The sequence below is a fragment of the Artibeus jamaicensis genome, unplaced genomic scaffold (genome assembly GCF_021234435.1).
Source record: "Artibeus jamaicensis isolate MK-2021 breed Jamaican fruit bat unplaced genomic scaffold, CSHL_Jam_final contig_787, whole genome shotgun sequence".
In the NCBI taxonomy this organism is placed as follows: domain Eukaryota; kingdom Metazoa; phylum Chordata; class Mammalia; order Chiroptera; family Phyllostomidae; genus Artibeus; species Artibeus jamaicensis.
Genome location: NW_026521972.1, coordinates 5,687,639 through 5,975,996, shown reverse-complemented (window position 1 = coordinate 5,975,996; position 288,358 = coordinate 5,687,639). Strand labels below are relative to the sequence as shown.

Genomic DNA, 288,358 nt, shown 5'->3' with positions numbered 1-288,358 from the left:
ATTAACAGTCATTATTCCTCCCAAATTTGGTGGGTAGAGGGGAGTGCATCATATAGTCTGAAAAATACAGTATTTCCCCCAATGTCTGTGTGTATATGTGTGTGTAATTAAAGCTTTTTTTAAAAAATAAGGAATTATTTTATTGCTATTGTTACCATGTCCCTCCCTAGATTAGACAAATTATTTCTTTTTTAAATTTAAACTTTATTTTTTAATTATAGTTTACACTCAGTCTTATTTTGTATTAGATTCAGGTGTATGGCATAGTGGTCAGACAAGCACAGATTTTACAAACTGTTCTGCCCAATGTGTCCAGCGCCCACCTGGCTCCATGCACAGTTATTACAATGTTATTGATTATATTTCCTATGCTGAACTTTACATCCCTGTTACTAATTTATTTTGTAACTACCAATTTGTGCTTTTTAATCCCTTCACCTTTTTCATCCAGTCAGTCCCCCAACCCCCCTCCTCTCTGGCAACCACGAGTCTGTTCTCTATATTTACAAGTCTGCTTCTATTTCATTTGTTCTTTTATTTTGTTCTTTAGATTCCACGTATAAGTGAAATCATATGGTATTTGTTCTTGTCTGACTTATTTCACCAAGCATAATAGTCTTCAGGCCCATTCATACTTAGATAAGTTCCTTTTTTAAAGAAATTATTGTTGTCCAGTTACAGTTGTTAAAGCTTCACTGGGTATCAGATGTGGCTGGGCAGTAGGTGGGGCGACTCAGGGCATTCTGAGTGGTGGGGCGTTTGTGGTGCTGGGCTTGAAAATTATGCTCTCTCCTCACCTTTGTTTTTATTTCACTTGGTGGAGTTTTATAGTTTTTGTCATAAAGTTCAAGATTCTTCCATCATATTTTTAACTAGTTGTAATTTTGACATGAAAAACTATTCAGTTTTGCATAATTATGTTCCTAAGTATATTCATTGTTTTTAATAGGTTTTCAGTTGATTCTCTTAGTTTTATGGGTAAACAGTTATATCATTTGAGTTTATTTATGTAGCAGTCATGATATAAAGAGGCACTTGGTAAATACTCAATAATCATTAGTTATAATTATTATGATTCTTCTTGTTATTCATATTAGTAGGTTATCAGAAAGACTAAGCTTTCCATGATAAACTAAGTAGGTTTACATTTTCAGATTTTGGCAAAATGATTCTAAATTTCACCTGTAAGTATAAACACACAAAAATGACCAAGGCCATTTGGGAACAATAACAAAAGAAGTCCTGCTTTATCAGATATTAAAATATATTGTGTATTAAAGCATATTTATGGCAAGATACCAGCTTAAGAACAGAAAGATTAATAGTGAGGTTAGTGGAGTTATACACAAATCTTTTTAACATAAAGAATTTATTTTTATAGGAGGGGGAGGGAGAATAAGGAAGAGAAAAAAATGTATTTTTATAGCTAAAATGTGTGCATACCAATTCTACAAAGAAATATTTTATAAGTTACCTTGGCATCTCATAAACAATAGTCATCTTGGGAATGTTTTGGTAAAGGTTAAACTATCAGTTAAAATGGGTTACTCATAAACACTTAAAATTTTTACTTTTCAGTTACAGTTGACACATATTAGTTTCAGGTGTACAACATAGTAACTAAAAATTTATATACCTTACAAAGTAATCCCCTTGGTAAATCCAGTACCCATGTGACACATCGTTGTAATATTATTGACTATGTTGCCTGTGCTGTCCTTTACATCCCTGTGACTGTTCTTATAACTGGCAATTACTTCTTACTCACTTTTACCTTTTTCACCCACACAAACTTCTAAATAGGATTTTGAGTTATGCTGTCAAGAATGTAAAAAAATATTGCTTTGATTCTTCCTATTGATATATTAAATGAGACTTGTTTCTCTTAAAATGATTTTCAAGAAAATTCTGCCTGACAGATTCATAAAGTCAAGAGAATTAAAACACATTTTAGCACCAGTTTATGTCCACAGCTGAGTTTTGTTTATGCAAGCTTAAATATATCAAAGTGACAAGGATAATAATGATAGCTCCCTGAGTTTTCAGGGTCAGTTTAGTCATATATCTTAGTATGTTTATTTGAAGGACTATCAGAGTCATTTGGATTCATAATAGTATTTAATATCCTCTGCTTGCTTGATGCTCATTTGAACCAAATTTTCTAAATGTTTTAGTAATTTTTTACTATTTGAAGTTAGCTTTCCACCCCCCAAACAAAAAATATAATTTTAATATGATGAAAGGGAAAAAATGTGATTGATATTTAGGCACTAAAGCTTAGAACATTTCCTAATTTATAGCATTTTCAAGTTCATGCATGACTTTGCATTACAAAGCATCATATCAAATAAAGATATGCTTCAAGGTAAAATTCGCATTGGGTAAGAAGAGAGTTGCAATTGAAAATAAAATGTGTTAAAAGTCAGCCAGCATAGGTATTTATAATAATTACTTTTAGTTTTGCCTTTTTTTAATTATGTGTTTGTTTGTTTTTCCTTCTCTGCCTCACTGTAAATTCACTAAGGAAGGAGCTCTAGCTTCTCCACTTCTGTAATCCCCAAAAGCCTCTGCTCAGAGTAGGGATTTAGTATATATTAGTTAAATTAACAAGTGAATGAAGTTGGCCTGTGTGTTTACTCCACCGAGAGTTAACAAGAGGCTAGAAATGAAGAAGGCAAAAATAGAGTTACTCTAAAATAGCCTGCTCCCTGCCTCCGATCTCCATCCCCTCCTGTTCCAATTTAGTATCGCCACTAGAGTGACATTTCCAAATCTGCTACGAAAACAGATCTGACCATGACACTTTCCTGACCACAACCTTTCGGTGTCTCTCAACTCCCTAAACAGTGCAAGTCCAAACTCTTGCAAATAAGGTCTTCCGAGTTCTGGCTTCTGTTACCCTTTTCAGCCTTCTCTCTTGCACCAGTCTTACCTGACCAGGTTCCATATATCTAGATGTTGCTATCTTAGGACTTTAAAGACATTATTTTTCTTCATACTTTTATATTTGTATAATAAAAGCCAACTCATTAGTTGCTCACCATATGCTAGGCTATTTTCACATATTATTTCATTTAATATTCACAAACTGTATAAAAGACTGCTTGATCTCCATTGTACAGATGTGGACGTTGAGACCTAGTAGAGTAAAATATAAATTCTTTGCATCTGTATGCACATTGTTTAGCAAAGATATTAAGTTTTTGTTTTTTATGTCTGCTTTAAACATTTTTCCTGGTCTGGTTTGCCTTTTAATTATTTTTACCAACAGAAGTTTTATATCTTTATGTTGTCAGATCTGTCAAACCTTTCTTTAGTGATTTTTTACTATTCTAAATTTAGAAAATGCTCTCTTAGGCAGCTTGCTACATAGCTAATATTCTCTTCTAATTTGGCTGTGTCCTTTTCTGTTTATTTTAATGCATATGTCCAGAATTACCTTGGTAGGTGGTTTAAAATTTTATAAAAAATCTAAATAGATCAATTGTCACATAAAGAGTCAATTGCTTAAATATAATTTATTGAAAAATCCCTTTTTTCACCACCACTTGTGATGCTTCTTTTACTACTTGTTATTTTCTACTATATAACCAAATTTATTTGGGACTTAACTGTTCTGTTCTTTTAATCGAATCATCCAATTTTGTGCTATGACCACGTTCCTTTAATTATACTAGGAAATGTTAATACTGCCTTAATATTTTGTCATTAGGTTTGAACATCTTCTATCAGTAGATTTTAGTATGTAAGTTTTGTGCCTAAAACTGAGGGGCATGTGTGCATCTTTTATAACTAAAACATCTTTTATAGAACTTTTATGTTCTATAAATAAACACATTTCAAAGACGTACAGTATAGTGTCAGCATTATTTTTTAGGTCAAGTATACTGACTAAGCATTATTTCTTAGGTCAATGTTTAACACAGATTGCTATAGTACATCCATAAACTGTAAGGTATCTGGGAGACAAGTTACTCATTGACAATCTGATTGTAGAAATTCAGCTATAATGACAGTATCATTTATTACGCGAATGGTGACTTATCATTATTTCTTCTCTTTAAAACTGTTTTTTTTCCTTGAGAAATGGCCTACTCTTGGCTAAAGTTTTCCTTCTTACTATACCCCGTGTTTAGGACAGTGATAATTTTCACTGAATATTGTAGTTGTAAAAACATTGTCTTCCATCAACTCATTAGTGAAAATTATGGGCTTAAGTGATGTCAGAATGCTAAGAAAAAAAAAGAACTTAATACATATTCTTAATATATATTCATTCATGCCTTCCCATTCTATATCTTTTTGCATTTGCCCAATTATCCCCATTTCCCCAGACACTTCCTTTGCTCTCTTTACAAAGGAAATAATCATATAAATTTGGAAACCTTTTAGATGTAGGAAAAAATATTTTGAAAGAATAGGTTTTTATTTTCCTTTTAAAATATCTAGCTTAATTTATAACCTGGAATGGATTGCCTTATCAGAGCAAATAAGGTAAATTTTAGTGAAGTTTAATTGTAAGATTGAGATTGTTAGAGTACAATTTTCTCACTATTACGTTGGTTAAGAACTCCTTTATACATTTCTTATGAACTCTGCCATGAACCTTGCATTGTGGTCAAAGGACCCCAGGAAGCACACTCTGAGAAAACTGACACCTAGTCTCCTAAGGTTTAATTTTCCAGGATTTTATTTCTTATCTGTTTTTTTCTAAACTGTAGAACTTCTTCATGAAGCCACTCAAGTAGGATAATGGTGTTCCTTCATGATCCTAGATCCTAGAATCAACGTACAAGATAGTCCCTTAGTTTAAACTGAAGAAAACATTGAGGAATACACGAAACTGTCCAAGCCAGACATGTAGACTAAAGTTCAATGCCATCACTCCCAGGATGATAGCAATTATTAAAAATTTCTGCCCCCCACACTCTACCCATAGAGACTGTAACAATACTTTTACGGATTTAATTGCCAACGTCCCCATGTCCCAAAAATACCTTGAATGCTTTGTCACCGAGAAGCTAGCTCTGAAAACCTCTCATCAAATCATTCAAAAATACTCCAGGTCATTGTTTTTAACAGGCCTAATTTAACTCTTAAGAAACTGTTGAAAATGTATAACAATTACTGGTTGGGTTGGCTTGAAGTCTTCGTGAAGTTGAATTCTTTTCCTGGCACATTGATGAAGACCAATAAAGGCCACATTTTAAGTTCTCTTCCAAGAACAAAACAATGCACCTCAAATACTTATACTCTAAAACTCTAATAGAGCTGCATTTTGCATTAACTTATGTGATTTATTTAATAGAAAAAAATGTGAAAATATAGGCTCTCAAAAAACATGCCCTTAAGTATACTATCTGTCTGAAAAATCTCAGTTCTGCTTTTTGAACATTCAATGTTCTGAACCTGGGGTTAATGATATGAGTTCTAGAACTAACATTTCTGTATGGAATCCTGGATTCAACTTTCTGTTCTGCTACTCACTGACTGTGTGCTATTATGTAACCTTTGGATGTCACTGAATTGTAGTTTCCTCTTCTGTAAGATGAATATAATGGTGGTCCTCCTTGTGTCAGGACTAAGTGAGAAAACATCTTCTTTAGAGCTCAATAAATATGAGTCATTATTTTTCTTTTCTTTCCTCAAATGCATTAGAAGCTCCATTAAGGGCAAGGACTAAATTATGTCTTTTTATATCTTGAGTGCTCAATGAAACGGCTCAGTAAATATTTGTAAAACATGGTTGTTATAATATTCTTAGATCTGAGCCAACCACCTGCAGCATGCCATAAAAATCTTTTTAAATAATATATTTCCTGTGGAGCAGGAGCAGAGAACTCCTTCCAATACCAGTCACAAATCTTAATCATATGAGAGTCTCCAAAAAAAATTCCCAGATTAGGTAATATCTTTCTCTTTAATAAAGATGATTTCCTAATCAAAACTAAGTGTGGTTAATTTATGCCTTTGTAAAATTTTCACATACAGAAAGTCATAAATCAAAAATGGTTCCTTTGTGAAATCCCATGTCCTGATTCTTTAATTTGTTACATGTGCACAAAAGCAAAAATCAAAATCTGTGTAGATCAAAGAATTTCAGACATGCTCTAAGCATCAAAAAATATGAAAACATTATTTTCTTCCTAGTCTCAAAAGATGGGAATCTTTCGGAGAATGTCAAATGAAAGTAGTAAAGTTGTTTGCCAGATAAGACCTCGTAATGTTATTCTAAAAATGTGAAATAGGATGAAAAAAGAAGAGTGCTCAGCCCTGGCTGGTGTAGCTCAGTGGGTTGAGTGTAGACCTGCAAACCAAAGGGTCACCAGTTCGATTCCCACTCAGGGCACATGAGTGGGTTGCAGGCCAGGTCCCCAGTAGGGGAAGCATGAGAGGCAACCAGACACTGCTGTTTCTCTCCCTCTCTTTCTCCCTTCCCTTCTCTTTAAAAATAAATAAGTAAAACCTTTTAAAAAAAAAAAGAGAGAGTGCCCAATAGGATATAATGAAGAAAAAGCCAAGGGGATGAGCAATGGTATTAATTTAACCATTCCTTTCAGTAAATATTTACTAAATGACTACCATGCTTCTTTTGCTGGAAACAGAACAAAACAGATATGGGCTGCCTTTATAGAACTCATATCTCATTGGGAAAGACACATTTTGTAATGAGCAAAAACTGTAATTGTCATGTGAGGTAAACAAATCAGGATGTACTGGGAACATTTCCCTGAGGAAGTGACTTTTAAACTACGCCCAAAGAATGAATCCATGTTAGCCAGGTGTGATGTGTGTGTGTGTGTGTGTGAGAAAATGCATGCTGGGAAATTGGGAAGGATGAGGGAGGGTAGAGAAAGGCTGTATCAGGAGGGCAGGCAGCAGGAACACAGTGAAGGGCAAAGTTCCTAGTTGCTGACAGAGGTCAGTGAAGCTGTATCATGAAGGAGCAGGGAGAGAAGTAGCCGAAGGCTAGAGAGGTGAGCAAAAGGAAGATCATGGAATTGATCTTCCTTTGGAAGGAAGGTACAATCCTTTGGAATTGTACCTGAAAGCAAGGTTAAGCCATTGCAAATCTTATCTGGGGATGTGGCGTGATTATAGATACATGTTTACAACTTACTCTGGTTGCTGTGTGGGGAGTGAATTAGAAGGGGGATGGAATGGATGTGGAAAAACTAGTTAGGAAGCTCTGATAGTAGGCCAAGTAAGAAAGGATATAGTGATTTAGACAAGGCTTTGTCACTGTTGAGAAAAAGATAGATTCTGATTGGACAGGGAAAATAAGGCAGGAGGGGTTTCAGATGACTCCTTGCACCCCCAGGTTTCTGACATAAAGGAAATGCTGGTTCTGTGTGCTTAGATGTGCGTGCCGAAAGAGAAGCCAATCTGGGAGCAAGATCAGAAGTTCAGAGCTCAATGTGCGATGTGTTGAGCCACCCAGGTGGCAATTCCCACAGCATGATCTTTAGAATTTACTGTCTGTAATGGTAACAAAGAAGATAGAGAATGAAAAAGCTTTGCTATAGAATACTAAGGAGACTCACCTTTGCCATTTGATGAAATGGTAGCATAGACAATACGCCTGGCTTGGATGAGCAGTATTTGATTGTAATGCATAGGAATCAGTAAAATAAGAGGAGCAGAGCTAGAAATGCTAGAAGAATATTAACTGCAAACTAAATGCCAGTTTCTAAAACAGAACACTGCAGTATGACTTGCCAATTAGAAGGAACATAACCACAAGGCCATGGTGTGCTATGTCATGCAAAAGAGACAATATAGGCAAATAGTTGTCAGAGTTACAGAATACCTCACTGGGGAAAGGAAAACCAACTACAGATAAGAAAGGGAAATCATCAGTGTCTCATGAAAAGGTCACACAATAAAAGTTTTGCAACATTGTTTTACATTACCGGGTTAGCACCATTCCCTCATTTTCTATGTGTTAATATCATTTAAGGTATTTTACTTTATTTTAAGATTTTATTTATCTATTTTTAGAGAGAGGGGAAGGGAGAAAGAGAGAGAGACATCAGTGTGTGGCTGCCTCTCATGTGGCCCCCAACTAGGGACCTGGCCCACAACCTAGGCATGTGCCCTGACTGGGAATCAAACTGGCGACCCTTTGGTTAGCAGCCTGCACTCAATTCACAGAGCTACACCAGCCAGGGCTCATTTAAGGTATTTTAAGAAATAATGTTATTAATTAACAATGCAATTTGTAACGAGCAATACTGATTTCGCCCTTTTTAAAAGTATCGCACAATAAAATAAACTTTGGGCTTCAGTTGGCCAACTTTAGAATCCTAGATAATTGGACTGCAGATACTAGTAGGGTGAATAGAACGCGCAGTAGAATCTATTGCCCTTCTTCTGGGTTCTGAAGAATGGCAGTTGAAACAGCCTAGTCTGACTGCCTAGTCTGACTGATCAAGAGCAAAAGTAAAATAAGATGAGAGAAACTTTACACAAAGGTGAACTCAAACAGCTGGAGAGTATGATTGCACCTGTCCCCCTAACAAATATCCCACACTAGCCAATCTGAAATCCCCACCATTAGAATCCCCTCTGGATATGATAGAAGAGCAAACTCACTGTGAAAAAACCTATAGCGTTAACTTGATCTTCTTTCTAACTGATTGTGTGGCCTTGGTCAAGTTCCTTAGCATTTTAGAGACTTGGTATAATGAAGGAGCAATATAAAATGTCCTTTAAATACCCTTACAAGCCTGAACATCCATGAATCTAGAAAGAAACACTGGAGTGTGAGAATTACCCAACAGAAAAGCTATTTCACAGAAATAATTTTATAAGTATTAATACTCAGGGATTTCCAAGATCTTAATTGCACCATTCAAAATTTTCCTTTCCTTTATTCTGTCTTGGCACAAATTAAAATTCTAATTTTTCTCCCACTAGCACACCCAGTCTCTTTCCTTTGCTGTATTCCCCATAGCACTTTCTAGCTCTTAACATACTAAGTCACTTATTGTTTGTGCTTTTGTCTATCTTTCTACCCCTGCCACCAAATATGAGTCCTACCTGGGCAGGGAGTTTCATTCATTTTGTTCATGGGTGTATGCCAAGTATTTGGAATAGCACATAACATATAGTGAGTACTCAATTAATATTGTTGAGTGGATGAATGAGTGAATTCCTAATTCAAATTTAAAATGAAACATTCCCAACTTCAGTAACAATTTTGAAAGCAAATTAACCAACTATACATTAGTCCAGTGGTCCCCAATCTTTTTGGCACCAGGGACTGGTTTCATGGAAGGAGAGCAGAGCTTAGGTGAGCTTTGCTCATGGCCAGGTGGTCGGGGCCCCCTGAATTAGTCTGTTAGCACAGTGTTCCTTTCATATGGAAGTATATTTCAAGTAGATTAGCCTTATGAAGTGATACAAACCTTTTTAAAAAAATAGTGTGTGAACATTGGCTTAGTGAACTTATTTGACCTTATTCCCAGGAGAGAGTTCATTTGACATCAGGAAAGTTCAAAGTTAATGATTCATAGAGCAATTAAAGAACTAAAAAGGGAGTGGCTTTTTTATGAACTCTGCGATTTCAAAACCAGGTAGGGTAATATTATTATGTTAGGAATTCCTCGGAGTTGATGTCAGAGGGTGAGAGTTTTGGCTAGAAAGAGAGTGATAAGTAGATACACACTAGGATTGATCCAACCAAGTTAAGTACTGAACTTCACAGGAATTTCCCTTTAGGAAGAATCTTCAGAACAAATTTACTGAACACACAAGAAAACTGGACTCATCACTTTTTAACCATATTTCATTTTGAACTGAAACCTCTCAAATAAGTCTATTAATAGACTCTCAGTAGTCTATTAATAACAATAATAAAAAGAACAATAGAAGTAAAGTTTCCAGACTTACACATGCAGGTAGTAAGCTAACTGCTCATCATTTACTGTCTCATTTTACAAATGAAGAATTTTAGTTGTGCTGAGAATAAAGAAATTCTTCAACATCAAATGACCAGAATTTAAATTTAATCTGTTTAATGCTGAAGCCTGTGTTCTTCATTGCAATGCTAGCTTGTCTCTTGTTTCTAAAACTTTAATGTATCAATAAAAGGCATAATGTGATACTATCAAGAACATTCAAAACATATTTTTTGTGCATTCCAAAAACCAATACAAAAAAATTTCAAACTACTTATTTCCTGGCAGGTCTCCTTGAAATTGATTCAGAGCTCCCTTTTGTATTTACTTTGAAAATGATAATGCTCATTTTAAATGTAAAATGTCAATTTTGCTTGTCAAAAACAAAACCCTCTCCCTGTATACTAAAATTACAGTAATTTTCTTCCCGAAAACGCACATACAACTTGAGGAACAGAGTGCTTATTCATCCTTATGTTGTCAGCATCTATCAGAGTGCCTGCCACACAGTCAGTGCTCAGTAGAAATGTTAAGTAAAGAAGAATCACAAAAGAAATAATTGCTCTGGCTAAGGACATCTTTATTTGAACGGATATGCTTCAAAATGTCAAGCAACGCTGCTAATCAGAATTTCTATATGTCCATTTCACAGATGGAAATTGTGTGCCTATTATCTAGGCCCCACTTTGTGACGGTCACTAGCAGCACAGCCTAAAAAAAAGAGAGGCAAGATGTCTATCTAGCCTCAGAGAAATCTGATCTTCAGGGGAACAACAACTAAGTCATTAATTGGTCTTTTCTCTTCATTATCTTCCTCAGGTAGTGAAATAAAATGGCTTAAAGGAAAAGGATCTCCAGGTCTTTGATCTTCTGCATGATTCTTTGAGGTTGATATGGAAGCAGCAATTAGACAAAAATGCACCCAAGTTACACAGAAATTGATGGCAAAACCAAAGCTAGAATAGTTATTTTAGCCTACCATATATTTTGTATTGCTTAGAGATGATCTCTGTTTTAACCTCTGTCTGTCTTAGAAGCATGCTATAGAAATTTTCAGGAATATGAGAATTTTCTAAGAAATGCAGAATTTTAGGGGTTCTAAATGTTACTTATTTTAGTCAGTTAATGTTGGTCTTCACTAGATGTGGTGGTTCTACATTAAACAGCAAATCCCACTAGGAGATGAATAAGTGTAACTAGGACCCTGACTCTCTTATCCCCATTTCCATGCCTTATAAAAATTTTTATTTTTTCATTGTAAAAATAATACACTGTTAACATAGGATATCTGTAAAATAAAAAAGTTTAAAGAAAAAAATGGCCCTGGCTGGTGTAGCTCAGTGGATTGAGCGCGGGCCTGCGAACCACACGATCGCGGTTTGATTCCCAATCAGGGCACATGCCTGGGTTGCAGGCTGGTTCCCGGCAGGGGACTCACGAGAGGCAACCGTATATTGATATTTCTCTACTTCTCTCCTTCCCTTCCTCTCTAAAAATAAATAAATAAATAAAATCTAAGAAAAAAATGTTCTAACTTTTATCACTAAAAAACCATTCTTGTCTATCTAATGAATTTCCAGTCAATCTTTCAAACCAACCTGTGTCGTAATGAAGAATTTGTCCCATCTTTGTCCAGGATTCCAGGCATGGAGCTCCTACAGTAAGGGCGTCCAAACTTTTGGCATCTCTGGGCCACAGTGGAAGAAGAAGACTTGTCTTGGGCCACACATTAAATACATTCTGACATGTAATCACAAAAAAAAAAAAATCTCATGATGTTTTAAGGAAATTTGTGATTTTGTATTGGACTGTGTTCGTAGCCATCCTAGGCCTCATGGTGGTTAGGCACCCGTGTGAAGGCCTTGGAATTTCCTGAGTGACGTCTTTTTTATGCCAATGAGGTGACTCATGGTGGGCCTGTAAGATGGGGCTGAGGATCAGAAAGTCCAACTACAGGATTACAGGGTTGAAATTTTGGGCCAGTCCTAACTCTGGGGAGGTTTTAGGGCTGGAGATTGAGTTCGTTCACATGGCCCATGACGGATCAATCATGCTTATATAATAAAACCTCAATGAAACCCTTGGACTCTGAAGCTCAGTAGAGCTTCGCGGTGGGCGAGCACATCAATATGCAGGGAGAGCGATATGCACTGATTTTTGGAGAGGGCATACATGCCCGGCATCCACCCCATACCTTATCTTATGTGTATCCTCTATGATAAAACTGTAAGCATAAGTATAAAAACACATTCTTCACAATTTGATATATTTCTTTCTAGTATTACAGCAATTCATTTGCTTTAATAGTTCATGGTATGCTGTCACAGTTTCCCCTCCTCTCTTCCTCGAATATTGACATAGGCATTTGACGTGGACTCCAGCCAGCAGGGTCCATATGTTGTGGCTGTGACCAACAAGTTCACATGGACTACAGAAGTCCTGTGGAGAAAAAAGGACGGCGCGGCCACTCTGAGTGAGAGAGGGCCTTGACCCCTGCCTGGACAAGCTTTTATTGTTTTTCTGGGTACATTACATCAAGGATGGTCCTCATTTACTATGCACAGGTTTGCTTTAGGTGGTTCTCTTGTACAGATGACAGAGGAAAGAATGTTGCTAACTGCGTCAAAAAAAAGGATGTTTCAGATCCCAAGGATGTTTCTTACTTCAAAGAAGAGGTGGTTGAACTGGTTACATTCCATACTCGGGAGGTTTAGCACAGACTTGAGGAATTTACTTTAAAGATATGCAATAAACATTTTCTGCCTCAATTCAGGGTGAGAGAGTTTTAGCAAAAAGCAAACCTCATAGCAGCCTAGGTACAATGCAGGCCTGGTTCCCCATGACAAAACCGATCTGTGGGCTCAATTACTGTGTGCTGACTCACTCACCCCGTTTTCTGAATCAGGGGCTACATTTGCCACTGCCACACAGATAGGTTCCCTATAGATATTGTTCAATATTACTAGAAAGTCTTTCTAAGCACATTTTATATTGTACTTTCCTTAAGTGGATGTATCATAATTTTCTCAGCCATTCATATGTGATTAAGTATTTAGATCATGTCTCATTTTTTACTGTTATCAAATAAAGCAACAATGAACATTTTTCTGATTTTTTTCTCAATACTTTGGATTATATCTTAAAGACAGATTTTCTAAAATTGAATTGAGACAAACATATTTAAGGTACATGTTGCCACAATGTTTCCTTATTCATTTTAATAATTTCCACTTCCTAACTATTTTACTTCACATTTAAAAATAACCATAGGATATGTTTATTGATTTTATTTTTTAATATATTTTACTGATTATTGCTATCACAGTTGTCCCATTTCCCCCACTTTACTCCCCTCCACCCTGCACACCCCCTCCCACCTGCATTCCTTCCTCCCCTTTAGTTCATGTTCATGGGTTGTATATATAAGTTCTTTGGCTTCTACATTTTCTATACCATTCTTAACCTCCTCCTGTCTATTTTCTACCTACCATTTATGCTACTTATTCTCTGTACCTTATCTCCCTCTCTTCCCCTCCCACTCCCACTCCCCCACTAATAAACCTCCAAGTGATCTCCATTTCTGTGATTCTGTTCCCACTCTAGTTGTTTGCTTTTTTTTTTGTTTTTTTTTTTGTTTTAGGTGTGGTTGTTAATAATTGTAGGTTGCTCTCATTTTACTGTTTATATTTTTGATCTTCTTTTTCTTAGATAAGTTCCTTTAACATTTCACATAATAAGGACTGGGTGATGATGAACTCCTTTAACTTGACTTTATCTGGGAAGCACTTTGTCTGCCCTTCCATTCTAAACGAAAGCTTTGCTGGATAGAGAAATCTTGGATGTAGTTCCTTGCCTTTCATGACTTGGAATACTTCTTTCCAGCCCCTTCTTGTCTGTAAGGTCTCTTTTGAGAAATCAGCTAATAGTCTAATGGGAAGAAACTCCTTTGTAGGTAACTCTCTTCTTTTCTCTTGCTGCTTTTAAGATTCTCTCCTTATCTTTAATATATGCTAATGTAATTGTGATATACCTCGGTGTGTTCCTCCTTGAATCCAACTTCTTTGGGACTCTCTGAGCTTTCTGGACTTCCTGAAAGTCTATTTCCTTTGCCAGATTGCAAAAGTTCTTCTTCATTATTTGTTCAAATAAGTTTTCACTGTCTTTGTCTTCCTCTTCTCCTTCTGGTACCCCTATGATTTGGATGTTGGAATGTTTAAGGATGTCCTGGAGGTTCCTAAACTCTCTTCATTTTTTTTGAATTCTTGTTTCTTCATTCTGTTCTGGTTGAATGTTATTTGTTCCTTCTGCTCCAAACCTTTGATTTGAGTCCATTTTCCTTCCTGTTACTGTGGATTCCCTGTAGATTTTCCTTTATTTCACGTGATGTGACCTTTATTGCTACCTGGGTCTTTTTTATGCTGTTGAATTACCCAGTGAGTTTCTGGAGCACCTTGATAACCATTGTTTTGAACTGTGCATCTGTTAAGTTGGCTATATCTTCATTGCTTAGTTGTATTTTCTCTGGAGCTCTGATTGCTTCTTTCATTCAGGCCGTTTTTTTGTTGTTTTTTTTTTTGTCTTGATGGGCTTGTTCTGTAGTAAGGGGTGGAGCCTTAGGCGTTCACCAGGGTGGGGCAACCTACAGCTTCACTGTGATGCTGTATGTGGGGAAGGGGTCACTTGCTCTGCTCTCTGATTTTCAGTCACTCCCCCCACTTCCCACAGTTAAATTGGGCCCTTCTGGTGCTGATTCCCAGGTGGGTGGGCTTGTGTACATTCTAGAGCCCATGAACTCTCCTTTGAGGCTGCGCGGTTCTCCCACTGCTACTTCAACCCCCACAGGTGTTTTCAGTCAGAAACTTTGAGGCTTTATTTCCTTGCACTGGGGCCCTGGGTTGCGCCATCTGTCTCGCTCCTCTGTTGTTCCTCCTGGTTTATCTGCCTGTGACTGTGGGACCACCCAGCCTGCCAACTGCTGCCTTGCCACAAGCTCTACTCCGCCCCTCCTACCGGTCTGGATAAATGTTTCTTTAACTCTTTCGTTGTCAGACCTCCATACATTTCAATTTTTTGTCAGTTCTGGTTGTTTTTTTGTTTTTAAATGTTGTTGTCTTTCTTTTGATTGTGCGAGGAGAAACAGCGTTTCTACCTATGCCTCCATCTTGGCCAGAAGTTCAGTTTTGTTAATTTACTCATTCGAAAGTATCTGAATGTCTTCTGAATATAAGGGACTCATCCTAGGCCCCTGCTCAAGTATACAGAGTTTAGTCGACTGCAGCAGGATTCAAGTGTGAGGTACTAGCAGTGTTTACTGATTCTAAAGTAAGAGAAAGGGGGAATGAGAGAAACATCATTGTGAGAGAGAAATTTCCACTGGTCGCCTCCTGTCGGCACCCTGACTGGGGATTGAACCCTCAGCCTTTCTGTGTGTGAGACGATGCTTCCATCAAATGAGCCACCCTGCCAGGGCTTTGCTTTGCTATTGTGAATACTTGATAGTCTCATTTTTCAAAGTGTCTCTGCTGTTTTAATTCATATTTCTTTGTTATTATTGTGAACATTTCACTACATTCTCCTTTGTTTACCAGTGTACTATTGCCTTTCTTGTGTCCTTTATTTTCATCTTTGAAAATTTTGTATCCATTTAAATGAGCTCTATAAGTATTAAGAATATTAACTCATTGTGCTATTTGCAATAAATAGCTATTTGGTTACTCATTGCCTTTAAATTTGAATTTATTCAAGATAATTTTTATGTTCTTTTTAGCTTTATTTAAAACAATTATTTTTATTATTTCTATATCATTGTATCTTTTCAATGACCATCATTAACCCTTTCTAGTATTTAAAATCAAAATTCAGCTGAGTAAATTTGAAGATTTAATCAGCTATATTGATTCGTGAACTAGGCAGCATTCCATCCAGCAGCTAGAAGGGCCTTCTGAGGGGTTGTTCAAAATGAAAGGATTTTATAGGAAGAAGGTAGGGCAAGTGAGCTACTAGGGGAGGGGCAGGGGGAGAGGGTATTATTTTGGACCCAGGACATCTTGTATTCGGGGGAATAGAAGGGAAAGGTCTGTATTATATACAAGGGGAGACCCCCCCCAAAACTTGGAATGATCTTCTGGAAGGTTGGCACCTTGTAGAACAGGCTTCCCCCACTAGGTGAGTGTTCTAGGAACCTACCTGTATCGGTGTACTAGCTGGTATTATTGTGAGAGGCTGTGTTTGGCTTCAGTCAATTTTCTTCGAAGACTCTTCGAACATGTTTGCGCATTTCATGATGGGTGATTTACAAGTGCACCTGCTCACACTGAGCTGCGTTCAGCAGTTTTTGACCCAAAACGACATGATTTCTGTGACCCACCCTCTCTACTCACCTGATCTCACCCCAAGCAACTTTTTTGTGTTTCCTCAGATGAAAAAAGTCCTCAAAGGGAACCATGTTGCTGATGTGGAAGAAGTGAAACAAAAAATGTCAGAAACACGAAAAGGCTTCAAAATTGACAAGTTCAAAAACTGTTTAGAGCAGTGGGAAAAAATATCTCAGTAAGGTGTATTGCATCAAATGAAGAGTACTTTGAAGGTGACTGAAGTTTAAACATTTAATAATAAATACATAATTCTTTATAAATAAATTCTGGGTTTTTTTTTGTCCCCCCTCGTAGACTGCCTTTTCTTTCTATGGTAGATGGAGAGGGCCTATGTGTCCGGTTACTGGTGCTTAACCAGATTAAGATTATAGTTGAATAAGATTGGTTCTGTGAGAGGTTGAAACTGCAGTTAGATCAGGTATTGAGTCTAGGTTTGGAATCATGGGCTTTTAGGACAAGTGACACCATTTGGGGACTTTTTTTTTCCCCTTTGACACCAGTCATTACACTTTTGTTAAGTTCTTCATTTTCATTTCTGCTGTAATATTCCATTAATCATCTTTATCAGGATTTTTGAGTAAAAATACTATTTACTCAATATCAAACACTTTTCAATTCTTGCCTGATTTACTTTTCACAGAATTCCTAGGTGGATTCTACATTGTGTCTATTTTAATGAAGAAGTAATAAAATTTTGAAAGGCTGAGTAAACTGTTCAAAGCCACTCAGCTAAAAGATGAAGTTGGAATTCAAACCCTCCTAAGCCCTATTTTATTCTCATCTTTTTCTTGATTTAACTCCTACATCCTCTCTCCCATTAATTCTGTAATTCATGTAAAAAATCTTCTTGTGCTATTATGTTAGGTTTATTTTAATAGAGGACAATGACTTACTCAGAAGGATGATTCTGTAGAGATGTTTCTAGGGTGATAGAGGGTATAAAACTTTCAAAGCACCCTAATAATAACGTAGGCAGCTACCCTACTAGTCTGACTTCTGTAAAGTTGTAAAGTTGTCTCTAATACCAGACTCTTGACACTTAATATTTTTGACAAGCATTTATTAAATCTTTATTTTTGTAAGTTTCTGTATTGCTAAAATATAAAAATAAATTTCTAACCATAAAAATATTAATGATAAATACCAAATGAGAAGTACAGATAATGAGCAGTAGGACTGGGGGGGTTAGAAATCACTTCTGACTGGTGTAGACAGATGGGTTCACAGAGGAATAAAATTCAGGCTTTTATATGCCATTGATTTATCCATGGCTAAGTCACTTAATTTTAAATTAAGTCCATTATCATCATCTGATTATCATTTCAATGTTGCAGTGTTGGCTAAATGATGTTAAAAGAAATAACCTACTTGGAGATGATTAGACTATTAGAGTTACGTTGGGAGTCAGGTGGGTTTTTTTAAGTGCACATGTGAGTAGAAGCAATCCGATATAATCCAACGTAAGTTTAGGTGCAGTCACTCAATGTTCCTTGTCATCAAGATAGTCACATGTCCTATACAAATAAAAACTGATTATACCTAAATGGGTGGCAAGTCTGTAGATCCTTTATTGTTATTGCCACAAGTAATTTGTCTTGCTCTTTGGACTGGAAATCTCTGGTATATTCTTCCTTTGATTCAGGTCAATTAAGTTCATCAAGGTAAACTTGCATTCCTTCTCTCAGAGTGAACCTTTAATTGAACCTTTAATTCAGACTCAGATTGGCTAAAGAGAGGAGCTAGGAGAGATAGGGGAAATGAATTATTGGAGTAATCAGGGAAAGAAACACACGGAATTTATAACAGAAGAGGCATGGGAAGATCCTGCTAAAGATTTAAAAATCCCCTGTTGGGAACCCCTCTGCCTGGTTTCAGGAGTTGTAACTGCCCCCCCCCCATTGATAAGGCTGAGTGAGCGACCTCTGGCTGTGAGCCACTAAGGAGACAAAGCTTATTTCTGGAAGCAATGCTGCTTCTGCTTCATCCTCCACCCCCAACGCTTGCTTGGTTAGTCTATGACGGGTAAGACCCCTCAGAGGGGAAGGCAACCTAAGCCAGACACGATCACTTGGGAGGCCATCATGGAAGGACTCGGGGAGGAGGCTGCAGCAAAGAGGGAGTGATGGACCCTCACCCCCTGGCTATTCTGACATAGCCTGAGTCCCCATTTCCATCTGGGAGAAGCGCTTCCTGGCTCTAATCCACTTAAGCCTAAACACCTATGACTGGGAAGGTGGTGCAGCTCTTTGCTGGCTAGAGCAGATTCTGGGGTGATCAGGCCTAAGAAAGAATATGTAAAGTCCTGTGAAACCTGCTTTGTTTAGAATGCTCTCGTTTAAATGATAAGCGTCCAAGCAAGAAGTTTGTTCCTCAAAGTTTTATGGCTCTTTAGCTATCTGACCCTGACTGAGAATAAGCCCTCGAAGTTCTTTGAATGCTATCCATTGTTTGCTCCTTACCTGTAATCTTGTGCAAAATGAACCCAATAAAAGCCCATTGAGGAAAAGGCTCTTGGTCCGTCTCCTGTGAGAGATTGACCACCTTTCCTCCCCAAGCAGATCATGTCTTGGCAGTTTCATTTTCATCTGTGGCGGACGGGGGGACTTGTGGGCAAAGTTGCCCCCACAGGAGAAGAAGGCAAAATAGGTGAAAAACATAATAGACAAGCTGTAAAAACAGACAAGCTGTAAGAGTGGCTTGAGAAATAATAAAGAGTTGAGGGAGACAGGATATGAATATTTATTTGCATATAGAGCCTGCATTTTTATGATATATTTTTATTTATTTTGTACCATATTCTAAACTGTACTTTTTCACTTATAGTTGACCTTCAATATTATTTTGTATCAGTTCCAGATATACAGTATAGTGGTTAGACAGTAATATACTTTACAAAGTGTTCCCCCAAATATTTTTAGTACATACCTGATGCCATACATAGTTATTACAATAAATATTATTGACTAGATTCCCTGTGATGTACTTTAGATCCCTGTGACTATTCCATAACTACCATTTTGTATTTCTTAATCCATTTGTCTTTTTCACCCTAATCCCCCCACCCCTCTGGCAACCATCAGTCTGTTCCATGCATATGGTACATTTTTAGTCAATGCTTATTGATTGACAAAAACACATGTAATGGATTTTCTACTGATGGCAGAATTTAAAAATCTGAAAATTCCACATTAAGGATATATAACCATTTACTAACAACATAGTTACCACAGTTAAAAAGGGAGACAGTGGAATTAAGGCCCATGAGTGCACCGTTCACTAGGCTGCCAGACCAAGAGAACGAGTGACACCGTGGGCCTTCCACATCCAATATCTACCAGTTCATCTCACTGGCAGGAACTCACTGTTTGTGGAGCTTGCATGGCAGATGCCCTTTACACTTAAGATTGAGTTGTTTGATAGATCTTTGCATATTAGGTTTGCTTCAGGTAGGATAGAAAGGTGTGTTTCAGAAAAAGGTTATTTGGGTGTCAAATAGGTTCAAAAAAATATTGCAGCTAGATTGACAATAGCATTTATACAGTTTCTATCACTGGAAAAGCACTTTGCTAACTTACATAAACAAATAAGCACAACATGATTTCAGTCTATCTGGGACAGTGAAACTGCTACAACTAAAATAATCTACAATCTCTCTGAAGGTAAAATATAATGTTTATCTACTCTAAAATTCAGTACAATATTTAGTATATGGCAAGCACTTAGTAAATGTTTGTGGAATAAATATTGACTGAACTGAAACCCAGATTTATGGAGAAATAGCGCAATAAGTCTGAATAATCAAAAATATTTAACTAGTATAAAAAATAAGAACAATGCTCTATCTTAAAATAAAAAAACCTTTGTATAATTTTATACTGGGCTATACTTTCCTGACTTAACCTGCTCATTTTTTCCATTCATTTCCTTCACACTTACTTATTGAGTATTTACTGTGTGCCAGACACTGTTTCTAGGTTGTCTGAGCAAAATACCATGAAATTTGAATAACAACCTGAAAAATAAATGAGCAAATGAGTTATACCATACAGCTAACTTAAGGAGAGAGAGTTTCAAGCAGAGGAAATGTGAAGCGCAAGTGCCCTAAGCTTGTATGTTCGAGGAGCAGAAGGCCGATGAGACTGAACAGAATTAATGAGAAAAGGGTAATAGGACATGAGGTCAGAGTTAACAGGGGCCAGATCATGTCAGGACTTGGGAAAAACTTGGATGTTACTCTCAATGGGTAGGAGGAATGGTTGGATAGTGACAGAATTTGACATGACTGACTCTTAGCCATAGACCTAGAGAGGGGAGGGTGGAGAGAGACTGTTAAAGAAGGGTCAAGGTAGGAGCAGAGAAACCTGTGTTGATGCTATTTCAATATTCATGGTGACAGATGCTGGGAGAAGTGGCAATGAATGTGTGAAATGGTTTTGTATTTGTCCATTCTTTAATTATTATTTAGGCACTGGCTTTTTCCCTGTGTTACGCTGTTGAATGTAACAGAGAATATATGTATCTAGATCCATGAGGGCTGACGAAGGCCAGTGAAGGAGGTGGCCTTCTTCAGCCCTCCTTCGAAATAGAGGTGTTGTCACTAATACATAGCAGCTGTTGATTGTTTAGAGTGTTTCAGGCAGCGTACAGGTCTTCTTTTGTGAAGGTTTCAGGTGTACTTTATTTCTTCAGACATGCCATATTTTAATGGGTACATAGTACTTTCACTTGGCATGAATTATGAGTTAGTTTTGAGACAATTAATTATTATACCAGGTGGCATGACGACTGATCTCTCCACTCCTTTGGGGTGACTCTGCCAGCAGGGGCAGGTCCCATCCGATCCTAATGTGTGTTGCTGTATATACCCATGCAGCCACACAGAAAGTGGTTCCACTAGCTGATACAGCATTGCCATATTTGTCATGGAAATTGGGTGTTCATTTCTGGTTGATCTGCCTTGCTGTTATTTGCTGAATGCTTCGAATGAGTGTGGTTTTGGCCAATGGGAACATCGTGAAGCTGAAGACAGACCTGCAGCAACCGCAGCTGCTGGTTTGTTGGAACTTCATGTCAGTTACTGTTGCAGAGAACCCTTAAAAAATGTAAAAGTCTTTTAAATACACAAATCACTTAATCTTGCAATAGCAGTATAAGGTAGAGTGAGTCCTCACTTGACATTGTTGATAGGCTCTATGACTTTAAATAAAATGATATGTAACAAAACCAGTTTTACTACAAACTAATTGATATAAATAAGAGTTAAGTTTCTAGGGCATCTCATCAATGTTACAACTAAATGATGAACAAAATGACATTATCCAAGAAGCTGCTGTACCATTATTACCACCTCTTTATCAAAGAGATAACTGGGGAACAAAAAAGTTAAGTAACTTGTTCAAACTTACACAACAAAACAACGGAAATGGTGCTTGAATCTAAGTTTTGCTGACTCAGAAGTCCAGATTGTGTAGGAAAGTCAGGTACTGAAGACAACAATTGTAAATTAATTTAAAGATTTACATGTGGAAAGGCACTGAATGAGGAAAAAAGAAGGGCGAATCATCTGAGGGGTGAATTGGGCTGAAATGGAACAAGTATATATGTATGTTTTGGTTGAAGGGAGAGAGTATAAAGAAGGGAGTTGGATGAAGATGATCAGAGTGAGGTAATGTGTTACAGTCCTTAAAAGCTAAGTGGACACTCTTAGATCGGACGCAGTTGGTAGTAGGGAGCATTGCAGGCTTTGAAAGATGGTGTCATAAGGGGCAAACATGTCATGGGTGTTGAAAAGGCACTGTAGTAGTGTACCACTGTAATACATGCTGTAGGGTAGGCTAACAGTTAAGAGTATGGTTATGAGAGTTGGATGGCTTTCAGGTTCTGGGTCAGCTGATTACCTGTGACTTTGGGCAAAAAAATGTAAACCACACCTTCTTGCACTTTAAAATGTGTGTAAGGATAATAGTATCTACTTCATGGTGTTCTTGTGAGGATTGAATAAGTTAATCTCTTTTAAATGCTTGGGACAGTATCCGGTAGATGGTCAGTGCTTAGTAAATGTTTGTTATTATTCTCACAGATACGTATAGGATAGACTGCACAGGGATGTGAGTCCTGGGCATTGGGAGAGTACAGACAAGTTCATGAAAGGACTGCATGTTGGTGGAGGATTGGAAGATGCAGAATTAAGGGGAAGCCCACTTTAAAAAGGAAAAATATTGGGTTGGCCAAACAATCCATTACATTTTTTTTTGTATGATGGCTTTAGTAGTGTTTAGTTGTCTTGAACTTCATTTGAAACAATTTTGTTAGATTATATTGTGACAGCTGTTATATTAGTGTGCATTTAAAATAACTTATCAAAATTGGTAAATTTTTGTGTAGCCATTTAAATTTTGAAAATGGATGAAAACAATGCAACATTTTGGGTGTATTCTGTATGCTTTATTATCTCAAGAAAGGTAAAAACGAAACAAACACCAAAAAAGATTTGTGCAGTGTATTAAGAAGGTGCTATGACTGAATGATGGTGTCAAAAGTGGTTTACGAAGTTTCTTGGGACTATTGACATTTTAGCCAAGTAATTCTCTGCTGTGGGACTGCCTTATACATTGGAAAATGTTTAGCAGCACCCCTGGCCTCTACCCACTAGAAGCCAATAGTGGGAGACAGCCAACATACTCAAAATATCCAAATCAATAAAGTTATTGGTGAATATTTTTTAAAGTGTCTTTTTAAAAAAGATTTTATTTATCTATATTTAGAGAGAGGGAAAGGGAGGGAGAGAAAGAGAGGGAACCAAACATCAGTATGTGGTTGCCTCTCACATACCCTTTACTGGGGACCTACCTGCCCAGTAACCCAAGCATGTGTCCTTTGGTTCACAGGCCAGCACTCAATCCACTGAACCACATCAACCAGAGAAAAATGTCTTTTATTTTATGAAAAGACTGTAAGTGACTTTTTGGACAACACAGTTGCTGCCTGAATGAAAGTATGGGAGTGAAGACTTGGAAAGGGCTGCTTGGATTTCCCTGAGGAACTGAAAATGCAGCTATTACCATTTTCCCGGAAGTGGCTGTCAGTAATGGGAGACAGGAGTCCGTCTTTAAAGGCCAAGGACTATGGCTTGGAAACAGCTAGAACTGTCTACTATTTTAGGTCTATCATATTTTATATCTATATTTTCATGGAGCAAAGAAACTACAAAATATATAATAGAAAAACAGAGCTTCATGGAAAACTATGGACAAGTCTGATCCTATAATATATATGTGCTTGACAAATTTTCAATTGAAACTCATCCTGTAGGCGTAGTATAATCATCATAATATTATATTTTAAAATATCCTTCATTGTTTTAAGGAGGAGTTAAGGTAGTTTACGAGTATATATAAAATGTAACAAGATCGTGAACTAAAGGTGGGACAATGTAAAACAAAAGTGGAAACAGAGCAGAGGCATAAATCAGATTAAAGATTCTTGTAACGAAAAGGAAAATTTAAACATTTGCATCAGGTGGGTCACTGGGTTAGCTAGCGTTAAGCCTTTACGCAGTGAACCAATGCTGCACACATGTATGTCCGATTAGAACATAGAGAAAATCAGTGGCCTGTTAAAGTCTACTTAACAGTTTGTAAAGAAAGAAACCTGATTGCATGGCTAAAAAAAAAAAAAATCAAGTCAAGGAAAATTTGGAATTAAAGTGGAAAGAAAATTACGGCTTTGAAGTATGACTTAAAGAAAGCACGAAAAATATTCACTCTATATGCGGGAAAAATATTCACACTATGCAGTAAAAAAATAAAAGGAACTTCTTTTAAACTTTTGCAGTGTCCTGAGAGGCAAGAGGCGTAAGGCAGAGAATGCACACTAAAGGTCACTAAAACATGTTTCCTCTACATTTATAAGAAGTATGAAAACTTTGGCGTGAGTTAATACTACTTTATGAATTCGATTTGTGAAGATTACATTTACTTTTCAACAACTTGAGGAAGATAGTAGACAAGAAAAATAGTAAAATAGTAGCAGTAAATATGGAATTAAATTATACCTAAAGTAATATGCTAAAATGGACAATACTTTAATAATCCAAATTAGAATGTAGAAGTTTTGAAATGCTTTGGGAAAACCAAGGGCATTGATTTGATGGCTAAAATTTAAAAATATTACATGCTTTTAAGTACTATTTCTTAAAATGTCCGTTTTAAGGACATTTCAATATAAATATTGTTTTTAATTCCTATTTATTTTCTTCCCTTTATCTTTAAGTAAAAATTGGAGGAACAGATAACCTCCGAAACTAATATACTGAAGAAAGACTTGCTGAAAAACTATACATGACCCCTTTTAAGGTGCCGCTAGGAAGAGAAATTTAACCTTTTTTAGCTACAAAATGGGCGAGGTCAAGATTGTTTTATATTAACTGTTACACGGGATGTCGAAGAAAGTCTCCCTTGTCTACTCGAGACCCAGGGAGCCAAGTATACAGCCATTGTATATATTATATTGATATATATTTCTATCAAAATGGATACTTTTATGGACGAGTAGAGACATAACTCTGTAAATGGAAGAGCTCCCGATGATTCAGCTGGCAAGTATTTCTCTACTTGCCCTTTTGCCGATGGGCTACGGCGGTAGCAAGGGCACCCCTCCTGGAAATTCAACCTGTTTTGTAACGAGTTGGGCAATCAACATTCAATCGAGCGAGGAATTCTGATTGGCTGCGCAAAAGAGCCGCAGGAAAGCGCTGCGCTCAGAGCTCATTCCTTTAGCGACTGGGAGCCGAGGCGCACCGCTGTTCGGAGCCCCGCCTAACTCTCGAGAGCCGGGACTTCTGCTAGCATCCGCGGAAGCTTTCCCGGTAAGATCTGCCTCTTTACTAACAAAATTCACGTGTTGGTGTCCTGCGGAGGAAAGCCCGAGGTAGGTAGGCTAATGCGAAGTTGTTACCGGATGGGGAGCGTTCTCAGGAAGGTTAGGGAAGTTTCTTGAGTTTGCTCCCTCTGGGAGGTGGGGGGTGCGGGGTGCGGTTTCGGGGTGGATGGAAGGGGAGATTCCAACTAGAGAAGCCTCAGGGATCAAGTTGGGGTGAGACCTAGACGCACTTGGGGAGTGCGCCCCCAGCCCGAAGTTTCTGGCGCTGGATTACTTAGTCTCGAGTGCGAGTGCGGAGAGTGCGAGTGTGGGGAACTACGGCCCTGAGCGGGAGGTGCGTGGGCGGAGGAAGCCCAGTCCACGGGCGGGCGGGGTAACGGGGAGGAAGAGCCTTCTAGGCAAAGCCCTCGACCTCTGTTCTCGTGCTGTCTGGTGGTCTCTTGAGGAGGCAGCCTCTGCGGCTGGGAGCATCAGCGGGGAGCGCACCGCCCTACCGCTGGTCGGGCTGCGCTCCGAGGGCTCAGTCTCACCTGGGCCCCCTGCGATCACACCTTTGGTTCATCGTCTGTGGTGACTCTCCTCAGGTCGCGATGGATCTTGAAGAAGGTGGCGGTGGAGAAGCAGGGGGAAAATTCTTGAAAACGGACCAAAAAAGGTAGCCAGTTTGTTTCACTTTCATACTTCACATTGCCTGAGAGATTTGGGCAACATCCTTTTCAGCTTTACAAGCCGTGTTGATCGTCCTCCTCCTTGCTGCTTGCGCTCTGCTCTGTGGTCCAGTCTCTTGCTTCTGGTAATACAGACGCAAACTTTGTATTGTTGGTGGTGTGGCAGATGGCACCATGGGCCAAAATAACATGTAGGCGTGGATGTCTTTAAAAAGGCAACGAATATCCGACATTTGTAGAAGAACTTGTGGAAAGAGACTAGTACCAAAAAAAGCTGTTAGCACGATGTGAAATTATCCCAATGTCTATAGATTTGGTAATGTAACCATTCAGGGAGTGGTGATATTATATATAATAATATATATATAATATATATAATATATTTATATATCATATATAGAGAGAGAGTTAAATTTGAATTGGAAATTTTCATAGGAACTCATATGGTTTTTTAATAGTTCGATTTCTGACCAGGGAAAGACACAGTAGCAACGAGCACACTGAATACCAGATCTTGGTTTCTAAATACCATTCCTCACCAGAAAGACTGAACCCTGTGGAGAAATGGCTAATTCCAGGCAGGTCTGGGCAGGTGAAAAGGGGCCTGGGGTATATCGTGCCATGTCTGAACAAGGAAGTGAAGTGAAGTTATCAAAGGACACAGGAATTTGCTTGAAGGGATTTCCACTGACCACAGATAGGACAGTATGAGAAAAAAAAAGAGTAATGACCAAACTGATTGTAAAATACTGAATATAATCCATGAATCCTCAATAAAATTCTGAGAGGAAGAGAAAAACTGAAAGGGTGAGGCGGAGAAAAAAAATAAAGGAACATTTGTACAGAAAAATGCCATTTACCATTTTTGAACCTGCATTGTTACAAGTGATTCAGGCAGCGCTTGTTAATGGAAAAGCTGTATCTAAGAATTATCTAAAATTCTCACTAACTGGAGAAAGAAAACTGCTTTTCCAGTGGGGAGATTCTGCAGTTAGTATTTGAACCCAGTGATCAGACCTGACAGCACTCATGGTGGAATACACTGTGTTAGTGACAAGACGCCACCTGAGAAGCGTGTTAGCAAAAGCATTTAGTGTGGATCTAACTAAGCTTCTAGACTAATGTTGTCCAATAGAAATATAATGTGAGTCACATTTGTGACCATTTCTAGTAGCAACATTAAGACAAGTAAAAGGAAACAGGCAAAATTAATCTTGAAAGTGTATTTTAAGGAACCCAGTATATCCAAAACATTTTCATTCCTACCTGTAATCAGAATGATTAATCAGATGCTTTACATTCTCTTTTTCATACACCAATGCCCTCATAACTGTAGGGGTGTGTTCTAAGAGCCCTGGTGGATACCTGAAGCCAAGGATAGTTCCGAATGCTACATATAGTAGACCCTTGAACAGCACATGTTTGAACTACACAGGTGTACTTATGCTCACTAGTTTTTTCAATTGACCCACAGGCCCAACCTGTATTGTTCAAGGATCGTCTGACAATTGGGAGCCCCATTGTGCAGAGGGCTGACTAAAGTTATATACAGGCAGTCAGCTTCCTTAACCCTCCTGGGTTTTTTAAGGGTCAACTGCACTATATTTTTTCCTATGTATACATACCTGTGTTAAAGTTTAATGTATATGTTAGGCACAGTAAGAAATTAACAATAATAACTAAAAATAGAACAGTTGTAACAATATTCTATAATAAGAGCTATCTGAGTGGCTTTGGAACCATTAATAAAGTAAGGGTTACTTAAATACCAGCACTACGCTCTCCTGACAGTAGACCTGATAGACAGCTGCTAAGTACCTAAGAGGCAGGTAGCTGTACAGCGTGGGGACTGTGGTCAGAGGGACAATTCATGACTCCAGGGGGTGGGTGCTAAACTTCATCACTCTACCCAAAGTGGTGTACAATTTAAAACATAAATTGCTTGTTTCTGGAATTTTCCATTTACTACTTTTGGACCACAGTTGACCACAGGTAACTGAAACCATGGAAAGAGGAACTACAGATATGGGGTAACTACCAAGTTTTCAAACCTGCTGTATATTTATACTTATCACATATCTTTATTTGAATTCAGTGTGAAACAGACATATCCAAGATGTGGAACATTGTATAAGACATCTGTTCTTTTTCCTACAAAAAGTCAACAGGGTGAGGGTAAGGAGTGGAAGGACTTCTAGATTTAAAAAGAGACTAAAGAGACATAACTACCAAAAATAATGTGTGGACCTCTATTACATCAGAGTTGAAAAAAGAAAAAACCTATAGAAAACTTGCTCTCTTTTTAGATGCGATAATTGTAGGAAAGCATCAGCAATGATATTTGCAACTTTAAAATGGTTCAGCAAAATATATTATATTTCAGTGTATATTTCAGTCGCAAACAGAAGAAAATATGGTAAAATGTTAGTAATTGTCAAATCTAGGTGAATGTGTTATTATTACCATTTCAATTTTTCTGCTTATTTAAAATTTTTAGAATAAATTTTTTTCCTGTAAACAAAAAGACTTCACAGAGTAGAAAGTAGATCATTTCCTTTTGTTTTCAACCTAAAAAAAAACCCTCTAGGTACTTTAAAGAAATTAGGAGGCAGATGGTGATATTGGGGTAAGAAATACTAAGAGTTTGTGGCAGGAAGTGGTAAAAAAATTGGTTCAGACCTGCGCATGACTTCATTTTAGCCGTCCTTCTTATTATGGCCCACAGACTTGTTTCAAACCAGAGATTTTTTTTCAGTTATGGATTTCTCATTGTGCTCATCATCGTTGATATTAATCTGTTCTTAATAAACCTGTACATTCTCCCCCCCCCAGTTTTATTGAGATATAATTGACATACAGTCCTGTGGAAGGTATAAAGCATAATGGTTTGACTTCCAGTTCAGTGAAAGGGTTACCACAATAATTTGAGTTAACATCCATCTCATACAGATACAATGAAAAGAAAAAGCAAAACATATTTTTTCCTTTCAACAAGAGCTTTTAGGATCTACTCTCTAAACAACTTTCCTGTGTGCCATAGAGCATCGTCAACTATAGCCATCATGGTGTGCATTACTGAACCCCTTGTACTTTAGCTTATAGCTGGAAGTTGGTGCCTTCAGACTGCCTTCCTTAACTCCACTCCCCACCCCCCACCCAGCAACCACAAATCTGATCTCTTTTTCTATGAGTTTGCGGGGTTTTTTAAAATTTTTTTTAAAGATTTGTATTTATTTTTAGAGAGAGGAAAAGGGAAGGAGAAAAAGAGAGAGGGAAACATAATGTGAGAGAGAAACACTGATTGGTTGCCTCTGGCGCATGCCCCAGCCAGGATGAACCTGACATTTCACTGACTGGGAATTGAACCAGCAACATTTCACTTTGCAGGATGGTACCCAGCCAACTGAGCCACACTGGTTAGGGCTGAGTTTTTTTTTTTTAAACTATGTATTCCGATTCGTAATTGTAAGGAAGCACATGCTTTGTTTATAGGTATGATGGCTGGATGACTGTACCACTTGGAATATCTGTATTTATAAAGATTCTTAATTAAAATGAAGTCTGATGAGTGACTTTCCTGCGGTCAGCTCTGTGTTTCAAGCTGACGGGGGAAGGGAATCATCAAGCAGGGTTGAGAGTCCTTCAAGAAGTGCACATCCTCACAGTGCAAAGACTCAGAAGGCCCAGGTTGCACCAAATATCTGGTGTTGAGCGGATAGACTTTTCAGTTAAATCTTGCCTTTGTTCTAAGCTGTGTGACCCTGGACAAGCCAGTTAGCTTCTGTCACCTGCAGTTTTCTTACCTCTAAAAAGACAAAAATGTGCCTGCTTTACAGAGATTAAAATTAAATAACTTTGGATGGTGAGTGCTCAATGCAATATACAGATCATGTGTTATAGAATTGTATGCTTGAAACCTATATAATTATATTAACTAATGTCACCCCAGTACATTTAATACAATTAAAAAGTATTACATGAGGTCATGCATGGGAAGTGTTTACTTAGCCAGAGACTCAGGAACATTATAATGTTTCCAAAGTAGCAGCAGTTTTAGAGAAGGAAAAAGGAAATAAAAAGCTTGGAGCTAAAATTCGATTATGTGTGGCTGTTTTTTTCCTCTCATTCTGGTTCCAGGGTTACTGAAACCTGGCCTTTACTCAGAGTAGGGTGGGACTATGTTCGAAGAGTTGTTTGTATATTTGATGTGTTTATGTCTGTCTAACATCACTCCAAAGCCAAATATGGGGTAAACTCTGGGTTTTTTCTTTAGAAGTCTCTTCAACTCTTTGACCTTGCTTAGTGTAAAGAACAATGACAAGGCAGAATTTACTTTTTAAACTTGAAAACCTGTGTGAAAATGAAGTGGCCCTTCTCTGAAATAGTCTTTCTTTTGTACATTTGAAGATGGAGATGCAGAGGAGGGTAATAAATGATTGGGTTTTCTTCATGACCTAGGTGGCAGTTACATAGAGTGGAAAACGGGTTACAGTTAGATTCATTTGAATCCAGTCTCAGAATAATAGTTGACTTTCTTACTATGCTGGAGGGCAGCTGTTTTTGCAGTTTACAGACTGTCTTCCTTGGCTTTGACTGCAGCATTTCTAGGTTGCATTTATTGCCATAAGGGTCTAGTTAGGGCTTCAAACATTATTTCAGAATTAGATTTGCTCATAGTGATTTAATTACTTTTCTTCCTAGGTTGGTTTATGCCCAGTATCTGATCGCCACTACCCTCCCCTAGTACAGGGAATGATCTGGGTAGTATATATCTTGTCTACTTCTAGAATTACTTAGTTGATAAGGATATTAGTTCGGGAGAGGATGAAAAATTAGAGTAAAAACAGGAAGCTCTCTTTTCTAGTATTTTTTTCTAATTGCAAAAGTAGTGTGTCTGTGTGTGTGTTCATCATAGAAAATTAGGAAATATACAGGCATAAGGAAAAAAATATTTTGATAAAAATCTCAACCCCCAGTGATAACCACACATAGATTTCCAAGATACATGTAAACATGTTTAAACTTCATAAATTAGATCATATATAGTAACCTGGTTTTTTTAATTGAGTAATATATTGTAGGCATGTTATAAGTTCCATGTTAGCTTGGTAATTTAAAATTTATATCTTTTTTTATTGTAATTCTATTTCTATGTTTTGCAGTAAAAAAAATGAGAAGAAAGAAAAGAAACCAACTGTCAGTGTATTTACAATGGTGAGTTTTGAGTTTATTTACTATACAGAATACTTAGGAAACTAACTCCTCCTTACCTGGAGAAGATATATTTCACTTCATACAATTATTTCTTGGAGCATATATTAATGAAGAGGTAAACTGTATTGGTTTGATTTAGCTTACTTTCAGGGAAGTGCTGATGTTAACTTGCCATGCGAATTGAGCCTCAGTAGCCATTCTTCCTGCGTTAGATTTCAGTATCCTCCTGATTCGTTAAGTCTCCAGGGATCTATGGCAAGCACCTCTCCCATAAATAACAGATCTCCCAGCAACCAGGTTGAGACCAGCCAGGTGGGGTATGGTTCACATAGGACACGAGGTTCCCTGTTTTCAATGACTCTGACATGGCAGTTTTAAATCAAACTCCCAGGTACTTATATAATAGTTTACAATGAGCTGTTTTAATATTGTGACTTCGTACATGTAATATCCTTTGTGCTGAGTAACTGATAAGTCTAGAATTTGAAAACCTTCATATAATTCTTGATCTCATTTTCTGTTGGCACAGTGGTTCTCTTTAATTAGTTGGCAATAAGAGATGTGCTTTATAAACATGGCTGATCGATGGTCTCTCTCCATTTGAATTGAACCGAAACTCATTTTGAAACCAAAACATTTCTGTCTTTTGTAGTGTTTATTATTTGCAGCTTAATTTTTATTTATTTATTTTTAGAGAGAGGGGAAGGGAGGGAGAAAGAGAGGGGGGAAAACATCCATCCATTGCCTTTCTCATGCCCCCAACCAGGGGCCTGGCCTGCAACCCAGGCATGAGACTTGACCGGGAATCAACAGACGACCTTTAGGTTTGTGGGATGATGCCCAACCCACTGAGCTATACCAGTCAGGGCCTTGTAGCTTAAATTTTAAAGGAAATCTTATATTTTACAAAATTTAACAGACCTAATATGCTGAGGTAACACTATCAGTACAATTCAAGCCACAAAAGAATAAATATCTGAAATTACAATGTGAGATAATAACACACATGTAGCTCTGTATGCCATGTATTGTTCTAAGTATCTTATATATGCCTCATATTTTTCCTTATAGAGATGGATACTATTGGGTTGGCCAAAAAGTTTGCTTAGTTTTTCTCATAAAATAAAAGATACATTTTTTTGTTTTCACCAATAACTCTCTTGATTTGCATATTTTGAGTATGTCAGTTATCTCCCACATGGTAGAATGTCGATTGTTCTTAATTAATATCTTGATTTGATTGCTATCAACTCTACTGGTCTACACGACCATGGACCATCATCCAGCAAGAAATCTCCAACATGAAACTTCACAAACCACTTTTGAAATGTTTGATCAGTCACAGTGCCTTCTCCATATACTACACCAATCTTTTTCTGCATTTCAGTTGTGCTTTTACCCTTCATATAAAGCATAATGTGCTGAAAATGTTGCTTATTTTGTTCCATCTTCAATATTAAAAATGGCTACACAAAAATTCACCAATTTTGATAAGTTTTTTTAAATACATGCTGATATGGCAGCTGTTACAATACAATCTAATGAAATTGTTTCGCGTGAAGTTAGAGATAGCCAAGCACTACTAGAGCTAGAGCTATCTTATGGAAAAAAGCTAAACGAACTTTTTGGCCAACCCAATATTGCTCTGAGATAAATACTGTTGTTATTCTAATTTTGTGGATGAAGAAACTGAGGCCAGACATATAAACTTGCTTAAGAATACACAGGTGGGCCAGGATTCAGAGCTGGGAAGTTCACAGTCTAAATCACAGTGCTCAGAACGGCATAGAAAGAATATATTCTAGGCCTTTCTTGACAGAGTACTATAGTACTGTTGTGTCTTAAGAGTTGACATAGGAAACTATGAACTGGTAGGTAAAAGCTAAAACGTGAGGACACATTAAGAAAATTTAACAATAAAATGCCGATGTTACTAGATGGCTTAATTCATGACAGTGTCCAGCTAAGGCAAAAACTCATGTGTGTTGGTGGTTTCCAAGAACCCAGGTTTGAGGATTCAGTAGAGGAACCCCCAGGACCGAGTGTGGTTAAGGTGTGTTACAGCAGAAGGGTACAAAGCAGAATTGGCCGTGGGAAAAGGCACGAAGAGGGACATTCAGGAGAAACCAGGCGCAGGTTCCCCAAGTCCTCTCCCAGTGGAGTCACACATTATTTCCCAGGTGATGAGTTGTCGAAACTCATGTAATAGGTTGTCTATCAGAGAAACTCTGAGGCTGGGTGTGCAAGGTTTTTACTGGGGCTGATCCTGTAGGCCCAGCACGTACCCAAATTCCAGACTTGCAGAAGGAAGGCAAGTTTTCAGGATAAACCACATTGCGCAAATAGTTCTGGCTGCTTTGTCAGCTAGGATGGCCATCACCCTCCCCAAATCCAGGTTCTAGAGGTCAGCCTTGTATGCAGGCCTTTCTAAACGTAGCCCTCTGAGGCTGGCACTATTTACTGTTTTCTGCATACCATCCCTGTTCCCTTATTTCTACTATGAGACTTCTTAGCAATCTTGAGAAAATGATAAAAAAGATAAGGAATAGATTAAATTTTTTCCACTAGCCTTTATTTTATTTATAGAAGGCCTTGTTTCAACACACAGAAATGTATAAGTAGAAAACAATTGAAAGCTGGTGAAGAAGTTTCAACACTTACAAAAACGTATAAGTAGAAAACAATTGAAAGCTGGTGAAGAAATGAGGACCAATGGAAAAAAGGGCAGGAAAAATGCAAGTGATGCTGCAATTCCTATACAAAGCACTCCTGAAAGATTGTACATACTTGCCAGGGTCAGGCTGTGGACTCAACTCTCAGTTTTCTACTTTATGTATCTTGTTGAAACATTAGTTTTTTTTCCAGATAACTAATAGCTAGCAATGTTACCTGCTTCCTCTCTGCCAGGCATTTGTTAAGCACTCCGTGTATTTTTTTTAAACTTAACATTCACAGTAACTTGCTGATGTGTAGGCACTTGGGTTGTCCTTATGATCCAGATGATGAAAAGGACTCAGAAAAGGTAAGCAGTTCATTCCAAGTCACCAAATCACAAAAATAAGGGAGCAAGTCAAGAATTTTGTTCAGATCTGTGTAGTCTAGAGCCAGGGCTTTTAACAGCTTGAATTATTTATGATAGTTTATGACTAGGTAAGCTTTTATCTGCCTGGAATTGAAGAGTCCTTTGTCAAAGGTTAGCTTCTCGTCACCCGGTCATTTCTGAGTCATTGAAGACCACCTGGTTCACTGCGTCCCTTTTCACCCCTGGTGCCCCTGTTACTTTGTGTGGCCTTTATGGTGTTAGGGATAACCACTCCTTAACCTTCACAGCTGCAATAATCTTTCCCCCTCCTTCACCCCAGCCATCCACTCATATACCCACAAACTGGCTTTTGTTTTTTGAAACCTCTATCTGCAAAGTGACCAGTTGGAGCAGCCAGCCTGAATTAGGCAGCCAACTCTTCTCTTTTCAGTCTTCTCACTGTCCTCTCTGGATCGTTATGCCTCAGCCCCTTTCTGTCTTCTTTCTCTTTCTAGTGCTGCTTAAAGTAATGACCATCTCTCTTGCTATTCACTTGCCCAGGCTAGAAACTTCCTTTTACCTGTCACTAGTCATACACAGCCAAGGCAAAATCAGCCATCAGCATCCTTGCTTCCTGAATCCCTACATCTGACTGGTGCTGGGGAAAATACCTCACAGCAGGGTGCCACCAGCACAGACTGGGTACTATTCTTCTGTTCTTTTCACTATGTCAAAGCTCTGCTCTTCCAAATTCCCACTTCTTCCTCTCTCACCCTCAACACCTCTCATTCTTGGTAGATAACCTCATCTTTTATTATACAAACAAAATGGAAGCCACCTGACAAGTTTTTCAGCTCTTCTCTTCCAGTCTACAGACATACCTACCTGTACCTGGGTGAGTCCCCTCTTCCTTCCCTTTTATTATAACAGAGGCAGCATCTGGTCCTGAAAACTCACTACTCACTTGTACTTTGGCTCCCATATAATCTGCCTTCTCAAGAACCTATTTGTTATCATTTCTTTTTTGTATCTTCAATATTTCCCCCTGAACCAGGTCTTTCTGTTGACATTTACGCATCGGGTATCTTTAATTTTATTAGTGTCCTTCTTAGTGGATTTTAATCATCATTCCCCTCTAACTTGCTTCCCACACAAGAGTTGCCTTGGTTTTCTGTTTCAGTTTCACCTCGCAGTCACTTCTTTTTTTTCTTAAGTTTATTTTTTTAATCCCCATCTAAGGATATATTTACTGATTTTGGAAAGGAAGGGAGAGAGAGAGAGAAACATTGATGTAAGAGATAAACGTCCATTGGTTACCACCTATACCTGCCCTGACCTGGGATTGAACGTGCAGCCTTTTGGTGCATGGATGCTGCTCCAACCAACTGAGCCACCGGGCCAGGGCCAGTCACTTCTTAGCATATTATAATTTGGCTTTGTCTCTACCATTCACCAAATTTAGTGGACACGTTTTGATTCTATCCTGACCAGTAAGCACTTGACACTCTCCACCATAATCTTTCTTCTGTTTGCTTCCGTAATGCTGCAGTCTGTTGTTTTCCTCTCAGCTCCGCGATGTTTTCTTGTGTCACCTTTGCCTGTGAAGTTCAAGGTCCTCAACCCCTTCTTCCAGGAGTCAGTGATGCTGTTGGCATTTCTCTAGTTTCATATAGCTGTTTCCTAATTGTTTTCATGCAAAACTCCTGCACAACTATAGTATCTTCTGTCTGGTTTTAGTGGTATCCTACTGATTTCTAGTTACTTTTTAAAAAATATATTTTATTGATTATGCCATTACAGTTGTCCCATTTTCCCCCTTCATTCCCCTTCACCCTGCATACCCCCTCCCCCACCATTTCCCCCCCTTTAGTTCATGTCCATGTGTCACAGGCTCTTTAGATTCTACATTTCCCACACTATTCTTGCCCTCCCCCCTGTCTATTTTCTACCTACCGTCCATGCTACTTTGGTTTCTAGTTACTTTTGTTCCTTCATGGAGAATACTGGCATTGATTACCTCTGCCTCATTTACCTGTTCTCTCATTATTCTTTTATTTTTAGTAACCTTATTAATGACTCCTTGCCTCAACATTCTTTGACTTCTTCAGTTCCAACAGTCTTCACCCCTACTTTATCTTGGTTAAGTTACATTTGTGGTCAAGAACCATGGACTTATCATCTGGGTGGACTCCCATCTCTGAAGCTCTAAACCCAAATGGGCATCTTCACCCTTAATTTCTGATTCCTTCTAGCCTAGCCATTCCTCTTTACTATCCTTTTTCTCTTTGACGTCGTGCATTCATTTCCAAGAGCTGCTGTAACAAAATACCACTAACTTAGTGACTTAAAACAACACAGATTTATAACCTTACAACTCTGGGGCCAGACGACTCACTGGGCTAAAGTCAAGGCACCAGCAGAGCTGAATTCCTGCTGCAGGCTCTAAGAGAGAACCTGTTCCCTTCCCTTTTTTAGCTTCCAGAGGCTGCCTGCATTTCAAAACTCATGGCCCCTTCCTTGCATCACTCTAACTTCTTCTTACTTAAGTCTTCATTCATTTCTCCTGCTCCTGACTTTGGTCCCCTTGGCTACCTCTTATAAGGACCCCTGTGATTGCATTAGGCCCACCTGGGTAATCCAGGATAATCTCCCCAATTTAAAATCCTAACATATGGAAAGTCCCTTTTACTGTGTAAAGGGAAACATATTTGCAGGTTCCTGGGATAAGGGTGTGGACATATTAGGGAGGAGCAGGGCATTATTCTGCATACCACACCTGGTCAAGACTTTGATTGATTGATTGATTTTTTTACTGATGAGAGAGTTAGAGGTTTGTCGTTCCTTTCACTCATGGGTTGATTCTTGTATGTGCCCTGACTGGGGATCCCGCAACCTTGGCATATCAGGATGACACTATAACCAATTGAGCTATCCACCTCGAGGTTTATTTGCTCTCGTCATTGTTCTCTTAGCTGCTAGTTCTCCTCCATTGCTGCTCTTCTAAAAACCGTTTTATCCATAGTCGCCACATCAAATCAGCTCAATTCTGTCCTTAAAACTCTCTAGCTCCTTTCCCTTACACTTAGATGGGAAGTGTGGAGTAGACCCCAAACTCCTTCCCGTAGCTATAAAAGGCCCTCCGTCTCACCTGTCTCTCTCATCTCTGACTGCGCTTCACACTCTTCTCCTTCACTCTGCTCTTACCACAGTGGTAATTCTGTTTGGTCCTTGAGATACACCAAGCGTACATTCATCCCAAGACAAAGCTTTGCATTTGCTCTTCCCGTCTGGAATGCTTCATCTCCAGATTGTCGCACGCCTGACTAATTTATAGCCTTCCTGTCGCTGTGGTCTCAGCTCAGATAATGCCTTCTCGGAGAGGTGTTCCTGATTAGCCAGTCTAAGCCAGCTGACCCTGCCTGTCACTGTGGCCCGGGCTCCATGATGGCAGAGGTTTTGTATGTTTTGTTCATTGATATACTCCAAGTACGTAGAACAGTGCCTGGAACTTTAGTAGGTACTTGGATATTTTACCGTTTGTATGAGGTGAGGTATCTTGTCTTATTCACTATTGTTGCCAGTACCTACAACAGACATGATCCTTAGTAGGTGCTTAATAAATATCTTTTGGATGTTAAATGAATGAGTGAGTGAAGGAATGGATTTACCCTCTGCAACCAGACGCCATGGTGAGGTCATATTCGCCATCTAGGCTGCTGACTATTGTCTAAACCACTCTCCTGCCAGCACTTTCTATCCCCCCCCAGGAAGCCCAACCCTGTCTTTCAGTGTTGATGAACCTTTCTTACGTATGGTTCTGCTTCGCCCCCTCTCTCTTCACAGGCAGCACCTATTTACTTTCCATTTTCTTGTATTTAAAGGGCTCCAATTATAATTAATTTATACCTCCATCTTACATTTCACCTGATATGCTACACTTTTTTTTTTGTTAAGCTGCTCCTTCATTGTAAGCTCCTGCAAAGTCTTATTAATTTTTACATTTCTAAAACCAATAACAATATTTACTTATATACAGTATGTTAGTATGTTAAATGTTTAATTAAAGCTTCTTTTATTAAGTCTTATTTTTATCCTCAGAACAACTGTGAGGCTTACTGTGTATATGCATGAACTCTCTTAACTTTGTCCCAAATTTTTAAAATTCTTGGAAACTTATTTGTGTCTTTGTCCTTGTTTTTTATGTGTAGATACTGAGGCTGAAGGTTGTTGAGATTGTTTTTCCTCCAAAGTCCCCTCCCTTGTGAGTGACAGAGCCAGGACATTCCACTGAGGCTCTGTCCTCCTCAGCACTGTGCTGCCACCTTCCTCAGATCCTCGCTCCACTCTTTTTAAATCCTCACCTGAGGATATGTTTATTGATTTTAGAAAGAGAGCAAGGAGGAGAGAGAGAGAAAAAAGAGAGAGAGAGAGATGTTGCTGTGAGAGAGAAACGTCCATTGGTTGCCTCTCATATGTGCCCCGACCAGGGATCAAACCCGCAACCTTTCAGAGTCCCAGCTGAGCTCCAGCCAACTGAGCCACCTGGCCAGGGGTCCTCCACCCAACTGACGTTCCAGAAACCAATCTTGCCTCAAGCTACAAGTAAATAGGACATTCTGAACTCTCTTAACTTTGTCCCAAATTTTTAAAATTCTTGGAAACTTGCTTGCGTCTTTGTTCATTCCTGACTTATTACCTTCTTGCTTGGGATGAAGAGATACATACCTTTGCCTGTTGGAGAACCCTCCTTCCTTCACCAAGTTTTATTATGGAAATTTCCCAACATATACAAAAGCAGAATCGTAAAATTGACTTATACATACCCATTATCTATACCTAATAATTGTTAACATTTTGCTGTATGTTTCACCTGAATTTATAGATTTCATGATGTTTCATATGTAACTACCTGAGTTTATACCTCTTTAAAATTTCCTATAAAACATTTTCTTGTAAAACATAACACAGTGATCATATTTAACAAAATAAACGTAACTCTTTAAAGTTATGTCATGCTCAGTTCATAGGCAAGTTTTTCTAATTATATCCCTCCAAAAGTCTTACAATTGATTTGTTCAAAACAGGATCCAGTCAGTGATGACATTTGGGTACTGTCTCCTGAGCGTAGGCAGTTTTCTCCTCTTTTTAAATGCCATCAGTGTGTAGAGAAGACTGTACCCATTGTCCTGTACAGGCTGTCTCACCTTCTGGACTGTTTTCATTGCTTCCTTATGGCATCATTTAACTTGTTCTTCCATGCCTTGCATCTGTTACATCCCGACAGTTAGTTCTAAAGATTTTAAGACATTCATGGGAAATGTTTTGGTTAAGAAAATTGCACTGGGGTGCTATTTACTTCATGTCTCATCACATCTAAAAACATCAAATGTCAGGGAATTCTGCTTTTTTATGGTGTTAAGCTTGGTCACTTAGTTTAGATGATGACAGATTGGATCCCTCCATTGTAGAAGTAGCTCTACCTCCTTGCAACCATGAGGGAATTTGACGGATGATGGGATGTGGGGAGCTTCATCCAGCAGAGCTCCCCTGGGCTGCCACAGATGAGAATAATTCTACCAAGACATGATCTGCTTGGGGAGGAATGGTGACCAGTCTCTCAGAGGAGAAGGACCAGAAACCTGTTCCTCAGTGGGCTTTTATTGGGTTTAACTTGCATAGGAATACAGGGCATATATATGTAAAGCTCATCAATCATTGTCAGGCAGTAATTGTCAAACAATAGATAATATTCCAAGAACTCTGAGGACTTATTCTGAGTCAGGGTCAGATAGAGTGACATCAAAGGACCATAAAACTTGGAAAACAAACTCATTTTATGCTTGGACCCTTATAATTTGAATTGAGGGCATTCTTAACAAAGCAGTTTCACAGGATTTTATGCATTCTTTCTTTGGCCTGACTGCCCCTGGAAACCGCATTCCAGCACAGGGCCACACCCGCCTTCAGCATTGTTTCAGGTGGGGCATTAAAATCAGGTGGGGGATGCGGGCAGCCAAGAGATTAGGAGACTCTTTACATACAGAATGAGGACTCAGGCTATGACAAAGCCAAGGGGTGAGGGTCCATCACCCCCTTTTTCTATAGTCCCTAAGTCCTTCCTTGAGGGCCCCTTCATGACCATGGCTATCTTAGGTTGTCCCTTCCTTGAGGAATCTGACCCCTCATTGGCTAAATAGTCATCTATCTGGGGCCAAGCAGTGTGAAGTAAAGGGCTGGGCAGAGGCTGTGCCCCTGACTCGAGGATAAGTTTTGTCTCCTTAGTGGCTCATGGTCCCAAGGTCTTTTTACTCAGCCTTAGCCATGGGGGGGTTACAGCTTCTGAAACCAGGCAGGGCAGTTCCCAACACTGGGATATCTCATTTCATGTAACAGTTTTAGAGTTTACTGATGATCCCTTGCCTCAGGTTTTTGAAACAATTGTTTCCTTTATTCTCTAGAACATTGCTTCATCTCAGTTTCCCTCTTGTATTTTCACCAATCATGTCTTTGGATGATTTACCTATAAATATAGTAACAATGAAATAGCCCTGGACGTTGTAAATCCCTTTAGTAACCATCCTCTCTCCCCTTCCTCTTCCCCCAAGATCATCAAAAGGACATTCAGCATGCTGTCTCTATTTATTTACAAATTATTCTTTGTATGTGTGTGTGTGTGTGTGTGTGTGTGTGTGTGTGTGTGTGTGTGGGAGAAGGGGAGAGAGAGAGATGAGAGAGAGACATTGAGACGCATCGATTGGCTGCTCTCAGTATGTGAGCCTCCTGGGGATGGAACCTGCAGTGTAGGCCCGTCCTCTGCCTGGGAGTTGAACCCCCAACCTCCTGGCTTGTGGGATGATGCTCCAACCAACTGAGCCATACCCGCCCGGGCTACAAATTATTCTTAATCCTGCTCAGTCTTCATCTGCTCCCGTATGATAGTATCTACTCCCATGTCTTCTGTTACATACACTTAGGAGTGTCACAAAACTACATCTCAGTCTCTGAATTCTCTCTGCCATACTTGCTGGGTAAAACTCCCAGGATGGGCAGTCAAACGGGACTAAAGGAGGTTTCTCTGCCCTCCTTTCCCCAACATCCTGCCTCTTCTCATTTGCCCTAACTCAGTGAAGGGTGCTTCTTGGGCAGCTTTTTCTTGCTGCTTTTACCCTCAGACCTCAAGCTTGGGAGACCACAGTGCTCTCTTAGCAGATTGTTGTCGGCCCTGCTCTGCTTGCTGTTCTTTCCAGCTGGAATGCCTGCCTTCTTGCTTCTAAACCCTTGCCGAACTTTCAAAGCTGGAACAAAGCAGCTTTTCCACAAAGGAGGGAATGACCATTTGCTCAGTTCTGTACGCTATGCTGTTAAATCATGTGGAACATATATTGTGTTTACTTTTTCTTTGCCTTCCTCCTTCTGTTTAACACTGAAGGCAAGAGTTCTGTCTTTGCCCTTTACCTCTGGCTTTTATCCATCTCATGGAGTAGGCATTTTCTGGGCCTGCTTGTGTTTATTCTGGTCAATGATTAGCCTTGGAGTTAAAATGTCTTGTGGGGTGTTGATGAAAGAAATCCTTACATGACAGCTCTCTTTTCTCGGCCTCTATTGAGGAATTTTATGTTTTATCCACTTTAATGAAGTATCTGAGAGAAGATAAATGGTCTCTGTCCATCTCTTCCTTCGTGTGTCTGAGTGTGTGTGTGTGTGTGTGTGTGTGTGTGTGTTAGAGGCAGGTGAGCGCTCAGTCAAGACAAATTAATGATAAAATGTAGCTGGGGGTTCAATGAAATATGAAAAAGTGCCCCAAACAATTTCTCATAAAGGTCATAATTTGTAAAGTGGACAGTGTTTCTAAATTATGTAAGTATATGTCATTAACCCAAACTGAACCTTACTTGGTTACATCTTAAGAGCAAGAAAAATTTTGAATGTGAATACCTAAGTATATATTTGATTTTCTTACTCTAGACTCCAATTTTTACTTATTTTGAGTTACTTATTTACTGAGTTACTTATAACTCAGCTTCACTTTTCCTTCTCTACATGATGGACCTTCAAAAACTATTCTGTTGATTTCTCCACCTGTCACCTCAACACTTACTCCCACTCCTTGCTTCCGTAAGTTCCTTTTGAACTAACTTGATTGGTTTCTCTCTCTTTGTGGAGTGTAGGTTAGTTCTAAAATTTTGCTTTCTTCTGCCGTGCCTCTTGTTTTGATCTTAATCTTCCTTTTGGTTTATGTGACCTGCCCAGACCTCTGACTTTTTACCCAGTTTCCTCCTTAAAGATCTGCTGACTGTAACTGCATCTTCGGTCCACACAACCACCCCTGTAAACACCCACAGCTGGAGCTGGCTTCATCCTGTTTCTGTTTTGTTTTCTTTCATTTGGTTTTTCAGTCCTTACCTAGTTCCTTAAATTGTACAGGCGAAATAGCCATTGTTCCCTGAGTGGGCCTTTCCAACAGCCCAAGCCAGTTGCCCTCATTAGATCCAGAGAAGTATTTTCTTCTTGGGACTGGCCTACAGTGAAAGAGATTGTGCGGGTCTGGACTGTCAGTCGTTAAGGCCCAGTTCTGTATTCTCAAGAGATCTATTTTTTTGATAAGTGTGTATCTTTTTCTTTGTTTTACTTTTTTAAATTCTCACCTGAGCATATGTTTCTTGATTTTAGAGAGAGAGGGGAAAGGGGAGGGAGGGAGGGAGGAACATTGACATGAGAGAGAAACATCCACGTTGCCTCCCATATGGGCCCTGACCAGGGACCAAACCCACAGTGTCTTGGTTTACGGGATGACGTTCCAACCAACTGAGACACCTAGCCAGAGCAACAAGCACGCATCTTAATTCATTATTTTCCTCCTCACTATTGAGGCCGAATTACATTAAAATAATTTTACATTTATGCTGATGCTATTATGCAGCTGATCTGTGACCTGAGCCAATTTCTTAGAGCAACAAAGTATGTTTGCTCAGTGGGGTCCTCAGAGAGACCTTTGGCAATCAAGATTTTTCTTGACTAAAACATCTTGAAGTGAAAAGTGGCTTCTATTCTTGGAAATCAGAGCAACAGATACTATACTTCTATTTCTGTACCATTAAAGACTTTTACAGTTTCTCAGGGGAATATTCCATTCCTCTCGTCAAACTTAATGCAGAAGAAAAGTAGACATGATGAATTCAATATGAACAAGACATGATGAATTCAATAAGAAGAATCGGGCACCCATTTTTAATTAGGTTATTGCCGTAGTTTGGCTTGGACCAGCATGGTAACAGTAGTAATCTGAAAAATGGTTGGATTTGGGGTATATATGGAAGATAATGCAAACCATCCTTGAAACTGTGCTAATTGTTCCTGTTCTCTTCCTTTCTCTCTCTCTCTCTCTCTCTTTTTTTAGTTTCGCTATTCAAATTGGCTTGATAGGCTGTACATGGTGCTGGGAACCGTAGCCGCCATCATCCATGGAGCTGGGCTCCCCCTCACCATGCTGATCTTCGGAGACATGACGGATAGCTTTGCAAATGCAGAAAAGTTCAAAAACATTACTTTTGCCAACATAACCAATCAAAGTAAGTATTGCTGGTGGTACCGATTTTAGTGAAAGCCTGAAGAAAAATCAATCACTTAGAGTGATATTGCTAAATATGCGCTAGTGTGTTTAGTGTGTGGAGGGGTCTGAGCTATAGTTCACATTTTTAATAAGTTTGATAAGATAATATTGACGAGCATTAGAATGTACAATGGAAGTGCTGGCAGAGATATGTTGAAAAAGAGAGAGCTCTATGAAGTCAGAAATATCCCAGGACATTTCAGAAAGAGGTATAGCAACCTAATCTGGACCTTGAATGGTATTTAGGAACCAGTGGAACTCTCTGCCGTATTGGACATGGGTGTAAGAGACAGGAGTCCAGGATGTTTCTGGAGTTTCTAGCCTGATAAACTGGACGCAGTTAACCATCAAGTAAGATGCACAAGGGGGAAGGTAGGGTAGGTGGGTAGCTAATATCAGAAGTTTAATTTTGGACATGTCACAAGTTGGGCTCTTTGGAAACAGATGCCGACATGGAGAAATGGGGCCAAGGGAAGGGGTGCGTGTGCTTGTGCACACGTCTGTATTTAGGGTGGGAGAAATAATAGCTTGTTTGTACGCTAATGAAAAGGATCCTAAGAGAGGAGAAGGTAATGTTTTGAGAGAGTGGGAAGAGATTTGCTTGCTTCAGTGTTCTCCATGAGAGAATGGGGTTGAATGCTCAAGAAGAAATACTCGCTTTAGGTAGGCGCATGGGTTGTTCATCTACAATGACAGGTAGGAAGACGGAGAGTATTTGCACCAGTGCCCAAAAGTGGGTAGAAGGGGAGGTGAGAATTTGTGAATGCTGCCCTTTGACTACTTTACTTTGCTGAGTCCAGTAGGAAGCAAGACATTTGGCTGATGAAGAAGGGAGGTCTAATGCCGTCCTCCAGGAGAATGGGAAAGCAAACGGGCTGTCAGAACATTTTGGGTGTCAACCTATACACACCTCACTCCTGATTGAGGACGGGCTGGCTCCTGAGTTTCCGTGTCAACTTTGCTTGAGGATGTATTGATTTAAACTAAGCTCCCCAAAGACTTAAAACCTGGAGTGTACTCATGTGGTAAAAATGTTTAAAATGCCTGTTTGAAAATACACCTGTGAATACAGTGATACCATATAGCTTTCACAATGGCCCTTCAGCCTTTGTCTGTGATGGATGCCATGAATCCTCTCCCCAGAAAGAAGCACATAAATATTCATAACAGTTTGGGGTGTTTATACCTTTCATACCTGTCTGTGGATCCTAAGGCCCCCTTCTTTGTGATCATGAGGAGCATATTATTTACCCTAAGGCAAGACTACTTCAATACTGTGAATGCAGGTAATGAGTTAAGCCAAAAAATTTCATTGTATGTTTGAGCTGTGTAAAATCCTTCCTGATGTTTAAAGGGACCTGCCAAAAGAGTTCTGCCACCTTTGAATTGGCACCTTTCTTTTATGCCATTCACCAAAGGGGAGGATAGCATCAAAGGTTTCGATGCTGGTCCTAGAGAGGAGGGCAGATGAATTCTCTGATGCTTCTGGAGGGAGAACCAGCCTACTGAACTGCCAAGGCTCCAGACCCTCTCAGACCTTTTTTCTTCTTCACCTTCCCCAGGTGGAACGTCATCATGTTTCCATGAGGGTAGTTTAGGTACCAGAGCCTTCTTGTTGGACAAGAAGTATTCCTTCCTTAAGGAGATTTGGATTTACTAAGGCTCTTGAAAGCCTGAGAGTGTTAAGCTAACCATGGGGTTTAACGAGACTGCCCTGAACTCTTTGAGAGCAGACCCTTGCCTCTGTGCACTAGACCCCTCCTTAGCACTGCCTTCTCCCCCTGGTTGTCGGACACCAGCCTTTGTCTTCCTCTTCTTTGCCGTGGACCTGATTTTGTGATACCCGACTCCCGCTCTCTCCACCTTGTTGCCAGTGTTTGCCTTTGCCTTAAAATCTCCCATGACTTGGGCCTAGGGATGAGTTTGTGTGAACAAAGACTGACCATTGCCGAACTTCCGTAGGATTCTCATCTTTCTTAGGAGACTGTCCAATATCTTGGAAATGAGCCAAGATGAAGGTGGTTGTGATTTCAGACATTTTGTGTTGAAGGTGACAGGTTGGATGCAAGTATAGATGACATTCAGGCAGTTAAAGAAATGAGAGTGAATCTGGGTGTAAAAATTAGGACTAGAGACTTGGCAAAATTTGCTTTGAAGGGATACTAAATCTCCTGGGATGAGATACACAGAAAAGTAGGAAGAATTGGGGAGCCTTGAGGAAAAGCTCAGTTAACAATGACTGAGGCCAACATCCACTGAGCATTAAACTCAGGCTGAGCACTGTGCTCAGTGCTTTACGCGTATTAACGCCTTTATTCCTTTTGTGCACGTGAGGATGGCAACAGTATCTACACTTTAAGGATGAGGAAATTGGGTTCAGATGGTCGAGTAAGTTTAAGTTGCCTGAGGTCACAGAGTTAGCAGTTAGTTAGCATTTGAATCAACTCAGGCAGGCCCCAAGTCTACACACTGAAGAAATGGAGGATCCCAGAAAGGATAGTCTGACGATAACATGCTAATCCAGAAACTGAAGGACCTGGGGAAATTTGCCGAGTCTCGTAGTGGTTAGCAGTCAGAGACCTTCTTTGTATAGGTTCTTGGTTATTTTTTTCACCCTGGTGATTCAGGTTATGGCCTTTCTCTTCCTCCATAACTGTATTATGGTTGTTTCTCTTCAGCCTCCTACTAGACTGTGGGCGGAGGAGGGGAGAAAATGAGACACCCAAATTTTAATAGGAGTCAATAATTCAGATTAAAAGGGATACAGTAACAATAATATAACTTATTTTTATGTTTATTATTATAATTTCTTCCCTCGCTGGCCTAAAACTGCTATGAGGAACAAGAAAACTATTTGTAAAATGTCAGTTCTCAAAAATAGCAACTATATTTTGCTAGTTAAACTATGAGCACGTAGATCAAGTGCAGCTTTTGAATGTGTATATTAAGACTTTGGTGTTGTAAACAGAGAAGACACTGCCATCCGTGTCCTCAAGGCCAGCATTATGAGTAGGCTCCAAACTAGAACGCTAGCTAATATTTCAGCTGTCAGTACATACTTTCTAAAAATGTCCACGTTGGACGTTTTGTTTTTACTTGGTCAAGGCTTTCCTCTGCAGCTGACCATTCATTAAAAAAAAAAAATCGTGGCGATTTCTGGAAAATTCAGTACCAAATAATGGCAATATACTCGCGCTTCCAAGTGTATTTTTTTACTGTGGCAGTTTATTTTTTTAATTTGAGTTAAAACTTAAAACTATGACTGATTTTTCTAGAATTAGTATCATATAGGTTTTGTTTTGTTTTTGTTTTTTTGGTTGCTCTTGAGGGAATGCCTTTTCAGCTAAAAATAAATTAGTCACGGAGGCTCACCAGGTAAAATAGCAGGTAGGGAATCACCCCTGGCTGAAAGCGAGAGGGGGAGTGGTCACTGGGAGTGTGCTCTCCTGCCCCGGGGCAGTGTCCAGCTCACTCCTCACCAGCCCAGCACACGTACCTGCTACACTGCACACTGTACCCGGCTACAGCCTGCACCTAGGGCCAGCTTCACATCTTGGCTCCACCACTCTAAATTTCCTGACTCAGCGCTCACTCTTACCCACCTGTACGCAATGCTCCACATGCTGTCCCACTGAGCATTAAAAAATACAGGGCACATTCTGTAGTATGGAATCAATACAGACTCCTTCCCTTGGCCTGTGTGGCCCACAGGATCTGCCCCCGATTCCTGTCAATCTCATTGTTTAACACCTACTCAGTGCAGACCGCCCCCACTCCCTTCTTCCTCCTTGCCACGGAGAACCTGCTTGAAGAACCTGCTTGCCTCTCTCGAATCAGTCCTTTCTCCTTCAGAATGACTTTTTGTTCCCAACCTACCCCAAAGTCACTGTAGCCTGGTGCTTGATTTACCCACTAAGAGTTATTACTCTTATCTTTTTACTATCATCTTGTTAATTTATTGGTTTGCATGTTTATTACAGCTTCTCAAATGGGTAGAAACGCATAAGGGAGAAAAAAATTTCCTGGGAAAAACTATTTTAGGTAGTTCAGCAGTGGTACCGTTTCATAGGAGGTTTGGAGCCTGAAAGTCAAAAATCCAATGAGATGAGAAAAACATTAGGTTTTACCCCCTCTGTTCAGAACAATTCCTAGGACAAAGTCACTGTGGAAGATGGTTTGAAACCCACCTTTATAATAAATCTCTTGCTACTGATTAGAAAATCACAAATGTATCCATGTCACATTCCATTTCTACCATTCTTAGGTGTTCAGGAGTTAAAACTCCTAGACATAAGGAAGTATTTGGGTCAGATAAAAATGTAATGTAAAGTGATCCGTAAACGATGTGGAGTCTTTAGTCAGTGTGATGGGCACTGTTTAGTTGTAGGTTTCTTTGAAGTCTTGCTTGGATTTAGAAAAGACTTTTCTTACCAGGTAGCAAGAGAGTGGTCTACTGTATCCTTTTTTAGTCTTAAAATTTGTGAGACACATATATGCAAAAGAGGAGAGTGGTTGGAATATTTTGATATATGGTACACATGTATGGTGGCTCTGTAAAAGCACCTGTGAGACTTTGGGACAGACTAGGTGGCAGTGGAGAGAGCAGGCTGTGCACTGAGGATGCAAAGAAGCCAAGACAGTCACTTCTCTCAGAACTCACACCAGGGGGAGTCCGGGGAGGAGCCAGATACAAGCCATCCTACTTCCATTCTAGTACTGACTTGGTACATTGAATCCTGTGTCAATTATGATGGAATTCTGTGATAAGGTTAGTCCCTTTGCTAGAGGTAAGCCATTTGAGAGGAGGTAATATTGAACCTCCTATTTGTGGAAGGAGGAGTCTTTTTCCAGAAGAAAAACCATAAAGGTGCTCCAGGTAGAGAGAGCAGAATGAATTAAGGCTTGGAGGAAGAAAGCTGTTAGCAGCTCTGTTGCATCTTTTCTCAGTATGTGGAAAATATTGTATTTTAGTCTAAAAGGGTGGAGTTTACAAAGAGGTCAAAGACACCTGTATTCTGAAAACTGTAAGACATTGAAGAAAATGCAAATAAATAGAAGGATCTAATTTGCTCATGGATCGAAAGAATTAATATTGTTTAAATGACCTTACTACCGAAAGAAATACACAGATTCAATGCAATTCCTGTTAATCACAGTAGCTCAAGTCTCGGTCTCTGCCGGTTTTAGTTAATCTTATACTTTACTGGCAGGTAAGTCATCCGAGACTCAAACCACTGGCTGCTGGTTTTTACACATCATACCCGTGAGGCCTGAATTATCTTTCCAGCTACATACTCACCTCTTCTGATCCTCACCCTCACCACGCAACCCGCACCCCGGCTGAATTGGCTCACTCATTCTTCAGACTTGCCGTGGACTTTTGCTCCTGTGGTTCTCTTTGCCGGAAGTTTTTCTCCCCTTCCCCACACCTGTCAGAATCAGACTCATCGGAACTAGGCCCTCTCACGTCAGTTACATTCTAACGTAACATTTTAGATGATTACAAGATTAAGTGTGTGTCTCTCCAGTGATCCATCAATCTTGAGTATGATAGTATTTACCACATATTCATATATATGTATATAAGTACACTTAATACAGCATTGCTTGTAACAGTAAAATATTGGAAACAACTAAAATGGATGTAATTTTGAAAAAATACAGATGCACATATAAAAAGACACATCCCGACATGGAAAATTGGCCACTAAATATGGGCTGTAATTTTATTTTTAAAAATAGGCATGTATGTATGTATTTGTATACATGTATACAGAAAAGAAAAAATGAAACAGACACAGCACAGTATTGAACAGTGGTTACTGTGGGTGTTGGTGGAGCAGGGGTGTTAAAAGTTTCAGTGTGCCCTGTCTAACAATGTTAATACTGACTAATGCTACATTAGCATTGATTACCTTATTCTTTGTACTGTATGTTTTTTTAAAAAACTGGAGAAATGAATGCAGTGTTGGATTTTAAATACTGTGCTTTGATGTCAGGTCTGCACTAATGTTTATTTGTCAGGACAGAGACCCTAGAAAAGACTTTTCTCTGTCTTCTCTGAGTGATACTTCATTAAGTATTTTAATTCAAGGAGACCAGTAGTCCTGCTTCTCAGTACATGTGGGTTTCTTTTTGCAAATCAACTTCATTGAAGTTAGTGGTGGGGGGGTGGGCTGGTTGCACGTGGCCACAGCGAAGGATTCGAATGGATGCTGTAATGTTTACACACAATTGAAACGGAAGCCGTTTGAGCTCTTTGTGTGTACATTGTTCAGTGACACAAATTTGGTTCATTTTTAGATGCTTATTTTTAGTGGAGAACAAAGAGACATAATGGTACATGTCTGTTTTGCTTTTGTTTTGGGCGGTCTAGGTATGTTCAACGGCTCAGACGTCTTCATCAAGCTGGAGGAAGACATGACCAAGTAATCGACATTTTCCTAACTGTTGTCAGCTTTTCTGTCTCTAGACTGATGGTGGCAATCTTTAAAATCTTGCATATAATAGAGATTTAAAATTTGGAAGGGAACAATACCATTGTTAGTTTTCTAGGAGAATATGATGCAGAAGTTTTTTAAGAAAATAATTTGCCATGTAAGATGTACTTAAGTCAGGGTTAAGCCTCGATTCGATTTATGTGTGTGTTGGTAAATCTAGAATATCATATATAGGGAAATTAGGTTTCAAAGTGGCCTTTTATAATGTGGAATTAATTAAGAATCACATTTTCAATGGCTTTGTTATTATTAGTTTGCTTCCTGGATGTGTTCAGTGATGATACAATAATGAGATCAATCAACAGGATTTTTTTTAACACAGCATGTAATTTTAAACAATGAAACAAAACATCCCAGAATAAATATTAGTCACTGAAACCTTAACTCACCCCAGGGAAGCTTTCGTTAATGACTTACACGTTTTGAACTTTGTACCCAAGACCAAAGGTATGAGTTGGTGAATCAGAAGATAATGATTCCATGTTTTCTTATAAGTGATCTGGTAGATTTGAAAGAGAATGGAGACGCTTGATCATTTTCTGAAAGATGAGAAGCAAGTGCTTCCTATGATATTCATAGGAAAAGGCTTTTTTTAATATTGCAGAGGATAAAATTGTCCTCTAACCACCTTATAAATGCTTAAACATAAATATATTTTAAGTAAATGTAAACTGATGGTTAAAAATATATCAGCTGATTCTCAAAGCATGAGTTCTACTTGTTAAATAGGATTTCTTTGTAGCTATGTCTTGCTAGATTATTAACACTTGGATAATAATTAAACATTGAGTTATGTATTAAGTACAATTTAATATTGAATTACATCTTCCTTGGTAAACATTGTAAATTACAAGGTGTAGGTCTGGGGCGATGTCTTTACCAGGATTCCTGCTGAGTTGAATACTAAGGTGGGAGCAGTAAGATCAGAGACTATCTGATTATTACATAGCCAATTTTTAAAGCCTTTGTGTGGTTTATACAACATTTTTATTTGAAGAGAGCAAATAATGAATAAAATGGGAACATCGATACATTATATTTCATTTTAGGATAGTTGTCTTTAACTTAAAAATTAATTGCTTAGTAAAACCCAAGAGGGTTAAATTGCATTCTTAAACAGGAAAACTCAGAGCAAGGAAACAGAAATTCAACATTTCTGGGTGATCAAGGGTCTGATTTTAGAAGATGCTCAGGTTTTTTATTGTTAGAATTCAAACTGGCAGGACTGGTCTTTGATTCATTAAGCATTTTAGGATAACTCATGATGGCCAGTTGAGCAGATAATATAAAATACTTTTAGTTTCACGTGTCTCTTGGCATCGCAGTTCTGTTAGATCAATAGCAAAAAGGCCAGGGGACCACTTCTGTCTCTTGGTTCCACTTTCTGGCAAGTCTGTCCCTTCTTTGCATTTGCCAATGTGCAGAAAATACCTCCTGGTGCTCATCAAGCAGACAGGACAACAGTGGCCAAGCTTGCCTGATGCTGTGATGTCTTTCCCAACAACTGGCGTCCTCTGAGTGCTTACTGTGTGCCGGGCACTGACTGGCCCAAGTGTATTATGTGCGTTACTGCATTGCTATTCTATCTCCATTTTACCAGTTAGAATACCGAGACTTAGAAAGGTTAAGCAGCTTGCCTATGAGTACACAACAGGTAATTGGGCCAAAGCAGAAAGCACACTGTTAACCCTCCCACACTACACCAGCACAGACACAGTTAAATGTGTACCATCACTTCTGCTCGTAACAGCCCCTTATTTTTTGTTAAGGATGGCAAGATAGCCAGATAGCCGAAAAAGCAAAAATGAGTGGTCTGTTTGGGAAAGATGCATTAGCTAAGAAACAGAGCATGTGCTGAATTTTTGTTGTTTTTCAGGTATGCCTGGTATTACTCTGCAATTGGTGCTGGTGTGCTTGTTGCTGCTTACATTCAGGTTTCATTCTGGTGCTTGGCAGCTGGAAGACAAATACATAAAATCAGAAGACAGTTTTTTCATGCTATAATGCGACAGGAGATAGGCTGGTTTGACATGCATGATTCTGGGGAGCTTAACACTCGGCTTGTAGAGTAAGTACCTAGTTTTATGTTGAACTCAGATGTGGTTCTTATTCTTGGTAATCCTTGCTCAAGGGCATACCTTTTTGTAAAATTGATTTTAGAGTGGGAGGAAAGGAAGCAGGGGGAGGGAGGGAAAGGGAGGAGGGAGAGAGAGAGAAAAACAAATGTTGATTGGTTGCCTCCCATATGTGACCCTGACCTGGGATCAGACCTGGCCAGGGTGGTTCTTATTCTTATGAAGATGAAGAGATGGTAAGAGATCTGTTACAGCTTAATACATCACTTGGAAGTAATTAGGAGACTAAATTCCTTCTGAGCAGTGACCATGTCTTATACATCTTTTTGTTCCCGTTACATGAGGCAGGACATGAGGGGACCTGCATGAGTAGCACTAAATGACCAAAAATAAATAAATAAATAAACCCCATCTGAGGGTGTGGAATAGAGCAAATGTGAGACTTTCTGGCGGTATAGCTGGGCAAGATCCTAGATATAAACTAATTTACCCTATACTCAGACAAACAAACAAACACAAAAAAACCAACTGGATTGAGGAAAAAAGTGGTGTGTTCATAGTTCTGACATTTATCTCTAACATTATCTGTTCTTTTAGTGATGTCTCCAAAATTAATGATGGAATTGGTGACAAAATTGGAATGTTCTTTCAGTTAACGGCAACATTTTTCACCGGCTTTATAGTGGGATTCACACGTGGTTGGAAGCTAACCCTTGTGATTTTGGCCATCAGTCCTGTGCTTGGCCTGTCCGCTGCCCTCTGGGCAAAGGTAGGTAAAGCCTGTGAACCCAGACTCTCAGCTCTTCCCACCCAACCCCACCTGTGGAAGGCTGCCTTTACCAAATGGTGATGCTGACTCTGCGCTTGGTACTTGTTTCTAAATCTTCTGTTCAGATTCAGGGGGAGCAAGCAGATGCCACTTCACTGAGTTCTGCCCTTGCCAGGACTCTGTGCTGTCCTGGCCAAGGGCTTATTTGGGAATGAAATGAAAAAGAAAGGAATAGCTCTCAGATCTCATCCCCTGCCTTTTTTTATTTTTTAAAGATTTTATTTATTTAATTTTAGAGAGAGGGGAAGGGAAGGAAAAAGAGAGGGAGAGAAACATCAATGTGTGGTTGCCTCTCACATGCCCCTAGTGGGGACCTGGCCGGCAACCCAGGCATATGCTCCAACTGGGAATCGAACCCATGACCTTTTGCTTCACAGGCTGGTACTTAACCCACTGAGTCACAGCAGCCAGGGCTTATCCTCTGCCTTCTTAAAAAAGGCATGCTCAACTCTTAAAGAGCTGTGTTCTCTAGTTGACAATTCCATATACACAGAGCAAACAGATTCAAGTTCAGTGAACGACACATTTGTCCCATTCAATTAACCTTATTACTGGTTTTGGTATTTTTGGTTTTGGAGATTTTGCTTAATTCATAAATCATTGTTACAGTTTTGTCATCATTGTAAATGGTTCTGTATTTATATATATTAAATCCATTGGCATGAAAGTAATTTTTAAAAATACTTCCTAGTCCCAGTTACATGTAAATCCTAAACCTGCAGTTCTCTCTCCCAATCGCAAAGGCAGAGTAAAACTTACTCTCTCTTAAGGCTGGGTGTGGTATTCCCTTTAACTTACTGACGTAAGAGTGGGCTGTGGTGGAGAGATTGGCCTCGTATGTAATTTCCGTTGGATACAACACAACGTAAAAAAGGTACTACAAATTCTTGTGGCGAAAGGATATCAAATAAAGGAGAGCCAGTCAAAGCCAAGGCTAACATGAAATTAATCAGGCTGTAAATATTAAGAAGTTGTAGAATTTTACTTTGTAGGGTGGCTATTTTGTTATTGCAAACAGTAACTGCCATTTATTGAGCATCTACTATGTCAGGCAAATACATGAGTTATCTTTCTAAGTATAGCTATTAGGTCATTTTACAGAAGAAGAAACTGAAGTTTTGAGGTGTCTGTTAATTTATTGCTCAGAGTAACACAGGGTTTAAATGGTGTTTTTGGTGGTTAAGTCACAGCTCTTGTTTCATTCGGCCAAAACGTTTGCAAAAACTTTCTGTGTTAATCAATTTTTCTATTTATTAGAATATTAAGTAAGTCAGGTGGCCAACTCTGATACCAGTATTTGTTGATAAACTATTTAAAATGTATGATGTCCATTTCAGATAAGTTAGGAAAACAGTAAATTAATCTTTTGTTAATTAGTTATGCCTTGCTTCAGGTACTATTCATGTAATAAAAGGAGCCCTGGGTTTATTACTGGAGATATAAGCTTAAGTCCTCACTCTGCTATAAACTTTGATATGATTTCAATCAAATTTCTTAAATGTACTGGTTGTCAGCCATTTCAGAAGAAATGTGGTCCCATGTGGGAAGTTTCTGTGCCCCTGTGAGCCTGAGGCTCTCCTACCCAACCCAGAGGCGCCAGGGCAAGATGGCAGAATGGAAGGGCACGCAGTCCCAGCAAGCCCTCTGGTCCAGAAAGCCTTTTACACGTGTGCTGGTGGCTCTCTTGCCACCTCCCAGAGACTGGAGCAGCTAGAGGTCACAGGAAGGAGAAAGCACGGTCTCTGCCCCCAGAAAGACATCCCCAGTGGCTGACCTTGAGAAACCACTGCTACTTTCTTAGGTAGCCGAAGCAGAGGCCAGTAGGAACCCCAGCAGCTCCAGGTAACTGCTCCGACCAAAATAGTACCACAATGCCTCCGAATATTAAACTGCCACTAGAACCACAGCTCACAAAAGGAGGCTAAAACTAATACAAAATAATGTTGAATGTGAACTGTAATTGAAAGTTCTTTTAAAAAAAAAAGTAGGCCAAAAATTGCATGCTAAACCCAAAGAGAGTAACTGCTTGCTAAAGTAAAGGTTTAAATAGGACTCAGAGTCTCCTAACATAATAGACAAAATGTCCAGGATCCAATAAGAAAGCTACCTGTCACATCAAGAACCAAGAAAACCACAACTTCAATGGGGGGGGACCGAATTAGCTGACACCAATATTGGTATAAATCAGATGTGAGAATGATTTGACACAAATTTTAAAATAGCTATCATAAAAATGCTTCACTAAGCCATTACAAGTTCTCTTGAAGCAAAAGAAAATATAGAAACTATTAGCAATGAAATAGTCATAAAAAGAGAACAAAATGAAATTAGAGAACTGAAGGCTACAACAGCAGAAATAAAAGTCGCAGTGGATGACTCTGTCTCATGAGTGGAGATGAGAGGATAGGATCAGCATATCTGGAGATGGAACAATAGAATTCGTCCGTTCTGACATGTGGAGAGAATGCAAAGACTCAGGGACCTGTGGGACAATAACAAAAGATCCAGAAGACAGTAGTATTTGTTGCCATTGAATCCCAAAAGAGGAGGAGAAAGAGAGTGGAGTCTTGGCTGGAAGTGTGGACCCAACACCACCAGGCTGTCCCTGGACAATGGAACGTTGAAACAAAGTGGCACGTGGTTATGCGGAGGACCACCCACCAGTACAATGGAAACAACTCTTTGTTTTTGAGTTTTTATTTTTTTAATTTAATTTAATTTTTTACCTGTTTAATGTGTATATATTTATATTTTCTATACGTTATATGTTTTATACCTCATCCTGTTGCTTATTTTATTTATCTTTCCTTTTCATTGAATTTATTGGGGTAACGCTGGTTAACAAAATCATACAGTTTTGAAGCACGCAGTTCCACGGCACATCATCTGTGCACTGTATTGTGTGTTCACTGCCCCAAGTCAAGTCTCCTATCACCGTTCATGCCCCTAGACCCTCCTCTTCTTGATACACTTGATGACCTAGAGGAATCTCCAGGTTATTCTTGAGTGTAAAAAAAGCCAATCCGAAAAGGTGACCCATCATGTGCTTCCATTTATATAACATTCTTGGAATGACAGAATTACAGACAGAGAACAAACACATCAGAGGTTTCCTGAGGTTGAAGTGCCAGGGAGGGGAGGAGAGCGAAGGGGTAGGGCACGAGGCAGCTGTGGTTGTAGAAACTAGCATAAGGGCTCCTCGTGGTGAAATTGTTCTGTGTCGTGACTACAGGTACACGACTCTACACAGGTCATAACATTGCGTAGATCTAAATACACACACCTGTGCATATAAAACTGGTAAATGTGAGTAACATTGATGAATTTTATCAGTGTTAAGTTCCTAGTTGGGAGAGTGTTCTGAAATGGTCCCGGTATTTCTCTTGGGAACACTACATGAAGGGTGTATGGGATCTCATTGACTTGTTTCTTACCGCATGGGAATCAACAGTTATATGTATATAAAAAAATGTACAAATTATCTCAAATCTAAAACCTACATTGAGAAGTGGAAAAATGGAACTAAGATGAAGGTCAAACTCTCCAAGTGGTAAAAAAATTGCTTCTGAATATATTAGTTTGAAATTGTTTATGAAATGGTATAATACTGTTAATGAGTATTATATTATGAATTGCTGGTGTGTAATCTTTTAATTTTATTATTATTTCTTAAGAAGCAAGTCCTAGAATGACGTACAGGGTGAGCAAAAGTAGGCCCACAGTTGCAAGTAGATGAAATACAAGGTTTATTCTTGTATTATTTTTTTATTTTAAAAATTATTTTATTGTCCAATTACAGTTGTCTGTTATTCTTGTATTATTATTAATTATTGTACTATCTGCCTTCTTCTCTAAACCTAATTTTGCCCACTCTGTATGGTATATTACCTTTTATGTTTTAATTTTTTTCTTTATTTTTACTGTTGGCACTATTGCAGACAGATGCCTCATTTCCCCCCACTTTACGCAGCCCCACCCAGCCCCTGCCGTCCTCCCCCCGGCCATCGCCACACTGCTGTCTGTGTGTGTGAGTCACGGGTGTACGGTCCTTGGCTGATGCCTTTACCTTGTGTCACCTAGTCCTCCCCCCCTCCTTCCCCTCTGACAGCTGTCAGTCTGTTCCATGTGTCTGTGCCTCTGTTTCTACTTATTTTGTTCTTAGCTGGTGTGTAATTTTTAGTTAGGTTGACTACTTAAGCATTCCGGGTGTATAAATAATAACCTTAGTTCTTTGCCCATTCCAATTGATTCCATTTTTGTAACAGGCCCTCTGGGACCTCAGTTCACATGTCTTTGGCTGATTTCAGAGAGAGAAGCACTCCAGTGGCTGTTCATTCAGGTGCCAAAGTCATAGGGAGCTAGGCTTGAACCCTGGATATTTCATTTATTTATAAAATGTTGTAACCTCTTCATCCTTCCATTTCCTCACATGTAAAGTGGGGAAAATAGTACCTACTTCACTGTGCAGTCGAGAAGAATAAATGAGATCCTGTGTATATAAAGTACCCAGTACTGTTTTGTTCTACAGAGTAAATGCTCAGGAACCAAACAGAAGGATCAAAGAACATTCATGAAACAAAGCCCTCCCTGGTGGCTGCATGTGTTGTTTTGCTCAGAAGAGCCAGCTTCCCCTGGCCTGCAAAACTTTCTTGAAGTTCCGTCACCACACAGTGCTTTTGGTTCTCAGCATTCTGCTGGCCTCCACGCGGGCACTTCTGACCCAGAGTGCTATTAGCAGTTGCTCTGTTTCCTTGATCTAGTAATGCCTCCTTCTCCTGCATTTGTTTATAACTATAGTACATGCCTTCTTTTGTGTAGAAGATCACCCCACATTCCTAGTACAAAGCATTTAGTGAGAAAATAAAAAAATTTTTAAATATTTTATTTATTTATTTTTTGAGAGAGGGGAAGGGAAGGAGAAAGAGTGGGAGAGAAATATCAATGTATGGTTGCCTCTCATGCGTCCCCTGCTGGGAACTGGCCTGCAACCCAGGCATGTGCCCTGACTGGGAATCGAACTGCGATACTCTGCTTCGCAGGCCTGTTCTCAATCCACTGAGCTACACCAGCCAGAACCTGAGAAAATAAAAATTTTAATTGAATTTATTATATATGAGCTCGGTGGATTACAGAGTGAATATGTATGTACTAAAAATTAGAACATCGTGACCAAACACAAGTAAAAGATTTTGTTTTATGCGTATATTCACATATTCAAGCAGCATGTGCATGTATTTATTTTTACAAGTGGTAAAGTTAACCTGTTAGTAATTTACATGATCTGAAATTGCATTTTTGAACAGGTACTCTCTACGTTTACTAACAAAGAACTCTGTGCATATGCAAAAGCTGGAGCAGTAGCAGAGGAGGTCTTAGGGGCCATTCGAACTGTGATCGCATTTGGAGGACAGAAGAAAGAGCTGGAAAGGTTTGAATCTCCTTTTTTAAGTTGAGAGAAATGTTAAACTCTGTGTCATCTTGCCTGCCCTTCGGGTTGACAGTGTTGATTATAAGGGTTTTCTCAAATATATGTGTGTCTTGAAATAGCTTCACCCATGTTACAGCATACCTAATATTCCAGAGAAGTAGTAGTTCTAGTTGTGCTCCTTTTTTGGTTAATGTTGTGTACTTGTTTTTTAACCATTTTCAATTGTTGAATTACAGTTTACATTCAATAATGTTATTCTGTATTCGTTTCAGGTGTACAGCAAGGTGGTTAGACAATTGTATACTTTACAAGGTGCCCCCTGCCCACCCTCCCCCCAGCTCCTGCCGCTGATATTTCAAGTAAACAGCTGGCCCCACATGTAGTTATTACAGTATTACTGACTTTATTCTCTATGCTGTAATTTACATCCCTTTGACTGTCCTGTAACTACCGATTGGTACTTCTTAATCTCTTCACCTTGTTCATCCAGCCCCCAACACCCGCCCCCGCCACTGATCAGACAACCAACCATCCACTCTCTGTATCTATGAGTCTTTTCTTCTATTTGCTAATTCAAAGCATTTTCTAGTCTCATAGGTAGGTAGTGACATAAAATAGTTTCTTAGGGCTGAAACGTATTTTATATCCCTGATGATAATTTTTTTCCACAAAGTAAATTGTTATTCATTTATTTGATGTAATTGACGTAGACCATCCTTGATTCTCTAAGGATGAGTGAGTATTTAGTGTAAGATCTATGGGGACAGTTTAATCTGTGGTTCACCTCCCCTACTGCCCAGCCCCTGGTCAGTAGTTATGCTCCATGATTTGGAAGACAAAAATATAACTAAAAAGCCCATTTGCACAAAAGCTCAGCATATTTTTACTGTGTTGTTCAATGATTTTCTTGCAACTGGTCCCTTTTAATAGATTTCTTACAGTACAAAATGGTAATTTATTGAAATTTATAGTATTAGAGTCATTGATTTCTGAGCAGCAGCAGAATTTACTTAAAATAATGTCTGATATAGTATTTTCAGTTAGGAATATATATATTGAAAATATGAAAAACTAAACTGTATTGATTGGAAGATTGTAATTGTTTGGTAAAGCCAGAAAGAAAATCCAGTAAAGTCTGTGAGTCAGAAGAACAATCCCCCTGAGGAGATGAGGGGCAGTGGGTTCCGAGTGGGACAGGCCTCCGGGGTCTGTGGTCCCAGCAATGGTCTGTTTCCTGACCTCAGCGGTGGTTACATGGCCCTTCACTATATCATTATTCTGTAAACTGTGCAGATGTGTTTGGAGTACTCTCGTTCACGTGATACATTTTACCCCACAGAGATGCCCTCTGAGAATTATTTGTGACGATGATGTGCACTAGTCCGAAGGAAAGACCTATCTTGATTTTTTTGCTAAGGTTTCTGCTTTTCCCTTCAAATATGTCTGATTACTAACCTGAGCCATCTTCCTTAGTGACCAGGCAAACATCCAGTCAGATAGAGCCTCTCCTCTTCTCGAGCTTAAATTCTCATGGGGCAAAGGAAGGGTACAGACAACCACAAAAAACAAAATGCCTAATGTACCAGTTGGGGTAAATGTTATTGGGAAATAAAATACCTTTTAGAGTCATAGAGGTTTGTATGCAGAGAGATTATTCAGAAAGTCCTTTCTGGTTAGTTGATGCTTCAGCAGATGCAGAATGAAGTTTTGAACTTGGGATTCTTTCCAGTTTTCCTCAGTGGAAAGGTGGACCAGAAAAACGATGTGTCCACCAGCAAAGGGAGACAAGCAGATTTCACCTGCTTCAACCTGGCGTCTGAGCTGGGGAAAGCATCTCCCTACAGAAGTCAGCATCTCAGGCCCACACCTCCTGGGCATTAACGCTCTGAATTTATAGTCTTCTGCAGGCCAAGGAAACAAAGAGTAAGGATAATAAAATAAAATAAATAAAAGCTATAATGGTTGGAACATAAGAAGCAAAATTTTTATTATATGCATGGAAATCCTGTAGACTCTGTGGGCTAACAATGTCAAATAAGTTCTGAGCACCCGATTCCGATTCAGAAAAAAAGGCTTTCTGTGAGGCAGCAGTGGACAGTTACAGGATACAGAGTATACATAGTATTCTGTCTATGTGTGTATTGTGACAGATGCACATTTTTCTGTCCCAGTTCGTCTTCTTCGGCATTGACACAAAGCCTACAAGCATTGCCTTCTTAAAATGGCTATGGGTCTGGATGGAAATCGATTCCTCCAGGCAGGATGTGGGTTTACACTGTTCCCTGGGGGCACCACTAACCCGAGACCCCCGTACATTACATTCTTTGTCTACACTTCTAATATGAATTCACACTTCAGACCTGCATGATACTGCCTAGTGGTTCAAATGCCCAGGGGAGGTGTTTTTCTACCTGCCTTTACCTTTTGCCAAGGTTAAGACACCCAGATTTTCCTGCTGCCACTGCCCATGTGGCATAAATATGATGCTTTTGAAAGATATTATTATTAGCAACAAAACTATAATAAGAGATGGGAGGTAACCTGGATAGAAGGGAAGGGCATGGTGAGACTCAAGTCCAATATTCAGAACTTAGATGAATCTGATCATTTTAGTTTACTAAAAGTAAAAGGAATTAAGATACTTTTAAAAGGTTTTATTTATTTTTTAGAGAGAAGAGAAGGGAGGGAGAAAGAGGAGAGAAACATCAGTGTGTGGTTGCCCCTCATGCTTTCCCTACTGGGGATCTGGCCTGCAACTCAGGCATGTGCCCCGACTGGGAATCAAACTGGCAAACTTTTGGTTTGCAGGTTGACACTGAATCCACTGAGCCACACCAGCCAGGGCAAGATATTTTTTAAATGGAGTGCTTTCATTAGTAGTACAGAAAGATTTTTTTTCCTAGCAAAGATAGTGATCAACTTTTTATTATAAGAATAAGCACATGGGCCTGTGTGACTGTACTCAAAGACTCATTCTGTGTGTGGAAACATTTTCTCAGAGAATAATAGTTACTGGGATGTATCTTTGAAAGGAAAGCCTCCTCTGGAAAATAGGAAATTTGTTTTGCCTGGAGGTTAACAGGCAATTTGGGACAACAACCTGATGGCCTAAGGTTCTTTCCAGCTTGGCCATTTTTTGAAAGTTCATTCATTCAACTAATGTAGTCAGCATCTACCACATGCCAGGCGCTGTTCGAGGCTCTGGATTTTCAGTGAAATGCAAATAGATGATATTTGCCCTCATGCGATCCTTAGTCAAAGTAGTGAGGTAGAAAAAAAAGGGACAGGAGGAAAGTAAGAAGGAATATAAGAAAGAAATCAAAAAGTGAATTAACTATAGATCTATAAGACGTGCTGTGGAAGAATCAAAGAGTGTGCTGATGAAGGGGAGGAAGGCAAATGTATTTTAACTGTGTTGGTCTGGAAGGCATCTCAGGAGGTTTCATCCAGGCTGAGACCTGAGGGATGAGAAATGGCCTTCCGGGCTGGGGGAAGGATACAAGGGTCTCCCGGATTTCCTGAGATGCCAGTGACTCTGGTGTTTTCTAGGAAACGTAAGGCTTGTATGACTGGAGTTCAGCTGAGTGAAGGGGATGGAGGTGAAGACGCGGGGCCGTAATATGGGGAATTGCAGGCTATGGTGAGGAGTTGGGATTTTATTCCAAGGCCATAGGGAACGGGTTGAGAGTCCTAAATAAGGGAATGACTCTCCATATTGTGTTTAAGATTATTTCTCTGTCTGTAAGTGGTTTGGCGAATAGGTGAGAGCAGTTAAAGTGTAGAGACAGGTAGTCCAGGTGAGAGGGCTTATAGTGGCCTGATCGAGACTGCTGGCAGGAGGGGTGACAAGTACATAGAGTTGGGTTATAATTTGGAAGTGGAATTGGTAAAACTATTCTGAGACCAAATATAACCCTTCGATTTTCTTTCCAGTTCCTTCTTTCCTTTCCCTTCTCTGCTTCAAAGTAGACAAGTAACTAAGGCCTCAGTCTTTCTCTTCAGATTAGCAGGTGCAGGAGGAAACTGGCTCTCTTAAATGAAAACTAACCAGAATTTAAAATGAGTTTAATTCATAGTAGAAGATTGTTTTATTTTCCTTAATTAAAAAAAAGTTTTTCTCTTTGTGTCTTACAGGTGTTTACCTATTAGTATTGATTTCTTTTTGCTAAATTAAAATTGTTCCTTGCTCTTGTAAATGGCTGTTGCATCACTGATAAATATTTTTATAATATTTAAGAAGGATAATGTTTTCTAAATATCAGTGTTTTTGTGATGTGACTTTAGTCCATTTTAGGAACTCCTACTTTAATTACCATTTTATCAATTCCATGATTTTAGTGGTTGGATGATAGTAGTAGTTGATTTTGTATTGTGATATTTTTATTAAAATGCTAATCAAAAAGTAAAAGTATTGTTTATGTCTCCTCCCTCCTTATCCCTTCCTTTCTCCCTTTATCTTTTCTGGCATCTAAATGATTTTCTTCCTTATTGTTGCTTCTTCCTGTGCAAATGTTTCCTCTGGCTGAATGCAACAACAGCTTATCAGTGAAACGGGTTCTGCGTTAGTCTCGGTAAGCAAGAACTGAAATAAAGGAGGTAAACAGGGTGTGAGTCACAGCTGTTCAAGTTACTGTGTAATCGTGTAATTTGTGCCTCATAGCACTTCTCACCTTGGGTCAGCTCATGAAGTGGAAGATACACAAACACGCACTTGTGTGTTTGTGTGTGTGTGTGTGTGTACCTATATATATCAACCACTGAAACACGTTTCTTAAAGATAATTGTTTTTGTTCAAAGATTATAACTGGCAAGGTAGAAGTGGATATTTCTGGGAGAAGAAACTGATACTATGTTACTATTTTATCACTATAAATTTCTGTTTGAATTCGGTCTTTAGTGAATGTGGGGGTCATGCAGATTTCATTGGCACACTTTCATAACTGATAAAGTAGCTAATTTAAAAAGTCCTGAAGGCAAGAAAGAATGCATGCTCAGACAATATTTATATAGTCATGTCTTTGTGGATTGAAGACCTCAAGTCTGAATTCTCTGTGGAACTGAGTTCTTTTATTTCAACAGTTGTGAACTCCTTTCTCTAAGGCCGTGTTCTGAGTTCTGCAGGGAGCTGTGAGTAACAGGATAAAGACAGATGTAAAGCTTAATTATAATCTGGTCTATTTTCCTAATATTCAATAATATTACCTTGAGTCTATATTTCCAGAGATCCTCCTCCTTTAAAATTGGGCCCCATTATTGTATCTCCACGTCTCTCTTCTTGAGCTTAATAGTCTGCCGTGTTCCTTTCACATGAAGATAAAGTTACAGACACCACCTCCTTTATCCTTACCATCGGAAATTAACTGTTCTCCGAGAGTTTAAAAAGTGCTGGAACTAACATTTGGGAGTGAGCTTAAGTCATTAGAACTGGAGAGAAAAGAAAACCTGTCCGGGGACTCCAACATGTTTTTGGTTTTCCTTTGCACACTTGCTTTTGCCCTCCTTTGTGTAATTTGAAGTGCTGTGGAATACTTCTTACGTTGACGCAAACTGGGTAGCTTATCTTAATTCCATAGGTTTATTTTAAAAATCACTGACTTGAAATATGCTCAGTGTCCTGTATTTTCTGTGAGAAATTTTGATGGGTATTCTCCAAGTTTGGGTAACAGAGTAGATATTGTTGTGCTGGAAACATGTTCTAGCTGTGCTACGACTTATTTTCCCAGTCCATGAGGCAGCCTCATGGCCTCGGGCAGCCCAGCCCGCTGGCCAGGGCCCTTTCCTCCATGGGGGCAGCCGTGACAGCACCGTGTCGGGGGGCTCTGACAGAGGGAAGAGGGTATGGGCAATGTGTAGAAAGACTAAGGAAGGGACACTGGTGCATAATAAAGCATTATTGTATATTTTTAAGCCCCATAATTCTTTCAGGTCAGTGATTTTTTTTTGAAAATGAACATTTATGGAAATAAGATAAACTATACAGTTTATTTAAATATTAAATGTATCATTACATCGCAATCCATAGCTCTCAGAATGCTCCTACACATGAGTCAATCAAACTGAAAAATGTCTGGGGGCTTTTCTAGAAATAAAGGACAAAGATTTATTCAAAGCTCTTAAGAGTGTGCAAACTAGAAACACAGCTAGGCAAAAACCCAGAAGCGTTCCAAAGAGGAAAGAAAAGTTAAGAGTTCTTAGACTACAAGTCACATCCTTGAGAAGAATCAATCATGCCTTCTGAGATTGGTCCAGAGCAGTTATCAGTCAGATGTCAGGTGGTCTGGCTGCCGGATGCCTTATGGTGTGGAGGACAGGCACTAGGAGTCTAGTCCTGAGTTCTTTAGGGGACAGTCAGGGGGTTAGCTACAGGTAAATAAATGTCTGGGCATTGAGAAAAGACTGGAAAGTTCAAAAGTTTGTTTCTCTGCTAGTTAAAGCAAGAATAGAAGCCTTTCTTCCTGCCTCAGCTTTCTTGATTTGAGTAATTTAGCAGCTTGACTGCAGTGACTCCATTTTCGTTCTCCACTTTCTTCCTCACTTGTATTCTTTGCATTGGTCCTTCCAGTGGTCCCAGAGGGATGCAGGGTGGGGTGCAGATTGTCTCCAAAGCTTCTGTAATGTTCAGAGACTTAAAGGACTGACTTACGTTGAACATTTTATAGCACTCTATCTTCATTTTATTAATAAATTTAAAAAGCATGCAAAATTTAAAGGAAAAACACAGTGTTCGTAGCATCTCTTTTGTGTATGAAACCATGCTGGTTCTAAATGTTTGTTAAATTTTACTCTACTTGTTTTGCTATTGCTAAGGCCAGAGAAGAGGCTTTTAGAAGGCCTTCCCACAAGTCACTTCACCTCTGTGAGTCTCCATTTCCTTCCCCACAAGAAGGGATTAAATAGTACTGACATCGTAGGGTCAGTGTATGACGAGAGGAGAAAACGTGTATGAAACACGTCCAGAGGGCTGGGCACATTCTAAGTCCTCAGTGAGCATCGTGCTGTATTGATCAATTTATATGATTTGTAAGTATATGTGATCACTTTTGTTACTCCTCCTAGGTACAACAGAAATTTAGAAGAAGCTAAAAGAATTGGCATAAGGAAGGCTATTACGGCCAACATTTCTATGGGAGCTGCTTTCCTGATCATGTATGCATCATATGCTCTGGCGTTCTGGTATGGGACCACCTTGGTCCTGTCAGGAGAATATTCTATTGGACAAGTGCTCACTGTAAGTGGTGATGTATTAAGAAAAGATTCACTATTGAAACTCCAGTGAAATCGCAGTGTGGTGTTGGCTTGACTGTTGGAGAATACATTTTGAAGGGTGATTGAATAACACAAAGAGGCATGCACTATTAGGTTAATAAGTGAAAAGGAAATTAGATGTATTTAGCAATCAGTTTTGTCTTTTTGGAAACTCCCCTTTGCATAGTCCATCATGTGGCTTAAATAATAAACCATGACCACCCTCTATAGCATGAACTTTTCATTGGCTGAGATTATTTCATTGTGACAGACACTGTGCTAAACACTTTACTTTTATTTTTTGCTTTGCTGTTCATAACTCCAAATGGCAAAATACACTTTAACTTCTTTTGGAAATCTTTTTAATGATAGCTAGTATACCTCACCAATTTATGGAAGTACAAAGTGTTACTCTCTCTATAAGAACGTGCTGTTTGGAGGTGCTCTCCCTTACGGATCTTTGCACAAGTGTTAAAGGCTTGCCATTTGATGCTATTCTTTTATAGTTAAAGACAGTGAAAGAATTCACTGACCAAGCTCTATCCCTGTCTTTTTTAAAAAAATCCTTACCTGAGGATATGTCTGTTGATTTTTAGAGAGAGAGGGACAGAAACTTGAGTCAGTTGGTTGCCTCCTGTACATGCCCCGACCAGGGATTCCACAACCTGGGATATGCCCTGACTAGGGAATCAAACCTGAAGTCTTTTGGGGTATGGGACGATGCTCCAGGCAACCGAGCCACCTAGTCAGGGCTCAGTCTGCATCTCGATCTAATAAAGTACATATTGTTAGAAGGGTCACTCGGTTCCTTTTTCCTAGGCCAAGCGTAAGTATATTCAGTTAATGACAGACCAAATTTTGTTGAGTCCCTTAAAACAGTTTCCTCTGTCTGGAAACAGACTGGTAATGTGGATGTGATAATTATGTCTCTTGTTTTTTCAGACTGTTGTCTCAGCCAAAATATATGTGGCTATTCAGTTGAGAATAGTTTTAACCAAAAAGCTTTTATTAGGATAGTGATACTGTGGATGAACCTAGGTTGTGATAAAAGAAGTATTCTGTTTCATTTTGATGTAGACAAGCAGTTTGAAATCCAGCATTCACTGAACTCAGATCTGCCTTACAAACTTGAAGCATCAGAACAGCAAGTATGATCACAGGATTTGATATGAGGCCAATTTGGTTCAAATTCTAACTGTACAACTTTTAGCTGTACAATTTTGGGCAGCCATTCCAGATTTTTCAAGCCTTCATACCTCTTTTGCCAAATGGAGATGACAGTACTGTTGTAAGGACTGACTGATAAAATGAGTAGGGAATCACTTAGCAAAATTCTTTCTGTGTGAATTATTGGGGACTCTAATTACTGTGCGATTTTGAAAGAAATGAATAGTGACATTAGTTCACTTTAACCCTGATGAGAAACAAAGTCAGGTCTTTATCAGTAAGAAACTTATTTGGGCAAAATGAAAAAAAAACAACCTGTTCATCAGACCTCAAAGAACACAGTTTAGCAGAGGAAAACAAAAGACAACTTGATAAAGAATAATGCCATAGGTCTGTGTGTTTTATAATTTACAAAGTATTTGTATATAGTGTTTATGTATAATACAAAGTACTTATATATAAATATACCTTTTTGTAGCTCAGTGGATTGAGCACGGGCCTGCGAGCCAGAGTATCGCGGTTCAATTCCCAGTCAGGGCACACGCTTGGGTTGCAGGCCAGTTCCCAGCCAGGGCCAGCCCCCAGCAAGGGCCAGTTCCCAGCAGGGGGCGCACAAGAAGCAACCATACATTGATATTTCTCTCCCTCTCTCCTTTCCTTCCCTTCTAAAGATAAATAAATACAAAATCTAAAAAAAAAATAAATAAAATTATAAATATACCTTTTATTATATATAGTAAATACATATTATATATACACATAATATTACTATTTTGATATTAGCACATTACTATATTAATAGTTAGTGTTAGTATAATATATTGATATGTTAATATACACAAATAAATATATATATTGTAAAAGGTTGCCAGGTATGGAGAACAGACTCTTGCCTATTTTTTTGCAAATGAGGAAATTGAAGCCCAGAAACTCGAGAAGAATGGCCTGAAGACACATAGCCAGTTAGTGCTTAATCAGGGTTCAGACCTGGCTGTTCTGTGTCTCCTACTAGGGCGACGCAGAGAATTTTCACTATTCTCTGCTGAGGATCTAAACCAAATTCTTGGCCATCCAAAAAATATTAAAACAGTCTATTATAGTGTCCTGGTCCTATAGAACTTACACCGTTATTTCACTGAGAAAGTAAGATTAATTTTTCATTCTAAATTAAAAAGTACTTACACTTTAAAAAACATTTTTCATGCCCAGTTTCTATATTTATATTGCCTTGCCGTTTTCATTTTTCTTTTTTTATTTTTAATTGATTATGCTGTTACAGTTGTCCTATTCCCCCCTTCATTCCCCTCCACCCTACCCCCCCATCCCCACCATTACCCCCCTTTAGTTTATGACCATGTGTCTCAAGTCCTTTAGATTCTATATTTCCCATGCTATTCTTGCCCCCCCATCTATTTTCTATCTACTGTCTATGCTACTTATTTTCTGTACCTTCTCCCCCCTTCTCCTCCTCCCACTCCCCTGTTGCTAACCCTCCTTGAGATCTTCATTTCTATGTTTCCACTCCTGATCTAGCTGTCCTTTTAGTTTGCTTTCGTTTTAGGTGTGGTTGTTAATAACTGTGAGTTTGTTGTCCTTTCACTGTTCATGTTTCTTTAACTTCATTTTCTTCGATAAGTCCCTTTAACATTTCATATAATAAGGGCTTGGTGATGATGAACTCCTTGAATTTGATCTTATCTGAGAAGCACCTTATCTGTCCTTCCATTCTAAATGAAAGTTTTGCTGGATAGATCAGTCTTGGTTGTAGGTCTTTGGATTTCATGACTTGGAATACCTCTTTCCAGCCCCTTCTTGCCTGTAAGGTCTCTTTTGAGAAATCTGCTGACAGTCTGATGGGGACTCCTTTGTAGGTGACTGTCCCCTTAGCTCTTGCTGCTTCTAGGATTCTCTCCTTCATTTTAATTTTGGCTAATGTAATTATGATGTGCCTTGGTGTGTTCCTTCTTGGGTCCAACTTCTTTGGTACTCTCTGAGCTTCCTGGATTTCCTGGAAGTCTATTTCCTTTGCCAGATTGGGGAAATTTTCCTTTATTATTTGTTCAAATAAGTTTTCCACTGGTGGCTATGCCTTTCCCCCTTTTGGTACCCCTATAATTCGAATGTTGGAGCGTTTAAAGATGTCCTGGAGGTTCCTAAGACTCTCCTCATTTCTTTGAATTCTTGCTTCCTGACTCTTTTCTGTTTGGCCATTATTTGCTTTCTTCTGGTCCACTCCATTGATTTGAGTCCCAGTTTCCTTTTCATCGCTATTGGTTTCCTGTGCAATTTCATTCATTTCAATTAGTTTCGCCTTCATATGTTTCTCTAATTTGTGGCTATAATCAACCAGTTCTGTGAGGATCCTGATGACCAGTGTTTTAAACTGTGCGTCTGAGAGTTTTGCGATTTCTTCATTGCTTAGATCTATGGGCTCTGGGGCTTTGAGATCTTGTGACATTTTTGGTCTGTTCTGGCCCTTTAAGTGTGAGAAGCGGTGCCTTGGACTCCCAGGTCGCTGGGTTGTGACGCTATATGTGGGGGCGTGGTCAGAGCGGGGAAATGGTGGCGCCCTCTACTGCCGCTTGCCGCGGGGACGCCGCCCCGGTCCAACCGCCCACTCCCTCGCCTGTCCACTCGCGCACAGTCAACACGCAGCACCGCTTCCCCGCTGTCTCCTCTGCAGTCGCTCACCTGGTAGCTTGCTCGGTCGCTCACTAGGTCCAACCCTGCGCCTGGATTCTGCGCCTGAGTCAGTCTGACCGAGTCCTCCTGTGCAACCCCTCACCAGCCGCTGGTTTTGCCCCTTACCGGTCAGGCTGAAGAATTTGTTGTTAACGGACTTCCGAAAAGTTCAATTTTCTGTGTTCTGGCTGTGTTTTCTGTTGCTAATATTTAGTTGTCCCTAAACTTGGTTGTGTGAGAAGGCATGGCACATCCACCTATACCTCCATCTTGGCGGAAGTTCCGCCTTGCCGTTTTAAAATTTAATCAGTTGCATAAAAAAATATTAAAAGATTGTATTAAACAGTACTTGAATAACTTGATGGTTTTCCTTCATATTCCTCAGGTCTTCTTTTCTGTACTAGTTGGGACTTTTAGTATTGGACAGACATCTCCAAGCATTGAAGCATTTGCAAATGCAAGAGGAGCAGCTTATGAAGTCTTCAGGATAATTGATCATGTAAGTCTGGGCTGGCTGTTTATACAGCTGCTTAAAAATTTTGCTACTTAAAAGTAGATTTCTCTATCACTTGTTCCAGCTTTCCACAAATGTCACTAAAAGTAGTTGTTGTAACCTAGTAATCTTCTGATACTTTATTCTGTTTAGAAGCCAAGCATTGACAGCTATTCGAACAAGGGACACAAACCAGATAATATTAAGGGAAATTTGGAATTCAAAAATGTCCACTTCAGTTACCCATCTCGAAAAGAAGTTAAGGTACAGTGATAAATGATTAACCAATTATTCAGCAATGCATTGGATAAAGAGTTTCTGATACTTTCCTTTAGAGATGGTAAAATAATAGGGATAGTTAAACCTCCTTTTAAATTCAACTGTCAGTTCATCCCACTTCCTGTGTATTGCTTTTAAGTTTATTTCTCATTCATTCTGGTAGATCTTGAAGGGCCTCAACCTTCAGGTCCAGAGTGGGCAGACGGTGGCCCTGGTTGGGAACAGCGGCTGTGGGAAAAGCACGACAATCCAGCTGATGCAGAGGCTCTACGACCTCACCGAAGGCGTGGTGAGATGGCACTTGCCGAGCTAGTTGCTGCAGCAATCATTAGTACCATAGCAGATCATGCACTGCAACTCTGCCATGTGCGAAATTCACACTTACTTTTCATTTCAGATCAGTATCGATGGACAGGACATTAGGACCATAAACGTAAGGTATCTGCGGGAAATTACCGGTGTGGTGAGTCAGGAACCTGTGTTGTTTGCCACCACAATTGCCGAAAACATTCGCTATGGCCGGGAAGATGTCACCATGGATGAGATTAAGAAAGCTGTCAAGGAAGCCAACGCCTATGACTTCATCATGAAACTGCCTAATGTAAGTCTTTCTTGGTCTTTGTCATGCTACAGGGTCAAAGAATGGAATGCTGACCTAATGCAAAATGAGTTAAGAGACTATAATCTGGAGGAAACACCTAGGAAGGGAAAGCAAGGTGACTTCAGATATTACAACTCTAGCAGCATCAGCTAGTATTAGGCATATTTCTAAAAGTTAGGATTGGTAATTGCTAAGTTGTAAGAAACTGGATTGTATTGCCTGTGAGGCTAGCACCTTAAAAATGGGGGCTGAGATAACTTGCTCTTTTGTTTAGTCCTCCCAAGCTTTCTGTGTTGTAGAAATTTGACACCCTGGTTGGAGAGAGAGGGGCCCAGCTGAGCGGTGGGCAGAAACAGAGGATCGCCATCGCTCGTGCCCTGGTTCGCAGCCCCAAGATCCTCCTGCTGGACGAGGCCACGTCGGCCTTGGACACGGAGAGTGAAGCAGTGGTGCAGGCGGCCCTGGATAAGGTCTGTGAGCCCCGCTTCAGTCCAACCTGATGTATAAGCATAAGAACATTTCATCCTAAGTTATTCTTAGTATCATTTTCATTATGTTTTTCATTCTCACCCGAGGACATTTTTTCATTGCTTTTAAGAGAGAGAGGAAGGGGGGGAGAGAGAGAAAGAGAGACATCAATGTGAGAGAGAAGCGTCAGTTGGTTGCCTACTCGAGTGCTCCCCAATCTAGAATTGAACCATCAACCTGGGTGTGTGCACTACTGGGAATTAAACCTGTGATGTTTTGGTCCATGGCCAACACTCCAACCAACTGAGCCACACCAGCCAGGGTTATTCTTCATATTATTTTTTTAAAGGAAATTTCTACTCACTTTTAAAGTGATCTCTTCCACTATCAAAATAAAATCATCAGGCTTTTCTGTCTGTTTATTTAATTTCTTTATTTTTTTAAGGAGAAATGAATAAACTTGCATTGAAAGCTACTTACCAATTTTTAAAATTAAACAACGAGGAATACAGACTTACAGGAAAACTGGTCTTCATTGTAATCTTGAAAAGATAGCTTTAGAGATAACCCTGTTACTGAGGTTTTGTGAGTTTTCACTTTTGTTAACAAGAGGAAAACATAATCTGAAGGTTCACATTTAACTTCCAATATGTCGAATGCCTGATGATGCTGTGGGAAACGAGAAACCCCTTATGTGCAGGAGAGGGGCAGAGAGCTGATGATACTGGAAACCTACCTGAGCCATGAAATGTCCTTGATTATCAACAGGGTTTGATCTTCCTGCGGTTCTTGAGTCCACGTGACTCATTCTCCAAATCTGATTTGAGTGCTTGTTATCTCAGAGCGGATAGGCGCGGTGTGCTGCACCGGTCTCTGGCGTATCACAATGACCAGGCTCTCTGAGGACAAGGAATGCGGAGCCCTTTTAACCCGAAAGTGCTCTGAGTTGAGGTGTCACAGTAGAATTCAAAGATGAACTCATATTTGTTCCAACTCTTCCTCTCTCTAATAATAAAACATACTGCATGTTCCTTTAAACATCCTGCCATTGTGCTTAATAGATTGTGGAGGGAGGAAAAAGCAGGTTATAAAAATTTTGTGGTCCAAAATTATGGTTTTTTTCCTCCTTCACTATGCTTATCTGTAATTTCACATCTGTGTTTTCTTATTATTCTACAATAGAACTATGTTAAATTATAAATAAAAACTATTTTAAAAGGTTGCTTTTTAAATACTTTTTGTTAAAATGTAAATCTGGGGGAGGAATTCACATGCCTCCCCCGTTTTCTTAAAAACTTCCAAAGAATTGAGCCATTTTCTTCTCTACTTTCTGGTTGCTACCACCTACTTTTTCTACATGTATTTTTATTCCCCCTCATGGTTTTCCTACTTCTCCTTCTCACATTGATCCTGATACCTTTCTTTTTGTCACTTTGTTTTGAGAATTTTATTGCTAGATCCTGGTGAGAAATACAGAATAACAAAGATTCTAAGCACTGGGAAAGTTACAAAGCCTAAATAAATCTCAGGCAAGTTCTGGTTACCTGGCTGTGTCTCGTATTAAAATAAAAGTGAGAATGGCATTTGAAAATGTTTACAGAGCTCTTCCGTGTTTCTGTACGGCTCCCACCAAGTCTGAGTGCCATTGATTTAGTGCTTCCTGTCTGTGTCCCAGTGCTTCATGTGCATCGTTTTATTTAGTCATCACAGTTGCTCTAAAAAATTGAGTACCGTTATCCCCATTTTGTGCATACATAGAGTGAGCCTCACAGGTGAAAAGATTTGGAAAACATCCTGGAATTCATAAATAGCAGAACTGTGAGCTCAAATCCACGTGACACTGAAGTCGACCCTGCTGCTGCCTACTTACCGTCCACCTCGATCATCCAAATATTCTGTGAAATAGCGCACTGTGATTCCAAGGCCTGGTCCCTAGCTGCGCCTGCAGGGGTCTCTGTCTCCTCTGTTTGGCCAGTGACTGGGCTCTAGTATTACAGTATTACAGTATTTAGGCTGATAGAGGTTAACTGAAACACTTAGAGGTGTACATAATATGCGACTATCATATTTGTAACCATCTTTGTTATTAAAAAATATCATTTAAACTGTTACCAATTGCCTATACATTTGTTCAAGCCAGAGGGCTACCTTACATTAGCTTGGATGGTTTTACAATGTCCAAGGCAGTATTAGTTGAATGAATGAATTTTTTCATAAAATTGTTCTTGCATTCAAAAGTAATATTTTTGTCTGTTTAGGCCAGAAGAGGCCGGACCACCATTGTGATAGCTCATCGGCTGTCTACAATCCGTAATGCTGATGTCATCGCTGGTTTCGATGATGGAGTCATTGTGGAGAAAGGAACCCATGAGGAACTCATGAAAGAAAAGGGCGTTTACTTCAAACTTGTCACAATGCAGGTATTGTCTAACTCTAAAATTCTCCTCAAGTGTCTCAGGAATATGCTGATTTTGCTGTGTTGGGTGCTGTAAATAAATGTTAATAGACTTGATTATCATGAGATGTGGAGAAAAAAAGAACTTGAGGGATTCAGGGTTAGACCAGTGTTTTAGGACTTTTATTTTCTCTTTAAAGGAGGGAAAATAAAGAAGGATAATGAGAGAAAGTTACAGGAAAGTTTAAACATGTACTGTCATGGCCACTAATGGCTGTTGAGCAAAACTGGCTAATCTGAATCGAGTGTTTGTAAGTAAAAAACGCATATGAGATTCTGAAGACTCAGTACATGAAAAGAATGCAAAATATCTCAGTACATTTTTGCATCAATTACATGTGCTAATATCTTGGATACATTAGGTTCGATAAAATATATAATTGAAATTGATTTTACTTCCATCACACTTTTTAATGTGGCTGCTGAGACGATTAAAAACGACAGCCGTGGCTCACAGTATGGCTTGTGCCCTGTGTGGCTGTGGACAGTGCCGGCCCACAGCCGACACGGGTGAGCCCCAGACACCCAAAACAGGGCGGCCTAATCCGCCACGTGGAGTAGGCGCCATGTTATTTCAGCATGTTTAGTGAGAATCCTTCTTATTGAGTGGTTTTGATTTTTAAATACATCACAAAAAAGAAATAGCAGTTTAACTTTCTCTTTTCCTGTATATCTACTCAGATTATTATTTTCCTTGATATCTGATATCCAGCGATTCTTTGTCATTGGTTCATGGACCCTAACCAGCCTATGCATATATCTTGTTTATTTTAGACAAAGGGAAATGAAATCAAATTAGAAAATGCAGCTGGTGACTCCAAAAGTGAGACGGATGCCTCAGAGGTGTCTCCAAGAGATTCGGGATCCAGTCTGATAAGAAGAAGGTCAAGTCGCAGGAATATCCATGCAACACAAGGCCAAGAGGAAAAGCTTAGTGAAAAAAAGGACCTGGTACGGTGGAGGATTTGGGGCTGGGGCTGGGGAGGAGCGGGAACCAGAAAGGGTCTTCCAGAACCTCCTTACTCTACCCCCCAGTGTGTTCCCCAAACCAGAATACCAACATTGTAAGCTCGAGTGAGAGTTTATCAGTGATAATGTATAGGTCAAGAACTTTAGAATTAAAGTTTATAATGTAAAGAAACAAATTGTCAATGGGCTTTCAAATATAAATATTTCTATTCTTCAATCCCTACTTGCAGATATTGTAGTGTTTTAAATGTTACATGTTTGTGGAAAGGTCATTTATTTCTTTAAAAATAGAGCAGTGATTTAACAAAGTTTGTCATCGCTTTTTTAAAGCTGAAGAGCCATCATTAGATATGGAAACAAGAATTAAATATATTCATTAAAATTTTTGTGCATATGGAAGAACTGTTCATCATTAAACCAATTAAGAATCAGTTTTCTTTCTAACTAGGCTGTTGTAATTTTTTATGTTTTCTAGGCTGAAAATATACCTCCAGTTGGCTTTTGGAGGATTATGAAGCTGAATGCATCTGAATGGCCTTATTTCGTGGTGGGTATAATTTGTGCCATTATAAATGGAGGCCTGCAACCAGCATTTTCAGTAATATTTTCAAGGATCGTAGGGGTAAGTGTTTATGTTTACCTGTGAGTCCTGGCTGAAGAATGAACTGCTTGTGTTTCTAGCAGTATACAAAAGCTACAAAAGATATGTACCTCCATATGAAACTGTGCAGCTTGAAGACGTAAGGATAGAAGTCTGGTTCGAGATCGCAAATCTCATCTTCTGAATCTCCCTTTGTCCTGGCAGTAGGTTTCTACCAGGGCCCAGGGTAGATTCTAACAGATCCGTGAAGTAGTCTCTGAAACTGACTAGGTGACTGTCCCCTACCTGCCATCACTGGGCTCTGAGTAAACCTCACAAACTGTCCTATCACTATTCAGAGAGTTCCTCGTGGGTTTGTCAGACTGGCTGAGGAGGCAGCTGTTCTCTGGCACACACGCTCGTCAGGACGTGAGCAGGCCCTGCTTGCTGCCTCTGTAAGGCGTCCATCCCACTCGTGAAGGTGCAAACAAATGGAGCAGCTTCCAAAAGATCGAGATGGTCCTACATCAGTTGCACCTGCTCTTGTTGATGGCATTTTCAACAATGAAGTTACAGTCCAGGCAGGAATGCTTTCTGTTTAGTGACAGAGAGTTAAACCTCAGGCTGAGGATCCCTTGGTCTAACTTCTAGAAACACGGTGGAAGCAGAAGTTGATCACTACATAAAACTTAGGCCAAACACTAACTTCAGATTGTGTCAAAAAACCACTGTAAATAGTCAGGTCTGTCCATGTCTGGCTAACGTAGTTCAGGCTGACATTCATACGTTTAATGTATTTATTCAAGAAATATTTTTTTGGTGCAACCGATGTAGGACCATCTCGATCTTCCTGTCCTAGGGGCAGGAAGAGTAGCAAGAAGGAGGTGGTACCCGACTGCATGGAGCATATGTTCTAGGCTGGGGTTAGTCAAACTTCTATAAAGGATAAGACAGTAAATGTTTTAGGCTTTCTAGACCATATGGCCTCTGTGGCAGATACTCACTTTTGCCACTGTAGTGCCAAAAATAGGTTACACTTTACATAAACCTTTGGCTGGTGGCCCATACTTTGCCAGTTCTTCTGAAATTTGTCTTGCGGGCAGAGAGGTGGACAGTGGCATCATTAGAAACAATGGAATTAGATTAGTTAGGGAAGGATTTAGCTGTGTATAAAAAACCTGAACTTAAGGATTTTTTTTGTTTTTGTCATTTCTTACATAATGGTAGGTCTAAAAACAAGCAGTGCAGGACTGACACAGTATCTCCTAAAATATTAGGGGGCCACCAGCCATCTGCCTCGTTGAAGGTTTGTGACACCGAGTGTAAGGTTGTGAGCTCTGAGTGAGACTGCTTGGGTTTGTATCCTTGGATCATCACATGCCTGGCTGAGTCACCTTGAACAAATTAATTAACCTCTCTGTGCTTCAGTTTTCCTGTGTGTGAAATAGTGATGATAACACAACAAACCTCAGGAGGTGATTGCAGGGATAAAAGGAATAGTGTACATGAATTTGCTCAGAGTAATGCCTGGCACAGAGTGAGCATGCATTGATTGGTAGCTACCATTTTTGTTGGAATGACTAATCAAGAAAAATTTTTTCTAAAAAGTTTTTTTCCCTTTACAAAAGATAGAGTTGCCTGGGTTGGTTAGGAATATGGCTCTGTTACAACACTGACTTGGGCCTGTTGTTTAGGGCCATGTTCATGTTCTTTCTCTGTGGGGTGGTTACTCTCTGTGCTCCCAGCGCCCTGAACACCCATATAGCTCTTCTGACCATCTCTGGAAATGTCTCCAAGTGTAGTGCAGGGTCAGCTGGCTATACTTCTCTCTGGCTTTCTAATTGGCCATCCTACAAAGTGGCTGGGTCAAGGAAACACCTTTCTTTTTTTGCGCTGATGGAATGACTGCCTCTCTGGTTCACCAAGTCACATCAGCAGATTTGTCTCCAGACACCTCAAGACAATTTGAAATGTCTAAATTATGAAACAGTGAATTGCCATACAAGGTAGTTTTCCACCAGAGGGGGAAGAAAGTGTTCATTTGTTCTCAGTTCTCCTTTCCATAGTAGTTGTGGTGCTATTGCTCCAAGAGAAAGTGTGAGCAGAAGAGCGATGGGTGGATTTGGGGGTGACAGACTCACTGTTGGCATCTAAGGAAGGGAATGTATGTCCACCTTCAAGTTTGGGGTTGAGGAGGGCAACCCCAACCTCCACTACACAGAGGCTCGCTTGACCGCCTAGACACCGTGCTAGATGGGAAACGCGTCTGACCCCACGTGACTCCTCCAGTGATTGATTGGAAAGCGCTTTCATTGTTTTCTTAACAGGTATTTACCAAATACGATGACGATCTGGAAACAATACGAAACCAGAGTGACTTGTTCTCACTGTTGTTTCTGGTCCTTGGAATTACTTCTTTCATTACATTTTTTCTTCAGGTAAATGTTTACATTTTCACTTGATTGATTTTGAGAAATTCATCATTATTCACTGGTTGGAATTTGCAAACATCTATGTAATTTGCTTTTTAGTAGAATTGCTCCTGTATTAACTGGGCTCTTAGTAGCCAAGTCTTTTGGGGTATTTTTTTAAAAGATGTTTTGCCTCCTCTGGCTCCCTGGCTTACGTTCTTCTCTTCACTCTTAACCTCCTGCCGGCTGAAATATTAACAAAACCAGAGAGAACAGAACTAAGGAATTAAATGCTCTAAGAGATTAGTATGGTAAGGCACTATGGGTTTCGGTGTTAGACCTAGGTAGAGTAGAAGTCAAACCAGTTTTTTCATTTCATATGTTAAGGCAAATAAGTAATTTAAATGGTCTCAGTCTAATTTCCTCATCTGTAATATAGGGGTTAACTGCCTCTATGTGATTAAAAGAAATAATGTGACTAAGTTTCCAGGCCTGTGGGAGGTAGTTGCAAACACTTATTCACTTAGTCAGTGGGTAAAGTATTAGCCACATGCGATTTTTTAAAAAATATTTTAATTGTTTTTCAAGTACAGTTTTCTGTCTTTTACAGTTTTTTTTTAATGACAGAATTCTGAATAGGTCTCTTTATTTAATATGTTATAAGCATCTATTAATATATACATATTTAATTTCTGTTAAGATGACATTCTAGGTGTTTTTTAAAGATATTTTTTTTAAGAAGAAGGGAAGGGAAGGAGAAAGAGAGGGAGAAAAACGTCAGTGTGTGGTTGCCTCTCTTGCTCCCCTCTGGGAACCTGGCCAGCAACCCAGGCATGTGCCCCAACTGGGAATCAAACCAGCGACCCCTCAGTTCACAGGCTGCCATTCAATCCACTGAGCCACACCGGCCAGGGCTATTTATTAGTATTTTTAATAGAACATTTTTCGAGGCATTGTATAGGAGGCACAAAAGAAAAATACTGAAGTTTTTCATTACAAAGTGCTTCGAGTCTCGTTGGGGAATTTGGCCATACTGTAAAATAGATGTGACCCTCTAACTGTACCCAAGATTTCCCTGCCAATCTTAATGCCGTGGGTGTTGGGAAAAGGTAAAGATTGCTGAGGGTGAAGTTGGTTAAAGAATTTGGAGGGAGGTAGGCTTGGAGCTGGTCCCTCAAACTCGAGAGATTGGGATTGGCGAAGCCACGGCAGTTAAAGCAGTACCATGGTGACACGTGGGAGACTAGAGCCTGGCTTGCCTGGCGAGTGAAGAATGAAGGCTCTGGATGCTGAGGCCCTGGAAGTGTAGGTTTGGCACTGACCCTGATGTTAGAACATCCAGCCCCTCATTTAGAAACATAAGGAGGGCGCTTAGTAGGCGATGAGTTCTCAGGCTCTGGGTTCCCACTCTGGTAAGGATTCTCAGAGACCCAGATTCTGATTTCAACTGTGCCACCTTAGAACCGTGGCCTCCGGCTACTTAGTCACCTCTTCAAATCTCCGTTTCTTCTGTAAAGTGGTGCTTATAGGGTTTGCCATGAGGACTTAATGAGCTAACATAGGTGTAGTGTCAGAGGAAGCACTTAACAACAGCTGGCTCTTCATCGTTATATTGCCTCCTGTATAAGAACAGCCACTTCCCTGTAGTGGGCAAGGTATCTCACATTTCATTCAGCCTAATAGCAGAGACCTTAACCTGGTCATTTCCAAGTAAATGTAACCATTTTAGTAATTTCGGGCTTAAACTCAAATAGTCTCATCCTCCCCGTCCTCCTCCCTGGGTTGGCATGTGAGAGCAGAGGGTGGCGGCAGCATCGCAGCGCAGCGTGGAGGGCAGCGGTCCGCGTCATGCTGGCAGCCGGAGGGGTGCCGTGTCCCCATCTGCCTTCACTTTCATGGCCCCACTTGGCTGTTCCCTTTATCAGGTCCACGTAGAAGAACTGGTTCTTTCCTCACTTGTGCTCTTGGCATCTGTTTCTTTCCTCTCTCTCCATAATGTCCACCGTGCTATTCGGGAGCACGGTGGAGACGCGGTTGCCTTCCTCTACTTCTCTGATTCTGCAGAAAACTCGGGCTGTTAGGGGGCCCCTGCTGTCCTGATGCACCATCGAGACATTTCCACTCTGTTCGCACCTGTGCCGTTGTGTGGCAGGTGTCCTCTGTGACCTGCCACTTCCCAGCACTCCAGAAAGAGAGGGACCACTGCTTCCTTTAGTCCTGTACCCCCAAACTCACCGGGGTGAGCGTTCTGTTGCCCTTTCCCCCTAGAAGGAGCCCAACACAGGCGCTCAACCACAGCTGCTTCTGTTCCTGCCGGTCACTTTCTTCCTTCCTCCAGACTCAGAAGGTCGTATCCTTGCTGGATGGAGAAGAGTAGCACAGAAAATTCTCAGTGAGCGTCCTTTCCCAACCTATTTTTCTCCTAGGTTTGGCTTTTTGTAAACTTAGAAACTAGGAATTTCATTTTGATAGGTTTGTTTTCTGCATCTTCTTTGACTGGCATGACCGTATATTCCTATTTTCCCAGATTACACCTCAGGCCCTTGTATAAATTATTAATAGTACCTCTTTTTACTTTCAAAAGTGTCCTGGTTTGCATGATACATTATATAGCCACCCTGTTTAGAGTGCTCCCTGCCTTGGGAACAATTCCAGCTTCCTGTGACAGACCCTGGTTCACTGGGGAAATAAGTAGGGGTGGCCTGCCAGCTGGCTGGGAAGTGGCAGTGTCAACTTTAAAACTGGGCCCCCCTGGCTATGCCACCACAGTATACGGTCACTGACTGTATACTAGAAATCAAGCTTCTAGACCTCCAGAAATGGCCTCTAGAAATCAGGTTTTCTGACTTTGTCTAGTGTCCTCTTTAGCAATGACATCAGGACCCCCTCCTTTTGTGTAATCAGCGCCTTGGTCTCTGACAAGTCCCCTTCCTTACAGTATGTTCTCACTCTTCACAGGGTTACACATTTGGCAAAGCTGGAGAGATCCTCACCAAGCGGCTTCGATACATGGTTTTCAGATCCATGCTGAGACAGGTACTTCTATTGAGGACTGTGCCCCGGGATGGGGCAGAACTCCTGGGTCCCCTCCTGGGCCCTGTGGACTTGGGAAGTGGGAGCATCATCAGGTTGCTCAGAGAAGCTCCTGCGTTGCCCTTCTGGCTCTCATCTTGCAGATAAGGGTGCCTGCTGCCCAGGTGCAGGCTCAGAGGCCCAACAGTCTGTCCTCTGTGGGTGGGCACAGCATGGCTGCGAGACAGTCTCCAGAGCAGATTCACCTCCAGCCTTTGTCTCAGCCTCTGTAGGTGGAGTAGGCGCCAGTGATCCTCAGTGCCCCTCATCCTCCTCCTCTCTTCCTTCTTTCCCCTGGGAAACCCAGGATGCCTGTGTTTCTTCCCACCAAGAGATGCCCTCTGGTCCCTTTCCGCAATCAAAATTCATCGCCACAGCCCATGTCTTCACTGCCCATTTTCTTTGCTGGGGCTAGACGGATGGACTAACTCAAGCTGCAGTGTAACTAGCTGATAATGACTTAATCTAATGATGCTCACATTTTAGACCTTCAAAACCCTCATGTACAGATGTGATGTTTTCCTGGGGAAAGGGGTCGGGAGATTCAGGGAGTGTAACCCAAAGTGGCCCAGTTCAAACAGGAAAGTTTCTTTAACAACATGAAAATTTGGTGACTTTGTAATTTAGTTTTCCACTAATCCCCTGCTAGTGAGTAAAATGATGCTCCGAAGGATGCTCCAGACATGCACTTGAGCCCTTGCTGAGAAGCATCAGTTTGTAGTGTCAGGATTGTTGAATGACATTGACAGTTTCCCCACTGTCTTTGGTTCCTCAGTCCTTTTCCACTCCTATCACTCAGTGCCACTTTAAAAGAAGACATGGTTATCAGAATTGCTAGTTCATGACTGACAGAGCAGGGCTGAATCTAGCGAGTACTGTTTGGGGCACTGTTTGATGGAAGGCGCTGTCCTAGGACTCAGTCAAATTTTGATAGCTGAGGTTCCTCTTAGGCTCGCTGCTGACCTTGGTCCGGGGCCAAATGCCGCACCGTCCAGCAGCCCCCAGGCCGGCTCCTAGGTCCATTACATTTTGGAAGCTGAGCTGATGGTTTCGTAATGTCCTTTCCATAAAAAGTCCAGTCATGCTAGATTTAAGTGCCTTCTGCTTACCAGGCATTATACTAAGTATTATAAGTCATTCAAACCTGAATGGACGCTGTCATCAGGAAAGTTATATTACCGTGGGAGAGGCACTCAGGGGCTTCACAGTTTTAAAGAACAAGTTGATGCATACTATAATAAGTTACAATGCTGTCTTGTTTTTCTTTTTAAAAAAATTTTTATTGTATTTTTTCCATTACCACTTAGTCCCCATATATTCCCTGCATCCATAATCACCACACTGTTGTCCATGTCCATGAGTCCTTTTTCCTTTTTGCTCAATCCCTCCACCTGTAATGTCCCCCCCTCCTTAGCTGTCATCTGCTCTTTGTCTGAGTCTGTCTCTATTTTACTTGTTGGTTCAGTGTGTTTATTAGGTTCTGCATATAAGTGAAATCATATGGTATTTGTCTTTCTCTGATTAATTTATGCTTATTTCTCTGACTAATTATGCTTATTTCACTCAGCACAATGTTTTCTCCAGGTCCATCCATACTGTCCCAAAGGGTAAAATGTTCCTCTTTTTTGTAGCTGAGTAGTATTCCATTGTGTAAATGTCCCACTCATCTACTGACGGGCACTTGGGCTCCTTCCATATCTTGGCGACTATAAATGATGCTGCAATGAATACAGGGGTGTTTATGTTCTTTCATATTCGTGTTTTGGGTTCCTTCAGTTATGTTACCAGGAGTGGGATCTCTGGGTCAAAAGGCAGATCCATTTTTAATTTAATGCTATTTTTTCTTAATTATTTTTGGGGAAAATGACAGATGCTGCTTTAATGCAAATCGCCAGCTCAGATAACTTTTTAGGATCATAGTTATTTTTGTAATGGATATAAACTTATATCTCAACCATACAATCTTTTCAATATTTCTATATTTAAAAACAAGTGTTTTTATAAAGAAAATCCTATTTTATTTTGATTATGAAATTATAATCTAGATTTCTTTCATTGATTTTTTTTAAACCAAATTTATTTATTCTGCTCCGAGCTACAGTTATCTAACTGCTGTTCAGCTTCTCTATTTGGATGTCTAATAAACATTGCCCACTGAACATCTCCCACACTGAGCTTCAGACTCTCCTCTCCTCGCAGGGTTAATTCCCTGTGTAGTTTGCCCCACATAGTAAATGGGAGCTCCATGCCACCATTTGTTCAGGCTGAATAGTCCTGAACTTTAGGGTCCTTCTTGACTCCTTTCTTTTTGTTTAATATTACAAGAGCCTCCTAATTGGTCTCACTGCCTCCATCCTTATCTTAACCCAGTAGATTCATCTCCCAAGAGCCAGAGTCATTCTCCAAAAATGTAAATCAGGTCACAGCCTCTGCGCCAAGCCTGCCGAAAGCTACCCATATCCTTCAGGCTAAAAATCTGCAACCTTTACAGTTGCCTGTAAAGTCACATGGTGTGGCTCCCATTACCTTTCACCTCTATCACCCACAGTTCACCCATTTTTCAATACATGGTTAGTATTTGCACAGACTTTCTGAATAAGGCCATGAGATGGAAGGAGTGGGAGAGATAAACGAGAAAGGAAATCTGTCTAGAGGAAGAGGCAAGTTTGCAAATTCATGTGTTACAAAGATGCTTTTAAGGCTAATGGTAGCGCCGAAGGCATCCTTGCTAGTACACGAACAGATCAAGTATGCCTTTGCCACAGGGCCTTTGCACATGCTATTTCTACCTTCTCTCACATATTCTCATTCTTTTCATTCAGATATCTTATGAAATGTCCCCTTAGAGAGGCCTTCTCTGTTACCTCCCTAGTCTAGAAAAATAGCACCTTTCCTCACTTTTTTCCTTCTTAACCAGCTCTATTTTTCTTTTTCTAATCCTCACCTGAGCATGTATTTATTGATTTTAAAGAGAGAGAAGGAGGAGGAGGGAGGGAGAGAAGGAGAGAAACACCAATGTGAAAGAGAAACATCGATCTATTGCCTCTCATACATGCCCTGATTGGGGGTTAAACCTGCAATATTTTGATGTATAGGATGGTGCTCCAACCAACTGAGCAACCTGGCCAGGGCTCTATTTTTCTTCATACCATTATTACCTCCTGGCATCGTATATATTTAGTTATTTGTGGCTTTCATCTCTAAAATCCAGGGGTTTTTTGGTTGTTATTGTATAGATTGAACACTTAAAAATCATGTTTGGAACAAAGTAGAGAATCAAAAAAATTTGACAAATGTATGCGTTTGTCTTTAGATCCCTTTTCTTCTCTACTGAGTGTCAAATTCTGAGTGCTAAGTGCAGGAGCTATAAATGATAAACAAAACTGATCCTGTCATTGTTCTTCAGAGCTAAGAGCCTTATAAATAGGACTGTAAGGTAATGAAATTGTTTTCCATGCCACAGGATATGAGCTGGTTTGATGACCCTAAAAATACCACTGGAGCTTTGACAACCAGGCTTGCCAATGACGCTGCTCAAGTTAAAGGGGTAGGTGCCTCCTTTCTCTGGTGTGTGTCTTAATTGGACATTTTGAATCTCAGCATGAAACTAATGATCTTGTTACAGGTGTTAGTTCCCGTCATATTTAACAAAATGTTAAATAAACAGTTAACCTACACGGTATGTCATGTGCCTTATACCAAAAATGTTAATCTATTTAAATGTCATATACTGTTTAATGTATAGAAGACTTCCACGTTTTCTTTTGTTATTTGTATCTTGTTTATGCTATTAATGACACAGGCAGAAAGATAACTATTTAGCAGAGGAAGTGTTTATCAGCATATCATGCAGGATCAGTCTGTTTTAACGTTCAGTTAACAAAATTTTAATTGCCTCTAGAAAAAGGAATGTGCGTAGTTGCTGTAAGAAAGTTCAGGGGCACTACGGTTAAGGGGGCAGGGGAGAAAACCTTTAAACAAATGTTGGAAGAAATGAATGTGAAGCACATTAAAAAATTAAAGCAAAGGTAAAAGAAACAACATTAACAGGCTAAAAAGCTTAAATTTTGCTGCTACAGGGCCCAGAGTAAATAATGTCCCCTTTTTAATACAAAATCTTTTATTATGAAATCCTAAGCATGTAATTCTGTAACATAACGATATCACATTCAAACACACCATATGGCATTTTAGATGAAGTGTTCAAATTAAAACTGTAAATTATTACACCCATATTACTATACTACCAACCACACTCAAGCAGGTGTTACTTCTGTTGGACCCCGAATATGAGTCTCTTTAACTGATGTAACTAGAAAGTGTTGAACCAGCACATGTTTGATCTATGGGTGAATCGACAATTTCTTCTACAGCTGCTACTGCTTACACAAAAATGCACAAGATGATGACAGATTTGAAAGAGTACTTGATCTCTGCTGCCTTTCTCTCCCTTGAACCTTAGCAATCTTTAGCTTTTAACTCTTTCTGTAAGGCAGTATTATAATAACATTTCTTTTACCTAATATGTGGGGCTTCTGCAAGAATGAATTAAATTATAAATATATGGGGCTTCTCTAAGAATAAACTAGCATACTGCGAGTTATAAAATTACAATATAAAGCTTAGGCATTGTTTTCATACAGATTTCTTTGCTTAAAGCAAACAAATCAATAAAAACTGAGGTTTAGATCAAATTGTAAAACCTAGCAGAGCACAATGTGCACCACTTGAAATACCTTTGAACTTCTGAAGTGGACAGCCTTGACCTTATGGAGTGTACATTGCATGTCAGAGCATCATTAAGTGCTTTGGGGGGAAAATGGCATCAGGATAGGGGGGCAGGAACCTGCTGGTTGTCAGGAAAGGAAAACCTCAGTGATATGTTGATATACACAAGAGGCCTGAAGGAAGGAAAAGTGCCAGCCCTGTAGGTGTCTGGAGAGGAGTATTCTAAACACAAGGATCAGCAAGTGCAAAGGCCCTGAGGCTGGAGCATTTCCACCACAGAAGGAGGGTAATGTGGCAGCAATAGAGTGAGCGAAAGGAAGAGTCATAAGAGTTGAAGTCAGCAATATATGGAATTCGATGGGAAACCACTATAGAGTTTTAAGTACTGGAGGGACATGATCTGAGACTTGTAAAGGCTGCTGTGTGAAGAGGCTGAAGGGGACCTGGGTGGAGGCAGGGAGTCCACTGCAGCAGTCCAGGGGAGGGATGATAGCGTTTTAGAATGGGGTGTCCATAGTAAAGGTGATACAGAATAAGTAGATTCTGGATACATGTTGAAGGCCCAGCCAAAAAAATTGGTTGCTTGGTTGGGATATGAAATAGAGGGGATTTAAGAATGACTCCAAAATTTTCGACCTGCACAATCGAAAAAAAAAAAACGCATGCATATGTACACATACATATGTCGGTATCTGTCTGTTCCACAGTGGGAAGTAGTGCAATTAACTTTTTGCGTATAAAACTACCTGAGACAAGTAGCACTGTCACCAGTCATTGCCACCCAAGGCAGGGCTAACTCAGGTTTGTGTATACGTAATTAGTGATGATGCTTACTGAGGTTAGGTTGCTTTTCATATTTTACTTCACCCTTAGTGGTGCATTTTCTCAAATATATCTTTGAGTGAGTAGCTTGATTCTGCTAAACACAAATCAGAAGGAAATCTATCTCAATATTTGCCTATGAAATGGTGGGCTGGTAAATTTTATTTATTTTGGTCTTACCACCAGACTCCTGCAGAGAGTAAAAGCAAAGGAGAGCCATACAGAAATCAAAAGCAACTCCGTATTTTTAAGATCTTTGAGAGGGTGAGAAGGTGGTGGAGGGAAAGATTAAGTTAAATGTTTCTAACTTCAGAAGGCGGTCCAGGACATACACTTTCATTCAGTAAGCACAAATGTTTTAAAATTGGGTTTCAAGCAATATGGTGGTGTTTCAAGGAGGAAATAGACAGCAGGAGAGGGAGAACAGGGAAAGGGGACCAGAAAAATGAGCAGGAGAGGAAGCGAGATGGAAATACCTCCGAGTGCAGTGGGGAGGTTTGAGGGGTGTTGTGCGTTTCAGTGGGAAAGTGTTTCTGTCTTCCTTCACACCTGGGCTGTGGTGTTTAGAGTGTTACCTCCTCTCAGCCCTACTTTTTAAAATTAAATTAAATTAACCAGGGGCTTAATCTCTCCCCACCCCAACTAATGGTTCTAGATCTTTTAGTTCATCTTTCATGTACATAAAAGAACTTGTCATCTTTAATCCATTTTACTCATTTCTATGGCCTTGACTAACATCCAAGGCTAATATTTATGTGTGTGAAAGGTTATGTACCCATATGATGCATCTGCCCTGAACTTGGGGAATGTTCTTTTCTTTTTAAAGTATGTTTTATTAATTATGCTGTTACAGTTGTCCCAGTTTTTTCCTCTTCGCTCCCCTCTGCCCAGTACCTCCCTTCCCTCCAGCAGTCCCCGCCCCTTAGTTCATGTCCATGGGTCGTACATGTAAGTTCTTTGGCTCCTCCATTTCTTATACTGTTCTTAACTTCCCCCTGTCTATTTTGTATCTACCAATTATACTCTTTAACTCCTGTACCTTTCTCCCAATTCTCCCCCTTCCCCTCCCCACTGATAACCCTCTCTATGATCTCCATATATATGATTCTGATTCTGTTCTGGTTGTTTGCTTAGTTTGTTTTGTTTTTGTTTTTTTAGATTCAGTTGATAGTTGTGAGTGTGTTGTCATTTTTATGTTCATAGTTTTTATCTTCTTTAAATAAATCCCTTTAACATTTCATATAATAAGGACTTGGTGATGATGACCTCCTTTAGCTTTACCTTGTCTGGGAAGCATTTTATCTGCCCTTCCATTCTAAATGATAGAATCATTACTCTATCCAGCTTTACTGGATAGAGTAAATCTAAGTTGTAGGTCCTTGCTTTTCATGACTTTGAATACTTCTTGTCAGCTCCTTCTGATAATTTGATGGAAACTCTTATATAGGTAACTCTCTGCTTTTCTCTTGCTGCTTTTAAGATTCTCTCTTTATCTTCAACCTTTGGCATTTTAATTGTGATGTGCTTGGTGTGGTCTTCTTTGGGTCTAACTTGCTTGGGACTCTGTGCTTCCTGGATTTGTGTGTCTGTTTCCTTCACCATATTAGGAAAGTTTTCTTTCATTATTTTTTAAAATAAGTTGCCAATTTCTTGCTCTTGCTCTTTTCTTCTGGCATCCGATGATTCATATGTTGGCAAGTGTGGAGATGTTCCAGAGTCTTCTTATTCTCTCCTCGTTTTTTTTGAATTCTTATTTCTTTTTTTCTGGCTGACTGTTTATTTCTTCTTTATATTTCAACTCATTGCTTTGAACCCTGGCTTCCTTCCCTTCAGTGTTGGTTCCCTGTGGATTTTTAAAATTTCACTTAGTGTAGCCTTCATTACTTCCCTTACGCTTTTACAGTACTCAATGAGATATCTAAGCATCTTTATCACTAGTATTTTAAACTCTGCATCTGATAGGTTGGCTCTCCCCGTTTTGCTTAGTTCTGTTACTGGGGTTTTGTTCTATTCTTTCATTTGAGCCATATTTCTTTGTCTCCTCAATTTGGCATCCTCCCTGTGTTTGTTTCTGTGTGTTAGGTGGAGCTGCTTTGACTCCCTGTCTTGGTGCGCCTGTTATATTGTATGGGGTGGAGCCTTAGGTAACCGCCAGGGCAGGGGCATCTGCTGTACTGTTTTGTGGCTTTGTATTGAGGCAGGGGTCAGAGAAGGGGCAGTGCTGCTGCCTGACTGCTGGAGGCTTGTTTGGCACTCACCTGGCTTCCAATCACTTCTGGTAACCCTCTAGCTGTTGCTCTTCTGGTAATTCCCAGAGTTGGTGGGCTTGCATACATTCTAGGACCCTGTTGACCCTTTTTAAATGGACTCTCCTGAGAGACCAGCAGTTTATTCCACTGCCCAACCCCCATTGGTTTTTATAGCCAGGATTATGAGGCTTTATTTTCCTGGCACTGGAACTCCGGGGTGTGCGTTCTGGCCTGGGGCTCACTCCCCAGGTATCCCTAATGTGGGACCTCCTGTTCTGCCATCCACCACTGCTGCTGCTCACCGCCACCACACCACTTCCTCTCTGCACTGGCTCCTGAGCTCTACTCCTCCTACCCGTCTGGATAAATACATCTTCTTTAAATCCTTGGTTGTCAGACTTCCATATAGTTTTCTTTTCTGGCAGTTCTGACTGTTTTTTGTTTTGAGATTAGTTGTAATCCTTTTCATGGTTATGCAAGGAGGTGAAGCATATCTGTCTATGCTTCCATCTTGACCAGAAGTCTTGAGGGATGTTCTGAGTGCTTCTCTCCATTGCTATGGGAAATGAGTTTTGATAGGACTTGCAGATACTGAGACCAGGAGCAATCTGCATCTTCCCTGTGCTGCAGACTCTCTCCAGGTTGTAACTCAACTTTCAATTGAAAATGTGCAAATACAGATAGCTAGCTGCCTCTGAAGGCCAGTACAGTGTTTGACTTATGCCAAATTTCGCTAAGTGCCTTTTCGATAGATGCTCAGTGACTCCCTAAATAAAAATAAATGCTCTGTTATCTATGCTTCCTATTTCAGCCCTGGTGCAGTTCTTTGGGACAGAATTTAATGTAAAGAGGCTACTGGTAGTTGCAACACCCTTTCTCCTAGTTATTGGTCTGTTGTATGTATCACATAAGTGTGGGATGAGTTTAGAGGGTTGATATTGGGGAAGGGAGTGTTGTAAAAGAGTCTATCCTAGAATGCAGAGCTGAGAGAAGCTTAGTTATTAATCAGTGTACCTGCTCATTTCAGGAATTGGGAGACAGTTGTCCAAAGTCACAGAGATGGCAGCGACCTCCCTAATCTTTACCTGAGACCAGCCCCACTCAAGGAAATTTGGAGAGTAGAAGAGAACCTGGGTCATTTCCAGACAAAACAGATCTGAGGGCCAGAGGAAGAGTTTGGAGTGGCTTGTGGGCACAGAGTATTTCTGGGGTATAGGAAGGGAAGTGGTGCACTAGCTGGACTTTATCATTTGACTTTGGTTTTAGAGTTGGAAATCATTGCATGCTGCGGAAAGTCATGCTCCAGGCTCCCTCTGGCATTGACACTGAATGTTCTGATGCCTGCTCACTCTCCTTCATTCAGTTCCATACCTGTCAGCTCTCCGTATTTTTTCCAAATCAAATGCAGGTTAAATTAAGCACAATAAGATCTCAAAGATGCCAAGATATATTTGAATATCCTTAATGATAAATATTAGGCTTAAATTATAAGTAGTTCTACATCTAACATTGGAAATTTCCATCATTCCCAGTTTACTATTTGTCAGACTCTTTTATCTTATTAATTTTCAGAGCTCACTTTAGTGATCATGGTTTGATTAATGAATATTTTCTTGGTATTAAAAAATCAGAAGAGATAGAAACGTGCGATTGATTTCTGCATCATTGACCTTGTACTCTCAGTATTTATTCTGAAGTCATGAAAATCTTCATTTTCTAAACGAAATAAACCAACAAGTAAACATTTATTTTTGTCTTATTATGAGAAGATACGTAATAGATTTTCACGAAGCTGAACTGTCACGATCCTAAAGAAAATGGAAATGTAGATTTTAAAGATAATGTAAAAGTGTCTGTGTAATTTGTTTTGTTTGTTTTGTTTGTTTTGCAGGCAACGGGCTCTAGACTCGCTTTGATTGCCCAGAATGTAGCGAATCTTGGGACAGCCATCATTATATCTTTAATCTACGGCTGGCAGCTAACACTTTTACTCTTTGCCATTGTGCCCATCATTGCAGTAGCAGGACTTGTCCAAGTGAAGATGTTGTCTGGAAATGCACTAAAAGACAAGAAAGAGCTAGAAGGTTCTGGGAAGGTGAGTCAAACTAACTCACTTGCTAACCTAAGTGGAGTAAAATGTTCTAATTAGTGTTGTTCTGTTACTGTAACTCACTACTGCTTAGAAGCTCAAAGAATGTTTTTAAAACTATTCCTCAAAGCAATCTTACTAATCAGTAACAAAAAAATCTGATCAAAAATGGGCAGAGGACATGAAAAAAAAATTTTTCTCAAGAGAGGACATACAGATGGCCAATAGACGTATTAAAAGATGCTGCTCAACATCATCAGAGAAATGCAACTTGAAACCATAGCATGAGTTACCACCTTGCACCTGTCAGCCTCATGCACTGCTAGTGGGAATGTAGGGTGGTACAGCCACTACAGAAAACAGTATGGAGGGTTCTCAACAGATTAAAAACAGAACTACCATATGACCCAGTAATTTCTCCTGGGTATTTATCTGAAGTAGTCCAATACACCAATTCAGAAAGATATATGCATCTCTATGTTCATTGCAGCATTTTTGCAATAGCCAAGATATGGAAGCAACCCAAGTGTTCATGTAAATAGACAAATGGATTCAGAAGAGGTGGTACATATATTTAATGGAATATTACTTGGCCATAAAAAAGAAATCTTTCCATTTGTGGCAGCATGGATGGACTAGAAGATATTATGCTAAGTGAAATGTCAGACAAATACCATGTGATCTCATATGTGGAATTGAAAAAACAAAATAAATGAACAAACATAATGGAAACAAAGTCAAATACAGAGAACAAACAAGTTGATGGTTGCTAGAAGGGAAGGAGATGGGGCAATGGGTGAAAAAGGTTAAATATTAAGAAGTGCAAGTTGCCAGTTATGAAAACAGTCACAGGGCTGTAAAGTACGGCCTAGGGAACATAGCTGACAAACTGGACAAACTGTGTATGGTGGCAGGTAAGTACTAGAAGTATCAGGGTGATCACTTACTAAGTTATATAAATGTCTAATCATTGTGTTATGCACCTGAAACTAGCATAATGCATGTCAACTGGAATTGAACAAAATTTTTTAAATGTTTAATGATTAGATGATAGAAACTCTCTGGAGAACAAATTGGTAGTATATGCCATGTTTCTTAAAGTTAGTTTATTCTCTTTGACCTAGGAATTTCACTTCAAAGAACTTCTCCTAAGATAATAATTCAACATTGGTAAATGTTTTTGTACAAGGATGATTCTCACAGCATTATTTTTTATCAAAAAAACCTGAAAACCTTGTTCATTAATAAAGAAATGCTTAAGTGGCTGGGACATTAAGTGGCCCATTACACATCCCATTATTAATGTGTATTTAATGACCTTAAAAAGTACTTTTGATATTTGTTAAGGTAAAAAATAATTATATAAATCCAAATATGGAATTGTATCTTAATTTTGTTAAATATGTATATGTTCAGGAAAACAGCATGTAAGCTAATATGTCAAATACTCTAGTACATAACTTTGTATTACTTTTTGTACCTTTTTAATGTTTTCCAAATATTAGTTGTCATGAATGATATTATAAAGAGAAAAATGTAAATGTCACATTTAAAAATATAAAAAACTATAAATTCAAATTGTGTGACCATCATAGAAAAATAGCACTGCAATAGATATGAAATACCGCGTCCGCAGGTTGATGTTGCCACTGGAAAGCTGCGTGGCTTTAGGTAAGTGCTTTTATCTGTTGAAGCTGTAGTTTCTCTTTCTGTAAAGAGGAGATTGGATTTGAATTAACTGATCTTCCTTCCAGATCTAAAACTCGATTCAATAAATTACTTAGTATTTTTTTCATAGCGAAGTTCATAGGTCATAGTAAGTTACTAATATTAATTTATTAATGCACAGTATTTAGCTCTTTTATGGAACTCAAACTAATTGCCATTGTTTGTGCCTCTTCGTGACTGAGTGCTCTGTGTTGCAGATCGCTACTGAAGCAATTGAAAACTTCCGGACCGTTGTCTCCTTGACTCGGGAGCAGAAGTTTGAACAGATGTATGCACAGGGTTTGCAGGTACCGTACAGGTAATAACCACTGCAGAGCGGGAGGGGAGTGGGAGTTTTCCAGTCACCAGATTGGTTTTCCCAGAAGGTAAGGGAAATACTAAGTGGAGATACTACTAGAAGGGAACCATCAGGCAAGTACTTGTAATTATCCAGGAGAGGAATGACAAGACCTAAAACAGGGGCATCTCTGAGGTAGAACCTGTACGAAGAGATGACTGATGGGAAGGGGTGGGAGAGAGGATAGATATGAAGAATGACTCTGCTGCCAAGTCTGGATAGTGACGCTGTTATTTGCTCTTGTTGGAAATTAGTTCTTTGTGGAATATGAAATTTGGGTATTGGTGGACCGGAGGGGTGGTACTTCTTGCAGTATGCTTCCTCTCCCTCTCTTTGCCTGTCCCCGGAGGAAGCCTTCCACCCTTCCTGTACTGAACTCACCTAGTGGGAGCTCTAAACAGTGATCTGAGCATAAGCCCAACCTCCGAGTCTCAGTTTCTTTTATGATAAAAGATGAGTTTTCAATGGGTTATCAATGGGTTTTCAAACTTTTTTATGAGAGTAGAGCCTTTTTTTCTGGGGAAAAAAATTCCATTTGGAATCCCAATGAATGAAGTAGATAGTAACGGAGTTGATCTTCTCAAAGCAATAGTAAAAGGCCCAGAGGGCTGCTCCCTCATCAGCCTGCTCTTCCCTTCACGTTGCCGACTTCCACACGGTTCAGAAAATCTGTGAGTGTTAACTCCTTCGTGAAACCTTCTCTAGCTTTCCCAAACATTATTCATAAGGTACTTCCGTTGCGTCTACTCGAATCCAACTTGACTCCTGGGCCCCTGAGGCCAAGAACATGCCTCATTCCTCTGTGTTGCCCAGTGTGGTCCCTGCAGCTTGTAGGTATTGGACAAATGTGTGTTGAGTGGGCATTTCCCGTACAGTACATATGCTGTATGTCCCAGAGTGGGAGGAGAGGGAAAGGGACTTCCATTTATGAATCCTTTACAGGCTCTTCATGTTTTCCTTGGCTTTTTTTCACTGCCTCCATACTTTGAAGTGTGGTTCATCCTGCATTAAAGATAAAAGACACTGAGGCTCAGAGGTGAGGAGGCAGTTTCCTAAACTCTCACAGTGGTACAGTGAGGACCGAACTAAACCCATTTTTGTCTGCCATGACTCCATGCACCACCACTAATTGATCAAAGGTTATGTTTTAAGGGCTGAGAAAAGAAAGCCAAGTAAGTTGCAAAATGTCTTCTTTTCAGAAACTCTTTGAGGAAAGCACAGATCTTTGGAATCACATTTTCCTTCAGCCAGGCAATGATGTTTTTTTCCTATGCTGCCTGTTTCCGGTTTGGTGCCTACTTGGTGGCAAATAACTTCATGGAGTTTGAGGATGTTCTCCTGTAAGTATCGGGTTAATATTTACACTTAAACTCTAGAAATAAAACAGGGGAACATGCTAAATGCCTGCATGGGAAGCCTGTACTGTGAAGCTTCAAGAAGAGATTTCAGTGATTCACAATGTGTCAGCTTGCCTCTGAGTCTGCGTGTAATGGCATTGAAGCTCTCTTCATTTGGGAACTCAGTGACTCGCTCACCCCAGTGCTGACTCACACTTGACCTTTCAGGTCTGTGGCTAGTTGGGGTGTTGATTCAGTAAAAGGTTTCCAGAAGGCCTTGGCATTTGGAAAGAAGCCTAAGTCTGATCCAGGTACCTGGCTCCTTCTAAGGGACTCTACACAGGGCACCTGTGGAGGAGCTCTGAGATCTGCAAGCCCTGGCAGAGTCCAGGATAAATTTGGTCTCTTTGACAAAAGAAGAGAAGCTAGAAGGTTAGAGCTGGAGAATTTCAGAAATGACAGAGGCAAGCTAGACTAGGATTCTTGCCACATCCCTGTGAGTGCGGACAAGACCTGACCTTCAGTACACTTCCAAATTAGTCGGATACACAGTTGGGGATTGAAAGTGTGTGTGATCTTTCTGAGTGTCTAGATTTAGTGCTGGGTAAGGGTCTGCCCTTTGATACGTACCATCACTAGTAGTAATATGGTTTCACATTTAAGCCACACTCATCTGAGCCTGGCAGTGTAATGTGTTAGTATAGTATTGTCATCTTCTTTGGACTTGGACATGAGGATGCATTAGCTTTCTCAGGACAACCTCAACAGATTGAAAATTCCACTCAATATCTATTTCTGACAAATACAGGTTCTATGTCTAACCATGACCAAAAGATCAAGACTGGGCATCATTGGCACTGGGGCTTTGATTAGATAACTATTTGATATGGTGTTTTCCTCCACAGGAAAGTACTGAACTAAGTAAACTTGCTGACAGTTGGGTGTTTAGATTCAGAAAATCTGTTGTCCAAGTAAAGGAAAGAGGAGACCTGTCTAATCAGAGATCAGACTGTTTTGAAAGATGCCCCAGGTCTCAATGAGAACAAGCCCAAGATTAACCATCTGTGTGATTCATTTAGAGCTTTTTAAAAAAGACTCCATGTGCTACATTTACAAAGGCATAGAGTCTGGACTCTGGTGAAGAGGAAGCCGTGGACTCGCACGCAGTATTATCTGTGAGGGTTCCCACGTTTTAGGTCAGTTCCAGACACACTATTTAAAAAGGTGTGTGGATAAATGCGTCCAGAGGAAAGCAGCTGGAATGCTGAGGATGAAAGGAGTTTTCATAGAAGCCAATCGTCTACGTCGTACCTGTGACGTAGCAGGAATCCCAGTCTCGCTTCCCTTGGTCATTTCTGAAATTCTCCAGCTCTTACCTTCTGCTGTTCTGACTGTTCACAATATCCCAATATTTGAAGAGCTGTCTTAAGCAAAAGGAATTATTTCTTCAGTCTGAAGATATTTTTATTATTTTTAAATTTTAATTGTTGTTTAAGTACAATTTTCTGTCTTTTACTCCCAGCCTACCTCCCCAGCCCTCCTCATCTCCTTCCCATTTTTACCCCCACCCATAGTTTTTGTCCATGCGTCCTTTATACTTGTTCCTATAAACCCTTCCCCTTTTCCCCTGAAATTCCCTCCCCTCTCCCCTCTGGTCCCTGTCAGCCGGTTCTCTATTTCAGTGTCATCTGAAGAAATTTTTAACAGTAGACTCAATCAAATTTGCTACTTCCTAAAATAGAGGAGAGAAGCCAGTTTAGGGGAAGTGCCTGAGCATAAACACTGGGAACTGGACCTGATTTCCTGTGAAGTCTGCTGTGGTTCCCATGTCATAGATTAAGAAGGTTGATGCATCTGGGTCTGTAAGGAACTCCTTACCAAACAGCTCATAGGTTTTCTAAGACTTTGATGTAATTCCACCGTCACAGCCTGTATCCATTACTCATTCACACAAATGCTGCTTAACAACCAGCCACTATAGTAGCATACAGTGATAAACATTATTTTCACCCACAAGTCGGTGGATCAACCGGGCAGCTGGATAAGTATCATGAAGCTCAGTTAGGCTCACGCATGTGTCTGCAGTGACCCATGAGCTGGGACCCACACAGCTCCCCTCCATCTGTGCCTTGTCCTCCAGCAGGCTAGCTGGGCTTATGGTAGTGGCTGAGTTCAGAAGGAGGGGGATGGGGGGGGAGAGAGTCATTCAAGGCCCCCTGAGTCAGACTCGGAATTGGGAACAGTCACTTCCGGCATATCCTGTTGATCAAAGCAAGTCACAAGCCCAGTCCAGATTCAGAGGGTAGGAAAACAAATTCTACTTCTTAAATGGAGGAGCTGCAAAGTCACATTGCAAGAAGGTGAAGATACAGAAAGAGATGAAAAATGGGGTCCTTTTACAGTCAATCTGGTACACTTTCATGAATTTATAAAGCAAAGTGATTTTCAGCTTCTGTATTGTAATCGTTGGATGCAGTGCTCTCTGGCTGGAAGTGCCAGCTTCTAAGCATTGAGGTTAACATTCTTTACACATGGCTTGTCGCTGTTTTTTTTTGTAGGGTGTTCTCAGCTATTGTCTTCGGTGCCATGGCATTGGGGCAGATGAGTTCAATGGCTCCCGATTATGCCAAAGCCAGAGTGTCGGCAGCCCATATCATCATGATCTTGGAGAAAACCCCTGTGATCGACAGCTATAGCACAGAAGGCCAGAAGCTGGTGAGTAGTAGCGTGTCTTGATCATATGACCTGCTCCTAACTGATGAATGTGAAAGTATAACATCTGTGCTTCTTAAAACTGGCTGACGATAAAATGAAACTTCCTGGATCATGGAATCATTTTAACAAGTGTTAATAATATGTATTAACACCCAGTACTTTTTATATGACAAAGTTACAGGGAGATAGGAATATTGCCCACTTTATAAGCAAATCCTGTCATTGGGTTTTTAAAAATCCTTATTGTATCTTTTCCATTACCTTTTAGTCCCCTTTATACACCCTTCCTCCTGCAGTCACCACACTGTTGTCCGTGTCCATGAGTCCTTTTTCCTTTTTCGCTCAGTCCCTCCACCCCCTAAACTCACCCACCCACTAGCTATCATTCTGCTGTCCATATATGAGTCTGTTCTCATTTCCTTAGTTCAGTTTGTTGATTAGATTCCACATATGGGTGAACATATATGGGATTCTCCTTTCTCTGACTGGTTTATTTCACTTAGCATAGTGTTCCCCATGTCCATCCATACTGTTGCAAAGGGAAATTTTTTTCTTTTTTACAGCTGAGTAGAATTCCATTGTGTAGATGTCCCATAGTTGTTTTATCTACTCATCTATTTTATATAGATTATTCCTAGGGAATATGTAGATTATCCCTGGGGAACAGATTGAGTTATCACATTTGTATTATATTTATAATACAAGCTATAAAAACATTGACTCTGAGATTTTTATATATTAAATTCTAGCGGTTACAAATGAAAGCCAATTACAATATAAGTTCACTATCTTTGACACCTGGCACCATAGAGTGTTAGCTATTAATATGTTTCCAGGATTACTGCAATGAAATTTATTGATGTTGTTCTGATTTTAGAAAACGTTAGAAGGGAATGTGACATTTAACGAAGTCGCATTCAACTACCCGATGCGGCCAGACGTGTCCGTGCTTCAGGGGCTGAGCCTGGAGGTGAAGAAGGGCCAGACGCTGGCCCTGGTGGGCAGCAGCGGCTGCGGGAAGAGCACGGTGGTCCAGCTCCTCGAGCGGTTCTACGACCCCCTGGCCGGATCAGTGGTGAGCACCCTTTCTTATTCAGCTCACTCGAAGTTTCTCATCATCTTGAAGCCTGAATGTTTAATTCTTCACTATGAACCTTTACACAACAGTCCCACATAAGTTCTGACATCCCAGGTCTCCAAGCTGTGTCATCTGCTTCAGGCAACACCTCCAGCCTCTCTCTAGACACTGCCCCTCTCCCTTCCCTTAGTTGGGTTTCTGCTTACATAAGAAGACCCAGCAAAAAAATTTAAGTGGCCATGAAGATAGAGGAGGGGTATGGGAGGGACAATGTGGGAGCTAAGGTTGGGGGTGGGCATGTTTCAAGGAGAGGCAGGTAGTCAGCAATGACAAAGGCTGTGGAGGGTCAGATGACGACTAAAAAGCGTGATAGGCTTTGGCCATGAACGGGCTCCTGCTGGCGCTCCAAGGGGTCCTCCGTGAAGAGGTGGTGACAGAAAGCAGTTGAGCGTGGCTACGGTGTGGTTAGCAGGGGAAACCGAGGGATTGTTGGCTCTCAGACACGAGTCATGGTTCTCGATGGACATTTATTAGGCAGCGTGTTACATGTTGAGCTCCAATGAGTGATAGCACAGGGTGTCTGCCCTCACCGAGGAGATGCGGATTATACTTGGATGAGATGGATTAAAGAAGATGATAAGTTTGAGTCGCTTCTTAAGGGATAAGTAGAGCTGGTTGCATAAGGGTGTGGGGGTAAGCAGTCAGTCAAGATGCCCTTTGATGCAAGAGATCGTGTAACAAAATACAGATCACGTGGTCTGTGTTCGATAAGTGATTTGTTCCCGGTGTCCATGTCGGCCAGTTTGGCTGAAACAATGGACTTAACCCAGGATCAAGGTTCCCACACTGGTGTGATCGTGACCCATCTAGGAAGGTCAAACACCCTGTCATGGCCTCACGGCCGCACTCCTGGTCTCTCTACTGGAAAAAGCACTCGATAACAGAGTTGAGTTGAAAACAATGATGGTAAACAGTAGAATAATTAAGCAAGAAGAAAAGAAATTATTAATAAGGATTCTACACATCAGAAACAGAAGGGGAGCACAGTTGAAAACATGGACCATGTCAGTGATGTTTCAGTGGAAGAAACAAGCTGCTCTAGGTATTTCAAGTAGATAAGTGGCTCATCAAGGGAACGAGGTGCTTGCGAAGTCTTTGGGAGATTGGGAAAAGTACAATAGGAAAAAAAATCATGGGAAGAGTGAAAGTAAAAAGTGAAACAAAGCAAATGCTCTAAGACAGTCAAGTCACAGCACTGCAGCCAGGATGCTGTGGCCAGGAAGCTGCAGAAAAGTAGGCCGGTGTCATAGCTGCTGCCAGCTTGAAGGTCCAAGGTCAGAGCGTGGCTTTTGCAAAACCTCCCGGCTGCTGGAACCCGTGTGTTGGCTTAACTGCTGCTGAAGAGAACTGGCCTCTGCTTTCCAGGTTTTGCAGTGGGCATCTCACTGGTAGCACCTAAGTTACTTCCAGGACCAGAACAAAGTCTGGGAAACAATTTCTAGCCTTCTAGTCCCTTGTTTATGGAAGGGAGACACAGCATAGTATGGCAGCGGGTGCTGAGTACGTAGAACAGTAACCATCTCGAGAAAACATGGATAGTGCAGTGAAAACAAAGCATTCTCATCTGTTGTGGGAATCCTGTTGTCGGCTCCTGGGCATCTGCATTAGAACTACTGCCAAGTGGTGCACAGCAGCCAGACTTAGTGCCAGTGTCACCAATAAACACTAGTAAATGTGCCGAGTTTTGTTTATGAATATCAGTTAGTAGCCATTAATAATTCAGTAGGTTGCTAGTAATTGCTTCTTATTACCTTGTAAAAATGAGTATGTGGATTTAAACATCATTTGATCAGAAGAAAATTTTTTAAAAAAGGACTTGACCCCTAAGGTCAGGAAATCTTCATGACCATCAGTGGGCACTGAATTGTTTTTTGGGAACATTAACCTGAGCCTTGGTCCTCAAACTGGCGTGTATCAGAAAGGCCTAGAGACCTGAAGAACACAGCTATTCTGGCTCATTGAAGTAGAGCAGGGCTTAGCCTTTTAATTTTTACAATCTTCCCAGGTGACTCTGAAGCCAATTACAGTTTGAGGACCACTGAACTGATACATTTGAAAGGTTTGGGGTAAATTATGGGAGGGTTGAAAAACCAAGCTAAGGAATTAGACGGAGGGGGAGTTTCAAGTTTCGAGGAGTGTGACACAATGTTATGGACTCTGCTTAAAAGAATGCAAAGGTATATACAAAATTACTTTTTACAAAAAAGTAAAGATTTGCCTGGAATGAAAATATCACAACCAAATATTGAAAACTTAAAGATTCCCATTCCTGTCTGCTTTAGGCAAGTTATTGAAAATGCAGTACTTAGCTGGCAAACTTCCCCACTACAGCCGGGCCTTCCTCTCACCCAGAACACTGTTCAACACCCAGCCTTTACCTGCAGTTGCAGCTTAAGTCCATTAGCTTCACTGTTAAATTGCCTCTGGTTTGAGTCTTTCCCTGTCCTTCGCTTTCTTCTCTCTCCGGTGCATCCCACAAACCACCGTCAGAGTCCTCTGTCCCTCTGAGGACACAGCTAGACACCTGTTGTCATTGTCTGGGCATGACGCAGTGGCTGCCTGAGCTAAGATGGGGACAGTCATCTTTTGAGGCTGGACAGGAACTGTCTTTCAACTATGAGACACTTGTGTGACTAAACCCCAACCTGTACATCCAATCCAGCTCCCCCAGTAACTAACTGACTTTGTACAAGTTACATAATTTTGCTCATTTCCTAGTCTGTAAAATGTGGATTAAAATCACACCCACACCCCCCCCCACAAGAGTTGTCGTGAAGATTAACAAGAGAATTCATGAGACCTGCTTATCACAGGAGCCATGGTACAGTCAGTGGTCAGTATTTTATCCATAATAGTATTTCAGAGTGAATACATATAAGTAGAATAGTACATATGAAATGAAAGCAAGCAGTGGCTTTAACAATCTAGAGTAGAGATAGCTAGTCATTTTAATTAGGCCTTACATTGTTATTACCACCGTGTTTAATTCCTTAATTACGTTATGTAGGCTGTATCTTTTGAATGGTACTCGCTGATTCCTTGGGCCAGAGCGCCTTGGTCCTTCCTCAGACCACCACCAAGGCCTCGGCCAAAGAAGCTCCGCCTGCATCTGTTCTACATTTGGGTTTCTAAACACGTCTCCCTCGAAAAAGGATTCTTCAGCTCACACGGATTTTTAATACTTCGCACCTCTGGTGCACCGTGCAGGGACGAGGAAGCACAGAGTGTTAACGTGCTCAGTGCAGTGGGGAAGCTCATTTAAACTTCCTGGGATCGTTCGAATTTGATTATGATAGTTAGGCAGTGTCTGTTTTCCTGCCAGGGGCACACACCTGGAAAAAAAATTTTTAAAACACGTAACTACTCCTCCTTTCCTCAAATTTCTATTCTTCAAGTACAGTGTTTCCTTCAACAAGATCTGCTGTTTCGCCACGTTTGCATGGTTTTCCCTGCTCCTCTCCACCTTCACTTAGTACTGTAAAGAAGCCTGGGGCATAGATGCTTGGAACGGTTTCCATGGAAACCCTGCTTGCTATCAGTAAGGTCGTGGCTGTGTTTTCCATTTGCATCTGCAAGCTTCACAAACAGAAGCTGCCTTCCTGCAGCAGACATTGAAACCTACCCCTGGCCAGCTGTCTCCCAGGGGTACCCAGACAGGCACACAGGGTACAGCACATCTGCATGGCTCAGGATATGCTCATCACCACTATCAGAAAAGCTTGAGGCTGAGTCACTCACTTCTTTTTTAAAGGGGATGCACAGTGCTCTCACTTGAATGACTGAATTCTCTTGCACAGTAGATATTTTGAGCAGACATTTCCACATCAGAGAGTAAGGACTTTTATCAGCAAGGCTGTAAGGAGCACCACCCCGGGCTTTTCTGCAGCATACTTTGGGGAGCCAAGTGACTAGAGAAAGGCCATCCTCCCCTCTCCTGCTCCTCTGGCTCAACATGGTAGATGTCTGTCCATCAACCACTTCTCCATCATCGGGAGCTCCAAGCACAGCACAGAGAGGTACACATTGCTGGCAGTCCTTGACGTGCGTACTCTGCCCAGCAACTGTGCTAACTGGGGTCCGTTCATGATCTTGTTTGGTCCTGAATTCTGTGAGTTCAGGAATTACCACAGTTCTCATTTTACCCATAAGGAAACTCTCGAGAAACCGTTATCACCTCCCAACATTAGCATCTGCTTAGAGTCTAGCAGTAGCCCCCCCCCCACACTCACTTCTGTGCCATTTAACTTCTGCACCCCATTCCTCAAGACCCTGATCCTAATAAATGCAGATCAGATTGGAAACCTGACCTGCAAACCCATTATGTGGTCATAGTGGTTATTTATTTCCAATCTAATGTCAGCTACTTTTCCTTATGAAAAACTGATACATAAGAATAAGGATGCCAGGAAGCATTCCAGAAATATAATGCATCGTGTTAGTTTCCTGTGGCTGCTGTAGCAAGTTTCAGCAAATTGAGTGGTGTAAAAAAAGCAACACAGATTTATTACCTTACAGATTCTGAAGGTCAGGTATCCAAAATGGATCTCACTGGGCTAAAATCAAGGGGTCGGCAGGGCTGAGTTTCTTCTGGAGGCTCCAAGGGAGAATCTGTTCTCTGACGTTTTCTAGCTCCAGGCCCCTTCCTCCTCGTTCGAAGCCAGCAGTGACTGGTTGAGTCCTCCTCCTATTGTGCTACTCTGATCCTCGTTGTCCCGCCTCCTTCTTGCACAGTTAGGGACCCTTATGGTTACATTGGGCCCACCTGGAAAATCCAAGATAATCTCTGTTTTGAGATCAGCTGATGAGAAACATTGAGAAACACACAATTCCCATTGCCGTGTGACACAACACAGGTTTCATGCATTAGAACAAGGGTATCTTGGGTGCGTGTTTGAGGGGGGGCATTATTTTACACACCACATGCCTATATCAAAAGCTAGTATTCAAACAGAAGAGACATGATAGTCCCTCAGAATGATAACTTTACTTAATTCTCCTTGATAATAATAAAAAAAAAGCCCTAACAACAAAAATGTAGTCTTGCAGTTATTTGGCAGTTTTAATGTGTGAAGTAATGATACTAATTTTGCTAAATTCAGAATGTGCTTGTCCTGAAGTTGACCTGTGAACTCCTGATTTCAGCTCATCGACAATAAAGAAATAAAGCACCTGAACGTCCAGTGGCTCCGAGCCCAGCTCGGCATCGTGTCGCAGGAGCCCATCCTGTTCGACTGCAGCATCGCCGAGAACATCGCCTACGGAGACAACAGCCGGGTCGTGACCCAGGAGGAGATTGAACAGGCCGCCAAGGAGGCCAACATCCACCGCTTCATCGAGACACTGCCTAACGTGAGTCTCCCTCCGAAGTAGGGGTCCAGGGGCCTGTGGCAGCCTCCCTGACCCAGAGTTTGATGTCCGAAGGGCTGGTTTACCAAAGGGGAAGAAAAACCAGTAACCAGGACACACACACACACACACACACACACACACACACACACCTCTTTATACAGACTTGTGGACACACTTCCTGTCCCCATTCGATGTTGTGTACACTGGATCACATGACTGACTTTCCCTGTGAACGAGCCTGATCTAACAGCGCTTACGTCTGAGAGGCCCTTCCCTTCAAGTCTGAGTTGCAGGGTCCACAGAAGCAGGCGTGACCCTCCCTTCTGGGTTCTCTCCCAACCTCCCTTCTGCCTCCTCACAGCTCTGCCCCAAACCTCCCCGTGGAGCCAGGCCAGGCTGTAGGGCCCATGCCAGAAAGAAGGCTCCCTGAGGGGGGCCGAGCCACTGAGGTGGCGGTGATGTTGTGTACTCTGACTGTTGCACGTTTCACGGGCCCCACGCTCTGCTTGATGGGGTTGGTCACTGAGACCTCCCCTGGGCTGTTGTCGAACGGCCAGCCTCTGAATTCCTCCTAAAAAGCAAGATAAACAGAACTGCTCACCCTCTCTTAAGCCCCTGAAGTCCTGTATTTCAAGTGCATTTTGACATAACTCATCTACCCCTCCCCTCCCCGGTCATGTTCGAAAGTACTCCCCAAAAGATAAAGCTCAGTGTCCCCAAAGCGGCAGGGAAGGCAGTATCCTCATAGGGCTAATGTGGACAAGAAATATGTGAAAAATAAAAAGCAGTTTTCAGCTTTCAAAATTACATATCAAGATATAATTTCTTAACATCTGTTGAAATCATTGAAACACTGGAGATAGTTTTATAAAAACAGCCACCAAAGGCTAGCATCCCAAGAATTGCTTCCTTTTCTCTTTATAATAATGCAGAAGGTGCCACCTGCTGGTTGTATATAAAAGAAGTTTCATTTATTTTCTTAGGCAAAGCCCCTTCAAATCAAATTTCCCTCCTCCTGACAATCTCTGTCCCACACATAATGAAACCAGAACCCCGGAGGGCACCAACATTGCAACACTATGCTTCCTCATAAACATGTTGACTTGTTTATACTAATATATAGCTTTTAAGACACAAGTGGTCTGTTTTCAAGAAGACAGGTCAAAGCTGCCATTAGAGGTGTGTCTGTTTGTTTAATTCCCTGTGAACCCATTCTTAAATTCTGGACCTAAACTTTTGTTGCAGGTATGGAAGCAGTTATTCATTTTTTGTAAGCAAACTCTAGAATCTGAGTTCCACTTTTCATAATTACTAAACTCTTATTTACAGAAATATAAAACCAAAGTGGGAGACAAAGGAACTCAGCTCTCTGGTGGCCAAAAGCAGCGCATCGCGATAGCGCGTGCCCTCGTCAGACAGCCTCGGATTTTGCTTCTGGATGAAGCCACGTCAGCTCTGGATACCGAAAGTGAAAAGGTGAGGGTTTCCATCAGACATATTCACACCTGAATCAGTCGTACTTAATATACAGCGTATGCTTCCATCTTCCACAGTAGAGAACAAAACTCAGCCACCTGTGTTGATTGTTACTTACGTCACCCTTCAGTGGGCTTTGAACACTTTCTGCAGTTGTTATTAAAGAGAACTGAGATAAAATAAGGCAAATTAGTCTCACAGCATTTATGCTTCAAAAAACAGCCCTGGATTACTTTGTATTGTCCTAAGAAGCTGCATTCGAGAGACCAATGTCCATGTCCACTGGCAGCAGTTCCCCAGCAGCTGTGTGAGCTCCTGGGAGGACGCCGTGCTGTTCCAAGCCGACAGGGCCTTAAGATAAAATGAATAATCATTTCCAGTTTGAGAAAAAGTTGGTTATTCAGGCATTAGAAAGACAAACTCATTCTGAGATGTTTCCTATCTTAAATATACCAAATGCAAGGAAGCTGTCTTTGTGCTCAGCCTTCCCAAATTTGCTGGCGAGCTGGCCCCAGAGGGCTGCTTTGAGGGATACTGTGTGGCCAGGCACACCAGTAAATGTTTTTTAATGATGGGGTGGGCTGTGTTTATTTTCATATCTTTGAGACTAGGTAATTCATGCCTCAGAACCAATTCAAACTAGCATTCAGTTATCTTGATATGCCAAATCCCTTGCTTTGTAAAATCTGTTATATTTCACTGGTATCATTGTGAAAGGAGGACCTATTGTTAGATAAATTAATTTTGAAGATTATTATGGAAAAGGAACTTAAGGGAGAGGACTATTTTTATCAGAATTAATTTACATGAGTATTGAATAGGTTGTCCAAGAAGCCCTGGACAAAGCCAGAGAAGGCCGCACCTGCATCGTGATCGCCCACCGCCTGTCCACCATCCAGAACGCAGACCGGATCGTGGTGTTTAAGAACGGCAGGGTCAGGGAGCAGGGCACCCACCAACAGCTGATTGCGCAGAAGGGCATCTACTTTTCCATGGTCAATGTCCAGTCTGGAGCCAAGCGCTAGTAAACTGTGACCAGATAAGCTGTTAAACATTCTCCAGTGTTTGTGTTAAAATACAGCGTTTAATTAAAGTTAAAAAGGGAACACTTACTGGAAAAACTATGTATAGTTACTTATTTAAAGTTCATTCCATCAAGTTCTTCAAAGAATTTATAATTAAAGAAGTTAGAAGAAACATTATCAAATGGAATAAATATTTTTAATTGTATTAGAAGTTTATATAATAGTTCAAAGTAGATTTTGGTAATAAGATCTGTAACTTTTATTTTTATTTGCCTATTTAAACTGTAACTGACTGCCTTGCTAAAAGTAGTACAGAAGAAGCAACAAGTGCTGAATGTTTGCATAAAGTGCCTATAATAAAACTAAGCTTCTATATGACTGGAATCATCGTGTCTTAAATACCTGTAAATATATTGCCTCCCAGTTGGAATATTGAAGATCCTACCTGCATTTTTTAAAAAGACTCCTTTTAAAACTCCCATTAATTTTTGTGGGATTAGTTAAATAGTGTAAGTGATTCCAATGTCTTTTCACATTGGGCCTTAAAGAACCATCTGCCTTCATTCTTGGAACTTATCCTGCTGATTCTTGCATTTCCACATTCTGATGGCTCTCAAATTGACCACAGAGATCAATACAAGATTTGGGGGGTCAGGGTGGGTCATAGGATGCACAACTGTGGTGTGTATATGCTGATGTACATTAAATATTTTGCATTGCTCTTATAAGGGATTCTTACAGGGTTGATTGATTTATTTACTTTTTTATTTTTAATCTTCACTCAAAAATATGTTTATTGATTTTAGAGAGGGAGGGGAGGAGGGAGAGAGAGAGAGAGACATTGATGTGAGAGAGCAACACCAGTCAGTTGCCTCCTGCACATGCCTTGCAAAGGGAGCTAACCCACAGTGCTTTGGTGCACAGGACAACACTCCAACCAACTGAACCTCAGTCAGGGCTCTTACAGGATTTTACTATTTTTATACTTTAAAAATTATAATTATTCTTCTGTTTCAATATTGAACCACTTTGACCAGTAATTAATTTTTTGATGGCAGATGTGTAAATGTTGCATAGGTTTAAATACAGCATCATGCAAATATGATGAAAAAAGAAAACATCACAAAGAATGATACTCTGACTACAGAATAGAAAGCCAGAAAACACTATGAACAAAATTGAAGGGCAGAAGCTGGGAGCAACACTTGCCATATTATAAACAGTTGATAATCCTTAAAAACATGAAGAATTTTAAAAGGAAAAATGCCATCGTCTCCAAGGAAACATGGACAAAGAATATGGTCAGGTAACGCCCCAAAAAGAAACGCATGACCAAAAATGTGCACAATCTCAGAGAAATTTGTATTAAAACAGCATACTCTTTTGGAAGTAGCGTCAATCTCATGAGGGAATAAGACATCCCCTGTTTTGCCCTCAACAACAATAACTGGGCATCCGTCCACAGACAAAAGTGCCTTTTTGGGAACTGTGGGATCCAGCACTGTCCACTGAGGGATCTGAGAGGAGTCCTGCCCACCAGGTGTCAGGTAATGGGCATACAGACCTCAGTCCTGGCTGTGAGTCCTTCAGTGACCAGTGACCGGGAAACTACCTTCAGCCCATGTTGGTCTAGCTCCAGGAGCCCCTGGCATTCACTGTCTTAGAGGATCACCCATGAAGGAGAGTGTAAAAATCCGGGTTTCACAAGAGAAGTTTCCACATATCACTGGAGCTTGGGAGAGGGTGAAAGGAACAGTTTGACTTGCCTGTTCCTCCCCTAAGGCAACACAGCCATCTCAGCGGGCAGTTTCTCTCACAGGGAAGTGAGTGTGTAAGTGAGCACCTGGCCTTCCCATCTGCTAAAGAAGTGCATTTTTCTCTGACCCCATCTAGAATACCAAATTGTGAGCTGGATGACTGGGGGGCAGGGCAGGAAAAGACTGGGAGAGTGGCAGATAGGACTCCCAGCGGGCATTAAAGGTATGCCGAGCCTACTAACTACATTGTGGGCTCTATCAGGAAGCCTGCCCACAGGCTGCTGAGAACACCCCCAGGGCCCAGTGCGCCTCACCCGCATGCACCCCTGACCCTGTGCTGGATCTCTGTGTGCGCCCCCACTGGTGGTGAAGGAGAGAAATGAAGAACAGAAGCCCAGGGCATTCATCACCACTCAACCTGCCTCGCTAGAAATGCTAAACGGAGTTCTGCAAGCAGAAATAAGAGGGAGCTAATGACTAACATTAAAACACGGAAATAAACAACTGGTAAAGCTAAGTATGTCGCCAAATTCGGAATGTTCTAATACTGTAATTTGATGGTGTATTAATCACTTTAGTATAAAGTTTAAAGAACAAGAGTATTAAAAATAAGTATTACTGTAATTAATTCGCAATATAAAAAGGGTAAGTTGTGACATTAAAAACAAAAGGGGAGTGTAAAAGGTTAGGGTTTTTATACAAAATTGATGTTACCAGTGTAAAATAGACTGCTATGCCTGTAAAATGTTTTACGTAGGCCTTGGGTAACCACCAAGCAAAATTCTACAGTAGATTCACAAAATAAAAAGAAGGGAATCAAAGTGTCCCACTACAGAAAAATGTCAATTCATGAAAGAAGACAGTAAGAGAGGAGTGAAGGAACAAGAGAAGTACCAAACAGAGAACAGTGGATAAGATGGCAGGAGTAGGTCCTTACCTCTCAACACTTACTATAAATATAAGTTGATTAAATGCGGGAAAGATAACGAAGAGAGACCCATCTGTGTGCTGCCCACAGGAGACTCGCTTCAGCCTTCAGGACTCACACGGAGCCAAAGTCAAGGGAAGGACGGAGGCGTTGCGAGCAGACACCAGAAGAGAGCAAGGGCAGTGATACTTCATCAGACAAAACAGACCTCGAGTCAGAAATGGTTAACGACACAAAAAAGATCGTTATATAGTTATAAATAAAATTACACATACTCTACCAAGACTGAACATGAAAAAATATGAAACTTGAACACACCAGTAATGAGTAAGGAGAATGAATCAGCCATCAAAAACCCCCTAAGAAGGAAAAGCCCCGGAACAGATTGTTTCACTGGTGAATTCTGCCAAACATTTAATGAAGGGTTACTTAATGCCAAGCCTTCTCACACTCCTCAAAAAAACTGAAAAGGAGAGCACACTTCCAGAGTCATTTTGAGAGGCCAATATTGTCCCGATACCCAAGAAAACTATGTAGAGCAATATGTCTGATGAATGTAAGTTTAAAAACTCTCAACAAAACACTAGCAAACTGAATTCAATAGCACATTGTGAGTAACATACACTATGATCGAGGGGGGATTTATCCCTGGGTTATAAGGGTGGTTCCACGTAGGCAAGTCAACAAATGTGATACACCATGTTAATAGAAGGAAAGTTAAAAGTCACATGATTGTCTCAATAGATACAGAAAAAGTACTTGACAAAAATACGATGTCCTTTCAAGAAGGATGGGTATAGAAGTTGGGTACAAAGGGAACATGCTTCAGCACAATGAAGGCCACAAAGTCCACCCACAGCTAACACCACACTCAGTGGTGAAAGGTTGAAAGCTTTCCTTCTAAGATCAGGAACAAGACAAGAGTCTAGTCTCTGCTATCACCTCTCGTTCAGCATGGTACTGGAAGTCCTAGCTGGGGCAATCAGGCGAGAAAAAGAAGTGAAAGGAAGGAAGGAAGGAAGTAGTAAATCAGAAGGAAGAAGTAAAATTGTCTTTGCAGGTGCTACGATCATGTGCGCATGCGCGACTTCCTGTCCTGCTCATTGCGCTTAGCCTGGTGCTCTCCGGGTTCATCCATGTCCTCACGAATGGAGGGATTTTCTTCCTGTTTATGGCCACGTATTATTCTAGTGTGTGTGTGCGTGCGTGTGTCACATTTTCTTTATGCATTCATCTGTCAGTAGATGCAGGTTGTTTGCATGTCTTGGCTTGGGTGAGTAATGCTGCAGTGAACACAGTATTGCTAATTTAGTTTCCTTTGGATATACACCTAGAATGGGGATTGCTATATGATACAGGAGTTCTGTTTTTTAAATTTTCTTAGGAACCTCTATTCTGTTTTCCATCATGTTAAGCCACCAAATGTATGGTAATTTGTTAGAGTGTAAGCCTCAAATCAGGGAAGCTAAACAAAATTCTTTTCCTTTTTGTTCAGTGTGAAGGTGACGAGGCTCTGAGTTGGGCCGGTTAGGCCAGAGAAGAGCAGGTGGTGGTGAGAAACATCCATAGCTTAGATGTGAAAGGTGGAAGGATGACACCAGGTGGCTAGGGAACTGCTGTGACGTTGACGGAGATGAACTGTCTTAGGAGGAACATGGTTTGTTCATATGGCCGAAGGCGGCATTGTAATAGAAGGTGTTTGAAAGTGTGGCCTCAGGCATGAACCAAGCACGGATAGGGTCCCAGTGTGCGCTGTTTGCTTGAGTTCAACTACCTTCTGTTTTTCTAGTTCTGTCCTAGGATTATCCAGCCATTTCCAACTCTGAACAATGATGGCCCTTCTCCTTCAGTCACCAGAACTAACTTGTGAATTTAGGCCAAAATGTGTTTCAATCTGTTCTTTACACACAAAGCAGCCATTTGTTCAGGTTTCAATAATGTCTTTTTTTATTCATTTTTCTTACATCTCTGTTTCAGGTGCCTGCTCCCATTTGTGAACCATTTGAGGAAAGGCCAGTTTTTGTATCACTGTGTTCTTGTGTTTGGCAAAGTCCTTAGCATATAGCAAAGGTTCAGTTAGTGTTTATGCTTTTTGCCAAGGTTTTGATCTAGTACATACCTCCCTCTGGATCAATTTTGTTTTATTACCATTTAGCATGTGAAAAGTCCTTTGTTAGTAGAAGATACATTAAAATGATTCTTGTGTAAGGCCATATAATTTTACATACCCATCATTACCATATGACCTGTGACCCAGCATGATCTACCCAACAGAATAAAAGAGAAGGCCTTACGGGAATTGCATCCATAATTTTGTAAAAGAAAAAAAATGGTCCTTAAGAAACTGGAGTAGTCTGGTAAGAGTACTTTACACATGTCTTGTCTTGGGTTTGCTTTTGTACTGTGGCTATGACATCATCGTTTGGGAAGGTTGGGTGAAGGGTACAGAGGCCTCCACGATTTTTGCTACTTCCTGTGAGTCTATAGTGTCTCACAACAAAAAGTTAAGAAAAAGGGTTAAACTTGGCTGACATGTTTGCTTCTCTTAAAGTGATCGTTTGGGCTGAAATCTGACCAATGAGGAGTTCCCCAGGAGGTGGCGGGAGTGGGGAAGACAGGCCGTGATACGGGAAGGGAGGCTAGCATTTCAGGTGGAAGAAACAGGCTGTTCGCAGAGCATTTGAAATACGGAGTACGGAGAGGAGGAAGTTGCAGTTGGAGCGGGCTGAGCAAGGCGGGGGGGCATGGGACACCTGGTGGGCGAAGTACAGATGTTTGCTTTCCTCTGGGAGCCCTGCCTGACAAAATGGAGTTTGGGAGAGTTTTTACCTGAGGACCAGATCCTGACCTATGATGACTCCTTTCTCTCAGATCCCAGATGCCATGTTATAGGAACCCCAGGATACGTGGGGAAGACCATGTGATTTGACTCAACCGAGCCCCCATCTCACAACCAGCATCCAGGGCCAGTTACGTTAGTGGGTATCTCAGACAACCAGCCCTCAGATGGCTGCCTTCTGGGCAATACCTCATGAGGTGAGAATCACGTGGCTGAGTCCAGTGGATCCACAGAACTGTACATATCCTAAAAACCATTGCTTTAAGCCAGGTGATAACTTGAACAAGTAATAACCCTTCTTAGTCCCATACCTTATAAAGGAATTTCACCTAACTTAGCTCACTTGATCTTTAAAGGTATCCCTTCTAGCTATAATAGCTTGTTGGGCACCTGGTTCATCATGTACCCCAACATGTCTATTAATTCCTGGCGTATTGAGTGTCCTCAATAAAAATATTTGTTAAATGAAAAAAAAGAGATCTGTTGCCCTTTAAAAAAAAAAAAAAAAGATTAAACAGGGACTTCCGCCAAGATGGAGGCATAGGTGGAGATGCCATGCTTTCTCACACAACCAAGTTTAGAGACAAAATATTAGCAATAGAAAACACAGCCAGAACACAGAAAATTGAACTTTTCGGAAGTCTGATAACAACGAATACTTCAGCCTGACCAGTAAGAGGGGCGAAGCCAGCAGCTGGCGAAGCGGGGTTGCACATGAAAACTTGGTCAGATGGACTCAGGCGCGCAGATCCCAGGTGTGGGGTTGCAACAGGCGGACCCAGTGAGCAACCCAGTGAGTGACCAGAGGACCCAGAGAGGGCGCAGGACGGTGGGTTAACTGTGGTCGCCCATTCCTGTGCAGATAGACCAGCGAGGGAGTGGGCAGTGAGATGGGACTGAGCAGGCCCCTGCATCAGGAGGCAACAGAGGGGGCTGCCATTTCCCTGCTCTGACCCCGCCTCCACACACAGCGTCACAACCCAGCGACCTGAGCAGCCCCGCCCTGGTGAACACGTAAGGCTCCGCTCTCATACTTAACCTGCGCAAACAGACCAAAAATGGCTCAGGAAGATCTCAAAGCCTCAGAGCCCATAACTCTAAGCGACCAAGACATAGCCAAACTTTCAGATGCACAGTTCAAAACACTGGTGATCAGGATGCTCACAGAACTGGTTGATTTTAGTCACAAATTAGAGGAACATATGAAGGCTAAACTAATTGAAATGAAGGGAATTGCACAGGAAACCAATATTGATGGAAAGGAAATTGGGACTCAAATCAAGGGAGTGAACCAGAAAGAAGGAAAAAATGATCAAACAGGAAAATATGAAGAAACAAGAATTCAAAAAAATAAGGAGAGGCTTAGGAACCTCCAGGACATCTTTAAACGCTCCAACATCTGAATTATAGGGGTACCAGAAGGGGGAAAGGAACAGCCACAAGTGGAAAACTTATTTGAACAAATAATAAAGGAGAATTTCCCCAGTCTGGCAAAGGAAATAGACTTCCAGGAAATCCAGGAAGCTCAGAGAGTCCCAAAGAAGTTGGACCCAAGAAGGAACACACCAAGGCACATCATAATTACATTAGCCAAAATTAAAATGAAGGAGAGAATCCTAGAAGCAGCAAGAGATAAGGGGACAGTCACCTACAAAGGAGTTCCCATCAGACTGTCAGCTGATTTCTCAAAAGAGACCTTACAGGCAAGAAGGAGCTGGAAAGAAGTATTCCAAGTCATGAAATCCAAAGACCTACAACCAAGATTACTCTATCCAGCAAAACTTTCGTTTAGAATGGAAGGGCAGATAAAGTGCTTCTCAGATAAGATCAAATTCAAGAAGTTCATCATCACCAAGCCCTTATTATATGAAATGTTAAAGGGACTTATCTAAGGAAAAGAAGATAAAAAAGATGAACAGTGAAAGGACATCAAACTCAGTTATTAACAACCACACCTAAAACAAAAGCAAACTAAAAGGACAGCTAGATCAGGAGCAGAAACATAGAAATGAAGATCTCAAGGAGGGTTAGCAACAGGGGAGTGGGAGGAGGAGAAGGGGGGAGAAGTTACAGAAAATAAGTAGCATAGACAGTAGATAGAAAACAGATGGGGGGCAAGAATAGCATGGGAAATATAGAATCTAAAGGACTTGAGACACATGGTCATAAACTAAAGGGGGGGAATGGGGAGGTGGGGGATGCAGGGTGGAGAGGAATGAAGGGGGGAATAGAACAACTGTAATGGCATAATCAATAAAATAAAAATTAAAAAAAAGATTAAACAAAAGATGGTCAGGGAGTAACTTCTGCAACTGTTGTCCTTTGTTCCACTTGGAACTTGTAACAGCAAGGTGAAAAACCTCTGCCCTTGGTTCTGGAAACATCAAAGTATCAAAGAGAAAAGCAGGAATGCTTACAGATATGTGCAAGAGGCAAAGCCACATGATGAAATCTTTTCATCCACATTCTTTCAAAAGTGTCAGTTTGGGTCATAAGGAAAGGTGACCTTTGAGTTAGGAAGTGAATGTTTTCCCTTTTTCCCCTGGGCAGTCACACTGAATGGTACTTAGGGACTGCCTCCCGATGCGTAAAGCAGCACTCAGGTGTACCAGTCAGAAACGCCTGGGTTTCTTCTTTGGCTTTGGGTTTCGTTAACACGTATGAGTCGTTGGGCAAGTTACTTATTTTCTTTAAGTCTTTATTTCCTCATTGGCAGTTCAGGGATTTCAATAGCCACCTCTTTGGTTTACTCAAGTACTAAATATTATAAAAAAGGTTTTAGAACACTTCCCAATACACCAAATATAAGCAAAAAATGTCGATTGCCTTTACTTCATATTCTTCATGCTCTTGTAGGTTACCAATACTCTTGCATAAAGAGGAAGATTTATTTTGTGTTTACTCATTTAACAATTATCTGAAGTGCCTACTGGACTACATACTAGGAGCATGATGATGAGACAAGAAGCTCACAGTTTAAGAGGCAGGAAATATGTTTAATAATGTGAGCCAAGAGTCTACTTGTCAGTTGATCAGTAGAGAAAGGACATGGATGTGGAGAGCAGCATAGAAAAGTCTGGAAGCCTGGAGTCGGAAGTGACTCAGGGTGGAGGTCCAAGTTTCATGTCGGCTGTGGGAGAATTGGGTGGTGGCTGCCACAGAAATGAGTCTAAGAGGTCAAGTAGGACCTGGGTCTGAAAGGCCTGGGGTACCAGAATAGACCTATGTTTATTCTTGCAATAGGTTAGCAGAAATAGTGAGAGTGTCAAGACATACCTTACTTCAGAATGTACACATTCTTAGAAGCATACATGTGCAGTGAGGTTTTATAAAATAAAGTACGTTTACATTTTTTATATTTGTTATTAAGATAAAAATATAACCCTTTTACAGACCCCATAAGTAAAGGAAGAAAAGGACAGTTTAGAAACTTGCCTTTCAACTCCTGAGCATATAGGAGTAACCTTCAAGAGAGTTTCAGAGGCTGTATCATTTCAACCGTGAGAGACAGTCCCCATATTCTAGCATCTTAGGCAGGAAATCACACTTCCTATTTGGGGATGAGGGGAAAAGGTAAGGGAAGGGGGGAGGGTTTTTCTCTTTTAGTCAAAAGACAGAAAAAACTAAACATTATCAAGGGTACGGTTCTCATTTTGTTTCTATAATCAAACCAGTTTGTAGGTGAGGCTTTCTATTCTAGCAGAATTTGAATGTGACACATTTTTTTTTTTAAATTTCCAAAAGCATTCCTTTTGGATAGTCTCCCTACTGCCACAGAGTTTGCACGGGTGGCTCAGACAGGATCTCTCCACGGATTTCCTACATTGCTTTAAGAGAGGGGCTGAGACTACCTACCTTATTTGAAAAAAATCATATGGCCACAATATTGTACCGCCCTAGACAAAAAATAGTATAAAATTCTTTGGGGTCAGGGAGCCTGGGTCTGGAACATGTGCACATAGAGAAAACCTGAAAAGGCCCTGACTAGTGTGGCTTAGTCAGTTGGGTGTTGCTCTGCAAAGTGTAGAGTCATGAGTTTGATTCCAGTCAGGGCACATGGCTGGGTTGGGGGTTTGGTCCCCAGCTGGGCACATACAAAAAGACAACCTATCTATGTTTCTCTTCCACATTGTTGTTTCTTTCCTTCTCTTTCTCCCTTCCTTCCCATCTTTCTAAAAATAAATAAATAAATACTTAAAAAAACTGAAAGAGAAATATGCCAAAATGGTCATGGTTGGTTAGAAATGAAAAAAAAAAGTATAGGTTTTCTCTATGAAAACAAATACTTAAAAGGGTGCTTAAGAGCGTTGAAGGCTAAATAGACAGATGAAAAGATGCTCAAAGTCACTAATCGTTAGAAAAGTGCAAATGAAGACCACAATGAGATATCTCACACCTGTCAGAATGGCTATCATCAATAAATCAATAAACAGCCCTGGCTGGCATACCTCAGTGGATTGAGCACAGGCCTGCAAACCAAAGCGTCGCCAGTTTGATTCCCTGTCTAGGACACATGCCTGGGTTGCAGGTCAGGTTCCCAGTGGGGAGCACGTGAGAGGCAACCACACATTGATGTTTATCTCCTCCTCTTTCTCCTTCCCTTCCCAATATATTTATATATAATCAATAAACAAGCGTTGGCAAGGATGTGGCAAAAAGGGAACTCTAGTGCACTGTTGGTAGGAATGCTAATTGGTACAGCACTGTGGGAAAGAATATAGAGATTCCTAAAAAAATTAAAATGAGAACTATCTTATAACCTAGCAGTTCCACTCCTGGGTATTTATACAAACAAATCCAAAACACTAATTCAAGAAGATACATGTATCCCTATGTTTATTGAAGCATTATTTACAAAAGTCAGGATATAGAAGCAATCTCAGTGTTCATCAGTAGGCAGTCGGATGAAGAAGAGGGGTACACATACCCAATGGAATACTACTGAGCCAGAAAGAAGAATAAAATATTATCATTTGCAAAAACATGCATAGACCTAGTGACTATTATGCTAAGTGAAATAAACCAGACAGAGAAAGACAAATTCTGTGTGATTTCACTTATATGTAGAATATAAAACAGCGAACTAAGCAAGCAGACAAACTTTGTCTATGAGTCTGTTTCAGAGCACAGACTGATGGTTGCTCGATAGGAAAGAGGTTGGAGGGCTGGATGACAGGGGAAGGGATTAAGAAGTTCAGATTGGAAGTTCCAAAGTAGTCACAGCACAGGGAACAGAGACAGTGCTATTGCAGACCATGTACGGTGTCAGGTGGGGTACCTGGGTGGTCACTTTGTAAATTATAAAAGTGTCCAACCACTATGCTGTCCACCCAAAACCAATACAATATTGAGTGTCAACTGTAATTGAAAAAAATTAAAAGAAAAATGCAGCATAGAGAATATAGTCAGTAATATTGTAATAAAATATCATGTTGAAGGCTCAATACAAAATACTGGATGCTTCACAAAACTTAGCACTCATGAATTAGTCTTTTGCATATACTTCCATTCTAAAATCAAATATTTTGTGCAGCTAAATTTTCATTCTGGGTTCTTGTTGGCTACTAATAGGTAAAATTAAATTACAAGTACATTTTAAGTTCTCAAAATTTGCATTTACACCAGAAAGGCTAGTTCAACCCACCAGTTTACATACCAGCACTGCACATCAAGGCTAAGGTCCTATGTTAGCGACAAACTCCCATATGCTCTCTTCACATTTATATTTCATAGATTTTTACTTATATCAGTATAGCTCAAAAACTGATGCACAGATGATTACAAACCCAAGTTAATTTTGCTTTAGTAGATTCCTAAACATTTCACAGCACCCATTAAAGTGGTTGAGAAGCCCCTAGGATGCCCCAAGTTTAGGACTAAGAAATAGTGCTATGAGTAATTGAGAACTAACACCAAATGCATACCTGATGTTACTCTTCTTTTCTGTTATATTACCTATAGACACTTTGGTATGGCGTTAGCAAATATTTCAATCTGTAGCAAAATACTATATTTTGAAAAGTTATGATTTTAGGATAGCCTTAAGGTGAAGGGATTAAGGAAGCACAAACTGGCAGTTACAAAATAGTCACAGACACATAGTAAAGCCTGGGGACATAGTAATATTGCAATGACTGTGTTAGGGTGAGAGTTGGGGTACTGGAAATATTGAGGGGAACACTATGTAAAGGATTTCAGTATATGATTGTCTAACTACTAAACTATACAACTGAAACGATGAAAAATAAAATAAGAAAGAAAGGAGTGTTCTTTGCAATCAAACAAAGCTGAAAATTGCATAAAACTAATATTTCAATTTGAAAGAAAAACACTTAAGAGTAAGTCAACATAAATGACCTAAAGCAAGGTGAACCTAGCTCATGCTTATTCACTTAATCTCTGACCTTGGCCCCCTATCTACCCAACAGTTCCCATTATCCTCACAGGACACAAAAATCCCATTAGGCAATGTGACCTTTGAACTCTCAGTGCGTCATTCCTCTACGCTGGAGGAAATGATATGGCATGGGGATCGACAGCAAACTCTTCCCGCTGGTTCTTTAAATGTGGTCCTGGCACCTTTGCAAGCCCACCTTGGTTTAAAAGGATATAAGAAAGACATCATCGGAAAAGAGAGTGACTGCCTTACTCTCTTCGTGACTGCCTTACAAAGGTGATAGAGCCAAATTACATAGACGAATTTTATAAAGGTGAATACAAATATATATGAAATTTACATCTATGATTTGTTTAGGGGAAAAGAGGTCCTCTTCAAAGGTAGAGAGGGATTTTTGTTTTGTTTTTCAAGCAGTGAGAAGCATTTGAAAAATAGTTTTGGGAGAAAAGCTTAAGAGATTACATGATTTGAAAGAAATAAAGACAAGAGAATTCAAGATTTAGAAATTCTGAGGAGATGGAAGATTTAGATTGAAAAGCATTTGTAGAGGAAATTTGGAAACAGAATGTAGGTGTGGCCATGCACAAATATAGTAGTAGAAGATAGCATCTAACCATCTATGTTCAGAGGTAAAAAGTTGGAGACTCGTTAGCCACAAACACAGTATAATGGGGAAAAAACCACAGAGCATATCAGCATCAAGGTAAAGCTCAAATGGAGACAGAACCAAGTCCAGTAAACTGTCTTCAGGGAAAACTGACATATTTTTCATTTTCACCAATTACTTTATTGATTTATATATTTTGAGCATGTTGGCTAAGTCCATCATGGTAGGACGTTGATTGTTCTCAGTTAATGTCTCAATTTGATGGCTATCAATTTCAGCTGGTCCACCTGACCATGGAGCATTGTCCAGTCAGAAATCTCTCAGACCACTTTTGACATGTTCAATCAGTCACAGCATCGTCTCCATACACTGCACAAATCTTTTCTTGTGTGTTTCACAAAAAAAAATGTGTTTTAGTTGCATTTTTACCTTTATGGAAATAAAAATGCATAATATGCTGAAAATGTTGCATATTTTCTTCCATCTTCAATATTAAAATGGCTCCACAAATATTCACCAATTTTGATAAGTGTTTTTAAATGGACGCTGGTATGACAGGTGTCACAATACGATCTAACAAACTTGTTTCAAATGAAGTTAAAGACAACTAAGCACTAGTAGAGCCATCTTATTGGGAAAAAAAATGAACTTTTTGGCCAACCCAATATATAGTCAAGGGCCATTTAATTTCATGGTGAGACCAGTCAGAGGTGTTCGTGTTTTTCTTTAGCTACCTGGTTTAGCTCCGCTACACGGTGGAGGCTTGCAGGAGCTGAACATTTTAAATTAGCCAGGGTTGTGTTTTTACCAAGTAAGCCTGATAAAGAGAGGGCAAGGGGGGTACAGATATTTACAAGGTGGGTTATGGAGGAAGAGAGCACATCAAGTGAAGAACAGATAAAGGGGGTAAGATCCATGGATTGGGGATGGATGTGTTCAACCATCTGACACATCTGAACCATCTCCTCTGTCCCTGCTTCCTGCCCTGTTTAAAGTGGTGGCTGAGAACATTGCCTGCAGTAGAATTCAGCTCTGTGCCTTACAAGATTTCTATGCTGTTCCACTTTAATATTTAATTTTGTTTATCCCTATCCAAAACACGTCAATTACTGTAGTTTCATAATAAAAAGGCTTGATGTCCAGTGAGACAAATCTCCAAATAATTCTTAAAAATTAAGACGAAATAAATTTTTGGAAAAAAATGGAGAAAATTCATCATCAACCAAAGGAAACATGAAAGAGTGTTTTTCCTGTGAAAGCAAAATGAGCCAAGGTAGTGGCTCTGACATGTAGGAAAAAATAAATGGCAAGAAAATGATAAATACAGAGATAACTCTAAAGGAATATCAACTCTATAAAGTGATAATAGTATTATAACAGCCATAAATAGAGAAAATTAGAGCACTGTGCATGTCAAGAATAATATTTAAGTCAGGTGGATAAATGATGTTTGAGGGTTTTAAAATCCTTGCATTGCCCTAGAAGAGAAAAAAGTAACAATGATTAGTCAAAGGCACATGTCATGATCTCTAGAAAGGAATAAACAATTACACAGATAGTAAAAGAATATATACTTAATAAGCTAAGAGAGAGGAAACCTAAATCATAAAAAATATTCCATTGAGGCAAAAAAGGCAAAAGTTAAGATTATAGAGGAAAGATAGCACTGATGGAAGAAATAGAAAAAGTAAGATGACACAGTAGTGGAAGGGCATTTACTCTATGCCAGTGAGAACAAAGAAGTAACTCTGTATCCCAACACAAAGAGAGTGCTAAGCTTTCTCACAGCCCAAATGCCATCAGGAATTCCAGTGGGGCTTGAATATTGTGTTTGAATGAAGGAACAGCCCAGTGGGATGCACCATGTAGACTTATTACATTGTTTTCAAATGGATATAAAAAGAGCCTTTGGATTTGTCTCTAACACGGGAAACACAAACACAAGCATGTATGTAGGCATGGCTCCTCTCCCTCCACCTGACCAGACTGTCTTCCTCTGCCCTCACACGCAGAATGCACAAGCACTTCTTTGAGGGACATCTCCGTGAATTGACTTAGACAGACAGGCAGGCAAGCATGTCCTATGTCTGGGTGCTTTTTGTTTGCTTTTGTTTTGGCTCAGGTGCTTCCGACTTCCTCAAGTATCTGCCTTTCTACCCCCCAGGACTTCTTTTATAGAAACTGTAGAGGCTGTCATCTCCTCAAAGGCCCTGAGTTTGATCATGTCCTCCAGTCACCACCAAGCCTTCTTTCAAACTAAACAATTGCAATTTGCTTCATTCCTGGAGTATCTTTAGTCCCTAGTGATCTGACCACCTGTTCAGCGCCTGAAGAGGAGGAATTCTGGGTGATCAAAGAAGAGAAACCTCATGGCTCTGGTGGACCAGGTAAGGAGAAAAACACTTTGAGGAAAAATACTTAAGTAAATTCATTTCTATCGCATGGTTCCAGAACAGGCTATAGTTTCAATTAATTGCCAGCATACTCCTATTCTTGAGGTCAAGTTCTGCCTAGCTCAAGGTTAACAGGCAGCGTGGACGGAGAAACGTGGAACATTTGAGAGAGTGGCAGAGTTGCTGGCTCCTATTCCAGTCTTTCCTCATCAGCCTTTTCTGATCTTTTAACTATCATTCTAGTTACCATTTATTAGGTGCCTCCTATGTGCTGGGGCACTTTACACACATTGCATCTAATCCTAACAACACCCCTGTTTTTCAGAGACTCAACCAAGAATTAAATAAACTGCCCAAAGCCAGACAGCTAGCGAATGGCAGAGGTGAGATCTGTGCCAGAGTCTGCCCCACAACACCTGTTCTTACACCACACTCTGTTTTACGGTTCTCTGGAAACACAGGAAAGCCTTCGGGTGACTTCTGTGTTAGTCAGACACAGCAGGAGCAAGGACCTGCAAGCAATCCTGTTACCTGATGAGGATGGAAAGCCATATTTGTTGAGCACCTACTATGTTTTGGGCACAGTTCTCGTTTTTGAGGGGTTTGTTTTAAACTTCTTAATTCATTTATTCCTCACAGTAACCTAATACATATGAGGAAACTGAGGCCTTTGAAAGTGAGCAGAGTGTCCAAGGTCACTTATTAACTTATTAATATAGTCACTAAGATGTGAAGGTCTGAGTTTGAATCCCACTGGCTTCAAAGCCTCGATAACTTATTGCTCCATATTTTAGACCCTTTTTTTTGGCGGAGGGCAGAGAAATTAATCAGAAGAGACAAGAAAACCATACAGGGGACTCAAGTGGGCTCTAGGTGTAGAGACACCTAGAATACAGGGAAAAGTCCAAGATCAGAGCAGGAAAGCAATGGGGGTGGGGGGCACTGGAGACTGGCCCCCTGGTCTGGCTGATGCAGCCTCAGGCAGGACTTAACCTCTGGGCATCAGTTTCTTCCTGGAAAAAAAAAAAAAAGAAGAAGAAAAGAAAATGCGTGTTTTGAATCAGAGTATCTCTAAAGTCCCTTCCAATTCTGAAGTTCTAAGTATTGAGAGGGCACCAACAAAGTTCCTCTTCTCCAACGAGCTCAACGTGGTGCTTCAGAGTGAGCCCCGCGGTTGCGTTCAGTGCCCGCAGGACCAGACCTGGGGATGTAGAGATGGGAAGAGAGTCTAGTGCTCTCTCTGGGTCCTTGGTCCCCTACGGTTGTCGAGCCTCTTGGAAGTGTCCCGCTTGGGTTTGACAGAAAACTGAGCGCCGAGAGTGAGTCACTTTGGGGGGTTCTGGTGGCTGACAGGCGCGGCTCCCCGAGCACCCTGCGGCACCAGACTGATTGCCGGCCACAGCTGGCGCGCGCTGGGCGGTGTCTGGCGGCCCGCCCGGGTGGGCGGTGGCCGCACGGGCGCCCCCGGCAGCGAGGGGGCGCGCTGGGCCCCTCGCCCGCGCCTGGCCCGTGGAGCCAGCGCGGCGGGCGGCGGGAGCTGCGCCTGCGGGCCGGGGCCCTAGCCCCGCGACAGCGGGAAGGCGTCGCTGGGTCCCTACGCGCTGGGGGCGGGGGCGAAGTTGCTGGAGCAAAGTCCAGGCACCTGGTCGCAGCGCCCGAGCGCCCGGCAGCTGGGCCAGAGACGCACGAGGTCCGAGGTGAGGGAGGCCCCGGCGCCCCGGGAACCCCTGGACGGTGGGCGTGGGTCCAAGACGGCGGGACCTCCACCTGGCGGCCCGCGGGCCCCGCGACTCCTGTGTCCGACTAGGATCCGTCGGGCGGGCGCTGCAAGGAGGCTGGTTGTCCTCCTGGAGCTGGGGCGGGTGCACTTGGACCTGAAGCTGTGCTTTCTCCCCAGGCTGTGATGGATCCTGAGGCCGGGAGGAACGGAACAGTCCGGCGCCCCTGGAGAGCAGAAGGTGACTTTGAACTGAGCGGCAGCAGGTACTTCACCAGCAGCCACGGCTTTTCTGTTACGCGCGAATCAGCGGGGCTAAATTCGGCCTTGGGAAGAAGTTGAGAAAATCTGTTTGATGCCTTTGGCCTTTGTTTTGGAGGTGCTTTGGAGGGTCTTGTCTGAGGTTCTGACCTCTCTCAAGGAATGTCACTTGGGCTCCTTTTGCAACAGGCTCGGGAAGAAGAGGCTGTCTTTAAAAAAGCGTCCGCTTCCCTTTGTGCAGGGTCGTTGGGTGAATATCAACAGTGTATAATCTTCCTTGTATTATATAACTCTAAACTTTTACAAACAACTTTCAAAAACATCATCTTATTTTTCATGCTTATAGACAACTGCTGCTGATGGTTGTGCTTTTAGAACAAGGGCAGTGAAGCAAAATCTCCCTTCTCCCCCTCCTTGTTCCTCTTCCTCCTAGTCTTACCCCTCCCCCTCCTCCCAGCCCGAGGCGGTTCCGTATTTCCTGGCTGGGGTCGGGAGGTGGGGAGGGGGGCCTTGGGCAGCCTCATTCTTCCGTAACCTACGCTTCCAAATCAGTTTTTGTTCCAATACAAGGGGGAACGCTCAACGCTTCCTTTGCTTAAGCGTCTTTCTCCCGCCAAGGCTCTTTGGTTCCCCTGGGACCTTAGTAAGTGCACTTCACAGGCCTTAGTAGGAGCAGAAGCGACCAGTCGATAGTGTGTTGTTTTCGTTTCCTCTTTTGCTGTGGGAATCATTTTCGCCTTTAGCCTCAAATAGTTCACGGGGCTGGTACGGCCTCTGAGTTCACACCAGGCCATCCCGAACTAACTGACCTGTGTCATGGAGTAATGACCCAGAGGGACGAATTTATCAAGTTCTGCAGTGTGTCTTCAAGCTGCAAGGAGCCTGATTAGCCAACTGAAACACGCCTATCTTGTGTTTAAACTGAAGCATTATTCTAGTCTGTTAACTCCTTACAGTAATATTGCTCGGTCACTTCTGGATACCTTGCCACTCATTCAGAGAAAATTTAACTTGCCACCTAGAATTGGAAACAGATAGATGGTGGTATTTCTACCAGGAAGACGTGGTATTCATCAGCTGGCAATTTAGTCTGGGGTTGACTGTGACTCTATAAATAGATGGCATTTTCACATGGAAGGCTATTTGTGCATTGCCCTGGCTGAGCATTTGATGAGTGCACAGAGGAGCTACCCCTGCACGACCACAACAAAATGCAGTGACACTCCAGACCTTGAGAAGTCCTCAGAGGTGGAGCTCCAACCTTGTGTTGGAAAGAGGACAGCAGGTCAGAAGAGACATGGAGAAAGTTAGGAATACAGCGAGACTGAAGGATTATAAAATTAAATATAATGAGGCTAATTTTTATGAAAAGCAGACCAAAGCGTGTACAATCAGAGGACAGTGAGCTCACCTTGGTTATGTGGGGCACATTGAAACTTAGTTCTATGCTCATTCCACTCATGCTGCCGTTGCCTGTGGCACATTCTTTTAAATATATTTAGTGGCAGATGCCTGTCCTTTGACTTTAGAAAATGTCCTAAATAATTTGGTATCAAGTTTTATGGGTTAATTTTATTACTTACTTGGAAATTTAAGGTAAATAAATGCATTTTAGGTTTAAAAAATCTCTGTCCTCATGGAATCTACATGTTTGTATGGTAGGCAGGTGTTGATAATACACATGTTGGATTAGTCTACTACAGCAAGTGCTAGAAGATACTGAATGCTATGGACAGACATTAATCAAGGCTAAGAAAACCAGGGTGCAGTGAGGAAGGAGTTTGCAATTTTAAATAGGGTGGTCAAGGCAGGTGTTATTTAGAAAGCAGTATTTGAACATAGATTTGAAAGAAGTGAGAGGAGAGAGCAGTGTGGGTGCATTCCTGGCAATGGGCATCTGAGAATGCGAAGACCCTGCAATAGGAGACTGCACGGTGTGTGCACAGAACAGCAGAGGCCAGGGCAGCTGGGGCAGCGGAAACAGAGGTGCAAGTGGGAAATGTGGTCAGAGAGGGAATGAGGAAACAGACTGTGTACGGCCTTAGAGGCCAGTGTAGGATTTTGGATTTTACACTTGAGAAACATGAGAGCCATTGTAGGCTTTTGAGCAGAGGAGCAGCAGAATGTGTCTTCAGTTTTTAAATGATCGCTCTGGTTATTGAGGTGAGGACAGACTAAGGTGGGCATAAGTGGAAGTAGAGAGACTAGGCAAGCATTCTCCTGGGCTCATGGGATAGCGATGGAAGTGGAGAGCACTGGTCGAATTCTAGATGTATTTTGCATACACAGCAAACAAGATTTCCTGATACCACTCCCCACAACCCTTCAGAAGAGTGACCTTTACTATTCTTAGGTTTATTTTTTTAGTCAAAGAAAAACTTACAGCAGTGCCCCTTTATCCACAGGGAATGTGTTCCATGACCTGCCAGCAGAGGCCTGAAACCTCAGATAATGCTAAACCTTATATATGTAATGTTTTTCTTAAACATACATATCTATGATAAAGCGTAATTTATAAATTAAGTACTGTAAGAGAATAACAATAATAACTAATAATCAAATAGAACAATTATAACCATATACTTGAGTAAAAGTTATACAGGGTGGGATGAAAGTAGGTTTACAGTTGTTTGTATGGAAAATAATAAAATAATCAATAATATAAGAAAATAATAAAATAATCAATAATAATATAAGAATAAATAATAAAATAATAAATAATAATATAAGAATAATATAAGTACTTAAGACTGTAAATCTACTTTTACCCCCACTGTATAAATGATATCTCTCTTTCTGTCAAAATATCTTATTGTACCGTATTCACCTTTTCTCTTCTCATGATGATGTGAGGTGATAAAACACCCACTTCAGTCAAAAACTTCCACCTTTTCACTTAAAGGAAGCACTTTATGGCTCCTCTCTGGCATGTCCAAATTGCCAACATCACTACTCTTGCACATTGGAGCTATTATTAAGTAAAATGAGGAGTTACTCACGCACAAGTACTGTGATACCATGACAGTCGATTTGATACTGAGATGGCTACTGAGTGACTGAAGGGTGGGTGATGTATACAGGGTCTGGCAGGAGTAATGCCACTCAGTGAGGTCGGGAGGGCACGTGAATGTCTCGCAGGAGCAATTTGAACGTATCATCTAAAATGTCATAGGGTGTGGTTGAGTGTGATATTGTTATGTTACGGAATTACACGCCTGTGACTTTGTAATAGAAGATTTTTATGTCACAAGGTGGGGGCGTTATTTGTGCCGGACCCCATACAGCACAGATACACGGGGTGATTCACATCTAGGGCGGGATGCAGCAGGACAGCACAATACTCAGAATGGCACCCAATTTAAAACGTATGAATTGCTTATTTCTGGAATTTTCCATTTAATGTTTTCAGTGCACAGTTGACTGTGAGTAACTGAAACGGCGTAAGCAAAACCGTGGGTGGGAAAGGGCGGCCACTGGGACTGAGTTGGCAGACTTTGCTGACTTGTTCACCTTCCTTCTGGGTGCCGGCTGTCTGCGAGGCAGGTGACTGTTTCTTGTTTACCCAGACATTCCTGTAGCACCTTGGACAGTTACCTTCGTTACTAAGTGATTGCTTTGAAGTATTTGCTCAACTGGGTAATTTTGACAGTTTATGGACTTCACTGTTTAATATTGGAAACATTATAATAGCTGAATAGGATAACTACTTAAATTTATATTCAATTGACTGGAAAACATTTGGTAACAGTTTTAAATTCAAACAGTTCTATATTTTTTTCAACAGCCAAGACAGAAAAAAAATGAAGAATGTGAATTTGACTGGACCATTAACATTGGTAAGCTGTGAAATAAAATGCGATAGTTCTTTCCTTCATTCAAATTTGGTGTCTTTAATCGGCAGTGATAGAGCCAGTACTTCACGACTGTCCGCAGGTGAGAACAGGTTTTCCTGCTGCACCCGCGCTGGCTTCGGCTGGCTCATTGGAGCCATGGCTCACGTTCCCGAGTTGGGTGATAGAACAGGTGGAAAGAGGCTGGCTGTGAAACAGAGCACTGCTACCTGGTTCACAGCGTCACTGAAAACTAGACTTGTGGCTGGTGTAGCTCAGTGGATTGAGCACAGGTTGCTAACCAAAGGGTCACAGGTTCGATTCCCAGTCAGGGCACATGCCTGGATTGCAGGCCTGGTCCCTAGTGGAGGCCATGTGAGAGGCAACCACACATTGACATTTCTCTCCCTCTCTTTCTCCCTCCCTTCCCCTCTCTGTAAAAATAAATAAATAATCTTTAAAAAATAAAATATTTTTAAAAAGAAAATTGGACTTGTGTTTGTAGCACCCAATGAACCCAATTCAGAAAAAAAAAAATCTGTTTGTTTCACAAACCCCCACAAATGTAGCTTGAAATAAGCTTTCATGTAGCGTGATCGTTAACTATAGAAATTTTAAAATAATTAAGAAATCTGTGTTCACATTTGGCATCCAAGATGTAACATAGAGTAACAGGCATTTAGATTCTGGGTGACAGAAGGCGCAGTGACTTTCGGCTCCACAACACAAGCTAACGTGGGTGTTTCAATCGTAGTGTCTCAGGTGGCCCAAGACAATGTTTGCCCACTTTTGATAAATGTGTGTTTCAAACTATGTGAGCCATGATCTGATGGCAAAGAAGTGGACATGAAGCCCATGTCAGCGGAAGCCTCTGGCTTAATAAAGAAGTGGGCAAAAAGGCACCGAGACACCCAGGTCTGGAGCAGCCTTGCAGATTTCTCCCAGCGCCGCCGAGCCCCTATTCATTCTCTTCTCCCTCATCCTCATGATGTTTTGGGAACAGTGTTTTTTCCCTTTCAATTTAGTGGTTTAGAGAATGAATTGTAAAAGTAGATCTGGCTTTAACCCACAGGTTTGCCTCCTACAGAAAATAAAATACCCTATACAAAGTAGGAACGTGGAAAATTTCTTCTGAATTTAAAAGTTAAAATTTAAATTAAGTTTAGATGTAATCTCTTTCAGACTCTGAATAGATAATAATTTTCGTCCTGAAAAAGATTCAGGACCAAATCTAGGTTTACTTAAGATGTTGCTATGAAACTTAATGTATTTTCAAATTTAAGCTTGAAGACAAAAATTTTTATGCAGTAATTTGAAAAGCATTTAAAACATTCTTCAATTTCATGTAAATGTTCAAAAAGGAGAACATTATGGGGTGACCTCAGCCTTGTTTGTAATTGTAGCCAGTGGCCCCAAGTGCTCCATCCTCCTTTCCCAACAGCCACTGAATCGAACCTTGGGGACACGGGTCCCTTTTGTGGCTATTTTAGGAACTTTTCTCCATTTACTCTTGACTTTACCTCCTCCCCTTGTTTTGTTCCAAGTTCCACCTGGCCTCTGACCCTTTGTTGGCACTCTCAGTTGCCCTGTGTGTTAGATGATGGAATTGGTTTGCCTTCTCTTACTGAATTTCTGGAACTCTCTGAAAACAGCTTGCTCATGTCCCCCACCCCCCCCCCCCCCCCCCCCCGCCATGTGTGTCTGACTCAGTGTTAGCTCTCTCAAGGACCTCATTCTGTGAAGTCCAACTCACCAACTGTTCTCCCAGTGACTGTTGCTTGTCCCCAAAAGGGGCTGGGTGATGTGAGGAAAATGGGTAGAGGAAAAAGAATTAAAAAAGGGGACAGATGCAAGGGACAGAAGGGAAGGTATAGAAATGGAAAGATAAGACAGTGAAAATGTAGTCTGAAAGGCAAAAGAAGAAAAAAGCACAAAGAGAGAGCCATAGAATGATTGATCAAAAACAAGGGAAAAAAGTGACAAACTAGAGAGGACTACATAGACAATGAGGAAAAAGTCTTTGGAACATTACGGCACTGATCAGCTGCTTAGTACTTGGCTGTTGTGCACTCTACTGGGACAACAGGTATCACTTTTCTAAGTGATAGTACGAAGTACATTGTCCATGAATAGTACTAAGACCAAGATCCTTGGCGTAGCCCATGGCCTTTCTTCTTCTCTCTCATGGAGTCTCCCACTCTTTGTGTAAAGAGAGTGGGATCTTCAGGAATCCCACCCCATAGAGCTGGCTACCTGAGCGCTTCATGCACTTTCTAGTCACCTTGCGGTTCTAAATCTAAACATCGCCTATTTCCTCTGCATTCCCAGTTCTTCTTCAGCTAACCCCCCTTATCCTTCATGATCCTGTAATGAGCATCATCTCTATGAGCAAGACTTTTCTAAAGTACACAGATGGGCACTCCATAGTGTTTGCTGCTTTTCACTACTGGGCTGTCCATCGATAGCTAACTTAAACCTCTTAAAGGGATCTTACCCTCAAAACTCAGAGGGTCTACTTCCCCCCTATTTGTAATTCGCCCCCTGAAATATTCTGAATGACATTTTAAAGGATGTGGTGTGTATGTGTGTACTCTTAGCTCTTCTTAATTCACTACCTCAGGAGTTCTGGAAGTAGAACTAAACCTTTATTCTTTCTGCTTATACTGCAATCATTCAACCAAATAAGATATTGATTAAACAGAGTCAGATTGATTTCTTCACAGAACACAAAATAAATAGAATCGTAAAATTAATCTGTCACTGATTTGGATTGAAAGTCTCCTTTTTCCTCATTACATTTGTTTGCAACTACTACAAATGTACTGACCTTAAATAAAAATCCAAAGAACATGTAACTGTGGAAGAGAGAAATTCTGTCCCATAAGGTAAGATAAGTATTATTTTCTTTTTTTCCAGTTTCGATACTCTGACTGGCAGGATAAATTATTTATGTCCTTGGGCACAGTGATGGCCATAGCTCATGGGTCAGGCCTGCCACTCATGATGATAGTCTTTGGAGAAATGACAGACAAATTTGTTAATACTGCAGGAAACTTCTCCTTCCCAGGTAAGCATTTCTCTCCTTTTTTTTTTTTTTTAACACATAGTACTCCTTTAACTAGGTGAAGGATTGGAAATTGATGTTGCTATTTGCCATGTACTCGTTTAACAATTTAGACATCTAGGTGACTTTAGATATCACAGAAATTGCAAAAGCTCAGAAAATTCTGCAAACATTTAGATTTCAAGAAATAGTTGCATGCCGTTTGAAAGAATAAGGAAAGATACAGAAAGCTTTGCCTCTAAATGAAGAAGGGAAGTCACTGTATTTGAGGACAGTAGCAGAGCATATCTGCACAGCATCCATCCCATTAGTGATTGCTGGTGAATGTTAGGATATGCCAGAGAGCATGGCTGTACTTGTTAGCTGTGCTCAGTTTATGGAGCTGTTTCTGCCTTTCTCGGTTCTCTCCCCCTCCCTTTTTGTTAAAATTATAGCCATTTTCTGTGTCTAATCTTTGCATCAACCACTGGAACTTGATAGACCACTTCACTAAAGAGGGAGCAGATTTAACACGAGAATGATGTGGTTTGAAACACACCGAAACGACTCTAATTACTGAAGCCAGAGGAGTCCTATAAGCTAATGTTACCTAAAGAGGGGCTGTACCAACAGCACTGGAGTGAGGTTCCAGTGGACATAGTTATTTTCACATTAGCCCAACTCTAATTAGAAAGGAAGAGTTCCATGCTTTGAACCAAGCCTGAGACTTAGTTCCTCCCAAGAGACCTTGTGGGCACCAGACTGGAGAAGGCCGAATGGAGCTTTATTGGTTAACAGACAGTGGAATATAAGGAAAAATACCAATAAAGGAAAGGTAGCTGTCCTAGCAAAGATACCTGAGAAAAAGTGCACCCTGTCATTTAGATAACACTCAGTAAGAGTTCTCAGTGTTCACCGACTGAGCCTCACGTATTTGGTTAGCACTGTAGGACTTAAGTGTAATTACTTAAGAAAATTTGATTGCTTGACCTATATAAATGGACCTACTTACATAAATATTGATAAACATTTGTGCCTTTTAGAAAGTTAAAGCATGCTTCAAATTAAAAGAAAGGCTCCTACAATACTAGTTTATTTATTTATTCTCAAATCCCGTTGTCTCTGAGAAGAACCCTTAAAACTAATCTTTTATTGTATTCGTATCTGCCAGGTCCTATTTTGCTTAACCCTCATAAGAATCATCCTGCACAATAGGTAATACCATCCTCTGTGACCTATGAGGAAACGGAGGCTTAGAGATGATCCATAACTTGTCCAAAGTTACATAGCTGGTGAGCTTTAGGACAGAATCAAATCAGGTCTCGTGCCATTCAAACCATGCGCATCATGACCATATAAATATATTAGATTGCCCATGTAAATAATTTTGCTTTCTATTTAAAAACAAGTGTGCTTGGGAAAGTTAAATGGATGACTTATGTTCAACCAGTGACCAAAATTTTAACATAAATACTATAAAGGTAAAATTGGAGTAACATAGGATAGTTTTAAAAGTCTTCAAGCAAATGAGGGGTAGGAATTTTCTATTTGTTTCCTTTCTACTTTTTAGAAACTCTATAGGTCTATTATGCATTGATTTATATGTATAAAGCAGGTTGATGCCTATATTCAGATGCATCAATCAAAAACTGATTTCAATTCAGGATTTAAAAACATCAGATTAACAGATGAATGGATAAACGACATATTACGTATCATACAATGGAATAATATTCAGCCTTAAAGAGGAAGGGAATCCTGACACCTGCTACATCATGAATGAACCTTGAGGACATGATGCTAAGTGAAATAAGCCAGGTACAGAAAGACACATACTGTACAACTCTACTTATATGAGGTCCACAGAGTAGTCAAATTCATAGAGACAGAAAGTGGAACCATAGTGGTGGGTTATTGGGCACTGTGGGGGAGGAGGAAATGGGGAGCTGTTGTTTAACACATAGAGTTTCAGTTTTGAAACACGAAAAAACTCTGGAGATTGATTGTACAACAATAGGAATATTAACACTACTGAACTGCACACTTACCGATGGTTAAGATGGTAAATTTTATGTGATGTATATTTTATCACAACTAAACTTAAAAAAAATCACTTATCACAGATAAATTAGCATTTGTGCCAATTTTACTAGTCTTGGTTTTAGAATACCAGAATAATTCTACAACTTTCTTATTTGGAACAGTTTGCTTGTTTTTTACTTGTTTCTAATTACGCAACTGAATGGCTTTGAAGCTGGATGTGGCAGACAGGTGTCATGTGCTGTGCCCAGGTCCAAACTCAAGGTCTCTCTGGGGAAATGTCACAAGCAAGTCACTTACAGACCTATGATTGCTGGAGTACTAAACTCACCAGAGTTGCCAACTTATTTTCTGTAGCCTCCAAATGATATGACCCTTGGTCTCTGATAGTCACGTTTGTTGTTGGCTGTCTTGGAGGATTTGGAAGGTGAAGTCCCTTCTATGTTATTAATTTACAATGTCTACTCTTTTGCAGTTTATAAAAGTAATATTTTTATGCCTCTTTGGAGAAAATGAAACCTTTAAATTTCATACTCACTCTCAATCCAGAGAGATCATTGTCATGTTTAGAGTTGCAGAGCGTAGCAGCAGTCATAGAAGCTGAGGGAAGACAGAGGACTTAGCTGTACTTAGCTGAGCTAGCCCATCTCGTAGAGGTAGTCTTTATTTAGAGTCCACTCTTTAGAACTGTTGGATTCTTGGACAGCTAAATGAGAAGGGATGTTAGAAGAAAAAATGGTTTAAATTACAAGAGGGTATGACAATGATTTATTGTGAATAAAACCCGTCCTTGTCAACAGAGCAAGGCCACTTTGTGACAAGGTTGTACCCTCACAATGACTCAGTTGTGCGGAAACTATGTATAATACATTCTGCATCCAAAGCCGTAAGGGCAGAGCCCCAAGAAACAGTTTTTCTGCAGAGTATCAAGAACTTGATATATTTTATGCCAAGTGTCTGTGACTGTAATGATCCAGGATATTCTGCAGGGAAATTGGTAAACACTGTGTGTCCTTGCTTGTCTTAGGATTGAGAGGAAAAGGCATTTTGAGCCCCCTATTACCTTATTTAACTGCCCACGCTGCCTAAGCCCCCCTGACATACACCACCTTACTGTTTTGTGTTGAGTATTTCTATATGACAAAAGAAATTTTAGACAGGATTGAGAAAGACAGAGATTGATTTACTTTGAGACTCAAAAGTGACAGTCCAACCTCCCTGTGTAATGTCTCCTTAAATAATCCTTAAAATATACCGTTATTGTTCATGCCCTTCACCCACCAGCTGTATGACCTTGGGCAAGTCACTTAACCTCCATAATTCTTACCATTCTCATCTTTGACAGGTAATCATAGAGTTACTGACAGAATTAAATGATATGATTTGCATAAAGTATTAAGTGAGATGATTTAAGTAAAGTGTCTGGAACATAGTAAATCACCAATAAATATTGGGGAAAACTAGCTGTGAGAACTTGGAAATGATACAAATACTATAAAATTCTGTTTAATAATCTTTAAATGTGATGCATTCTCTGGGAGCTCTTTGAAGTGAATAGGCAGCTTCAAGGGTTCCCCGTTGCCTTGGGTGCCCCCCATGCCTACGGAAGGAGTTCCGGCAGGTGAGGGTGGGAGTTCTCCATCTTGGCACATTAGAATGAAGCCGGAGCATTTTTAGAAATATGCCTAGATTCAGTCAAAGGTTCTGATTAGTGGTGTTGGGTGCAGCCTGGGCATCTGTGCTTTTTCAGGCTCCCCAAGTGATCCTAACAGGTGGATAGCATTAAGATCCCCCAAACCAGATAACTCTCTGGAGATTGTTGATAAGGCTGGAGCAGAAGTAGCATCTGAGAAGAGCAGTATTATGCCCTTTCCAGATCTCGAATCCCATGAATGGTCTAGATGTAGAACACCAGCCATATTTACAGATGTGACCATATTTACAGATCTGGAATTCCAGGTCTAGAGTTCCAGCAACACATTGGTCTCGCTTTTGTCCCCAAGCAGCAGAAATTCTTGGTTTCCAGGGGGTTCTGAAGCTGCCGAGGTTACTAACCCAAAACTAGGTTGCCATTCTTGGCCTGGGCCTTTTAGAAAGAAGCAGATCAAATTTGGAATACCCGTTCTATTTCCTAGAAGGAAAGATCAATCTGAAATATAATATCCTCACTAAGAGGTCGACTTCCACCAAGATGGAGGCATAGGTGGAAACACGGCACCTTCTCACACAACCAAGTTTAAAAACAATGAAGTTTTAGCAACAAAAATGCAGCCAAACCAAAGAAAATTGAACTATACGGAAGTCTGACAACAACGAACCCTTTAGCCAAACTGGTAAGAGGGGCAGAGCCAGAAGCAGAGCGGGGTCGGGCAGGGAAGATCTACCGAACTGACCCAGGCTAGTGACCCAGGTGCTGTAGTGACCCAGGTGCACAGGCCGCCGTAGGTGGTGGACTCACTGAGGGCTGACTGTGGTCACACACTGGTGTGCAGATAAACCGGCGAAGGAGCGAGCAGTTGAGACAGAACTCACAGACCCCAGCAGTGGGAAGCAGCAGAGGGGACCTCTTTGTCCCTCTCTGACCCTGCCCCCACATACAGCGTCACAAACCAGCGACCAGGGTGGCCCCGCCCTGGTGAACACCTGAGGCTCTGCTCCTCATACATAACAGGCACAAACAGATCAAAACATTATGGCTCAAGAAGAACAGCTCAAAGCCCCAGAGCCCATAACTCTAAGCGACCAAGACATAGCCAAACTTTCAGATGCACAGTTCAAAACACTGGTGATCAGGATGCTCATAGAACTGGTTGATTTCAGTCACAAATTAGAGGAATATATGAAGGCTAAACTAATTGAAATGAAGGGAAATGCAGGAAACCAATAGTAATGGAAAGGAAATTGGGACTCAAATCAAGGGAGTAGACCAGAAGGAAGAAAAAAATGACCAAACAGAAAAGAATGAAGAAACAAGAATTCAAAAAAATGAGGAGAGGCTTAGGAACCTCCAGGACATCTTTAAATATTCCAACATCTGAATTATAGGGGTACCAGAAGGGGAAGAGGAACAGCCATGAGTGGAACACTTATTTGAACAAATAATAAAGGAGAACTTCCACAATCTGGCAAAGGAAATAGACTTCCAGGAAATCCAGGAAGCTCAGAGTCCCAAAGAAGTTGGACCCAAGAAGGAACACACCAAGGCACATCATCATTATATTAGCCAAGATTCAAATGAAGGAGAGAATCCTAAAAGCAGCAAGAGATAAGGGCACAGTCACCTACAAAGGAGTTCCCATCAGACTGTCAGTGGATTTCTCAAAAGAGACCTTACAGGCAAGAAGGGGCTGGAAAGAAGTATTCCAAGTCATGAAATCCAAAGACCTACAACCAAGACTGATCTATCCAGCAAAGCTTTCATTTAGAATGGAAGGACAGATGTAGTGCTTCTCAGATAAGATCAAATTCAAGAAGTTCATCATCACCAAGCCCTCATTATATGAAATGTTAAAGAACTTATCTAAGAAAAAGAAGATAAAAAAAGATGAACAGTGAAAGGACAGCAAACTCACAGTTATTAACAACTACACCTAAAACAAAAGCAAACTAAGAGGACAGCTAGATCAAGAGCGAAACATAGAAATGAAGATCACATGGAGGGTTAGCAACAGGGGAGTGGGAAGAGGAGAAGGGGGGAGAAGGTACAGAGAATAAGTAGCATGATGGTAGGTAAAAAATGGACAGGGGGGAGGGCAAGAATAGTATGGGAAATATAGAATCTAAAGAACTTGAGACATGTGGTCATAAACTAAAGAGGGGAATGGTGGGGGGGGTTGTGCAGGGTGGAGGGGAATGAAGGGGGGAATAGAACAACTGTAATGGCATAATCAATAAAATATATTTAAAAAATATCCTCACTAAGAGAATTTAAAAGTCTGAGGTAGTTATACGAGGAGAGTGAATCTGATTTAATTAAGATTTCACCTGATTTCTAAGTTCAAGGAGAAAACTAGCCCTGTGCACATAAACCTTGTGGTTTCCCAAGGTTTTGAACAATGATTTTTATAAATACCACAGCTTTAGGATAGCTTGTCTGCCTCTAATTCCAAACAATTCCAAATTGACACATCCAGGTGCATATTTAAGAACTCAGGAAGGAAATGAACACACAGAACTCAACTGATAAAAATTGAAAGTAAAATAGTGCTTGGTTCCTCAAGGATCTGATAGCTGATAAAAAGCTAAATTAATAAACACTTTCCCTTGAGCATCAGTAGAAATCACAATCCTCGGGGGATTGGCAATGGATAAATGCTTAGCAATTTATCCTCATAGTAGTTTAAGTTTTTAATCAATTTCAACCTTATCTTCCTTGGGAAGAGGAGAAGGAACTCAGCACAGGAAAATTTGACCTCTGGGTTATTTACATAAGATAAAGGAAGAAAGATAAACTGCTTTCTCTCCCAGCATCACAGTGAATGGGAAATACCTACCCGTCTGTGGTTCGTTTTTTCACCAATACCTCAGTGATATTTTATCCTATTACTTTGTAAATGTAGTCAACATGGACTGTTTCCTTATTTTTTCACTTTGTGTTTTTAAAAAGCTGAAAGTAAGTGATTACCACATGAATCAATCAGTACAGTATAGTGTTAGGAGCTGAACAGTACAATGTGAAGACTTTCAGGCTTTTGCTGGCTGTGTGACTGGTAAGTTACGTTATCTCACTGTGCCTCAGTTTCCTTATCTGTAAAAGCGGGGGTTTCTATAACGGCCCTATCTCATAGGGTTGTTGTGAAAATTAAATGAATGAATACATGCATTGTAAAGTGTTCAGAACAGAGCCTGGCATATAATAAATACTCAGTAAATGCTAGTTATAGTGAGAACCAGGAAAAGCACACTGACATTTTTATTAAATCACCATATTTTGCGGACTATAAGACGCACCCCACCCACCCACCCCCAATTTGGGAGGAATAATGATTGTCGATGCTGCTGTTGAGTTCTGTTTACATTTATATTGGTGAAATAATATTTATTAAATATTTTACCACAAATTTTGCTTTAAAATTTTTTTCCTATTTTTCTCGAAACCCTGGGTGCATCTTATAAGGTCTGAAAAATACAGTAGTTCAAATTAATAGATAACTATATTTCCTTCCAATTGATACTGCTTTAAAAGCACTTGATACAGTTTTGCTAGTAAACAAGACCTGGAATTCAGGATGATTACTAATTGCCAGTGACCCACTGACTTGCATCTGAACAACTCAATTACCTTCCCTGTCTTTAATTTTTCTTCCTTTCTATTATGTAGGTCATAAGGAAACATGTAAAGGAAAACACACAGATATTAAAATAAAATCTACAGAAGCAAGTATCAGCCTAGTGCTTTGAGCCACTAAGAAGAAAAGTGCCCCTTAAGTCCTGTGTTTTCTATTCGGATAATTCCTTTTTTCCTCCTCTGCTTTATGTATATCCTCATTACCGCCTTAGGAAGCTGCTTGGCTGACTGACAGGATGGGAGAGGACCCGGAGAGGGAGTATCTCCCTGCCTCTGGACCCTAGGTGTCCTGCACCTAAACCCATTGGGTTCTTTACTTGAGTACAGAGAAAAGAGTGCACTTGAATCTGAAAAGAAGAGAGAAAAGAGAAAAGATTTTTAAAACCTAGTAATGTCTATTAATAGTTCAAACTTTCAAAAATGTCTTATTTTTGTTTTGTTTTGTTTTTATTTAGTGAATTTTTCATTGTCAATGTTAAATCCAGGCAGAATTCTGGAAGAAGAAATGACTAGGTAATTAGCTAATATATATGTACTTTTTACCTTTTGTTATACTCTTTAACCTATTGTTACCATGTATCCCATCTCCAACCCCACCATCTGGAGTAAGTTGCATCCATCATGGCCCTTTACTAACAAATACTGCAGTGTGGTTCTTAAGAATAGGATGTTCTCTTCAAACCACAGTACTGTTATCAACTTCAGTAAATTTAACATTGTATAGTATTCTGATCTAATCTACCACTGTATTCCAATTTTGTCAGCTGACCTAATAAAATCATTAATGGCATTTCTCTTCTACTTTAGCCTTCTTAATGGAAATTTCAAAAGCCTGTAACATATGTTTGTATGTTTACTTATCAATTAACACTGCCAATACAAATGAGTACTATTCCTGTGTTATGGCAGGCCTGAAAGGCTTCTGTATAGAGGAGGTTTGTAAAATTTATATTAAAAATATGTTTGAAAATACTGAAACTGATTTTATTATTACTATTATTTTTTCCAACACCTCTTCCCCATCTCATTCTCAGCAGTGACCTGCCTCACAATTAATTGGATTATTTCTTTTTAAAAAATATATTTGATTGATAATGCTATTGTGGTTGTCCTAATTTTCTTTCTTTGCTCCACTCCACCCAGGACCCCTCACTCCCTTAGGCAATCCCTCCACCATTTTCTTGTCCATGGGTCATGCATATAAATTGTTTGGCTACTCCATTTTCTATACTGTAGTTTACATCCCCATGGCTATTCTGTAACCACCTGTTTGTACTTATTAATCTCTCACCTCTTCCCCCATTCCCCCAAACTCCACTCCCACCTGTCAACCATCAAAACATTCTCAGTATCCATGACTCTGTCTCTGTTTTCTTTGCTTACTTTGTTTTCTAGATTCAATTGCTGAAAGATATGTATTTTTTGCCATTTGGTTATTCATAGTTTTGATCTTCTTCCTCTTCATCAAGCCCCTTTTAACATTTCATGTAATGATGGTTTGGTGATGATGAACCCCTTTAGTTTTTCTTCTCTGGGAAGCTCTTTATCTGCCCTTTGATTCTATGTGATAGCTTTGTTGGGTAGACTAATCTTGGCTGCTTTTCATGACTTTAAATCTTGCCAGTCCCTTCTAGCCTGTAAAGTTTCTTTTGAGAAATCAGCTGATAGTCTTATGGGGATGCCCCTTTTGGTAACTAACTTTTTTACCCTGTTGGTAAGCTACTTCTAAGATTTTCTCTTTATTTTTAATCTTTGGTGTTTTAATTATGATGTGTGTCGGAGTGAGCTGCTTTGCATCTATCTGGCTTGGGACTCTCTGTGCTTCCTGGACTTGCATTTCTATTTCCTTCACCAGATTAGGGAAATTTTTTTCATTATTTTTTCAAATAGATTTCCGGTTTCTTGCACCTTCTCTTCTTCTTTTGGCATCCCGTGTGATGGGAATGTTGGACCTCTTGAAGTTGCCCCAGAGACTGCTTATACTTTCCTAATTTTTTAAAATTCTTTTTGCTTCTTGTTGCTCTGATTGGTTGTTTTCTTCTTCCTTACCCCTCAAATCATTGATTTCATTGTCAGCTTCCTTCACTTTGCTATTGTTTCTCTGTAAATTGTTCTTTTATTTCAATTACGGTGTTCTTTGTTTCCTACTGGATCTTTTTTATGCTGCTGAGGTCCTCACTAAGGTCCTTGAGCATCCTTGTAACCAGTGTTTTGAATTCTGCATCTGATAGATTGCTTATCTCCATTTTGTTCAGTTCTTTTTCTGGAGTTTTGATCTGTTCTTTCATTTGGGCCATGTTTCTTTGTTTCCTCATTTTGGCAGCCTCTCTGTATTTGTTTCTATGTATTAGGTAGAGCTGCTATGACTTCCTGTCTTGGTAGTGGGGCCTAATGTAGCAGGTTCCTATAGGGTCCAGTGGCACAGCCTCCTCTATCACCCAAGCTGGGTACTCAAAATGTGCCCATTGTGTGGACTGAGTACACCTCCTCTTATACTTGAGCCTTTGTTGCTCTTGGCAGGTCAATGGTAAGGATTTATCCGGGCCAGTCGACTGTAAGGACTGGCTGTGACCACTGACCACCAACCTCCACCCTCCATGGAGGATCAGCTGTGCAGGGGCAGGGTGGTGGCGCTCCGCCGTGGTCTGTAGCTGTCCACTAGGTGTGTAGACTCTGGGTTTCCTAGGTGGTGCAGGCCAGGGTCAGCCCCCAGCTGTGTTTTGCTTGGGGCCACCCTACCTGAACAATAAAACAATCAGAGATGGCTGCTACTTGTGCTGGACTTAGAGATTCCCAGGTGAATACAAGTTGTGAATCTAGGCTGGCTACTGCTAGTGCCAGGCCTGGGACTCACTGAGGCCAGCTGTTGCTTGTTTGATAGGATTTATGAAGTTGTGAAGCATGAGCCAAGACCAGTCATTCCTATGGAAAAGCAGCTTGTGTGGGTCTGTAAGTTGGGTGGGGTAGAATCTCTGGGGATCTCTAAGGCATGCCAAACAGTGTTAGCCAGACCGATGGAGTCTCAGATATGGCACAAGCTTGCTGGCCCCATTGGGGGAGGGTCAGGAAAAGGGACAATGGCCTCTGCTCACATCGATGCCAGATATTTTAGTTTCCCCCGGTGCCTTTCAAGCTGCTGCCTTGGTGCTAGAGCTCAGAGGAAGTGAGTCTGAGTAGGTGAGTCTATGTGTGTGTTCTTTAAGAAGAACTGCTTGGGCCGCCAGAAGTTTTTTTCCAATGATTCAGTCCCCACTGGTTTTTGCAGCCAGAAGTTGTGGAGCTAATCTTCTGGCAATGGAACCCTGGGCTTGGCGACCTGCTGTGGGTTTGGGACTCCTTGCTCCTGAGATATCCCTCCCAAATTTTTATCCACCATACATGGGTGTGGGACCAGCCCATTCCACACCTTCACCCCTCCTACCAGTCCTCCAACCACAACAATTCCATAGTTATCAGACTTCCATTCAACTTGATTTCTGACAGTTCTGAGAGTTGCTTATTCTATATTTTGCTTGTAAATTTGATGTGGTTGTGTGAAGAGGTAAGCCATGTCTGCCTATGCTGCCATCTTGACCAGAAGTCTGAATTTATTATTTACAAAGATACTCACTTTCCTCTAATTTAATTGAATCCTCACTCCAAATTAGTTTGAATTCATAAAATTTTAGCATACTACTTAAATTTTTTTTTCAAATTCTGCTAAATAGGAAGAGGGCTTTTTTGTTCCTTATATAAACAATATGAGACTTAACTAAAACATTTAACATGCTCAACCTGTTTATTCCTATATTTGCAATATGTTGAATAGTATAAACTTTCAAACAAGATGTATAAGTCTAGAGTATTATGAAAGAAGAATCAAATTGTGTCTATAAATTGTCAGTATCAGTTTTATTTTATTTTTTATAATAAACTTTTTAATTTTTTTAAAGATTTTATTTATTTATCTTTAGAGGGGAAGGGAAGGAGAGTGGGAGAGAAACATCAATGTGTGGTTGCCTCTCATGTGGCCCCCACTGGGGGACTTGGCCTGCAACCCAGGCATGTGCCCTGACTGGGAATCAAACCTTGACCCTTTGGTTCGCAGGCCCGTGCTTAATCCACTGAGCTACACCAGCCAGGGCAGTATCAGTTTTAAAATGATTCATTAGCATTACTATTTTTTGCAGTTAGCCACAAAAATTTATCTGGTTTCTTTGACCCAATTCAAGTAAATCAATTTGCAATCATCTTCTCATAACTTAAGAAAAGAGAAAAGAATTTAATGTATATTTGTTATACTGTTTTACACAATATCTGTGGTCAGTTCAGTAAATTTATTTATTCCCAATTCTGAAGATTATTCCTGAAAGAGGTGAATGAAGGACAGTATATAAAAGAACCTTTCTATTTATTTTCCAGATATGCATATTATTACTCAGGATTAGGTGCTGGAGTTCTCGTTGCTGCCTATATACAAGTTTCATTTTGGACTTTGGCAGCTGGCCGACAGATTAGGAAAATTAGGAAAGAGTTTTTTCATGCTGTTCTCCGACAAGAAATAGGCTGGTTTGATGTCAGTGACACCACGGAACTCAACACACGGCTAACAGAGTAAGTGTATTGTTAATGTTACACTTGGGTAAAGAGGTTGTCCACTGTGTGAAAATTTGTTGTGGGGGGATTTTAAATGAAAAAGTTACTAGCTGAAGTGTTTAATGGCATTGAGAATAGATGATCTGACAGCCATTTCTAGCACTTGTTACAGCCTGTGCCACAGTGTATCTTCTCATGTGTTACTTTCTCTCCTCAGTTATAGAGTAGGTTTATTTGCAGCCTGAGCTCACATCTTACACACGTGTTTGCCTCTCATGGAGCTTACCACAGGGCCCAACAGATGCTATGTACTCAGTGAAGATGGTTGAATGAATTCACAAAGAGGCTTGTCTTAGTAATCACTGACTCTTTGCTTATTCATCAATTTGAGGGCCTGTTATATGCCAAGCACTGGTCTAGTTGCTTGTGATATGCCAATCACCAAGACAAAGACCTTTGTCATCTCGTTGCTTAAGCACATTCCAGCAGTGGGAGATGATAGATTTTTTTCTTACTAGAGTGTCTGGCAAGTGTGTAATGAGCAAGTGAAGTCAAAAAGGAGGGAAGGTGGAGACATTTAGGACCTGGTCAGCCTCAGTCGGAACTTCACTCTGAGTGAAATAGGCAGGGATGGCACTTTTTTTCTTCTGAGGAGGAGCCTGTCCAGACTTCCATTTTCAAAGTGTCGCCTTGGCTGCTGTACTGAGAATAGAGTAGACTGAGAACAGGACCAACAGCAGAAGCAAGGAGCACTTCCCTGTTATGGCTGTAACACCCTTCTAGCTTCTGCTTTTCAACAAATTGAGTTGTGCTCAAAATGGTAATGCTCCTCTAATAGGGCTAACAAATTTAATGGAATCAACTTCAATGGTATTAGCAACCATTTTTTCTTTTGTACAGTATTTACATGGGGAAAATACCATTCCAGAGGCTAAGACTCTGAAAGAGGCTTGCAGTGCATGAAGAAGTCTTACCTGTCTATGTGTTTGTCTGCTTCACCTTTCCAACCAACGACCTCCTGCCTGTAACCACTTAGGTGTGATCTTTTTTAGTGACATCTCCAAAATCAGTGAAGGAATTGGTGACAAGGTTGGAATGTTCTTTCAAGCAGTAGCCACGTTTTTTGCAGGATTCATAGTGGGGTTCATCCGAGGATGGAAGCTCACCCTTGTGATAATGGCCATCAGCCCTATCCTGGGACTCTCTGCAGCCGTTTGGGCCAAGGTGTGTGACACGGGCGTTTTCATGGGTGCTGACACACACACACACACAGAGTTGTTTTTAAGATGCAGGATTCTGGTACTTAGAATCGTGCAGATCGGAGGTAAATGTCGAGCAAAACCGCATTCAGAAGCACATTTTAGTATGGTACTCTAATAGAGAAATTTACTTTAATTGTGATTCAAAATATCACAGGTGTTACCTGAATTACACATTTTTTACACTGCTTTTATTTCTTTGGGTAAATCTTCTCGCATAATAGTTTAAGGTAAATATATGGTTATGTCTTTATTTAAGGAAACACGCAATTTTAAAATATGTCATTTCTCCCAACTGTTGTGCAAATATAAAAAATTTAAGTACAGTTCAGGTTTATTCTATTTATTTTTAACTGTTTCCATGTCAGTTAAGTGGCGCTCTGCCAATTTTGCCTGAAAGTAAGATACACATAACCAGTTCTACTTCAGCCACCACTGCAGAGTTGAGAGATTTTACTGGCAGTTTTGCTCACTCTGGTGTTGATGATTTACTGAACAAACTACTTGTATCTCTTCTGTTTTGATTCTTCCTCTTGCAGTATTTTGTTTAACCATCTTAGTATGCAGTAGAATGCCCATGAGTAGATCTGGGAATATTTTTTCACAGTAATTCAAAATTGCGACACAGTGAGGGGAAGGGTGGTCGATCCTTTCAAAGCAGGAAGATTTTATTTGTGTTTATTTTGCAATCAACCGAGAAAAAAGCATAGTAGATGTGGAGCTTGAAGTGTTCCCAGAAACGCTATTTAGAGAATCGCACGTGGATTTCCTCTTCCTGTCTCACACTCCACATACTCCGCTCCTGGGAGCACATGGCGAGGGTGGATCAGGTCTAGCTTGTGTGGAGGCGGAAGAAGCCACTGGAGCTGGTGCACCCAGGGCCTTTGCTTCAGGTCTTCGGTGTTTGGTACAGGATTGGTTGGGTGGGAAAAAGTGACTAAGGGTGGAGCAGACTGCCTTTTAACTTTTCTCCCGGTGCAAAATCACGAATGTTTCTTTTCTGTCCAGATACTCTCAGCGTTCAGTGACAAAGAACTAGCCGCATATGCGAAAGCAGGCGCTGTAGCTGAGGAGGCTCTGGGGGCCATCCGGACCGTGATAGCTTTTGGGGGCCAGAATAAAGAGCTGGAAAGGTCAGAAAGGTTCTTTGTCCTCTGGTTCAAAGAACCCACGTTTATGTTTTGTTTTTATGTTTCGTTGCTCATTGTTTCGTGGTATGTGCTCATCACTTTCCTTTTCCTAATATTAAAACTCTCCCACAAAACACAGACGCCATCACTGATGGTTAGAGTTTAATGTCACTCTGAAACAGGGCTCTGACCCTCTTGTGTTCCATGGGCTCCTTCGGCAGTCTCCCTCTTTTGAATAATGAATGATTTCAAATGCATAAAACAAAATACATAGGATAACAAAGGGCACCAATGGTATTGAAGTCCAGTTATTATAATGTGTTTAAAACTGTGGCATCGTAAGTATATGTCTCTCTTGTTGACATATTAAGTAGTAAGAGCTAATTATGGTTCTCATAGCTACTGTAGTTCCAAAATAGGGTATGGGTAAAAGATATTTCACGATATTTGTAGTGATTATAATGTGATATAGAAGTGATTTGGTATTTCTATTGGCAACAAAGTCACAGTCACTGCTAATTCTACAGTGGTTCGTTGCCTGCATTGATAATAAAAGGAAATGCTACATTTCAGTTAGTGATAATAAAGATGTAATTTTTTTCCCATTCAAGTTCCCAGGTCAAGTACCTCTGCTCTAAAGGAACTTGTTACATATAAAACCTAAATATCAGAACAAAGGCCACTGCTGAAGGGTACTCCCGCCACTTTATTCAAATGTCTGCAACCAGCTCTCTCTAAATAATAACATCCCCTGATATAGTCAAAGTATAATTCTGTGTAAAGTATTTTCTTTTGCTGTTCTGTGGGATTCCTGATACCCACGCTTCTGAAATAGAAGTCTTGGACATTCTCCAGCATTAAATAAAAGCCAAGGTTTCCCAGGTTCCTCCATGTCATTTTTCATTTTTCCACCCTTAAGCCCTCTCTGAAACCACCGCGTTCCTGGTTCTCTAATCTCTCCCTTTTTCTCTCTTACTGCTGCTTCGTGTACACAATAGCCCACACAGGCCACACTAACTCTCAGTTGGACCTCAGGATGTGAGTGTAATCAGTGCTGCTCCATTAGCTGCAGCAAGCAAGCCGCCTAAGCGAAGGTAATTACAGCATGTCCACCGCTGTCACTGGAGCCGTGTCACTGTCCTGCCACACTGGGGCCAGTGTAAATATGCCTGCACTGCCTGGAGGCCAGCCCAGGACTAACCCCCGGGCTGGGCCCGGCCTGCTCCCCATCTCCCGGGGGACGCAGCTCCGCCCAGTGAGGGCAGTGCTGGCCCCAGGAAAGGACGCTGGAAAGTTGGGTGCTTCAAGTAATTAAAAAGACAGACACTTTTTGGTGGCAGCATGTGTTCTGTACAAAGTAATAAATTCTCAACATCTCATTTGGTTAACTAAAAAAATATGTTTTTTTTTTTGTTAGAAGCAGAAACATTCTATTTTATGTGATATTTTCCCCAAAGACTCATTGTATATCCATTGGTGCTTCCCCCCCCCAACCCGGATTTAGGGAGCCAAAAGTAAAAGTTACATACTCTCTGTGTCTAGCAGGAAGAGGTAGATTTAACTTAAATTGACGTAAAAAAATTGCAGTTTAACAGAACCATTCTAGACATTTGTACCTTAGTATCAAATCCTAGAAGCCAGTAATATGAATCTTAATTACTATTCAAAAATATGATAATACAATGAGCAATATCTGGAAAGAGGTTAGGTAAACTCAAGAGTGATAGTGGTAATAGTAGTGGGAATAAAAATCGTCAGGGCTGGGCAACTATACCAGCACTATACTAACTGCTTTCTTTAAGTACCTGTCATTCTCACAGTTGTCTTGCAAGGTGGGTGTTATTACATTTTACAGATGATCAAACTAAATTCTAGAAAAATTGAGTAAGAACCCATATCCCGCAAATAAGGACCACTTCATAACCTTGTACTGTGGCTTGACAGTTCAGGGTGCATTGATAAAAAAAACAACAACAAAAAATAAAGGCCTACGTTGAAGAACATGTAAAATTCCTGTTCCTCACTCCCTGGGGCAATAGAGGGAGGATTTTCTTTTCTCTACAGAGTTGTGTTAGGAATCTAACTATTTTAGGAGTCCTGGAAAGTATTTACATTTTGCTGTGATTCTTGGTTGGCTTGGTTTCGCTCCTTCCACCTTAACCTTGATATGTGATGCTGACTGTGAAGGTGATAATGAAGCTCTTCCATATCCCAGCTATGAGAACATTGTTTGGATGGGTGAGGACCAAAGGAGATGGGTCCAGGCCAGTAAAGAGCAGGGACAGATAGGTTCTATGTAGCCCCATCTGTCTGGTCCTGAGTTGATTCACTTTCTAGGAAGCTGGGTCTCCCCCAAGGATTTCTTAACTTTGATGGTTTTGTTTTTCAAACCTCCAACTATACAGGAGGTAAATATGGCTCAAACTATGGATTGTTTACTTATTATGATGTTTTCCCCTCATTTTCTGGTAGGTATCAGAAACATCTAGAAAATGCCAAAAAGATTGGAATTAAAAAAGCTATCTCGGCAAACATTTCCATGGGCATTGCCTTCCTGCTGATCTATGCGTCATACGCGTTGGCGTTCTGGTACGGGTCCACTTTAGTCATATCAAAAGAATACACCCTGGGAAATGCAATGACAGTAAGTAGTTTTCCCAGTGTGTGTGAGCAATCTGAAAACACTGTTTATCCGCATACCTTTTCTCTATTTTCATATTCCTCCTTTCTGAAGGATGGGCCATGATTATAGGCTCTTTTCTTTTGGTGGATCTTTGCTCTGTCCTGTGGGCTGAGTTGGCTTCGAGAATACACAAGGTGTAATTATGGGTGGAGGCAAGAGAATAGCATGCAGGAAGGCCGATTAAAAAACATATACAGGACTTCCGCCAAGATGGAGGTTTAGGTGGATGTGCCGTGCCTCCTCACACAACCAAGTTTTGGGACAACTAAATATTAGCATCAGAAAACACAACCAGAACACGGAAAACTGAACTTTTCGGAAGTCCGCTAACAACAAATTCTTCAGCCCGACCGGTAAGGGGCGAAACCGGCGTCGGGTGAGGAGTTACAAAGGAGGGCTCGGTCAGACCCGGGCCCGGAATCCAGACGCGCGAATCCAGTTGCACGGGTTCCAAACCCAGGATTGGACCTAGTGAGCGACCGAGCAACCCACCGGGTGAGCGACTACAGAGGAGACAGTGGGGAGGCGGTGGCAGCGAGTTGACTGTGGTTGCCTAATTGCGCGCAAGTGAGGGAGTGAGCGGTTGGACCGGCGGCGGCGAAAGACGGCGCCGCCATTTCCCCGCTCTGACCACGCCCCCACATACAGCGTCACAACTCAGCGACCTGGGAGTCCAAGGCGCTGCTTCTCCCACTTAAAGGGCCAGAACAGACCAAAAATGTCGCAGGGAGAACTCAAAGCCCCAGAGATAAATCTAAGTGACGAAGAAATAGCAAAACTCTCAGACGCACAGTTTAAAACACTGGTCATCAGCTTCCTCATAGATCTGGTGGATTATAGCCACAAATTAGAGAAACATATGAAGGCTAAATTAAGGGAAATGAATGGAATTCCACAGGAAACCCATAGAGATGAAAAGGAAACTGGGACTCAAATCAATGGAGTGGACCAGAAGAAACCAAATAATGGCCAAACAGAAAAGAGTCAAGGAGCAAGAATTCAAAGAAATGAGGAGAGTCTTAGGAACCTCCAGGACATCTTTAAACGCTCCAATATCCGAATTATAGGGGTACCAGAAGGGGGAAAGACACAACCACCAGTGGAAAAACTATTTGAACAAATAATAAAAGAAAATTTCCCCAATCTGGCAAAGGAAATAGACTTCCAAGAAATCCAAGAAGCCCAGAGAGTACCAAAAAAGTTGGACTCAAGAAGAAACACACCAAGGCATATCATAATTACATTAGCCAAAATTAAAATGAAGGAAAGAATCCTGGAAGCAGCAAGAGCTAAGGGGACAATCACCTACAAAGGAGTCCCCATCAGGCTGTCAGCAGATTTCTCAAAAGAGACCTTACAGGCAAGAAGGGGCTGGAAAGAAATATTCCAAGTCATGAAATCTAAAGACCTACAACCAAGATTGCTCTACCCAGCAAAACTTTCATTTAGAACGGAAGGACAGATAAGGTGCTTCTCAGATAAGACCAAATTCAAGGAGTTCATCATCACCAAGCCCTTATTATATGAAATGTTAAAGGGACTTATCTAAGAAAAAGAAGTTAAAGAAACATGAACAGTGAAAGGACAACAAACTCACAGTTATTAACAACCACACCTAAAACGAAAGCAAACTAAAAGGACAGCTAGATCAGGAGTGGAAACATAGAAATGAAGATCTCAAGGAGGGTTAGCAACAGGGGAGTGGGAGGAGGAGATGGGGGGAGAAGGTACAGAAAACAAGTAGCATAGACAGTAGATAGAAAATAGATGGGGGGGGGCAAGAATAGTATGGGAAATATAGAACCTAAAGGACTTGAGACACATGGACATAAACTAAAGGGGGGTAATGGTGGGGTTGGGGGGCAGGGTGGAGGGGAATGAAGGGGGGAATAGAACAACTGTAACAGCATAATCAATTCAAAAAATAAATAAATTTAAAAAAAAACATATACAACATATAGAGGACTTCCACCAAGATGGAGGCGTAGGTGGAAGCACTGTACCTTCTCTCACAACGAAGTTTAAAAACAACAAAGTTTTAGCAACAAAAACACAGCCAAACCACAGAAAATTGAACTATGTGGAAGTCTGACAACAACAAACCCTTCAGCCAAACCGGTAAGAGGGGCAGAGCCAGCATCAGAGTGAGGTCGGGCAGGAAAGATACACCAGACTGACCCAGGCGCGTGACCCAGGCGCGTGACCCAGGCGCGTGACCCAGGCGTGCCAGCAGCCGTGGGCGGATCCCAGGTGTGGAGTAGCAGTGGGCGGACCCACTGAGGGCTGACCTCGGTAACACATTTGCCCACAGATAATCAGTGAAGGAGCGAGTGGTGAGACTGAGATGGACCTTGCAGGCCCCAGGACAGGAAGCAGCAGAGGGGACCACTATTGTCCCTCTCTGACCCTGCCCCCACATACAGCGTCACAACCCAGCAACCTGAGCCGCCCCACCTTGGTGAACACGTAAGGCTCCGCTCCTCATACCTAACAGGCTCAAACAGAGCAAAACATTATGGCTCAAGAAGAACAGCTCAAAGCCCCAGAGCAATAACTCTAAGTGTTGAAGAAATAGCCAAACTTTCAGATGTACAGTTCAAAACACTGGTGATCAGGATGCTCACAGAACTGGTTGATTTCAGTCACAAATTAGAGGAACATATGAAGGCTAAACTAATTGAAATGAAGGGAAACACACAAGAGACCAATAGTGATGGAAAGGAAACTGGGACTCAAATCAAGGGAGTGGACCAGAAGGAAGAAAAAAATGACCAAACGGAAAAGAATGAAGAAACAAGAATTCAAAAAAATGAGAAGAGGCTTAGGAACCTCCAGGACATCTTTAAACACTCCAACATCCGAATTATAGGGGTACCAGAAGGGAAAGAGGAACAGCCACAAGTGGAAAATTTATTTGAACAAATAATTAAGGGGAACTTCCCCAATCTGGCAAAGGAAATAGACTTCCAGAAAATCCAGGAAGCTCAGAGAGTCCCAAAGAAGTTGGACCCAAGAAGGAACACACCAAGGCACATCATCATTATATTAGCCAAGATTAAAATGAAGGAGAGAATCCTAGAAGCAGCAAGAACTAATGGGACAGTCACCTACAAAGGCGTTCCCATCAGATTGTCAGTGGATTTCTCAAAAGAGACCTTACAGGCAAGAAGGGGCTGGAAAGAAGTATCCCAAATCATGAAATCCAAAGACCTACAACCAAGATTGATCTATCCAGCAAAGCTTTCATTTAGAATGGAAGGGCACATATAGTGCTTCTCAGATAAGATCAAATTCAAGGAGTTCATCATCACCAAGCCCTCATTATATGAAATGTTAAAGGGACTTATCTAAGAAAAAGAAGATAAAAAAGATGAACAGTGAAAGGACAGCAAACTCACAGTTATTAACAACCACACCTAAAACAAAAGCAAACTAAAAGGACAGCTAAATCAGGAGCAGAACCATAGAAATGAAGATCACAGGGAGGGTTAGCAACAGGGGAGTGGGAGAAGGAGAAGGGGGAGAAGTTACAGAAAATAAGTAGCATAGATGGTAGGTAGAAAATAGATAGGGGGGAGAGCAAGAATAGTATGGGAAATATAGAATCTAAAGAACTTGAGACACGTGGTCATAAACTAAAGGGGGGTAATGGTGGGGACGGGGGGTAGGGTGGAGGGGAATGAAGGGGGAAATAGAACAACTGTAATGGTATAATCAATAAAATATATTAAAAAATATACAACATATAAAAGGAAATAAAAATGGAATAAACTTATGAACGAACAAATATGGATTAGAACCATCCTCATTCTGCCTTTGATTTTTACTATATGAGAAAGTGAACATTATCATAGGTAGGTCATATAGTGAGGGATAGGTCAAGTTTACGTAATCTAAAACACAAGCTATCCAAAATATAAGGTGAAAAGTTAGTTTAGTTCATTTTTCTTAAAATGAAAATAGCTTTGCTTTAAGATTATAAAAACAATACATACTTGTTACAAAATGACTAGGATACAGAATTTTAAAAATTAGGAATTAGTTAGAATTATGTATAATCCAATAATTCATATATATTTAATGATAACTTTTGTATATCTCCTAGTTCATTTTCTATATGTAAATGTACATTTTTTCTTTCAAAACTGGGATGGTATTATGGATATCATTTTGTTACTTTTTTTATAAACTAGAAATACTTTGTGATGGCCTTTTCATGTCGGTGACAATCAGAACAGCATGTGACTGTTCAAATAGCGATCTTCGATCTTTTAAAACCTGAACTTCCTATTTTTCTAAGCAAAAGACACTGAGCAGAGTGAGGCCCTTTGCTGGTGACGCAGGGCCATTATAAAGATTAATCACTGCAAACGGTTTCCTGGAGCCCTGTCTTCAGGCCCCACTGAGCTGTTGAGGCCTGTTGGGCTGGAAGAACTTCCAGAAATTGCTGTACCTTTCTTTTTTCTCATTTTGGTTTTCTCTCTGATTGTTGGCTTAGAAGCTCTCCGCTTTTCTTCAGTTTCTTGCTTTCTAAATTTTATAAAGAAGGGAGACTGAATCCCGACTTGGCTGTGCACCTTCGGTGATGAGCGTGTGCTCTCTGGCCCTGTCTCCTCCTTTGCGGCCTGTGGGCAGCAGCAGCTCCACAGTTGGGCTGGAGAGTGCTCTCTCTCCATGGTGCAGGGGCCCAGCAACACCCTGTGCACGGGGGCTCCAGTGCATTGATTTCTTAACATCTATTTTGATACAGGCTTTTTTGCTTTCTTACTGGTCCTTATCTGCATTGCAGACAGTGGAGAGATAGTGAGGGGTATCTGAGTTCCGGTTATGGGTAGTATTGTTACTGTATTCTGGGAAAAGCCAAATTCTATGTAAAAGTTTCACCATGCCCAGAGAGGCAGGAGTAATTTCTCTTCCTTTGTTTTCCTCAGTTGAATTATGCTAATAATTTGTATTCCTGAGGCTATATCCTTGGCTTTTCTGTATCAATTTATTTTCCTAGTAGAAAAATATAAAGGAAAAGGTGTTAAGTTTTGTGTGGTATAGTACAGAATAATCATGTAAAGGAATTATTAATCATTGTATACAGGTGTAATTTAGTGTTTTATAATATGTGGACTAATTCTTATATTTAAAATCTTATTAAAATATGTATGTAAAATGGTGCTTTTTAAGAAAAATTCCATGGGGCCAATATCTACCATGTTTCATCTTGAGCATCCCATATATTCTATATATAGTTAGAAAATTTTCAGAATAATAATACTGATGGAACATGCTTCCCTCTGGTTGCATTAGCATCAGAATAGCATCCCAGAAATAGGGTTGAAAAATCTTTCTGACTTTGAGTTCAGAAGAAGAGCAATAGATAGTTTGGCAAGCTAGGCAGATATTTTTGAGGTTGAAGAAAACCATTTGTGCAATGAAATACTATAGTAATGTTCTGAAATTCTTTTGCTAAAAAAAATGAAGAGGTTAAATTTGAACTCAATCCTTTGTATAGTGTGTGCTTCCAACAAATTGTATCTGAGATAGTGGACCCAACACAGGACTGTTAACTTTTCCTATTGTTCTTTTGCTCAGGTCTTTTTTTCAATTCTGATTGGAGCTTTCAGCGTTGGACAGGCTGCCCCGTGTGTTGATGCTTTTGCCAATGCAAGGGGAGCTGCATATGTGATCTTTGCCATTATAGATAATGTGAGTTATTGATTATTTTGATGCTGAGAAATTCCTTGAGGTTTGTGTAATTAAATCTGGCTTTAGTTTAAATGTCAAGTGAAAATGAATTATGTAGAGTTAACAACCTTTCCTTGGTAATGAATGAAATAAAAAAACCTCATTAATATTTCTAAAAAGTTTATCTTTAAGTAATATAATAATCCTGACCTCATTCTGGAAAAGTACATCTGTACTTGTGTTATGATTAGAGTTCAGAGCAAAGATGTTTTTCTTCCTAGTTTTTTCCCTTCTCTCTTTCATTTTGTAGCCAGAATGAGAATATTATGATTTCTATACAGGATGAGTGGGTGGAAAAATTATTGGTGGGACCAAAATTGACAGTATGTTTTGCTAGGTTGCCCTATAAAGAAAATGAACTCCATATGTTTGATATAATTTTGAATCAACTATGTTGAATAAGTTGTACTGACTGTAGTGGAATAAAGAAAATAATTTTGACATATTAAAATATGTCACTGTTTATGCACTAACTCCATAGAAGGTAACTGAAATTTGATCATTTAATTCAAGTGATTCCTCCTTCATTGATCTAAGTCATGGAAAAGTACTCAGCTTCCAAATTCATTGCAAGTTTATGTTGTCCCTCAATAACTTGGCTGCAACCAATTCTTCAGTCCATCTTCTCAACCCAATCCATTACATTTATTGTTTAGAAAAAGCTAATTTTCACCAAATGATGAAACACCTGGCTGTATCAATTATATTGCTTTGTTAATGCAGTTGTATAAACGTGCATTATCTGACCATTTAGAAAATTTATAAGGATATGCCAAAATCTTAAACTGAAATATTGTGGGAAATAAAATGAACATATCCCATATGTTCTTTTAATGAAATGCCTGTTTTCTAAGAATAAACATTTTCTTAAACACACACACAAACACACACACACACACAATCTTTACCTTGGGTTTTATTTTGTGAGGGAGATTGTACCATTCCAGGCCTTATTTTTGGGATGTGCTGAATCATATTCCTTAGAAAATGCAATTGTTTATTCTGTTATAGAATAGTCATTGAATTTTGTTTTATTTAGAATCCTAAAATTGACAGTTTTTCAGAGAGAGGACACAAACCAGACAACATCAAAGGGAATCTGGAGTTCAATGATGTTCATTTTTCTTACCCAGCTCGTGCTAATGTCAAGGTACTGTAAATAGTATTTATAGGAATTCCCAAAACAGACTGATTATTTAATCATCTTAAGTGACCCAAAGACTCTAATATTCTGATATTTGTGTGGTTTTTCCTTTTGGGGTTATATTCCTTTATTTGATAGTGTTTTTAATGAAGAAGTTGGAAGTCGTATTATTACACTGTTCCTTCTTTTCCTGTAAGGCTGTTGCTTCACCCTATAAAAATCACACCAGCAAATCCAGTATACTGCAAAGTTAAGGTGGTACGTTCACCATCTGACACTATAATACTTAACAAACTTTTCTCCACTTCCCATTTCTGGTGGGAAGATCACTCAGGATTTCGACCCAAATCCAGGGGCAGATGTAAGCAAGTTATAATACACAGTGAGGCAAAAGTAAGTTTGCAATTAGGAGTGTACAAAACAGAGTTTATTCTTGTATTAGTATTTATTAAGTGTTGTATTATTTTCCATATGAACAACTGTAAACCTACTTTTGCCCCACATTGTATTATATAAGGCTTATAATAACAATGTGATCTTTCAATTATATAATTTCTATAGCTAAATTTTATGACAGATAATATCAGGAATCCTGAATATTATAACTATAGCCTAGCCTAAAAATCATAAGGTGTTAGAAAAAGGTGCATATTGTGTTTTATCTGCAATCGTTAGAAAGTTAAGGTTATTTTCTTCCAGTAGCACTGTCAATAGTTTATTTTTCCACTGGTATTACCAAAAGTTGCTATTTTAAATCTTCTATCCACCACTAATTTAAGACAACTATGCTAGATTAAATTGTTTCATACTACTTTATTTGGGGGGGAGAAGTTGTCCATTTTCAATTGTCAATAGATTTTATGTATTTCTCATGTTTCTTCCCACACAGTAGTTCATCTAGTTCTGTAGAACTTGGTGTCATCTTCATGAGCCAGTCACCTTCATAACAAGTTTTGTTAGGTCCTGGATTTTTTGCAAGAACCTCATTAATTTCAGTTACCTCTGTTAGAGGACAATCGTGTTCACTAGCAGCTTCCACACTTTCCAAAGCACCAGACCTATCTAGTTCGTTCAATTTTGCCCCAACTTCAGGCAGACTACAGTAAACAGCTCCCAACACTTCTGTGCAGAATTGCTGATTCCCACTATTCTGATACCATTTTCGGTTGCTATACATTTGAGTCACTCCCTGAGAGCAGATGGGGGCCAGGGCGCAGTCTCTTGACCAAGCCCACCCTCAGGCCCCGGGGCCGAGGTCTGCAGGCTCTGGGCTGCTCCTAGTGCCATGCGAGCAGGAGGCATGTGGTGGCCTGGTGGTGGCAGCCCAGCTCCTCAGCCACACTGGGCCCTTGGGGGTAGAGCCTACTTGGTAGTTTTTCACATTCGAAATTGAGTCAAATGACTCTCCTTTTAGAATTTTGTTGTGAAGTGTTCTTTTTCTCCATTTCCTCACAGATCTTGAAGGGCCTCAACCTTCAGGTCCAGAGTGGGCAGACGGTGGCCCTGGTTGGGAACAGCGGCTGTGGGAAAAGCACAACGGTCCAGCTGATACAGAGGCTCTACGACCCTGATGAGGGTATGGTAAGTGGGAAGAACCAAGTCCTCCACACTGGGAAGCTAGGTACCACTTAGTCCGTTGGAACTGTGTTTTAGTAACAAATTTGCGTGTGAATGCAATTTTGGTCAAAGGGCTATGGAATGGCAATGATTCTGGATAATGCATTCAAATTTGGGGGCTGCTTTAGAGTATTCAAGATCGTAAGAGCCAAAGCTATACAACACTCCTTTCTGTTACAACTAAGCTCTTCATAATCCACTAAATCACCAGAAACTGTCATCCAAACACTGAGAAAATTATTTTTAAGGAGTTATTGGGTTTGGCCAAAAATATTTTATATCGCTGTTGTTGACAATTTGGTAATCAGGATTACAAGAAATCTTAGGACAGTAATTCAGCTCATCAAAGACAGTTGAGTTTTCTTAAACGTTGGAGTATCTAAAGGGGAAAGTGGAATAGTCTCATAAGAATTTTGGGAACATGGGGGACAGTAATAGCCTAGGGTTTATGGGTATATTTTTTCTTTGCCTCTTAAAAATTGTATTATAAATTCAAACCTACAGAAAAGTTGCAACTAGGGAACTCACTATAGCCTTCACCCATATTTACTAACTGCTTATATTTTGACCCATTGACTTTATCATCCTCTCTCTCTTTGCATGGAAAATGAAACTCACATATATGCATGTACACATTCATATTTTTTTTTCTGAACCTTTGAAAGTAAGGTAAGGGCATCATTTCCCTTAACCCTTACATACTTCAGAATACATTTTATAAGAAGGACATTCGTTTAATATAACCATAAAACAATGATCAAAAGCAGTAGTTTAATGCTAATATAACACTAACCCACAATGTATATATTAAAATTTTACCAACTTTAATACATTGGGTTTATGTGCTATGAAAGTATATTATTATGGAAACAGATAATTGCAAGTTATAAACAATATATTAGAAAGGCATTGAAATAGAGATTATAGGAATTAATACAAAGTTTTTCTAGAATACATACATTACTTATTTATTTAATAAAATTAATATACATTCCTAGAAATATCTGATATTACTAAGAATGAATGCAGGCCCATCATCATTTACTAAAGCAAACTAAGTTGTTTCAAGTATAAACATTTTTCTTTATTTTTTGAAAAAGAACCTAGCAAAATACTAACCATTGAGGATAAGCATTTGAAAATATTTTATTTTAAAAATTATTCCTGGAGTATTACATATATTTTTAGAAAATATACATGTCAGGCCCTGGCTGGTATAGCTCAGTGGATTGAGCATGGGCCTGCAAACCAAAAGATCATGGTTTGATTCCCCGTCAGGGCACATGCCTGGGTTGCAGGCCAGTTCCCTGCAGGGGATGCACCAGAAGCAACCATACATTGATATTTCTCTCCTTCTCTCCTTTCCTTCCCTTCTAAAGATAGAAAGATAGAAAGATAGAAGGATGAAAGAAAGAAAGAAAGAAAGAAAGAAAGAAAGAAAGAAAGAAAGAAAGAAAGAAAGAAAGAAAGAAAGAAAGAAAAAATATACATGTCAGCAAGGGGAAAAAAGTCCTCAGAAATTTGGTAACTCAGAGGTGTTCATGGTTCGCATCATGATATAACAGTTTTCTACCACTAAAACTATGGACGAAATGCCCTGTAGTATAGTCAGTTAATTCAATTTTTTCTTAAATCTTTCTCCAATATAAGTCAGTAAAACTGTAATAAAGAAAAGCAGTAAATTGGGATAAGTGATTAATGATATCTATGGGAAAGCTATCGTATTTAGTATTTGAGAAATTACAATTGACCTTTGACAACAAGGTTTGAACTCTGCAGGTTCATTTACAAGCAGATAATTTTCAATGAGCACTGTAAATGTATTTTCTCTTCCTTATACTTTTCCTAATAACTATTTTATCTGGCTTAGTTTATTATAAGAATACAGTATATAACACACATGACATACAAAACATGATTAATCAACTGTTTGTGTGATGGATAGGGCTTCTGGTTGGTGGGAGGCGATTAGTATTTACGGTTTGGGGGAGTCAGAAATTATTGGTGGATTTCCAACTGCATGGCAGATCAGTTCCCCTAACCCCCACATTGTTCAGAGGTCTGTTCTAATGAGAATCTAAAGTAGGATGTGAACATGAAAATTTTTCTGTATTCAGTACAAATTTGTAAAAAGTTTCAAAAAGTGGTCATCCTCATGTATAAATATATTCAAATTTAAACAAATATAAGCTACCACCTCATACATATTGTTTCCCCAAACATTGTTCCCCTAAACAAATATAAGCTACCACCTCATACATATTAATTGTTTCCCCATATTAATTAGGGGAAACAGATTAAAATGATAAAACCCAGAGCTAGTAAATTATAATGGAGCAAATACATCTACATATTCCTGCTGACATTATTAAAATCTTTCTAGAGGCTTGTTTCTTCAACCTGTATCCAGCAAATCACAAACACAGTGTATGCCCAACATACACTACTAATTGTAAAGGTAAGCACTTGTTAATAAAGAAGAGAAAATAAACCAGTCTGGTAATTCTCTGCTTCTCCAGTGATCGCCCTTCCATATTCCTGGAAGGAAATCAAATATCCATGAGGTGGCAAATACTAAGGTAAATTTTGGTGTATTAAATACATATATTTAAACACCACAAGGCCATCAAAATACTATGTAGACTAGGTAGCAAAGTGGACATTTTTATTCAAATGTATAATGTGAAGAAAAAATAATATGTCAAAAATATATAAAACAAATCAGTTATGTAGAATTATCCATCCATAAAAAACTATATGTATATAAAGTGATAAATATCTAAAAAAGCATATACTTTTTATTTCTATTTTTGCGCTTTGCTCTTTATTTCCCATTCTCATTCCTAACCACTGAAATAAGTTCAATATTGTCTAAGATATTTTCATAACACATGAAAGTCTTGACGCTTTAGCTCTCAGATGGTTTAAAGTGTTTGATGAAAATGCTCAATGTTTCTTTCAGATTAACATCGATGGGCAGGACATTAGGACCTTTAATGTAAGGTATCTGAGGGAAATAATTGGAGTAGTGAGTCAGGAGCCGGTGCTCTTTTCCACCACAATTGCTGAAAACATTCGTTATGGCCGTGGAAATGTCACCATGGATGAGATAAAGAAAGCTGTCAAAGAAGCCAACGCCTATGACTTTATCATGAAGTTACCTCAGGTAAAGGTTTTGTTGATGTAGTTGCCCTCAAAATTAGAGTTTCCTCTCACGTGACTGAGTTCTTCAAAGGTTAAGCTAATAATGTTTGCGATACAAGGGTGTCCAACTTTGCTAGGTAAGTCCCTTGAATTACTCAGTTGGAGGTTTAAGGACGATGGCCTGGTACATAAATCATGTAAAATTTTACACAGAGTGTATTAGTAGTTTTTTAACATTCAGTATTCATTTATTTTGTTACAGTTGACTCATTGCAATAGTCATAATGAAGCTTCATGTTGTCTTCATGAATTTTTAGACTCCATAGCCTTTTCTGTTTAAAATACTTCAACAGCTCTCCCATGCTTTCTGTGTTGTAGAAATTTGACACCCTGGTTGGAGAGAGAGGGGCCCAGCTGAGCGGTGGGCAGAAACAGAGGATCGCCATCGCTCGCGCCCTGGTTCGCAGCCCCAAGATCCTCCTGCTGGACGAGGCCACGTCGGCCTTGGACACGGAGAGTGAAGCTGAGGTGCAGGCAGCTTTGGATAAGGTCAGTAGACACAATACACCTAAGGACCACCAGACTGAAACTTCATGAAGATTCTTGCCAATGCTTTGTGAGTGCAGGCTGAAAAACATGAGAGCCAATGAAGCTCTCTCCATGGGCTTTATTTATTTCTCCGCTCTGTCAGGTCAGATTGCAGAGGTGGCTGTTTCATTAACTGGCTTGCTTTGACTAAGATGAAGAGAGCTGAAAGCCAGAGCTATGCAACGAGTGACATCCTTATTCTTTCCTTGCAGATAGGTCATGACTTTAATCCAAAGTAGTTGTGTAAAAATCTACCAAAAAATCTGGTTATCTAGGCACCGTCTCACTGCAAAACAGTCAAAATAGTTGCCTTATTTTGTAGGTAGTGACATCAACTTTATTCATAAGGGCAAATGGATGATTTCCTGGAAATGAAGTTCTACTTGTGTTTTCCTAAGCTTATAAAAAATAAGCAACATATTTTAAGGATGCTGAGCTCATGTTCCTGGCTCATGTATTCTAAATCTTCCACTATCATCTTTAAGCTGAAACTTCACAAGAAGAACCTTTTCTTAGGCCCTGGCTCCATGGCTCAGTTGGTTGGAACATCATTCCATGCACTGAAAGGCTGCCAGTTCGATTCCTGGTCAGGACACATGCCTAGGTTGTGGGTTCGATTTGTGATTGGGGTGCATGCAGGAGGGAACCAACCAATGTTTCTCTCTCTCTCCTTCTCTCTTGAAAAGACAATGGACATATTCTCGGGTGAAGATGAAAAAGAAAGAACCTTATCTTAGGGCACTTCAGGCATCAGTGCTGATGTCGTCTGTGATAACAAGAAGTGTAAAAACCAGAGTCAGATGACACTGTCTAAATGAGTTTCAAACACCTAAACATTGTAAATATATTTGATTTGAGATAGTTCAGAGATAAAATGCTCAAATATCAGGTTCTATCCAGATTACTTCCTACAATTTTATTTTATTTTTTAAATATATTTTATTGATTTTTAAAAATATATTTGTATGCTATTACAGTTGTCCCCAATTTGCCCCTTTGCCCCTTTTCACCTGATATCGCCATTCCTTCTAGCAGTCCCGCCCCTTAGTTCATGTCCATGGGTCATGTATATAAGTTCTTTGCGTACTGCATTACCTGTTCTGTTCTTGACATCCTCCTATTTTGTATCTACCAATTTGTGCTTCTTAATCCCTGCACCTTTTCCCCTATGTCTCCACTTCCCTCTCCCAGCTGATAACCCTCCAAATAATCTCCATATCTATGATTCTGTTCCTGTTCTGCTTGTTTGCTTAGTTTGTTTTTTATATTGATTTGTTGATATTGTCAATTTCTTACCATTTTAATGTTGATAGTTTTGATTTTCTTCTTTTTCTTATATAATTCCCTTTAACATTTCATATAATAATGACTCGGTGATGATGAACTCCTTTAGTTTTACCTTGTCTGGGAAGCAGTTTATCTGCTCTTCAATTCTAAATGATGGCTTTGCTGGATACAGTAATCTAGGTTGTAGGTCCTTGCTTTTCATCTCTTTGAATACTTCTTGCCAGTTTCTTATAGCCTGCAAAGTTTCTTTTGAGAAATCAGCTGATAGCCTTATGGGAACTCCTTTGTAGGTGATTGTCTCCTTTTCTCTTGCTGCTTTTAAGATTCTCTCCTTATCTTTAACCTTTTCTCTTGCTGCTTTTAAGATTCTCTCTTTATCTTTAACCTTTAGCATTTTAATTATAATATGTCTTGGTTTGGTCCTCTTTGTGTCCATCTTGTTTGGGACTCTGTCCTTCTGGACTTTGATGTCTATTCCTTTCACCAAATTAGAGAAGTTTTCTTTCATTACTTTTTCAAATCAGTTTTCAATTTCTTGTTCCTCCTTTTCTCCTTCTGGCACCACATGATTCAGATGCTGGTATGTTTAAAGGTAGCCCAGAGGTTCCGCAGCCTATCCTTGTTTTTTTTGTGTGTTTTTTTAAATTCTTTTTATTTCTTGCTGTTCTGATTGAATGCTTTTTCCTTCCTTATGGTCCAAATCATTGATATGGTTCTCAGCTTTATCCCCTCTACTGTTGGTTCCCTGTAGATTTTTCTTTATTTCACTTAATACAACCTTCATTTCTGCATGGGTCTGCAGGTTTTAATTCATATTTGGATAAGTTACACCACTCGATTTTAGCAATTTGTGTTCTGTAAGATTATAGCCCACTCCTCAGTCAATAACCTTTTGTGTATCAACTTTAAAAATAGTTGATGAAGCCCTGGCTGGTGTGGCTCAGTGGATTGAATACCTGCCTGCTTTGATACTTTGAACCAAAGTATCACTGGTTTGATTCTCAGTCAGGGCACATGCCTGGATTTCGCAGGCCAGGTCCCCAAATAAAGGTTACGCAAGAGGTAACCACACATCAATGTTTCTCTGCCTTTCTTTTTCCTCCCCCTCTCTCTAAAAATAAATAAATACAATGTAAAATAAAAAAATAGCTGATGACTCACTCATAATTTTTTAACCCCTCCCAAGAAAAGCCATTATCAACTTAGAGTGGTAGTTAAAAGCACAGGCTTTGGTTCTAGGCAAGCTGAGGTTGGAGTTCTGGCTTTATTCTCTCTTAGCTGCATGACCTTGAGCAAACTGACCTCTCTAACCCTAAGATACTACAGAAGTGATTGGGGAGGGAAGAGAAATAATGTCGTGGGATAATTGAAAAGATGAAATGAAATACCACATGTAAAGTTACTAGCACATGCCTCATGCATGGGAAACCCTTGATTTTGTTAGCTGCTGTTATGTTGATTACCATGACCATGATTGTTATTAACTTTAATCAATTAATAAATTGGTTACCTGTCACTGTGTAACAAACCATTCCAAATTCAGGTGTAAACTAGTAAATCTGTGGATTGGCTGGGTGGAGCTGCTATTTCCACTGGTGCATTATGGCTGCATTTTCCTGGAGGGTCAATAAAATGGCTCAGGATGGATTCCCTCACATCCTGGTTATCGGCAGTTCCACTCATGTGGCTTCTCATGGTCATACTTGTACTCATACAATGGGCTTACCTGGTTTCCTCACACAGAAGTCTCAGGCCGGGAGCCCCAGGGGCAGAAGCTATACGATATCTAGAGGCTTAGACTCCAGAACTCACACAATATCACCTCATTACATTCTTTTGTTTGTTTGTTTTTTTTTAATTTTATTTAGTTATTTTTCAAGTACAGTTTTTTTGTCTATTTCTCCCATCCCAGCCTCCCCCACCCCTTGCTCCCCACCTCCCTCCCATTGCCACCCCCCTTAGTTCTCATCCCTGTGTCCTTCCTATTTGTTCCTCCAAATCCCTCCCCCTTTTTCCCCTTAACTTCCCTTCCCTCTCCCCTCTGGTCACTGTCCCCTTGTTCTCTATTTCAGTGTCTTTGTTTTTCTTTTTTTTTCTGCTTGCTTGTTTGTTTTGTTGTTTAGCTTCCTGTTAAAGGTGAGATCATATGGTATTCGTCTTTCAGTACCTGGCCTATTTCACTCAGCATAATGCTTTCCAGTTCCATCCATGTTGTTGCAAAAGATAGTAGCTCCTTCTTTCTCTCTGCTGCATAGAATTCCATTGTGTATATGTACCACAATTTTTTGATCCATTCATTTACTGATGGGCACCTAGGTTGCTTCCAACTCTTGGCTATTGTAAATTGTGCTGCTATGAACATTGTGGTGCATAGGTTCTTTGATATTGGTGTTTTAGGATTCTTAGGATATAATCCTATGCAAATTAAAACCACAATGAGATACCACTTTACACAGGATGACTATCATAAACAAAGCAACAAACAACAAATGTTGGAGAGGGTGTGGAGAAAAGGGGTCCTTAGTTCACTGTTGGTGGGATTGCAGACTGGTACAACCATTATGGAAAACAGTATGGAATTTTCTCAGAAAAATAAAAATCGACCTGCCTTTTGACTCATTACATTCTTTTGGTCACAGCAAGTCACAAGGCTAGCCCAGATTCAAGGAGCGAGGAAATATATCCCACCTCTTGATGGGTGAAGTATAAAGAATCTGTGACCATATTTAATCCTCCATAGCACACCCCCTGCCATAATTACTTACATTTCTCTCCCACATGCAACATAAACTGACCTCTTTCCATGACCCTCAAAATTTTCATACATTTTGACATCGGGCTCAAGGTGTGACATGAGTTTACACCAGGCTCAAAAGTTTAGTTTCTGAAAATCCATATGTGGTCCAGATAAGGATGAAGTTTTTCATGTTAAGCTCATTTTGATCCAGAGACCTATAGACTAAAGAGACAAATTATACCTGACACATATGCTCAACATATAATGGGAATGCAGGGACAGGATAATGACAGGCACTCCTTTTCAGAAACATGGGACGCATGTAGCACTTAGTGGTCCCTAACAAGTCTGAAACGCATTTGGGTACATATTTGCAATTATCCCGCTTCTCCAGGGCAGGAGAATATTCCTTGATTAAAGCCAATTTTACCCCTAATAGTAGGTTCCCTAGTCCATTATTCTTGGTTTGGGGTCTCCATCCTGTGGATCCTCCTTCTAAGAGACCTTTTCTTTTGTAAAAGAAATGACCTGCATCTGTAGCTGAGTAGTTTTCTCAGCATGCTTTCTGCCCATAGAAATTTTGGACCCAGAAGCCTGTTAACATTTTTAGTCTTATCAATCTCCTTTAGTCCAATCTGATGGGCCCTTTTAAAGACTGAGTGTTCTTAGAATATGACTATGGTATACGCAAGCCCCTGAAGCTACACCCATGTTTTTTTTTCTAGACAAACCTCTCTCTGTTTTGGGATGCATGTGAAACTGGTCTGAGAAAAATCCTTACTTATGAGTCATAGAAGCCCTTTTATCAAGCTGAGACTTTCTACTACACTCTGCCTTGAATCTTTTAGAAATTTTAACCAAAAAAAAAAAATCTTATATCCACACCCTGAATTGATCTTTGAACCCGTTTCACTGATGACTAATACTTTGTTTTACCCAGCAAGTACTCTGGATCTTCTGTGTGGTCTCTGAATTCTCCTCGAAAATCAGATAGCTCCTTCTTTAGCTCGTCATTTTCTTCTCATACCTTGTATCCAGCCAGTGGAATGTAATTGGCACTTTCAGCATTCTGTCTAAAGATCTCTGGAATCTCTTTAGTTAAATGTACAAGTTCATGAGAGGAAATATTTCTCTTACAAGGTACTGCTGGATACATTTTTCTAATTATCCCAAGGTTACATAATTAACACAAGCCACCCTCTTTCCAGCCTCCAATAGTCATTTCCTTACTTTCCTTACTTTTCTCTGCTAACAATATCATCAACTCCCTTCAGACACTGCCTACCACTCAGATCACAATCACAAAGCCAATGGCACGTGTTTTAGATTTTTGTTACAGTAGCATCCCAATCTAATACCAGCTTTCCTATCCATTTCTTTAAGTCAGACTTAGTGGGTTGGCTGGTATGGTGCCTCTGCTGCTTTTTTGCCTCATCTCACTCAGGCTGCTACTTCCAGCTCAGGGTCAGCTGGGCTGGAATGTTCAAGGTGGCCTCAAGCGTGTGCCCAGCCAATGACAGCTGTCACTTGAAGCAGCTGGGTTCTCCTCCATGAGGCTTCTCACCCTCCAGTAGACCAGACCAGCTTCCTTTCACTGTGGGTTCAAGGTAGTGTTCACAGATGGCAAACACACAGGCTCTAAGGCCCCTTGAAGCCTCGGCTCCAGAAATTAAATAAGCATCAATTCCTTCACATGCTTCTCTGGTCAAAGCAAGGCACAAGGACTGCCCAGATTTCAGGAGGTGGGGAGATTGACTCTACCTTTGGATGGGAGTAGCTGCAAAGTGTTCATTGCCGTGTTCAATCTACCATGTTGCTGTGAACAGTTTATAATCTACCTGACTCTATAATTTGCAGGATAATTAAACTGATGTATTTTGCAGACAATAAACCGTATCTTTGAAAGGGAAATCCTTATTACTGCCCCCCCCCAATGATTATAGTGAGTCAATTGGCCAGTCATTCTCAGTTACAAACCAACTTTCTTTTAACATTGGAAAGTTGAATTTTGTAATTTATTGTGTTTTCTCTGAAGTATAAAGACATGTCACTGTTATATCTATCATTATCCCTTTCTAATGATTACCTATCCTGGAAAAATAGTATTTTCCTTCTGTGGATCCTTTACATATCAATCAGTGCCTCTCATGTGACACCAACTTACCATAGTGAGCTATTTATTTATATGATCCAGAAAGAACAAGCCCCTTAAGAGGCAAAATTAACAAATTGTTCATATTTGTGTCTTTAAAACACTTAGTGCAGTGCCTTGCACTTAGTAGAGCCTAAATAAATACTATCATGGTCCAGCTCATTGAGATCATTCGTGTTTGCAGTAAAAAAGAAAAATTAATGACCACTTTAGCCTTTGACTAAGTAGATAGCAGCTGCTTGTCAAAAAATAAGTTTTTAAATATCAGATCTTAAAGAATACAAAAGCAGATTTGATATTTTGGTTTTTCAAGTAAATCAATAACCACAACGTTTCGTGCCTGCTTGCATTCTCTTGCTCATAGCGTCACCAGACAGGAGCAGTAAGAAAAGAACCAACGGTTAGCCTCCATGGTGATTTTATGAAATGACTCCAAAAGGTTCCATTTCATGCTTTTTTCCCCCAGATGTTCCAGAAAGGCTAATGGATTAGTAGCCCCTTTGTTTGGGCCTGCCTTTCATCCTTACACATCCCAAACTAATACAGGGTCCAAATTCTTAATAGTGGGTGCCTTTGAATCTAGGGTGTTTATTTGCCAATGTGTTGTCATCACTGGGGGTGTCTGAGAAGCCAGGGGAAAAAAATCTCTTTGTGTCAAATCTCTAGTCTAGCCAGAAATTTTTGGTCAGGGGTGACAGTCACTAACTTAAATTCACAAATATATACTTTGAGTCTTCGGCATTACCAGTCACTCACGAAGCTGATTCTAATCTGTTTGGGTTTTTCGTTTTTGTTTTTTGGGGGGGGTTGGTATTGATATTGCATCAACCTTTGATCATAGTGATAACATAGCCTCTGTTAGAAGTTTATTAATCTCTGTTAGTATCATGAATGTATTTAGAATGATCGTGCTTTTCTCCATATGTCTTCAGGCCATGCCGTGCAACTGCCACATCAGTAAAGACTTATGGATGCTTCTTTGGCACCTGTATACTAAAAATCAAGGGTAGTCTTAAAAACGTCCAATAGACCTGTGCTCCAGTCTTCCCATTTATGGCTTAGCTCTTTTATATTTATTTAAACGCAGTTGATTCATCTAGTTATTTTAGACCAAGGACTGAAGTTGAAGGATCACACTATATTGTCCCCAGTGGCTACACAAGTGGCTCAATGCCACTTATTATGCAGTCCATCTTTTCCCTATTGATAGGTGATGCCAGATTTATCATATACTAGTTCTTAATTGTTTCATATCGCTTTCTGGACTCCATTTGGTTCTGTGGGTCAAATTGCCTATTCATGTGACAGCTTCCCCCAGACTTTACTATTTTAGTTGTTGTTGCATTTTATATTTTAATTTAGAGATATTCCCCTCTCATCAAAAATTTTCAGAATTTTTATGGCTGCTTTTTTTTAAAAAATATTTTTTAATTTATTTTTTGAGAGAGGGGAAGGAAAGGAGAAAGAGTAGGAGAGAAATATCAATGTATGGTTGCCTCTCATGTGTCCCCTGCTGGGAACTGGCCTGCAACCCAGGCATGTGCCCTGACTGGGAATCGAACCGCGATACTCTGGTTCACAGGCCCGCGCCCAATCCACTGAGCTACGCCAACCAGGGCTATGGCTGCTTTTTAAAAAAATTTGAGATATAATTCATCTACCATGACATTCACCCTCTTAATATGTACAATTCATTGGTTTTTAGTATATTCACAAGCTTGGCAACCATCACCACCATCTAATTGCAGACTATTTTTATCATCCCTAAAGGATACCTTGTACCCAGTAGCAGTCACTCGCCACTCCACAGGGACTCTTGTCCCAGCCCCTGGCAACCACTAAGCTGCTTTTTGTCTCCATAGACTTGCCTATTCCGGACATTTCATGTCAGTGGAATCATACGGTGTGTGGTCTTTTTGACTGGCCTTTTCCATGTGGCATCGTGTTTTCTGTGTCATCCACGTGGAAACATGCATCAGGGTATCATTCCTTCTTATGGTGCAATAATGTCCCATTGTGTGGATATAGACATTTTGTTTATCCTTTGAACAACCGATGACCATTTTGAATTGTCCCACTTTTTCGCCTCTTATGAATCTAGCCTCTTATTTTTAACCTGTATTTTTAACTACTTAGCTGAATTAAGCTATACTCTAATGACCAACCTAACCCGGTTTTATTGCCTCAGAATAGAAATGGTCATGCCTGTCAGAATGGCTACCATCAATAAGTCAACAAACAACAAGTGCTGGTGAGGATGTGGAGAAAAGGGAACCCTCTGGCATTGTTGGTGGGAATGCAGACTGGTGCAGCCACTGTGGAAAGCAGTATGGAGACACCTGAAAAAGTTAAATATGGAACTGCCTTATGGCCCTGCAATTCCACTTCTGGGAATTTATCCAAAGAAACCCAAAACACTGATTCAAAAGAATAGATGCACTCCTGTGTTCATCGTGGTGTTATTTACAATCCCCAAGATTTGGAGGCAGCCCAAGTGCCCATCAGTAGATGAGTAGATAAAAAGGCTGTGGTACATTTACACAATGGAATACTTCTTGGCTGTAAAAAAGTAGGAAATATTTTCCTTTGCAACAGCATGGGGAGACCTGGAACATTATGCCAATTGAGATAAGGCTGTCAGAGAAAGAGAAATACCAAATGGTTTCACTCAGCTGTGGGATCTAATGAACAAAATTATCTAGCAAACAAAATAGAAACTGACTCAGAGACACAGAGAACAGACTGACAGCTGTCAGATGGTGGGGGGTTGGGAGGCTGGGTGAGAAGGGCAAAGGGGTGAAGCAAAACAAACAAACAAAAACCTCATTGAAAAGAAAATAAAGTCCTGTAGGAAAAAAAAGAAACTATTAGCCTAATGAGCATCAAGAAGAGTAACCATTATTAATGACATAGCAAAAATAATTTGATGAGCATTTTCCAGGGTTTATTTATATATTTTTGTTTCATACATTACTTTATTGTTGTTCACTTACAGTTGTCTGCACTTTCTCCTCCCCCACTCCCCCCCCCCGCCCCATTTGAACCCACCTCCCTTCCCTGCTTCTACCCTCCCCCTTGGTTTTGTCCATGTGTCCTTTATAGTGGTTCCTGAAAACCCTTCTCCCCACTGTCCCCTCCCCCTTCCCCTCTGGCTATTGCTAGATTGTTCTTAATTTCCACGTCTCTGGTTAAATTTTGTTTGCTTTTTTCTTTTGTCGATTATGTACCAGTTAAAGGTGAGATCATATGGTATTTGTCCCTCACCATCTTTTTTTTTCTTTCCACTTTCCAGGGTTTACATGCCCATGAATAAACCCACCAAGTCAGCATGCCAGTTCACTGAACTACTTAGAGGGATGATTTGTAGATTTTAGCATGTATACAAAAATCACTTGGGGTACTCATTAAAATCAGACTTACTAGCTTCACTTCAGAGGTTGTGATTCAGATAGACTTGGAAGGACATTTTTGAACCGTTCAGACCTCAAGGCACATTGTCACCTAGACTGCTGCGTGCAGTGCACCAGAATCACAGGTAAAATCAGGCCCTTCCAAAGCAGCCCCACAGAAGTGCTCTGGAGAAGGCTGCAGGCGCCAATAAGTCCCCTAACGTGTTTTTGCTCAAGTCCCTAGTGTGCCGTATCACAGGACCAGCGCTCCTGGGGCGAGTATGACCACACTTGAGAAGGGTCCAATTTTTTTCCTGTTTCTTAAGTAAAGACGGACACTACTCATGCCTCCGAGTTTACTCCTCCTCACGCTGAAGGGACTGGCCTCCCGTCTGACCCAGAGCTCAAGTGGCACTTTGACCTTTTATACATGAATGATGCCTTTGTGCCCTAATCACATGGGGAGGGAAAGCTACTGCCTCAGCAACCGCAGACCAGTCTGCCAAGTGCTTAATTGTGCATGTTAAAGGACGGTGTCTGGACATTGTAAACCTGCTGCCCTGCACGTTTGTCCTTTTCCCCTTCAGGCCAGAGAAGGCCGGACCACCATAGTGATCGCACACCGGCTGTCCACAATCCGCAACGCGGACGTCATCGCTGGGTTTGAGGACGGAGTCATCGTGGAGCAGGGAAGCCACAGTGAACTGATGAAGAAGGAAGGGCTGTACTTCAAGCTTGTTAACATGCAGGTACCTGCTTCCCAGGAAGTGTTTCCACTGTTTGCTCCTCCATATAATGTTCTTTTCATGATTGAAGTATCATACAACTAATGTCATACTGAGGATTAAGTAGTATTCAGGAAGATACCTAAAAGTATGCATTTGAGACTTTAATTCAGAATTCAGTGAAATAGTCCTGAAGGAGAAAAAGGTGAGAGAGGAGGAAAATAAAAGAAGATGCCCAAACCATTTTGAACTTATTCTTTAGGACAGAGACACCCTTTTGTTTCTAAGCAGGGAGAACACAGCTTTTCCATTAGGTGGGCTGTTCAGTCTCAATTGTTTCTTTGAGCTGTACCTCAATTTTCTCAGATTGTAAATGTAAGGCATTCTTATTGCTTAAAATCCAAGCACTTAAAAAAAATTCAGTCATGAGTATTTTAGAAATTTGAAAGTCTCCCATAACCCAAACTTCTGCTGACAGCTATCCGGTCTTTATTTTTCATCTTGGCAACCTGAAAGAGCTAACGAGTAACTCCATATTTCCTCAGTTATTCATGAAATGGAGTCTGCTTTCACATGTCCATTGGCCATTTGTACTTTTTTCCTCTGTGAGATAAACTTTTTTTGTAATAGACTGTTTTGTGGTTGGGTTGTTTAGAATATTCTTATTGATTTATACAAGCACCTTGCACATAAAAGGAAATGTGCTTCTCTCCCACACATATTGAAAATATTTTTCCTACTTTGTTCTTTGAATTTCACTTTATTGTTTGTTTAGCTGCCATAAAATTTTTTAATTGTATGTAATTAAACTATTTTTTTCTTCCATGTCTTCAGGATCTGGCGTTGTTCTTAAAAAGGATATTCACCCATATTTCTTTTGAACACTTTTTTGTTACACTTTTTACAGTTAAATATCTGAGCCAGCTGAAGTACATTCAGGTGTAAGAAATGAGGGCTATTGGTTTTAAATATACTTGTGATCACCTGGTGACAAGGGCCATCTTGGCTTTGTAGCTCGGTGACTTCAACACCCACTAAATGAGGACTTCAGGGAAAGCACAGGAAAAAAAATATCACAGGGGGGATAGTGTTCATTTGGTCCTAGGAAGAGGCTAAAATCAGAATGCGCTTAATGGAAGGGCTGTCCTTGATGGCGTGGGCAAGATTATGAAAGAAGGAATAGGTACCAGGAGGCATTCATGAGAGATGGCCTGGTGTGAATTACCATGAACTAAATTGGGGGAGAGCCAGGCTTGAGTAGGTGGTGGACTGCTGAGGAAGACTTCTGAGCTGCGGTACGATGTGAGCAGAGCTACCCTTTAGGAAAACACATTTGATAGTGTGGGAGTGGGTGGGAGTGAGGAGGCAAGGATCAGTTACAAGACTAAGTCTTGAGTCTAGGTTGGGTTTTGTTTGGGAGATGGTGTAAAATGGTACCAGTTGTAAAGCAAGTACAGGGGTCTGCCAAGCAGGGCACACCTTTGTATGTGGTTCAAGGCACATGGGCAATATTCTGTTGGGTGTTGAAAACATAAGTGGAAAGCTAGGATCGGATAATGTGCAGAGACCAAAAGAGACAGGTTACTGACATGCAGTAAGGCACTAGTCATCGGATTGGGTTGGAGATGGAACCTGAGGGGGAGGAGCAAGAACAAGTCAGCACCACAGGGGCTGAGGTCCTGGACGAACCCTTAAGATGTGCACTCAGACACAAAGGCAGCAAACAGGGAACCAGACTCAAGACTCTTAGCAAGGCTGGCTTGATAGTTTCTTTCCTAGCATTAAGCTACATAGAGGTCCTTAAATTATCCCTCCCTACCCCCTTAGGGAGAGAATTAATTCAAAAACCTGCAATGAGATTGAGCCTGCAGGTCACCTGAGATGAGGTGTGACCCTGAGCAGGACTGTGAGGAAGAAAGGCTGATGGTGCTCAGTCAGTCAAGGAAAGCAGTTTAATTGCCTTGTGTGAGGGAGTGGCCAGCTTTTTCTTGTCTGTAGCTTTAAGAGAGCCCTTGGTGATGTTTCTCTTTATTGTTCTTCCCTTTCCTGGTGGTCACGCCTTGTTCTCTGGATTCGTACACATTGAGGAAATTCCTACATTCCTGCTGAATCACAAAAAATTGCCTTGTATTTCTTAGAAAGTATTTTTATACTCCAATTTTCACATTGATCAGATTGAATATAACCTTTCTGTCCCTTTCAACCTTTTTTACTTCCACGTGTTGGTACACTTCTCTACAGTTTTGCAGCTGATCTTGAGTGTGATGCTGGTATGAAATCTAACAGCCTTGACACATGTAATAGTGAAAGTGGCTTTATGGTTCTAAACTTGGAGGTTGTACAGGTCTGTGCACAGGTGCCAACACGCACACATGCACACACGTGAACATTTTGTTCTTCTCTCAGACATCAGGAAACCAGATCCAGTCCGACAAACTTGAAGTTGAACTAAATGATGGAAAGGCTGCCACGGGTATGGCCCCAAATGGCTGGAAATCTCAAATACTTAGGAATTCTACTAAAAAAAGCCTGAGGAATTCACGGAGGTACCAGAATGGCCTTGAGGAGGAAACCAATGAGCTTGTGAGTTGTTTTCACTTAAATCTTTTATTGTATAGTTTTTCTGTTGAACTTCTTAGCCTTGCAGGTATGTTGCAGGCATAGGCAATTCCTACTGTGAGCTACACTGTTCTTGAAAAAAAAAGGAAATTTCAGATGTTAAATGTATTTGACAATGAATTGAAATCGATTCCAATTAAAAATGAATTTCCAATGGGAAAAAGTACATCCAAAAACTTAGCCTTTGAGTTTAAATGTTTATTATCAAAATGAGATATCCCATTCATCTTTGAGATACAGAGATAAATACAGGTATACCTCAGAGATGTTGCAGCTTTGGCTGTAGGCCACTGTAATAAAGTGGGTAGTAATCTTTCAGGAAGGGTCTTGCCTTCAATTTGTAGAAAAAAAACAAAACAAAACAGAACACCTGGGATGTGCAATAAAATCAAGTGTGCCCGTAAGGCTGGTCCACTGTAAGAGGTGCTGATAGTTGTATACTCTATTAGGTAGGCTCACGTGTGATTACCTATACTAGGTAACCCAGAATAACACCAGTTTAAGCAAATTAAGAGTCACCTCCTTTTCACATAAAAAGAAATCTTAGACCCTGGCCGTGGTGGCTCAGTGGGTTGGAGCATCATCCGGTGACTGAGTCCTGTGGGTTTGGTTCCGGTCAGGGCACAGACCTCGGTTGTGGGTTTGATCCCTCGTCTGCACATGTGCAGGAAGCAGCCGAGCCCTAACTTCTCTCCCACTTCGATGCTTCCCTCTTTCTCTTCCTTCTTCTCTCCCTTCCTCTACCTCTGAAAGCAATGCAGGAATTTCCTTAGGTGAGGATTAAAGAAGCAAAATGTTAGAGGTGAGAAACCCAGGGCCAGAATGGCGTCTCCACAGCCTAAAAGGAGGTTCAGGCTCCTTTCGTCTTTCTCTCTCTCTTATCCTTGCGTGTGGCTTCCATCCTCAGTGATATAAAGTGGCTCCTGAAGCTTCAGCCATCACACCCCTGTTCCAAGCAGCAAGAAAAACAAAGGTTTTCTAGAAGTTCCACACGGTACTTTTACTTACACGTCATTGGCGGTAACCACGGCCATACCTAAGTGCACTTCTTGGGAGGGTAGAAAATGGAATCAATTTGCTGTGTGCGTTGCCACTCTGAATTGGGCTGGATTTTTCTTACTAAGGAAAAGGGGAGCATGGCTGGAAATAACAAAATTTTGCATTTTTTAAAAAGATTTTTTTTTTACTTCAAGAAATGGTTTGAGAATTCACTTGGATGTTATTTATTGATAAAGGGTGAGTCTGTTTTTTACTCTGGTGTTGGTTGACTTGAAGAAACTGAGCCTACTGAGCGTTCATTGCATCTGGTCACCTCTGCCCACCTCCGCCTGGTTATTCTGTGTTATTTACTACAGAAATTACGAGAGCCCTCTAGAGGTCTTCATCTTGGGGAATTGATGGAGAGAATAACAATTGTACTTTTGTGGAGCTGAATTATCACAAGTAGGATAAGTAAACACTTTCCCCCTTTTTGGCATGGAAGTAGTCACTTTCAGTTTCTCATTTATCTTGAGAGTCACGCTGCTAGGCCTGTAGAGTCTGCAGGGCTAGACAAGCACTTCTCTCGGAGAAAGGCACAGGGGGGAGCGAAAATGCCCCTGGTCAGCAAGGCTTGCACAAGTGCCATCATAGGGGGATAAACAGTGTGTCCAAGGGAAGGGAGAAATTGGGTCCGATTGGAGGGACCTGTGAAGACCTGCTTGTGTTGAGTAGCAGCCTGAGAAAACGGCTCATTAGTCAGGCTGGAGACAAGGACATAAAGATAATGTTAACTGGGGAGAAAAACAAAGCACTATAATGAGAAAATGGGTGGCTTGCAAAAAGAGGGCTGGGTGGAACTTGCTCCTATGTTCTGTGTTTCGACAGGACCTATTTAAGTGACCATAAGCTGTGACATTCCATAGGCAGCTTTTGTATCTAGTTTAATGTTAAATTAGCTGCATAGTCGGAATATTTTCCTTTATATGACCTGTATACTTCAAGCTTGACCAGACATTAACTTCGACATTTACTGAGAATCTGGTGTGTGCCAGGCACAGGGCTAGTTTTGGGGGATATGAAGATGTTGTCTTCACCTTTAAAAAGTTCACATATTAGAAAAGAAGATGTGCAAACAACAACAAACAAAAGCAAGCTGAGCTATGAGGAGAGAAGTCTGCACAGGGGACCGTGGTGAGAGAAAAGGGGTATGATGATTTTGGGTTGGTTGGGTTGGGCACATGTCATAGAGAAGGCAGCACTGGGCTGGGTTCTGCAGGGGGGGGGGGGGTGCAGACCAGGCCCATGCTCGCAGGTTCATGCTGGTATCCCACATTTGTGTGGACCTTTATCCTTCTCTTCACGGGCATGGTCTCATTGGACGCTAACGCCATCCCTGACTTGACTCGGGCCTTGAATTCCAGGGCTTTTTGTGCCCAGACCCTGCTTCCGCTCACTGGCCTGAGGCTGGATAGAACGAGACCAATCACACCATGAAGGTTGCTTCTTGGGTGAACAACTCATACTCAGCTTATGCTGCGTTATCAGAGAACATTGTCAACCTTTTCAGTGCACTGTTCTACTCTCGGGCACATAGTTTGCTGTAGGTGGTCTGCGCCTAGTTTGCATGTTCCTTGAGGGCGATGCCCTGTCTTTTCTACATCTATGAACTGTGGTAGCTGTTGTGGTATCACCAGTCTCTCCTGGTGTGTTCTAGGATGAAACTGTTCCACCGGTATCCTTCCTGAAGATCCTGAAGCTGAACAGAACGGAATGGCCCTACTTTGTGGTGGGCACGGTATGTGCCATTGCCAACGGGGCGCTCCAGCCAGCATTTTCAGTCATATTCTCAGAGATCATGGCGGTGAGTTTGAAAACGTTGCTTAATAGCTTGAATTAAATCACTTCATTACATCAGTTCTCATGCCACCCTCACCAATGGGTCTATTTGGGATTAAAACAGTGTCAAATTCAACCGAGCCCAAGTTTTTAATTCCCTTTTGAGGAAAAATGTGACACCAAAGAAAAAGTATGAACCATTCCAAGTTATGATATCAATGAAATTATAAACTGTAAAATCAATGAAGGAGGCATACTGATGAGCTCTCGTCAAACTGGTATCAGGTGATGGTCTGTACCCCTTGTGGAGAGGAGATGCTCATTGTACTGGGAGGCTGGGAACTGGTGCAGGAGGGAAAAGGTCCAGCCATAGTGGGTACAGGCCAGGCTCTGGGCACAGACTGGCCTCACCACTTAATAGCTGACCAAACTTGGGCAAGATGTGGTCCTTCTGTGTACCTCAGATTCTTCATCCATAAAACAAATTGACCACACAGGATAGCTGAGGATGAGAAGAGATTATATAGGTAACTATATGGGAAGCTTTTAAGTATCTGCCTCTCAGTAAGTATTCAAAAAGGTATAGCCATCACGTCACTATTTTAGCAGTCCTTCCAATGCTTGGGGAGTGTAAGACTGAGAAGGGAAACTCACGCTATCCCACTGTTAAATTCAATGAGAGGGTGGTATTTATAGGAAGTTGTCAGGAGTATCTAAGGCTCCATAAAATCAATATGGATATTGTATAACCTTAGTTAACCAATAACATTTTCGGGGAGACTTTTTTGTTAACAATGAATTATTATCCATCGTGTTGAGTTCATTATACTTATAACATAGGACATTGGTCTACACTGAAGACCTCAAGCCAAGAAATAAAGAAATTAGAAAGGACCCTCCAGATGTTTTTAAATTAAAAATAGTGCAGCCCCCAACTGCCTTGCACCTCGAGAGCTGTGTGGACCATCTCTGTATCTTGGGTATCTCCTGTGTGCCAAACACTGCGCCGGGCACGGGAGATACAGCAGGAAACAAAGTAAACCAGGTCCTCTCTCATATAATTTACTACACATGCAGAACAAAACACATCCTGTGTCAAAGGAGGACCAGTGTTTTGAAAGCAGAATCTGGCGATGGCAGCAGTCGGGGTAAAGGGCTGGGACTGGGGGCAGGAAAGAGCTCAGGCTGAGGCGACAGCCAGTGCAGAGGAAGAGGGACAGACACCAAAACCACAACCACGCACAGTCCACGTGCAGTGCTGCCAGCCGTGTTAATAACCACATAGTCCTCAAATCCATGGAGACGCAAAGGAGAATAGGGGCCCCAGAGGGCTGGGGGACGGGCATGGGGAGTTACTGCTAATGGGTGCAGAGTTTGCATTGGGGATGATAATAGTGAAGGTTGCACCACTGAATTGTATACTTAAAAATGGTTAAAACAGCATATTGTATGTAATGCATAGTTTACCCCAGTAAAAATAGCCCACATATTTCAAAGCTTACTTTTTAAAATGTGATGCCCCAGCCACTGTTTATGGGAGGAATCAACAAGGATCCTGTAAACCAAGTGGTGTTTTAAATGTGCTTTTGTAGATTTTTGGACCAGGGGACGATGAACTCAAGCAACAGAGGTGCAACATGATCTCACTACTGTTTTTGGGCCTGGGGATTGCTTCTTTTTTTACTTTCTTCCTTCAGGTAGGTACCTATGATTTGGTCCTTCTCATAGAGTCTAGATTCAGTTAGAGGATGGAGACTAATGATCTGTTAATTAGATTTTAACTCTTTATTAATGTGGATTGATTAATTACCAATTAATCAAGACCTAATGGGGTTTCCACATCTTAGACATGATTGGCACGGGGCTTTTATACAGGACAGGCCCTAACCAGCAAACTCGTCCAGAGCATCTTACCCAGACCCGCCCTCCTCCCCATGAGCTGAAATGATCCCTGCTCGGGCTTTTGGTACTATTTTGCCTCAAGGATTAGGAACACGCTGAAAGTTGTTACTAGACAGCAGTATTGTTCTCACTGAGATGTTGTCCTTGAAAGTTTTGAGAAGGAAACCTATGTAGAATGGTTCAGAAGCAAAAACTGGATATTTTTAAGGTTTTTCATCTCAATTACATACTAATGACATAGCAGTACATGAATTTTTAAGTTAGGACTTTTTAAAAAAGATTTGGAGAAAGAGAGGGAGAGAAATGTCAACGTGTGGTTGCATCTCACGTGGCCCCACTGGGGACCTGGCCCACAACCCAGGCATGTGCCCTGACTGGGAATCAAACCAGGGACCCTTTGGTTTGCAGGCTGCTGCTCAATCCACTGAGCCACAACCAGCCAGGGCTAAGTCAGGACTTTTAATTAGTGTTTGTTCACAGCCTGTGTTAATTGAATCATTGAGTAATATATAAGTATTGTAAAAATCAGTGGGAACACACCCACTTGTGTCAGAATACTACAGTTTTGTTTTGTTTTGTTTTTCTCTCAACCAGGGCTTCACCTTTGGGAAAGCTGGCGAGATCCTCACCACCAGGCTCCGGTCAATGGCTTTTAAAGCGATGCTGAGACAGGTGGGTGTATGCGCTGGAGAGTGCGTTCTGTTCCCCTTCATTATAAGCCTCTTTGTCCTTATTTCATGTTGTCCCCACCCCCGGTTGTTCGTGCAAGGATTGGTCCTTCAATGCCCAGAGACCTCTCAGGGTTTTCATAGGAGTACAATTTAGGTAGCTTTTTCGGCTTATTTTGCAACTATCTCTATCCATGTGGAAGTCGTCATTTCAAGGACCTGTATCCCTTCTCTGGATTCCACACAAGCCCTGGCGAGTCATTTGAGACTGCAGGGTGCCTTTAAGCAAAGGAAAAAGAGGTTGGTACGACTCGTACCGCAGTCAACCATGCTAACTTAGGTTTCCCCAAACGTTGAGGGGTGATTGTTTCTAACTTGCCTGAGGTCTGTTTTCACATTTCCACTCGTAAATTCACTAAATTGTTGCCCGCTGTGTCCCAGACAGCGAGCTGGCAGCTGGTTCTATATGCATTGTCTGCCCACTGGGGAGACTCAGAGTCTAGTGCAGGACATGTGGGAAAATGTGTAAAGGCGATTCTCTATTTTTATAGAGAAGCCTCAGGAGAGGGCCAGGATATTGTTCATCCAGCTGACCGGAACTGATTACTTTCCTGCTTGTAAAAGGGCGCAAAGCATGAATCATATTTTAGCAATTCTGGGTTTACAGACCTTTTTTTTTTCAGTACCTTTTAAACTGTTGCTATGTAGGGAAAATTATTTCATACGAAACTAAAAGATGCTGTGGATGAGTAGCTTATGATTAAAATCGTTTCTAAGATACACTCTTTTATTTGTGTTTAAAAAAACAAAACAATAACACAGTGAGAAACCAGGGCTGATTTTCGCATGCTCAGAATTCACAAGAGAGCCATGCCCAGCATGGCTCAGCCCCTCTGCCTTCGTAAGAGACCCCTCTGTGGCAGAAGGAAGTGCCCGTGGTGCTAGCCGTGGGCCCTGGGTGACAGAACACCGCATGCACATGCCACCAGGTGAAGCTGGCAGGGAGCGCGGCTGCAGCCTGGACAAGTCTTCCACACACACCTGCCCCATCAGAGGTGCTATCCCTGCACAGCAGCAGAGTGGCCTTGGGGCTTAGGTCTTGGGGGGCTCTGCGGGGGGTGCCCAGGGCAGGGACCAGGGCTCTCTGCTGCGTGTCAGGCCCCTCTGAACGCCAACACCCAAGTTAAGTGTGGATCCCTTCTCAGCATTGAGGGTTTTCAAGGTTTCATCGGGTTTTCTTTGCTTGTTTGAATCTTGAACTAATTCAAAGGTATGTTTTGTGCCGTAGGACATGAGCTGGTTTGATGATCACAGAAACAGTACTGGTGCACTTTCCACGAGACTCGCCACCGACGCCTCCCAAGTACAAGGAGTACGTAGGCTGCGCTCTAATACCATTTCCTTTAATATGGTTTTGAATAAACGCGTGGCATAGCTGCATCTGTTAAGTTGCTTTCAGCTAGAAATAACAGAAAACTCAAACTGGCCTAAATAAGAAAGAGCAAGGCTAGACTTCAGGGTTGATCGATCCACTGGCTCAAAACTATCGTGAAGGACCCAGGTCCCCTTCGTGTGGGGGCCTCTGAGTGGCTTTCCATCCTCAGTGCTGGCTCCATCCTGTGGCTCTGTCCCTTGCGGGGTGCTGCGCATGGTAACCAGAGCTACAAGCTAATTTCCCACCCAGGGAAAGAGCACCCACCTGTACCTCAACCACCAAACGAGCAGCCTTCCCTTTGATCTGATTCAGGCTAATTTGGGTCATATGCTGGACCCTGAACCAATAACTCTGTCTGGGAAATACCATGCCCCCTTTCTGGCCTGGGTCCCACCCCTGGAGCTGAGGCCTGTCACTGTGAAGCTCACCATGATCACACAGCCCAAGCAACTTCAGTGTCGTCTGCACCAGCCCTGTTTTCTGAGTGGTACACACCATAATTCATGTTTCTGTACGCTTTATCGTGGCCTCTCAGGACATGTCCGCTTTGCAACAGGTGGGCTCTTAAGTGTGTAGACTTCTCTCTTACATACTTAAAGCAAATATTCTTTAAAATGGCCGGGGCACACAGGGGTTACTTTCCTGTGTAAATGGGGCCTTCACGAAAAAGTACGTGTGCCTCGCAGCCTACTCCCCAAGATGAGTAGCTGATTATCGGCTCTGTAGTCCTGAATTCACATGGGCAGGAGAGAAATGAGAGCTGAAAGGCATGAGTGAAGAAGGACCTGTGGGCCTCAGGAGTGATGCATGGGCGTCCTGGCCTCACTGTGACAAAGGGGGCGCATGTTGGCACAGGCATCCAGCCCCCGTCGACATTCCGACCAGGAGGCCTGAGACTGCGGCTCATGGATTTGCACCTGAAAACATAACTGCCTCTCTCTTGCTCTTCCAGGCCACTGGGACCAGGCTGGCTTTAATTGCACAGAATACAGCCAACCTGGGGACTGGCATTGTCATATCATTCATATACGGTTGGCAATTAACTCTTCTGCTGTTATCGGTTGTCCCCATTATTGCTGTGTCAGGAATTGTGGAAATGAAGATGTTGGCCGGAAATGCCAAAAGAGATAAGAAGGAACTGGAAACAGCTGGAAAGGTAGGTCAAATAAAGCTTCCGCTTCCGGTTTTTGGCGTATGTTTTCTTTGTTAGCATAAGAATTATTTTTTGATATGTTTTATTTAAATTATCACAACCTACACGCTTCAGTAACTAAATGCTTGTGCTCACTAAAACTAATTGTCAACACTGTACATTAAATAGTCTGCATGAAGAAGGCGTAGAATTTCAACATGAAGTAACGGAAAGATTTTTGCCTATCGAAAACCCTTAACGTGTGGTCATTATGGAAAATTTCTGAATTTCCAGAGTTCATTTTACCTTTTACTTCATATCCTGATGCCATTTTTAGGACAGATGTCACCTCTGTTTTACAGCTGAGGCGTCCTTAAAACAGAATCTAAGTGAATTGTGCGAGGGAGGGGATTTGCTGGTACTTAGAGACAATTCCTTTCTTCTTGGCTGTGCTCCCTGTAGCTGAGCTGGGAAGCCACCAGATGGCAGTAAGGCTTTGATTTTCGGTTCTCACTACCGCAGCAATGGGGGAACACTGGGTCTTCGTTTTGTGCCAATTATTGTTCTAAGTATGTATTTATGTGCATCAACTCATCATATCCTCACAGTAAATCCATGGGGCGGGTACTCATTTTACCCCAGTTTCACAGACACGAAACCCGAGGACCAAACAAGTTGAAGGCATGGCTCCGTTTCAAATCCAGATCTGATGTCAGAAGTCTTGATTCCACAGCCCCTTTACATGTGTTTTAAATGTGTCCAGATCTACATACAAACATTTTAGGTATATGGTCATGCATGGAAGTATTCAAATGTAGATTACTGCCGGAATATTTTTACTCTTATTTATGCGAATATTATTCTTTCTTTAAACATTAGGAGGTAAAGCAGTTTGTGAATGTAAATTGTGATAGTTTCTACACCACAAAGCCTGTTCACAAACATGAACTGCAAGGCCTTTGCTATGGTTATTGAGGTGGGGCCGACAGGATCTCCACCTCACAGGGAAGAAGGCGCCCAGAAGTCCAGTGACTCGCTTCAGATGTGTGGCACGTACGGGGTGAGATTAGAGTTCTGCTCCAGCACATTTCCCCCAAACCCGTTACATCCAGGGAAATCCTTGCCCCTTCTCTCTTGTCCGGCATCAGCTGAGTTCAAAGCAGTGTTAGTAGTCTCTTCCGCTGGTTTCCATCAAAATCCTTCCTTCTCACGTTCCTCCTGCCTCCTTTCCTGGGGGTGGATCTCTAGAACTGTGCGTGGTCCCCAAACTTAAGAAGCCCTGGGTGTCCAAAGTTCTCGAGGATCCTCTTGGCCGCTCGCTCTCTGTGGGTACTTTTGGGCATCATTTCCTTGACTGCTGTTTGTCACAACTGACTGCTGGAAGGACACCCTGTTCGCGTTTTATCTCCTTTCTCCTCCTGATCCCAGCTCCCGTTCACATTTCATAGGGGCGAATTGTCAGTATGTAGAGTGAAGATAAATTTTTCTTAGGCTAGGAACATGAAAGAAAACACCTGGAATCTAGTTAAGATATAGAGGGGTTATGATAAGTGGCTAATAACACTTAAAGTGGCCAGAATTTTGGCAGGGGCAGGGCAGTTAGAATTGAGCACTATGGCAAACAAAACCCAGTGCCTTGGGTTATTAGTCTTGACCCTGCAACTCACAGAGGGTGATACTGGAAAAGGTTCCCCCACTTGTCTGGTCCTCACTTTGTACTTTCGTGAAATGAGAAATTATACCAGATAATGTCCCAAGTTCCTTTCACCTAGTAAGTATTCTATCATTCTAGGGATCAAAAAGAATGAGTAACTTACACTGACCAGTCTAAAATTTGTTTTAGCAGCTACTTTAACCTAATACAATAGTTTTTAAAGAAATATGAAAGATTGGAAATTATTAATGTTAATTGTCAGCAATTTAACTGCAGTTTAATTTTGTTTATTTAGCCAACTTAAAAAAATCTATTTGTAGAGAGAGAGTAAGAGAGGGAGAAAGAGAGGGAGCAAAACATCGACCAGTTGCCCTTCCACGTCCCCGGCGTCGTGGGACCAGGCCTGCAACCCGGGCACCCGCCCAACTGGGAACTGACTCAGCAACCTTCGTGTTTGTGGGACGGTGCCCATCCCACTGAGCCGCACCAGTCAGGGCACTTAGCCAGCTCTTCATTAGCATAGAATAGGGTTAGAAAGTGGTCTTGGAAAACTCCCACATCCCTGTTTTGTTTTTTAAAATGAAAAGTTCTCATTTATCTGGGTGCAGATTATTCATGATTAAAGTACAGTAGGGTTTGGGATAGCACAGTGTCCTGCATTGTTTTTTGAAGAAGGGCTTGGCAATGAGGGTGTTGACTGCTGGGTTGGGAGGACGGAGAAGAAGGGTGAATAGCAACCCTCCCCACTCAGATTACTGACTCTGCAGAATTGACCCCCGAGCAGATAATCCAGAGCCAGAAAATCAAGTGTTTCGTGTAACCAGTCATTAACAACTTGTTCCTTCCTGTGTTGACAAAGCGGGAAGATAAGAATGGCTCAATGGGTTAAGAACTTGGACTTGGCCTCAGGTAAACGATAGGGATTGTCTGGCATTTAACTCCTCTGTGCATCAGTTCCTCATCTGTGAAAACAGGAATAACAATACTTACCTCACAGGGTTATTGTGAAACTAAACAAGATCATGTCAGCAAATGAAGTAATAATACCTGGCATGCAGGGAAAGCTTAATAAGTATTCTCTACTCTGGCTACTATTACTGTTAGATTTTTCATTTATAATAAAGATGAAAAAGGTTATTCAGCTTGAAGTGTCAAATATCTTGCTTTCATCTGGTTACAGAAGCTGAGAACTGAGATAAAAGTTGTAAACTTGCTAAAACAAAAACCTAAAATTAAAATCTTAGGTTCCTTGTGCTAATGGTTTCGATGACAACAGAATCTGTCCTTGAGACTAAACAGCTGTCACAGACAATCACCACTAATGAGGAGTCCTTTGGCCGTCAAAGTCGGAAACCGCTCCGGCTGGTTTGGGCAGCAGGGGTAAGGGCTCAGAGGTACAGCGAACTCCCACGGTTTAGGTGACTGGAAAGTCACCAGCAGCTGCTCTTTTAGAGCCATTAGCTCTGTTGTCTTTGAGGCTCTCTACACATTTTTTTCCGTTCCTCACCTGCCGTATATTCAAAGGAGCTTCCCACGCATCCCTGGTGGTGACCTTGGCCTCCAAATCCATGGGTCTCCTCACTTCACCGTTGCCCCCAATCCTGGAAACAGTCTGATTGGCCTGCATTAGTCACATGTCCGTCCCTGCTTCAGCTGGATTTCAGGCAGGGTTGTGTGGTTTATAATTTGGATCTTCTTTCCAATTATGCGTAAACAGTTCCTCTATGTAGGGGTATGCTCATGGAGGGAATGATTGACACCTCTAGTGGCCCTTAGAAATCAATCACTTAGCCTGATTCTCTAGGACTCTCCCCTGTGAGGAAAGCAGAACCTCAAAAGGCGTGTGACTAAAGCCAGTCAAGGAACTGCCTGGTAGCACGTCCGGGAAGAGAATCTGGTTGCCGGTGCCCAGGCCACCATTCTTGCCCTGAACTTGTCAGGCTCCCTGGGAATACAGAATCTTGCCCACTATATTTGGCCCAGCCAGGGGTACTTTTGAGATTGTCAGTTTTGTCATAGAGCTCATCTCAGGGAACACACTATTATGCCTTTGCTCCCAAAATTGCAGGAATTTAAAACCTTTCGTGATTCTTTTGACAGTGTCCTAAGATTTATATTTTTCATTCTTTCAGAAGTAAAAGCCCCATTTCTAATCAAGGTCTGTTCTACATTACAGATTGCAACAGAGGCAATAGAAAACATTAGGACAGTTGTGTCCTTGACCCAGGAAAGAAAATTTGAATCAATGTATGTGGAGAAATTGTATGGACCTTACAGGTAATGAGCATATGATCGGTACAAAGAACACAGCGCTTTCCTGAGGTTGAGTTATTGTCCGCAAAGATAATAGAAACTCTGCTCCTCTGAATAATGTGACGATAAGGATGACATTTTAAAATAATTATCTCACTGAGCCCTGGCTGGCGTAGCTCAGTGGATTGAGCGCGGGCCTGCAAACCAGAGTATTGAGGTTCGATTCCCAGTCAGGGCACATGCCTGGGTTGCAGGCCAGTTCCCAGCAGGGGACTCACAAGGGGCAACCACACATTGATGTTTCTCTCCCACTCTTTCTCCTTCCCTTCCCCTCTCTCGAAAAATAAATAAATAAAATATTTTTTTTTAAAAAAATAATAATAATTATCTCACTGAAAATAGATAGCTTTCTGATGCAAGTGGGCCAGAGGATCGAATTTTTATATCTTCTGCAAAAACGATGCACTGGGGCTCCAAGAACTGGATGGCGCGGAGGACTGTGCTTCCGTTCGCTCACCGGTGCAGGCGAGATCAACCGCTTATCCTGGTGACGCAGAGTCAGCGTTCTTTTAGGGAATTGTCCAAACCCTTTCTTTGGATTGTGTAGACTGAACTAAAGAAGAGACTTGCTATTTCATTAACTAAAGTACAATAGTCTCCCTGATCCACAGCATTGCCTTCCTTAGTCTCAGTAACCCAGCCAACCATAGTTGAAATGTGACATGGAACATTCCAGAAATCATTCAGAAGTTTCATTTGATTTTGTTTTGAAGTATAGTTGACTTATAATACTACATCAGTTTCAGGTATAAACATAGCGACTTGGTGAAATGATAGCCACAAGTCTAGTTACCTCTGTCACCAAAGTTATTACAGTATTACTGACACTGTGTTACATGCTGTGTGTTGTGTCCCCAAGACTGGTTTACTTTACAACCGCGCATCCGGCCCCTTGAGGCCCTGTCAGCTCTTTCACGCAGCTCCCTTCCCTGCTCCAGGTCCCTCTGGCAGCCAGCGTTTTGTTCATGTATTTATGAGTCTGTTCCTATTTTGTTTTTTATATTCCACCTGGAAGTGAAATCGTATGAGATTGTCTTTCTCTGACTTATTTCACCTAGCATAATACCCTCCAGTTCTACGCACGCTGTTGCAAATGTCAAGATTTCATTTTTTATAGCAAAGGAGTATCCCACCGTGTGTGTGTGCACGTGTGTGCTAGTGTATCACATCTTCTTTATGGGCTCATCTAACAGTGGACACTTAGGCTGCTTCCATATTTTGGCTACTGTAAATAATGCTTTAATGACCATAGGGGTACATATGTCCTTTTGAATTACTGTTTTCATTTTCTTCAGATAAATACCCAGAAGTGGAATTGCTGGGTCACTTGGTAGCTCTATTTTTAATTTTTTGAGGAACCTCCATACTTTTTTTTCCACGGGGGCTGCACCAGTTTATAGTCCGGCCAGCAGCACCCGAGGGTTCCTTTTTCTCCACATCGTCACCAGCACTTGCTATTTTTTGTCTTCTGTTGATACCCATTGTGACTTGTGTGAGGCGGTATCTCATTGCGGTTTTGGTTTGCATGTCCCTGATGAGTAATGACGTTAAGAGTCTTTTCATGTACCTGTTGCCCATCTGTCTGTCTTCTTTGGGAAAATGTCTATTTTTGCCAGGTCCTCTGCCTGTTTTTCTAACAGCTTTGTTTGTTTCTCTGGTCTTTAGTTGTACAAGTTCTTTATATATTTGGATATTAAGCACGTATTGGATAAATCATTTATGAATTTCTTCTCCCTTTTCATTTTGTTGGTGGTTTCCTCTGCTCTGCAAAAGCTTTTTCGTTTGATGTAGTGCCAATAGTTTATTTTTGCTTTTGTTGTCCTCGCCTGAGGAGACATATCCAAAAAAATGTTACTAAGACTGATGTCAATAGCTTATTTCCAATGTTTTCTCCTAGGATTTTTATGAATTCAGGTCTTATATTCAAGTCTTTAATCCATTTTGAGGTTATTTTTAGACATGGTGTAAGACAGTGGTCCATTTTCATTCTTTCACATATTCAGTTTTGTCAACATTATTTGTGAAGATTCTGTCATTTCCCCTTGGTGTACTCTTGCCTCCTTTGTTGTAGATTGACTGAATATGTGTCATTTCTTTTTGTATTCTCTACTCCATTGATCTATGTGTCTGTTTATGTGCCAGTACCATACTGTTTTGGTTATTATGGCATTGTAATATAGTTTGAAATCAGGGGCTGTGATACTTCCAACTTTGTTCTCAATGTTGCTTTGGCTATTCAGGGTTTTTGGTTGTTCCATACAAATTTTAGGATTATTTGTTCTAGATTATTTATACAAAAATGTCATTGGTGGCTTTTTTTTAGAATTTATTTATTTTTAGAGAGAAGGGAAGGGAGGGAGAAAGAGAGGGAGAGAAACATCAGTGTTCCTCTCAATGTGGTTTCCATCAATGTGGTTACCTCTTGTGTGCCCCCTAGTGGGGACCTGGCCTGAAACCCAGGCATGTGCCCTGACTGGGAATCAAACTGGTGACTCTTTGGTTCTCAGGCCTGTACTCAATCCACTGAGCCGGGGCTATAAGCCTACTTTTGTCACATCCTGTATTTAGGTGTTTCTGTGTTGGGTACACAAATATTTACAGATATTATACCCTCTTGTTGAATTGACTCCATTACCATTGTGTAATGCTCTTCTTTTTAAAGGTTTTATTTTTCTTCTTCTGATGTAAGTACTGCTACCCCAGCTTTCTTTCACTTCCATTTGCACAGAAAATCTTTTTCCATCCCTTTACTTTTGGTCTGTCTGTTTTTATTGGTTAATGACGTTCTTCTCTGTACCTTTTGTCCTCTGTTTATCTCTTCCCTTGTGGTTTCATGATTTTCTTTAGTGCTGTGATTAGATTCCTGTCTCTTTTTCTTTTGTGTATTTACCGTAAGTTTTTCTTTGTGCTTATGGGGAGGTTCATATATCACATTCTATGTATACAACATAGATGTATGTATACAACAGTGTGTTTTGGTAGTAACTTAAATTTAAACGCACTCTAATACTCTACATTTTTACTCTTCCCCCCACATTTTTATATTTATGACATATTTTATATCTTAGTATTTTATTTATCTCTTAACTAATTGTATTTTTAGGTACATTTTATGACTTTCATCTTTTATCCTTCATACTTGTGATTGACACACTACCTTTATTATTCAGTTAGTTTTTCTGGTGTGGTCTTTACTTTTGCATGTTTTCTTATTATTAATTAATGTCTTTTCTATTTTGTTTAGAGAAGTCCTTTTAGCATTGCTGGCTTACTGGTCACAAACTCCTTTAATTTTTGCCTACCTGGGAAACTTTTGTCTTTCCTGCAGTTCTGCATAAAAACCTTGCTGGGCTGAGAATCCTTGGTTGGTCATTTTTTATCCTTTCAGCGCTTTGAATGTATTGGGCTATTTCCTTTTGACTTGAAACATTTCTGCTGAAAAATCTGCCGATAACCTTCAGGGGTTTCTTTTGTATGCAGTGTGTTGTTTTTCTCTTGCTGCTTTTAAGATCCTCTATTTTTAACTTTTACTACTTCATTTATAATGTGCCTCTGTGTCTATCTCTTTGGGTTCATCTTATTTTTAACTCTAGGGGACTCGTGACTTTTTCCTTCCCCAAATGAGGGAAGTTTTCAGCTATTATTTCCTCGTAGAATTTTTTCTGGCCTTCTCTCTTTTCTTCTGGAATCCGCCTATCATGCGAATATTATTCTGTTTGATGTCATCCCAGAGACCCTTAGTGACTTTCACTTTTTAAAAATATTTTTAAATTTTGCTGTTCAGTGTAGGTGTTTCTCATTGCTTTGTCTTCCAGCTCACTCATTCACGCTTCTATTTCATTCATTCTACGGTCAACACCTCCCTCCCTAGTATATTCTTCAATTTATAAATAGGCCTTTTTCGCCGGAAGACTGCAGTTGTACTTCATTCTGCTATTTGTGCAGTGCCCTGGGGGTAGCAACCTGCCAAGAACTGTCTTTTGGATTTTTACAGTCCTGTAGAACTCATTTATGCCAGCCTCAGGCTACCAGAATCAAGCATCAAGGAGTACCCCCTGTGGGCACCGAGCATACCCTCTGGCTTTGGAAGGTCGCTGCGGTGTGCAGGGAGAGGTGCTCTCTGGCTGGTTTCAGCAAGGCTGTGGGAAAATGTCCTGACTGCCCACAGCCATGGGCCAGGGCAATGCAGCCAGTGAGGACTTTGTGTGCATGCAGGCTTTCGGCTGGTGGCGGGAGAATGCTGCAACTGCTGGCCTGCAGGGCAGGGTGATTTTTGCAATGGCTGACACCTGCGGATTTTAGCTAAGGGTCAGGAGAATACGGAAGGTTCCAAATCACCTGTCCCTCCAGGGAGTGGGGAAGTGTTCCAAAATGAGTCACGCTATTACCTGGTTTCAGCAAGGCAGAGGGATAGTAGTACCCTGACCACTCACCCACTGAGTGAGCAGGTTAGGCAAGAGTGCAGTAATGGCGTGCGCCAGCTCCTCTGCTTCTGGGCAGCTTTCGACTAGCTGGAGCGTCAGTGGTTTTAGGTTCACAAATGAGTATCTTTCCCATATAATCTGGTTGCTTTATTAACTGATGTTTTTGTGTTGTCGTTTTGTTCCTGGTGGGTCTTGGGTTAAGTATGACCACACATGAGTCCTTTAAGGGGGGAGCCTCATTTGCCCATAGCACTGTGGGTCCCTCAGGTGTTAACATCAGCCCCATTGGTTTTCTAAGTCAGCAGTTGTGGGACTTGTCTTTTCAGTGCAGCCCCCCGGGAGTTAGGCTGCCACATGTCAAGCTCGTGATCCTCCCAGAGAAGCATGTGTCTGGTGAGATTGCTTCCTGCTGTGTGTCACCCCATCAGGGAGGGGTTTTGTGATCCTTTTATCCTTTGTCGTGGAAAAGAACAGTTGCATCATTCGGCAGATATGTTCTCCTGCTCCGTAGGTGGTCTTTTCATTTTGTTGATGATTTCCTTTGCTGCGCAAACACTTTTTAGGTTAATGTAGTTCTAGTTTACTTTTTTCTTTTGTTCTTCATGCCCAAGGAGACATATCCCCCAAAATTCTACTCAGTGTATTGTCGAAGAGTTTACTGCCTATGTCTTCTTCTAGGAGTTGTCTGGTTCTGAGTCTCACATTTAAGTCTTTAATGCAGTTGGAGTTTGTTCTTGTCTATGTTGTAAGAAAGTGGCCGTAACTTTTAAACCGAGCTCTGTTCTCACCTGAGACATGACTCGCGCCTTTCCCAGCATGTCTATGCTGTGTACCCGACCCACCTTCAGTCTCTTGGTAGCTGTCGTGGTTGGCAGATAGACCGCCATGGTGTCGCAGTGCTAGTGCTCAAGTCACACTTGCCTTACTTAGCCATGGCTCTGGGGTGCGAGAGTGGTGGTGCTGGCAATTCAGGTGTGCCAAAGAGAAGCTGGGAAGCGCTTCCTCTGGGTGAACAGGTGAAAGTTCTTGATTTAGCAAGGCATTTTACCATCTTACATCATTACAAGAAGGGGGAATACAGTACTATAAGATATACTAAGAGAGAGACAACATTCACATACCTTTTATTACAGTATATTGTTACAATTGGTTTACTTTATGATTAGCTATTATTGTTAATCTCTTACTGTGCTCCATTTATAAGTTAACTTTATCATAGGTGTGCATGTATGTATATATAGGAAAAAACATAGTATATGTAGGGCTTGGCACTGTCCCTGGTCCCAGGCATCCACTGGGAGCCTTGCAGTGTGTCCCCTGCGGATAGGGAGGGGTTACTGTGTTCCTCTTGATCTCTGGATGAGGACCAGATCCCACCTGCCCTGACCACAAAGACACACATCTGATTCCACTCGTTCACACTTGAGCAATCTCAGAAACTGCCCGTGGCACTACCTGCCACTTGTTTCCAACCAGGGCCTTTTTTTAATAAGTGAATATATTTTATTGATTAGGCTATTAGAGTTGTCCCTTTTCTTCCCCTTAGCACCCTTCCACCCAGCACCCCCCACTCCCTCAGGCAATCCCCACACCATTGTTCACGTCCATGGGTCACGTGCACAAGTTCTTTGGCTACTCCATCCCCTGTGCTGTACGTTACATCTCCATGGTTATAGATGAATATATTTTAACACTAACAAAATCGAATACCACTTAGATTACAGCTGTGTAGCCTAGAATAGTTTGAACACTTAGATTTGAAAAGGGCTAGTTGAAATTCCCAATTTATTTAATCTCCTTTTTTATGTATATTTCATGTAGCTACATTTTTCTGTCCATTTGCTCTTTGACATATAAATATATATGTGCCATTATCTATGACCTTATGGTTTATTTTAAACTTCAAGGGAATTAAGGAATAATAGAAAGCTGGAGCTAATTTCTAATTTGGTTATAATTTAAAGATGTACCAGCAAATTTGTCAGTAATATTAAGCATTGTAACAGCATGCTCATGGCACATAACTACGTCACCCAAATCAGTAATACTTTAAATGCTCCCTTTTGGCAAATGCCTGGTTTCTCATCTAAAAGTTAATCATTGTTCTTTTAGAGGACTTACACGAAAGTAGCTCCACCGAGCCTGGGACCTAATTAGAAATGGCACTAAATCTGTATCGGGGCTGGTGGGGTCTGTCTGGTTCAAGATGAATGTCGGATGTGTTTCTATCTAAACCCCTGTGACCATGCCTTTCCAAATCTGAAACGTGAATGTTGACAAAAGAGATGGTTTACTAGTCACAGAGCACAGGAGAATAATATTAAGGAAATCACATTCAGACAGTCCAAGCTTCAGTCAGGACTTTGACACCCTCAATGTATTTCACACAGTATTCACATTTACCTCACAGGAGTTGAATGTCTGGATCACCAGCTATTAACGTGTACAAACAGCACGTATCATCTGAGCAGCCACTAGGAGTTGGCTCCTATGCTAGACATTTACATTCTTCATTGCGTTCTCAAAACAATTCTGCACCGTATTGCTTATCCCCATTGTACCAATCAGAAAACTGACATGGAGAAAGGTTACTGTGATGTAACTGGTGGCAGAATTTAAACCCAGGTCAAGGACGTTTTGAAGCTGTGCCTCCCCCCCCCCACCACAACACGGTGCTATGGGTGCTTGAAGAGATGGTGATGAATACCCCGGTTTGCTTTGCAGGAACTCTGTGCGGAAGGCACACATCTATGGAATCACTTTTAGCATTTCACAAGCATTTATGTATTTTTCCTATGCTGGTTGTTTTCGATTCGGCGCCTATCTCATCGTGAATGGACATATGCTCTTCAGAGATGTTATTCTGTAAGTAACTCTAAAGATATTAAGATTATTCTATAATAAAGTTTCAATAGGTCTATACAAAAGTTTAGAGTAGAGGGGGAGTCCTCTGTTGTTCTAGGATGAGGTAGGAGAGTTGAATCAACTACAGACATCTGATCTGGTTAATTCTCCAAGGACAGACAGTTCAACCACTGGAGTGGGCAAAAAACTAAGCAAGCTCACGAAAATCATCATAAACCAGAATTTTAGTAATGCATGGAAGTCCAGGCAGAAGGATAGCAAAATATCTTATTGTATAATGTAGGCAGGAAGAAATCACTAATTACACAGTTGCCAGTGACCACAGACTCCAAACACAGAGGGTTAAATAGCTCGCTCTTTAATGGCAACCAAAGATGGCCTGGTCAATGGAATGGGAATGCGCGCCTGAAGTTTGGCAAAGGCTCTGTCCGTCTCCTCACCAGACTTGGGGGGACCCAGCCAACATTTGCCTCTTAGCCTCTCTCTGATTTCTTGGGTTTCCAAGACTAACCAGTGGTTTTCCGAACTGATGCATTCCTCTTTTCAAAATATGCTAAACACATTCAATTAGGTTTCATTTCAGTCTTGCCAAAGGGAAGCCATTCTTTTTAAGATCACTTGGCCTATTTCTGCTCTGATAGGATGATTCTAAAGCAGTAGCAAACAACCTGTTTTTGTTCTTCAAACAAGGTCAAAACAAGTAAAGTGAAAGTGTCTAAAAGCTGTTCTTTTATTTTCATCCAAAAATTTTAAAACCATTAAAAAAAGTATATAATCAATCAGGGTCCCAGCAGGAAACAAATGCCACTGCAGATGGGCTGAGGAGAGTTTGCTAAAGGGTCTGTTGACAGAGGTGCCACAGTGTGAAGGGGAGCGGTCCCCAGGGGAGCTGTTAGCTCCTCATCAGTTCCCGGGCTTGTGAATGCTGGTACCCTAAGCCTCAAGGGCCAGAGGAGGGAAAGGTTTTCAGAACCCAGTGTAGGGGCCTTCTGCCCTCTTTGTGGGGAAGGACACCAGTAACCCAACAATCCCACAAGACGGAAACCAACCAAATTCCCCGGCCTCACTCTCCCCCGGCCCTCCCATCCCCGGCTGTCCCTGTCACTGCCAAGCCCCAGCCGAGGATGCCAGGGGACAGGCAGCCTGCTGAAGAGGTCCCTGAGGGCTCGGCCTTCTACAGCCTGGGGCGTCCCAGACCAGACCTGTGTGGAGAGCAGGCCGTGGCTTTGGAAGATCAAGTGGAAATATACGGCTCGGCTCTGGGGTTTACAACTTGGAGTGTTTTTATTGTCTAGAAAATTCATCCTGCTTTTTTGCTGTTTTGTTTTTATCATTAAACCGTTACATCACGGATACCTGGAAGACAGTTTTTGAATCTTTCATGCTAAAGCTGGATTACGGGGCGTACAGGGAAGCCAGGGGACTACACATGAGTTCATCACTATGTTAAAATTTAATTTCTGGGAACCAACCATACCAGGAATTTAAGGGACAGCCTTAATAGACCCATATTTAAAACATACCTTAATATCTTAGATTTAGAAGCTTAGTAGAGGAAAAAATGTAAGTTCTCCATTATGACTAGATAGAAATGCTCTCCGCCCCCCGCCACCCCAGCTCCAGGGGGCTTCTGGACCCCATTTCCGACCCCAGCTTTGTGGAGGCGTCGACCCTCTGAATCTGTGACCCTTCCTAAAAGTTCTTCTAATTCATATCTGTTCTTTAAAGACACGGTTTAATTGGAAAATGGCCCTTTAGCTTAGGACAGTTGTTTTCTGGGGTAGTGTCAGTAATTACTTTAAGTATAAGAGAAAGGCTCTTCCTGGTAGAGGCTTGTTCTCCTGGTAGAAACTCTTTCACCACAGTGAGCATTGTTGCGTTGTGTGGGAGTGGAGAACCCACACATCGGAGGTCGGGGCTGCAGATTCAACAGGAAACGTCATTGATTTTCTGGCGCTGGTCAAGGGCCTGAATAAACACAGTGCACCTCAGTTCCTTCAACTCTAAAACGGGTGTAACGAGTTACTATAATTACTTGAGATCGCAAATCAGATTGTCATAAGCCACCTCTAGAAAGAGAACAACTGTGGAAAGTTATATTATCTCTAGGAAACTGGAGGTGCCTGTGGGAAAAAAGAACCCTTCCCGGTTAGTGGAATTTTATGGGAATGTGTGCGAGACGGGCGAGAAGGGGTGGGGTGGGGGCGTGATTAGGGGAGCGAAAAATGTCGGTACTGGTTAAACAGTATGTTTTTGAACTTTTAAACACCGTGGAGCTATATAATTATACCGCAGGCTAATTTTTAAACTCCTCTCCTTCCGGTCTAGGGTGTTTTCAGCGATTGTGTTTGGTGCCGTGGCCCTAGGACACGCTAGCTCCTTTGCTCCAGACTATGCCAAGGCCAAGCTGTCTGCAGCCCACTTATTCATGCTGTTTGAAAGACAGCCTCTGATCGACAGCTACAGTGAAGAAGGCCTGAGGCCTGTGAGTCCTCTGTCTGCTGCCTTATGAGCGCTTGGTTAATTTTTTCCTAAAGGTTTGCTGTCTGCTAGGTTGCAATTAATGGATAAATTTGTAGTGATTGTACTGATGTTTATCTCTGTGATATTTACAGAGCTAATATTTGGCCAACTTTCCTGGCGTTTTAAAATTTCATAGGGGATTTCAAGGATTCTGAAGTTTAGACCATCAAAAGTAAAGAGCCAAAAATCCAGATGTATTAGAACTGGATAACTTTTGTGAAAACTGTTAGTCATTTCTGCACGAAGGTAATATGCATATAATTCTGTATGTAAATGATTAGCAATTTGGCTTTAATCACATCTTGTAATGACTAAATTACAGTTGGCAAGAAGACTGCTTTATTCACTGTGAGTAATGAAGCCTGTACTTCGTTTCCAGAGGTAACTCAGACTTAGATCTGAGGGTTCTTTGCCTGACCCCAGCTGCTACATTTAATGCACAAGGAGCAGTGTGGTACAGATGGGGACCTACCCTTCCTGGGACCTCACCAGGTGTTTCTCGTTCTGGGGAAATTGCTGGGTCCAGTGGGTGAGATGAAGAGAGTGAGAGAAAGGGGCTGCCAGGGCTTGAGACAAGGGCTGTCCCAGAGACTGCAGGGGGACACCGCCCCGATCCCCGCGCCTCTGAACCTTTAGTCACTGGGGTGGCTCCAGCCTCCAAGTCATCATCTGAGAAAGCTACATATTTGTCTTAAGTGAACCAGAAATGGACTTCGGATAACAACTCTCCGTAATATGACTACCTGCCTGTACCCTTGTCTCCCATCTTCATTTTATATAACAATTTTCTGTTGATGTGAATAGATCAATAGAAATGATCTGGTACTAGCATTTTTACCAAGTATGAATTTTATGTTTTCCCACTACAGTCTTTGGTAAAGGTTCCTTGAAATAATACTCTTCATTGCAATAATTACCAGACCAATTACAATAGCAACATTTTGGACACTTTTTTAGGATAAGTTTGAGGGGAATGTGACCTTTAACGAAGTCGTGTTCAACTACCCGACGCGGCCAGACGTGCCCGTGCTTCAGGGGCTGAGCCTGGAGGTGAAGAAGGGCCAGACGCTGGCCCTGGTGGGCAGCAGCGGCTGCGGGAAGAGCACGGTGGTCCAGCTCCTCGAGCGGTTCTACGACCCCCTGGCTGGATCCGTGGTGAGCACCCTTTCTTAAATTACTAACCTGATTTGAGGCGCTATTTCAAGTAGCTAAACCAATATTCCCACAATGGAAAAAACTGGACAAATAAAGACCCACAATTCTATTTAATACAATGACCACATTCTGTGAACCCTAAACAGACAAACATACGAGGACAGCCAGATAGAACATCTGCAGTTTAGTGTAGTCCAGAAAATGCTGGATGTGATGTTGACCTCTGCCTGCCCCTGGGCCTTTCGGGGCAGCCTCATCCTCCTAAGTAAATCCCCGGTTCTGGCTTATAAAGGTCAGCGCAAACTCCTGCCAGAATTCCGAGCAGGCTTGCAGGCCAGGCCAGTGCCTGCTCATTCTCTCCCCCCACCTTCTGCTTTGCCATCTCTCTCTAACCCTGAACTCCAGGCTCGCTGACTTCAGTCCTCACCCTCAGCCCTTTCATATTTGGCTGTCATCATGGACTTCCTGGTCGGTAGCCCCCAGCTCTCTTCCTGAAGTGGAGACGGGGCTCTGATAACTCCTCTTCCATCACCTTGGCGTGGCAGCCACTGACCTAATCCTGAGAAGCCACCTCCATTGAGACAGTTGCCAAAGTGTTAAACCTTGCTTAGTTGTTTCTTTTCTGGAAAGTCTTATGCTTCCACCATTACAATTACTCCGTAGTTACTCTAGGCAAACCAGCTCAGCACTCTGTAGGCTGTGCTAATCCAGGGTGGAAATTTCATTATTGAGCGGTCACGACTAACCCGACCTGTGTCTGTCCCTTCACTGGTGACCGTGAACCTGCAGGAAGCTGCATTCTCACGCACTGCATCATAAGGCTCCTCCAGAAGCATCATGCCTCCTGTGTGTGATGCTTCCAACAAAACCACTGGAACTACCTCCGACAAAACCGTTCTTCCAGACACTGCCCTGCGTGCTTGCTCCCTGTGCTTTCTTAAACCTTTGTCCTTAGTGCTGTCAAACAGAGAAAAGTATAAGTACAGGGGGGAGAGGAGTAGGGCGGGCGGTAAGCAGGTGTCAGAATCTGCTTTTTGGTCTGTCATGCCTGCAGGAGGGGAACAAAGTCAAGTTGGAGGGTTGGATTCGTTCAGGGGACAGCAGCGATGAGCAGAACGTCTAATTTCAGGCTTCTTTGAGTCAGGGGAGGTTGGTTACACTGGCCTGGAGGAGGGCGGGTATGGGCAGAGGGAAGAATGTGAAAACACAGGACCAGCTGTGCTACCCTATGATCGGTTAGCCCAAGAAAGGGATGGCGTAATTATCATAAAAACCATTTGGTCCCTGAGTGGTATGGCTCCGTGGGTTGGGCGTCATCCTGCAAACTGAAAGGTTGCAGGTTTGATTCCAGGTCAGGGTATGTGCCTGGTTTGTGGATGTGCAAGAGGCAACCAATTGAAGTTTCTCTTCCTCCCTTCCTCTCTCTCAAAAAAAATCTTTTTGAAACATTTTGTTGGCTAGGTTGGCCTCCCACAGTGTAAGTGTGTAGAGGCTGTGAGACTTGGTATTTCCCAAACTGCTGATGCCCACATGCCAAAAAATCCTGCAAATGGTGAATCTAGTAACTTACTGCTTAGTTCTTTTTTTTTTCTTCTTTTCAAGCCCTTCTCAGAGCTTGTGGACTTTGTTTTTCAGCTCCTAGATGATCAAGAAGCGAAGAACCTCAACATCCCGTGGCTCCGAGCCCAGCTCGGCATCGTGTCCCAGGAGCCCGTCCTGTTCGACTGCAGCATCGCCGAGAACATCGCCTACGGGGACAACAGCCGGGTCGTGTCACGAGACGAAATCGTGCACGCTGCCCAAGTGGCCAACATACACCCTTTCATCGAGACCTTGCCCCACGTAAGTTATCTGTTAACTCCTTTAGGATGAAATCAGAATCAAGTCTACACAGTTTCCCTCCCCCAAACAGTTCCCGCAGTCATACTCCAACAGGCTGGTAACGGATGTGTCTATTTACTAGCTCTCTGGCCTTGACCTTGTCCAAGGTCAGAGACACCGTCTCCTTACGTCGTGTCTTCCTCATACAAATGTGGCTGGAAGCAAGCGAGGTGATAGGAAGTGAATGCACCGTATCTCGGGTGCACCCTGAGGAGTGGGGGCTGCATTCAGACCGCAGCCAGGTTTGGGGTTCCCCCAGGATACTCCCCTTTTTTAATTGAACACTTCATCGTGAGGTCATTAGAGATTCACGTGGAGTTGTAAGGAATAAAGAGAGCTTATGTACACTTTACCTGGTTTCCTCCGGTGACACGAACATCAGTACAATCCACTGTCTGATTCAGATTTTCCCAGCTTTACTTGTACACATTTGGGTATTTAGTCCTGTGCACTTTTATTGTGTGTGTAGATTCGTGTGTCCACTATCACAGTCATGATACAGAACATTTCTATCACCGCAGGGATCCCTCTCGTTGGCCTTTTATAGCCACGCCCCCTCCTTCCCGCCCTCACTCCCCGCCCCTCCGGCAGCCACTGACTGTTCTCCATTGCTGTGGTTTCCTACTTTAAGAATGTTATGTAAACATACAGTGTCTGACCTTTTGAAATTAGCTTTTCTCACTCAGCCTACTTCCCCGAAGTTGTATCTTTAGTGTGTTCCTGTTTGTTGTGGGGTGGTGTTTAGTGGTGTGAATGGACCTCGTTTAAGCACCAGTTCCGACCCCAGTTTGGGACGGTGAAGAATAAGCTGCTGTAAGTATTTGCACATCAGTTTTATTGTGAACCTAAGGCTTTATTTCTCTGGGGGAAACACCCAGGAGTGCAGTTGTTGGGCCGCACGGTAGCTGCATGTTTAATTTGATGGGAAACTGCTGAACTGTTTTCCACAGTGGCTGTGCCGTGTTACACTCCTACCCGCAATGTGTGATAGTTTCTCTCTCTCTTTGCCAGCACTTGCTGTCACTGTATTTTCTTTACCATTCTGATAGGCAGATAGTGGTATCTCATTGTGGTTTTTATTTGCATTTCCCAATGGCAAATGATATTGAACATCTTTTTATATTCTTAGTTGCCATCTATATTTACCTTTTGGTGAGATGTCTCTTCATGTCCTTCACCCATTTTCTAATATGATTGTTTTTCTACTGTTCAGTTTTGAAAGATTTTTATATATTCTAGTTTCTAGTGCTCTGTCAGATACGCAGTTTGCAAATGTTTTCTCCCAATCTGTTGTTTTTTTCATCCTTTTAACTGGATGTTTTGCAGAGCCAAAGTTTTTAACTTCGATGAGGTGCGATTCGTTAGCTCTTCCTTTTACAGACTGTGTTTTTGGTGTCAAGTTCAATTCTCTGTCTAGCCCCTGGCCCTAAAGATTTTCTGTGCCTTGATTTCCCCAAAGAGTTATGGATTTACATTTCACATTTACATGCTGCGTTGAGTTAATTTTGGTATAAGGTTTTGTTTCTTTAATGGTTCACTTTGGAGAATCACTAAATGCACTCTCCAGGTTCCATGGTCCCCGACAGTCCCTGACAGTCCCTATCACCTCGTTAGAGCTGCTCTGACAGTAGCCGAAGTGCAGAGATGTCACTGTGGCTTTGACAGATAGCTAAGGTAAAAGAGTTCAGTGAAAAAATTTCAGCAGCTGGTAAACAAGAGCAGTCCTGGAAGGGTGACCTGAGAGCCCTGCACTGAGGAACGGGGTCATTCATCCTGTGGCAGGCGTCGACTAGCACCTGAGGGCCCCCGGGACTGAACTGAAACACAGCTGACTTGTTTCTATGGTTACAGTCTATGATTCGAAATCACATTCCCAAATACGAGTAAACCCTCCATGTGGGTTGGCCGTACCAGCCCTGAACACAGTGACACCGACTTCGAGTACTGGGTATGACTGAAAAGTGTTAAAGCTTCATTCAGCTTTTATTTAACTGACATTGGCCTTTAGGACATTAATTCGCAGGATGTATACCGAATTCAGTTCACTACAAACTGAACCCACTCAGTTTGCATGTTTGTTTATTCCATGTTTTGGCTTAGAATACTCGCAGTATCAAGCTTCCCAACTCCCCTACCAGGACATCTTTAATTTCTCTCCTCTCCCACTGTCCCTCCACGACTTCCGTTTTCCTCTGTGATCTTTCACAGCATGTCCCATTTACTACTCACTTGTTACTTACTTGACCTTATATGGACAACTATGTGGCTGTTGTGGAAACTTTTTATTGATTCCAAAGATTTTTTTCCTTATAAGTAGCACTGTCATATGACAAGAAGTAAAAGTGTATTCAGTATATAACTAGTAACTTTTCTGGATTAATTTCATTCATGACTACCTTGCAGAAATACGACACCAGAGTGGGAGATAAGGGGACTCAGCTCTCGGGAGGTCAAAAGCAGAGGATTGCCATCGCCCGCGCCCTCATCAGACGTCCTCGAATCCTACTGCTGGATGAGGCCACGTCAGCGCTGGACACTGAAAGTGAAAAAGTATGGCCTCCCACCCCATGCGACACTTAATTTGTGAAACAAATTTTTTTGTGCCCTTGGGCATGACAAACATATGTAAGCACAGAAAAAAAAATAGAAATGTAGACAGTGGTTATTTAAAAGTACAATATTTTCTTAATCCTCTCAGTATTTTTCAGTTTTTCTAAAATGATCATATATTACTTTTATAAAAACACAATAAAAGTATTCAAAAGAAAAAGCTGCATAAGTCATTTTTAGCACATTAACTCTAATAAAAAAAACTGGAAAATAAAATACTTACTAAAAAGGGAAGTAGGGGAAATTCGTGACTAGTTAGATATTTTAAATACTTGAAGATTATTTACAGTGTGAGAATTTATAATGAAAAGAACATGCCCTGGCTGGTGTAGCTCAGTGGATTGAGTGCGGGCCTGTGAACCAGACAATCGTGGTTCGATTCCCAGTCAGGGCACATACTGGGGTTGCAGGCCAGTTCCCAGCAGGGGACACATGAAAGGCAACCATACATTGATGTTTCTCTCCCTCTCTCCTTCCCTTCCCCTCTAAAGATAAATAAATAAAATCTTAAAAAAAAAAAAGAACATAACTATAAAGCCAAATTATATAAATACATGTGCATAAAAACAAAGATTAAAGAGATTAGAAATGAAAAAATTTTTGCTTGGATGGCAAAATTATTAAATTTCCTTTAGTGCTAAAACCCACTTTGTTTCCGGAAGTCAGTCTTCTATTCTGCTTTATTGCTAGGTTGTCCAAGAAGCCCTGGACAAAGCCAGAGAAGGCCGCACCTGCATCGTGATCGCCCACCGCCTGTCCACCATCCAGAACGCAGACCGGATCGTGGTGTTTCAGAACGGCAGGGTCAGGGAGCAGGGCACCCACCAACAGCTGCTTGCACAGAAGGGCATCTACTTTTCCATGGTCAATGTCCAGGCTGGGACACAGAACTTATGAACTTTTGTTACAGTATAGCTTATAAATAAATGAAAATCATTCTGCAACTTTTGCTGACTTTCGTAAAAAAAAGTTTCTAAGTCATTGTAATATATAGGTACACCCAATTTGGGTGTGATGTTACAGCACTGAAAATTCCGGAGTTACAAGTCATCATGACACATTTCTTGATGAAATATGGAACAGCCTGGCTCTTCCTGGGTTATCAGAAACATACAGGGGAAAAACCCCCATGAAGTTCAGGTGTACAAAGATGTGAAATTAACAGAACCCACAGACATAAGGAAAATTCTTACGGTCCTGAATAGTTGGGTAGATGACAGATGTTTTGGGAACAATTTCCCCAAATTAAGAAAATATAAATTGTTCAAAAGTCTACTGTCTCCTACGGTAAGTTTCCAAATTATTCTACTGGGGCACTGAGATCTTTTAAAGTGAATGTATCCCCAGCTTTATGACAGTCCAAGAGAAAATGAAAATTCTCTTAGGGTGACTCTACAGGCACACACTCATTCCATAAAGCAAAGAGAGACGTATCGTTAAGTATTTCTTTGAAAGCAATGTTTAAAACTCATGAATAATCACCACACATACTATCTGTTAGTATAATTTGTAACACTGGAAATAATAAAGTGCTATTTCTATAGCAACTGCATTACTTCTTACAAATAATTCTAATATTCCCAGAATGTGAATCCATTTCTCCTTATAAGAAAGAAATATATTTAGACAAAAGAGCAAAAAAGAAATATGCTGGGCAACCCTTGGAAACTAACCACACTGAAATGTTTCTTCCATAGTTTACTGAAGCAGTAACAATTTTCACTGCTGTGGCAAGTTGTTTAGGTCAGTAAAGCATTCAAACCAAGTTCTCCTACCTGTAATAAACCATGTACTGTATTACCAAAGATGTTTCAAATGTGGCTGTGTGTCTCGGGAGACAATTTCTGATTAACCAAGAGAAGAATGGGGCAAGGGGTAAACCAGGACAGTGACATGAACAGAATCCAACCTACTCTTGTGTAACTGTTCCCAAACTTACCCCATGAGAATCATGGGGCACCTGCCCCTTAAAATTCTGACTCAGTAGGTCTTGGGTTGAGGCCCAAGACCTCTGTCAAAAGCATTGCGGGTGGCTTTTAACTTTAGGCAATGTGGGGATAAAGCATGAGTAAAAAGAGGCTTCTCTTCTAGAGGTGTTCTGTTTCAGAAATACCCAAGTCTTTAGATATTACTTAGAAACAACCAACCCAATGATTGTAAAGTACCTGGGAATGTAGCCTACGAAACTGTACTAGTGAGGAAGAGGGTCCATACTTCAGACACCAAATGCCATGGAAGCCAACTCGGAAGGTTTTTTACAAAGAAATAATATGGTCTTGTCAAATTCAGAACATATAAAAATGTAAGAACAAAAAGAACATCCAACCAGTATACTAGATATAATCTTTACGTGATAGAGTACTACAGAAATGGGAGCTCCCACTCAGTCAGGTCCTCTCCTGTGCCCGCTCGTATACAAAGGTATTTACAAAATGACTTGAGAAAAGATGAGACTTTCCCCCGACCCCTTAAGTCTGGACTGCTCTTGTAACTTGTTTTAACCAACAGGACGCAAAAGTTGTGACATCATGGGACTTCAGAGCCCAGGCCTCCAATGGCCCTGCAACTTCTACCTTTCCCTCTTAGACCACTCCCAGTGCCAAGTACAAAGGTCCCAGTTAAAATAGTGAACAGTCAGGCAGCACGAGGAGCAGGAGTCCCAGCCACCAAGTCCCCAGACAGTGGGTGAAGCCCTCTCAGCCTTACGGGCTGAAGTCCAGCAGCCTGAGGTGGCAGCGGCATAAGCATCGTGGGCAAGACCAGCAGAAACTCCAAATGGCACAATCGACTGGCACAGTCATGGAAATAATAAATTTTTGGGAGACAGTAAGTTGGGCGCGATGATTTATTACACAACAATATGCAACAGATCAGAAAGTATAAAGTCAGACAGGAACGAATCAGCCAAACAAAACAAGAAGCTACATGATTTTAAGTTTTATTTTCTGAGGGTAGAAACTACAAAATTGAACTGAGGAAAAAAAGCGTAATCCTGAGAACATGATTCCACATTTAATCCTTTTAAAGTCATTAATCCTGACATCTAGTTTTATATATAAGTGCTTTAATTTTATATTCACAAAACTAATTACAATAACATACTAAAATAAATTGTGTTAGGATTTTTTTATGTGTCAGAGGGTGTAAATCTTCCTACAATTTAATTCTTCCATCTGTCCAAGAGAAACTGCTTCTGTCACGTCACCGTTCAAGTGCAGTGGACTTTCCCCAACACAGTGAGCGTCGTGTCCCTGTGGTGACTGCGAAAGACATTGATTCCAGGGAAATGAGCACCCAAGTCATGTATTCCGTACCCTTTGGCAACTAGAAAATGTTAAAGTGCTTGAAAGATAGACTCTACAACAGCAGTTTCCAACCCGGTGCGCAGCAACAGCTTTTAAAACATGCAATACCTGACTATTTATTTAGTCAGGGGCACTGGCCTCTTTTCCCTCAGGCCACCAAGTAAGAAAATGACAACAGCCAACACAACAATAACCATCTGGTGCGAATGAAGCAAAATCATACCTGTTATTTTGTCAGACTGGCAAAAATACATTCTTTTGGTGTGCCACAGAATTTTAGTAATTCATTTGTGTGTGCCACAAAATGAAAAAGGTTGAAAATCACTGCTCTACAATGATGTTCAGGGAGAGAATTTATAATCTATACAGGTACCTATAAAAATATTTAAAAGTTAAAGTTAAGACTTGCATTGTTAAAACTTGTAGATTTGCATTGTTGAGGATTACCTTAAACTTTGCATAGTTCTATATTCACTCTATAAAAATTTGCATTGCTGCTGCATCAGAGGAAGCTAAAAAAATGATATTTCTTCTTTCTGTGTCAGAATAAATTTAGAGGACATGATTCTTCTAATTTCTACATTTCCTTCAAGTCAACATTCCTCCCTATCTTACTTCACCAGCCCACTCCCAGGACCCAGTTTAAATGATCTATTTTGGTCAGTGCTTCATGAATAACCAGTCTCTAAAGATGAGCAGAGGTCATCAGCTGCATCATATCACTGAACGCACGGAAAACCTGCTGAACCAGCTTTTCTGCATCCGTCTCCGGACATGACTTCCAGGCTGAACAGGCCACAACGAACCTGTGAAGCACAGATAATAAATGATTAAATGCTACGCAAAAATCACAGCACAAAAAGGCTCCCAACAATATGACCTCTATTCTGTCTGGTTGTTAATATATGAAGTATGAATTCTTGCTGACATTAAATGCAACCTGACACAACAGAAAATAAAACCATATGTATACATGATGCGAGGAACATCTAATTTACTACATGACTAGAGACTCACACAAAAACTAGCCAGGGCTCAAGAGTGCTCTGGAGAAGGTCTTACTGCACTAAAACAAACCTACTTCTTTTTAAGAAAAAACAAAACAAAAACAAAACACCTTCCTGAATGTGTTCTAAGTAGAATGAGGTGGAACATGAATTCTTGTCATGGTTTGCAATGAAACTGGAACTATTTTTAAAGAAAAATACAGCACTTGAAGAAAGTAAAAAAGTAATAAAACAGAGGAGAAAAAAAGCTCTTTCTAGGAAAGCCAGAAAGAAACTCTCTTGGGCCCACCTTCCACCTACTCCCTCTAGGTCAAAGGTGGCAAACACAAGGCCCGAGGGCCGAAGGCCGAATCCGGCCCTCTGCCTTGTTTTATCCGGCCCGGCACCTTGTTTCTACCCGGCGGCAGCGCTGAGCTCCTCGCCCCTCGCCCCTAGATAAGGAGTAGTCACACTTATACAGTCCTAAAATTACATTTGGCCCTGTGAAGGCAAATGAGAGGCTGCCGCAGCTCCCAGTGAAAGTGAGTTTGACGCCCCTGCTCTAATTCCGCCTGATGAAGAAATCCCTCATCCGGCAGGTGGTAAAAGTGGCCCCAGAAGCTAAAGGAAATAGGAAAGAAGCCGGGCTTTCTGTGGGCTCAGAGTAGAAATCAGGCTACTGACTCTTTTGGAACTAGCCTTCTCCTTTCCAGACATTCAAATTTTTTACTAGCAAAACATGCATGAAGCTCAAGTTAAAATGAAAATGTTGTGTAATGAAGTGTGGACAACCATGCGATTTTCTCATCACTAAAAAGGGCAGTACTGACATGTATTGTACTTCAGGGAAGCGGAGTGCAATGAAAACGTGCTCTGGCCCAGTATACAACAATGAAGCTAATGTCTGAGTGGATGATATTTGCTAAAGAACTCAGGAACCTACAGGAAGTCCTTCCTGCCTTGTTTCTACCTAGTGATTTCATGTAACTTGCCATTTTCCAGCTACACTGCACATAATTCTCAAATACTTAGCAACATCTAAGTATATTCCTTTGCACAGACCAACATTCCTATTTAAGCTGAATTTTTTAAAAATCAGTTATCTTTCTAAATTAAAGAAATAAGTATCTTCACAAAAGAATGTACACAGATGCCAGTAACAAAAAAAGTTCTTTGTCATCACTAAAAAACTCAAGGTATATTATTTTTTCCTATAAATTGTAAAGAATGCCTTATAATGCTTAGAGTTGGCAATGATGTGATGAAATAAGGATGGATTTCACTGTTTGTAGTAATGAAAAACTGGGAACTCTAGGTAGGAGGTTGGATAAATTATGAAAATCCTTAAGACTAGACATTACCCAACCGTTAAGTATCTCAAAGCATATCTTTAATGGCATTGGGAATAGCTTAAAATGATATTAAGAATAAAGAACACAAAAATATTTATAATATGATCTAAAGTTTTCAATATTTTACAAAATTTTTATAATGAGCATGTAATATTTAAAATAAAATGCTATTTAATAAAATAAACCAATTTTCTTTAAGTTATATAATTTTCACATTTAACAACCAATTAAAAAAATCCCTTCCAGACCGCACCCATGCGCTCCACTTAAAACCACGCTGGGCGTGTTCACCGTGACGACTTGGAGGAACACCTCGAGTCCTGACCTCTGCCCAGACTCCATCCTCCAGGTCCAACTGCCTCCATTCCAATGTCCTCTCTTATATAATTATAGTGAATTCCTGCATTAGCTCAAAGTCAACATGTCCAAAACAAAAGTTTTTTAAATCCTCACCTGAGGATATATTTACTGATTTTAGAGAGAGATGAAAGGGCGGGGGGAGGGAGAAAGAGAAACATCAATGGACATGTCCCTACTGGGGATCAAACCCGCAACCTCTTGGCGTACATGACAATGCTCCAACGAAATGAGCCATCTGACCAGGACAAAACAAAATTTTTTATTCTACCCTAACATGTTCCTAAACCTGTTCCTCCCTTCATTTTTTCCACCCCATGAAATGCCACCATCAGCATCAGCAATCTGTGATTAAGTGCTCCCGGCTCCACCTCCAAACTGTGTTCTCGAATCCCTGCACTCCTCTCCACCTTCATATCACAACCGCACTGTGCCACTCACTTGTGCTTCCTGACTTCCCTCATCTCATTCTTTCCCACATCACTGTCTACCTAACCCGTATTCCATATAGCAGCCTGTGGTTTTCTCATATGTAAATACCACATGTAACATTCATGCTCAAACCTGGTAAAATGCCTCCCATTTTTCTTAGGAGAAAATCCAAAGTTCTTACCATGTTACCGGGCCCTACACCAACGGGCTGCCCCAACCAAATCTGTATTCTCCAGCAGTATCGCTAAAGCTTTCCAGTTGATCCTAATGTGCACTCAGGGTTACGAATGCTGCCTATAGGATTTAGCTCTTGCACCTCTCTTCCCCTGCTGCTGCTGCTTCTACCACTCTCCCACTCAACTACTAACTTATAGCAATGCTGCCTGTCTTTTCCTTATAAATGGCCAAGCTTGTCCCTACCCCAGGACTTGTACACTTACATGCAACAATGTCACATGAAAATATTACTGAGTACACCGTATTTGCAAGGCATGTTACAGAGCTGGGGATATAACAGCAAACAAATCTTGTGGGTTTATATTCTAGGATGGGAGAGAATAACATTTATAATGTACACACACATACTGGGTGGTTTTAAGTGTTAAATGCAGCGGGTATGTGTGGGGCAGGGGGAAGTGCTTTCAATATTTTACATCGTCAGGGCAGGCCTCTCAGGTGACTGCAAATCTCTGTATAAAGTGAGGGAGTGATTCTTGCATATTATTACAAGGAAGGGGAGTACTAGAACTGAGGAAATTGTGACGGTAAATGCCTTGAGAAGGAAGCTTGTTTGGTGTGTTTGAGGTTCAGGAAGGCCAGTGTGGGTGGAGTAATAGCAGGATAGTTGTAGGATATAGATATGAGGTCAAATGTAGGGTCTCACACGAGGATCTAAATTTTGCTGTGAGTAAAACAAGAAGCCCTTGGAGGGTTTTGAGTAGAAGAACGATATGACTAGAGTTACATTTTAAAAAGGACCATTGGGGCTGCTGGGTAGACAGAATGACCTGGAGGGAAGGGAAAGTGGAAATGAGAAGACCACAGAGGGACCTGTTGCAATAACCGAAGTGGGAGAAGAGAGTGGCTCAGCTCGGTGACAGCACTGGAGGTAGAAAGCAGTGATCAGATTCCGGAGAGCTGTTTCCTTGACTGTTCACATGATTAAGTCCTTCTCGTCCTTAACCTCTCAGTTTCCTTATCACCTCGAACAATGTCCCTGATCACACTAGAGGGTGGGCCAAAAGTAGGTTTACATTGTGTATAAAATAATACAGTAATTAATACATAATAACACAAGAATAAACTCTTGTGTTCTGTGTGCTTGCAACTGTGAACCTGCTTTTGCCCCACCCTCCATACATAGCAGGGTTCCACGTCCCTGCCAGTTGGTATCTCTCACATCAACTTGCGGACGTCCCAGCATTCATCACTATTTGACGTTATCCTGCTTATTCAGTTGCCTTTGTCCCTCTTTCCCAAGTAGAAAATAAAATCTACACAAGAGGGGAACTTGTCTGTCTTGTGTCTTGAGCACCTTGGCACACTACAAGTTTTTACTAAATATTTTCTGAATGACAGAATGAAAATTCTGACCCAGGATCATGAAAAATGTATTTTTCAAAAAGTCAGATAATCAAGGTGTATCTGGCAAAAACTCTTATCATTGCATGCAATATGGAATCTACTACTTGTCAGGGAATATGTTAGAATGCTTACTTATTACCTGTATATGGTGATAATTTTAGACTTCTGACACTTTATTCTGATCAATAAGATCCATATGTAACCTTTATCATTCAACCTTTAATTTGTAGATTAATGTACACAAACTGTGAAAATACATAATCCAAGGACTTATAGATCAAATTCAAGTGTAACAGACTATCACATTTGATATGGAAGCAGCTGGTAACATTTTGAAAAAATAACACCAACTATAAACTCTTTAAAAAAGGAAAAGTATAAAAATACAGTATAAACTGAAATATGTCATACATATCGTCATTCCAGATCTTCCTGTTCCATCTGAAGTGCCATCTCAGGTGACTGCAAATCTCTGCTCACTTATTTGCATGCTGACTGCAGCCACAGTATTTTTATAAAGCTGGCCATTCTTTGAAAGGTCCTTGTGACGAAACTACCAGGCTGTGTGAACGAGAACCTTCAAGCTTTTCTACCAGCTCTAGATGACCTGATTTTCCATCTCTCTTTCCCCTACCAGGTTTTAATATTTTCTTTCTTACTTTTTCCGTAAACTTAACTCAAACCCCAAACAACCCAAATGAAATGCATCTAAATGGGTAAAACTTATTTTTTAATATAAATTAATCTATCTAGCCTCTTGTCTTGATCTCATTACTACTGCCTATGGCTACTATTTACAGGCTGTCAAATTTTTTCCGAACTTACCAAAACTACCCTGCATAGAACAAAGATGTTTATATGTGTACAGACTTTTGAGGATGACGATGATATGATCACTAAGTCAAACAAATGGTATTCTGTACAAAACACCTCAATGACTGGTTCAAAAGCAGGACAGAGAAACAGTTACACACTAAATGCCTAAGTGGTAAAAATAAGTACCCATTAGCAAGTGACAGATGACAATACAATCAGAATCCCAGTGTAGGAAGACATTCAAACAAGAGCGACAGCATCCTTACCCTAGAACACAAGAAACAAGGCGTGGCCTCACCTGTCGTCTCTGATATTGTAGAAGAAGCCATAGCCATTGTGGACCATGGGAACCACCGCTCCCCGGACTCTTAAATAACCAAGCAGACTTGTTGAGAGAACAAAGTTGCCACCTCCTCCACTGCGTGACACAAAGAAAAGACGTTATGTGAGGCCTAAAAGAAGTTACCATTGTTTCTGAAGAGCTTTCAACATTCAGGAGAAAAGAAACGAATCGGTCACGTTACCAAACACTACACTTCCTTACCTTCTGAAGAAGAGCGGGTCCGTGAAGAGCTCTGGAACAGGGAGGCCTGCCTCCTTTGCTATGAGCGACAGACCTAAAAGATGACGATCAAATCCTGCAATGGAATTCCACAGCTGAAGTCAGGGAAACTTTTCAGCATGAAAAAATTTTTTTCTTTCATGAAATTGAAAGGAATAATTACAATATAAGTACCTTTTCCAGTTGAACAATCTTTCATCATTTTATCATGTTTTGCAAAAGCTTGTAACATCTTTTCCTGCCGCTCAAGAAGCTGTGTTAAAAATTAAGAGACACTTCAATAACAAACTGTACAGAAAGCAAACAAATAAAAAACCTGAGTTCAGAGTAATTAGGATTTGGGTAATTTGGGAAAGAAAAAGTTTTCTAGGAAGATCTTGAGACACAGGCTTCTGTGTGTTTTCCTCGCTCCCTCCACTGCTTTTTCTGTCCCATACGCCCTGCATCTTGATTATCTTTCTCTTCAAATAGAACAACAAGAACTTGTGGGAGGCAATGAAATGACATTATGAAGCATAAAGAAAGAAGTGACTCTGATTTCAAACTAAAGAACAGTTACAGAAAAATAATGATGATGCAGCTCTATAAAATTAAAATAAATTAATATATACAACGTCTATCAAAAGTAAAGAAACAAATGTAATGCCAAAACAGCAGTGGAAAGGAACTACCATGTTGTCTAAAGGCTTCCAAAAGACAGGTATAAAACAAACATATAAAGCTGTTCTGGTTCTAATATATGAAAACGAGAATCTGTGATTTCGAAAATGTTCAACCACATTAGGAAAAGCTTCCTTTTCGACTTCTAATCAAGATGGAGGCACAGATAGATAAACTGTGCCTCCTTGCACAACAAAAAGTAAGACAACGACAAATTTAACAATAGAAAACAACCAAAACTCACAGAAAACCGAACTGTATGGAAGTCCAAAGAGTTAAGGAAGAAACATTCATCAGAGGGGTGAAAATGGGCAGCTGGGGTGTAAAGGATGCAAGGCAAGGTGGCAGCTGGCAGATGTGTGAGGATAAACCAGGAGGAACAACTGGGGAGCCAGAAAGACTGTACGACCCAAGGTTCCGTCATGGGGAAATAAAGCCTCAAAACCTGACTGAAAAAACCTGTGGCAGTTGCAGTGGCAGGAGAAACTCCCAGCCTCCCAGGACAGTTCCTTAGAGAGACACACAGGGTCCTAGAATGTACACAAACCCACCCACCCAGGAATCAGCACCAGAAGGGCCCAATTTGCTTGTGGGTAGCAAGGGAAGTGAGCTGAGTAAGTGGCATTGTTCCTTCTTGGACCCCTCCCCCACATATAGCACCACAAACCAGAAGGAAGAAATTCACCCAGAACAGAAAGAAGAAACAAGAATTCAAAAAAATGAGGCGAGGCTTAGGAATCTCCAGGACAACTCCAAACATTCCAACATCCAAATCATAGGAGTGACAGAAGGAGAAGAGGAAGAGCAAGAAACTTAAAACTTATTTGAAAAAATAATGAAGGAGAACTTCCCCAATCTGGCAAAGGAAATAGACTTCCAGGAAGTCCAGGAAGCTCATAGAGTCCCAAAGAAGTTGGACCCAAGGAAGCACATACCAAGGCACACTGTAATTACATTACCGGAGATTAAAGATAAGAAGAAAATCTTAAAAGCAGCAAATAAAAAGGAGATAATTACCTACAAAGGAGCTCCCATAAGACTATCAACTGCTTTGTCTAAAAAAAACCTTGCAGGTGAGAAGGAGCTGTAAAGTATTCAAAGTCATGAAAGGCAAGGACCTGAATCCAAGATTACTCTTTTCAGGAAAACTATCATTTAGAATAGAAGGGCAAATAAAGTGCTTTCCAGATAAGTTCAAGTTAAAGAAGTTCATCATCACCAAGCCCTTACTATATGAAATATTAAAGGGACTTATCCATGAAAAAGAGAATGATAAAAAATATGAAGAGTAAAATGACAACAAACTCACAACTATCAACAAGCAAACCTAAAATAAAAACAAAAACAAACTAAGCAAACAACTAGAACAGGAACAGATTCACAGAAATAGAGATCACATGGAGGATTATCAGTGGGGAGGGGGAGAACAGGGGAAAAGGTACAGGGGATAAGAAGCATAAATGATAGGTACAAAATAGACAGGGTGATGTTAAGAATAGTATAAGAAATGTAGAAGCCAAAGAACTTATATGTATGACCCATGGACATGTACTAAGGTAGGGGAATGCAGGTGGGAAGGGGGTACAGGGTGGAGGGGAAATGGGTCAACTGTAATAGCATAATCAATAAAATATATTTTAAAAAATAAAAATAAAAATGTACCACCCTTAAACAAACAAACAAACAAACAAACAAACAAGCTTCCTTTTAAGGTGGCTCAGTCTATGGAGCCCATACCTTCCCCCGTCCCCTTCCTCTCAGTGTGTTTTTCTTTCTCTTGCGCACCAAAGGGATCTCCTTTTGTCTCTGTAATTTCCTCCCTGAGCCTGCACAGCTCTGCTGCCCCATTTTGTCTACAGGTCACTTCTCCTACTTCTATGACTTTCTAAATAAACTTTCTATTAAAGTTTTAGTCTTGGCTCTGAATTCTTTCTTAGCCAGAACTCAAGTGCTGAGGTTGTTGAACCAAGGTCAGGTCTGACTCCACCAATCCAACACCTGGTGCCCTTTTCACTGCCAACAGGGGGTTAATCAGGTCCAGATAACAACAGGCTGAAGATCTTTTAAGATAAGGTGGTCAAAGAAAGGCCTTTGAGGAGTTAACTCTGAATTATAAAGAGGCCCATCTTGAAAATGCAAGTAGGGTAAGAAGGGAGGGGGGAAATTTTGTCTACTCAGCATCTGAATTCTTTTCCTGTGTTTCAGGACATCCCACTCTGTGAGCCTTGGTAGGAGGCAGCCTTCTCCAAAGTGCATTCACTCACTTTCACAGCCTTCTTTGCAGTTAGGATTTGGGCACATAACCTGGGCTTGAACAAATGGGGTAATCTGCTCAAGGCAGTGAGTCAGAAACTGGTGACACCAAGGACCTGAGCCGAGAATTTCTTTCAGTATCAGTGACTGGTAGCAACGTCAAAAACAAGAAAAAGAAAAGGAAAAAGAAGGAGGAGTTGGGGAGGGAAGAGGGAAAGAGGCACGGAGGGAAGAGGAGGGAGGGAAGAGGAGGGAGGGGAGGAGGAAAAGAGAAGCTTCCTTTCTGAGGCCTTGGGAGTGTCTGAATTTTACTGGTGTTATTCCAAAGGTCGATCAATAGCAGTGAAATGTGCAAAGTATTGAAGATGCTTTGCCTAGAGAATGACACTAATGGGCTTCTTCCCTTTCCTATTCTTTCCGAGCACACGCTTCACTGGCAAATGAACAAACAAATGTTTTTGAAAACTTCGTAAAAAAGTGTCTGAAAGTATTTTACTGATTCATGGGAACTGAGATAAAGCTAGGTTGTTTAAGGGCCAGAGTTCTTTTAGAACAAAGAAAATCCATTAATTTTTTTCTTCTCAAATACTCACACTGGCGGACGGATCCTGCATGGACTGGCACCACCTGACTGCTTCCACTGTGCATGACCGCACGGTTTCTGTACGGCCGTGATAGAAGTATCTCGTCATAGCTGTTTCATAGCAACAACCAGGGCTACAAGAAAAAAATGAAAATAAGAGAATGCATTATAATTTAAAAAATACTCTAATATTGCTACCAGGAGAGTTTACCCAATAAGGCTCACTTTGGTCAGAGACTAAGTTCTATAATGTAGACTACAGTCAGACTTTCAACAACAAAGATGCTATTTTCAACATCGAAGAACAAGAAGCTCCATATGGAATGTTTCAAAGACTCGGTTGCCATCAGGTGACATACACTGGAGTCTGTGGTAGGTGGTCTCTATAATGTTGGCCCCAGTGATCCTTGCCTCTTGCTACTTAGGCCCTTTACTCTGAATGTGGGATGGACTTAAGTGACTTACTTCTAATGAAAGCACATGACAAGTGGTGCCATGAAACTTCTGAAATGAGGTACAAAGAGAGCTCCCTCCTGCTCTCATTCTCATTCCCCTGCTCTGAGGAGAAGCCAGCTGCCATGCTGGGAGTTGCCCTATAAGGAGGCCCAGGTGGCAAGAAACTGAGGGAAGCCTCTGGCAACGGCTTAGGAAGAACTAAACCCTACTGGTAACAGTGAGTGAGCGTGGGTGCAGATCCGCTCTGAGCAGTGCCTTCAGAGGAGAACCCTGAGCTGGCCGACACCCCAGCTGCAGCCTTGCTGCAGACCAAGTCAGAGGCCACCAGCTAAGCTGCAGCTGGGTTCCTGACCAACAGAAAATGTGAGAGGATAAGTGTTTGTTGTTTTAAGCCTCTGAGCTTTGGGGTGATTTGTTATACAGCAATAGATAAAACAGAATCCCTGCCCTTGAACACCTTCATTTAGAAGGTGAACGAACGCAGAATTAAGTAAAAGCATGACTTAAGAAGCTCCCCAGAGTGATGACCATTTTTCTGGGTTGGAGAATGATATAAAAATTTTAGATAAAAGGCTCTCTTACTTCCCTGGTGGTTAGAATTTAGAAGTAAAGAGATCAAACGGAGAGAGAGCGAAATGTTGGAATGTTGTTAAAAGGGCCCAGAGTTACTGAGTCTCTTCTGTCCTGTGTTTGTTTCTATGAGGCTGTCTCCCTGACAAGAAAGATTATCCTTTCAAAATATGAAGGAGCAAGTATAAAGATTTAAAGCACGACTAAAATAACATTCTTTTAAAAGCAGATTCCAACAACAGCAGTATGAATGAATGACACAACATCACCAGTCTGCAACCTCTAACGAAACAGCGGACTGCGGTAACCGGCATCGATGGCTACGGAGAAAAACCATTAGGGGACCACTCGGAGGGACGCTTCATAATGGATGTCGGCTGAAACTGAACGCTCGGCCAGAACAATGAAAGAGAAGAATCAATAACACTGACTATTTGATTTATTGTTGTAAAAAATCACTGATTATTTTTGAGTCTCTAGATTTAATTACCAGTTTATAGAAAACAGGGGATACAGAGCAATATATTTGACTTTTTTTTTTTACTTAAAAGGCAAATGCATAAAACAATAAACTGGTATTGGCGGGCACGCAGTGCACAAAGATAGGACATATGACGATAACACAAGGAAAGCGGGTGGGGCAGAGAAGCACGGAAGCGGAGTGTGTGTAAGCTATTAAAACTGAGCTGGCATCATTCACACGGGGCTGTTATAAGTTTAAGATGTTAACTGTAATCTCCAAGGTAATCACACAGAAAATAGCTAAAGAATATAGAAAAAGAAGGCAGTCAAAATCGTACACTGCAAAAAATCAATTAAATATACAAAGGCGGTGATGGTGAAACTGAGGAATAAAAACATGTCACACCTACAAAAACATAGCTGTATGGCAGAAACAAATCCCTGGTCAATAATTATTTACAATGTCGATACACTGACCTCTTCAATCAAAGACAGAGATTGGCAGAATGGATTAGAATATCTATAGGCTGTCCAGAAGAGGTTCACTTTAGATAAATAGAAGAGATGGAAAGTAAAAGGATGAAAAGAGGTATGAAAATAGTAAGCAAAGGACTTGGAGTGACTGTCTTGTTATCAGAAAAACATATTTTAAGTCAAAGGGTTAAAAGAGGTGAATACTAAAGAATATATAAGGTTTAATTCATCAAGATATAAATTATAAAAAATACATGCACAAAACAACAGAGCCCTAAACTATAAGAAGCAAACACTGACAACTGCCCTATGACAATAGTTGGAGACTTCAATACCCAATACCAACTTTCGATAATGAACAGGATACATGAACAGAAGATCAACAAGGAAACAGAGGACTCGACGGTACAAATAACTAGACCTAACCGATACATACAGAGCATGGCACTCGGTAACAGCAGAATAAAAATCCTTCTCAAGTGCACATAATAGACTATAAATTAGGCCATGTAAGTCTCAATAAATTATAAAAGATTGAAATCATACAAAGTATCTTCTTCAATGACAATGGAATGAAGCCAGAAAATCAATTAAAGAAGGAAAACTGAAAAATCACAAATGTGTAGAAATTAACAATACAGATTTTAAACCAATCGGTCAGAGAGAGATCACAAGGTAAATTAGAAAATACCTTGAGATCAATGAAAAAGAAAAAACATACTGAAATTTATCGGATCAAGCAAAAATAGTGTTCAGAGGAAAATTTGTAGCTGTAAACACTTATGTTAAAAAGAAAAAGACCTCAAATCTATAAACTAACTGCACACCTTAAGGAATCAGGAAAGAAAGAGCAAACTAGATCCTAAGATAGCAAACGCAAGAAACTAACAGAGTGAAGATAAAATACAGATGTTAAAAAAAATAGAAAGTTAACTAAACCAAAAATTGGTTCTTTAAAAAGATCAACAAAATTGACAAACCTTAGTTACACGACTAAAAAAAAAAGGGAGAAGACTGCAGTTACTAAAATTAGCTATGAAAGAGAGCATTACTGCTGACTTTATATTAATACAAGGGATTATAAGTTAACATTATGAACAACAGCATATTAAAAAATTGGATAACCTAGATGAAATGAACATATTCTGAGAAACCCACAAACTATCAAATATGACTCAAGAAAAAAGAGAAATGTGACTGGACCTCGAACAAGTAAGAAGAATCAGTAATCAAAAACCTCTCAATAAAGAAAAGTTATGGACCAGATGGCTTCATTAATGAATTCTAACACTTAAAATATTGACATCAATTCTTCTCAAACTCTCTCCACTCCATAAAAAGCAAACAAAAAAACAACTGAAGAAGAGGGAACACTTCTTAACTCATAACAAGGCCAGCATTACTCTGATACAAACACCAGCCAAAGATACTACGAGAGGACATTATAAACCAAGATTTCTTATAAATATAGATTTGAAAATCCTCTACATTAGCAAACTCAATTCAGCAGCATATTAAAAGGATGATACAGCATCACTAAGTGAGGTTTACCCGAGGAATGCAAGAGTGGTTCAACAAATGAAAATCAATCAATGTAATATACCGCATTAACAGAATGAAAGAAAAGATCTACACGATAATCTCCACTGATACTGGAAAAGCATTTGACAATATCCAACAGTGTTCCATAACAAAAACACTCAATGAAATACAAAGAGAAGGGAACTTCCACAACATAACAAAGGGCCCATATGAAATGCCTACAGCCAACCTCACAGTAAATGGTGAAAGACTGAAAACTTTCCACTAAGATGAACAGGAAAGGATGCCTGCTTTTGCCACTTGTAGTCAACATGGAACTGGCTGCTATAGCCAGAAGGGAAAAAAGGCATCCGAATTGGAAAGGGAAACTATCTCTATTCACAGATACCTAATCTTCTATTTAGAAAACCCTAAAGAGTCAACACACACACACACACACACACACACACACACACACACACACACACAGCTGTTAGAAATAATAAACAAATTTCACAAAGTTTCAAGATACAAAATGAACACAAAAAATCAAGTTACATTTTTATGCATTAGTAATTAGTGACTTGGAAAAAAATTTTAAACCCCAATAACTTCACAACTCCATTTACGATAGCATCAAAAAGAATGAAATACTCAGGACTAAATTTAATCAAAGAGGTGGAAAGACTTGTACAGTGACAAGTACAAAACATTGCTAAATTTTAAAAAACAAAAAATAAATGGAAAGAGACCCCACATTCATGGAATGGAAGACTTGACATTGTTAAGATAACGATACTACCCAAAACAGTCCCAGATTCAATGTAATCTCTATCAAAATCCTAGCGACATTTTTGCAAAAATGGAAAAACCCATCCTAAAATTCTAACAGAATTCAAAAAGACCCAGAAGAGTCAAAACAATTTTGAAGACAAAACAAAGGTGAAGGACTCATGCTTCCAGATTTCAAAACTTATCCAACTGAAATAAACCAGACACAAAAGAACAAATTTCATACAATTCCACTTACAGGAAATATCTAGAATAGGCAAATTCATAGAGACAAAAAGCAGATTAGAGGCTGGCAGGGTGTGGGGCCGGAGGGGGAATGGGAAGTTATTGCTTAAAGTTATTGCAGATTCTGTTTGGGGTGATGAGAATTTTGAGAAATTTATAGTGGTGACGATGGCACAACACTGAATGTAGTTAATGCTGCTGGATTACACACTTAAAAATGGTTAAAATGGCAAGCTGTGTTTTATACTTATTTTACCATAATAAAAAAGGTAACTGCTCAAGGCAAAAATAGTAACGTACATTGTGTGGTTTATAACATATGTAGAAGTATGATGTACAACAACAGCACAAAGAACGGGAGGAGTGAAATAAAAGCATTTTGTTTTAAGGTTCTTACATTATGCATGAAGTGGGAAATACTTGGTTGGCCAAAAAGTTCATTTAGTTTTTTTCTGTATAGGGACTCTAGTAGTGCCTAGTTGTCTTTAACTTCATTGGAAACAATTTTGTTACAATGTATTGCAACAGGTATCATATCAGCATGCGTGAAAAGCAACATCAAAATTGGAAAATTTTTGTGCAGCCACTTTAATATTGAAGATGGAAGAAGATATGCAACATTTTTGGCATATTATGTTTTATTCCAAGAGAGGTAAAAATGCAACTCAAACTCAAAGATTTGTGCTATGTAGGGAGAAGGTGCTGTGACTGATCGAATGTGTCAAAAGTGGTTTGCAAAGTTTCTTGGTACTACTGACGTTTTAGCCAAATAATTCTTTGCTGTGGGGCTGTCTCAGGCATTAGAGGATGTTTAGCAGCATCCATGGCCTCTAAGTGCTAGAAGCCAATAGCAGAAGACAGCTGACATACTCAAAATGTCCAAATCAATAAAGTTATTGGTGAAAATGAAAATATGTCTTTTATTTTATGGAAAAAACTAAATGGACTTTCTGGCCAACCGTATAGTATATGAAGGTAGACTGCGATAAATTAAAGATGTATTTTGTAAATCCTAGGGCAACTACTGAAAAAAAAAAACAGTAGAAAAGACTATGAAGACAACATGGAAAAATTTTTAAAAATACACTCTATGAATGGAAAAGAAGATAAAGAAGAAACAGATGGGATAAAGACAAAATATACAGCAAGATGGTAAACATAAACTGAACCTTACTGATAATTAAATGTAAATTATTTAAACATCCCATTTAAAACAGATATTCTCAGACTGGATTTAAAAAAGTAAGATCAAGGAGCTTCTACTTCTGCTTAGGATATAGAAAGTTGCAACATACCACCTCTTCTATTCTAAAAATGAGTAAAGACTGAGATCATCTACAAAATCACACCTTTTCATGAACCCATCAGAAAACAGACTGCATGAAAACCAAATGATCTGAATTCCAAAAAATGGCAAAACCCCCCTCACAAGTATTAAAGTAATCAAAAACAAGGTAAGACTATGAAACATCACAGATGGAAATCTGTTACTCTTTGCAATTATTATTGATGGAAGTACAAATTCAGACATGGTGTCACTTGGAAAAAAGTAGGAAAAAACACTGGGAGTTAGAATGAATCGTTATGGTCAAGATGTACCCTTGGAGTTCAAGAGTCTGCAGGCAGAAAATGAATGGCTCTCACCGCCCATGAAGTCTGTAATAGGCCAGCTGAAGACCAAGCTGAATAAACGTATCGGGGTGAAGCGCCTTCTTCTTGGTTAGCTTTTTGCCAAAAGGTGTGAAGGGATGAGCCACAACCTGCAGATCAGACGACTAACGACAGCAAAAAAAATTAAATTCGAACAGTGACAATCACCTAAGGAGAATATCCCAAAGATAACCAGATTATATTTGTGATTAAAGTAACCACTGAACATAATTAAAGGTATTAAAGCTGTAATTTAAGTGTTTCATGCTGTCATATTAGATGCTAGGCAAGTTTTTATATAGAGCAGTTAAAAGGGAAAGCATCACTAAGAGAAAAGTGAAAAATCTACCTGCTTGACAAACTGGGCCTTGGCTTGGCTGATGTCATTTAATACTTTCTCATCCACAGTGAAAACAAGCTCCTCGGGCAGGGGTATAGCCCGTGCTTTTTCTGAACCCTGAACAAAGGGACGAAATAAGAATATTATATCTATAAAATACGAGGAGAAAACGGATGAAATATTTGTTCTAACATACCTTCCATCTCCCTTCATTCTCGAGAACCTTCTCATCAACATAATTGCTGATGTTTACCATAACCATTGCATCATAAGGAGCGTGCTAAAACAAAAATACATGATGTTTTGAATACTTTACAACACAAAGTTTACGTCAAGTAAAAACTTAACCCAGTGTTTCATTTTCACTTTCTCTCCATTCTTAACACATGATAAAGTGCAGAATTCTCAAATGCCCCTACTGCCTAATGAGAAAGACATGGGTATTATACAACATAGTGATTGCTACATTTTAGTCTCTGAGAAAGAACAAATATGTATAGTTGGAAGCACTTAATTAGGTCTTGAGGTAATGGGGAGGGTGTGAAGTAAACGTGAACCATCTAAAGAAAACACTTGCCATTTGTATTGGAAGTCAAAGCAGGGGTATGTGTGCAATGTCAAGATGTTCTAGAACTGTGTGTGAGGGCACTGTGTCAAAGCCAATGGGGATGGTGGACTCTCTGAGGGCTAAATTGAGGGTGGGTGTGAGAGACATAGGCCCACTAGATGCATATTAAAACCTAATAGTTTTGTGAACATATATACAACAGTATTCAGAAGAGGCAGAATTCTCAATGTTTAAGGAATGCAGGAAAGAGGCACTGAATTAGGAGGTGCTATAGGTTTGAAAGCTATATTTAGAGGAATGAGTTGCAGCCAGTGAATTTTTCCATCACTTATTTCAAAGGTCAAACTTTTTGACTTACTTTCTCCATGTTCTTTCAGTGCCAATCACATCAGATTGGTTTTTTTCTCTGTGTTACTGCTGCCCCTTTACATCAAACACAGTCAGCGTCACAAACTGAATGCGACACTGCTGGCCTCGGGGAGGAAGAACGGAGGCTTAAAATGCAAACCCAGCCCATCTGGGCCCAGTCTCAGAAGGAGTAGTCAGGTGTCTAAATGATCACTGTAGCCCTACACAGCTCTGCGGCCCCCATCTGGCCTGATGGAGCCTGGAAGCACAGTGCACTGCTGTGGAACAGGTAGTGGCCAAAATACCAGGACAGGCTCAGGAGGGCGGGCAGTAGCAGGTGCAGGAGCAGCTGGTCCCACCTGTCAGCAACAGCTCACATAACAAAACAGTGACAGGCAAACCACCTTTCTCATGGCATCTTGCAACTGTGTAGTGCTTTATAGCTTTCCAAAAAATTTTCAGAGACATCACATCACTGTTTCATTTAAGACAATAGTATTAATCGCTAACTCTTCTACTGGAACCAGTGAGAAAGAGCAAGACTGATGGATATAAATTTCTTCAATTCATAATTCTACCCATCCATTTCCTGATGGAAAACTAATAATCAATTTCAAAAGAAGGGAAAGAAAATATAAAAAATTCAAATGCTTTCCTAATGCTGTATTTGTTCACATAAGTTTGACAATTTTTATTGCACTTTTATTTTATATGAAGGCCATATGTGCACCATACTATTTAAAAATGTGGACTTTGGTTCTGAGTCCAAAGCCCACCACGTTAGCTGTGCAATTGTGAGAAAGTTACTTAATTCTTTGAGTAAATTGCCTCACCTGTTAGTGGGTGTAATAATATCAATACCTATTCTCATACAGCTGCTGTGAAAAATGACTTTAATAATGCTTATAAAGTGCTTACTATAGAACCTGGTCCCCAGCAACAATTAGTCACTGTTGTTATATTAACAACTAATGTACATTACATGCTTCTTACGTGCCTTCCACAAAGGCTATGTGGAGAAACCCAGAATTTTAAATCCCAGGAGGGAAATGTGATTAATTAGTATAATCACATTCAAGAAGTACACATTCAAGCACCAATGGAAGAGAACAACATGGCTTTGAATTAAGAACAGCTTTACTTTACAGTATATATAGTAATGATGCTTTCATAGATTAAATTGCATTTTCTTAGCATCTTAGGTCACAAGGGAGAGCTACACAGAATTTTAAAAGCAGATTATCACGTGGAGAAAAGCAGACTTTAGACACATATGGGCGTTGATGCACACGTATAAAACGTCCTGCATGTCCTGCAGGAAAGCATCTTAGCTGTGTTGGCATGTACACTGATCATGGGACCAATACTCTTTATTCAAAGGCAGAAAAATCACTGTTATTTTCATGCAGAATTTGAGCAAACAACAGAAAGCTAGTGGTATCAGTAAAAATCATAGTGCAAGGTTTTTTTGTGAAGGAAGGATTGGGAATGAGGGAGAAAAGCAAGATGATGCATCTTCTTAACGATGAGAGCAACTCAGCCCCATGTAACAGCGCACTGAGTAACACCCAGTCTGAACAATTTAACATGCGGTGACACAGAACAGGTGAGAACAGGTAAAAACTGGAAAAGTGTAACTGCAAACTGCCTAGATACAAACGCCAATCAAAGCATTAAACCAAGCCCTGGCTGGTGTAGCTCAGTGGATTGAGCACGGGCCTGCGAATCAGACAATCGCGGTTCGATTCCCAGTCAGGGCACATGCCTGGGTTGCAGACCAGTTCCCTGCAGGCCAATTCCCAGCAGGGGATGCATGAAAGGCAACCATACATTGATGTTTCTCTCCCTCTCTCCTTCCCTTCCCCTCTAAAGATAAATAAGTAAAATCTTTAAAAAAAAAAAAAAAAGCATTAAACCAGGGAAGACAGCAGGCACGTGGGAAAAAGTATAGCCACTACTAAGGTCAAATTTAGAACAAACAGACAGGGGAGACTGGTGAGAGGATGGAGACAGTGTCAGGGCCGTAAGAAGAGGGTGACCAACTGCAGTGGAAGGGTAAGCGAGAGGGGCGGGCAAAAGCCAGGGGGCCGTCAGCTCCCTTACAGAGGATCGTTTCCAGGGACTAGTAAGGATACAAACTGGACTGAGAAGGTGAAGAAGAATCGAACGAGGAGCTAAAGAGAAGAAAACTGAGGCAATTAACAAGAAATATTTTGTCAACACTGAACTCCAAGGCAGAGCAAAGCCAACAAAACTTCAAAATGATCCTCAGCAACCTTTTGCTCTGATGAACTACTTCAAAAAACGAGGCTAATTACCAGCTTATCAACCACTCCATCTTCTCACGAGATGATAATAACTTTTGTTTTCCTTTAGGCAGCCACCCCACATATCTGTGGTGGTTTGAGTAAGAGCGATTCTGCCTCTAGGTTCCAGGGTTTGGCATGTGACCCAGACCAGGCAAATGAGAGTGCCTGACTCCTTGGAACAAGCACCGGTTCACACATGCCAATCGCAGCCAAAGAGCATGACTCCCAGGCCTCTTGCTGGAACCACCAGGGTGGGGGGAAAGCTGGCTACTGCCCTGGGGAATGCTCACCCACAAAGAGAGCTGAGAGGGTGGGTACAGCACCTGCATGGGTAGTCTCCTCCCCAAAAAAGTTAAACATAGAGTAGTAGTACCAAAAAACAGAAAGAGTAATTTCTAACGGGAGAATGTGGACACTGGAAGTCAGCCTTACCCAAATTTAGCTGTACCCTTATGCCAACAAATATCTTCCTAAACTAGTGCCAGTTTCTATCACCTAAAACTAAATAAATACTAATTAATACAACCATTGAACCCGGATCAGTGTAATGGGTCTTTTTAGTATTTTACAGTCACTAAATGCTTTTAGAGGAAGGCTACCAAAATGAACAAATCTACGTCACACTACTCTATGCCAAATTAGATACTTTATGAAAAATTTTATAATGAGATTACAGTTGTGTACTGCAACTCTGTTGATTTTTAAGTTTTCTTGATTAATAGGCCTCCTGACTGTCCACCAGAAAATGGCAAGGTAGAGCTAGTGAGGAAGACCATGGGAGAACAGAAGAGAAACAAGTTTTGTTGTTTTTTATAAGGAAGGTAAAAAGGGTATTAAACACCAGACATTTCAATATCTGCAGCATAAGTCATGTTCCAAGATCATGTCATTCATTTCAGGAAAACAGTTGCAAATTACTTGGTAAATAAAGGAATATATCCACATATATTTTTCTGTGGTTAGAACATTTACATAATGCTACTCTAGTATCTTTTAAAATAGGTTGGGCCCTGTCCGGCTAGCTCAGTTGGTTAGAGCATCATCCATCCCTATACACCAAGGTTGTGGGTTTGATTCCTGCTCAGGACCCATACAAGAAACAACAAATGAATGCATGAATAGGTGGAACAACAAATCAATGTTGTTCTCTCTCTAAAAATCAATAAATAATAAAATAAAATAAAAAGTTCTAATTCTCAACAAGCAGTGAATTTTGAAGAGTTTATGATCCATGAAAAATATATGCAAATTTCACTTTGCAGATAAACACTAAACTAAACACTAAGCTTTACTACTGAAAATAACTTGTCCTAGACTCTGCTTTCACTGAGAAATCATAACCAAACCTTTTACGATAATGCCATAAACTTGAAGAAGTGCTTACTCATACCACCACAGTATAGCATAAGTATTATAGCTTACTGCCAGGAAATCAACCTAAAGATTGATTTAGGTTTAAAAATAAATTGATTTAAGAAAAAAAATAACTTGAGTAGTTTACTTACATCGCAATTACAGCCGAATAGTCCATTAGAAAAGGAAATCAAGTTATAGGACTTGTCACCCCAGCGCACTGTTGGATCTCCAGTGAGGATCATTGCAATAACCTAAAGTCCATCCAAAAGACTTTAATATTGATTTCTAAGTATTTATACCACATATACTTCACACACACACACATATACAGAGAGAGAGAGTCTGACTTTTCCTTTCTGGGTAAACCAAATTAAATAAATGATAACAGCTGTGTTCAAGAGCGTACTGCTGGCCCAACTTTAGGTATTTCTGAAACTCTCAAGGGGTGTGCTCTCCCTCCTGGGAGCACACCCACACCTGTCCCTCCCCCTTCTAGAGCCGCCCCCCCCCCCCCAGCATTACCCTTGCCTTTCTCTCTCCTGAGCTCCGAGGACCCTTCTTCCGCCTCTGTGACTTGTTTTCTGAGCCTGCACAGCCCAGCGGGCTCTATTCTACTACCTCTGCAACTTTCTAAATAAACTTTCTCTTATAATTTGAAGAAAAAAAATCTCAAGAAATCCTCCATAAAAGAGATTGCTGGTATAGCATTCATAAATGTTTAGAGAATATACAATTGAAAGAATAAACTTGATAAGTTCAGTCATTAAAATTTAGTTAGGACAAAAATATTTGAAGATTTCACACCCCTCTAAACCTGTTTCTCAAATAGTGGGTCTGGCCTGTTAGTGAGTCATGAAATCGGCTTAGTGCCCCACAGTGAGCACTCTTCACAAGAACAGAACAGAACGTGAGCATGGGGCGCGTCACCGACAGCGACTACTTGTGGAGCCTCTGCTACATGCGAGTGTGCGCGCAGGCGTGCATGCAGCGGCTGCAGTCTGAATGCACGTCCAACCGGAGGTGGCGGTGAAAAGGTTTCAACAATGCTGCATTAAAACATACTTTTCCTCAAGAAGTCTGGTGATTCTTCTATTAAAAAAATAAAACTAAAGGAGAGGAAAAGTTGGTTTCTAGCTACAAGGCTTTTCAATTCTATATTATTTCATTGCCATCATTTAACATTGATGAGTGGTTTATGAAATAATTTGTTTTTAAAAGACTATGAGAATTCTAAAAATATGACTACTGCCTTTTATTATTTCCCAGGAAATGACATTATCATCCCAGGGTGAAAAAAAAGTAAGGCCACATTTACTCTTAAACTCACTACAGTCAATTTGTTCAATAAAACCAAATGATACAATAAATTACTTACTGTTTGATATAATTCTTAGGACAGACCTCACCAACTAAGGCGTCAAGGCACACTGGTGTGGTGGTATGGGTTATAGGTAGGGTCTCATGTCACCTTTGGCCCTTTAGCCCAGTGACCTGTGCACATTTTCTGCACATGCATTCAATGAAAAGGCTGAGAAACACTGATATGTAATATGCAAACAAATAGTCATACTTCTCTAAACAACATACAAAATTTCTCTAAATGGACCTAAACAATGAGGAAAGAACTCATGACGAATTATTTACCTATGTATAAGCTTCAATTTAGTACGTGTGGGAAGAAAAAACAGAACAAGATAGATAAAACAAGACAGTTAATTAAGTACTTGCGAATAATCTTCAGGTGTTACATGTGGACTGCCATCCTCTATGGAATATACCAGTAAACTGCTCTGAATTTTTTCTAACAGAGTCAAGTTCTCTGGATCAAGACTAATCAAATATTCTCGTGCCTAAAGGGCAAGGGAGATAATGGGATAATGATTAAATACAGCAAGGAAAGGCTCATTAAGAAAAAGTGTTTACATTCCCAGTCAGGGCACATGCCTGGGTTGGGGGCCAGGTTCCCAGTAGGGGGCGCTAGAGAGGCAACCATACATTGATGTTTCTCTCCCTCTCTCCTTCCCTTCCCTTCTCTCTAAAAGTAAATAAATAAAATTAAAAAAAGAAAAGAAAAAGTATTTAGCTAATAATAATATACTGCATATTTGAAACTTGCTGGGAGTAGACCGTAAAATTTCTCATCACAAGAAATTTGTAACTATGAAGACACATTAACTAGACTTATTGTGGCGATTATTTCGCAATACATACAAATGGTGAATTATTAGGTTATACAGGTGAAAACAGTATGTTATATGTCAATTATACCTCAGTAAAAAAGGAAAGTGTAAATTATAACCTTAGCCCATTGAGTCCGCTCCTCACTGGTCAACGCTGCTATCCCAGGTCCATGCGGTTGCCTGTGGCACTTCTTGTAGATGTAAGTCAATTGCCTTATGGAAGATTAAAGAAAGAGGATTGAAGACGGTGTTGGCAGGCTCACTAGCTACTTGGGCCTTTCACAGGTGATAATGTTTACCACTGTTTAAATATTTTGATGTATTATCCAAAAAAAAAAGATTATGATCTCAACACCAATGGATTTATTTCCATACCACATCATTAAAAAAAATGATTGTGTGGCCAGTGAACACCAAAAGTGCATTTGACAATAATTTAAGTAAATAAAATTGGTGCCTGGCTGATATAATTTATACTTTCAAAGTGTACAGGTACTCTTGGGGCCCAAGTAAAACACCCCTCACACAATGGAGAACTGGAATTATATTCTCATCAACAGTCTCACAAATACCCTACACATCTAACTAAAAATCATGTGTGTGTATATTCCAGAGGATTCACTCCATACCTACTTCATATCTGTGTACTTAAGCCATGTAGTCCTGTGTTGTTATTTATAACCATTTTAAAGACTCTTATTACCTAAGGATCAATTATTTCTTACCGTATACCCACAGTCTGATACATTTCATGTATTTTAAAACATATGGCAGGTAAATAACAGGGTTCTTTTATAAAAAATAAATTTTTATCAGTAAAAAAATCCACAGAAATTTAGTTTCAGTCTTACTTTCTCATGTACCACAAGTGGCCTGGAAAAATACAATTATTAATTTGCATTATTTTCCACATCAGTGTTTAACACCCAGCAGTAAATCTTAAAATGACCTCCTGCCTTGGCTCTGTAGCACTGTTCTGCTGTGGTCTCCCCCCTCGCCCCCTGCTCAGTCTTCTTCATTGACTGTTTGTTCTCCCACTGCCAAGCGTGATTCCCCAAATTTCCATCAGTAGCTTCCCCCAACCCTTCCTACAACTTCACTCCTGGTAATTTCATCCACTTCTTTAATCCCTTCAACTATCACTTTTATGTAAGAGGCAACCAAATCTCTAATTTCAACTCCATTTTCTCCATAAATTTCTGGTACCAAATTCCCAAATTCTTGCTGAAATCTCTACGTCAGTTTCTACCAACATTTCAAACTAGTTGTACATTTTAAAATTATCTCCCTGTCCCAACCCACAATTTAAAAGAACTTAGAAGAAAACATGGGTATAAATCTTCATGATCTTGGATTAGGCAAATTTTTTTTGTACATATAACAATAAAAGCACGAGCAACTAAAAAATATTAAATAAGTAAGACTTGGTCAAAATTAAAACTTGTGTGCTCCAAAGGAGGCCAGGAAGAAAGTGAAAAGGTAGTTCCAAAATGGGAGAAACATATTTTCAAGTTATATATCTGATAAGAGATTTTATCACTCAATGATAAAAAGACAAGTAACCCAATAAAAAATTGGCAAGGAATTCGAATAGGCATTCCTCTAGTGAAGATATGCAAATGGGCAATAAGCACATGAAAAGATGTTCAACATTATTTTAATGGAAAAGCAAACCAAAACCCCAATGACAGGACACTTCATACCCACTAGGATGGCTGTGATAGCAAAGGCCAGGGTTGGTAAAGCTGTGAAGAAACTGGAGCCTTACACCCTGCTGTGAGTGTGAAATGGTGCAGCCACTTTGCAAAACAGTGTATCAGTTCCTCAGATGGTTAAACAGGGTTAAGACCCAGTAGCTCTACTCCTAGGTATTCCAAGAGAAGTGAAAACCTATGTCCACACACAAATCTTCACATGGGTGTTCTTAGAGGCCGAAAAGTGGAAACAACCCCCAATGTCCACCAGCTGATGAATGAGTAAATAAAATGCAGCATATCCACAGAATGGAATATTATTCAGTCATAAAGAGGACGTACAAGATGGATGAACCTAGAAAACATTATGCTAAGTGAAAAAATAAGACACAGGACTTTTGCCAAGATGGAGGCGTAGGTGGAAACACTATACCTTCTCGCACAACCAAGTTTAAAAACAACAAAGTTTTAGTAACAAAAAACACAGCCAAAACACAGAAAATTGAACTATAATAAGTCCGACAACAATGCACCCTCCAGCCAGACCAGTAAGAGGGGCAGAGCCAGTGGCTGGTGGACTGGAGTTGGGCAGGAAAACTGGTTAGATTGACCCAGGCACGCAGGCGGCAGTTGGCGGATCCCAAGCGTGGGGTTGTGACACGCAGACCCAGTGAGGGCGCAAGGCGGCAGGCTGACCGAGGTCACGCATTTGCCCACAGATAAACCAGTGAAGGAGAGAGCAGTGAGATAGACCACACAGGCCCCAGCGGCAGGAAGCAACAGAGGGGACCACCATTATTCCTCTCTGACCCTGCCCCCACATACAGCGTCACAACTCGCTGGTCACAACCCGCCCTGGTGAACACCTAGGGCTCCACTCCTCATACCTAACAGGCACAAACAGAGCAAAACATTATGGCTCAAGAAGAACAGCTCAAAGCCCCAGAGCCCATAACTCATAGCGACCAAGAAATAGCCAAACTTTCAGATGCACAGTTCAAAACACTGGTGATCAGGATGCTCACAGAACTGGTTGATTTTCATCGCAAATTAGATGAAAAAAATGAAGGCTAAACTAATTGAAATGAAGGGAAATGCACGGGAAACCAATAGTGATGGAAAGGAAACTGGGACTCAAATCAAGGGAGTGGACCAGAAGGAAGAAAAAAATGACCAAACAGAAAAATACGAAGAAACAAGAATTCAAAAAAATGAGGAGAGGCTTAGGAACTTCCAGGATATCTTTAAATGCTCCAACATCAGAATTATAGGGGTACCAGAAGGGGAAGAGGAACAGCCACGAGTGGAAAACTTATTTGAACAAATAATAACGGAGAATTTCCCCAAGCTGGCAAAGGAAATTGACTTCCAGGAAATCCAGGAAGCTCAGAGAGTCCCAAAGAAGTTGAACCCAAGAAGAAACACAGCAAGGCACATCATAATTACATTAGCCAAGATTAAAATGAAGGAGAGAATCCTAGAAGCAGCAAGAGGTAAGGGGACAGTCACCTACAAAGCAGTTCCCATCAGACTGTCAGCGGATTTCTCAAAAGAGACCTTACAGGCAAGAAGGGGCTGGAAAGAAGTATTCCAAGTCATGAAATCCAAGGACCTACATCCAAGATTGATCTATCCAGCACAGCTTTCATTTAGAATGGAAGGACAGATAAAGTGCTTCTCAGATAAGATCAAATTCAAGGAGTTCATCATCACCAAGCCCTTACTATATGAAATGTTAAAGGGACTTACCTAAGAAAAAGAAGATAAAAAAAGATGAACAGTGAAAGGACAGCACACTCACAGTTATTAACAACTACACCTAAAACAAAAGCAAACTAAGAGGACAGCTAGATCAGGAGCAGAACCATGGAAATGAAGATCACATGGAGGGTTAGCAACAGGGGAGTGGGAGGAGGAGAAGGGGGGGGAAAGTATAGAAAATAAGTAGCATAGATGGTAGGTAGAAAATAGATAGGAGGGAGGGCAAGAATAGTATGGGAAATATGGAATGTAAAGAACTTGAGACATGTGGTCATAAACTAAAAGGGGGGAATGGTGGGGGAGGGGTGTTCAGGGTGGAGGGGAATGGAGGGGGGAATAGAACAACTGTAATGGCATAATCAATAAAATAAAATAAAAAAGTAAAAATAAATAAAAATTTAAAACAATAAAAAAATAAGACACAAAAGTCCATTTAAGTTTCTATTTCTATAAAATGTCCGGAACAGACACATCTACCAAAACAGGAAATCAAGTGGGAGGTGCTTAGGGCTGGTGGTGTGGAAGTGTTGGGGAGGTCCAGGAGGTATATGCTAATAGATGGGGTAAGAGCTGGGATGCAGCGGGGTTACTGCTTACGGGTACAAAGTTACATTGGGGGATGACAAAAATGTTCTAAAACTGACTGTGGCAATGCTTACACAATTCTGTGCATATTAAAAATGTTGAGTTGTACATTTTAAATGGGTGAAAAGTATGCTGTGAGAATTCTATCTCAATATAGCTGTCATTAAAAGCTAGAAAAAAAAAGAATTGAAATGGTACCTGCTCTTCTACTGTCTCCTCCTATTGTAATGCTATCTACTCGTCCAAGTTGAAAAACCTAGGTCATATTTAATCTTTCTTTCTAAATCCAGTCACCAAGCCTTATTAATTTTATCTCCAAAACATTTTCTACATTTGTACCACCTTTTGAAGTCCCAACTTCTTACTTCTTTCCTAGATTACTGTAGATTTTAATATATTTTTTGAGGCTCCAAGTCACTAAGATTCAGAATCTGACCAATCTATCTTCCTCTTCTAATATGTATCTTTTTGTACATTTCTATATAAAATTTCCTAACGCACAGGACTGGCCTGACAACTCAATTCACATACACACACACACACACACACACACACACACACACACTTTTGCTTTGTTTAAGGGTATTAAAATAAAAAGACCTGGTAACTAATATCTTAGCACAGCATGTGCATGTCAAATCAGAAATAAGTGATTTTAATAAAACATTATAATCAATATAACAGATAAATATAAGGCATGTAAAGAGAGTACAGTAGGCGATCCTTGCGGCTAGAGGTTAGGAAAGAGAATAGGAAATTAGGAAACAGCTGACCTTGTGGTGACAGATGGACAGAGACACAGCAGGAGTAAGACTGCTTACTCAGGAGGTGGACAAGGCAGGAGGGGACATTCCACGTAGAAGGCACGAGTACATGCAAAGATCACAGATACTCTGATATATTACTAGAACTGCAGGCAGAGAAACAGGGCAGGAGTGCAGGAGGCACCAGGAGGAGCAGGGGACAGGGCTGAAGACAGGCAAAGGTCAGAGGTCAAGTCTAGACTACAAGGAACAATTTAGGAATCTTAAGCAAAAGTGAAATACAATCCAATTTGAACTCTACAGACCAATGACTATGGAGAATGTATGGAGGCAAGAAAACAAAGGAAAAAATAAATGGGACTACTTCAAACTAAAAAGTTTTTGCACAGCAAAGGAAACTATGAACAAAATAAAAAACAACCCACGGAATGGGAGAACGCAATCTCTGATACATCTGATAAGGGGTTAATATCCAAACTTTATAAATTACTAACAAAGCTCAACACCAAAACAAACTAACAACCCAATTAAAACACAGGCAAAGGACCTGAACAGTCATTTCTCCAAAGAGTACATACAGATGGCCAATGGATATCTGAAAATATACCCAATGTCACTAATCAGAGAAATTCAAGTTAAAACCACAATGAGATATCATCCCACACCTGTCAGAACGGTTATCTTCAGTAAATCAACAAACAACAAGTGCAGGAGAGGATGTAGAGAAAGGGAAACCCTTCTGCACTGTTGGTGGGAATGCAGACTGTGCAGCCACTGTGGAAAGAGTATGGAGATACCTTAAAAAATTAATGGATCTGCCTTTTGACCCAGTGATCCCACTTCTGGGAATATATACAAAGGAACCCAAAACACTAATTTGAAAGAACGTAAGCACCCCTATGTTCACTGCATTGTTAATTACAATGGCCAAGATTTGGAAGCAGCCCAAGTGTCCACCAACAGATGAATACATAAAACAACTATGGGACATTTACACCCATTGTACACCATCAGGACCTGAAGAACACTATGCTAAGTGAAATAAGCCAGTCAGAGAAAGAAAACACCATATCATTTCACTCACAGGTGGAATCTAACGAGCAAACTGAACTAACAAGGAAAATGGGGACAGACTGATGGATGGAGAGCAGATGACAGCTACTGGAGGGGGGAGGTAAGTGGTGGAGGGACTGAGCAAAAAGGAAAAAGGACTCATGGATGTGGACAAGAGTGTGGTGGTTGCTGGGGGGGAGGGGAGTATAAGGGAATTAAATGGTAATGAAAAAACAAAATAAAGGTTAAATAAAATATTTATAGTGAAAGGAGATTATGTTTGAGATTTTACTTAAAATAATTCATGGGAGAATGAGCGGAGGGTCACAAGGAGGTACAGTTGAAACAAGATGATAAATTTATCGTTGCTGAAGCTAGAAGTTGATACCTATTGAAACTAGGGGAAGAGTACATTCCCTCTACATTTTGAAATTTTCCATAATACACTTTAAAATTACAAACATGCAAACTATATACAACTATATACTATACACTACTATACACACTATGTACTACTATACGTACAATCTATTTGTATGTAATACATATTATACATGAAATATATATTTAAAAAAATTTATGTATGTATAAATAAATATGAAAGCCTAGAATACACCCAACTAATCACAGTGATTAATTCTGGGGCAGAAAATGAGATTGGTAGTCTTTGCAATATTTTCCTTTTCTCCAAGTAGACTATATTCATATGTGCCTACTAAAATAAAAATTATTTTAAATTAAATATAAAATAAGAATAGATTTTTAAAAAATTCACCATATATAAAATTCTTATTTTTCTGTCACCTTATACACAGACGATGCTGAACATTTATTTTTCAATCTCTACAAAAGTCTAAGACCCAACAAGATTGGAGAAAGCGGTCTGAAAACCTGAGGATCTCCGGCGGGGTGATCAAGCAGCCTTCGTGCACCGCGTCAAAGATGAAAACTCGGCCCCGACACAGCACTGCCACGTGACTCGGGGAACACCCTTCACTCTCTGGGGAAAAGAAACAAAACACAAGGCTAAATATCTCAAACAAGAGTAAAGCTGTATATTTCTATCCAATAGAAAAAAAATCACTCCTCCAATATTATACATATTATATATCTAATCTATCACATGAGCAAAAATGCTTTAATAAAGTGATGGACTTCAGTTATGATGATATAAATACATGCTCTTGAAACCTGTCCATGTGAAACATCTAGAAATCCATGGGAATTTCAAATATTCGTACACCTTGAGAACCATATAAATCTCAAACTACTACAGGGAATTCTAGCTTTATTTACAGACAGGAATGGGAAGGGGAAAGGGTAACAGAAGAGTTCTGGAGGCGATCTATTTGTTGTTGTTGTTTTAATTAATTTTTTATTGTACTTTCCCCCACTACCATTTAGCCCCTTACACCGCCGCTCCCCGCCCGCAGTCAGCACATCGTTGTCCACTCCACGAGTCCTTCTTCCTTTCTGCTCCATCCCTCCACCCCTAACCTCCCCCCCACACCAACCCCCACGGCCCTTAGCTGTCATGTTGCTAGGAGAGCTATTTGAATTAACCAGTTTTTCTTTCAGATTATTGTAATGTTTATTGTTCATTAGATAATTTAACTGCAGTAATATGTAGCTGTAATTTCTCAAGAAAATAGTTTTTAGTAGAATAAGGGCACTGTATGCATGAGTGGCAAGGAAAAAGAATTTTTGCCTAATCTGTAGCTTTATTCTGATATCCAGTAAGCCACCGGTAACTGATTCAATGTTTCCTTTGGTACACACTAACTCCCCAAGAACTACTGGTTTGCTGTAGACTTCAGACTATTCTGTTGTACCCCATTTTTCAAGTACTAGTTCCTCAAACAAGGGTCTTCCTGTATGACCCCTGCTCCTTCCCTCTAAGCAAGGGGAAAAAAGATAAAGAAAACTTAGAAAAGATACACACTGCCCCTGGAAGGAAATTTACTGGTTGATGCTATATACAAGAAACTGTGCTAAAGGCTTTACACATACTATCTCATGAAATCTATTAATCAACTATGAGGAAGGACCATCTCCTGAGAGTACTGCTATTTTTTCCCTGATACCCTATTTCCTTAAGTCCTAGGAGGTGAGGCCTGTATTTTTCTCGTCCCTCATGGCCACCCCCGATCCATTTCTACTCTCTTCCCCTTCAACACTCCCCCATTCCCTTTTACACTTATTGTCACTACTTTTATTGCTGTCCTCTACTGAACACAGCTATTCAAACTGTAAGGCTGGAAAAGAACAAAGATAAACTTGATGCAAAAATAACCAATCAATGGTTGGGAGGAGGGTGCTTCCTCAGGCTCCACCTTACAGAGGATATCTGAGCAGAGAACCAAAGGACATGAAGGAGCAAACCATGGAAATATCTGCAGGAAGAGAGTTCCAGGCAGAGGAGACAGCAAGCACAAAGGCGCTGTGACAAAAATGAGCCAGTCTGCTTGTGAGAAAATGAGTCAGTGCAGCTGCAGCGGACAGAGAAGAGGAGAGAGCAGGAGAGGAGCTTGGGGCCACATGATACCAGCTTCAGAAAAGGCCTTCCGTTTTCAGTATGATGGGTTTTAAGTGGGAGAGCAATGACACAATTTCATTAATACTTTAAGAAGGTCGCTCCAGCTGCTATATGGAGAAGAGATTTTACGAGAAAAGAGACTACACAGCAAGGTCAGTGAGGAAGTAACTGTAGTCGGGAAGAAAATGGCCTAAGCAGAAGGTCATGGGGGCTTTGACTAGGGTGTGACACTTGAAGGTGAGAAGGGGTCACTTTTTTTCTTCTAAGAGGAAGATGTTACAAATTGGAACAATCCAGTAAGAAGGTAAAACTGGTAACACAGCACAGAGAGAAAGGATAATCCAGAAGCAAGGTCCTTGATTAGGCAAAAGGAGGAGGGCCTAGTGCACCACGCGGGAGCATCCTGAGGAGTCAGAACAGTTCACCCATTTCTCAAAAGGGAAGGCAAAACATATGACTGCATTACTGTAATACAAGGGGGTTGTAGGATGGGAAAATACTTAAGTGAGTATATTTGCTGTGACTGCTGTAGCCAATTTCACTAACTCAGTAATTTATCACTAACAACACAAATTTACTACTTTACAGGTCTGGGGAGAGAAGACTGAAATGGTCTTACTGAGCTAAAATGCCCTTTGAACAAGCCAAGTTTATGATGCCTAGGGGGTTGCGCCGCAACGCACACACAAACACAGCAACAATGACGACAACGAACTGAACGAAATAAAAAAATAAAATGCCAAAAAACTGGGCTGGATCATCTTATTCAACTATTTGGAGAGGTCTTCCCTGACTTTTGGATCTAAAACACCCACCCAGACTCATGCTGTTGGAATTCTCTGTATGGTATTTGTCACTAACTCTGATATTTTTCATCTACTCATTATCTCAGCTTTGTCCCTATCCACACCTCTTCACACAGCCGGAAGTTCAAGAATATACTAACCGTGACAGCTTATGCCAACTGTAGCAGGAGGCACATTGCTAAATTAATTAATACCCCCTTTACATACTGTAAATTAAAGGAGTTACGTTATATCAGGACATACACGAGTTGATAAATACCGAATTCAAAACCAGGTACTGATATTACTTTTTAACTGATTAGTTCTAATTTATCTCTTTTTGCTACTGTTATTCTCATATCAATTTTGCCTGTTCATCTTTTTCATTCATATTTGAGCATTAAACTTTATGGCATAAATAAACAAGTTCTTTAATCCTTTTTAAAAATTCTTTCACTTGTAACATCAAGGTAAATGTGTATAGGCTTGCAGACATTATTCCCAAGCATCTAAAGAGGTTTACAAAGAGGAGATAAGTTGTACATGAAAATGAACTCATAGCTCTCACACTATAAGCAAAGTTGGGTACAGAAATTTTACTTTTTTTTTTGCATCATTTTAAAGATTTTATTCATTTATCTTTAGAGGGGAAGGAAAGGAGAGAGAGAAAGAAATATCAATGTATGGTTGCCTCTCATGTGTCCCCTGCTGGGAACTGGCCTGTAACTCAGACACGTGCCCTGACTGGGAATCGAACCATGGTTGTTTGGTTCACAGGCCTGAGCTTAATCCACTGAGCTACACCAGCCAGGACTAGAAATTTTACTTTTAAATGAAATTTTATGTAAGAAAGATATCCACTCATACATTCTGCAATAATTATAATATATGTCATTAAATTTATAAAAAATAAAAAGTCTTGAAGTAATGAAACTAGCAATTACTACCACAGAATTTTCCATTTCAATATATGCTAAGACACCAAGGAGCAACTGTCATTAAACTAATAGTAAAAACTTTACAAAGACTTTGATGAGTCAGTCTGAACTCACGTGGCTTAAAGAAGATTGATCCCCACGTTCTCACCTCATACAACAAGAAAGTACCTTCGCAATGAAAGGGGCCTAATGACAACATAGGAGCAAACACTCAAAAAGAGACTTCAGATAAGAAGTAACAGAGGCAGGCTACTAAGATGCTAGGAAAATTCCTGGGCAAGTGGAATGGGGAAATTGAGACAAGATAATTAAACAAGGCCAAACAATTTGAAGAACTTAAAGCCAGCCAGTGAATCATAAGACCTCATCTTCCCTAACCAAGGACACTTGAGAGCAAATGGTTTGTATCTCCCCTCCCTAATCAGAGAAAACACAGCTTCAATCACTTTGGTCAGGGAGGCAGAGAACGGAGAACCAATTAATGCCACTGGTGCCAGCCAGACTCAAGGGCAGATGAAGTCCGGGGAACAAATAAAAACCGGTTTAGAGCCAGAGAGACCCAAGATAAAAGTAAAACAGTATAGCAGACCAAACAATAATCCCAAACTCCCGTATATGCTCATTTTGATGCATCAGCATAACAAAAACACACCTAAAAAGCTGATGAATATTCTCCTAAAATCCTTCAGTAAGATTCTTGCCCGTGGGAGAGAAATAAATCTCTCAAGGTAAAAGATACCAGCATGCACTCACTCTACAGCATGCCCACGCCCTTCTTGGACATGAACTTTTTACTTCCTCCTAAACTTGAGGCGTCCCCATGAGACCTACAGCAAGGGGAGCAACAGGCAGTGGCAGCTCAACCCACCTCCAGGTCCCCCTTTTCTCTGACTTCCCAGTAAGCTAAAAGCAGCCCCCACCTTGGCTTACTTCTGTCACTGTGACCTTTACTTCCCAGTGAGCGAACAGCAGCCCCAACTTGACTTACTGCTTTCCTGTAATGTTTCTAGGGAGCCAAAACAGAGCTCCATGTAGGCTTCCTTTTATTGCTTCTTCTACCCTAAGTCCTTCCTCTGTTTCACTGTCCCCAGGTTTAGTAAAAACACTCTCAACATCACCTGGCATTGTGGAGTTGGTCCTGTCCAAAGTCAAGGCCCCGCACACTAGAAGCCAGATGGAGGCAGACCCACAAGGGGCCTGGACACTGTCCGTGACAGAATGAGGGCAGAACAGAAGGAACCCATTCACAGTCCCCAGATTTCCTAATAACTCTTCATAATCCCACTCTCCAACTAAAATTTAAATTTTTCAAATGATGCAACATAAGCATCAGGTTTGTACAGAACCACGTAAGACAAAATTTAGAAAATCCATTCCCATAAATCACTTTCAACTAATCAGGATGACTGAAAGATAAGGTTCATAGAAAGTATTTGATTAGTCGAAATCCAAAAAGAAATACTCTTGAAAATAATGTTTCGCCATGTCATAGGAACTACCACAGAACTACCCCAAATCCCAGTGCTTTTACCAAAGAAAGTACCCGCATTTTCTACGTACCAGTCCTAAAATAATTCCTAACTGAATCTCTCTTAATTCCTGGAATCTTGCAGGTAGAAAACAGCATTCTGAATTGATTCATATCTAAAGGAGTATTTCCAACTTTATTAACAGGCACTTTTTCTCTATTAAAACAAAAGAAAAGTATTTTGATTAAGAAATCCTTATAAAACTTACACCAAATAGTCGCAGCTGTAATATTCATTCCTAAATAAGTAAATAAATCTCAGCTTTTGCTACTCGAGACTTTGGTAAATTTCATACCAGATTCGCATAAGTAGCCTTACTTTCTTAGTAGCTGCCAGTAGTTCAAGTTATGCCAAAGACTTATACTTCCTCTTTCCAGCTGTGTGCCTTCCTTGGGAGGCCAGTAGTGCTCAAAATGGGACGCGGGACCCCCGAAGTTGACGTTCAGCTGCGACGGTGTACGCACATCCAGGTAGGCCACGTTCAGCCACCACTCTTCCAGCTGAAATAAAGAACATCGGCCCAGGGCTACTGAAGATCCGGGAAAGGGTAAGAAAAAAGGTTACTGTCTATACGGTTCTTTTTCTTTAATTTCTTTTGAAACAGTAGGGTCTTAAATACTATTCAGTTTAACTACATTAATGTTTAACAAAAACATTAAACAAAAAAGCATGACCTTCACACAGGTCATGTTGGAGTCACAAATACTCAACACAGGACGGAGGTGTGTTTTCTCAGAGCACCTCGGGCACAACAGAGGGTCAGTCAATTCTTCACTTAAGAGATTTACAATTTTCCCTTTTTAAGCAAAAACTAAATACTAAATCAGAAATACAAAAACTTGGCAGTAGGTTTTTAAAAACTAGTTTAGGTTTTTCACACAGTGATGTGTGTGTCCTCCTTTCACTAGAAACACTTTAATTTCATGCACAAGTAAGCAGATCTTATCAAATTACTTGGAATTATTTTTTAAGAAATTGATGTTTTCGATTATAATCATTCAGAAAAAGATATAAATGAGCCCTGGCTGGCGTAGCTCAGTGGATTGAGCGCGGGCCTGTGAACCAGAGTATCACGGTTCAATTCCCAGTCAGGGCACATGCCTGGGTTGCAGGCCAGTTCCCAGTGGGGGACTCACGAGAGGCAACCACACATTGACATTTCTCTTCCACTCTTTCTCCTTCCCTGCCCCTCTCTCGAAAAATAAATAAATAGAATATTTAAAAAAAAAAGATATAAATGAAAAAGATACCAGCAGAACAACAACTTCTTACCTTTACCCTAATTTAATTAAAATCACTCAAGACTCAGGATTAATAAAGGAATCTGGAAGTATAAAGTTTTATTATTCCATCATAGGCATCAAAGGCTGGTGAAAAGATAAGCTAGTTTTTTTAATTTCTAAAACTAAAAGATAATCACAATCATTATTCCTAGACTAAATCCTCAAGTTGCACTACAGAAGTAGTTAAGCTAAAGAAGCCAAAGAAGGATTACTTGTGGAACACTGATATCCTGTATAATTATTATGGCAACATCTCATTTATCGGTATGAAACAGAGAATACTTATAACCGATCTCCATCTTTGCAATGGCCTTTTTTCAGATGCATTGTTTAAACATTTGTCACCTACGTGACGCATCTATTTTACTAGTGTTTCAGGATTTTTTAGGCAATTAATACTTTAACAAAATGTTTCTCTAAAGCTTGGTCTACAAATCACCTGCATTAGAACCACATGGAGTAATTGTTAAAATAAGGATTTCTGGGCCCCACTCCAGAGATACTGAATCAGAATTATTTGTCCCAGGAAATCTGCATTTTAATAAGTTTTCCAACTCACAACACTCAAAACTCTACAGAGTTCAGTGATTCCTTCATTCTTTTTTTTTAAAGACTTTATGTTTTTTTAAAGATTTTATTTATTTTTAGAGGGGAAGGGAAGGAGAGAAGGAGAGAAATATCAATGTGTGGTTGCCTCTCGTGAGTCCCCTGCTGGAAACTGGCCTGCAACTCAGGCATGTGCCCTGACTGGGAATCGAACCGCGATCATGTGGTTCGCAGGCACACGCTCAATCCACTGAACTACACCAGCTAGGGCTGACTCCTTAATTCTTTTGAATGACCACATTGACTGCAAGAATTTTTACAGTAATAATTAAAAAATAAAGTTATTTACATTTTTACTTTTTAAGCATCACCAATTTTCTGTTCTTAAGTATAATAACATAAATACCCAATTTCTTTTTCCTTTTGCCCTTTCAAGCAATTTCTGGTGCAGTTTCTCTCCAATGCCATTTTGAAATTTTTGGACAATTTCTTCAGTTTTCTTATATTCTTCTTCATTTGCAACAAACGGCTTTACTATAAAGAAAAAATATGCATATATGCATTAAAGTACTTGCACATCAAGTACCACAAAGTCACCTCAATTATTATTACACAAATCCAGAGACTTGGTTATGTAAAATAATTATGCATATATTAATTATCACTGCCATCCAATAAATTAGAATTTACAACCTGAAAATATCTCAAAAGTAACAATACAAAATACTGTAAAAAAAAATACAACTGGAAATTATGTAATCTAATAACCATTTTCTAAGAAATTATTTTAAAATCACTCTGGATGCTGATGACTAAAGTGACAGAGACGGGACTACTGCATAGCTATCAGTCCAGTAGGAGAGTAAATGCTATTTAGCCCTGAACAGTGAATCAGCGTCTTTCCACCGGTGTTCAAGCAGAGCTGTGAGCATTCTGTGTGTAAATGCAACATGCCAGTGCAAAGCCTGCTCAGAGCAGTGTTGGTTTGGGTTTCCTTCAAAAAGAGAGGAAAGCAAAGAAAGGAAACAAAGAATCAAAGAATGGAAACAAAAAAAGGGGAGAGAGGGAGGGAAGGAGGGAAGGAAGGAGGGAGGGAGGGAGGGAAGGAGAGAAAAAAAAAGAAAGGATACAGAGTTCTTAGTCCATCGAAATCAAGAAACCAAGTGCTTTGAAAATTAAGCTATAAAATACATTTTAGAAATCTTAGGGCACTATTATCTTCCTTTTGTTGTAGTTTGCCTCTTTAAAATCTTGTCTTAAAATCAATTTAACTATCAGTATTCATAAAGTATATAAGTGAATAATCAAAAACAGTGATTAACCAGTGAATTTTTTTTTAAATATTTTATTTATTTACCTTTAGAGGGAAAGGGAAGGAGAGAGGGAGAGAAACATCAATGTGTGGTTGCCTCTCATGTGTCCCCTGCTGGGAACTGGCCTGCAGGGAACCGGTCTGCAACCCAGGAATGTGCCCTGACTGGGAATCGAACCGCGATTGTCAACCAGTGAATTTTTTTAAAAAATACTATAATTCCCAGATGAAAGTAGATGAGAAAAAAGAGATAAAGAACTTTAAAAAATTAAAAAACAGAGGGCTTCCACTTCAATTAAGAAAACTAAATACAGTGGAACCTTGGCTGTTGAACTTAATTTGTCCAGAAGCCTATTGGAGAAGCCGTTTGTTAGAAAACAGAATCACAGTCTCCCTCGAGCATTCTCTCCTTTGTCACCTAAGAGACACCTGACTGATCATACAGGTACCAGCATGACAGGTTGTTGGACTAAGAACCAAAGCTTTGTTTGACAACTGAGACAATTTTTCCTCAAACAACTTGGCCGAGAACCTAAATGTCCAAGAATCAAGGTTTGACTGTACATAGATTTACCTCCACAAATTCTAGAAACTCGCTAAAATGACAGTAATTAAAAAGGTATAAATCCATAAGGACAAAAGATAAAAAAGAGAGAACAGCAGACAGATTAAACTAACATTTTACTAATTATAAAACACATGGGAAAATGGCAACTGGCTTTGTAGAATGGAGCAGGTATCAAAAGCCTGGAGAGTAGAAGGTCATGAGAGAGTTAGGTGCAAACCAAAAAGCAAGCCAATTCCTATAGTATAATCCCAGAAAGGTTCAAGAATTCAAGATGCACGGACTTCCAAAAGCAGGGGGCAAAGTGAGACCGAAAACAGGAGGCTTGCTTGCAAGTCTCTGGAAGCGGCAATCGCTCCATCCACACTCGCCTCTGTACAGAAAGCCAGGCAATTTCCTCCCAGTGCCAGTAGAAATGTGGTTTACTCTCAGGAAAAGCTGAACCAGGCAGGCAGGATACATGGATTCTAGCTCAAAGTGAAAAAAAGAGGACTGGATTACAATGAAAGCCTATACTCAGAACAATGAGTCCTCCAGCCCCCTCCCCCAACTAAAACACGGGAAGTCAGGCTTATGCCTTCTAAACAAATGGTAAGATTCTTCCTTGACTAGAGTGGTAAGTATAAGAGAAAGGACTTCTGGTGTTTGAGTATGATGTAACAGAACTGCTGGGTCTCTGTCCTGCTACCCTAGAAGGCTCCTTCTAAGGCTCGCTAGCCACACAGCCCCACCCATGAACACAGAACTCCTAAGGACTGCCAAATCCTTGAGGGAAGCCTCTCACGGGAGAGTCAGAAAGCAGAACTAACAAAGGATTGGTAATATTAAACAGTGAACAGACCAAAAAGGGGAAGGCGTTAATAATAAATATCCACCCCAATCTTCAAGAAAAGAGATGCTGAGGAGTAGAGTAAGTCCTTGGCAGGCCCACTGCTCTAACTTCCACACACCTAAAGTGACGCTCTAGGTGTGCAACAAAGGCTGTGCCTTTGAGGAAAAGCCGGATATTCAAGCTGGATTCAGAGAAGGAAGGGGCCCTCGAACTGCAAGCACTTGTTGGATGCTGGAGTGCTCCAATGGATCCCAGTCTGCTCCAGTGGATTTACAGACTACAGTAAAGCCTTTCACTGCATCAAGCATGAAGAGCTACTGGTTGCTGTAAAAGGAATGGATGTGCCTCAGCTTTTGACCACCCTGATGTGTAACCTGTATTGTGGACAGCAAGCCACTGTCAGGACAGAATAAGGAAAGACTGAACAGTTTCCTAGAAGCAAAGGTGTCAGATAAGGACACATTTTATTTCCCTACTTGTTTAACATGTACACAAAACATAGCATATGAAAAACTGGACGAGAATCAAAGGGAGGTGGAGTGAAAAGTGGTGAAAGAACTATCAATAATCTAAGATACTCAGAGGGCACCATCTTACTGGCAGAAAGCTGCAATGGTCTGAAATGACTTCTGACAAAAGTGAAAGAATAAAGTGCCAAAGCAGGGCTGCATTTGAACATCAAGACAAAACTCATGACTACAGAAGAAATACACAACTTTAACACAGACAATGAAGATAATGACACTGTTAAGATTTTGCTTACTTTGATTCAGTCATCAATTCAAACAGAGACTGCAGCCTTCAAGAGAAGGCTGAGACTTGAAAGGGCAGCAGGGGAAAAATTAGAAAGGATCACCAAGGCAAAGGTGGGCTGTTGGAGACCAAAGCTCAGGTCATCCATACCTATGTATTTTCAATGACTATTTACAGATGCATGCGCTGAACAGTGAAGAAGGCTCTTAGGAAAAAAGTGATTCATTTGAAACATGTTGTTGGAGGAGAGCTCTATGGATACCCTGGACCACCGGAAAGACAAACAAGTGTGTCCTAGCATTTGCCCAAAATATGACTGGAGGCAAAAAGACAAAACTGTAGCTGTCCTACCATGGTCATATCATGAAAAGGCAGGGTTCTTTGGCAAAGACAATAAAACTGGGTACATAGAAGACAACAGAAAAAGAGGAAGACCAGGTGGATCAATCATATAAGAGAAGCCATAGGTATGAGTCTGTAGCAGGTGAGTAGGGTTGAGGACAGGACATTGGGGACATCGCTCATTTATAGAGTCGCCAGGAGCAAAAGCTGACTCAACAGCAATTAACACACTAATAACTTAAGGAAAACATTTTTAAATGAAAAGCTTAGCCCAGAAGGACCCAGATCCAAGTAACAGGGGTTCCAGAAAGACAGAGCAAAGAACTGAGGAGAAAACTATCAAATATTTCAAAAATTTCCTAGAACTAAAGACCATGACTTTTTATACTAAAAGAACCCACTGGGTATTCAGAGACAAAAATTTAAAAAACTAGGAGACATCATTGAGAAATTCAGAATGGTAGGGATAAAAAAAGGGGGCTTCAAACACACTCAGAGAATTAAAAACTCATAAAGGACTGAACATCAGAACAGCATCAGACTTCTTAAGAGAAACAAACAGCGCCTTCAAAACTCTTTAAAAATATAATTTCCAACCCAGAATTCTACAGTCAGCCTAACAATCAAGTATGAAGGTAGATTAAATATTTTTTAGGTCCTTCATTATTTTCCTCCCAGATACCCTTTCTCAAGTGGCTACTGAAGACATACTGCACTAAAATATGGGAAGACAAAGAGAAAAAAAGAGGGAGACCGACTCCAGGAACCATGGAATCCAACACTGGAGAGGGGAAGCGAACGGCCAGGACGATGACCAAAGGCAGGCCCCAGATTGGGCCTGGAGGGTAGAGGGTGCCAGGAGGGATGCCTCCGAGGAGAAATGAAACTAAGAATATCTTATTACTGCATATAGTCAGGGATCCTCAGTGCACTCAAGTGTTCGAGAATGAATTAAGTTGTGACGACAAAGCAAACTCAGCAAATGAAAAACGGGGGGAAATGCAGCAAGAAGGTAATCAAAGTGTACCAACTGGTTCTGTTATGAATAACTGCAAAACCATAAACCGTAAATGATTAGGTACATTAATTCCGTAAAGACTGAGTTATAGCAGGTGGAACCTTAAGTTAAATCAGGTAAATACAAATTAATTCTCACATGGCGGTTGGTACAACGACATTGAGAGAATGAGAGGGGAATGTGGATGCGTTGGACTGGACATATCCGGGCAGGGGGATGTTAGGGAGTAAGAGAGCTAAATCCACATATTTTAGGAGCCAATTCATAACATCAACAACCGAAAAATCTAAGAAATAATGAGATATTTAGTTTAAGTAGTTTAAGCCTGGAGATAACATAAGAAACCGGTAAATTATTTGAAAGTGCTTGCTGGAGAGAGTAGGATTTGCGGGGCACGGGCGGTGAGGCGGAGAACTGCTACTTTTTATTGTAAGCCTAATAGTAATATCTGGCTTTTTAAACTTACATGGAAAAATTAGGAGAAAATTTTGGACATTTAAGGATATTTAATTATCATGAGCCTGAAAGAAAAAGCAATTAGACCCTCATGAACCTCTAATAATTTCATAGTGCTTTAAGTTGCTAACAGTAGTTACACGAAAGATTGCAAACATACCTGATTCAAGGTATTTTTTTAACGATTCTTCGAGTGAAGGAACAGGAAGCGATGGAAGAGAATCCTGGTACTGAAATGTTCGTTCTTCAGTTGACTTAGCCAATTGATTTTCCATGATGCAATCACAATAGAAAAACTAAAGACAAAAAAAGGCCTCAGAACTTCAATCTCATAAATATTCTTACATGGGGTAGGTCCAACTCACAAAATCAATATTTAGGGACCACAGTATATTCAGGACTTGGTCCTAGCCCTTAATAAACATTTTCATGAACTTGTCGAGAACCAACTTAAAAAAAATTGTAGACTGATGGGAAGCAGAGTTTGCCACCCCAAAACATGCCTTTTGGGGGATACTGATTATTTTAAGCTCATTATTTTTAAGAAAGAAGATTTAGGGAAAACTTAGACCTGCCTTCAAACAGCCTGAAAACATTCAGACAGAAAACCTGCTCCAGGAAGGGAGCGACTGGTAACTACAGTTAAGTATGAACTCAGTGTGAACAGAGGGAGGAATCTGGCAGGGCATTTGCTGTAGTTCGCTCAGTGTCGCACAGTGAAAGGAATGCAACGATGACCCCGAAAACATTTATTTACCAAACATTTGCTTTTCACTCTCCACGTGAATTGCTTCCCTGCCCTTTGTAGTCCCAGAGCCCAACCTCCCACCTCTTGGCTGAAGATGGCACTTAAGCCGTAAACTGCCAGATCTCTCCGGGGTGGGGGTCGGGGGCCCATATTCTTACAGAACCTCCGTAAGTATTACATAATGAATTTGGCTATTTTCTCCTGTTACTCTGTCTCACATCAATTTGATTATTAGGCCAACCACAAGAATCTAGAAGAGTAGAAGGAAAAGTATTTTTCCTCCCCACAACTCAAGGTACTAGAAGTCAAGGCGTGATCAGTGGGACCAGGATAATGATCAGTTACTGAGCACCTACTATTTGCCAAATACTGTAGTACATGTTACAGAAAATGTGTTATCTCCCTAATTTTCATATTATCTCTGAAAGGTGGCATTCAGTGCCATTTTACAAATGAAGAAACCAAAACTCAGATTTAGTAGTTACTTGCCTAAGACCAAGGCAAGTTATTCTATTACAGAATAAACAAAATCACAGGAGAAGCTGCTACTACCTAATGGTGCGGATGGTGTAGGGCCTATATGAATGGTTTCAAGAGTCCCAAAGCAATCTTGGATGTTTTCCACAATATGTATTAATTTTCATCAGAAAATTAAATTAACTCAAAATGTGAATGAGGTATACAAGTGCTAAATGAAAAATGAGATTTCTCAAAAAAAGCCTTTTAAAACTAAATTATATATTAAAATAGCAATTGAGGACGTCCAGCCAAGATGGAGGCATAGGTGGAAATACTGTACCTCCTTGCACAACCACATTTAGGACAACAAAGATTTAAAAACAAAAACACAACCAAAACAGACAGAAAACTGAACCGAAGTCCAACAACAACAAACCATTCATCCAGACCAGTAAGAAAGGCGGAGCTGGCAGCCAGCAGATAGGGGTCCCTGCAGGAAAAGGAGGTGGTTAGCAGACCCAGGCGGGCCCAGGGGTGAAACGAGCAAACCCAGTAAGGCTCAAAAGGTGGCTGGCTGACTGTGGACACACATTCGCGCACAGATAAACCAGGCAAAAATAATGGGCAGTGAGACATACTTCACAACCCAGGGCCCCAGCGATGGAAATAAAGCCTAAAAGCACTGATTGAAAAAACTTTCAGGGGTTGAGGTGTCAGGAGAGGCTCGGAGCCTCACAGAATAGTTCATTAGAGAGACCCACAGGGTCCTAGAATGTGCACAAGCCCACCAGAACCAGAAGGGCCCAGTTTGCTTGTGGGAAGCAGCAGAGGGGACCAAAATCCGATAAAGAGTGGAACAAATGCCACTGCTCCCTCTCTAACCCCACCTCCTGTCACAACCTGGCAACTGGGTAGACCCACCCTGGTGAACACCTAAGCCTTCACCCCTCATAAATAACAGGCAGGACCTGACCAAAACATTATGGCTCAAGTAGAAGAACAGCTCAAAGCCCCAGAGCCAATACTTCTAAGTGACCAAGAGATAGCCAACCAATCAAATGCACAGTTCAGAACACTGGTGATCAGGATGCTCACAGAACTGGTTGATTTTCATCGCAAATGAGATGAAAAAATGAAGGCTACACTAAGTGAAATGAAGCAAAATACACAGGGAACCAATAGTGAGGGAAAGAAAACTGGGACTCAAATCAAGGGAGTAGACCAGAAAGAAGAAAGAAACAACCAAACAGAAAAGAATAAAGAAACATGAATTCAAAAAAATGAGGAAAGTCTTAGGAACCTCCAGGACATCTTTAAACATTCCAACATCCTAATTATAGGGGTACCAGAAGGGGAAGAGCAAGAGCAACAAGAGGAACACTTGTTTGAACAAATAATAAAGGAGAGCTTCCCCAATCTGGCAAAGGAAATAGACTTCCAGGAAGTCCAGGAAGCTCAGAGAGTCCCAAAGAAGGTGGACCCAAGGAGGAACACACCAAGGCACATCATCATTACATTAGCCAAGATTAAAATGAGAGAATTCTAGAAGCAGCAGGAGATAAGGGGACAGTCACCTACAAAAGAGTTCCCATCAGACTGTCAGCTGATTTCTCAAAAGAGACCTTACAGGCAAGAAGGGGCTGGAAAGAAGTATTCCAAGTCATGAAATCCAAAGACTTCCAACCAAGATTGATCTATCCAGCAAAGCTTTCATTTAGAATGGAAGGGCAGATAAAGAGCTTCTCAGATAAGGTCAAGTTCAAGGAATTCATCATCACAAGCCCTTATTATATGAAATGTTAAAGGGACTTATCTAAGAAAAAGAAGATTAAAAAAGATGAACAGTGAAAGGACGGCAAACTCACAGTTATTAAGAACCACACCTAAAATAAAAGCAAACTAAGCGGACAGATAGATCAGGAGCAGAACCATAGAAATGGAGGGTTAGTAACAGGGGAGTGGGAGGAGGAGAAGGGGGGAGAAGGTACAGAGAATAAGTAGCATAGACTGTAAGTAGAAAATAAATGGAGGAGGGCAAGAATAGTATGGGAAAAGTAGAAGCTGAAGAACTTGTGACACATGGACATGAACTAAAGGGGGGGGATGGGGGAGGGGGGTGTGCAGGGTGGAGGGGAATGAAGGGGGGCAATGAAGAGGAGGAAATGGGACAACTGTAATGGCATAATCAATAAAATATATTTAAAAATAGCAATTGAGAAATCAAAAAACAACATTGAGTAAGAATTTTCTGTTCTTTTAAATACTACCTTTTAAAATTAATAGCAAAGACAAACAAAATGTTCCAATCATAGGTTACAAAATAAAACATTAACAAAAACAAGGGTGTGGCAGAAACTCTTTTCAGCCAATATAATTTCCCCTTGTCTCCTAATAGAATCTCAAGTTTTAGCTGGGCATACTGCTACAGAGCTGTACCTCCGATGCTCCCTTGGAGCTAAGAATGGCTCTGTGATGCATGTATCACCTCCAGGTCATCCCCTATAAAGGACTACATGTGTCCTCCCTGTGCTTTCTCTCCTTCTCACCGCCTAGCAGGTAGTCCCAACTGGAACGGCACTTTGGACCCATTCATGGAAGCCATGTACAAGAAAACAAGATACTGGGAGCTTGGTTTCCAATCATTGCAATAAAGTGAGTTATAATCGTTTTGCTGGTGGAGTATCTTGCCTTCAACTTCTAAAAGCCAAATCTGTGAAGTGCAATAAAATGAGGGATGCTTGTATCGAGGTTGTCAGAATCTTCCTACTAGCCCTGGACTCCTCCCTCTAAATATATGAAAAATAAAAACTTTTCTCTCACTCATACCACTGTATTTTGGGCTTCCTTTGTTAAGGTAGAAGAGCTGATTATTGGCCTATACCACTAATATAAAGAGACAATCCAAAAGTGAGCGACAACAAAGATCTCATACTTCCTCAGCCTCTTCTTGTCTAATGGCTTTAGTTACACTTCACTTTGACCACCCATAAACATGGCTTTAGATCTAATGGAAATGTAGATCTGGGTTCAAATACCAACTTTACCACTTTCCAAACATATGCCCCTAGGTGACTAACTTTAACTACACTTCCTTAACTAGAGAGCATAATCAAATGATCAGACAGAGTTGTTAAAGAGTTTTTCAAAAAAATGCGTGCTGAAGCACATTATAAAAATAAATTAATCTAGTAAAGATGACCATATTATGATACCTAAGCAGAATTTCTATGAATGGCTTCCATGATTCCCCACCCCCTCCCTAATTCCCAGAACCATGAACATGAGATTTTTCACTTTCATGCTTGTGATCATGTTATTTCACACAGCACAACTGACCTTAAAATAGGGAGATTATGCAGATGAGTCTAATGTAATCACTTGAGCCCTTAGGAGCAGGCAGCTTTCTCCAGCTGGAGACAGAAGAGTCAGAGATTAAAACCACAAAAGGGCCCTGGCTGGTGTAGCTCAGTGGATTGAGCACGGGCCTGAGAACCAGACAATCGCGGTTTGATTCCCAGTCAGGGCACATGCCAGGGTTGCAGGCAGGTTCCCTGCAGGCCAGTTCCCAGCAGGGGACGCACGAAAGGTGACCATACATTGATGTTTCTCTCTCTCTCTCCTTCCCTTCCCCTCTAAAGATAAATAAATAAAATCTTAAAAAAAGAAAAAAAAACCACAGAAGGTGCTGTCTGGCTTTGAAGACGCAGGTGGTCTTATGGAACTAACAGAGGCCCCAGCTGACAGCCAGTAAGGAAAGCGGGACCTCCATTCTACAACTGCACGGAAATGAATTCTGCCAACAACCTCAATGAGCCTCCTGGAGAGGTTCTCCCCCCGGAGCCCCCAGAAAAGGGCCCAGACCTACATACAGAAACCTTTATTATAGCTCTGTGAGATCCTAAGCAGAGTGTGCAGCTAAACCTACCTGGATTTCTGATCTATAGAAGCTATGAGGTAACAAATGTGGTTTTTTCATTGTTTGTAATAAATCATTATGGAAGCAATAGGCAACAAATACACATATATAGAAAAAGCAAGCTACTCTCTGTATACCTCCCTGCCATTTAACAGACTCCAATTCCATACACGGTGCAGTCTTAACTAACCCAGAGGTACACATGAAAATATGAATTATCAGATCCTTTTGCCACATCAAACGCTAACCATGTCGTCTGACAAAGTCGAGGCATGGGGACTACGACTTCACAGAAGCATGTTCTGGCCAGGTGGACGTGGCATAAGTGGATATATGGTGTTGATTCTGTTCTTGCCGTCTCTTGGTGTTCCGACATTTACTTTTTTGATAATTTGGAATCTCCTAGAAATGATGGCCATTCTCAGAGCTGATCAACAACTAGGTCAGACTGAGAACAATGCCACGTTGGCCTTTCCCCAAAATAATACCCTCTCTGGGGGCCCAGAGGAGGAGAGACCCACAATGTCCAGTGAATCCAAGGGGAAGAATATTTCCTTCCCTGACCCAGTTAAGCAGATGCAGAACAAGTTAATACTAGGTAGCAGGGAGCCAGAATTACCCAGAGCACTCCCCCATCTTAATCCCCTCTAATGAAATAGCCCCTGAATATCTAAAAGTTGTTGGAGTAACACCCCTCCTTTACCTTGAATAAAAATATATATCAATTAGACAGGCATAGAAATAAAAAAAGCTGGCCAGTTATTACAAACTAAACACTCAGAAACAGTTACTAAAGAGTCAGAGTTTATAGTACACAGAGAAAACTTTTAGACAGAGAAAATAGTTAAGTTAGACATCACAAAGGCCTTATAATAAATTTCCTAACCTCTGCTCAGTCTAGTGTATCTTTTGCCCCAAATTCTAAGACCTTTAATAAACAATAAGACATTCAAATTCTGTACATAGAGCTATTTCAAATTGTCTGATTAATGGCTCTCTTGGTCAAAACAACTTTTGTTTAATGTAACTGAAACTATGGAAATTCTTGTACTTTTCCTGGTTACCTTTGTATTGATTTTTTCTGCTTAACTGATCATGCTATATACCTGCAAATATTAATCACTACCTAAAATGAAAATATAAAAACCTGCTTATACTTGCAATAAACGGAACAGAGCTTCACTGTCCTTTGAGGGGTGATGTCGTCTGTTACCCATCCCCGATGCCTTACCCACCTTCGGGATCTCTGGACCCTGCTGCGGCTGGACCACCGCATCCTTTCAAGAAGGATTATTTGTTTTGAACCCTCGACCATAAAGATTAAATAATTCCCCCCAAAACCTATATTCTCATTAAGAAAATGATGACACTGGGTTTAATTATAATAGGCTTACTGGCAGCAATAAGTTGTAGACTCAAAGTGGGAAAGAGACTTAGGAACAGTAAGTTTTAAAACATTGATTGTCAACATACCACTACACCAGATGAACTGTTTAGGACTGCCAGGAGCCTGTTTTGAAATCACACGGCTCTGAACAAGGCTGGTGACTATGGGAAGGAAGAAACAAGCGCGGGGTTGTAGAGTGGATATAGTAACAAAAACTGGTGAAAGAAAGTGGAGAACAGACAATCTAGAAGTTGGGAGGCCCCAAGACAGTTGGGAAAGTACAGCAAACGCACGCATAAATTAGTCCATCTGCTAGAAAACTGGATGAAAATTACACTCGGTTTCAAGCAACTGCACTCCCTTTCATTAGACAGGTTCACGTGATACAATGAACCTCTCAGTGCCCCAGTCACTATCTGGTGCCGGCGCCTACACAGAGTTCAAGGCTGGGCTTCAAAGACCTGGGGCGCAGAGGGCGACGAGAGCTCCGAGACTCCTCCCACCAACCCGAGGTCAGCTGTGTACACTCAAAAGGCGGCCAAGTGAGAGAAATCTAACCAAGCATCACGTCGGACAAGCCCTGCGGCCCGATGTCTCCGACCCGGGCAGCAGGTAAGATGCCTGCTGACCCGGCTCCCTCGCGGAGTCCTGGCACCTCCGCCGTCCTGCATTATTCAACTCTGTTCTACACTGTTTAACTTTCCCCCGCCCCCAACCTTAGAAGAAGGAGGGAGCGCTGTCTCCCAGGACCAGTCCGTCCTCACCCCGCGAGCTTCGCCCACTCCGTCGCATCCGACAACCGCGCCTGCCCGCTCCCTTAAGTGTTCAGAACTAGCGAGAAAGTGGATGGAAACCTTGAGGGTCCAGCCCAACGGCCACCGGGGAGTGGGGATTGGGTGGAAAACTGCGAGGGTTCTACCCTACAGTCACCGGGGAGCCGGGATTGGGTAGGAGCCGCGAAGGTCCCTCCCCACTCTCGAAGCTAAGGGGCGGGCCGGGCCTGCGCTCTGTGGGGACCCGGCCCCACCTCCGGCAGGCATCCTGGGTTTGGGGCTGGGCCCTGGTCTGCGGGCCTGGGAATGGTTCGGTGGTTACCGGATGAGCTGTCCAAGCCCGGCCTGGCCATAAAAAACTACTTGCTGCAGGTGGAGCCTAGCGCCCAGGCCGGGGTCTCAGTGGGGTTTCGGCCGGCCACGCTCCAGCTACACAGGTACCTAACCCTTTGGGGTGGACGCGGGAAACGAAGGCTCAGACCTTCATGCCCAACTTGTTCCAAGACTCGGCGACCTGTTTCCCTTCCTCTAGAAGCCCCAGCTCTGGTTTACCAGCCGCTTCGCCCCCCTCCCCAGTTTGACCTTTATGCAAACCCCAAGCAAAAAGTTACACCAGTGCCTTATAAAGGAATCTTATTGTTCACCCTGTGTCCTAGTAAGGGAACAACTACACTGGTACCTACTGAACCTTGCTTAACCTTCATCCACTAAGGTTGAAGTTTGCCCAGCGTAGACATGCTGCAGGATTCTGCGCTATCCTGGGCCTCCCTACCCTTCTTCAGGTCTTCATGATGCCTGAGGTCCTTTAATCCCCGAGAGATTCTCACACTGCAAGCTTGGGGTTGATGTGATGTTTTACTATTGCGCCAAAAAATGGAGTTTTCAAACAGTGAAGCTAGGCAAGTTCTAGAAGGAATAACATCATGTGATTAACTTTGTTGTTTACAGGTTAATCTATTTTACATTTATCTCCTGCATAAAACTGATTGTTTCATTTCAAATACACTTTATTTTTTTGTAAAAAAAAAAAAAACCACAACAGTTTGCAATAGCTTTAACTGGAGATCAAATATAAAGAACTAGATTTCAGATTTACATGACTTTGCAGGTCCCAATTCTGTATCTATCTTTCCTCACTCCCCTTGGTGAAATCTGACCTGAATGGAACTGAAGCTATGTATAACTGAATATTCACTTGGTGTGAATATTCATAAATTTTCTACAGAAATAATAATGCTTGATTACAATGCAGTTCCAGCCCTCACTGGAGGCGTTGTAAAATATTTGACAAACACACCTTTGCATTAAAAGTTCTGAATTCTGAAATATATCAGGCCAAAACATCTCCGATAAGGGATTGTAAACATATTAGTAATTGCTGAAGCAATAAAGAACTTACGTACTGTGTTGTGAATAATGTTAAAATTTGCTTATTTTTAAACAGTAATAAAAAGCTACTCAAAAACCTTACTGAACTTCTTTCTCCTAGTGAATTTTAGCACCTCTGAAAAAGTTTATGCATATTGGAGGCATGGAATTTCGAATCACTTAGCTACTGCCATACTCCTAGTCTTGATATTTATTTAAAGGGAAACAAAATATTTCTGTAAAGATTTCTGGATTCTTGGAAAAAGAAAAAAAACTATGAGACGGAGTGAAAATAAATTGAACAGAGACTTGAATGTGCAGGAGAAAAAAGGTAACTTTTAAAATATACTAATAAGCACGCACACCAGTAATCCCCCAAACCATATATTTATAAGTAATTTTTCTTCAAAATGCATAATATATTTTTTAATGATAGAGTCCAAATTATATTATGTTCAGGTTAAATTTGAACTAGTTCGCATTTCTTTGAATGGGGTGGGAGATATTTTCTAGTGAGAAAGATGTTTCAGCCACATAAAGGATGTTGATAATAAGAATTTGTCACAAGAACATAAATTGTAGCTCTTTAAGTTCCACCATGAAAAGTATAAAAATCTAAAGGTTTACATTTTGATCTGTGTAGCTAGCTTACTGCTAAAACTTACGACTCGAAGAAGTAAAGAGATGTACTATAAACAGCTCTACTCTATGGAACATATCTTTAACCTACTTTCATTTGGATGCATAAAATGAACATATTGAAGACATTGATCTTTTACTTTTTTTAATGGGGGTGGAGGGGGCAGTGGAGGGGTGGTCCTTTTAGGAAGCAGCCAAAGCAAAGTAAACACGTTGAGTGCAAAGAGGTCAACCCGATATTGATTATTGATGATTAGCTCTACTACCAACAGCGGATGAATGTGCAGAGGCCTCTTTTTAGAACTAATCACTGGTTTGGTTGCCATTTGTGATATTTACTATCTATAGTTACTATGTAAAACTTGACTACCAGCCCCAGCCAGGTAGCTCAGTTGGTTACAGCATTGTTCCCATGCGCCAAGGTTCTGGGTGTGATCCAGGGTCTAGATACATCGAAGAATCAACCAGTGAATGCATAAATAGTTAGAACAACAAACTGAGCTTTCTCTTTCTCTCTCCCTTCCCCTCTCTCTAAAATCAATTTTTTAAATGGATCACCAAAATTCTAGGGAAGAGTTAAGATAACTATGATGTTTTATAAAAATATTTTATTTATTTATTTTTTAGAGAGAGGGGAAGGGAAGGAGAAAGAGTGGGAGAGAAACATCAGTGTGTGCTTGCCTTTCCTGTGTCCCTCACTGGGGACCTGGCCTGCAACCCAGGCATGTGCCCTTACTGGGAATCGAACCAGCAACCCTTTGCTTCACCGGCCCGTGCTCAATCCACTGAACTACACCAGCCAGGGCCTATGATGTTTTTATACCTCAGAAAAATTCCTTATTACTAAACGGCATAATATTTTTTTAAATGTTAAATTTATTGGGGTGACATTGGTTCAGAAAACTGAAGCAGGACACAGAATAGGAAATCTTAGGGCAATGCAGCTGTCATCAGTCAGCATCCTGATTTCTGAGAATGTCCTTGTGACACCTGATAGTAATTAGTATTGTGGCGTCCTCCTCAAGTGGGCAATCACGGAGGATTGTGGGAAATTGCATGTGTGGAAGCTTAAGTAAAAACCCTATAAATTCTGTAACCAATGAATAGAAGACAGCCATCTGCTCCCTTATTTTGGGATAATGAAGCTCAGAGAACCAAGCCAGAAGCTACTATTTCTTTGGTTCCTGTACGACAGGGATGTCAAACTCATTTTCACTGGGGGCTACATCAGCTTCCTGGTTACCTTCAAAGGGCCGAATGCAGAGCTCCATGCCCCTAGTTAAGGAGTAGTTACATTTATACAGTCCTAAAATTACATTTGGCCCTGTGAAGGCAACTGCGAGGCTGATGTGGCCCCCAGTGAAAATGAGTTTCACATCCCTGCTGTAAGATTTGAGGCCCGGAATTAGATAAAAGTAGCCAAGAGGAACAAGGAATTCGAGGTAGCGTCCAGATAGAAAGTACAAAGAGTGCTGAACAAACAAGATAACCGCCTGTGCATGACCTTGTCTTTGCAGAAAATTATCCACTGCTGCAAGCAGAAAGCATAGCCATGTGTGTTCCCTTGAGATAGCCAATCGCTAACGGCTACGTCTGCTTCTGTATTTGCTTGCTTGCTCACCCCAATAAAAACCCTAGGCTGTAAGTGCCAGGCGCGACTCTCATTTGCAGCCCTCTGGGCACCGTGTCTCCCGGCACCGTGTCTCCGGACACCTTGAAAGTTTGCCCCTGCGCAGGTAAAACTTTGGCCAATAAAGTTCCATCTTAAACTCCTGAAAGTTTCCGACCATTTGTTGCTCGCGTTGGTGGATGCTACATGAGACATGAGGATTTTGTGCGTTGGGATGATTTTGACTTTGGAATTCATATGATTAGAGTCCCTATCCCCTTTTTTCTTTTTTATCTCCTGATGATTAGACCAAGAGTTGGAAATAGGGAAGGGGTTAGTTTAGGAGCAAAGAGAGAATTCCCTTAGCTCTGCTTTTGTTTTGCTTGCTTGTTTCTTTTGTTGATTAGGTTCTACTTATAGGTGAGATCGTATGTATTTGTCTTTCACCGCCTGGCTTATTTCACTTAGCATACTGCTCTCCAATTCCATCAAAGAGTAGAAATTAAGAAGAAACTGACAGTAACCAGAGGAGAGATAGGAGGAGTTAATGGGGAAAAAGTGGGGGAAGGGTTTTCAGGAATATTTATAAAAAACACACAGGCAAAACCAAAGTGGGGTAGGATCAAGGGTGGGAAGTGGGGATGGCTGGGGTGGGGGGGAGTGTTGGGGGGAAAATGGAGACAACTGTATTTGAACAATAATTAAAAGAATTAAAAATTAAAACATTAAATAAAACTTTGATAATTTGTTCATGGAAAGAAAGAAAAAAAGAAAAGAAAGAGAGAGGAAAGAGAAAGAAAGGGGAGGGGGGGAGGGGAGGGGAGGGGAGGGGAGGGGGGGGGGGGGGGGGGGAGGGGAGGGGAGGGGAGGGGAGGGGAGGGGAGGGGAGGGGAAGGAAATTAATTGACTTGGAACTTTTGAGATGTTCCCTAACATAGTGTAATGATGTGCTTTCTTTTTTTGCCTGACCACTTCAGCTATCGGAAGATATGGGGCCATTTCAGAATTTGGTCTAGCTCTAATTAATGGATTCTGATTATCAGGTTTTCCACTTATTTCCCTGGATATTTTGATGGTCAGTATTGGCTCTGGAGGGTGTTCCTGGTTTTAGGCTTTCTCCTGTTTGTTAGAGAATTTGTCAGTTATGATGCCAGAAACGTTTGCTTGCTATGCTTATCTCTGTGTGGTCCATTCATTCTTTGTTCATGACCATCAAGAGCCTGGACCCAATCTCTGTCTGCAGCAAAACCATACAGGTTTCAAGTATACAACTCAGTAAAACATCATCTGCTCACTGCATTGTGTGCCCATTGCCCCAAGCAAAGTCTTGTTCCACTCTGTTTTCACCTTGTGTACTCGCCTTTACCTAGCCCCACCCACCTTTCTCTCTGGCTATCACCACACTCTTGACTGTGTCTGTGTGTTATGTACACATGTTTTTTGTCTAAACCTTTTATCATCTTTCCAAGAAAATAGCATTTTGCAATGTAGCGGAGGCACCAGAGGATGTAAATATTGACCTTTAGTGCATAAATATTGTACTTTTCATATATATTATGCTTCTGAGAAACCAATCTAATCTAGTAAATTGGAAATATCAATGTTCTTCTCACTAGCAAGTAGCTGTATCATCACTTTCACAGTTATGATACAAAAAGAATTCACAAATGTAAAATTCAATACGAATATTTATTAACAACAGTAGGTTTATGTAGGGTAAGTGGAGGCAGTCTGGCTTCCTCACCCAGGTGTCTGGGTAACTAAGGGAAGCAGTGTTCCCATAGCCTTGCAGGGGTCTGATAACCAGTGTCCTCATGGCCTTGAGACGTTCTGATAAACTGTTCCCATAACATGAAGTGGGTCCAGTAAACTGTTTCCATAATATGATGTTCAGAATTATGTTATGTAATGTTCTGGCAGTTTTCCGGCTTTGTTCCCCTCTAGTACTTAAACAGGTAAGGATTCCCTGCTGGGAGCAATGATGAGATGCACACGCAAGGGGACAGGTGTCACAATGGGTGACACACTGGGGAGCACGCTGGGGAGCAAGGGCCACGACATGGGACATGCAGATAGACCTGCAGCTTGCAGCGTGTGTGGCTGGCTCACCCACCCGTGAATAAACGCATGCCTGCCGACCCAACGGCTCCGTGAATATTTTCCATCTGCACAAATACCATGAACCTGCCAGGCCTTGAAGGGTCACAACAGTTTATAAACTACCTATAGCATAATATTCATGTTCGTGTGTATTAGGGGATTTTTCCAATATACAGTATACAGCATCCAATAAGAAATGATTCTTACACACATCCAATATGTGTGTCCTCAAAAGAAAACCAGTATATCCAGTTTCATCTTAAATAACTATGCTATAGTGTACAAAGTTGGTACTGTGGTCAGCCCTCTGGTGAACCATCAGAGGGGCCTAGTTAACAGGCCACGTTTCTGAACAAATGATCAGGAATCTCACTTTGAAAAGTCATCTGAGAAAGTGGTCACTCATGGAATTGTGGGTGACCTACCTAGTTCTGTTTTGTCATGCTTGCTGACATTTAAACCTGACCTTTTGTTACATTTTAGAAATATTTTTCAATTTTTAGTCTATCGATCAGCATTGAGTGCTTAGGGGAAAATGTTAGATGTTAGATTTTGAAGGTGACTTGTAATTTGTTACCTTTGGAATACACTGAATATTTTGTCTTTAAAATTTGCATTCCATATTATGCCTCATATTCTGATAGATACCTTATAATGTACTTTGCCTATTAAAAGATACATGTACATTTTCTTTTAAGGAATATCGGTGTTGCTTATTTAAAATACTTCTGAATACTTAATCATGGTTCTGGGGTTTGTGTGTTCATTTTGATACTGAGGTATCAAAAAGGATACCATAAACCAGAGAGAACTCCATCATGGGTTTATGTGGTCCTGGCCAGTGGCTCAGTTGGTTGGAGCACTGTCCTGAGCACCAAAAGGTTACGGTTTTGTCCTGAGCACCAACAGGATCCCCTGTTGGGGCATGAACAGGAAGCAACCAACCGATGTTCCCCTCTCTCTTTTTCTCTGTCTCTCAAATCAATAAAAACACATCCTTGCATGTGTTGGGAACCACCCTGCCTGGTTTCAGAACCTGTAATCCTCATGGCTAAGGCTGAGTAAATAGACCTTGGGATCGTAAGCCACTAAGGAGACAAAGCTTATCTCCCTGGCAGGGGTGCCGCTTCTGTCCCCCTTTTACTTCACCCTGCTTGGCCCTGAATGGATGACTGGTTAGCCAATGACAGGTAAGATTCCTTAAAGGAGGGACAACCTAAGACAGGAATGGTCATGAAGGGACACTCAGGGAAGGACTTGGGGGGCTATAGAAAAAGGGGGTGATGTACCCTCGCCCCTCGGCTTTGGCATAGCCTGAGTCTTCATTCTGTCTGCAAGGAGTCTCCTAATCTATTAGCTGCCTTACTTCCTCCACCTGACTTAAGCCTGAAACAATGACAGAGGGCAGTGCTACCTTGGCCAGGAATGGGCAGTTCCCCAGGGCCATCAGGCCTAAGAAAGAATGTGGAAAATCCTGTGAAATCTGCTTTGCTAAGAATGCTTTCAGTTTTCTGATAAGGGTCCAAGTATAGAATAAGTTTGTTTCCCAGGGTTTTATGGCCCATCAGCTAACTGACCCTGACTCAGAATATGCCCTTGTAGTTCTTTGAATGTTATCCATTGTTTGATCCTTACTGCCTGGTGATGATTGATGACCTTCACCTGTATTCCTGTGCAAATTGAATCCAGTAAGAGCCCACTGAGGAACAGGCTCCTGGTCCTTCTCTGAGCCATTGGCCACCTCTCCTCCCCAAGCAGATCATGTCTTGGTAGAATTATTCTCATCCTTGGAGGACAGGGGTGCTCTGGGGGTGGAGCCCCCACACGCATGAAAATTACAAGTAATAATAAAAATAAAAGGGAAGGTGTTGTGTTAATTGTGTTATTTCATCATGGTGCCTTCAATAATTTGCAAGTCTTCTGAGCTCCAGGGTTATGTTTCATTTTGTTTTTTGCCTATTACGCTTGTGACTAAAATTAAACACTAACACTTAAAATTAGGTTTTAGAAAGTATAACAAAGCTGTGAAAAGGTAGAACCAAAGAAGAGTCTTTCATTTCCAAGAAGGAATTCATTACTGAAGTGGCAAAAAAGAGCTCGATGCTGAGGAATCATCTCGGAGGATCCCTGCTGCATTATTGCTGTCGGTCCTCATTGCAAAAGACAAGATCCAAACACAGGAGTTCCTACCGACCTGGACCGGGGCCTTTCTAGGAATATTATTAGTCTTTCACTTAATGTTGACTGAGCTGTGTCACCTGACTTGGAAGACAACTGGTTTCCATTCATTGATTACTTTATATTAAGCAAATTTGATGTAAGTAATATGGATTCATACAAATATAAACTAAGGTTTATCCTAGGAGCAACTTCTCCAGTATATTTAATAGAGGATTCTCTTAAGTAGAAATCTTTCCAGTGTATGGAGTAGCCATTCCGTTTCATTGCTACTTTTCAGGAAAATGAAAGGCATTGAAAGGTACCTTTCCCTGCATTTTGGAGAGTGAATTTATGAATGAGTTTGAATGCTATGATTTTAATGCTTACATTTATTGCTTGACACAAAAATATTTTTGAGAAAATATTCCATTTAATCAGGCACCAAAAGAAGAATGTAAGGACTCTTCCTTAATGACAGTTAATTCTCCTGATAAACAGAAACTCCACAACTTCATGAAATATCTATGGAAAAACTTCAAATGACCTACTTTTAGATCAATAAAAATAAATTGTTTTAAAGCACTAATATTAAAGATACATTATGATATTAGTGTGTGCGTAGTAATGTATCAACTATATCATTGTTTTATTGAGAAACACCGTATTACACGTAAAGTGCTGAGAATTCCTGCGGTGTTGCCTGTGTCTCTTCAGGGCTCTGAGACTTTTCCTGGTACATAAAACCATTTATACTTTAGGGTATCATTTTCCCAGATGCAGTTTTGAAGACGAGACTGTAACATCCTTGAATAAACAATGAACCTACTTCAGAATAGCCTTGAGGAGCCCTGGCTGGTGTGGCTCAGTTTCGTTGTGGTCCTGCAAACCGAAAGGCCCCGATTTGATTCCTGGTCAGGGCACATTCTGGCCGTGGGCTCTGTTCCCAGACAGGGTGCTTGCAGTCCATGCTTCTCCCTCACATAGATGTTTTTCTCCTTCCCTTTCTACCTCCCTTACCCTCTACAGCTAACAGATGTGTGTTTCTGAGATCATCATTCTATCCTTGGGTAGCCCCCACATTTTCTGGGAAGTAAAATTGTTCTTCTCTGAGCTCCATGGCTCCTCCCAATGAGCTTTATAATGTGTCCCGAAGCAGGGTTCATTGTGCCCATGTCTCTTTCTGGGCAGAAATCCCACGGGAAGGTGAAATAGTCCTGGTGTGGTATGATTTGCAATCCAGCACAGGGAATTTACAGAATTCCTTAGAAAACAACATGGATTTCACCACCTCTTAGGTCTACTATCTACTCTTCCTTACACATAAAACTCCTATAGGAAACTTTCCTTGGTGGTCTTCCTGTCCTTGTCTCACTACTCATCCAGGCCGACTGCACAACCTGTTTCTTTACAGATTTTTTCCACTGTCCCTCCTTTTCTAACTGTGAATGGTTCTCAGCTGCAGTTTCACCCCGAGGGCCTGAGCTACAAGCTGGTTAGCTGGGACTGTCGCAGTGACTGGACAACTTGCACTTGTTAACACTGGCTGCCTACGGCAGTCACTTTCTTGTTAGCATTTCTGGTATTTTAGACTCTTGCTCTGGCGTGCATAAGGTTCATTCTTTGTTTCAGGAAGGCTAAAGAAGATTAGCTAAATAGATAAAAGTCTATGCAAATAAACATATATGGAGTGTAAAAAGCTATAAAAATAAGTATTTATTGAGCACTGTTCCTTGCCCAGTATTGTGTAAAATACAAATACAAATCAAAAAGTCAATTCTGTATTTCCCAGTTTCCTGTTTAAATAGGACACCTCATAGAAGAAGCTTTATGGTAAATCTGGTATTCCAGAACTTAAAGTGTGCAGTCCGTGTTACTTTGTGTGTGTGTGTGTATACTATCCTTAATCAATTTGAAAATGTCTGTTTTTTAATATCTAAGGATGTCTTATGTAATGAAATTCATATATTAGACTCTTGATAATAATATTGTGCTTTAAAGAAAATATATAACAGAACATTAACAGTGATTGATTCTGGGTTGTGGGTTATTGTTTTCCTTCTCACTTACCTTTCTCTGTAATGACTTGTTTTGACTACTACTTAGTTTGCCATTAATCAAAACTGATTTCTTAATAAAAAGCAGATTGATATTTCTGTGTTTGTGTTTTCTCAAATAGGGAAGAAATTTTATTTAACAAGGACAAATATATATTCATGGTAAATATTTAACATTATAATTAATTACTTTAAAATATTTTTCTATCACAGACTTCTTTAATAATTTGTTAAGTGTTATGAAACTTCCCCTTAGAAAAATACATGTACTGAAACAAAATGTTGTAAAAAAAATCTGTGGAGGTTCACAGATCCCCTGAAGCTCATGCATTTAAACCCTCCTAGTTCTGCTCAAAGCACGTGCTACAGTTTTCATCAGAATACCTGGGATGCTTGTCGGCGTTGCAGTTCCCAGCCAGGCCTGAGACTTTCTGACCAAAGTCCGGGAGGCAGGAGCGGGGCCCAGGAATCTGCCACCTTTTAACAAGACACTCCTTCACCACCCTCCAAGGAAATGAAATGCACAGCAAGTGTGAAAATCTCAGGTTCTAGGAGTCTGGTGGCCTCATATTAAGAATTTTAAGTAGGAAAAGAAAAAAATGGAAAGAATAAAGAATATCCAGTACCAGGTCTTGTAATTAAGAATACGAATGGGAGTTTGTCGAGAAGAGGAAGGGAGAAGGGGAAGGTGCAGCGTTGGACAGATAAGACCCATGGTCACAGTGGAAGTCTGTGCAGGACCTGGAAAAAGTAAAGACAGTTCAAAGGCTCCTGCAAAATAATGAGCAAGACTGTGCTAGTGGCATGTAGAAGCCATGGAGACAGATGAGGAGACAGCCCCAGGCCAACAAAATACGTAAGTAAATATGAAATTAAGTTTTAATTAAGTTCTTTTAAGTGAAGTAAAATATTATTTTAATTCATAGTTTAATTTTTACTTGGTGTTAAAAAGACTGAAGAGGTAAGATTACGCTGAAACCTGAAGGGTGAATAAGTTACAAGGTGTAACTTGGTAACCAGATTGTTACCAGGTAAAAATGATTGGAGAGCACTCTAAATGGAGGGAGCCCACGTTCAAGACTTTGAGGAATCCCTGGCTGGCATGGCTCAGTGGGTTGAGTGCCAGCCTGTGAATCAAGAGGTCAATGGTTCAATTCCCAGCCTGGGTTGTGGACCAGGTCCCTGGTTGGAGCCATGTGAGAGGAAACCAATCGATGTTTCTCTCCCTTTCTTTCACTCTCCTTTCTCATCTCTTTAGAAATGAATGAGTAAATAAAGTCTTTAAAAAAAAGACTTTGAGGGGACCTATAAAAGGTCCATGTGGCAGGAGGTCCAAGAACCACAGGACATCAAGAAGGCTGGAGGACGTCTCTGGGAAGAACCAGAGAAGGAGTCAAGAAAAGAGGTCAGAAAGGAGCAAGTTCAGGCAAAAACGTTAACATAGTCCCAACTAGCGTGAAGAATGTTAGTTCCAGCTGCTGCTTTAAGTGGCCATTCTGATCTATGTGGGTGTGCTTTGGGAAAGGGGTACTTCCGTCAGCCAGAGTGCATTGTTTCAGTGCTTTCAGGGATAGATTGTCCACGTTGTTCTACAATAACCTGACTAGGAGATTTCTCAGCCAAGAGTTCAAAGGAAGAAAGAAGGAGAGGAAGAAGGGAAGGAAGAAGAGAAAAAAGCAAGCAAGCTTGTCTCGGTAAGGCAAGCTCTCTATAAGCATTCAGTATGTTCCAGTTTGGGACAGTACAAAAAGGTAAGGTTTTATTTAGACCTATACATTAGTATTTAAAAGGCAATAATATCACCCAATGTGTGTGCTGATTTGGGCAGTGAATATGTTACTTCAGACAGCAAAAGGATTTCCCAGATGTAATTACATCCTGAGAGTGGGAGGTTTTCCAGGATTATTTAGGTGGACCTAATGGAATCACAGCGGCTTTATAGGAGAGAAGCAGGTGGGGCGGAGTCAGCGCAGCAGAGTCAGGTGATTGCTGGCTTTGAAAACAGAAAGGGAGCCAGAGGCCCAGACATGCAGATGCGCTGCCTCTTCGAGGAATCTGGGAAAGGCAGGAAGCAGATTATGCCCTAGGACTTCCGGAAGGAATGCACTTCTCTGCTGACACCTGGGTTTTGACCCCAATTTTGCACTGCTGATCTCCAGAACAAAAAGATTTAAAAAAACAAAACCAGTGGTTTTTAAGCCACTGAATTTTGCTATCCGGCAGAGAGGGTCTCCGGGTGCTTTGTAAAAACGTCTCTAGCTGAATGTTATTCATGAAGAATGTTTGTGGTGATTGATTACAGGAGCAATGGGAAGTTAATATGAGATAGATAAACCAATGACTTCCCCAAGGTCCTATCAGAAGTGATGGATCATAAATCAAACCCAGATCATCTCTGACTCAAATTCATGCTTAAAACACTATTGTAGCAGTATGACTTACACATAAATAAAGGAAGCATGATCTACGGAGTTGAGCTATTTCAATTAGAGATTTTTTCCTGAAAGTAAATATTTAAGAAAAGGAATGAAATATTTAAGAAAAGGACATGGCAGTATTTTGAGTTGGTTTTGCTATCAAATCAGCCTTCCCTATGTTATAATTCCCCATGTCAGTGGTATATAAGACCAATTGCAACAAAGTCCAGGAGTGAATCTTGAGTCATCACTTGCGTGAGAAAGAATATTGTTTCTCCAAATGTTCTCCTCTTCCTCCTTCACCTACTTCTACTATCACCCTGACCTACTTACCGTATTTTGCCGTGTATAAAGCACACCCATGGTTTTGTGTGCATTATGCATGGGATTATTCTGCCCATTATTATACCCATAGTATTTAATCATTATACCTATGTATAATGTACATCCTTATTTTTCCCTCAAAAATTCAGGCAAAAGCATATGCATTATACATGGCAAAATATGGTACTCTGAATTCTTGAGTGCTTACACTTTTAGCTATATATGATGTGCTCTTCATACAGGAAGTTCATTCATCCTTCATACACATTAACGCTTTAGTAAAGACTTTTAGTACACTGCATCACTCATATGGCGTGTGACTGGAGTGCATGAAAAGAATAAAGAGGAGAGAAGTTGAAAGAATGGGAGCTTCTCGTATGTTGAAGTCCATGAACAACTGCCTTGCGTGTAATCAGATGAGCAGATTCAAGTCTGAAATGAGTGACAGATGGCCAAAGTGCCTTATGGAATGGTACCTGGGAATTTACGTGGGAGAATAGCTTTTTAAAGGTAGTCCAGTTGGGGCAATATTAAAGCCTACTTTGAAAAACAAGCTCAGAAAGATCCTTCAGCTACCCAAGAAACAGGTTGCTAGATCCTTTCCTTCCACAGAAGAGAGAAGAGAGTCCGATTATACAATATTAAAATAAGTCCCTTCGGAACACATACAAAGCAAATAAGCTGCTGTGGCCTGGCTGTGTCTTGTCCTCAGGGCAACCACATGCTCATCATGATCTGTAAAGGTTACTGTCTGTCTCCCTTTTCATCCGGCTTCTAATTTTTCAACCTCCATTTTATTAATATTATTCATGTTTTGAGCTGTAAACTCTCTAAGATTGTTTTTGTAAAGAGATACAGTAGATATAAATTTAAGTTAAACTACACAATTGTCTGGACCTTCAGTTGTATAAAATCTGAAACTTGAAAGAGAAGTAATTTTTAAATGTAAATATTACATTTTAGGTCACTTTGCAAATCATCACCCTGATATCCATTAATTCTCTTTTGAAATGCCAATCTCTTGACTTCAGGGTCCCTTCAGAGACCCTTCAGGTTCCTTGGGAATTTGAAGGTGAGTTTTTTTTATTTCTGAAAAAATGTCCATAGGATTTTGGTAGGAATTGCATTATAAGTATAGATCACTTTGGGTAGTATTGACATTTTAACAATAGTAAGCTTTCTAATCCATGAGCATGGATGACTCTCCATTTATTTATGCCTTCTTTAATTTTTTTCATCAGTGTTTTATATTTTATTTGTACAAGTCTTTCACCTTCTCGGCAAAGTTTATTTCTAAGTGTTTTATTCTTTTTCATGCTATTGCAAATAGAATTGATTTTCTTAATTTCATCTTTGTATTGTTCATTGTTAGTTTATGGAAATGCAATCAATTTTTGTGTGTTGATATTCTATTCTACAACTCTTCTGAATTATTTTATTCTAATTGTCTTTCTTTCAGGTTTTCTATATACAAGATCATGTCATCTGTAAACAGAGATGATATTCCTTTTCCCTTTCCAACTTGGATGTCTTTCATTTCTTTTTCCTGTCTAATTGTTCTGGCCAGAATTTCCAACAGAAGTGGTGACACTGGATATCCTTGTCATTTTCTTGATTTTGTGGGATAATCCTTTTTAATATGTTTCTTTATTGATATTCTCATTATGTTCATTTATTTTCCTGATTTATTTTTACTTCTTTGTCTATGTTTTATTTTAACTGTTTGATAATATTTAACAATTTATCAAGGTCCTCACCTGGTTAAGTCCAATGTCTGGGCTTTCTCGGGGATAGTTTCTATCAGTTTATGTGGTTCCTTTGAATGGGTCCAGGTGTCCAGGAAATACTAGAAAGACATATAAGATGTCCTCACCCTTCCCCCACCACAGGTGTGAGCAGGGCCATTGAGAGCTATTTTTTGTACAGCAAAGGCTTTGCAGCTAACCTCTGGCATGGTCATTTAACATATCTATAACCTTTAACTGGCTGCATAGATATGTTAAATAGCTGTGGTCATGCTCTGAGCCAGGGGGATGGAAGTGACTTCCACCCAAGACATAACTGGGGGCAGGTCCCCCGAGTGACAGCGCCTGCATGAGAGCTGGGGTTGATCAGCTCCAGGACATGGGGCCATACGTGCCCAGACTCACAATGGCAGCCCAGTAAACTTGGAATAATATGGGAATGCTGGCAAGTGTAGTTGATTGTAGGAGGAGTCGGAAATGGGGCTGCAAAGGAGGACTGGCACAGGGATTTAAAACCCAGACATGGCAGCCAATGGAGGAGTACCATGTAGCTTTACCTGAGTGGGGACCCCCACAGCTGTGTGAGAAGGAGAGGGAACCACATGTCTGTGGCAGTGCAGAGACAGAGAACCACGCGGTTTTGGCAGAGTGAGGACCTTCTCTTGGCCAGGTGAAGGAAAGAACCACTCGGCTTTGCCGGAGTGGGGACCCCTGCAGCCAGGTGAAGAAGAAAGCCACGTGCTTTTGGCAGAGTGCAGACCCCTGCAGCGTGGGTACAAGGGGACCACGAGGCTTTGGGGTGCTCCCTTTGGCCGTGTGGCCTGGGAAGCAGGAGAGACTTTGCCTGGAAAAATGGATACAAAGAACTCTTGCCAATAGACTGTGAGAAGGTGCCACATGGCTTTGGAGTAATTAGAGATCCTGCTTGGACGGTGACGCAGCTGACGGTGCCAGCGGCCTGAAACACAGACGTGTGCTTCTTTTCCTGAGATATGGTACCCCGAATTAGGGCAGGGGGAGGAGGAAGCACTGTGTGTGTCTGTGGGTATCCTAAAGGACTTTGGTATTTTAATGGGGACATTGAGTCACTACTTTAAGTCTGTATAGCTTTAAATAAACCTTTCCTTTCCTTTTCACAGATCTCTGGCATTGAGAGACATCTTTCCTCTGGCGGCGGACAGATGAGCCCAGTAGATGGTCTGGACAGTATTAGTAAACTGTCCTTGGGGGGGGGCCCTGTTGTTCAGTAACAGTTTTTGCCATCCCTGAGTGGGCCAAATATTGCCCCCCTTGGACTTCTGTTCTGTAACAATTACTGATGTCTGTGTTCTTTAGCCTGTGTTCAGCCAAGTGTTGTCACACAGTATTCCTTGATTGCCAGGACCGAAACAACAGCAAGAAACAACCCAGTCTCTGCAGATGGGCTGGGTGCTAGGACACTCGTGGACACTTAGCCAGACTTTCACTGAACTCTAGGGATGGGTGTGAGGTGAAAATTTAAGGTCTTCTCAGATCTCCCTATCTGGTGGGATTTCTAGATTCCTATGTATACATGAGTGCTTTTGAATGCCCTAATTTCCCACAGAAATTCTCTTCTGACTTTCTGCCAGCCCTTAGCTGATCTGTTGTACATCTCAACCATGATCTTTGGTTCTGGGCAATGCACACACTGCCACCCAGTGTTAATAAGCATTGCTTGCTATTTTTCTAGCCTGGGTAACTTCCCAGTTTTGTGAAACAGACAAACATCTTCAGGCAGCCAGCTCCCAGGCAGGTTGAAACAGAACTACACGCTAATTGTTAAATAAGCTGTACTCTGTCACCTCAGAACCAGGGTCCAAGGTCCCATCCTGGGAACACAGGTTACGTCTTCTAGACTACCACTGACCTGGGGGTGGGGGTGGGGGACAAATAACCAATATCACAAAGCTTTCCTATTGTTTTTAAGTTGCTTTTTTCTTTATTCAGCATTTGCTCAGTTCACTTTCGATTACTTTTCAGAGTTCCGGCAGGGCTGGTTGCTATCATTTCTGCTTAACTTTTGATGGTGGATAGGAATGTAGGGCTGCCTCCCCGGCCAGGTTGGTGCCACTCCCTGGAGCGACCTTTCTATCTCTCTGGTGATGCTTTTTGCCTTAAGATCTGTTTATCAGATATTATTACACTTAAACCAACTAGTAATAGTATAATCATGGTATAACTTGTTCTGCCAATTCTGAAACTGTGTTTAATGTGAGTCTTAAACATGGTATGCAGGTGAGCTTTCTGCAGCCCATCCAATAATTTTTGCCTTAATTAAAACATAAATCCTTTTACATAAAGAATGTAAATGCTTATATGTCTGATTTTAAATCTACAGTCTTTGGGGGGCTTTCTAATTGAATCTCATTTTCAATATTTCTTTTTTTTTCCTTTGGCTTTTGGTATATGATACAACATAGTCAAACCTTGAAAACATTACAGTAAGTGAAAAAAGCCAAACACAAACATCACATAAGTAATATTGCATTTATAAAGTTACACGAACATTCCATTTTTTTAAAATAGGCAAATATATAGGGACAGAAAATAGATCTGTGGTTACCAGGGGCTGGGAGGCCAGTGGAATGGCGAGTGACTGCTGATGAGCGTAGGGTTTCTTTCTGGAAGGACAAAAACATTATGGATTTACACAGTGCTGATGGTTGTACAGCCTTGTGGATATATTTTTAAAACGATTGAATTGTATAATTAAGAAGGTAGACTTCTGAGCAAAATGGAGGTGTAGGTGGAAATACCGTACCTCCTCACACAACCAAATTTAGGGACAACAAAGATTTAGAAACAAAAACACAACCAAAACATACAGAAAATTGAACCGTGAGAGCCCAACGGCTCCTGGGACAGCCTTCAGCGCCCAGATGGCTCCCTCCCTGGGATTTTTCTGTCGGGCAGGCCGAGTGGCCCAGGCAAAGAGGTGTGGAAGAAATTTCAGCCTGCGCGCAAGTTGGGGAACTAGTCGCTCCACACGCAGTGTGTCTGGGCAAGTGCCTGAGGGCGCCTGGGCCAACGTTCAGCGCCCGGAAAGCTCCCTCCCTAGGATTTTTGGGCCGGGGACCTGCCAAGTGGCCCAACCAGAGGGGAGCAGAGGTGAGTTCAGTCTGTGCATAGCTCGGAGGTTCAGCGCCTGGTGGGAACTGTGTCTGGGACAGTGCCTAAAGGCGCCTGGGACAGCGTTCAGTGCCCAGACGGCTCCCTCCCTGGGATTTTTGGGCCGGACCGGCCAAGAGACCCAACCAGAGGGGAGCAGAGGAGATTTCAGCATGCACACAGTTCTGGGTCCAGCACCCGGCGTGGTGCTGCTACATCCCTAGGGTTTTTTTTGCCAGAGGTTGGCCAGGGGACCCAGACAAACACAGGAGCAGAAGGGATACACACCACGCAGCGTGCCATGACGAGCACACAGAGTTTCTAGGTCTGCGCCCAGTCCTCAGATCGGCTCCCGGCTTCCAGTCTACCCTCCTCAGACTATCTGGAAGCCTGGGCGCTGAGGGGTCCTGGGAAAAGAGCTGAGACCCTCAACCCCCTCCCTTTCTGGCCAAGCAAGGTGGGGGGCCAGGAGAGACTTGTTTGATAGAGTTTACAGAGAGGGTGCGGAGGACAAAGGGCCCCAACCAAAGACTCTGTGGTTGCCAGCCCAGGAGAACTCAGAGGTGCAGCCTGGGGCTCTGAATCCAGTAGACACGGCAGCCTGGTCTGCTTCACACCCAGCTTGGCAGCAAACCCAGGATTGGGCAGAGGGCCTGGGGTTTCCCAACAGAACGGGGGCAGGCCTGTGCTCAATCCCGAGGGAACCAGGCAACTAGGCCGGTGCAGGTGCCTGCAAAGACAGCAAACCAGACTATGGCAGTAACCCCTGGGAGGGGAGCGCTGCGAGAAAGTCCTAGTTCCCCATTGTAGGGAGCTGGGGGAGAGGCGCCAAGTGTCTGGATCCTGAGAGGGGCTGGCTGAAAAAATCACAACAATCGACCCTCAGCCAACTGCAACCAGAAAAACTGGTTCGGCTAGTTTGAAGCCAACAAGTGACATTTCCTTTTCTGAGGTTGTTTTTGAGAGATTATTTTTGTTTGTGCGTTTCTTGTTTTTTGTTTTTTTACTTTATTTTATTTTTATTCTTTCTTTCTTTTTTTACCTTTCTTCCTTCTCCATTCCTTTTCTTTATCTTTTTGCTTTTTTAAAGTAATCTGTTATTTCTTTTAAACTTTATTACTGTTTCATCTTTCCATACTTTTGTCCTCTTTTCTCGGATTTTCTGTTTTAAGTCTTTTTCTTTTCTTTCTAAACTTATTGCTCTTTCTTCCATTCCCCTACCATTTTTTCTTTCTTCCTTTTATTTCTTTCCTTATCATTTCTTTCTTTTACCCACAAGAGTCACAATCACCTTGAAAATATGAAAAGACCAGAGCTGGACCCATAGAAGAGGCCTCCCAATAGTAGAGTCAGAGAGACAAATTGCACATTGTTGTAGGAGAGAAGCCACAAGTTGCTGCATATTTGAGTAGGTGGAAGCAGAGAACGACAGCATAACCAAAAGAGGCTGCACCATTGAAATTCACAGGCATTCCACCACAAAAGTTCATACCGTAAACCCAGGGTGTCAAAACAGATTAATCTAAGAAGCTGAGGCTAACAAGAAGAGTCTCACAAACAATGGGAAGACAAAGAAACAATCCCCAAATGAAAGGAAAGGAGGAATCCTCAGAAAGAATGTTAGATGAAATGGAGGCAAGTCAACTATCAGATACTGAATTCAAAGCACTGGTTATCAGGAAGTTCAAAGAGCTCACAATCAGCTACCAGAAACTACAGGGAAGCTACAATGAGCTCACTGTGAACTATATCAACATGAAAAAGGAAATGGAAATTATTAGCAAGGGCCAAGAGGAAATGAAGAATACAATTTCTGAATTAAAAAAACACAGTGGAAAGCATTAAAAATAGGGTGGATGAAACAGAAGATGGATTAGTGAATTGGAGGACAAAGTAGAAAGCATCTCACAGAAAGAACAGGAAAGGGAAAAGAGGCTCAGAAAGAATGAAGAGAGATTAAGAGAAATGCAAGACAATATGAAACGTAATAATATCCGAATAATAGGAATACCAGAAGGAGAAGAAGAAGAACAAGGGATAGAAAACATATTTGAAAGAGTAATGAGAGAAAATTTCCCTAATTTGACAAAAGAAAAAGTCACACAAATCCAGGAATCACACAGAGTCCCATTCAAGAGGAACCCAAAGAGGCCCACTTCAAGACACCTCATCATTAAAATGGCAAAATTCCAAGACAAAGAGAGAATCTTAAAGGCAGCAAGGGAGAAAAAAGAAATAACATACAAGGGCGTCCCAATAAGGTTAGCCACTGACTTCTCAATGGAAACACTCCAAGCAAGAAGAGATTGGCAAGAAATATTCCAAGTAATGAGAAACAGAGGCCTACAACCAAGGCTACTTTACCCAGCAAGGCTCTCAATCAAGATAGAAGGCCAAATAAAGAGCTTCCAAGACAAAAGAAGTCTAAAAGAATTTGCTGCCACCAAGCAAGCTCTACAAGAAATACTAAAAGGTCTGCTTTAAGGAAAGGAAGGAAAAGAGACAGACAGAGAGGAACACAGGTACAAAAATGGCAATGAATAAGTACCTATCAATAATAACCTTAAATGTAAATGGATTAAATGCTCCAATCAAAAGACACAGAATAGCGTCATGGATAAGAAAGTATGACCCACACATATGCTGCCTATAAGAGACCCACCTCAGGACAAAAGACCATCACAGACTAAAAGTGAAAGGATGGAAACAAATTTTCCAAGCAAATGGACAAGAAAAAAAGCTGGGGTAGCAATTCTCATATCAGACAAAATAGACTTCAAAAAAAGAGCCATAAAGAGTGACCCAGAAGGTCATTTCATAATACTCAAGGGAAGAATCCACCAAGAAGACATTAACATCATAAATATATATGCACCCAACATAGGAGCACCAAAATATATAAGGAAAATCTTAGAGGAATTCAAGAAAGATATAGACAGCAACACAATTATAGTGGGGGATTTTAACACCCCACTATCAAAAATGGACAGATCTTCCAAACAAAATATCAACAAAGACATTGCGGCATTAAATAACACCCTTGATGAAATGGACCTAAATGATATATACAGAGCTCTTCACCCCAAAGAAGCTAAATACACATTCTTTTCAAATGCACATGGAACATTCTCAAAGATAGACCACATGATAGGGCACAAAACAAGCCTCAACAAATTCAAGAATATTGAAATCATACCAAGCATTTTCTCTGACCATAAGGGACTGAAACTGGAAACCAACCCCGAAGGAAAAAACCCAAAACACCCAAAATCATGGAGACTGAACAGTATGCTATTAAACAATGAATGGGTCAAGAATGAAATTAGGGGAAGAAATCAAAAAGTTTCTGGAAACAAATGAAAATGATCTCACAACAACCCAAAACTTATGGGATACAGCCAAGGCAGTCCTGAGAGGGAAGTTTATAGCAATACAGACCTACCTAAAGAAAACAGAAACATTTCAAACAAATGACCTTACTCTACGCCTGCAAGAACTCGAGGAACAACAACAAAAACAGCCCAAAGCAAGTAGAAGGAAGAAAATAACTAAGATCAGAGCAGAACTAAATGACATAGAGACTAAAAGTACAATTCTAAAGATCAATGAATCCAGGAGTTGGTTCTTTGAAAAAATAAACAAAATAGACAAGCCTTTAAGTAGGCTCATCAAGAAAAGAAGGGAACGGACACAAATAAACACAATCAGAAATGAAAGAGGAGAGATTACAACTGATACCACAGAAATAGAAAGGATTGTAAGAAATTACTATGAAGAACTGTATGCCAAGAAATTTGAGAACCTAGGGGAAATGGACACATTTCTAGAAAAATATAATCTTCCAAAATGCAATGAAAAAGAAGTAGAACACCTGAATAGACCAATAACAGCAAAAGAAATTGAAGCAGTAATCAAAAAACTCCCATCACACAAAAGCCCCAGACCAGATGGATTCACAGGAGAATTCTACAAAGCATTTAAGGAAGAGCTAACCCCCATTCTTCACAGACTATTCCAAAAAATCCAAAAGGATGGAAAACTCCCAAACTCCTTTTATGAAGCCAGCATCATCCTAATTCCAAAACCAGATAGAGATACAACAAAGAAAGAAAACTTCAGGCCAATATCGCTGATGAACATAGACACTAAAATCCTCAACAAAATATTGGCAAATCGCATTCAACAATATATCCAAAAGATTATACACCATGACCAAGTGGGATTCATCCCAGGGATGCAAGGATGGTTCAACATTCGCAAAACAGTAAATGTAATTCATCACATAAACAAAAGCAAAGACAAAAACCACATGATCATATCAATAGGCGCAGAAAAAGCTTTCGATAAGGTACAACACCCATTTATGATAAAAACACTCAGCAAAATGGGAATAGAGGGAACATTCCTCAATATAATAAAGGCCATTTATGAGAGACCTACAGCCAATATCATACTCAATGGGCAAAAACTAAAAGCTTTTCCACTAAGATCAGGAACAAGACAAGGATGTCCACTTTCACCACTTCTATTCAATATAGTATTAGAAGTTTTGGCCACAGCGATCAGGCAGGAAAAGGAAATAAAAGGCATCCAAATAGGAAAGGAGGAAACAAAACTGTCACTGTTTGCAGATGACATGATAGTGTACATGGAAAATCCTATAGACTCTACCCAAAAACTGCTCAAACTAATTAATGAATTTGGCAAAACAGCAGGATACAAAGTCAATATCCAGAAATCAAAGGCATTTTTGTATACAAACAATGAATCAGCAGAAGCAGAAATCAAGGAAAAAATCCCATTCGATATAGCAAAAAGAAAAATAAAATATCTGGGAATAAACCTAACCAAAGAGGTAAAAGACCTGTATGCAGAAAACTACACAGCACTGAAGAAAGAAATCAGGGAAGTCACAAACAAATGGAAACATATACCGTCTTCATGGATTGGAAGAATTAACATCATCAAAATGTCCATATTACCCAAAGCAATATACAGATTCAATACAATACCTATAAAAGTACCAATGGCGTATTTCACAGACATAGAACAAACACTTCAAAAATTTATATGGAATCGTAAACGAGCCTGAATAGCAGCTGCTCTTTTGAGAAAGAAGAACAAAGTAGGAGGGATCACAATACCTGATATCAAACTGTATTACAAGGCCATTGTAATCAAAACAGCCTGGTACTGGCATAAAAACAGGCACATAGACCAATGGAACAGAACAGAGAGCCCAGAAATTAACCCAACCCTCTACAGTCAATTAATATTCGACAAAGGGGGCAGTAACATAAAATGGAGTAAAGATAGCCTCTTCAGCAAATGGTGTTGGGAGAACTGGACAGCTACGTGCAAAAAAATGAAACTTGAGCACCAACTTACACCATACACCAAAATAAATTCAAGGTGGATAAAAGACTTAAATATAAGCCATGACACCATTAAAGTCCTAGAGGAGAACATTGGCAAGAAAATCTCAGATATTCCACGCAGCAACATTTTTACGGATATGTCCCCTAGAGCAAGGAATGTAAAGGAAAGAATAAACAAATGGGATCTCATCAAAATAAAAAGCTTCTGCATGGCTAAAGAAAACAGTATTAAATTAGCAAGACAACCAACTATATGGGAAAACATATGTGCCAATCATACCTCAGACAAAGGTTTAATCTCCAAAATATACAAAGAACTTACATGACTCCACTCTAGGAAGACATCGAACCCAATTAAAAAATAGGAAAAGGACTTGAACAGACACTTCTCTAAAGAGGACATACACAATATCCAGAGACACATGAAGAGATGCTCAATATTGTTAGCTATCAGAGAGATGCAAATTAAAACCACAATGAGATACCACTTTACACCAGTCAGGATGGCTATAATAGACAAAGCAACAAACAACAAATGTTGGAGAGGGTGTGGGGAAAAGGGGACCTTAGTTCACTGTTGGTGCGATTGCAGACTGGTACAACCATTATGGAAAACAGTATGGAATTTTCTCAGAAAAATAAAAATTGACCTGCCTTTTGACCCAGCAATTCCACTGCTAGGATTATACCCCAAGAATCCTAAAACAACAATTTCAAAGAACCTATGCACCACAATGTTCATAGCAGCACAATTTACAATAGCCAAGAGTTGGAAGCAACCTAGGTGCCCATCAGTAAACGAATGGATCAAAAAATTGTGGTACATATACACAATGGAATTCTATGCAGCAGAGAGAAAGAAAGAGCTACTACCCTTTGCAACAACATGGATGGAACTGGAAAGCATTATGCTGAGTGAAATAGGCCAGGCATTGAAGGACAAATACCATATGATCTCACCTTTGACAGGAAGCTAAAGAATAAAACAAACAAGCAAACAGAATAAAAACAAAGACACTGAAATAGAGAACAAGTGGGCAGCGACCAGAGGGGAGAGGGAAGGGAACTTAAGGGGAAAAAGGGGGAGGGATTTTGAGGAACAAGTATGAAAGACACAGAGATGAGGACTGGGGCAGGGGGGGAAATGGGAGGGAGGGGGGAGACCAGGCAGGGGGGTGGGGTGGGATGGGAGAAATAGATAAAAAAAATGTACTTGAAAAGTAACTAAATAAAATTTAATATTAAAAAAAGAGAAAGAAATAAAGCAAGAATAAATGAAAAAAAAAAAAGAAAAGAAAATTGAACCGTACCAAAGTCCAACAACAACGAACCATTTTGCCAGACCAGTAAGAGGGGCAGAGTCAGTGGCCTGCTGAGAGGGGTCCCTGCAGGAAAAGGCAGTTGTTTTCGAGCCAGGTGGGTGTGGGGCACAAACCCAGTAAGGCTCGCAAGGCGGTTGGCTGGCTGAGGACACACATTCATGCACAGATAAATGAGGAAGGTTTAAAAATGGTCAGTGAGATAGACTGCACCACCCAGGGCCCCAGCGATGGAAATAAAGCTTAAAAGTGCCAATTGGAAAAACTTTTGGGAGCTGAGGTGCTGGGAGAGACTCCCAGCCTCACAGGAGAGTTCGTTGGGGAGACCCACAGGGTCCTAGATGGTACACAAGGCCACTCACCTGGAAACCAGCACCAGAAGGGCTCAGTTTGCTTGTGGGAAGCAGCAGAGGGGACCAAAATCCAATAAAGAGTGGAACAAATGCCATTGCTCCTTCTCTAACTCCACCTCCTGTTACAAACCAGCAACTGGGTAGACCCACCCTGGTGAACACCTAAGCCTTCGCCCCTCATACATAACAGGCACGACCTGACCAAAACATTATGGCTCAAGCAGAAGAACAGCTCAAAGCCCCAGAGCCAATACTTCTAAGTGACCAAGAGATAGCCAACCTATCAGATGCACAGTTCAAAACATTGGTGATCAGGATGCTCACAGAACTGGTTGATATTTGTCGCAAATTAGATGAAAAAAATGAAGGCTACACTAAGTGAAATGAAGCAAAATACACAGGGAACCAATAGTGATGGGAAGAAAACCGGGACTCAAATTAATGGAGTAGACCAGAAGGAATAAAGAAACAACCAAACAGAAAAGAATGAAGAAACAAGAATTTTAAAAAATGAGGAGAGGCTTAGGAACCTCCAGGACATCTTTAAACGCTCCAACATCCTATTTATAGGGGTACCAGAAAGGGAAGAGGAAGAGCAACAAGTAGAAAACTTATTTGAACAAATAATAAAGGAGAGCTTCCCCAATCTGGCAAAGGGAACAGACTTCCAGGAAGTCCAGGAAGCTCACAGAGTCCCAAAAAAGGTGGGCCCAAGGAGGAACATATCAAGGCACATCATAATTACATTAGCCAAAATTAAAATGAAGGAGAGAATTCTAGAAGCAGCAGGAGATAAGGGGACAGTCACCTACGAAGGAGTTCCCATCAGACTGTCAGCTGATTTCTCAAAAGAGACCTTACAGGCAAGAAGGGGCTGGAAAGAAGTATTCCAAGTCATGAAATCCAAAGACCTACAACCAAGATTGATCTATCCAGCAAAGCTTTCATTTAGAATGGAAGGGCAGATAAAGAGCTTCTCAGATAAGGTCAAGTTCAAAGAGTTCATCATCACCAAGCCCTTATTATATGAAATGTTAAAGGGACCTATCTAAGAAAAAGAAAATAAAAAATATGAACAGTGAGAGGACAGCAAACTCACAGTTACTAAGAATCACACCTAAAACAAAAGTGAACTAAGCGGACAGCTAGATCAGGAGCAGAACCATAGAAATGGAGGGTTAGTAACAGGGGAGTGGGAGGCGGAGAAAGAGGGAGAAGATACAGAGAATAAGTAGCATATACAGTAGGTAGAAAGTAGACATGGGGAGGACAAGAATTGTATGGGAAAAGTAGAAGCTAAAGAACCTGTGACACATGGACATGAACTAAAGGGGGGGAATGAGGGGAGAGGAGGTGTGTAGGGGGAGGGGAATGTAGGGGGGAATGGGACAACTGTAACGTTATAATCAATAAAATATATTTTAAAAATTAAGAAGGTAAATTTTATGGTTTGTAAATTACATCTCAACTTTTTAAATTAAAAAAAAATTATTAGTATCATCTGCACAATTTTTGTTTCTTTTCCTTATAACATTCTTATTTTTGAATTTTAAAAAATAAAGAATAAGGCCTGGCTGGTATTGCTCAGTAGATTGAGTGCTGACCTGGGAATCAAAGGGTCCCTGGTTCAATTCTCAGTGTAGGGCAGTGCCTAGGTTGTGGGACAGGTCCGCAGTAGGAGGCGTGTGAGAGGCAACCACACATTGATGTTTCTCTTCCTGTCTTTCTCTATTCCCCTCTCTCTAAAAAATAAAATAAAATAAAATCTTAAAAAAATACAGAATAATGAGAATGAAAATTTAAATTGTCTAATTATCAAATCACATTTATAAACAATCTGATTTATAGGAGGATGCCATTACAACAGCAAATTTCTCTTTCACAGGAAAGAGAAAATTTTCAGCATAATAAGATATAAGGAATTTCAAAAAATAGAGGAAGAGCAGCCCATGTTTCTTGAATTAAAAATAAGATGATTTTATGGTGCTTGAATATGAGGTGAACACTTGCCATCAGATAGTTATTTGTTTAATAGAAATTTCTAAAGCATCAAGTGATGTTTCTGAAACCAGTCAAACTTTCAGTTATGATACAAGTTCTGGGGGTCTCACGTACAGCATGGCAACTATAGTTAATAATGACATATTTTACACTTAAAATTTGCTGAGAGAGTTGATTTTAAGTGTCTCACACACACAAAAGAAGACATTGTGAGGTGATGGATGTTTCAATTGACTTGACTTTGGTACTTATTTACAATTTATGCTGTGATTCAATCATTACCTTGTATACCCTAAATAGACACGATTTTTATTTATCAATTGTTTCTCAATAAAGCTAGAAAAAAATGAATAAACCCAGTCATTCATGAGCAACCAGTCATTTACATGCCCAAACCTTTAGAATCCATGTTGGAACAAATTTTCATTCCAAAAGTAAGCTTAAAAATAAAGGCAGTCGGGCCATTTTTCCCAAGGCACTTCTGAAAGGCTACAGGAATCCCATTTCTGTGGAATCTGAGCACTAAGCATACATGGACAAGGAGGGACGAGGTGGTAAATTATAGACCCCAAGACTGGGCTAGCAGGCTGCTGACTGCTGAGACAGACCCTGCTGAACAAGCCTTGCTAGTACGAACACTGATATGAAGAGTAGCTCCCACTCATTAATACCTGCAGTGTTGATACTAATAACAAACAGCAGCTACCTTGTGTCTTGCGTTGGCAGGTCTTTTACTTACATCAGCTGCTATAACACTCTCTAATTTCCTAGGCAGAAGATACCATTTTCATCACCGTAGGCATTTAGGGAGTAACTTGCTGAAAGTCAGCCATCAAAGACAAAATTCTTTCATCATTTCTTTGGCCCCAAACCCCATGACATATAGCTGTGTTTACTTTTCCCAGCTGGCAGGAAATTAAACCTAAAGGCATTGGCTGCTGCATCTTGGCCAGTAGCCCAGTGTCAACAGAGAGCACATGTTCAGAAATGTAAATGAGTCTCTTCACCTACCTTTGTGGCTCCTACTCCAGAGAGGTTGGCTGAGCAGAAATCGTCTCCCCTCATCTCACCAGTTTCCAAAGAGACCCACCTCCCAGGATAAGCTGTATGCCTCTACTGGGGCCCCCAGTGAGTGAATACGGTCCTTATTTGGATTTTTCTTCAGTGAGCAGACAAGTACAATCAATTTCGGAGCAAGTGCTCCAGCTATTTTAACTCTGGCAACTAAGTACCAGTTGGAACTTGTGTTCCGTCCAGCGAAGGACTCCAAGAGAAGCCGACCTAAATCAGAGCGAAACTGGGAAATAAATATCAAGGTTGTATTAAGAGTACAAACGGATGTAATCAGAGTCATACTCCTATATAAGAAGTTTGAAACTTTTAATCAGAAGAGGGCCGTGAAAGGATAGTGTTCACAGATAATTACAGATATTAACATAAAACTTCCTCAAATGTATAACGGCATATTTTGAAAAGGGTTAGGAATAACTTTTTTCAGTTTAGGTGTGTTTGCTGTCATCCTTGTTTCTAACAGCGTCGGGGACGCCCAATGAGAATGCGGGTGGAAACCCCGGGTACTGATCCGGGGTCCGGAAACCAGATGGGCATAGTGTCTCCTGAGACCTCGTTAGAGTCTCAGGCCCCCGCCCAGAACTACAGAACCAGAATCTGCATTTTCACACGATCTCCAGGGGATTTCTAGGCATAAATGATAACGGCCCTGAGGGTGGCAGTGGTGTTTTTTTTTTTCCCCTTGGGAAAAGGGGTGTGGGAATAGCCGGTGGGGTGCGTGGGGCCTGAAGCTCTCCAGAGGTGGGAGGATTAATCCTGGGAGAAGTGATCTGGCTGGCCCACGTGGAATTTCCCTTGGGAACATGGTTATATGATATAAACATTCAACTTAAAAAAATATTTTATTTATTTACTTTTAGAGAGAGGGGAAGGGAGGGAGAAAGAGAGGGAGGGAAAAATTGATCTGTGAGGTCGCCTCTCCTGCACCCCCAACCAGGCACCTGGCCTGCAACCCAGGCATGTGTCCCGTCTGGGAATGGATCCAACGACCTCTGGTTTACAGGCCAGTGCTCAATCCACTGAGCCACGACAGCCAGGGCATAAATATTTAGCTTTCCAGTGACATTAGTGTTGGGACAGAGGGGTCAGTTTACCTTCTTACACCCAGACTGTTAGCCAGTAAAATAACAAAACCCTACCTTAAATACTTGAATCCCAATTTTGATACATTTTCAGAAATCAGATCCTTGTCTAAATTATAGGACTGATGTTTTAAGGAGCTAATAAATGAACTTCTGAATGAAAAATAGTGTAGATTTATGGAAATGTGGACTATTTACTTAAATTTACTGTCCTTTGCTGTGAACTACGAACAATGCTATTTATTGGCTAGTTGTAGTGATGTACATGGTATATTTTTTAAAATATTAGGATAATTATTAGAATCAGTATTCATTGCATACCAATATAAACACAGCAATAGCCTCACTATTTACATACTAAACCAGTGTGAATCCATTTTCTACATCCGGCTGTTGAAAGCAGCAGAGCTTGCCTTAGAACCTGAAGTTTTGGATTGTGTTTCAATGCTTATTTGTGAACATACATAATGAGGATGGTTAACAGTAAACAACCATATCCTTGGCTGGGTGGCTCAGTTGGTTAGAATGTTGTCTCACACACCAAATGGTTGCAGGTTTGATTCCTGGTCAGGACACATACCTAGGTTGTGAGTTCAATCTCCAGTCAGGGAGTATACAGGAAGCGACTGATCAATGTTTCTCTCTCTCTTCCCCTTTCTCTCTCTCTCTAGTATCAGTAAACATTAAACATATCTTCTGGTGAGGGTAAAAACATTAATGACCATAGAAGACTAAGGAGAACTCATTTATAAAAGGGTCATTTGTCATCAGTCTTGCCAGGACTGACACCAGACAGTCTTTACATTGTTTTGCCTGTTAAAGAGGATATTTTTAAAAATTTAGAGCAGGGTCCGGCCCAGACCCATTTTGAAGCAAATTGAAGTGAGAGGGCTGGTTAGAGAGTTAATAATTTACACTGCTCTCTTTTACAAAGCTAGCTTATGTACCTCAATTGCTGGCTCATCATTTCCCCACCCCAGGCTACTTTTTGCTACATAGCAAACTACCCCACATTTGGTGACTGGGATCTTCTGAAATGCCACATTCTCCAAGTTACTTTTTAGTAATGGAGCTGATAGTTGATCTCCACTTGTCCTTTTCTAGTGCTTTATTTCCTTTTAAAAAAATATATTTTATTGATTATGCTATTACAGTTGTTCCAATAATTCCCCCTTTTGCCCCCCTTCATCCAGTACCCCATTCCCTTCAGCAATCCTCCTTCTCAGTTCATGTTTAGGGGCCTGCATATAAGTTCTTTGGCCTCTCCATTGCCTATATTATTCTTGACGCCCCCCCCCCCATTTTGTACCTACCAGTTATGCTTCTTAATCCCTGCACCTTTCCCTCCATTTTCCCTCTTTCCCCTCCCAGCTGAGAATCCTCCAAATATCTCCATATCTATGATTCTGTTCCTGGTTTGGTTGTTTGTGTAGTTTGTCTTTTTTTAGATTCGGTTGTCAATAGTTGTGAATTTGTTGCCCTTTTAATAGTTTTGATCTTCTTTTTCTTAGATAAATCCCTTTAATGTTTCCTGTAATAATGGCTTGGTGATAATGAATACCTTTAGCTTTACCTTGTCTCTATCTGTCCTTTGATTCTAAATGATAGCTTTGCTAGATAGAATAATCCTGGTTATAGGTCCTTGCTTTTCATCACATTGAATACTTCTTGCTAATCCATTCTTGTCTGCAAAGTTTCTTTTGAGAAGTCAGCTAATAGTCTTATGGGAACTCCTTTGTAGGTAACTGTCTGTTTTTCTCTTGCTGCTTATAAGATTCTCTCTTTATCTTTAATCTTTGTCATTTTAATTATGATGTGTCTTGGTATGGTCCTGTTTGGGACTCTCTGTGCTTCTTGGACTTGTATGTGTATTTCCTTTTTCAATTCAGGGAAGTTTTCTCTTATTATTTTTTCAAATAAATTTTCAGTTTCTTGCTCTTCCTCTTCTTTTTCTGGTATCCCTATGATTCAGATATTGGTGTGTTTAAAGTTGTCCCAGAGGTTCCTAAGCCTATCCTTATTTTTTTTAATTATTTTTTCTTCCTGAAATTCTGATTGAATGATTTTTCCTTACTTATGTTCCAAATTGTTGGTTTGATTCTCAGCTTTATTTTCTCCACTGTTGGTTCCCTGTAGATTTTTCCTTATTTCACTTAGTGTAATCTTCATTTCTTCTGTAACATTTTTACTGTACTCATTGAGTTCTTTCAGCATTCTGATCCCCAGTGTTTTGAACTGTACATCTGTTAGGTTGGTTATCTCCATTTCTCTAAGCTCTTTTTCTGGGGTTTTGTTCTGTTCTTTCCTTTGGGCCATATTCCTTTGTCTCCTCAATTTGGCAGTCTCCCTGGGTTTGTTTCTATATATTAGGTAGAGCTGCTTTGACTCCCTGTAAAAGGCATCTGTAAATTGTATGGGGTGGAGCCTTAGGTCCCCCAGGGCAGGGCAACCCGGTTTATCGTTCTGTGGCTCTTTGTGGAGGGACGGCTCAGAGAGGGGACAACACTGCTGCCTGGCTGCTGGAGGCTTGCTTGGCACTCACCACATTTCCGGTTAGTTCACCCACTTCCTGTATGTGACTGGTGCCCTTTTGGCTGTTGCTCAGGTAGCGATCCCAGGAATGTGTGAATTTGCATATATTCTAATTGCAGGCCCTTTAAATGAACTCTCCTAAAAATCCAGCAATTTCTTCTGCTGCCCCAACTTCCACTGGTTTTTACAGCCAGAAGTTATAGGGATCTCTCTTCCTGCTGTTGGAACCCTGAGCTGTGCAGTGTGGCCTGGGATTGGGACCACTTGCTCCCAAGGTATCCCTCCAAATTTGTATCTACCCCACATGAATGTGGGACCCCCTGTGCTTCTCCACCCATCTCTGAGCTCTGCCCCTCCTACCCGTCTGGATGAACGTGGCTTCTTTAAATCCTTTGAATTTACATACAAAATTTAAATCCTTTGTATTTACATCCTTCTGTAAATCCTGTTGAATTTACATATGGCTCAATTTTCTGGCAGTTCTGGTTGTTATTTGTTTTGAGAAATATTTGTCATTCTCTCTGTGGTTACGGGAGGAGGTGAAGAGTGTCTGCCTACCTACTGCTTTATTTCTCCAATCCAAATTTTAGGGGCGAAGGTAATATCACCAACCTAAGTCTGGGCTCACGTAACTGACTTTACTGAAGAGCCATGAGTGACTAAAGCAAAACTCCATGTAAGGCAAAAACTTAAAAATATATGCTAATTATAACCTCCCACATTACAGATTCCTTAAAAATAGTTAAGCCCCACATGACAGCACCACCACCATAAAAATAAACAAAAAATAGTTAAGCCCTTCCCTGGACACCTCGAATTTCCCTGTCTTGGTGTCTGCTCACTTCTTCAGAAAGAGAGAAGGAGAGTAGGAAAGCTTTTTGGTATTTCTCAGTATAAACCGCCATGCTTCAGGAAAGCCCCTTACCAGAACTGAAGTTTGATTCCCCATCTCTTCCCCAGTGGCATCTTGCAGACAAGTTGCCATAGAACAATTCTCCAAATGTTAACGAGTGTGGTGAGGGGAGAGCTCTATCGGGTGGGCCCCACGTGGGCTTGGACCTTCCAAGGCTTCCGTTCTCCTTTGAGAATTCTCTACAGGTGAGCAACGAGGATGTGCCTCTTCATTCTTCCTGCAGGATCCTAGCAGAGAAGCATATGCACCCTTCAAGGATAGACAATCAGCAACAGAGGCATCTACATCCACCCAAAGGATCAGAACCATTTCTCTACCTGCAACCTCATGAGCAGGTCCCTTTCCCTCAGTGGACAGAGTGCGTCACTGTGCAGAGGACCATCTATGTGTATTTCTCTGCCTCCACACCTCTCCCAGGAACCTACTAATATTTTCCTATTACAAAAACAAATCAGACCCATTATAGTGTCTTTCCAACAACAAAGAAGATAACCCTGGTGGCTACCCCGAGACTATACAAAGTCCAAACAGAAGCACTGATTGTCACTTTATTTTTACCTTTGACCAAACCGAGTCCTTGGACTTAATAAGCAGGGGAGGAACAGTTTAAAGATTGCAGAATTCTTTCCTTCTGTCCAGAGGACAGCCGGAGAGGCCGGGTTGAGAGGTATATTCTCTTCTACATATATAATCTCTATGTAATTTATGAATGCCACTTTCCCCCAAGGGAAGATAATATCTGAGGCAAAATGAGCCATGTACCTAGAGAGTAGCCAGTGAGCCTTAAGAACCTGCATCCTGCCCACCTCTGTGCCCCATTGCTTTTACCACATCTGACCTTCTGGCAAAGGTCGTCAGACCACGTGGCTCGTCTTCCAAACAGTCCCTTTAATGCTAAGCATAGACTTTCATTTCTTAGCGCGTTGACAGAATTATTTATTAAGGCTAGATTTCCTACAATGACTTCATCCTAAAAGAAAGCAAAGCATACATTATACCCCTTCTTTTAAGAAAGCTCCTAGTACACACCATTTACTGAGAATCTTAAAATACCTGACTAAAAAAGAAACTCATTTTAAAAGTACTTAAAAGTTAAAAGTAATCTGAAGTCCTGATAAATCTCCTCTGGGTAATAACATGGTGACAATGTGTACTTGGGTACAGCCTGATGACTGATTACCTGGTTGTAGATATGGGTTCAGTGAGGAGCAGTTGGGTGCTTCTGCACGTGCTATATGGAGTGGAGCGACATCTTCTGGTGTACATGGAGTACTGCATGCTAGCCGGCCCCCTTTATGGAAGTCCTCACTGTGGTTGGGCTTAGATCAAGAGCTGAATCAACTGACCAAGTTTAGTGAACTGACTAAATTCAGCCTTATCAAAAGGGCCAAAGGTAGGTGAGAGTGTTGTTTACAGAATTCATAATTTACAGTGCTCTATTTTACCAGCTGTTACTGGTCATTGGTCTGTTAGAGAAACAAAGTAGTGTCAAGGACGCAAATTATCTAGAATTATGGGAATTATTGGCCAGATCCTCCACACCCTCCACAAGAGACTTCATGTCCCACCCCAGAGACTTCATAAGACAAAAATTCAATGGAGTCTTTGCAATAGTCTCCAGATCCTGTCCTGGATGTACACAGGTAGCTGACCCATTGTTAAAGGGTGTTACATGTCCTATTACTCTGGTAAGCAGTGGGGGGAAAGCTACCACAATAATGGGATTCCTAACTTCACAGGAGTTATGGCTATATTAGTTTTCTAGGGCTGCCTTTACAAAGTATCACAAACTGGGTGGTTTAAACAATAAAAATATATCCTCTCACAGATCGGAAGGCTAGTGGGCCCAGATAACGCCGCAGCAGGGTTGGTTCTGTCAAAGAGCATTGCAGAAGAACAGGTCCCATGCCGCTCTCCTAGTTTCTGGGGTTTCGGGAACTCTTTAGTGTTTCTTGACTTGTAGACACATTGGCCCAATTTTTGCTTTCATGTTCAGAAATGGTGTTATCCCTCTGCGCATGTATGTTTCCTTACATGGCATTCTTTTAAAAAAATATTTTTATTTTAAACTCTTTTTATTGTTGACACCATTACAGATGTCCCCATTCCCCCCTCTTTCTCTCTGGCTGTCATCACACTGCTGTCTGCGTGTGGTTGTTATGTGCGTATGATTACACGGTGTTCTTTTACAAGGACTCTAGTCAGATTAGCTTAGAGGCCCACGCTTATTGGTATGACATGACTGTAAATCATCACAGCTGCAATGGCCCTATTCCCAAATAAGGATTCTGTCTTTGTGTTTAACCTTGGTATTTTAATTAGGTGTCTCGGTGTGAGCCTCTTTGGATTCAGCTATTGTTTAGTGCTCTCTGCACTTCCGGGATATGCATGTCTATTTCCTTCAACAAGTAGGGTAGTTTTCCATCAGTATTTTTTTAGATAGGTTTCCAATATTTTTCTCTCTTTCTCCTCCTTCTGGTACCCCCATGGTGTGAATATTAGTGTGCATGAAGTTTTTCCAGAAACTCCTTAACTACCCTCAATTTTTTTTATTCTTTTTGCTGTTTTGATTGGGTGTTTTTTGCTTCCTTTTTTTCAAATCGCTGATTTGATTCTCTGCTTCATCTACTCTTCTGTTGATTCCCTATAAGGTATTCTTCATTTCAGTTATTGTCTTCACTTCTGACTGTATTTTTTGTTTTTGATCTCCATTTGTATGTTTCCTATCTCTTTGAAGTTCTCACTAAGTTCATTTAATCTTCCCCAAAGTTCATTGAGCATCCTTACAGCCAATGTTTTGAACTCTGCATCTGGTAGATTGCTTGTCTGTATTTCATTTTGTTCTTCTCCTGGAGTTTTGTTCTATTCTTTGAGACATGTTTCTTTGTCTCCTCATTTTGGCAGCCTTCCCATATCTGTTCCTATGTATTAGGTAAAACTGCTATGTCTTCCAGACTTGTACAATGGCCTTATGTAGCAGGTGTCCTGAAGAGTCCAGTGGTACAGATTCCACAGTGACCTGAGCTGGGTGCTGCAGGTGTGCACCACCGGTGGCCTGTGTGCACCCTTCTGTTGTAGTTGAGCCTTGACTGCCAGGACAATGGGCTGTGAGGACTGGCCACAACCAGAGAGGAGGAGCTGCTGTGTAGGGGCCAACTCCACAGAGCAGTAGTGACTTAAATGGGGCTCCTGTGCCTGGTAAGTCTGACCATTGAGCATGGTTGGGTGGTGCTGGTCCAGCACGGTCTGAAGCTGACCACCAGGTACACTGACTTTGGGGCCTGGAGGGACGTGCATGCCAAGATCAGCCACAACCAGTGCCCTGCTCAGGGCCACCTAATATGAGCTACAGAGGGATCTGCATTTGGTTGCTACTTGTGCTGGCATTAGAGGTTCTGGGGAGAGGCCAAGGGGCAAACTGAGGCCAAGAACTGAGGCCAGTTGCCAATAGTGCTGAGCCTGGACCACTTAGCAAGAGGTACAAGGCATGCCAAGGTCAGATGCTGTTTGTCTGGGGGTCGTGGATCTTTGAGAGATTTTAGCGAAGTCTATAGCATGTGCCAGGATGCATTGTTTGTATGGAAATGCCACTGAAAACAACTTGGGCCCACAAAGTGGGATGGGGCAGGGTCTTCCATCGGCTGCTTCTGAGCTACGTGCCCTCCCAAAGTTCAACCAGCTGCACTGATGATGGGTCATGGGGAGCAAAGTAGGGTAACGCCACAGAAAATAGTCCCTGCAGAAGAGACAATAGGTGTAGGACTGCCAGATTTAGCAAATAAAAATACAGGATACTCTATTAAATTTGAATTTCAAACAGACAATGAATAATTTAAAAAATATGAGCATGTCCCATGAAGTATTTGGGACATACTTATACTAAAAAAGTACTTTTTACTAAATATAACATCCCTTGCAGTACTTGGGACATGATTATTCCAAAAATATACACCAATACTGTACGAGATATAGGTATATAAAAACAATTGTTTGTTGTCTGACATTCAGATTTAACAGGGCGTCCTGTATTTTGTCTGGCAACCCTAAATAGGTGGGAATACCTTTAATAGCTATGGCTTGGCCTAACCAGTATATTCAGTGGGTTGTCAGTAAGTGTTTAATATGCAGTTCTCTGGGGATAACAAACAAACGACACACCCCAACAACCTTGATCTAGTGTTTGCTAATTTGCATCATGTGAATACTCCCACTGGGACTGATTTAAGCTGCTAAGACGCTGTCACTGAAGGCGAAGTTGGGAAGACACAGTACGGGTGCAGTACCCTAAATAACCTGCAGGGGTGTACAATGTAACATGTTAAAATGATTCAGAAATAATGAGTTTTGAGAGTCTCTGTCTTAAATATAACTTAATTATAAGTTTTTGTGCTTTAACTTTTACTAATGGCTGAGCATAATGACTGGCTCATGGAATTCCTGGAAATTTCAAGTTGATAGAAACTGATTCGAGCTCGCCACTAAAAGTGTGAGTGTATTTCAGAAAGAAAATAGTTTGCCGAATTCAAGACACTGCTTCAGAAGGCAGAGGGAATTTAGGGTGGATTAAAAGAGCAGTATCTTGTGTACTTTGTAGTATTTTATGTACTTTATTTGCAGCCATTCATTTAAGATGGAAGATATCCATATTAATACAGAATCCCTTAAACAAAAAAAAATGATTTCAGCATACTATAAGGTCTTCATGATTTAAAAGAAAAATGGTTCTATTCTAAAGTCATTGTGCAGAAATGAGTCACAACTGAATAAGTTTATTGTATTTTGATATACTTTAACAAACTTTCTGCCAT

At 40.8% G+C, this 288,358-nt stretch overlaps 3 protein-coding genes and 1 pseudogene across 8 annotated transcripts; 2 read left to right on the top strand and 2 right to left on the bottom strand.

Annotated features, from left to right (window-relative positions):
* Positions 1-21,040: 21,040 nt before the first annotated feature.
* LOC119037190 (cytochrome c oxidase subunit 7B, mitochondrial-like) lies at positions 21,041-21,288 on the bottom strand (annotated as a pseudogene).
* A 3,736-nt stretch (positions 21,289-25,024) lies between these two features.
* ABCB1 (ATP binding cassette subfamily B member 1) lies at positions 25,025-106,591 on the top strand. Of its 3 annotated transcripts, none has more exons than XM_037129260.2 (28): positions 25,025-25,142; positions 25,741-25,811; positions 30,987-31,038; positions 43,458-43,629; positions 50,047-50,098; positions 52,047-52,238; positions 52,843-53,014; positions 58,378-58,502; positions 65,559-65,730; positions 69,982-70,095; positions 70,243-70,353; positions 70,532-70,657; positions 70,766-70,969; positions 71,269-71,439; positions 73,696-73,857; positions 74,667-74,843; positions 75,337-75,483; positions 77,769-77,879; positions 80,811-80,888; positions 84,388-84,471; positions 90,615-90,818; positions 92,738-92,838; positions 94,077-94,217; positions 96,773-96,929; positions 97,807-98,004; positions 103,210-103,416; positions 104,746-104,892; positions 105,714-106,591. In XM_037129260.2, exons 2-28 carry the CDS (start codon positions 25,747-25,749, stop codon positions 105,915-105,917), a joined length of 3,846 nt encoding a protein of 1,281 aa, XP_036985155.2. In that variant the 5' UTR covers positions 25,025-25,142; positions 25,741-25,746; the 3' UTR covers positions 105,918-106,591. The 3 variants fall into 3 exon arrangements, with proteins under 3 accessions (XP_036985155.2, XP_053528767.1, XP_053528768.1); XM_053672792.1 differs by having other exon boundaries at positions 25,047-25,204; XM_053672793.1 differs by lacking the exon at positions 25,025-25,142 and having other exon boundaries at positions 25,794-25,810; positions 30,985-31,038.
* A 15,452-nt stretch (positions 106,592-122,043) lies between these two features.
* ABCB4 (ATP binding cassette subfamily B member 4) lies at positions 122,044-200,124 on the top strand. 3 transcript variants are annotated; one of them, XM_053672790.1, is made up of 28 exons: positions 122,044-122,157; positions 122,736-122,821; positions 126,601-126,652; positions 129,563-129,713; positions 137,472-137,529; positions 141,418-141,609; positions 142,644-142,815; positions 143,859-143,983; positions 146,453-146,624; positions 152,247-152,360; positions 153,439-153,549; positions 154,999-155,124; positions 158,123-158,326; positions 158,683-158,853; positions 169,045-169,206; positions 171,589-171,765; positions 174,497-174,643; positions 176,211-176,315; positions 177,115-177,192; positions 178,477-178,560; positions 179,576-179,779; positions 183,586-183,686; positions 190,871-191,011; positions 193,340-193,496; positions 194,492-194,689; positions 196,325-196,531; positions 198,974-199,120; positions 199,871-200,124. In XM_053672790.1, the coding sequence occupies exons 2-28, from the start codon at positions 122,742-122,744 to the stop codon at positions 200,075-200,077; spliced, it is 3,843 nt and encodes a 1,280-aa protein (XP_053528765.1). In that variant the 5' UTR covers positions 122,044-122,157; positions 122,736-122,741; the 3' UTR covers positions 200,078-200,124. The 3 variants fall into 3 exon arrangements, with proteins under 3 accessions (XP_053528765.1, XP_036985151.2, XP_053528766.1); XM_037129256.2 differs by lacking the exon at positions 122,044-122,157 and adding an exon at positions 122,332-122,535; XM_053672791.1 differs by lacking the exons at positions 122,044-122,157; positions 122,736-122,821; positions 126,601-126,652; positions 129,563-129,713; positions 137,472-137,529 and having other exon boundaries at positions 141,520-141,609; positions 142,721-142,815.
* A 1,887-nt stretch (positions 200,125-202,011) lies between these two features.
* On the bottom strand, positions 202,012-251,459 carry CROT (carnitine O-octanoyltransferase). Of its 2 annotated transcripts, XM_037129259.2 has the most exons (18): positions 251,348-251,459; positions 248,617-248,690; positions 244,234-244,369; positions 239,202-239,329; positions 237,285-237,466; positions 236,998-237,122; positions 232,070-232,178; positions 225,441-225,534; positions 224,866-224,991; positions 223,291-223,392; positions 218,757-218,840; positions 218,570-218,677; positions 218,215-218,345; positions 212,081-212,204; positions 208,749-208,827; positions 208,557-208,650; positions 208,311-208,430; positions 202,012-203,291 (listed from the first exon to the last, which is right to left on the bottom strand). In XM_037129259.2, exons 3-18 carry the CDS (start codon positions 244,346-244,348, stop codon positions 203,171-203,173), a joined length of 1,842 nt encoding a protein of 613 aa, XP_036985154.2. In that variant the 5' UTR covers positions 244,349-244,369; positions 248,617-248,690; positions 251,348-251,459; the 3' UTR covers positions 202,012-203,170. The 2 variants fall into 2 exon arrangements, with proteins under 2 accessions (XP_036985154.2, XP_036985152.2); XM_037129257.2 differs by lacking the exon at positions 248,617-248,690.
* Between the last annotated feature and the right edge of the window lie 36,899 nt (positions 251,460-288,358).

What these genes read in the sequence shown, in the direction of transcription:
- ABCB1 (XM_037129260.2), top strand. Translation starts at nt 25,747, where the DNA reads ATGGATCTTGAAGAAGGTGGCGGTGGAGAAGCAGGGGGAAAATTCTTG. An exon ending in CTGGAGGAAGACATGACCAA is followed by an intron (nt 50,099 to 52,046) that starts GTAATCGACATT and finishes GTTGTTTTTCAG; the next exon opens with GTATGCCTGGTATTACTCTG. An exon ending in CTATTGGACAAGTGCTCACT is followed by an intron (nt 65,731 to 69,981) that starts GTAAGTGGTGAT and finishes CATATTCCTCAG; the next exon opens with GTCTTCTTTTCTGTACTAGT.
- CROT (XM_037129259.2), bottom strand. Translation starts at nt 244,348, where the DNA reads ATGGAAAATCAATTGGCTAAGTCAACTGAAGAACGAACATTTCAGTAC. An exon ending in TAGGAATTATTTTAGGACTG is followed by an intron (nt 232,179 to 236,997) that starts GTACGTAGAAAA and finishes TCTTTTCCCCAG; the next exon opens with AGAGTGAAGGGTGTTCCCCG. An exon ending in AGCGGACTCAATGGGCTAAG is followed by an intron (nt 224,992 to 225,440) that starts GTTATAATTTAC and finishes CTTGCCCTTTAG; the next exon opens with GCACGAGAATATTTGATTAG.
- ABCB4 (XM_053672790.1), top strand. Translation starts at nt 122,742, where the DNA reads ATGGATCCTGAGGCCGGGAGGAACGGAACAGTCCGGCGCCCCTGGAGA. An exon ending in CTGGAAGAAGAAATGACTAG is followed by an intron (nt 137,530 to 141,417) that starts GTAATTAGCTAA and finishes TTTATTTTCCAG; the next exon opens with ATATGCATATTATTACTCAG. An exon ending in CAGAATAAAGAGCTGGAAAG is followed by an intron (nt 143,984 to 146,452) that starts GTCAGAAAGGTT and finishes ATTTTCTGGTAG; the next exon opens with GTATCAGAAACATCTAGAAA.